Consider the following 288,358-nt stretch of genomic DNA (forward strand, 5'->3'; position numbering starts at 1 on the left):
TAGATCACAGCTCACATTTGCTTTGTGCTATGATAGCTGTGTGCAATTTGGATTGGTCCTTTGTTACTTGTATTTCACCTTTGGGATAATTAGTTGCTTGTGACTGATGAAGATTCTCAATCGCATTTTGACCTGTGGAATGTCTGAAAAGTAGAGATTTGCCTTCAAGCTTCTGACAAGGAAGGTCTGATATTCATTGCTTTCAGCATGATATTATATTAGCAGCATTAAATGTTGATACTCTATTAGATGAAAGGCTCATTACTCCTTCATGGTCATCCCTGAATGGTTTTATCCCATGGCCTTCAAGCATTTCCACTAGGGTTTGACATCAGCATAATAATAAAATAAATAATTTCTATTTCTATAATGCTTTTCATCCAAGTGTGGAGAAAAAAGTGCTTTATAATTATTAAAGAGACAAGGTGAGTGAGGTAATATCTTTTATTGCACCAACTTCTGTTGGTGAGAGTGAAAAGCTTTCGAGCTACACAGAGCTCTTCCTCAGTCTGGGAAAGGTGAAGTGGCCTGTTAATGTAGTTATAGGACAAAAAGCGGGTGGGAGTTAGACAATTGTGGATTGTTATAATAAGCCATAAATGCAGTATTTTTATTAAGACCATGGCTTTCAGTGTCTAGCAAAGCTATGAATTTAAGCTTCCATGCTCATCTTTTCAAAGTGTTGGACAGGTTTCCTTTGTGGATGAGGGCTGATATGTCTGATATAGAGTGATCGCTTTGTGAAAGTATATTACCCACAGGTGAAAGGGTATTTTTGTCTTTTATCATTTTCCTGTGTGAGTTAATTTGAGAACATAGTGATTGTCTGGTTTCACCCACATAGTTGATATTGGGGCATTTACTGTGCTGAATGGGGTATACCACATGTTATGATAGGTATGTGTAGGACCAATGGAACTTGAAAGGTGTGTTGTAGGGTGGTGTCGATCAGTGTAGCTATGGAGATGTGTCTTCAGGTGGTGCATCCACTTCTTCTGTTGGGGCCTGGTGCCCCGTTGAGTTGGTGTGTCCTGGTCTGTGGGCAACTTGCTTCATAAGATGAGCTTGTAGAGGTTGGGGGTTTTTTTAAGGCCAGAAGAGGGGCTTCAAGAAGGATATTTTTCAGGATATGGTGCCTGTTGAGAATGGGCTGTAGTTGTTGGATGCTACCCCATATGGGTATCAGTGCGTGGCGGTAAGTGAAATTTAGGGTTGAGTGGTCGGAGTGGGTTTTATTTCTCTATGGAAGCAGGTTCTCTCAGGGCATTTGGGTGGCCCCTAACACAGTAACATTGCATATTACAAACATTAATTAATTTAACCTTGCACCCCTGTGAGTTGGTGAAAATTTCATTATACCCATTTGACAGATTTTGAAGAGCCTTGCTTAGCGAAACTTCTTTGTGACTGAAAGACAAATGGTTTCAAGCATAACATGTCTCTCAACCTAGTCTAGAATGTTTTTTAATTGTCTGGTAATATGGTATATCAATTGATTAAGGCAGAGTTCTTTATGGCATTTGATTGGAGCTGGTTGGAAACTTCCCCCTGGCCCCATGGAAAATTTTGTGTTTTCTATTAAAAATCAAAATCCTAAATATTTCAGCCAAATTAATATTTAGATTCTGAAATGCTGCCGCCATGTCTCATGAGAAATGTTGTTCAGGCACCTCATATACCCATTCTCCTCTATAGGACAGGCTCCCTGGCTGGACTACATTTCCCATGATGCACCTTTGACTCCCCTTTTGCTGAGAGAAGCTGGTACATCAAGGTAGTTGCATGGCTGCAGTGCATCATGGGAGATGAAGTTTAACTAGCAAGCTTGACACATAAAGCATAATGGGAACATGAAGAACGTGAACTACCACTCTTATGCGGCTCCTTTTTGGATAGAAAGCGCACATTTCATGAAAAATTTTGTTTAGTCAAAACTGTTTTTCAATGGTAAATATAAGGCCTGGCTTACACTTAATATCTACTTATTTTCATTTGCAGTTTCTTCCAATGTTCGTCCAGTTGGATCCTCATTAAATAGAGAATCTTCCTAATTCAAAGATGGCTGTCAGGAATATGTGCATAACAGACAATAGAGCGTATAGAAAACCCCCTTTTGCATCCAAAAAAAAAATCTTATTAAGTGCAACAGCTAATGGCTTGCAGTGGCACTAATATGATACTAATTATATCAAGATAGGATATTTAAAATTCAGCCAATGTGCTTTATATTTAGCAGTTTGCACAAGAGGGGTTCTTGATAGTTTAACCAAATGTTTTTTGACAGAGTCTTTCACACATTCCTCCTAGGTGAAGCAATGAACAGTGCTGCTTTTTATCACTGTTGATTGGATGCTACCCAAGGCAGATATTCTGTCCAAGCTAGTCACAAAACAATCCATTCAACAAATTCGGAAATCTAAGTGCACCAGGCCACTAACAGATCCCACAGCAATTACTTCTGAGTGTGTATGCAAAAATGTTTGCCAGTGATGGAAAGCAAGTTGGAGATTATGTGAAACCCAGCCTTCATGAACAATGTTGGCCTCAGACATTCTAATTTGTTCAGGTTGAAGGCTGATCTTGACAAACTGACCCAGCACTTATTTGACAGTTGATGTCTCTGTGACAGAAGCATTTATTGCTCTCTATTAATCTATGGCCTGTGCTATAAAGGAAGTCAGACAAGATGATCATAAATGGTCTCTGCTGGCCTTAGATTGTATTAATTGTATAACCCATGTTATCTCGTGGCAAGGATGCAGTATTGAAACTGGAATGTCCACTGATCATAGTGTTTATAGACTAACAGCAACCCAATGTTGCTTGATGCTCTGAATCATCCATGGCATCCTGAAGGCAAAGTTCTCCTTGCCCTCCTGACTAAAGACTCTCTGCTACAGCTGCACTCCTTTCTCATCTCAGGGCCCCACTGAACTCAGTGGGCAATTTTGTGAGGAAAACACATGCCAGATAAAGAATAAGCCAGAGAGATCCTAACAGCATGGACATTAGCTTATTGCAGAGGTCGGCAACTTTTGCCACGTGGCTCATCAGGGTAAATGCCCTGGCAGGCTGGGTCAGTTTGTTTACCTGCCGCGTCCACAGGTTCAGCTGATCGCGGCTCCCACTGGCTGCGGTTCGCCACTCCAGGCCAATGGGGGTGGCAGGAAGCAGCAGCAAGTAAACAAAATGGCCTGGCCTGCCAGGGTGCTTACCCTGGTAAGCCTTGTGCCAAAGGTTGCCGACCGCTGGCTTATTGACTCCATCTCCCATTGCTTCAGACCTTTCTAATGTGCTGCACTGACCCTGAGTAAAGCGTTTTCCCTATCGCACCTAAATAACGGCTGCTGCATTGCAGATGTATGAGACAGGAGCCTCAGTGAGGTGGGAGCAATCAGAGCACCTGTCTATGGGGCAGTCATCGTTTGGGTGCAGGTGCTGATGAGTTCTGACAGGTGCTGGTGGTCTTGACAGTATTACTTCAGAAATGCTAAAGAGTAGAGGCTCAGATTTAGTTCGCTGGCCTCTGGTGGCAGGATGTCTGTGTGACAGCTACGTTATGAGTGTTCAACGTGGTACTGATGGCAACTCTGTTATATGAAGCGGAAAAGTGGCTGTTAAAAACAGCTGAGGAGAGGAAGCTAAGCAGTTCTCAGTGTGAAAAGTTACGGTGTGTTCTTAACAGCTGTTGGTTCGATTTTGTCACAAACAACGAAACGCTTAATCCTGGCAAGTTGCAATCTTGTGCCAGTGGAAAGCAAGATGACTGCAATGGTTGGGTCACGCACGTCCAATGTGTAAAAGGAGGTAAGCTTTTACATAAGGTTCATAGATCTGAGGTTGAAGGAAGCAGAGCACAAGGCTGACCATGAATGAGGTTGAGGCAGATGAAATTTTGAGGGATTGAAGAAGCCTGCATCCTTCCATATTGATGCTTGCTGAAGGAAGAAGACTTATAAGGGACCATTCAAGATGGTCACTACGGCTACATCAGAGCCATGTGAATCTGCTGCAGCTGGTGATTGCAAGAGAAAAGGGACCTGGCTAGTGCCGCACTCAGTGCCAACAGCCACAGAGGATGCATAGTGGCAGGAATTTGCTGGTGAGAACTTGTTGGTGAGAATTTGCTGGTCTCTCCCTCTGCTCCCCTGGTGCTCCTGGAGGATCACACCCTCTGTAAGCAATGGACCAAATCCTGTGATGTGATGCTCACTTAGTCATGAGTCTCTTCTCAGGCAAAGCTCCCAATGAAGTTAATGAGAATTTTGCCTGAGAAAGGACTCTGTATAAACTGAAGGTCAGATCTGGGAATGTGCATGTGTACCTCTGTACATGGCCAACTTGCACATGCTCAAGCTGGGGCTGATGCATGCAGACTCTGAGCTGCATGTGGCAGTGAGTGCACCCAGGAATGAACCAGGCACTTTTGGGTGGGTACTTTGGAAAATCTATCCCTGAATAAGGAAAGCCTCAATTTATTCTCACCCACAGGAATAACAACAGTATTTATTAAAGGCCTGACCTGTAAGGGAAGTGTCTATTTAAGTGACAAATTCCTTATTTAAGTGGTGATTCAGGCTCTGATCTGATCCAGGTGACTCTGAGGTTGCAAATGACTATGCAAGTAACTCTGAGGTTTCAAATGTACTATCTGTGCTTAATTGCAAAGTCAAAGGCCATGCTGTGCTCCGTAAAATACTTGATGTGGTTCTGGCCTTTGCTAAGTAATAATACTCTTAGGCCGAACCAAGTATTGATAGCAAATAGGCCTTCAAAACTTGGTTGATTTTTGCCTTAGAAAACTAGCAAAGGTGACCTCAATATCCATGTCCCTATGACATTGCAGATCCAGGGGAAAAGTTATTTAGTTGGCAAAGGCATTGACTGAGGCAATTGGCTAGGGTCAGAGGTGGATGTACAGCTCTGGAATCTCTTGAGCAGCAGGGCATGATGCAGGGAGTGTGGAGGGAGGGGTTTAATGGAGAATGTTCTGGTTTAGGTTGCAGTGGCAGCCTTTTTGTGGGCAATTGCCCATATGGAAAAGTATTTAGTATATTTTAGTCTGTGTTTAATACAATTGGCATGTTGTCCTTTTTGAAACTGTATTGCTTCATCTCCCCTTCCACCTGTTCTCCTCCCTGTCCCATGTCCCTGCCCATTCCTCTCTGCCCCCTGACACTTTTCTCCCATTGCGCCGCTGCCATTTCTCTCTTCCTGGTGGCTTGATCCCACTGGTTCTGATCCCAGCTTCCAGCTCCTGTTTCCTTCCCTTAATATAGAGGAACCAGTACCATGTGACCAGCCAAATCTCTGCTAGCCACCAGCAAATGCTGTATGGACCACCAATGAAGCGCAGACCAGTCTGGGAGAGGCTGGATTAGGGGCACGTATCTTAGTGCAGATGTATTTGTGTCCATAGATCAAATGTTTGCTTGTGTATGGACAGTATGTGTTTCTCTCTGTATGTGGATATACACCTCTATCTCGAATTAACGCTGTCCTTGGGAGCCAAAAAATCTTACCGTGTTATAGATGAAACTGCGTTGTATCGAACTTGCTTTGATCCCCTGGAGTGCGCAGCCCAGCCTCCCTGAGCACTGCTTTACCACATTATATCAGAATTTGTGTTATATCAGGTCACGTTATATCGAGGTAGAGGTGTATGCGTGTTGGGAGATGGTTGTGTGGTGTGTACTGTATGTGTATGTGAGTGTATACACATAAGCACACACTGCACATGTTTGTGTTTTCTCTGTGTCCTGTTTGTGTGTGTAGCACGTGTAAATATGTAAAGTGTGGACACTGTGTTGGAATGTTTGTGTATATGTGGTTTGGGAGGGATTATTGGAATGAGGCCTTATATTTAGTATTGAATATTGTATCATCATTCCTTTGCTAAATTGGTTGATCTGATAAGAGGTGGCTTTGAAAAAACACAACCTGAGATGAACAGGTGTCAGACATAAATACACAGCTGTGCATTATTGCAGATTTTATTACTATTGTATAAGGTTGTCCATGGTTATTTTACAACAGTTTTCTCTTGTCATGACATTGCTGTAAATCTTGCAAAATGGCTCTAATGTGGAATGAATGCCATGAAATAAAATGGGAAACTTCAATGATCAGTCAAACATAATGAAAAGAGAGGGAGACAGAAGGAGAGAGAGAGAGAGAGAGAAAAGAAAATAAAGGAAAGTCAGGGGGGAAAATTAGACTACTGAGTGTCTCATTATGCAACAACATTCATCCTCTCAAGTCAATGAAAGCTTGTTACAGGAGAAATTACTTGCCCATTGATCCACTAGGTGGAGCCATGAAGAAACATTTTCTACATGAAGATAATATTTCTGGTTGCTGCCTGCTCTGTGCTTGCATTCCTTACTGAATGGCTTTTCCCTACAGTGTCTGACACCTGTCCTTAAAGCAATTACATTATTTCTCCAAAGTAACATTTGGCGTGTATGGGCTATATCCAGGCTTTTAGCACTGACTAATTTGTTTAGTCTGATTTTTATATGTTTGTATTTATATTCATGGTCAGAGTCTATCACTGTCAGCCTATGTCTTACAGAGCTTGTTTTAGTCTTTTCTTAATTTTAGCAAGGATATAGGTTTCCCTGCTCCTTGTGGTTTAGGACGGTGGGGTTAGGGCGCTGGATGTATTATCTTCTCCACAAGATCCATGATCTGGTGGGGTTTTACTTTTTTCATCTCAAAAGGTTCGTCGTCCTTGCTCGGGTATACAACTTTACTGTAGGTAGCACTCTAACAATAGCAGTGTAGCAGGGGGATTGCATGGGCGGCGGCTTGGACAGGCCTCCCAAATACATACCCAGGGGGTCTGGGTGGGTTACACCAGTGCTTATTTTGTAATGAAAGAGGTGCTGGGATGCAAGTAAATGTTTACATTCATAACTGATGCAACAAGCCCAGAGGTGCCAAGGCTATGAACTGCCAAGCGTAGAAGTGCCAGGGCTCAGCACTGGTTTCCACTCAGGTGGCTAGCCCAAACTGCTGCCTGTATTACAGCTAGCTACACAGCTATTTTTAATGTGTTTGCTTGAGCAGACTGCTGGAGCTGGGGAGCAGGTTCCCAGCTGCAGTGTAGATGTGCCCTAAATTCACTCACTTCCCAGGCATCTGGATTGAATTTGGTTTATGGACCATATATTTAAATACACCATCACATAATGTCCTCTTGTAGACCACATATTGTACATATGCAGATACTTGCGCTTTGCCACTGCAAACATGCACGTGTGTGTTTAAAAACTCAAACCCCTGCATGAATGTGTAAGGAGTGTGTCGCATGCTCCTCTAGCAGCAGGTGCATAATGAGGATAACAGCCTGCTACTGCAGTCAGTTAGCAGAATTACTCCTTTAGCTCATATGTTAGAAGTCAGTGGTTGGTGCTGTAGGTTCTGGATTCAAAACTTGACAATGGCCTGAGGTGAGGTTTGTGACTCATGCAAATATTAGAATTTGTACTCCCAACACTCAGTGGGATTTTGCAGATGTCAAGTCCAACAGTTGGATGTGTGCAGCTGTTACTATTGGTCAAGTCGGTGTAGCTATTTGCAGCTGCCAAGTATGGACTCATGCATATGTGTCCAGTTGTGGGCACACTTGAATGGAGCTTGAAACTTTATGTTTATAGGCCAAAGCTGAGTCAGTATAAATCAGCTATGCTCCATGGAACAAGCCCATTTTAGACCATCTGGGCATTTTGCCCTCTATCTTTAACCCTAACAAACACAGAAATTTCATTAGCACTTTGCAGGGTCAGGATTTCACCAAGAAGATCACACAAAAGTCTAGACATTAATATTTATGTGTATTTCCATGGTACCCATCCTTTTAATATCTGGAGGCAAATTTAAAAGTAGATCAACTCCCTCAGAGACGAGGAAAAAATTCTAATCCCCTTCTGCTCAGATCAAAGCAACTGCAAAGACAGGCTTTGACCAGTTAGTCTTCAAATGATGCACAGACATTGCGTAAAGTTATTGCACAACAGTAAGAGTGAAAGTTACATGGAAGCTGAAGCGAATCTGAGTGTTAGGTTGGGTGGTAATCCCCTTCACTGCACTGTCATAAATTTAATGACTCTTGTGCACCTGCTCCCTTCCGAGCCAGTAATAAAGTGCTTAGCAATGCTCTCCCTCAAAGCCTCTCTTTTGCCATTAGGCATGAGGTAACGTAGTGGGACAACCATGCACCTACTCTTTGTGCCCTGCAAAGTTTGCACTTGTCTTTTTCACTCCCAGAACGAATTGCAGCTGCAGATCAGCACGTGTAATTCCCTGATTTGTACTTGCAACTCAGCAGTGGGAGCAAAAAAACAAACACACAAACAAACAAAAACCCATGCACATTTTGCAGTAGCAAATGGTACCCACCAGAAGGAAGCCAACATTTTGAAAATGAAGGACTTGATCCTGAGAGGTGCTGAGAACCAGCAGGCCCCATGAACTCAGAGACTTACTTTCAGAATGAAGACGCATAAGGGATTCCTCCACCATTTAATCAGAATTCCAATTTTGTTTTGTTCTTCCTAAAAGTGACATCAGAGGCAACTTCAACAGACTCTCCCCTTTCAAAGGGATAGCTTTACGAATCGCATTCAGGCCTGTGACGTGCCAGTGATGTATTATGGCTTCAACCATCTACAAGATTGGCTTCCTTTCTGGAAGAGATGCTTTAGCTATATATAACACAACTTATTAGGCTCAAAACAGTGGTAAATGGGTGAAAATAAATGGCTTGTGATATATAGGAGGCCAGACTGGATGGTCTAATGGTCTCTTCTAGCCTTGAACTTTATAAACTCCATGAAAAAGGGAAAGAAATCCAAACATTGTCCTTCTAACAGACGTGACAGCTTCACAAAGTTATGGTGGATTTTTCCTGCCTGTTGTCAGAGGCCCTCTGCTAGAAGAAAAGCAAGAAGCAAGACTTTGTAGGTTATTGCATTAGCTTTTCTCCTGATCTTCTCCATTCTTAACTTGCTTCATTCACACATGAAAATGAATTTAGTGGTTTCACTCTCATCCTGTATCTTTCACATTCTACACCTTCTCATGGGCGTCTCTGAAGCAGAAGCCACTCAAGTGCCTCCAATTATAGCAGACTTATTGGAGGTTAGCCTTGAAATGCTTAAGAAGAGCCTTGAGGAGCAGTTTGCACAATTCTCCACCCTGCTGTGCTTGGCTCAAACCTCTGTTCTTTTCCATCAGGACCATGAATGCAAAATTCACTTGCAAACTTATAAAAGACCAAACCACCATACACTGTATGTAAACTTTCTTTTCAAGCTGACAGTGTTGTATAGGATTCTGGTGTTCTCTCAGATCCTATCATTAATATCGAAAGGGCTCCATTCAAAGGCCTTTTGTAGTTGTATGTACAAATGTCTTTGTTAGATGGCAAGTGGAGTTCATTTCCGTGTCTGGAAGCTTTCTCTGGTACTGCGCCTTAGGGAAGGGAAAATGTGGCTTTGTATAAGGATGCTTGGGATGGATTTTACTGATCACTTATAAATGCCTAAGAATTTCTGATGGTGAATGTCTTTCTTGGCTGGAAAGGATGAGCGCATCCGTTGGCTCTAGGTCTGAAGTGGTTGAAAACTGGAGATAAGGCACCTTTAAGTGATATTTGAAGAACACCTATAGAAAAATCACAGTCATAGACTTCAAGGTCAGAAGGGACCATTGTGATCATTTAGTCCAGTGTTTCCCAAACTTGTTCTGCCGCTTGTATAGGAAAAGCCCCTGGTGGCCTGGATCGGTTTGTTTACCTCTCACGTCTGCAGTTCTGGCTGATCGCGACTCCCACTGCTCCAGACCAATGGGAGCTGCTGGAAGTGGTGTGGGCAGAGGGCGTACTGGCCACTGCTTCCAGCAGCTCCCATTGGCCTGGAGCAGTGACCCGTGGCCAGTGGGAGCCACGATCAGCTGGACCTGCATCCGTGGCAGATAAACAAACCAACCCAGCCCGCCAGGGGCTTTCCCTACATAAGTGACAGAACAAGTCTGGGAAACACTGCTATAATCTGACCTCCTGCACGTTGCAGGCCCCAGAACCTCTCCCACCCACCCACCTCTATCAGTAGCTATAACACCATGAATTGTGGTCAGGTCTCAGATGCTATGCAAGTTCACATCTGCTCATTACTGGGATAGGAGACCTCCCAGGTATTACAGTTGTGATCCTTGCCCCAAGTAGCTAGAGCATTCTGTAATGCCTTCAATGTGTGTCTTGTCCCTGTTATTTACTATCTAGTGAGACTGAGCAGAGGAATGCCAGAAGGAAAGTAAACTATATGGCTGGTTTTCAAACTAACTGGAGATCCTTGAAGAATGGCAGAACAATGAGATCAGGGCACAGAATCTCTTGTGTGATGAAAAAAATTAGGCGAAGAGTCTCTCGTTATCTAGTCCAAGCTCATTGCATCTCTCATGGGCTGACACTGAGGTGAAGAACCTATCATGCGATGAGACTGGATTGGAAAACCTCTCGTGTGGTTGAATGTGGTGGAGAGCCTCTTCCGTGATGAGACTGAGATGGTGACTCTCTCATGCCATGAGACTGTGGTGGAGAACCTCTCTTGCAGTGAGACTGGATTGAAGAGCCGCACACACTATGAGTTTGAAGTAAGGAACCTCTTGTGCAAGGAGACTAGTGTGAAGAACATCTCATGTGACAACATTCTAGTGCTAGTCACTACTGGAAAACGCATATTTGAGAGGCATGCCAGCACTAGAATAAGAATTTTGGATTCTCCTCCTGCTGTGGGTGGTAGCACCTCCATGCATCAATAGGGAACCAGACCTGTATGGCTTTAGTATCCGTGGGTTTGATAGAGGCACAGATAACATGTTTATATTATGTACTTTGTGCACCAATGTATCTATTTCAGGGTAGAGCAGGTTCATTTCAACTGCCTAGCAAGATTAAATTATACTATTTACTTTACATGACAAGGGGACAGCACACTCAGGTTTCATATCGCAGCGATGGGCAGTCGAGTGGAACTTTAAACGTGTACCTCTTTCCTCTCAGATACAGAACATATTGATTGAAGAACCATGTAGTTCCTCAGAAGGAAAAGAAAGCGTGAATTAATTTAGATATTATAATGTAGAACAACTACGTCCCGTCACTGGGCTAACTCACAGAGGGAACGCTGGGCCTGACAGATAATCACTCCAACAGACAGTGAGTGTATTGCCAGGGATCCCAGGCTATCGAGTGGAAAGACAATCTGGCAGTTTGAGGAGATTTTTCAGGTTGGTTGTTTAACTTCTGACCCCATAACAGAATAGTGCCACTTTATGGCTAGAATCGAAGGACTGGAAGGGACCTTGAGAGGTCATCTAGTTCAGTCCCCTGCACTCATGGCAGGACTAAGTATTATCTAGACCATCCCTGACAAGTGTTTGTCTAACTTGCTTTTAAAAATCTCCAATGATGGAGATTCCACAACCTCCCTAGGCAATTTATTCCAGTGCTTAACCACCCTGACAGTTAGGAATTTTTTTCCTGATGTCCAACCTAGATGGGTTAAACTCATCCACAGCTTTTCCAGCTGGGAGAAGGGGTGGCCCACTGGTGAGGGTGCTAGTCTGTGACTTGGGAGGTCTGGGTTTAATTCCGTGCTTTGCCCCAAATCTTTGACCTTGGCCAAGTCACTTAGACCTCAGTTTCCCATCTGTAAAATGGAGGTTAACCTGGGAGTGTTGTCAGGATAAGTACAATAAGGATTGTGAAGTGCTCAGATACTATAGTAGCAGGGACCTGAGAGAAATAGGTGGTTGTAATGTGAGGTTTAACTAATATGTATAAAGTGTTTTGATATCCTTGCGTGAAAGATGCTATAGAGTATTTTCGATATAAGGCTGTTGCAAAACTCCTGGGGGAAATGTTTGAAAGCAAATGGTTTCACTGATGAACATAAAGAACAAATGATCCTCTCACAAATTTGCTCCCCCTTATCTTTCTGTTCTCTCCCACCTTAGAGGGAACATATACATCAGAAATCCCCCAGCACCTCCCATAAGGTTATGGCACAACTTCATTGGTCCAAAGTTTTGAAAAGTGCTGCAGTAATTGGACTAGTTCAAAAGCATGCAGCTCTGCCGAGATGGTTGGCTACATCTCCTGCAGGTTTCCATGCAGCAAGAACTGGAAAGGATCAAGTGGCGTGTTAGCTCTGAGGAACATTTCAGCAAAGCTCTTCAGCGCCTGGTGGCTATCATCAGAGGTCCTGTTGATCTTGCACTTTTATCTCACTCTGTCACTAACTAGCATGGCAGTTCCTTGCCTTACAAAGAAATCCAGTGGTCTGCTGGCATTCTGAGTGCTTTGATGCCAGGATAGCATCGAGCTCAGCATTGCTCCCTTTCCTTGATGTTCTTTCAATCAGACATAGATTTGATTCACCTCTGTAATACAGAGCCAACACTCTGGGGCGGACTTGTAAGGTGGCTCGGACTTCCGACTTTCAGACCCAGTTTGAATTAGCATCAGACAGGTATCTGAACTTTCAAACCTTTGTAAGTTTGCTCCTGTGTTAGCACATTAATGCATTAATGTCAAACCCGCAGAGCTTCACGTACTAATCATTATGGAGTGCTAAGTCCTCTCCTGCACTCCCGTATACTGGGTCAGATCTTGACTTCAGCTACATTAGTGGGGAATTATGCATAGAAACTGATGGCTCAACACTGTCCAGAGGGTTCAGGCTTGATTAAGAAGCTATCTCCAATATATATGACACTCAGTTTGTTTCAGAGGGATGTGTTCTTAAATACTTCAGTCATATACGAACTGCATATGCAAAGCATTCTTTATGCCCAGTTTGCTAACAAGATTTATGTACGCACTGTGCTGGAGGCAGGGGGAGCATACTGCACCACAAATGCTTTTCTCTGACAGTGGCAACTCAGACTCTGCATTAGATACTGATATTTTATCATAAAAGCTTGACAAGCTTAACAATGCATTGGGTAGATTTACTCTCTCCTTGAGTTTAATGTTCATCATTCGCTTATATTCCAGAAATGATCCTTCCTGGAGGTCTGGAGACAAGGGAAGCCAGCTTACAGATGTAATGGGACTCAGAAACCATTATTTGTCAAATCAAATTGTTCCTTTGAATATTGGCTACAGCTTGTAAGATGCAGAGTGCAGGACTTTAATGCCACCAGAGGGTTTTTTCCTGGTACAGAGAAATCTTCCTGTTGATATTCAATAGTTTCTTTATGGGTTCTTTGGTCTCTAGACATGAGAAAATCCTGGCAAGTTAGATCATTGGAAGAGAATGAGTAATGTTTAGTACAGCATGTAGCTCTTCAAATCACCGATTATGCTTTATTTTCTATTATAGTGAATGGAGCGGTTTTATTATGGATTATCATTTTCTGTTTTTACTGTGGTTTATTTCAATGATCTCTGCTGAAGGCCTACCTACAGAGTGTTTCTAGATAATAATCAACTACCCAAGACTGTTTCAGTCACACTGATGCGTCTAACTTAAAATAACCAGTTGAAGGAAGGGATTTAGAGATAAGAACAATCTGAATGTGTCATTCTGAAATGTTAAGGGAAAAGGTTACTTGATGGCATGAATTAAGCCAGCGTCAGTTTTGGTGTTAAGTTCTCACTGGTGTCTCAGCCTTAACATTTATGTTCCTTCCTTTGGGGGCTTATGACAGACCTTTAGGGCTAAATGATCAGTCTCTGTCTCTGATTTTTGCACACTCACCTGATCACAGCTAAGAAAGTGGATGTGTGATGGGTAGGGTGACCACAAAGCAACTGTGAAAAAACAGGATGAGGGAGGGGGGTTGTAATAGGCACCTATATAAGAAAAAGTCCCCCAAAACAGCACTGTTCCTTTAAAAATGGGACATCTGGTCACCCTAGTGATGGCTGCCATCTTAACCAGCACTCCAGGGTCGAACCTGAGGTCCTATATGGCCAGGAGCATGAGTGTTTACAGTTGCACCCCCAAAGCCAGGCTCTATTTCTGGGGGTTGTAACAGAGCCATATGGCACAGAGGGGGACACTTAACATACACAGAATAATAGATTGAGATACCTATCCACAGACCCAAATTGTTGGATGGCTGATCTCAGGCTTTCTGGTCAGGTTAGGATACTTCCAGCAAGATTACATGGGAATCACCTTTCTTGTGACATTTTATAGCTTTCCATCCAGAATCTGAATGTGCAGAGAGACACAGAAAGGGAAACAGAGGGTGGGTAGGTCGAGGGGAAGTTATCCAAACTCCCTTGAAACTCTAAACAACCCTAAAGATGGATCCCATTAGATTTCAGATTCCAGGCAAAGTTTCAGCTCATTTCTTATTTGATTAGCTTATCCATCTCTAATTATTAGGCTTTCACAGCATATGTAATGATCACCAGGACAGATAATTATGTATGGAATTAAGGAATTATTAATAACGATACTACAGTCAAATTCTTCAAGCTACAAAACCAGGTAGTTTAAATGTTCTTTTTATTGGTTTTTAACTTGCAGAAATTATGACAAAAGAGCAAAGTTACTAGCCAGAGGGTTTTTTCCCTTGTAGCTCTAATTATTAAATCTGGCAGTAAATTCTAATCTCATAAACCTAAACGGATTCAGGCACAGTGATCTAATAATTCCTCTCACTCATTAGTTATTAGAATATCTAGGAGCAATGTAACCCCCCCCCCACATATTACTGTGGTTATCTCTCTCTCTCTCTCTCTTTATCTCGCTCATATGTTGCATGTGAAAAAGTGGAGTCTGAGGACCATACACTTTCTCAGAAGAGTGGGGAAGTGCAGTATAAAGATGAAATGTATGCTCCCTTGCCTGGATGTTTCTGGGACAGTCCCCTGTGTAATTTAGAGCAGCCTTTAGAAAGTGCACAGACGCATATGAAGGCTGCTGTGAGTTACATCAGCTGCCAAAGACATCAAGAAGCTGATGTAGTAGCCACAGACCAACAAGATATAGGAGTGTCCTGGACATTCCCGTTTTCCTCTGGCCACATACCTCATATTGAAAGCATAGAAGGGGGCAGCATAGGAAGCACTATATCAACTCTGTGACACCTGAAATGCTAAGAAGTCACACTACACTCCAGGATCTGCCTGAACAGTTGGCTTGCAATATCTGCACTTTCCAGATCCACGGGTTTAAATATCAGATCAACTTGGCCCTTCATCCACTAAAGGCAGATAAACTGAGTACCATGTCTGTAGAGCTTTCAGGTGAAACCTTAAAACCCAAGGTCCTGCATGGTCTCTCAAAGTGTGTGGCACTGGTAGCATGAGTAAAGTGTTGTGCCAATATCCTTGGACAAACATTTCCTTTTGCCCAGTGTTGTGAAGAGTTACTGAGCATAGGTTGCTTGAAGTCTTTCACCCCAGAGATGGCTGGATTTGGTGGTGTTTCCCAAGAAGGCCCCAATTCAGGAATGCACTTAAGCACTTGCTTATATTCAGTTGAAGTTACTGGGATGTAACCACATGCTTAAAGTTAAGCACATGCCTAAATGTCTTCTTGAATAGCGACCGACTCGGGGTTAAAAGTTGGGAAACTGAGTCACAAATCCACCCAATTTAGGCTTAATCAATTTTCACCTTTATTTATACAATTTCAGACAGAATTATTGTCATTTGTAGTGTCTGGACATACATTTATGACAGATAAATAATAATAGATAAAAGAGAATTGGTAAATGAACCCAAGTAACACCATTCTTGGGCACCAGGAAGTTTTTCCACCTTCCATGATAGCCATCACCTTCTCTGAGCCCTTTGTCTGATACGTCTGTTCTGTCCTTTAGTTTTTGGGATGGTGTTTCTCCAGTTTGGGCCCATGTTCACTCAGATATGATATACATTTCTGCGTTACAGATTACATAATCTTTATCTAATTGGCTTTAGCACATCAAGCCTTTGGATTTTAAGTAACCTGTACATCACTTCAGTTACCCAACTTCTGCATTTTTCCTGTTGGTTTTGCGGTTTTTGGAGCTTGTTATTTTATGTCACCCTGCCCATGGTCTTCTCAGAAAAAAGTGTTCTTTATTTATCATTACCTTTGTGTATCTCTTATTTTCATCTTCCAACACCACATGTGATCTTTGTTTTGGCCGCAATAACATTTTTTAAAGCAGATTAGCAATGCTACATAAAAGAAGAATTAGCAAAACCACACGTATGCCAGAAAATACTTGACCTAAGTGTTACCTCATCTGTTTTCATTCACTATCCATAATTACTAGGGCTGTCAAGCGATTAAAAAAATTAATCGTGATTAAGCATGTGATTAAAAAAAATAATCATGATTAATCACACTCTTAACCAATAATAGAATACCATTTATTTAAATATTTTTGAATGTTTCTAAATTTTCAAATATATTGATTTCAAATACAACACAATATAAAATGTACAGTGCTCACTTTTGTTTTTGTACAGTGCAAATATTTGTAATAAAAAATAAAGAAATAGTATTTTTCAATTCATCTCACACAACTACTGTTGTGCAACCTCTTTATCATGAACGTTGAACTTACAAATGTAGAATTAGGTACAAAAAACCTGCATTCAAAAATAAAACAATATAAAACTTTAGGGCCTACAAGTCCACTAAGTCCTACTTCTTGCTCAGCCAATCAGTCAGCCAAACACGTTTGTTTACATTTTCAGGAGATAAAGCTTCCTTCTTCTTGTTTACAATGTCACTGGAAAGTGAGAACAGGCATTCGCATTGCACTGTTGTAGCCGGCGTCGCAAGATATTGACATGCCAGATGCACTAAAGATTCATATGTCCCTTCATGCTTCAACTACTATTCCAGAGGACATGCGTCCATGTGGATGACAGGTTCTGCTCGATAACGATTCAAAACAGTGTGGAGCGACCATGTTCATTTTCATCATCTGAGTGAGCTGCTACCAGCAGAAGGTTGTTTTTCTTTTTTGGTGATTTGGGTTCTGTAGTTTTCGCATAGGAATGTTGCTGTTTTAAGACATCTGAACGCATGCTCTACACCTCATCCCTCTCAGATTTTGGAAGGCACTTCAGATTCTTAAACGTTGGGTCAAGTGCTGTATCTATCCTGAGAAATCTCACATTGGTACCTTCTTTGCATTTTGTCAAATCTGCAGTGAAAGTGTTCTTAAAATGAACATGTGCTGGGTCATCATCTGAGCCTGCTATAACATGAAATATATGGCAGAATGCAGGTAAAACAGAGCAGGAGGCATACAATTGTCCCCCAAGGTGTTCAGTCACAAATTTAATTAATGCATTTTTTTTTTAACAAACGTTATCAGCATGGAAGTATGTCCTCTGGAATGGTGGCTGAAGCATGAAGGGGCATATGAATGTTTAGCATATCTGGCACCTAAATACCTTGCAATGCCAGCTACAAAAATGCCATGCGAATGCCTGTTCTCACTTTCAGGTGACATTGTAAATAAGAAGAGGGCAGCATTATTGCCTCTAAATGTAAACAAACTTGTTTTTATTAGCAGTTGGCTGAACAAGAAGTAGGACTGAGTGGACTTGTAGGCTCTAAAGTTTTACATTGTTTTGTTTTTGAGTGCAGTTATGTAACAAAAAAATCTATATTTGTAAGTTGAACTTTCACAATAAAGAAATTGCACTATAGTGCTTGTATGAGGTGAATTGAAAAATACTATTTATTTTGTTTATCATTTTTACAGTGCAAATATTTGTAATAAAAATAGTAATATAAAGTGAGCACTGTACACTTTGTATTCTGTATTGTAATTTAAATCAATACATTTGAAAAATGTAGAAAAACATCCAAAAATATTTAAATATTTCATTTGGGATTCTATTGTTTAACAGTGCGATTAAAACTGCGATTCATCGTGATTCATTTTTTAAATCACGATTAATTTCTTTGAGTTAATTCTGTGAGTTAACTGCAATTAATCGACAGCTCTAATAATTACAGATCATTAAAAATTTACCTATCAAAGCTCTTAATCTTGCCATTAACAATTCTTCATTTTATATTACAAAGTTATAAGTCAATATATGTTATTATGTGCTACCCTTAATCTCTTAGAAAAGGGAAGGGAATTATAGAATACATGATGATTCTATAATGTCAACATTTCTGATCGTCTTTAAATGTGGGTCTTTTTCAGTCAAAGACCAGTTTTGTTTGTGAATCATTACAAAGAAATGTAGCTAGAATGCATTTTGAGGGGGGATTTCAATTTTAATGCCCTGATATTTAATTGCTTTTAATGGTACCCCAACAAACTTAAGCACATGCTTTCCTGATTCAGGGCCTAAAATAAACTGAATGATGCTAATATTGTGCAAATTTTGCTTTTAAATCCATGTTCAAAACAAGAACATGGACTAATATCAGCGCCAATCTCGTTGTCAAAGCACTCTAATGTTTTCCATTGATCAGGCTTTCATCTATAAATAACACATCACAAATAGTTCTTTAGTGGTGCACATCTATGAAATCTCTGTCATGTTTGACGTTGGCATGTTTCTGAAGGTGTATTTTCCAAAACAAGCCTGAGTCAGGAAGGAGACTGTGCTAACGTAGGGAACAGAGGCAGCTTTTTTGTTTTCATTCTTTGAGGGCTTTGGGTTTTCAAAAAATAAATGTGCCCTGGTGTGCTTAGAGCACTTATGTGCTCCAAAGTCTGATGTGTAGAAGACTGATAATCAGTATGGAGCTAATTCCTGCCTTCAATGTTACTCACTTGCAAACTTCAAAGAAGAGAGGTCACTCTCTTTGCACCTACAAGCATAATTTCCAGAGCTGAAGAAGGGTAATTTTCACATGCAAATTCAAGAGGCGACTTTGCATTATCTGAGCCATTGCACATGCTGTTTAAAGGGACAATTCCACCTCTCCTACACTTTCCAGAAGAGGGACCAGGCAGGCAGCAAAGATAATAGCTTTTTAAAAAAGGAGAAACAGACTGACACTTTTTCAAAAGGTGAAGACACTTCCTTGTGGTTCTCTTTGCTCATATGTAGTGGGTTGTGTCACTTACACAGGACAATCTAGAATTGCATTTAACATTTAGATTTGATTTTATATTTTCCATAAGCAGTAGGAACAGCATTGTGTTGGAATCAAAGGATTTGCAAAGGAGTGGATCATTTTTACCCTTTGCCTTGTTTTCAGGTGTTTGAAATATACAGATTTGTGTGCATTAATCTTAGCATTACTGATATGCCAAGAAGACCAAGAGCAAAAGCCACCATATCTACATTTCTCCCCATGTCTTTTACATATTCTCTTTGGGGCAGTAATTTTTTTAGTTATTGTTTCCAAATCCTCTTTAATGCTCCTACATAGAGTTTTGTTTGTGAGGGACAGTATTGTGACATTAATAATGGAGGAATTATTTGGGAGTGTCACATAATAATTGGAGCAGGGGAGTGGGTGCAGGAGCCAGGGTACCAAAGTTCTATTCTCAGCTTGAATACTGACTGGTTGTGTGATCTGGGCAGGTCACTCAGCCCAAACTTGGGCACTTAGATAAATGACCTGATATGTCAGGGGGGCCGAACTCTGAGAACTCTCTTTGAAGGCTATGGCAACTGAATGTTCTCAGCACCTTTGCAAACCAGACCACTTTTTTCAGCCCCCAAATACAGCCTTTGATGCTTTATAGTGGCATCACTCAAAGAACGTGAATCATCTTAGCCCATGTGCAATATAAACGTTCCGACCTTCCTCTCAAGGGCACTGGTTATTGAATGTTCGTAAAGCGTTTGAAATCTCAGCTAAAAGGCCCCATAGAAGTTCTGAGTGTTGTTATTAAGGGGACGAGACTTCTCAATGAACCAGAGATAATGGCACACTGAGCTTTGCACTTCTTCAATGGCTCCTTTTTGCTAGGGATGCCATTTTTATTCATTAATCTTTGCACTAGCAGGATGAGTGCAGACTTCACTTCAGCCCAGGGGCGGCTCCAGCTTTTTTGCCACCCCAAACACAGCAAGCATGCTGCCTTTGATGGTGTGCCTGGCCTGCAGGAGGTCCACCAGTCCTGCAGCTTCGGCATACTCACCGCCGAATTGTTGGTTCTTTGATTATAGAGCTAGGCCCTGCAATGGGGTACTTTACATACTGCGTGAACTGTGTTTGTGGAGGGGACTAGGAAAGATGCCTTCTCACAATATGGGCTACAAAAGACACTCAGAGATTTGTTTCTGATTAAACTGACCAGAGTCGGCGCCTAGGATTTTCATTTCTATGCCCAAAGTTTAGAGTTGCAGTTAACACCTGTTACAATATAATTGGCTCCCATTGGAATCTCTCAGAAAGGCAGCACCTTGTGATTAAAGTTGCAGAGCTATCTCAAATTATACGACAATTTAAATTACCATATCTAAAAATACACAGGTTGCAATCAAGCTTTTGCTTCTGCCCATTGTATGCTCCCTAAAGGGGAAAACACATAATTTACAAAATCTTGGGTTCTGTGAGCCACCTGTGAGTTGAAGTTACTGATACATGAGATTATCATAAAATTATTCAGGCAGGCTGGACAAATATTGGATGGAAAGCATTTGAGACAATTGTAAGACAATATAAGCAATGCGCTGTCAATTGCATTCTTTCAAGCCCATGTGAGGTATATTGTAAGAGAGCTATCGAGATAAAAGATATAAGTGCCTCTTTCTGAACAAGTAGATTTATGGTTTAGGAAATGGCTGTTTATAGCATCTTGTGTGAGAGCTATCCTCGCTATAGTATGGTACTGACAATTTTTTATGATAGCTTAAATTCGAGTGGCAGATGACTATAGGCATCAAATATATTTCACCGAACAGTCTTGTTCTAAGTAAACCAGAAGCCTTTCCTCTGCTAGGAAACTTGGTAAATTCTACCTTGGGCTGTTCAGAATTAGTTCTCTGGCAGGCTGCTTGCATGGAAATGGTCTGGTATTGCCTCTTATTGGATGCTCATACAGATCCTTCTAACACTGTACACTTGAAGGCAGGAGTGAAGCTTTGAAGCCAGATGCCTGCAGGTTGGATAAGGGCCATTACCAATCTATGGCTTTACTCATTACCAATTGGTTATCCAATGGCAGATTTTAGACCAAATTCTTCTCCTGTGTAATTCCAGTGACTGTAATGGAGCTCTGCCAGAACAGAATTTCGCTTGTTGAGTCAAATTGGTGTACACAGTCATATTATTTTATTGCAATACTGCTTTGCACTTAAATCGCACTAGACCTCTAGTGCTCCTAAACACTTTACCAGGGCTAGCCTTATGGGTGGGTGACATAGGTGATTGCCCAGGGCACCGTGGTCGGGGGGGAGAGGGGTTGCCATGGTGAAAAGGCAAGGAGCTGTGTGGGCCTGGGATGCGAGGCCATGGAAGGGAGCTTGGGGTAATGCAGGGGGGAGGCAGTGTGGCCAGGGGGATGGGTGGAGAGCCTGGGGAGGAAGCAGGGCTTGGAGTGATGTGGTTGGGGGGGGGGTGGATGCAAATAATTACAGGTGGGCTCTTCAAAAGGTTTCGGTCTTGGGCTAACTCTGCTCCCATTTAAAGCATTCTTCTCCTGCCACAAACGAAGTCCTCTGTTAGGATGGTGTTGAAAGAGGTTAACTCTGTTGAGGTACTTTGGGTTGCTCACACCTCAGAGCTATTGTTCAGGCTCTCTGCCCAGTCACACAGATCTTGTTGCAGAGTTTATGCTTGGCTCATATTTTCAAGGTTTAATTCGCAACTCTAAAGCTAGAATCTTACTTTTTTGTAAACAGGAAAATCTTATGGAAACAAGTGACTCTAAGATCAGGGCTTATAACCATGAGTCTAGTGTTTCTAGGCCTTAATTCCATCCCTACTGATTATCCATCTGCATTCATTAGCATTGCAAAGGATTGTCAATATCCTGACATTGGTAACTCAAAGCAGGATCTGTAGCCATATTTATAACTATGCTTCAAAGAATATATTTCGGTGCTAAAGTGACTATTCCAATTGTAAAGCCCTAGAAAGATAAGAAAGTTGTGAAAGTTTTAAATAAAAACATACCTGAGACGACCCCGCCCCCTTGTGAACTTCCCTTCCTTGTGCAACACCTTAATCTCATCGATAAAGCAGGCTGACAAAAGACAAGGACAAGATTAAACAACTTTCATTTACACCACGAAGCTAGTCTGCCAAAGTTAATAAAGGGGAATTTCACAAAGACCCTCTGCATATTTGATCAAATGTGGCACTATCTGGGGACTAGAAAATCAGACTCTTTTTTGAAGAAATTCAGGGGGTTTTCAGTTCAAAATCAGATGACTATAAGATCTAATTTATTGCTAATAAATAGGGTGGTAGCACAGATGAATGCACATTGCTGTAAAATGCAAAATATGAGCTCATGTCTCCACCATGCTGTTTCTTCAAAGACTACTAGTAACTATAATAAACTTTAGCTGTGAAAGTGGTATTTGTTCAGCATACTTCTGTCAACAGCAATTGTCAACAATTATATTGCTTTGGAACCCAGCTTGGCAAGGCCTTTAAGCTTAATGGAACTACTCCTATGCTTAGTTACTGAATTGAGGCATTATTATAGAAAGCCAGAATGTGCCTTTACCACATTTATCTTATAGAGATGAATGTGGCTTTTTTCATATCTCTAAAAAGAGTCATTTTATATCCCATGTTATTAACTCTGTGGATACACAATGCGATGACCTTGTGTATGGTCCTTGAAAGCTAGCTCTGAATTACTGGGAACTTCTCGCTAGATAGAATTAAAAAGAAAGCAGTCTGAATGCACATACAGACACCAGCAGTACAAGACCCAACGGAATATACAAATGGATCAATACTGTTTTGTTTTTGTGTTTTTTTGCATTTCCTGTGTCTTGCAAAATGAAATGAGGTGGTTCAATGCCACTTTAATTTCTACTCAGTTTCCCATTTTGATTCCCATTCCTCAGCATGGAACCTGAGTGTGTGATCTGAGACACATATGTCCTGAGTCCCCTGTGAGGTACAGTGTTTTGTGTGAGGGTCAGTGTCCATGACGGTTATGAAAATATCCCTGAATGTGCATGAAAAATTTAGTTCTGGGATCATGATCCATGTGGATGGGTGTAACATGTAGCAATCTCTAGTATCATTGTGCATGAGTCTGTGAGCATGCAGACAAAAAAAAAATCCCACGGGTGAGGTGGTCTGACTGTGAAACTGCATTGCGTGAAGTGATTTGATGGAAAAGACCCTCAGCTTTAGCCAACACCGTGCTTTGGTATTTAGGTGCACAGGACACCATAGAGCAGTATTTAAAATTTCTCAAAACATATTTTGCCCATTGATATTATAAAACTATCAGTGAAACCATTTCTATTCGTATTGCATCAGATTCTGTTCGCTGTGACACCTGTGCAAATATAAAATAACTCCACTGATGTTAATGGAGCAGAGTGGGAGCTTGGTGTTGGAGAGCAAGATCTTGAAGGGAAGGATGGTGGCTAGGGGCTCTAGCTGGGGTCTTGGGAGATGTAGGCTTAATTCCTTGCTCTGCCACAGACTTTCTGTGCCTCAGTTACCCATCTGTACAATGGGCAAGCATCCCTTCCCTAACCTACAGCACCCCTTGAGGATAAATGCATTTAAAAGACTGTGAAAGGCTCAGTTTCTATGGTGACAGTGGCCATAGTACCTACAACAGAGTATCAGTCGCTAAAGCTTGAAGTATCAGCACTGCTCAATATACAAATGATTCTACTAGCAACTTCCAGAAATACATTCTTAGTTATCATACGTTTTTAATTGACATTAAGGCCATGTCTACACTAGCAAGCTTACAGCGATACAGCTGTGCCACTGTATCACTTGTTTAGCCGCTCTGTGCCGATGAGGGGGAGCTCTTTCATTGATATAGCACTGTGCACATGGGTGCTTATGTCTGGGGCTGTTTTTTCATACCCCTGAGTGACAAAAATTTTGCCAACATAAGTGCAAGCGTAGACATGGTCTAAATATGTCTTTGGGCTCTGAAATAAGTGCTCATTTTAGACTCTCCATGTGGGTACGTTTTGTAGCTCATCGAGGTTAATGCAAAGAATCCCTTCCACTTCAATGGGCGATAGATCGGGCCCTGCTTTCATTTGCTCTTTGCTGCGGAGCGGAAAGCATTTCAGTTGCTCTGTTTGGGGTTGGGTTGTTCCATTCTGTTATGGTTGTAAAGTGGAGAAAGATGCTCGCCTCCTTCCATTTACTAGAGCATGTTCTATCTGTTTCAGCATAAAACCAAGCCTGGCTTTGGTGTTTGTGGTGTTGAGTATGCCGGCCAAGTTTGCATTTAGTTCTGTGGCACACAAGCCTTGTGCAGACTATGATGATTTTGGTTTCCCTCAAATCAAAATATCTCCCTGCTGAGCCCAGGCTTTTTCTGGGGATCATGCAAGCACCTTCTCATTCGCCCTGTGTAATAAACTGTGCAATGCTGTGTCTACTGACCAGATACGGGTGAGTGAACCTCTTGCATGTAGTCTGCATTTATCAAGAGCCACAGCTGAATCTGGCACCTCATGATCCATTGATGAGCCAGTAGCAGTCTCTTCTCTGCAAAGCTTGACTGCAACTCACCCACACTAAACAATCCACCTTCAGCCCTACTGGTATGCACAGCAGTAGAGACTGCCATCCTAATTTGATGCACAACTCAGAAATGTCACCTAACCCAGATAGCCTATTTGGCTGAGAAAATCCTGTGCTCATTCTCAGAACGGCCAGAGCCCAGATGGCTAATGTGGTTACCAGACTGTCATCCCAAATCACCGCTTTGGCTTTCTGTACAGCTCTGTGCGCAGGAATGAAACTTAGAATGTTGATAACCACAAAACAAAGCAGAACCGTTTCATTATAACTGGCTGTGATGGGAATTCTGTGCTGCTTTTAACTGGCAAGTTTTTAACTCCAGGCTTTGCTATTTGGTTTCATTTCCCAAATCTTGCACGATCTTGTTAAGAGGGACATTATTTCCTTTAGCAATTGAGCCCTTCCCTTTTTTAGCTGTCAACAGGGAGATTATAATTTATACTAGCTGGATTTCCCCCTCCAAACTTTACTAGATGAGCTAACAATAAAATACCCCGGGCTTCATTCTGCCCTCCCTGAGAGCCTGGGCCTGCTTCCAGTGATGTCAATGGCAAAACTCCCAGTGGGCTCTTCCAGCAGTGTAAATCAGCAGTATAGCTATTAAAATCAATGAAGTTACACTGGGATAAAATCAATATGGGCCAGATCAGAGTCAGGCCTCTGGATATTTATGAATGACATGGATGACCAATAACACCTTACCATGTAGCTGGAGACCAGCTGGAGATTCCTGCTTGGTGGACAGCTGAACTCAAGGTCTAGGAAACCACTGGGCTTGACTTCAGTGACAAGCACCTGAAAACAGGTGGCACAGCAGAGCCAATAATTAAAACCCCTCTGCATTGCCCTTTCCGGTGTATCATTAGAACTAGAGTTGGTCAGAAATTTTCTGATGAAGCTTGGTTTATGTGGAAAACGATGATTTGCTGAATTAAAATGTTTTGCTGAATCTGCTACAGATTTGACTGAACTGTCACTGACACACAGACAGGTTTCCTGCTGGCATTCCAGCTCCGCAGCAGAGAACCCAAAAGCCCCAGGAGTCTCCTCTGGGATTGGGGGGTGGTTAGGTTTGTTAAGCTCCCTGCTCCATGACAGGAAGCTTGCTAACTCCAGAGCTCCAGCAGGAGACAGGTCTACGACACACCAGCGAAATGTATCATTCTTGGTGGCTTATATCCCTGGAATGCAAGTAAAAGTGCGCCAAGTTCTAAGAACCAGCTGGAGCAGACAAGACTTTCATCTAGATTTAAGATTTCAGAGCCAGTTCGGTTTAAATTGTTTCTGATTGAACTCATTTAGTGCCAGTGTGGATGTGGCCAAACTGAAATGGTTCAACTAATGCTCCCCACTGCTATCCCACAATACGCCAGTGGACTTTTGAAATCTGCCAGAATCTACTGCCAGAAACTATGGGTTAGAAAATGGGATGCCACTGCAACTGAAATCCTTTGGTACAGAACTAGTGTGGATGCAGGCAAATCTGCACTGGTTCTTAAATCAGGTCATCAAGGCTAGCATGGATACAGTTAAAACTAGTTCAAGTCTCTAGGCTAGACATATCCTTAGAAATGATATTCTGGCTACGTGAATTCAAGCTACAGTTGTCTTTGGCTATGGCTTTCTCTCCCATGACCTGTCCTGGATTCTCATGTAGTTTGCCAGTACATAGTTAAACAGCTGCTGCATTGACTTCCCGAGAGGTGGCTGCATGTCTCAGGTGGGTGAAATAATTCCTCTTCCCACGTGGAGTTTTTACCCCAAGAAAAGATGCCCAGAGACTCTGCGAAGTCCACGAGGGACTTCACTATTACTATTGATTTTACATGGAAGGTGTTCAGACGGTGTCCATGGTGGTGGACGTTAATATAAAAATTTGTCAAGTACAATGAGAATTCTTTGGAATAAAGGTTACATAGACTAAATACATGTAAGAGATCCAGTTCTCTCTCTCTCTCTCTCTCTCTCTCTCTCTCTCTCTCTCTCTCTCTCTCTCTCTCCACCTAGGTCAGTACTGAAGTACACTTCTGGGTAAAAAATTACATTGCCACTGTACCTCTACTGAAATAAAATAGAAGGCTTGCTTAGCCTCAAGAAAAAGTGCCTCCCTCTGATTCCTGCTGCAGTTAAATGCCATGGGAAAGTACTTGTAACACAAACAGTTTTGTTTATGGGCAGGCATTTAATTTTCATATTACTGAATTCTCAGAACCAGCTGCCACATGAGATTTCTGGCTAGGACTTTTAACATAAAATTCAAACATTGCGTCAGATGCCCATGTAGCTGAAGACACAAGTGTAATATTTGCACTTTCCTGTTCTCTTCAACAGGCCTCCTCGATGATATTTCTGTACAGCTTAATCAGGAGAAGTCAGTGTGCTGTAAACTAGATGACGTCTTTGTGACTGGATCAGTGAATAAATGTCGTGATCCGTTCAGGGGCTCTGTGTACATGATTAAATGCCCTCTCTTGTTGCATTCCAGGCAGATATGAGATCAAAAAATTAAGCATCTGCTGAGGGCTTGGGAGAACTCAAAGGTTCTGATCTGAGTTTCTAGGCTGCAAACCTAGCTGGTGGGCCTGACTGCTTTGGCAGAAAGCCTAACCTTATCAATATATTGTTTAAAATATTTTAGCGTCCTTTAACTCTGCTAATGCTAGACAATTCTAAACAAACGCAATATGCTTTGAACCACAGCAGTCTGCTTTTTGCCCTAACAAGAGTACTGATGCTCCAAACCCCTACTCAGTCAAGTAAAGATTATGCCTGTGAGTAAGAGTGAGCAGGCGCACGCTTGCCTTTCTCTTGTTCATCTCTCTCCCTTCCTGCATTTGTCACTGTGAATTCCTTGTTCTGTCCCACCTTTCTGCTGGCATGGCATTCCCTGCTCCAGCTCACAGCCTTTCCTTGTTTCTTTTCCTCCTGCACTTTGTTTCTTCTCTTACTTCTTAGATGCAGGCTCAGTATTCAGCTCGCCTGTGCCAAGCTGTACTGCCAGTGTTCCAGTAAAGGGCTGTCTCCATCATTTCGGGCACAATCTTCAAAAGTGACTCAGGCACTTCGGAGCTTACGTCTCGAGGAAAGTTAACGGGGATGAGTCACTCCTAGGCACTTTAGAAAATGTTACCCTTCTGCTGTGCTAAACCCCAGAGGGGCAGGGTAAAACAGGGGCCAGCCAGGGCCACTCCTTCCCCCAGCACTGTGCAGGGGAGACCATTATGGGGGCAATAGGACTCTTTGCGCTCCCTCCCCACCATGGCCTTGGGGGAAAACAACCAGAGACTCCAGCCAGTAGGAGCAGAAGCTGCCAAAGCAGGGACTTCCAGACATTCAGAGATCTTCCTGTGGTTTTGATTCGACTTTCTCTGCCCTCTGCTGATCAGCTGTTTGCTCCAACCCTCCCCTCTTCCACAGCCTTCTCTTACCCTTCTCTTCCACGGCCACTCCTCTTACCCTCTGCTCCCCTGCCCTGTCCCCCTCATCCACTTCCCTTGTCTTCCAATTAGCCAATCCCTTCCTAAGTAACCCCTCTCCCCACAAATAAATTGTGAACTAACATGTTTGCTCTGTTTGCTTTCGACTCCTTCCCGCACCCTGTGGCTATCCTGTCTATTTAGACCAGTGTTTCTCAAACTGGGGCCGCCGCTTGTGCAGGGAAAGCCCCTGGCTGGCTGGGCTGGTTTGTTTACCTGCCCCCATCCACAGTCCGGCCGATTGCGTCTCCCACTGGCTGCAGTTCACTGCTCCAGGCCAATGGGACCTGTTGGAAACAGCGCGGGACGAAGGAAGTGGACGCGGCAGGTAAACCAGTCCGGCCCACCAGGGGCTTTCCCTACACTAGCAGTGGCCCCGGTTTGAGAAACACTAGTGTAAATTGCAGTGGTGTGGGTGGGTGAAGACGCTGTATGGGAGTAAACCCAGGATTGTTAAGGTTACGTTGCAAATATAGTCTATTATGGCATTCTGATGATTTGAGCTGAAGTCAATCAGTTGCCTCTCCCTTTTAGAATCTTTTGCACTGTGTGCATACGTACGTTGTACAGTGAGACCATGAAGCAATTAGTAGGAAGAGTAGGAAAATTTTCTGACAGTGATAGCAATTTTTTACAGTATATTCCTCGAACCTTAAAATCCCAATTGTCCTGCGGGAAGAGCTTGTCTCTTTTATGTAAGCTGAATGTCATTGAATGGAAGTCACCATCCAGGGCAAGAGACCTGCTGCAGGGGAGGTGGAAAGCTCCAAATTACTTTTTCACTTCCATGGGGCATTCCAGCCATTTTTACTTCTCCCTTTCCACTCCCATCCTTTCTGATCATCTAGCACCAGCCTTGTCTCTCTGCCATCACACTCTTGGACCATGCTTGGTGCAAAAGCCATCTCCTCTGTTGCTACTATATATGGAATTGACTTTCTGTGTCTTTCTCCGTGTCTTCACCTCCCCTTCTCCTTTGAAATATTGGCTCAAATATGGAACTTCCCATTCTAATCCGTCTCTTCCTCGTTCTTCCTCCTTATTTAACTTGGCATCAGTAAATAACAGAGTTACACAGAGCCTTATGATTCCGTTTGTCTGAAAGCAGCTACAGCCTCAATAACATTCTATTGCACCCTCTCTTGTGATACACTCAATGCTAGAGTAGGTTAGATAAATGTCTATTAGGGATGGTCTAGACAGTATTTGGTCCTGCCATGAGGGCAGGGGACTGGACTCGATGACCTCTCGAGGTCCCTTCCAGTCCTAGAGTCTGTGAGTCTATGAGTCTATACTATTCCCAGTAATAGTTTTTGTAACTTTCAGACTCCATGACTAGGGGATGGATATTCAGTTCCTATCTTTAAGCAAAACATACCCACTCAAACGTACACCATGGCTGCATGTGATTATAAAAGGCTGTGGCTCAATCTTCTAAAGCAGAAACGTTCGACAGATGGAACACTGGAATTTACACACAGAGAGGGGAACAAATTTAAATGGCCACAATGTTACAAACAGATGGTGTGATGGGGTATCTGCCCCACACTGGCCCATAGGGGGTTAATAGAGCCCTAGGGAGCTGCACAGAGGCAGCCAATTAAAGAGAGGCTGCAAGGAGCAGATTATCATGGCTTGGCAGGCTCATATAGGCAGGGCTGCAGGGCAGAGCAGAGTTCAGTAGCTAACTAGAGCTTGAGAAGAGAAGACCAGGCTCCTAGCAGGAGGAAGGAGTGCCAGCACCTGGGACAAAGCAGTGCTGCAAGCAGGGACCAGGGGAGCTAGAGAGAGCTCCTGGCTGGCTGCTAGGGCCTGCAGGTTGAGGCCCTGAGGTAAGGGCAGAATAGGGTGCTGGAACTGCATAGGAAGTGGTCCGTGGGACAATGGACTACAGTTGCCACAGAGGGACGTGGCTGGCCAGAGATTACAGGTCCCCTGGAAGTGGGGAACACGGTGCGTGGCACAGCTGGAGAGCGGTGTCACTGAAGAGGACCCTGCAGTCTTGGGAGTGGTGTGGATCCTGGAACGAAAATGTCAACAGCGAGGCACCATCAGAGAAGGGTGAACAAAGCTAATCCCCAGGACAGCCAGCAGGAGGCACAACAGCAGTGAGTGAACCCCGTCACAGAAGGTTTTAAAAATACTTGTCTATTTAGGTACTTATATAGCCTCCATCATCTTAAAACCTAAGCACCTCTGAGTACAAAAGCTGAAATAAATATTAATAATAATAAAAGCATAAGACACTCATTAATGGGCCTCTTTCCCTGAGTGATAACCAGCACCGACCCTGGAGCTGGTGTGCTATGAAGATGAAACGGACCATATGATCCTATTGCAATAGAACCTGTGTGGAAAGGGATGGAGCACAGCAAAAGATCACGCGCTTCTTCAGAGGTCAAACCAATGAGAGTCTCTGAATCTGTAACACAAATTACCAATCTGTTTGAATGGCCACCATTACATAAAATGAAAGTTGAGCCCTATAAGAGCTGGCAGGGGTTCTTTCTTCTTTATCACACTGAGCAAAGTTGTTCTTGTCAGCCTCAGAATAGCTCGACTTCAGTCCTCCTGCTTCCCTTTAGTGTCCTAGATACGGTTCTGTAGGCGGAAACTTGGATGCGCTGTGGAACAGAATGTTCACGCTCAGACTCAAGCAGATAATAAAAGTCATGCTAGCTTCACTTGTTTCATTGTGAAATCAGCAGACCCGTGAACTCCCTTTCCCTACGTGCCCTCGTGTGCGGGGAATAGAAAAGATGGGTTGGGGGCATAGTAAGAGCAGTACGAACATTTGAGATGGTAAAGAAATAATTTCAGCAGTTCAAGGAGCCTGATATAATATCAGTGGGGGGAAAGTCACAAAGTGTTGGAGTCACTTGATGAACCGGGAAATACCCACAAGACCAGCAGAGCAACCAAGGCAAAGGTTCCTGTCTAGCAACAGATACATATGGATACTAACAGCATTTTCTTTTAAAAGAAGTAACTGAAGTCCAGGTCCATGTTTTGGTAACAATGTACACTCCTGAACTTCTCACCATTTTTAAAAATACTATTTATGGCATCACTGCCAGGGGGGTTCTTGACGATTATCAGTTGTACGGATTTTATGCTGAGCTAATACACTGTTGCCAAAACATGCTGTGCTAACACACTGTTAAACAACAATAGTTTCTTTAGAAAGGATAACCTCGGCAAATAGACACACATCTCACCATTCAGCGCGTGTGATACATTCCCCTCTTTGTCCTATCTCCACATGATATAACCCTGCTCCCATTTTGGAAGCTGTTTGCTTTAGTGGAAGCTGTATATGCTCATATTTTCAGCTCTGGTGATTCCAGGTTCAGTTCCCAATGATGACCAAGATGCTGGTTCTTATACAAATGCTGATGTTCCTATAACAGCATTGAGTCAGTCTTGTCTTCTTCTGGCTTTCTGGTTAATGTGTTGTTTACTATAGGACTGTTCCTACAATCAAACAAATGCCATTAAATGTACAGCAGGAAATGCATTGTGCTCATGGTAAAGTTGTTACAAGAACTTTGATTTTCACTGAGCTTGACTTCGTAAAGTGCAACGGTGCAAACCTTAATGTTGCATCAACACAGGGTTAGCTTGTGCAGAGCGCTACCATGACGCTGCAGAGGAATAAGGATTCCCTTCCCCACAAATAGTGGCATGAAATTGAGCTTCCTCAGTCATGTCTCATGGGAGCACAGAGACTGGCCTTGTGTTACTTTCCTTAGGCACACGAGAATAGGGAGCAGTGGTAAGTAGATGGAGTCAGAGCACCACCCCCTCAGACACAGTTGTTGGCTGGACATGGGGGAGGGAGTATGATGTACCCCATGAAGGAGGATCACCATTTCCCCCCTGCCCTAGTCCCAGGGAAAGAGAGGAGATGCAGGAAAGACTATGCCTCAGAAGGGTGTCTCTAAGCATGCACCAACACACGGCCCTGGACTCAGGGCTGAACCTAATGAACCAGTCTAGCTCATAGTGTTCCATGGAAGGCATGGTAATTTTTTTTTAAGAAGGCAGGCCTGTGGTTAATTATCTCAGTATTTCAATGGGCCCAGTTAGACTCTGATGGCCTGAGAACTCCCTATGAACTTTGCTGACTTCGGTGCGGTGGTGTTGGCCTGGCCCCATTTGTCTCCAGCAGAGGAGCTGCCCCAGATGGGTCTGCAGCATGAAGGTCTGGGGTCCCTGGTAGTCAGAACTCAGATCCACAGCTCAGCAGCAAATGGGCTTAATCTGCAACTGCTCTGAAGATGTCACAATGGTGCCATTTCCCCTGCACCTGGGAAATTTCTTCATAGGGCAGCCTGAACCTGGTAGGACTTGCCAGTAGGAGTAAGTGCTTTTCTCCAAAGAGACACGTCAGTTCCTCTTTGCCGCTGGAGTTCAAGCACTGACCAGACACTGCTGAATCATTTCTGAAGACCATTTCATCAGAGCTTCAAGGAAGCGACTGGGAGATTCCCTGAGGACATGGTGAGTTTATAACTGACTGCATCGCCAAAGTATTCAAACCAATCGGACCGTATGACCACATTCTGCTCCGCCAATCACATCCTTTGTCTCATTGCATGAACATGTGTGATGCCAACCACAATGGCAATTGACCCTATGTGGGTCATTTTATATTTTCAGAAAGCACACAGCTGAATCTACATCTGCTTTCCTGAATGAGTGGTGAGCCTACTATTAGTGACAGCGGCCTATTATTCTACAGCGATTTGTAGGTATTAAGTAATTGCTAACTATTTAAAGAGACTTTTTGTAGATAAAAGATTGGAGTGTTCAGATGGGGTGTCACTCACAGACAAGCAAGGGGCTGCTTTTTAAATTCATAACAAAAAACAAATGCATGACCCCAGTCTTATAGCGACACAACAGATTAGGTTGAGAGAACTTATTTCAAACCCTACGGACTAGATTCACAGAGGAACTTTTAGGGGCCTACAAAATCACTGGGCTTCAAAAAGCCTGTGTTCAGAGCTTAGGCTCTCTCTACAATAAATGGAGAGAGAGAGACACACCTTAGAATGGGACTTCAAAACCCAGCATGCGTCTTTTCCCAAGGTAGCCAAAACGAGATGCCAAGCTGTGTGCATGATAAGACTGGCCCCTCTCTGGGAGACAGGTTCCTAAATGCAAGCTGCAGGGAGCTGCCTTCTTCTGCTTGGGATTCCCAGATGCAGATCCTCTCTTGGTGTTAGGTGACTGCCATTTTTGCTGCTGCTTGGTGGTGATGGTGGCAGCAGTAGTTCCTGCCTAACTTTTAGCACAGCAATTAGGATACTCACCTGGGATGGGGGGATCACCTGTGCAAGGGCCCCTTCCTACTGAGGGGGAGAAGGGATTTGAATGGGGATCTGCCGCCTCTCGTGACTGAGCTGTGAAATATTCTGATACGGTGCTTCCTTGGTTTTCCTGTTGACACTGTTCCACTGTGGCGGAATAATGAAAGAATCATTGGGTGAGTAAGAGAACAAATGTGATAATGACTCTGTAGCCTGGTGCTTACAGCCTCTTGTGGGAGACACGTGATCCAATTCCCCTACTCCACTGGCTTTGTTTATTATTAATTATTATCCACGTTGGAGCAGCTTCATCAACAGAGATGGGAGTTTGCCTGCATGAGGCAATGTAGACATTCTGAAGTTAATTCCTGTTCCAAAGAATGAAAAGTTGAACTGTCACAAGGGTTCATGAAACAAACACACCCTGAAAAGTTTTGAGATGGAAACGGCCAAATAGAAAACGTCAGCGTTTTCCAATTAAAACCATCTGACATTTCTTAAGGGACGTTTTCATTTTGCATCACCCTTTTGAAACTCAAAAAGTTTCGTTTTGAATCAACATCGCAAAACAAAGACACCCAGGGAATTTAGTCTTTGACGGTTTGCTCTGTTTAGATGTTACGCTCCATGGAGCAGGGAAGGATTGTGCCTTTCTCGGCTTTGTAGAGAGCTGAGCACAGTGCAGCCCTTAAAATAACTTTGCATATTTATAGCACTTTATGCATGAATCCCAAAGCACTAGTGTGGCAGAGAAGTATTATTAGTCCCATTTCACAGATGAAGAAACTGAGATGCGTAGTTAAGGGCCAGATTTTGCCAACCATACTCATACACATTAGACCAGCAGCAATCCTATTGAAATGCAACATGAATAAAAGTTTGCAGAGTTGAGCCCCTTAGTGAATGGTAGCAGATTTGGTGCTTGAACCCCTGATTCCTAGCATCGTGTTCTAATCACTAGATAGCGTTTCCTCTTGTTAGAGCAGGCAGCCTTAGCCAAAATGAGTTTTTGAGCCATACCGTGACCTAGCCAGCCAGAAAATACAGATGATTTTGAAAAATTCAGAAATACGTCAGTAGAGCAAATGTTTCACTGCTGATACAGAACAATACAGAGATTCTGTAATATGCAATGAAACAGTCAATTGCCTATGGAGACACAAACAAATGTAGTTAAAAAAATAAAGCCTGCTCAGTGGTAATTGATAGACATTAAATGTTCCTGTCTTTTTGTTCTGTATTCTGGAAAATAATGAGGTTGTTCTTGATCATGAATTCTTTGTCTTATTTTTAGGCACTCTTTCCCTCTAGCCTTTAGCTTTGTGGTCTTCTGCGGGAGCGGTATAGGAATGAAGTGTGCTTGACAGAAAAGAAAAAGCTTTGATTTCAGAGGTCACGATGCCACATGGGTCATCGTATAGCTTATGCAACCACTTAGAGTGTAGAACTTTGCTTGGGATTAATGTGCTACTCCACAATGCTATTGAGGGTCCAAAAATCTAAGCTCACCTGACCTGCTACATTTTCAAAATGCTGAACTAGGCTCTGTGAAACTCCAGGTCCCCTGTGTTGAAGAGTACAGCTAGAGCACCTGTGTCCCAGACAAGGCTGTGAACTGTGTGGGTTTTACTCACAAGTCAGACCCGTGTCTGTGTTCCTATTCTTTGATACAGGGGTACAGAGATTCAAATAAAAAGCTGCTCTAAGGTCTTTGAGCCCTACTCAGCATGATGTACCTGCCTATGCACTTCCTAGCAGTGACACTGTGCTTTCAGGAGCCAATTTCTGTTCTGAATGGGTGACTAGATGTCCCGATTTTATAGAGAGAGCATGAGACAGTCCTGATTTTTGGGGCTTTTTCTTATATAGGCACCTATTACCTCCCATCCCCATCCCGATTTTTCACACTTGCTATCTGGTCACCCTATGCTGCACTGATTGAACTCTCTCCACAAGCAAAACTGGTCAGAAATAAGGTTTGTTTTTTTTAGAGATGGGCTGATACTGCAACACTGAGATCTCAAAATTCAGGATTGTTCAGAGCTGGGATTTTGGGTCAGACCAGTTAAAACAAAATTGTCCCCTTGCAAAATTTGAACCAGTTTCAACTTATTTTTCCAATGGCCCATTCAGCCAAGAAATCAACAGAGAGAAGGTTATCAGTCCCAATGGCAGATCAGTCTGGCTTGGTTTACCCTAAAAAAACCCCCCCAAAAGGCAAGATTCATTATTGGGAAAGCAGCTGTAGCTCATCTCACACAAGCTGTCCTGCTGCTTGGGCAGGCTGACCACTTCTGCTAGGGATTCCCTTACTGACAGGGCAGGCATGGGGGTGGGAAGGGTGTGTGCTCACATTGGCTGACAACAACCTTTCTAACAACCTTTCCACAGATGTTTCCCTTGCTTGTCAAGGTATGGCTGACCTCTGAAAAAGCAATATCAGCTGTTCCACGATGACATCTGGGCTTAATCCTGTGCAGTGTGGAGTGCCCATAGCTCCAACCTCTGGTTTTCTCAGAAGTTTATATCGCAAATTTCCTTAGATATTTGTTTACTGCCTAAAACAATGGCTTCCGTTCCAGTAGTCCTGCTCTTACTCATTGTTAAGGAGAGGAAAGTCGGTGTGTTTAAGTGGTTGTCCCACAAAGGAGCTATTCCTTCAAGATTTCCACGTGCTACACTCTCCTGTGACGTCAGTGCCACACTATACTAGTCTGCCATGTTAAAAGAGCTCACCGTAAGGAACCCAGTTGCCACATAGGCCCAGCCCTACTCATAAGAGTAGTGTCTTGCATCTTTAATTAATATTAGTTATTGTTTACACTGTAGTTGTGCCTACTGATCCTAGTCAAGAATTCCCATGTGCCAGGTGCTGTACAAATAGAGCGGTCTCTGTGGCATAGATTGTACAATCTAAGACTCATGACGAGTTACAATAATAGTAGTAATGTCCTGGGGACGTATCCTCTTGATTGCTAACCTCCACTTTGGAACAGCTGAAGAAAAGACTGCTTCTGGAGATTGCTTCATAGGTCCCAGACTGGGCCAAATGCACCCAGGAGTAGGACTTTTGGGGCGTTTAGTCAGTGCTGTGTGGAAATCTATGGGATGTCAGTGATTTCAAGGGATGAACACACACACACACACACACACACACAACTAATATGCAAATATGATCAATAAAGTGCACCTCTGAGTCCCTTGACAGCTCCCATTCACCTGGAATACAGGCCCAGCTCCTCAAAGGTATTTCAGTGGGAGTTAGGCATCTAAATAGGTGTAATAGTCTGGGCCTAAGCATACATGCGCCCATGTGTCACAACGCCCAGTGTGGGCCATCAACAGGGTTGAACTAGAGAATGAGTGCCAGTCACTGTCACTTGAACTGAAGGCTTGATCCAGCCCCCATTAAAGCCAATGGAAAAACTCCATTATCTTCTCTGGACCAACCACCAATGGAGACCGCACATAACACAGGTCACAAGCATGTTGCACATCCCACCCAACAGAGGGATGCTCATTCTGAGTCTCTGAACACTATGGGTGTTCAATGACCCTGTCATAAACAGATGGTTAAGGGTTAATGTCTCTTTTACCTGTAAAGGGTTAAGAAGCTCAGTAAACCTGGCTGACACCTGACCAGAGGTGGGGGGACAAGATACTTTAGAAATCTTGGTGGAGGGAAGTCTTTGTTTGTGTTGTTTGTTTTGTTCGTTGTTCGCTCTTGGGGCTAAGAGGGACCAGACGTACACCCAGGTGTTCCCAATCTTTCTGAATCAGTCTTTCATGTTTCAAAATTGTAAGTATAGCCAGGCAAGGTGGATTAGTCTTATCTTTGTTTTCTTAACTTGTAAATGTGTCTTTCGCTGGAAGGATTTTTACCTCTGTTTGCTGGAACTTTGAATCTCAGGCTAGGGGGCGGGGAGTCCCTCTAGTCTATATGAATCTGAGTACCCTGTAAAGCATTTTCCATCCTGATTTTACAGAGCTAATTTTTACCTTTTCTTTCTTTAATTAAAAGCTTTCTTTTTAAGTACCTGATTGATTTTTTCCTTGTTTCAGAATCCAAGGGCTTGAGTCTAAACTCACCAGGGATTGGTGTGGGGGGAAAGGAAGGGGGAGGGTTAATTCCTCTTTGTTTTAAGATCCAAGGAGTTTGGATCTGTGTAGCCTCCAGGGCAACCCAGGGAGGGGAGAGTCTGGGGGGGAAATAGAGGGGGATGGTTAATTTCTCCTTGTTTTAAGATCCAAGGGGTTTGGGACTTGGGTTTCCCAGAGAAGGTTTTGGGGGAACAGAAGTGTGCCAGACACAGACTTCTGGCTGGTGGCAGCGTACCTAATTTAAGCTGGTAATTAAGCTTAAAAGTGATCATGCAGGTCCCCACTTTTTGGACGCTAAAGTTCAAAGTTGGGGAAAAAAACCTTGACAGACCCCAATCAAAGGCCCAGGGCCTTTGCCACAAAACACAATGCTCTCCTATTTGAGTCCATTAGCTGGCAGCAGTAGCTAGCAGCCGTCCTCTATGGATGTGTAATGCTCTGTACAAGTTAGTTACGCAGGCCTCTGGATTACTGCACTGAGTAATTATATGCAGCATGCTCTGTTCCTCATTTCCAAGCCAGTGCAGAAAAACATACCCTCACTGTGAGGATTAGGAGCTTCTTCTAGTGAGGCTAAAATTGGGCAGATTCCCTCCAGAGCAGTAAAACAGCTCAATAGCATTAAACCTGTGAAAGCAACATCCTTTGAGTTACAAATTGGCACTTCATCTTTAACAAAGACCATTTCCCCACCGCTGGCCCTGTTGCTACAGATTTGCTGTTCCCGCTGCTGGAGTGAAGAATGGAGATGGGCTGACTTAAGGGTTACTGCATGCTGTCGTCACACAGGAATATAAAACTTGCACAGTGCAGCCTGGGGAAGCCTCCATCCAGAAGTCTTAGGCCCAGATCCTCAAAGGTATTTAGGCTCCTAACTTCCATTGAAATCAATGGGAGGTGCCTAAATACCTTTGAGGCAGAGGCACTGGAACCGGGGGAGGCCATGCCCTCCCCTGCTTTTGAAAGCAGGAAGGCTATGCCCCCCCCCCGCCCACTTTTTACCAGCCATAAGGGCAAGTGGTGGGGGGGTAGGAGTGGGAGATCAGCGAGTGGGGGAAGGGCTTGGGGGGAAAGGAGAAGTATCTGGAAGGGGTCTTGGGAGTTGGTGCAGCATGGAGGGGATGGGGCCAATGTTTGGGCACCTTCGCCCCCCCCCTTTAGGGCATTTCCACAGCTCTCCCTTTGAGGCTCTGAACCCTAATGCTCCTTGGTCGCCTTGTCCTTCAATATTGCTGCCACCATCTTTATATTTCTCACTTAGTTTTAACACCTTTATGCTCGGCGCAGAAGAAGGGAACCTGCCCTTTCCTCAGTCTGATGGCTGATCCTCTCTGGTAAACAAGCGTTAACGTTCTGTTTCAATCAGAGCCAGTGAACCTTGCTGCTCTTGACACCGGGCGGTCATGCCTTTGCATTGCTCATGCTGCAAAAGCGACTCAGACGTGCTCTTGCTGGGCTGCTTTGGAAGCCAGCCACTCACAGGATGGAGACAATGGGCCTCTATTAGATTGGAGTCTATGCCACAGGGACATCGTTTATGCTATGTTTGTACACCACCGAGCACATGAGAATTTTTGGTCTCTTAAGCACGTAAGCAGCAGCAGTGGGTCTGCCTGCAGCAAGTGCCATATGGTCAGGAGACGGAGCCCTTGGTAGGCGAGCATGAGATTGTAGCATCGCTTTCACATAGTCATCTGGATACTAATAGAACTCGTTTCGTCCGTCTATACCTGTTGCAGAAATAACAGATTGTCTGCAACTGTGGCCTGAAATGGGCACCCAAGACAGGACAGGATAATTTGCCAGAGCATGGAAGGCAGAGTGGAAAACAACAGCAAATCACTCCCCACCCCCAAACCCAGGCAGCTGTCCGACTGCATCAGACTTGAACATTTGGGTGACCCACACGTTGTGGAGTCAGTTGTTACTAAGGCGCAGACTCCTGAAGCCCCAGGGCATGCAGCAGGATACAAGGAAGTGGTGAGCTGTAGGGCACAAAAAAACAGGGAATGCCCAGGGTGCTGCTGGGAAAACTGAAGAGAGCCATGACTTGAGGAGCCAGTGGTGAGGTTGCCTCTGGATACCTTGGGTCTGGCGGAGGGAAAGAGTGGAAAGGGCTCGCCCCCAAAGGACCTGCCGTTGGCGAATGTGGGCTGTGAAGGAGGAGCTGCCTGTGGAAAAGAGGCTGGAAAGATATTGGTGACGGTGCCTTTCCATAAAGCGTAGCAGGATTTGTATGGGAGTGAGCTGGTCGCCTCCCCTGATGGGTGCTGTGCAGCCTTACCCCAGAGCAGGGAGCTCCCAGTACAAAGGGAGTCAGTTCTTGCCTCAAGCAGCCATCACTGCAAGCCCAAACCCGGAGCTGGAATTCAACCATCCTCTCTCCTGTCTTGTGCACTATCCCCAGTCTGCAACAGTGCATAATTCTCTGTGCTGGTTGGCAACTGGTTTAATGAGACACCAAGGAACACAGCTCATGGCTTCCACAGCTAGAGATAAGCAGTAGCTCGTAGCACCATTTATTTTTGTCAGTAAGCTAGGAAGTGATTGTACTGAGCAGAGAGACGTTAAGGCCCGAGTTTCAAAACATTGCCCTTAAAAAAAATGCTTCCTGCAATTTTACATGTCGAAGATTTTGCATGTGTGAAATTTGGATTGGCACAGGCAACTCACGTACACATCTGAAATGACTGGGAGTTTAGGCACCTAAATGCCTTTAAAAAGCTGGGCCAAAGTTTCTTGCAATCTCTCTCTGCATCTAAGTAAAGAATAATAACTAAGGCTAAGATTTTTGTCATGGTTATTTTTAAAATCATGGACAGGTCATGGGCAATGAACAAAAATTCACGGTAGCCGTGACCTGTCTGTGACTTTTGCTGCTGCAGCTCCATGGTTTCCCCTACCATGGTGGTGGCTGGGAGCTGTGGGGCCGGTTCCCCCTCTGCTCACAGCAGCTGTAAGCTGTGGGTGGAAGGGCGGGGGGGGGCTACGCCCACAGCAGCTGGGAGCTGCAGGATGATCATATTTCCAAAAGAGAAAACGGGACACCCCCAAGCTGCTCCCCTGAGATGTCCCACGTTCCACTTCCCCCTTCCCCCCATACGAGGCTGTCGTCCCTCACTGGAACATTGCAGGGGGTCCCCTGTTGCTGGAACCCTGCCGGGGCCCCTGCTGGCTGCCAGAGTCCTGCAGCCCTGGGGCTGAAGCAGAGAATGTTGTGGAGGTCTCTGGAAGACATGGATTCTGTGATTCCTGTGATCTCTGTGACATAAACGTAGCCTTAATACTAACTATATGACACTGGTCTCAACATTTACCTGCCCTGGCTCAGATGCCCATGCGTTGAATGGCAGCAATACTAACTTTTCTAATTAAAAGCGGTGATTCAAGGAGGATTAACTTGGTCAGTGTCTTGAAGGTGACGCTAGGCTACCCAGGTGTGGGGTGTGGAAGTATCTAATGAATTATGACAGATAGTGAGTGCTGCTGTTCTGACTAATGCTCCACTGCTCTATTAGAGTAATGCAGACTCTACCCAGCATTTTCAAGCCATTGCCAACAGATTGCAGATGCCAAGCAGTTCTTATTGATCCTATTGTATGGTCTCAGTACTTTCAGAACGTTGCAGTTTTGGTCATTCAACATGGCCTCTCCTTATGGGCCTGAAAACAGGTGCAGTGCAGCATGGCTGTCTATCGCTTTGCAGTGCCAGCAATTACAGGGGTTTCCCCCTCAACCCGCACTCATTCCTTCACTGTTTCCAATCTACGCAGACTTAAAAGTTTATTAGAGAATGTTTAAATAAAAAGGATACAAAGAGTTCAAAGCGTCAGTTGTTGGTCATTGGGGGCAACATACAGAGTATAGGGGGACGCTGGTATGTGGGAATTGGTTAGCACATAACATATACAGTCTGCAAGGTCCCCCAGTGCCAGGTGTATGGTGGGTGGGATCAGGAAGCAGTAAGGAAGCATACAGCAAGATGATAACCTCTACCTCCTGAGCTCCTTCATGCCCGCTGCACAGCATACCCAGCGGCGTCGGCTTCCATCTGGCTCATAGGGACCTTGAGAGTAGAAAACCAGAATGCCCTGCAAGGGGCATGACTCATCTTGCTCAACGTCAAAGCCTGCTCACGCTGTTCTTTCCCGGTTTTAGTCTTGCTTCATTCCCCCATGGAATAGTGTCAGTAATCAGGGCTTTGGTTTAATAGTTACAACAATATTTGACTATAAATGTCCACTACAAATGGATAGACCATATGGGGATGGGAGAGAAGGGTGATATTTGCATGTTTCCCTGTGTGTGTGTGTGCGGGGTGGGGCAGACAGTAGTTTTGCATTCCTGTGCAAGGGAAGGGGAACAGAAGCGTCCCAAGCCCTGGTTCCACAGGGGTGGGTGTCTCTAAAACCTGGCCAGACTAATATAGGTCAGGAGTTTTGCCTGCAGAGGCTGCCTGCCCATCATCTGGCTGGCCTGGCCACCATCCCTGCCTAAAATGGGCTCCCTCTGCCACTTGTAGCTTGCAGGGGGCTTTCAGAGTTCACCCTTCTACCCTACTCCTGGCATATTTTCAGCCTCAAAATCAGAGCCAAAGGTGCATTCCCCCCCACCCCCCAACAAACAACTTCATCTCACTGGCGTGCTTTGGCTACTGACTTTGTGTTTGCCTGAGTTCCATGGGGCCTGAGAACATGCCAGAAATCAGAACAGAAAAAGGAACCTGGAGCCTCCACCTACTGTAAGGCAAGAAAATCTCTGAGACCTCTTCCTTGCAGGCCTGGTTCATCGCATGTTGCCAAGTGGCTTGAGGAGCAAAACCAATGGCTGTCTCGTGGCCAAGAAAGCTTATGGGAGGACATGTGCAAAAGGGCCATCAAGGATGTTTAGCCACCTAACTCCCATTGACTGCAAAGGGAGCTAGGCCACTAAATACATTTGAGGAGCTGGGCATAAGCGCTCAAGTCCCACTGAAAGTCAGTTAAAGGGAGCATAAGTCCTATTGAAAGTCAGTGATTGGATTTGTGCTCCTGAATCATTAAGGAGCTTTTGAAAAATCCCCTCTCTGATAGCCAATTAAGAGGGCACTGTCTGGGTTGGTGGGAGGAGACTTCAGCCTCGCTGAATGATTTGGCATCAGACAGTTAGCATGCTGAAGCAGTATGACCATCCTACTTTGTGATCCATATGGCCTAGCACCATGCTCCCAGTCACAGGGTTTGTTGTGATCACAACGAAGGCATATGGGAAACTGAAGCGCTCAAACCTCCCCCCTGCTCTGTTTGCATGAGCGTGTGCCAAAGATTGGCAAGATTTCCACTCTCAGCACAGCAGAGTGCAGGAAGCAATCTTGTTAATTTCATTCACTGGCTGGCTCACAGGAATCAAGCTGGCAAGATGAATGGTCTGATGGAAAATCCCTGCGTTGTGCACACAGCAAACCTTGGTCTCCAGGTTATCCCTCTTTTAGATCACCCACCCTATGGGCTAGGATTTCAAGTTTATTGTATTTTTTCAGGCAGGGGGAAGGGAAGGCAGAGCAGACAGTTCCGGGGACTGGTATGGAGATAGGCCACATTTCCCCTGCTGCTCACAGGTAAAATCCAGCCAAGGCTAACAAGGAGGGGCAGGTGGTCACCCTGGCCAAAAGGCACTCTAGTTCAGGGGTAAGTGAAGTAGTGGGCATGAGTCCCCATTGCCCTTTGACCATTTACACTGGTGAAAGTAGGGACTATTAAGCCAAAATGGTAGTAGTTTACACCCACTTCCCCCTCTCCCCCATAAATTAATATATTCTATCTAAGAGGAGTAGTGTTTTATGTGAAATGCTTTGGTCTCAGTCCAATTCCTTGTGGAAGATTGCCCAGGCCAGAACTAGTGTTAACAAGCACACTAATAGGCCCTACCAGTGGGAAAATATAGGACACTGATTAAAGACCTTTCTATATGGGCTTAAGTCTATATAGCCCCGAATAGCTAGCATGGAATAGCTGAGTTCATTTTCCTGCCATACTTGGAATCCACGTGTTTGCCAGGGCTGTGTAATGGATGCTCAGCTGTGATCAAGCTGAACAAGTAGACAGAAGGTGTGATGTAAATTACTGCCATGATTGGTGGTGGACGAGGATACTCAGAACTAGAGGGCTAGCTTCTAAATATTAGAGTGACAAATCTGAGGGCACCAGTTTCTTCTCACCGTTAGCGGCATTCGCTCAGCCAGAGTCAAGAGTTAAAGAAAAGGGCCCTGTTGCATGGCCATACTTGGATTTTCTGTGGCAGGGTCTAATGTCGTACATGGAATGACCTTGACCTATGCCAGCTGAGAGAATCTGTTATAAAGCTGAGAATTAAATTCAATACATGTAAAACTATTAACTCAATTCTACTTCGGGAAAGAGGCCTGCAGCCTGTATTCCCACACTGGTTTTTTTTTTCCCTTTAAATAGTGTATTTCACTAGGAAGTGCTTTCCCTTTGTGCATTATATAGTGCGCACAGACCTTCCTACACTGCTGCAGTAGCTTCACTTAGGTCCAGCCATTCAGCTACTAGCAACAGGCTAGATATTAGGAATATTTTAGGGAGAAAACAATTGCTTATTTTTATACCACTGAAATTTCACTTCCTGTTTTACATGTTAATCTTTAAACAAAAATCATCCAATATTTGCATATATTTCACATGTATTAATTAACTGTGTAATGCTCCCGTGTACAATTTGTAGTCTTATTTATGCATGAAAGCAGCCACACTGTGTTGATAGTTTCTACAGGTCTGCCTGGAAAAAACAGTCTCTGCCCCAGATAGCTCATGCTCTAAGGACGGACAGGTAGACGGAGGTAGAAACAACATATAACAATTATATGGAAGTGAAATCAATATTGCATTTTATTTATGTTAAAAGCAAATTTATTACTTCACTCATACACCTTCTGTCTTCCCTGTACCTGCCCTTTTTTCAGGCTGTGATGAGAGCCTAAACTTAGATTTACAGCCATGACAGTTTCTTCCATGTTCTGTAAAGTATCATGCACAATTTAGGTGCTATATAAATAATAATTACACTATATTGGGCATTGTCCAGAGTTAAAAGCTAGAATCAAAGGTTGGAAACCCCTTGGGGGAAGGGAATATCTTTTTACCATATATACTCATTCATAAGCAGAATATTTTTGGTAAAAAAAAAAAAGTGATGCATCAAAGAGCATGGGGTCAGCTTATAAACAGGTCTACACCAATATTTTAAACTCTATGAAATCATTGAATATCTAATACATTGTTGTTTTGTTTACCTGGAGCTTCTGCAGGTATGGAGCCCCTCAGCTCCTTGTGGCCATGACTCGCTGTTTCCAGCCAATGGGAGCTGGGGGAAGTGGCATGCTACTTCTCACAGCTCCCATCTGCTGGGAACGGCAAACCACAGCCACAGGGAGCTGAGGGGCTCCATACCTGTGAACACTCCAGGTAAACAAAAACGTCCCAACCAGCCCATCAGGTTAAGCTGCTGGCAGGGAGCTAAAGTTTACCAGTCCCTGAAATATAGGGTCAGCTTCTGAAAGGGTCACACAGTTTTTGCTATTTTTAAACTTACCCATCTTAGCGGGGGTGGGGGCGGCTTATAAATGAATGGGATAATGAACGAGTATATATGGGGTATTTTAAAAAGGGAGAGTGGCTTCATTCCCATTCTGAAGCTTAATTCAATCTGACTGACATATGAGCAAGACACGAGATCAAACAGTACTATTTATATATAGTACCTAGAAGTGTTCTAGGACCTTCACAGTCATCCAAGAACCTAAAGATCACTGAACTGAAGCGCTTACAAGCGAAACAGATGAGGAGCAGACACAGATTGCAATGTAAAACATGCCAGCTTTACAAATACTTAAAGCAAGTATCCACTTCCCAGTTTGACTCAGGAGATACTAATGGGTATATCAGAATCAGCAGTTTCTACTCTTACCCTTGTAGATTTATGTTTTTCTTGCCATAAAGAAGTCCAACTAGCTGAACACAATCCAAAACTAAATATTTCCTCTTGTTCTCTGAAGAGATGGTTGCTGAGATTTATCAGTAATAGTCGTATTACAGTTGTAAATCGCACGTGTTGTGTTACTAAAAAGGCCCTCAGCATAAAGACTAAAGATCAAATTCACCACTGGTGTAAGCTGTTACAACTCTATTGAAGTCATGCTTGTATCTGCAAAATTTGAGGAGTAGAATGAAGGCACAATACATATTTCCTACACTAAATTAGATCTGGATTTCCCTGCTGTTGTGCTGAATGGCAGATTGCATAGATGAGTCACTATCCTATAGTTTTTTTAAAACATCAATATATTAGAAGACACTGTTCTTTATTACTAAAATCAACAGTGGCTGCAGTTTGCAGTTAGAGGGCACATTTTAAAACTGACCTTCATTCCCCTGGAGGGCTCGACAAAAACTGGCTGCATTTTAGCGCAGATGGAGCACAACTCTACTCAATGCAGTTGGATGTTTTAGGATGATGGCCTCTCAGAGATGAGAGCAGTATAAAGGCTGAAAAACAGTAAAGCGTCACTTATTTTTGTCCACTGAGCAATACTGAAAGAACATTCTCTCATTACTACTACAAGTATTTGGGAAAGATTAAATCGGTTGCCGTTACTGTGACTTTTTGCACTATCACAAGTTCCAGGGCAACAGCTCCTCTAAAGACAAGGCTCCATACATGATACAATCATGAGGCTGCTAAGAAAATAAATGCAGCACTTGTGCAACATTTGCACCACATGCAACCAAACTGCTGTTTTCCAGCTATTTAGCGTGCAGTTTTAGGAGCTTCCCAAGTCTTGTCATACCCTTGACCTACTGTGAAGAAGGGGTTTAAAGCTGTCTAGAACCTTATTTTTAGGATAGTGACATAGCAGACACTTTCCTAGTTGGAACAACTGCTAAGCTTCACACAAACAACTCTTTTGGGGCTTAGGAAGATACCATGACAGCTGCTCCCTAAGGCAATTCTTCACCCCCTTCAGACGATTCCTGTCCCTTACAGGAGCCAGACCACGTCTATCTTTTGGGAGTCAGTTAAGCTTTGTCACGTAATTCAGTGCAGCTCTGCTGCATAAATTTAGTTGTAATGAGCTGCTTAGTACAAGAGACCTTGCATAAAGGCAATGTGTGGTACGTACAAACAAACAAACACCCCCCCCCCCAGCAGTCAGACAGGCTAGTACTACTTCAGATGCATTTCAAAATATGCTGGCATATGGCCACCATAATTCAATTAAAAAGTATCCTTCTATGTAAATCACTATGGGTAAGAGATACAGGATTGAGTCTTGTTACATTAAATTTTTGTACTGAAGTAGCTGTTCCAATTCTTAGTGACAATAGACGGGTAGTTTTGTGGGATGGGAAATAGTGGCAAGAACTCTCCAGTAAAACACTATTGCATATTTAAGATTACAGTTCAAATCTTAAAAATTTTAAGTACAAAAAGGATCTCCTCCTGCCTGAGGACGTTGGAGTAGACATGTTTGTTCTAGAAGAGACATTACAACCAGCTTTTAAGTTAGCTCTGAAATACTATACTATAGTTGTAATCAATTTCTATAAATAAAATCACAACATAAGTTTTACATTTTTATTAAACAAAGAGAACCCATAGGGCTCATACAAGTACAAAATACAATCATATCCTTGCATGTTAAAGTTTTGAATAGCAAGGTTTTTTTTTTTTGTTTCACAGTTATCAAAACCAACCCATCTGCATGCTGAATTCATTAGTGTGCAAAGTACACAACTAAGGACCAGATTCCACCCTCTAAACTAGGTATTGCAGAGCAGAATTGGGCCTTCAAACTTTCATCCTTTTCTTAAAGGTCCTTGTGCATTTAAGAATCTTTTTTTGCCACAATTTAAGGCCACAGTTTTCCTGCACACAAGAAGCAACCAAGCATTTTTTTTTTTTTAAACTAGAGACGCAGCTTTACCTTTCACTGACACACATTCGTGCCTGCATGATCATGTTTGTACCAACATACTACCCAGGTAACAGATCAACCATTAGGTTTTATAGTCCTCATTGTAAGCACCTCATTCTTCTTAGGTTAATATTCTGTATGACTGACATGAAAGTTAAACAGCAACAGTGTGGCTTTCAGTTTAGTTAGGACAAATGATATTTTAGCGAGGACAATATTTGTATGTTCCCTTTTAAGATGCTGTAAATTAAAAATACTGCATTGACTAAACGGGCATTCCATCAACATGCATGACTGCTACACTGGAGACTAAGAAAACGCCAAGTGTCTTCTAAAAGATGGAGTCAAATTTTGGTTAAAGCTGCATTCGCTAGAGAAGATAATACTTAAAATGAAAGAAACTGCAGTTTTAAAATATATGTATCTGCATCAGCACCACATCTATTATACACAATGGTGAGTCAATAGTTAACTGAAGAGCTAGAAATTAAAGAAAAAAAAAAGTCATACTAAAAAGAATGGAGACAAAGTGAAAATAAATATGCCTGGAGAAAAATCCCTGTTACTTAAGTGAATAAAGATTTTTTTTAAATATAAAACATTTAAAAACTTTAAAACTGCAGTTTTTGATAGAAGTTGCAATGACACTTTTAATCACCGAAAAATAGTGTTCTACCATATGAAGTACTAGCATTTCTAACCCAAAAGCCTTTTGTCAAATATACAAAGTAATTTTAGCAGTTCTAAAAACCATGTATCTAACACTATTGTAAACTGGACACTTGCACATTAGAAAAATCGTATTCTCAGTGAACTGCTGACAGTGTGGTCATCAGTCACATTACATACACAAGTTCATGCTTAGTAAGAAGCAAAAACATTCTACTCTAGACGAAGGCAGTAAGGGCAGTACCTTCATCCTTAGCAGCAAGAAAAATCTCACTGTTTTAAGTGACCTGAGGAAGAAAATAGTAAAATATTGCACCAAAGCAAAATTAAAGACAGGAAAAATACTAGAGGATGGATAACAATGAACAGTGCAGGCTCCAATGACAGAGTAGGTCTTTGAACAAAACCACAGAAAACAAATGAAAAAAATGTGTGCCTTTACAGAAGGCTTTTGTTCCCTTGCTGGCTGATTGCTGTCAAAATACATTTACCTTCTGCTTTGTCTTCAGAGCTAAACTAAATGTATACTCCTCCCCAAACCCCTTGCCTCTTTTTTTGTTAACTGCGGAAATTTAGGGTCCCTTTTAGAACATTGCAGATTACTGCGAGTCTTAGATGTTGTTTTTGGTCTCAGTCTGACCCTAAAATAGGTATCCAAAACAGAGGTAGGCTTAAAAAGGCTTTTGAATAAATCCACTTTGATACATATCTGCTATTGGCAAGAAGACATTCTCTGTTCCTTGCCTCCCATTATCATGCTATCCACAAGCTTAAGACACACACAATTAGTATAGGAGCATCAGAGGCTAGAATAATTCCCTTGAGATCTCTTGGGGGGGGGGGGGGGGCGGAAGAGTAGAAACAACAAAACAAAGACAGTGCATAAATTAGTTATCCAAGTCCAACTTTCTCTTAAGTAGTTTGTCTTTCACACAATAAAGACTTGCCTTCATAATATTGCAGTAATGGCAAAATATAGCTATCCATGACAATTTGAAATTCAGCATGAATGATGAAATAGTACCACTTGTCTGATGTTAGAATATGTTCCCATGAAGTTTGCTTGTAGCTGGAGTTAGAGCTGGAACGCTAGATTTTAGCTAGTGTCCCTTCTCTTGATTACAGACAGTGCAAAATGAAGCCCTGGAACATAAGAGAATCTTTTGGAAATTCTATCCTGCCTCTCATATTCTTGAGATACAAATGTACTTTAAATTCAGATTCTTCCAATCAAACCTTAAGTGTAAGTACATTTTCATTCCTCTTTGATACAGCCTTAAAAAAACAACTTTTGCTTATAACTTTATGTAGTATCTCTTCTTCATGAATATTCTTGAACACTTCCCACACTTCGAATCTTGGCTGCTCCTACTCGGTCACATAATTTGACATCCACATCTCCTATGCAGACTAATCCAAAAGAGATTCGTTTAAACACCAAGCATGCTCAGACTTCCAACTCCAATTGCCTCTGCACTTTGTTTCTGAACTTAAGCTCTTAATGGGAAAGCAGTTTCCTTTTAGCTTTACTAACAGCTGAAGCATAAGGGATTCAATTTCATCACAATACAGTTATTTCAAATACTGTTTAGAGCATGAAAGAAACAGATTGTCTCTCTTCTATATGAGCAGGATGTGGATCAATCTGTAGACAAAAAAAAAATCAAAATGATTACTTCCTATAGTCATGTAATATTTAAACCTTTTATGTAGTTTGATATGAAACTTTTATTTACACATCTAATAGCAGCATGTTTTATTTACCTCTGAATAGAGAGGTGGAGGCTGAAACCGGAACTCCTGTATATAGGCAAACATCTGACCACATAATTGTTCCTCACAGTCAACTGGTTGTGAATAAGCAGGAACATGTCTAGAGAACTCTTCCTGTGATACTACATCAGCATAATTTGGTGGTGCTAAAAAAAAAAGCCACTGTCAAATTCATTGAATGATTCACTTGTTTCTAGACTGTGTATGTATCTCAATTCCTGAGAACATTAAAATAAAATCTAATATTTGTAGAATTTTTCATTGTTTTATTGGGATATAATTTTAATGACATTACATCTGGTGAACAGTAAATTCATAGGGTATGCCAATTTTATGGTGTTAATAAACTGAAGTGATTCAAAAAGGCACATTACAAGAATTGAAGCTTTAAATTGGCACAACAGTCCCTGCTTCTATTATAGATATCATGAATCCAGATGACAAGCTCAAAAAATACATACCTTCAGGGTGTTCTGGCATGGTCAGTGCCAACCAACTCATGTCCACGCTGAACTGGCCGGCACTGGAGTTCCTGCTTGAAAACCCAGTACATGGAATTGTACCAATTACCAGTGGCAATTCAATCATCAACTTGTTAGCACCAGGAATATGGATATACACCTGTGCGACAGATCCCCCCCCACACACAACAGGATGAGGAGTCATGAAGATACAATGGAACTGGATTTCATAGAAGCAGACAGACATCCTTTATGTACGTTATTAAAAACGAACAGAAAACACACACACACAAATTTACTGAGTCCAGATAAGAAAAGTATAGCTAATACTTGATAAAGCATAGAAAGAAGACAGTAGTTTTAAGGCTGCCTCTAGATGACCTTTTCCTCTTGTTCTGTAAGAAGTTTCAACCAGAATCTTGATGCAAACTACTTTCAGGTTTACCTTTTCACTTCTGACTCCTCTCCATCCATCTAACGAGACCCACATTTTTCCCCTGATGGGCTTTAAAAGTGTAAAGTTTAACTACTTATTCCCCCTAAATTCTCTTCACTTCCTCCATTGCAATAATTCCCATCATTCAGTTTCAATATCCTGGTAATTACTTCCAGTTCCTTTCTCTTTGCCCCTCATGCCTGCAGACCATGCCCCATTCTTGCTCTTTCCTTCTTCATAATATACTGGAGAGCTGTCCCAAAAGAGAAAGAGAATCTCTTCCATACCCTGTTCACCTTCCATCTTGTCCACTGAAAAATTTCTTCCTGTCTGGTCTCCAATACCAACAGCAACCAGTCACTACAATTATCTTCTTTACCCAATCTGACATTGTCCTCTTTGTTGGAAAGAGATTGTGCCCCATTCTTGCTGTTGTCTATGGGAAGTCACCGATATGTCTGTAGTCTGTTTTCCGCCTCCATACTAACATTTAAATTTACTTTAAAGAAGTTTTAAGATTTAACAACATCATGCAACATTCATACAACTGCATAAACTATTAATGAAGTTCAAATTATATGCTTATTTTGAATCACTAAGTTTATTGGTGACAAAAAACCTATACTTACAGCTAAAGAATACTCTACTCTGATGATACAACAGTTAAGAATCGAAGGGGTTACAGGTGGAATTTTCAGAGTTTTCCCATTCCAGGTATCTGTACTCCCAGAAGCAATAGGGTTTCCTCGTACATTGGCAAGCATCTGACGGAAAGTCTTTGTCTTCCCACTGGCCAGATAAGTCTGTGTTTGGAAAATGGCAGCTTTTGGAACAATCAAACGAGAGGAACAATTCTCAATTTCTGCATAGATTGGTATGGCTTCCTCTAAAAATAGAAAAAAAGTCTTGTAAATAAATGTGCAGTTTTCTAGCATTATTTGAGGATAACACACTTTACAATGTCTATGTGTCATATGTAATGGATGAACAAAGCTAATATCATACCCTTATTGTAGTCTACCTTTGCAAACTGGCTTCCAGAGTTAACACCTTTTTTTTTTTTTTTTTTTTTTTAAAGTTACCAACGTTTATAAGCTAGACATGTTGTAAAAGCTTGGTTTGCTAGATGTATTCTAGTGTTTCTCTAAGAATATCAGCAAAATACTTGCACTTCCAGAAGGCTTGTGATAAGCACTTAGATACAGTGGTGATACATATAATCTATTATTCTTAATATAGAGAGTTCTACAGAAAAAAGCTCAACATAACATTCTAGTAAAACAATCTGCCTGCCAAAAGCTTTATTCTGTTGTCCTTTACACTTCTGGTATCGCAAATGTAGACCACCTTTTGAATAAGAACACTAGCTTTCAATCTGCATTACCAACAGATGTAATCTTTACACAGGTCTGATTTCACTAACGGCCAAATGAGAAGTCTTCATTCAACTGTTGTTACAAACAAGTGTTGGTTTTGCACTGCTTCTGTGTTTGAAGACAGGACCAAATAGCTTGATTATTAAGATTATGCTAATATTCACAAATGTATTTCAGAGCTAAAGCAAATTCTTACCATTACAATATCCCTTCCTCTCAATTTTGGTACTCAGAGAGACTGGACCAGAAGTGAAAAACCAACAGCCAACCATCTTCTCCTGGCTTCTCAAAACAGGCATCTACAAAAAACACGATAGAAGTTTTTAATTTCAAAGGGCAAATATTTGCCAGCTATTTGCACTGTGAAATTAAAGTTAACAGATACAGAGTTTTGAAATCTAGCTCAGTACCAATTTGGGATGAAATCCTGGTAGTACTACTGAAGACAGTAGGAGTTTACCCATGGTCTTCAACCAGGATGTGGTCATTTCCAAGTTAAAAAAAACCCAGCCAAACAAAAATTACATGTAAAAGTTATTAAAGTGACCTACATAAAATTCAAAAGCATTGAAAATTTATCTGCAAAGTTCAATGCATGCAAGTTACAGCCAAGTTTCACAGTCATGGCCTTTAAAGGGCCAAGAGAAAACATCTTCCCTGAAGGGCAATGATTGTATTTGGTTCTTTACATTAATTACTTTCATTTTCTTACATAAAAATGAAATATTAGTTTAGCTTTTATTTCACCCATTAGCCTGGAACAAGCAACTATTTGGCAGATACAGTTATATTTTACGTATCAATCACAGTAAAGTGTAAGTGAGTACATTTTGTGCCTGAGCTGGTCTATTTTCATAGCAATTTTGAAAGGCTAAGTTAAACTACAAACATACATTAAAATTCAGACCTAAGCAATGAAAACAGCTCTCCCACAGTAGAAGGGTCACCTTAGGTGAAATTTACATTACCTGTGTAAAGCTCCAGAAGATTGCTACAGTAAACTTACAAAATGAAAGTAAACTAAATAGGTGATTGATATAGAATCCCAGCTTACCATAACTCAGAGTCAGTAGCTACCTAGCTAGCTCATTTTCACTAATATAGTCCTGAAAAGATGTGCAGCAGCCAGTATTACTGCAGTCTGTGAAACCAAGCCACAACCTGACACACTCTTTCAGCCACTTCGATGGACTGCTCCATGGCATTCAAAGTATAGCTCTCCCAATTTTGGTGCACCATGAGAGCCTGTCCTCCCCACCCCCAATGTACTACAGAACAGTTGCAGCTATGAACAGAATGCAAAAATGCATGGGCTGAGGGACTTACTGGCTGCTGCTTCCAGCAGCTCCCATTGGCCTGGAGTAGTGAACTGCGGCCAGTGGGAGCCGCGATTGGCTGGATCTGTGGACAGGGTAGGTAAACAAACCTGCCTGCCTCGCCAGGGGCTTTCCCTACACAAGCGGCGTCCCAGGTTGGGAAACACTGTATTAGTGGTTCCCAAACTGCAGTACATGAGCTTGATGTTCCATCCATTCACTTCACAACACATTTTTAAAATGGTGGTATGTGAATCAATGAAGTATGGGAGTCACTGAAAGGCCCCGAACTTGTAACTTGTTGAGCACAAGCAAAGTCTCATTGACTTTCACTTGTGTGCAATGAGCTGAGGAATCTGGTCCTAAATAACCAAATTCCTGCCCTCTGTAATCAGAGTTGCATAGTACAAATACCGTCAAGTCCTTAACCTCATACCACTACTAATCAACACACAGATACATTTCAAAGATACCTGATGCTCAAGTCTGATTCTCTATTTTAGGCTATTGCTTAAAAGATGAACTGTACAGGAAAAAAAATGGCTTGTGCTTTTTTTTTTATGATGTATGGATATGAACCAAAATGTTAACTTTTTACATTAAAAAAAATCTGCTTTTTTAACATTAGAAATTCAGGTTGCGACTTCAACATCAAACGTCACGAATGAAACATCAATCAACTGAGATGTGATTTTTAGTTGGACTGTTTGAAATTTTTAGTTTTAGATTGTAACTAAATATTTAACATGAATAGATAGTTACATTTTGTATAAAACCAGACTTTGTAAATGAAACGGGACAGAGCCCACAGTAAACATAGCCTGAGACATCAAGTAGGTCTTCCAGCACCAGACTTTACTTTCCTGGTATTTCTAAAGTAAAGTCACCACCACACAAAACACAATTTTTAGAGAAAAACCCTAAACAGCTTTATTATGTATACATATTGTATAAAGAAAAGGGGCACAATCCCAATGTTAGAAGATTCTTTGCAGAATTTAAATTATGTAACCTTAGATTCCTGCTGAACAAGCTCTTCTTATGGTGCCCTTAAATGACAAACTTTAAAAAAAAAAAGATTCAGAGTATATAGTAACATAATAAAAGGTGCCTATATATCTCACACGACAATATTGCCTATTTTTGACCATTAATAGAGTTGTGTATAACACAACGACTAGATCTATTCCTTACACATGTCATTGCCAAAATATTTATATAAGTTCTAAATTTTAAAGAAAGAAAAAGGAAACAAAAAGGATACACTATTAGGAGAAAAGTAAATCATCCAACATAAAAAAAAAACCATCTCAGCCTCATTAGTATTATGATGGAACGTTAATATTATCCTAGATTTTTTCTCTGAAGCAGACATTCATATTTAAATGAATAAAACCATTAGATCCTAGTTATCATGAAAGTGCAACGTATAATTTTATATTATTTTGATAATATGGCTTTAGATAAAAGAATGTAGCTCATTAGCTTCCATCTTGCCTATTCTGTTGTTACTTATAGGCTGATCTTTCTTATTACTCTATAGTATTTCTAGTGATTATTAGAAGTTCAATGCTTTAATGTGGCCAAATCTGTTAAAAGAAATAACTGAAAAGATCTCTGAAGTAGCTCCATGCATGCACTTAATGTTAGAAAATGACATGCAAAATGGAAGGATACATAACATAATGGCCAGAGCTTAAATGACAGTCTCAGCATGATTAATACTCTTCTGTAATTACTGTTCCTCAACCTACTATTATTGAAGAGTTTAGGACACTGCAATCCTGTGAATGTAGTTGCTCTGGTAAAAGTAACTACTTTAAGCATGTGCATTATTATTATTAAGCCTTATTAATGTATTTCAAGCCTGCATAACTTTTTGGCAAAAGCAGCCCTGTGGACAGGGAGGTATTAAATCAATGGTATTAAAAAAGCTACTCTGTTTGCAATTCACACAACCTAAGATCATCTATTTATAGAGAAAGCTTAGAAGGGAGCTTATATGCTTTCAGAAGTCAGCAAACAACAGACCATGGTACCACTGAACTGGTTACAGCTTGGTATAAATACTTCTTGAACACAGGTTAAAAAACAAACAAAACAAAAACAAAAAACCTACTCTTACCAAGAAAGCTGGCGAGTTGACATCAACATGGCTGACAACCTGAAGTTCTCTCTTTACACTTTGATCAGGTACTACAGGCCTTTCCAGAATTGCTTTCACACAGTACTGAATGCTGCCATACTTTCCACTAAAAGAGGTCACCAAAGGTCTGAAACACACACAGTCATAAAAACATTTTCACACAAGTTTATCATAGGATTCCAAACTGTGTGTGAATACACTCCCCCCTCCTTACTCCTTATATTTACTTTTAACCCTGCTTAAACAAAAACAACCACACCAATTTTACATTGATTTTCATACACTAGCACAATGCTTCAATGGTTGAGTCAAATATAGCAGTGTTATATTTCTATTGGATTCTCTCGCTCTGCTACCAGTGTTATGATGGGAAGATTTCTATTTAAGCCCTTGGAGAAATCATAAAACATAAGGCAAGCCTATGTGATGGGTGGTCAAGATAACCATAAAAGTTTGTTTATTAATCTGATATAGAGAAAATCAAAACCAAGAGATTAAGTTGCTCCAGCTACTCTAGTTATTATTCAAGAGCAAAAAACTGTCAAAATGATCATTCTGAGTTACATTGTTTTACTTACTCCTGTGGAAGTTGAAAGCTGAATGGGAATTCATGTTTTCCAGCTTCTAACAGGAATAAGCCATCTTCACCTGTAGAAGAATGAGGTTATATTCTATTTAAAAATTAGAATAGCTTATATAGAGTTTATGGAATTTTGTTCAGATGCAAAAGGAATTTACACTGACTTCAATGGGCTTTGGCTCAGACCCAGTATATTCACCAAGTTCACTGCTGAACTAATGAAACTAAGGAAACGTTTAGATCTTAAGTTTCAATACTTAACTCTAGCCACATTGCAATAAAATTTTCCCATAAGTAATTATAAGGTTCTTCTTTTTTTGGAGGAGAGGGTTAATCCACTTTTATAATTAGCAATCTAACCATCTTTTATTGATAGAAAAGTTTGATCACAAAAATTCAATATTAGTTTTATTACAAAAGATCTTATATGAAAAGTGTTTAAAAAATTCTAATTTTCTCCTTATATTTACTTGTTACTTTGCTTTGACAAAGAAAACAGACAAGCCAATTTTACTTTGATTCTCATGCATGCACAATGCTGCAATTACAGCATCACAAACATGGCAGCATCATGTTTGTTGGGGAACAAGTATTTCTAATGGATTTTTCCCCTCCTCCATTTTATGGAAAGATTGTTTCAATATTCCAGCCTCAAGCATTCTTTTAAATAGAACCAACGTCGCTTTGGAAAAAACATTTTAAAATTACTCCTATTACCACAAATAAGTGTACAATATCCCTTTCATCCAAAAACTATGCCATACAATACCATTAAATATACAAGAATTTGGTTCTTGTGTCCTTAAAGAGCCTATCCAACACGTTTGAAATTCCTTATATGTCAACTTTCAAGCATTCAGCATAGTCTCGTTTCCAGATAAAGCTCTTCTATAGGTTTTGACCTATATTCTTGAACAAACACTATAATATATAATCAAATATCCCTAAGATATCAAAAGGAGGCCAGCTGCTCTGAGAGCCTCCTTACTGAGGATTTGAAAAACTGTTTACAAGGCACTCTAAGGTGCCCAAGTTCAAATCATGTGGAATTTGAACTAAGACTGTAATTGAATGACTACATAATCAAACAAATGTAATGCTAGACAGGAGAGATTCAGGAGGAACACAAGAAGAGGATGAGGAGAAAAAGGGAACGTTCAAGCTAAAGAGGCAGACTATAGAACTAGATAAGTTCAGAGGATAGGTCCATCAATGGCCATTAGCCAGGATGGGCAGGGTCAGTGTCACTAGCCTGTTTGCCAGAAGCTGGCAATAGGCGACGGGGGATGGATCACTTGATGATTACCTGTTCTGTTCATTCCCTCTGGGTCAATTGGCATTGGCTACTGTCAGAAGACAGGATACTGGGCTAGATGGATCTTTGGTCTGACCCAGTATGGCCATTCTTAAGTATATTTTTCATGTATTTTTCCAAATGCACCCCCCAAAAAAGAGCTTTGTTGGAATCGTTAATGCAAAGCAGCATTTCAAACACCTAACACAGTGTTTCCCAAACTTGGAATGTCACTTGTTCTAGGAAAGCCCCTGTCAGGCAGGGCCGGTTTGTTTACCTGTCGCGTCCGCAGGTCCAGCCGATCACGTCTCCTACTGGCCGCGGTTCGCTGCTCCAAGCCAATAGGAACTGCTGGAAGTGATGCGGGCTGAGGGACATACTGCCACCACTTCCTGTGGCTCCCATTGGCCTGGAGCAGCAAACCGCGGCCAGTGGGAGCTGCGATCAGCTGGACCTGCGGACGCGGCAGGTAAACAAACTGGCCCTGCCTGACAGGGTCTTTCCCTACACAAGCAGCGTCCCAAGTTTGGGAAACACTGACCTAACACATAGTCACTTGAACAAGTCTCCTTAAATTGTGTCAATGAGGATCAAGTCAAACACAACTTTGACTTTTTCAAACAGAAGCTGACAGCACATAAAAATGTTTCTCAACAGGTGCAAGCTACTGCTTATTAAACCTCAAATCCCTCCAAAAGGCAGATAGGATTTGCCAACTTCTATGGACCCAGAGAAGGTCATATGGCAATTTTCTGGAGTGTTACAGACACCCAAGGAGTGGGAAAGGTGGGCTTCTATCAGATATTGTTGTTAAAAAGCTAATTTAGAAATCTAATCAAAGCATCTGTATTTATCAAACAAATGCATTTACTCAACTTTACTAGATAGTTCTTGGCAGCTTGAAAGAGAAGTGTATCAGAAATGCAAAAAAAATCCCCAGTGAGTCAGGAAGACACCTCAGGAGCCTCATCTCTCATTTCCCCAGCTTCAACTACCCAGGAAACGTCACACCTATTTTGGGAACTCACTTCCTGAGTTTCAAACTGATGATACACCTGAAAATAAAGGCCAGCTGTGAAAGAGTGGCTGCAACTAACCCATTACTATTGCAAACGTCCTGTGAGCTTGACATGCTAATTGGAGATTGCTAAGAGCCCTATCGCTAAGAGGAACTATCTCCCCAGAGCAGCTGGCTCCCCAGCAGGCTTGGCAGAGAAGGGGAACAGGAAGACACAAACCAACATAAAATCAGAGGAGTCACCAGAGGGAACTATTGGCACCACAAGGAGACCCTTGTTCAGGAAGAACATTACGACCAGCCCCTCCTACAGAACCCCCCCTGCTCTCCCCTTCAGACCCCCTTCCCGAGCACCTCACACCTCCTCCCCTTACACCGCCTCTCATTCCCTCGGACATATCCCCTTCCCGCCGCGCCCCCAGTGCCTCACACCCCCTCCCTTTAGACCCCCTCTCATTCCCTCGGACATATCCCCTTCCCGCCCCGCCCCCAGTGCCTCACACCCCCTCCCTTTAGACCCCCCCCATTCCCTTAGTGCCCCCCCATCCTCCACCCCCTCTTCCTCCTACAGCGCCTCCCCCCTCTTCCTCCCCAGGGATCTCTCCCTTCTCTCCGAGACGCCCCCACCCTCCCCGATCCTTCCCCCCCTCAGAGACGCCCCTCCCCCCACCCTCGATCATCCCCGCCCTCAGGGACACCCCTCCCCGCACCCTCGATCCCTTCCCCACGCCCCTCAGAGACACCACCTCCCCCCTCACCTTCCGGGGGCTGCCGCAGGAGGCTCTGCCGGATGTCCAGGTACCGCACTTCGGCCTCCCGCCGGGGCCCCGGGACGCCCCGCCCCGCGCCCCCGCGGGCCCGGGCAGAGGAGACCCGGACGGACCCCTTGCTCCAGGCCGCCCAGGCCCGGCCCGTGGCCTCCAGCCGCAGGGCGCGGAGAAGCAGCGGCCCCGCCAGCTCCACCAGCACCTGGCCCGACACCGTGTCCCCGCTCGAGTAGCCGCCCCGCCGGGCCTCATCTTCCAGCACTAGGGCCAGCGCCTTCACCTTCCCCCCAGCCGCCTCCCCGGCCATCGCCCCCCGGCTGCCGGGGACACCAACCGCCGCCGGTCGCTTTAAACCCGTCCGACTCGGCCGGCACGCAGCTGGGGAAAGTCCCACCCACCGCTGCGTCTTATTGGTCACCTTCCTTCTCCCTTGTCCACTATTTGACGCCTCCCTGTTCAGTCATGGGTCTTTTCCCGGTACACGTCTCGTGTGCGTCACCCAGCGTGATAACTCACGTCCGGCCAATAGGGTAGCAGCAGTGCCGCGTGAACAAAGCTTTGATTGGAGGACAGGCGGCAGCGCGGCCAATCAGCGGGCACATCTGCCATGTGCCCAAGGTGTGGGTAAACAGGCTGGGAGAGGATGTCGAGGGGGCGGAGCTAAAATGGGGGCGGGGCAGTCAGGGTAAAGCTTGTGGCCAGAGTCTCCCTGCAGCTTGTGTCATGTGGCCATGAGAGTGCCCCAAGGGTCAGCTGCCCAGTCAGAGCCAGGGAAACCCCCGGAGCTGCAGGACACAAGGGGGCGGGGAGGCTGAAACATGCAGCTCAAGTGCCTGAATGTCCGGTGGGCAGCAGGTCCCGCTACCTATGCAATAGAGCACTGGTTCTCAACACCTGTCCTGGTGACCCCTTTCACAGAGCAAGCCTCTGAGTGCAACCCTCCTCTATATACATTAAAAATACTGGTAATATATTTAACACCATTATAAATGCTGGAGGCAAAGCGGGGTTTGGGGTGGAGCCTGACAGCTTGCGACCCTCCCCCATGTAATAACCTTGTGAACTCCTGAGGGGTACCGAATCCCAGTTTGAGAACCCCTGCAATAGAGACCTTGGCACCATCGTGGATAGTTTTGGGAAACATTGGCTCACTGTTCAGCTAGGGTTGATACCTGATTTTTTACTTCTATATCCAAGTGCCTAGGGTTGCCAGGTGCCTGTTTCTGGAGACCTGCCAACCCTCCCAGTTTTGCCGGGAGTTTCCTGGAATCAGGACTTATCTCCCAGAGGCTACTGAAGCCAATCTGTTACTAGTAGGGTGATCAGTCCAGCCTTAGAGTTCACAAGAAAGTGGCAGGAGGCTCAGGTCCCCTGAGGAGGATTCACAGTGATGTCGAGGAAGTTTTCCCGGAGTAAAAACTAAGTAAAATGGAAGATCAGGACTTGGCCCATTAATGGTGGCTTTAAAAAAGTGTCTGACTATATATAGCCATATACAGAAGTAGTCAAGGCAGAATACTGGTGAGAAGAATTATGGGGAAATTATATCAATTACAAGTAAAATAGCTGTGATTTAAATGCATGCAACATAAATTAGTTGCAAAATGTAGCATACATTTATAAAAATGTTCTCCCACTTAAGACACAAATTGATAATGTGAAAAAATAGATTGCAAGCAGGAAAACTCATAATGCTCTCAAGTTATCAATTGGCTCCTAGATGAGGCTAACAGCTAAAGGTGCTTAAGGGTAATCAAATTGGGCTGACATTGACTCCAATTCCCACTACCTTTCATGCAAAAAAATTTGTGCAAATGGTTGTCTCCCCAATTCCTCTCTATTAAATGTAATGGAGTATCATGATACCGAGAGCAGATCACCATAAGACTAAATCCTTCCCTACAATTACTTATAATGTAAGGTAATAATTGAAAGATACAAGGAATTAAATTTAAAAGGGAGCCTTGCTGCTGTTTTTAACTCTTAAAAGTGGGGACTAAGGGCATGTCTACGCTTACCTGCAGAGTGATTGATCCAGAGGGGGTCGATTTATTATGTCTAGTGAAGACGCAATAAATCAACCACCGAGCGCTCTCCTGTCGACTCCAGTACTCCACCGGAGTGAGAAGCGTAGGTGGAGTCAATGAGAGAACGTCAGCTGTTGACTAGCTCTAAGTAGCTCTAAGTTCGTCGACTTCAGCTACGCTATTTTCATATAGGAAAAGAATTAAAGTAATGCTTATTCTGGATAGATTTCCATCATCTCTCTTAGATCACACACAAGTCTGCGCTTTGTGTGTCTACCTGATGATCTGGGCACCTCAGTGATCATACTTCATTTCCCATGTTGTCATCAGGAAGGAGTTTTGCAATTTAAGAAGTCAATATCCTTGAGGGTTACAACACAGTCCATATTCTTCCCATACCTGTCCTTCAGTCACTGCTGTGACTTGAAGAACACCTGCTTGGCTCCACGTGAAACGTCCAAGTCAACTGGGGCATCTTAGCTCAAATGCCATATTCCCAGCTGACTCAGTCAGTTACCTAAATTAGGAAAAAATGTCTTTCAGATTGCGAGCTCTGGCTTCAAGATGTCCCAGAACATCGCTATAACTCAAAACTCTATTGGACTATAGGTAGGTTTGGAAGGATTAGTTTTTTACTGGTAAATGTTGCTAAACTTCAATTTCATTGTACACACACAAACCGATGAAAAAATATTTCCACCAATAGTAATCAAAATCTACAGATAGACCAAGGATCTGAGAAATTGAGAATTTAGTAGTTTTGATTTAAGGATATTTACTTTGTATAGTTTGACCTGTAATGTTGACAATTTGAGTTTTAACGGTAATAAAGCTTTAAATTTTTGAATCTCATCATCTACATATCCAATCAAAACCACAGGTGCTGGAGATGGGGGCAGAGGACAACAGCCCATTGGGTCCCCTCCCCACACTTCTGAGAATATGAGCTTGGCGGGGACACAGTGAGGAGTGGCCTCTGGTCTCCTGACTGGGGCTGGATGGCATAACAGTGGAGCTCCTTCCCTGATAGCATGATGCAAGGGTGGCTAGGCCAAATTTGGGTGAGTGGCATTGCAACCTGGTGCACAGGGCCATAACTCGTAATGCCACTCAAATTTGGCCTCATTTGGTTGCTTGCATTTTTGCAGTCTTGGCACCCAGCATCAAAACAGATCAACACAGCTTGGATTCTGATATCAAATACAATGAACTATTTGTGCACAAGTAGATATTTGCACAAGCATGTGACCAGTTCAGACTTTACCAACCATGGGCTCATGCAAATACTTGATTGCACATTGAGTATTTGCCTGCCTACATTACTGTAACCATGCCAGCTGCCTCCTGTGAGCCCCCTCATGGCCTAGGGTAGTGGTGGGCAACTTGTGGCCTGTGGTCCGCATACAGCCCATTAGGGTAATCCACTGGCGGGCTGCCAGACAGTTTGTTTACATTTGCAAGGCCGCCCGCAGCTCCCAGTGGCCGCGGTTCATCATTCCCAGCCAATGGGAGATGTGCATGGCCGTGCAAATGTAAACAAACTGTCTGGCAGCCTTCCAGATTACCCTGATTGGCCACATACGGCCCATGGGCTGCAGGTTGCCCACTACTAGCCTAGGGTCACAATACAGGCAGCCTGCCTCAGTTTCCCCTCTTGGATTGTTCAAATAAATTTCAGTTCTGTCTTTTTCTTGATCAGAAATCCACCTCCTTGGAGACTGGAGCCACCCTGTTACACTTATATACAAGTATATTTTGCAATGTCATGCATCTGACCTGACAGAAAATATGCCCCATGCATGATAAAAGAGAAAAAAGCTGGCTACATTTTCTATGTATTAGATAGCATAGAAAAGAGTTGTTTCACTTACACATATTATGCAGTTTGATCAAAATTTGCAAGTTGTTTGCTCTTTGCTGGTATAAATTAATTAAAATAAGATTGCATTATAAAAATGGACAAACATGAAAAAATACCATCTATAATAAGTAAGTATTACGGGGCTTGAATAAATATAATTAGAACCATACCGGATATAAAATCAATGGGGAATGCTCATCTGTGACCAAATATTATTTATTCTAGATAATTACCTTTTAATATTTTTTTTGGAAGGATCCATCAGCAAGTACTTCCTGAATTGAAATTACCATGTGATAAGTGACCCTTTCATCAACGTCACCAAAAAACTCTCCTTGCAAATATTTGGTTGCACATAAGACATTTTAATTGAACAACATGATGAAATTATAACATGAATGTTGAAATTGTAGCACTGTTTCACTTGTGCGTTAGAAACCAGAAAGAGCAAGTGCTGAGTGCTAGTACACAGTCAGAGAGGTGATCAATGAAGCAAGAAGCTATTCATTATTGCACAACTGTTGGGTTTTCCTCTCGCTTCTCTTACAGATTTATTTTGGCATGTGTAGCGAATAGCTGCTTGACCAAATCCACTCAATATATGAGTTAGCCTGCTAAATAGAGAGCTAATGCTATAACAAACAGTTTTAATTATTGTTTTGACCCAGCCCCAAAAACCTATGGTAAAAAAATTTCACCCAAGATAATTTCTTCTTTGAGAAACTCCACAGAGCAGTGGTCATATCTAGCAATTGGTCTGAGGCTATTCTGAAGCAAGGTGAAAACACCACAGGGACATCTTGCCAAGAGCAGCTGCTAATAGCCCTGCTGTCGTTTGTTAACTTGGAAATAATTTCTGTGATCAAACCATAGAATTTAGATGGATCTGATCATGTAAGTTTCAAGATGGTTCAATAATCTTGGATTCAGTTCCAGTACACAGATAGAATAAGTTATCAATACTTTGAGTTTGATCCCATCAAAGGAGTTCTTGAGAGCAGGGCATGATGTTAGCAACAGACAACAGTTGTCTACATAAAGGATACGTCTTGTCTAAAGTACTGTTCTCTCAAAGGGTACACTCTCTTAGAAAAGATGGCCTCTGCCAAGAAGCTGCTACTTAACAGAGATCCAACCTGTAGCACGTGGACACAAACTGAAAATGTGACCAGAATCTGCCATTCTCTCCTTGTCTGAAGTAGCCTAGGAGACAGAATATTTAGCCATGAGTCATTTTAAAGCCACTAGGGCAGTGTTTCCCAAACTTGGGACGCCGCTTGTTTAGGGAAAGCCCCTAGCAGGCCGGGCCGGTTTGTTTACCTGCCCCATCCACAGGTCTGGTCGATCGTGGCTCCCGTTGGCCACAGTTCGCTGCTCCAGGCCAATGGGAGCTGCTGGAAGTGGCAGCCAGTACTTCCCTTGGCCCGTGCTGCTTCCCGCAACACCCATTGGTGGAGCAGTGAACCGCGGCCAGTGGGAGCCACGATCAGCCGGACTTGCGGACTTGGCAGGTAAACAAACCGGCCTGGCCAGCCAGGGGCTTTCCCTAAACAAGTGGCGTCCCAAGTTTGGGAAACACTGCACCAGGGGGTTGCCTTTGCCAAGATGTTAATTAATAGCCTATCAGTAAAGAAGTTGATCAGGAGTTTTCTACACAGGGCAAAACATAATTTATACTGTTCCTGAAAACTGCTAAATGCCAATTCAAGAAATTTGGATTTCATAATTGCATTTGTTGTGTTTTAACACGTGTACTTATTCTTAAGTAAAGTTCATATACAAGCAAACTAACTGAATACACAAAACTATTGCACACAGAGTGATTCAAGTTCTTTGGGATAGCTAGCCTACTGATTTGAGAAAGCAGAATTTTTTTGCTTTAGTATTGAGGAGGGACCATAGGGTGACCAGATGTCCTGATTTTATAGGGACAGTCCCATTTTTTGGGTCTTTTTCTTAGATAGGCTCCTATTACCCCCTACCTCCATCCCGATTTTTCACATTTGCTGTCTGGTCACCCTAAGGGACCATGTCTTCCCATGTGTTCTGTACAGCACAGAGTACAAAAGAGAAATAGGAAGCCAGTAAGGCGGGATTGAATCTAGTCTACTCACTTAAACAAGTCAGTCCAAGGGATAGGCGTGTTTGTTCCTACTTAAGACCTCAAAATAGGGCTTAAGTGATGCATAAGCCTCATGTGAATCTCTGCACGGGGTGAATTTTGTCTGTTCAGTAGTACCATACTCTGCAGGCAGTCTCACGGGTTTCAGTGGGAATGTCTGTGGCATAAAGTATTACCTAGTGTAAGGATAGCAGGAATGGACCACGTGGAGAAATTCACCCATCTGCAGAAAGTCAGCAGAAATGCTACACATAAAGCTTCTGATTTTAGGTGTTAATTGAAAAAAAAACACCGATAAAACACCTCGATTAAAAAAAAAGAAGAAATCAGTGTTTATCAAATAAACACTGGAAAATGTTACTTGTATCAAAGGGCTTGTCCATCTGGAGCGTAAAGTGTGATTTCTAAAGCACACTAACGTGTTCCATATTAATTGGTCCATGTAGACCCTGCTGGTGTGCTCTGTAGGGTCCCTTGTATGCTTTACCGTATTGCTGTTTAAAACAGTACTACGTGAAAGTGCACTAGGGAACATTACAAAGAAATTACTCATTACCATATGTACTACAGTAATGCATGATGTAGATAATAACCATTACACATTACTGTATATACAAAGAGAAAGTCTAAAAAACCTTGATTGACATCTACATAAAACTCAGAAATTGCTAAAAATAAACTTCAAAAAATGAAGTTAATAAACTCCAATAAACAAATAAACAAAATAATAAAATGCATTGTTTAGATTCCACATAAGTCCTCAGATTCCTAGTCCACACACTGTACCAGGCTTGCAGAAGAGCCCCTCCACAGTTTTTGGGGAGCTAGGATGGGACAGAAAATTTCCATCCCTTTGTTGCATGTGAGTTTTCCAGTGAGTGTCACTAAGCACTGATCTGTCAAAATTTTGCCCTGGGAATAAAGTGTCAGTCCTCTGAGACATTCCCAGCTGAGTACCATGTGAAGAATAATGAATATTGGTGACATTTCCTGTCACGTACCATCTTTCATTACTTTTATTCTGTAACTGGTAACTGAAAGGCCAGTCAAATATTTTTCAGACAATTAAGGTGACATTTACACATTGTAGATTGTTAGTATGTGCCTTTTCAAAAGCTGAAGGAAATACATTGTGCCCATCTGGTCTGATATGTGTCCATCAACAATGTGCTAATGTCACAGATCATTTTTGAGTGTCACACTATCCCATGTATATTTAGAAAGACAATATTGAGTTATTGGCCCAGAAATTTAATTGTGCACATTTTATCTTGACAGATGTTTGTTCTTGCAGCCTTCCAGACAAGGCCTAACAGTATTTAAAGCAAAAAAGTAATGTTAATACAAGGTTAAGTTTGGAAATTTCAAATGACAAACGTCAGTAGTGTTGCATATATGAGAAATCTGGCCAACAGTAGGAAGTGTTTTGAATTAGAAGGTAATTTACTAGTGGGCTATCAATGTATTATTTAGTATATGTTGGACTAAATTCTTGGATCTGTTGGTGCTGATCCCCTGGCACAAAGCTACCTTATACCCAGCACATCCTCTCAAGGATAGATTCTTCCTGCCCATGGGAATCATTGAGTGGTGTACAGTTTCAGAGGGCATGGATGGAGAAAAATGGGTGTGGCTAGGAGGATTCATTCCTCCTGACAATTCCTGATCTGAACTCCATTTACATAGCTTCATATAGAGGGCTCTTTTGAGACATAAATTGAACGAGGTAGGTCAGGGGCCTAGAAATAGACCCACACCAAAACCTCAGATCAGAACATCCCTGAACTTTAGGAAAGTTCAGGTCTGGATCTGGTCCAATCTTTAGTTAGGACATTACTATAAACTAGAATCTCTGTTGGAGTGAATCAACGTAGCGCCTCTGAGTTCACTGGAAGGACACTAGTTTACACCTGCTGAAAATCTGGCCTCTTATCTACAAGTAAACACTGGTGGCATCTCCAGACTCTTTGACAAGATCAGAAGTGCACTATTTGCTAGATAATTTCTGACTGAAGAGCTGCCTGTCAGCCACGCATGAATCTCAACACAATGCAACAAAATACAATCTTTAACAATGCAATGGAAATGTTTACATGCAGCAGCTACTCTGCAGCACGGTGACCCAGCATTCATTTGCCTGCTTCTGTTTGCCCCTGTTGTTGCTATGGATTATTAAAGACAAAGGTTCAGCAAAAGGCAGAAACAATCGAATGCTTTACACTGAGGTCAGCAACCTTTCAGAAGTGGTGTGCCAAGTCTTCATTTATTCACTGTAATTACGGTTTCGCGCGCCAGTAATACTTTTAAACTTTTTTAGATGGTTTCTCTCTTTAAGTCTATATTATATAACTAAATTACTGTTGTATGTAAAGTAAATAAGGTTTTTAAAATGTTTAAGAAAATTCATTTAAAATTAAATTAAAATGCAGATTGTATCAGTTTAGTGTGATCCTTGCCCTTGCTTTTCCTTGTTGAGTTTTCCAGTGTCTGGCACGTATTTGGATATTTTAAGCTGGCAGCTTGGCTGGGGAGGTGCCTTCAGGGGTGGGAGGTCAGCTGGCCGGCTGGGGGTTGGGCCCAGCATTGCAGCCTGGGGAGGCTGGGGCTGCACTGCCTGGCTCTTCGGCACTCTGGGGCTGGCGGGAGCTGAGGGCACTAGCCTGGGGCCGGCCAGCAGCCACAGTGGGGAGGTGGGGCTGTGGGCACTGGGCAGGAGCCAGTGGCCACAATGGGGGCTGGGTTCTGGTGGGCACGGAAGGGGCAGGGCCTCCCCAAGCCAGGGGTTCACCCACCGCCCATGCCACTGAGTGATAATAATACCTTACTATGCCCTTTATTTAAAGCCTTAAAGCTCCCATCTGTTGAGGGATGTACTGGCCCCTGTTTCCAGCAGCTCCTTTTGGCCTGGAGCAGTGAATCGCAGCCAGTGGGAGCCGCGATCAGCTGGACCTGCGGATGCGGCAGGTAAACAAACCGGGGCTTTCCCCACCAGGGGCTTTCCCTACACATGCGGCGGAACAAGTCTGGGAACCACTGAACTAGACATCTCTTTAAAAGACGAGATTTGACAAGCCATTCGGCACCGATCCCCCACCATTCTTTGGGAGCGAGGCACTCATTCAGCAAGGCGGTTAAACGTGTCTAACTGAGAAGTGCCATTGAAGTCAATGGGACTACGCACATGTTTAGTTACAGACATGCTTGAGTTTCTTACTCAGTCAGGGCCTTAAAGCATTTGTTTATGGGCCTCTGCTCCTCTGCCTTGAACCCTGGATAGTCATTTGGGGCCTGATTTTTAAAGGTATTTAGGCACCAAAATCTGTATCTTTAGGCAGATGCAGATTTAGGTGCCTAAATACCTTTAAAAATCTGGTGCTTTCTCCTGTGCAAAGTGAGTATAAAATGCTACCAGACCAGAAATGTATGTTATTTTACATCTGATGTGCCCAAATGTAAATAACTACACAGGCAGCAAAGCAGTAAAGAATCAGACCTCATGGGCCCAATACTTATTTGTCCGAAGGCCACTTTCCACCATTCTTTCAACATAAAGGGGTCTTAAAGTAGGTGTAATTGTGGTGTGTAGAGCAGAGATTCTCAAACTGTGGTCTGTGGACCATCAGTGGTCTGCAGGCTCCATTCAGGTGGTCAACGGATATTTCCCTCTAAGGTGCGTGCCTGGGCGGCCACACACAAGAGAATGAAGGGCCACCCACCTAATTAGTGGAGCTGGGCAGGCGTGGCTCTACTAATTAGGTGCCTGGACCCTGGAGAAAACACACATGTAAGGTGAAGTAGTGACCTTGGGGGAATAGGGAGTAGATGGGAGGAGGCAGTGGAGTGAGAACTGGGGGTGGGGGGAATTTGGGACATTCAGGGCTGCGGTGGCAAGAGAAAGGTGACTTTCTCCAGCACCAGGGCTGTGGCTGCCAGGGAGAGATGGCCGTTCCTCCCTGCTCGGGGGCTGTGATGGCGGGGGAGAGAGGGAGAGACCCCCTTCCTTCACAGCCTCAGCTTGGGGGCTGCCGCAGCAGGGGAGAGGGCACATCCATCGCGTTAGAAAAGTAAGACTACTGATATTAAAATATGAATTGTGTACTTTTATTTATAGAACAAAAAAAGTTAGTTATTATTATTATTTTTTGTATATATAGTGCTTTTATCCAAAGCGCTTTACAATAGTTAGCTAATGGTACAAACAACATTTGGAAAGATCATTAAGTGGCCCGCCAAGACCCTCAGCAATTTTCAAGTGATCTGTGAAAAAAAAAGTTTGAGAACCACTGGTGTGGAGTGGTGCTGGAGTAAATGAGTATCAGCTCCCTGTGCTTTTTATCAGATATACTTGGTTGAATTACAGTGTGTTGAATTAAATGAAACAAATGAACAAGACAGAACAAAGCTCAGCAACTAGACCATTACAGACTGAAGAAAGGGTGGTCACAAAAGTGACCACAACTGCTAATATGGGTCCGTAGGTGCTGTAAGGATAACCAAACCCGAATTAGCACTGTATTCCACCGCCTCCACAATTGCGCTTATACCCAGTTATGCCATCTCTACTGCTGCTGTAAAGCTCAGCGTCACTGAGAAAACATCCAGGGCTCTTTGCTGTATTTGCAATAAAAGAGTGAATTTATCAGACTTGGGAATTGTGCTGGCTCGTCCACATTCAGACAGAGGCCTAGGGTCAGTAGGTTCACAGTAATATGTCTACATTTTCCAGCTTGAGGAACCCAGCAATGTTACTGCTGAACCACTGCCCCACCCTTCCCTATCGAACCAGCTGTTCATAGGCCAAGAGTTGTCACTGAGCTTAATTTTTTACCTCCCTGGAGTAAAATTTTTAACAGTGAGTGTAATTAACCACTGGAACAATTTACCAAAGGGCTGTGGGGAATTCTCCATTACTGGCAATTTTTAAGTCAAGACTGGGTGTTCTCCTAGATGATATGGTCTAGTTCAAACAGGAATTAATTCAGGGAAGTCATGTGGCCTGCGTTATGCAGGGGGTCTTGCTAGACGATCACAGTAGTCCCTTCTGGCTTTATAATGTATGAATCTGTCAAGGAAACCTTAATAAAGAGACTCCAACACCACCCTCTCCCTTCTCTCCAGCTCCCTACTCAAAAGAGTTGTATCAGTTTAGCAGCATCCAGGATTGGTGCAGGTACAGGAAGGTTGTGGGTAGGATTGGCCTTTATGGCTGGGGTTTTCAAGAGCTCAGCTCCCATTTAGGCACTTACATGAAGTAGCCAGCTTTGCAGAAGTACTCAGCTCCAGCATCTCCAGTTATTCTCACAAGCAACTTCATTTAGGTACCTAAGTGGGAGTTGAGTTCCTTTGAAAATCTGGCCCTTAGTGTCTCAAAATAATAGGTAATAGCTTTAGAAGGGCCTAAGTGACTTAGGAGCTTCACGTACATTTTCAGAAGTGACTACATCCTCAAAGGATTTAGGTGCCTAACTCTCACTTATTTCAATAGGAATTAGGTGCCTAAATATATTTGAGGATCTCGACTTCAGGCACTTACTACTGAGTCTCGCTGAAAGTCAATGGGACTTTGGCTCCATCCAACATCACTTAGTTCTTTTGAAGATTATCCCTAAAATCACTTTTGAAAATGAGACTTAAGACTTCTAAGTCATGTTAGTACTGTTGATAGTTTGACACATTAATATCTCCATCTAGTACCCTTTTTTGTTTAAACTTTGTGTATTTTCCCACTGTTTGCTTGGGATTATTTGCCTGGAATTTTCCCTTGTCTCCCCTTATATATGCAATTTTTAAAAAGAATTGAATTTGATTTTTGTACAGTCTTTAAGTTTCACACGTTGCCAATCTGTAAAACTTCCAGAGCAAAAGCAGCCATTATTGTATCATTTTACACCTTGACATTAGGTACATATTTCACTTATAGCCAATTTAAAAATCAAAATAGAAACTTTGTAATAATCTCCCTTTACAGTTTGGGTTATGAGAAGCTGCGAATTCCCTTAGGCTTGATTGATAAAGCATGGCATTTATTCTATTCCTAGGATGATGTTCAGCAAACTTTATGACAGAGGGAAACAGCTGGTAAAGTGGGTTCATGGAAAGGTGAAGGTAATATAGACATAAAAAACAAGAGGATAATGATTTTAAAAGGGGTAATAGTTGTAATAACACCATTAACCTTTTGCTTCAAATTATTCAATGTGTGGTCTTTTCAGAAGGCTAATCAAAGGTTTGCATTAACTGCAATGCAGGAGGAAGTGGCAATATACAACCTGCAGTGATATTTTTTCTCTTCCAATTATTCTTTATTACTCGAGCCTTTTAAAAAAAATCTTGGTTGCTGAAGTCCCTTCTAATTTTGAAACAAACTTTATTTAATTTCAGAAGTAATTGGTTCCCATTCCGCATGTTTGTAGAAAACACAATTGTGCAGGGAAAAAGCAAATAAGAAAACTGTTTTGTTATAGATGTAGCCAAATAAAGGTAACGGATTTTAATGACTAGCACAGAGTCATCAGGCACAATTTCAGTAAATAGCCATCTCAAAGCTTAAACATACCTCACTGTTTTGTGTAACAATCATGAAGTTTAGACATCAGCAGAGACTGATCCCTGAACTTCCAGCTACAGAGCACAGCTGAGTGATAGGACTAAGACTTGAGCATGTCAGGTAGCTAGCCTCTGTGGATCAGCCAAAGACACATTTTGCTAGTGTTTTACATTAACATATGAGACATCGGTTATAATAATATGGTCCTGAAGGGAGAAGTAAAAAGGAAGTTTATAGACTGTGACTCATTGACAGAAACCCATCCTATTATCAGCCCCATCCTGTAGAACCAGAACATGCAAAGAGGCTTAAGGAGAAGGGTTCTTTGAATTGCAGACTATTCAGTCATTAAGACCACGGAGATTTGCAATGAGAAGCCTGAATGTCTAGAGGAAACCAATAGCTACACAGGGAACTGAAGGTGAAAGAAACACTCCGCCACATGGAAATTCAGTGCACAAAGGATCACGCTTTCCCTACTGTGGACCTTTGCTTAGAAGTCACCCTCAATTAGTAACTGAGTCAGACCTTTCCCATAAACCTTCACCAGGCTGTTTCTAATAGAAGAATCCCTTGTTTTGCAGCCATCCATTAATTCAAAGCCTTAGGTGGGAAGTAATTAAATTAGAAAGAAGCCGTGTCTACTAAATGAAGATATATTGTGCAGGAGAGGGTGGAATCAATTTTTCCAGAGGGTAACTAATGCACAGAGGATGCACAGGGATGTGTACAACTAATGCACAGGGATGTGACTCTACGATCTTATACCACTAATTTGTGTGTGCACTCGTGTATATATGCATACACACATTCACACACGTACGTATGTGTGTGTTCCTGCTATATAATGAACTGTTTTGGCTCCGCTTTGTCAGAATATCATTTAAAGGGTTAAATTCCTTTAATGCACCATCGTTTAATCAAACTCCAAGATTCTTACTCTGCAATAAACCTATTAAATCATCTTAAATATCATGTCATAATGACAATTTGATGACAACAGATGTGGTATTGGGGAATTTTTTTAAAAGGCTTTCCTGAAGATATAGCTTCCAGAATTTTAAATCCTTGAGCCTGTTTGCACAGCTGTTAGATCTCTCAGCTCTGCCATCTTTTTGCTTTGCAACAGCTATGCATTAAATCATGGGCAGCATGATTGCAAACTCACTTCGTCTAAAACACCGAGGTTTATATCCACCCTCATAAAGCCTGAGTAGCTGGGCTCTATGGGGGTGCAATGTGGAGGGATTGGGAGGTGAAGTTCCAAGGCCAGAGTGCATCCACAGTACCTGCTCAGGGCTGTCCCTAGTTATTTTGGTGCTGTGGGGGGGCTGTGTGGGTCCCCAGGCCTCCATGGGAGGAAGCGGGGGAGAAGGGCTGGCCACAGACCTCCACAGGGGGGCTGTGTGGCGCCCTGCCCCAGGTCCCAGGCCTCCGGGAGGGGAGGGGGATTGGTGGGAAGTGGAGAGACCTGGCCCCAGCCTGCTCCGCTTTATGGGGTGAGCGGAGCAGACTGGGGCCCGGGTTGCTCTACTTACCAGTGAGTGCAGGCCCAATCGCTTCTGGAGTCCTCAGGGGAGTGGGGGCTTGGAAGAGGTGGGGCTGGGGCGGAGGCCCTGGAAGAGCAGGAGCGGGGGCTGGAGCAGCACGCAGCTCCGCAGGGCACCAGCCCAAATTTCCTGGTGCCCTGCGCAGCTGTGTACTTTGTGTATGGGTAAGGATGGCCTTGTACCTGCTCACCAGTTGCACAAGGTACCACTGTCATTGGATCTGCACAGATGTGGATGTGCAACTCCTGCCCTGGCCTGCCCCTATTTCAGCCTTCTGCACTGGACTATTATGTAGTGTAGGGGTTGCCAACCTCTGATGTAGTGTGTATGGGTTGCATATGCCAGATGACCCCGAGCACAACACCATATGTGGGGTTTAAGTAATGTGTAGGGCAGGAGTTGGCAACCTCTGGCACGTGGCTTGCCAGGGCAACCACCCTGGTGGGCTGGACCAGTTTACCTACCTACCACGTTGGCAGGTTTGACCGACCATGGCTCCCACTGGCTGCAGTTCATTGTCCCAGGCCAATGGGTGCTGCGGGAAGGGGTACAGGCTGATGGATGTGCAGGCCGTGGCTTCCCGCTATCCCCATTGGCCTGGGACGGCAAACTGTGGCCAGTGGGAGCCACGATTGGCTGAACCTGCTGACGCAGCAGGTAAACAAACTGGCCCGGCCTGCCAGGGTGCTTATCCTGGCAAGCTGCGTGCCAGATGTTGCCGACCCTTGGTGTAGGGCCTTGAGCTAGCCCTGCACACAACATGTGAATTCCACCCTAAGAAATGCAGTTATGTATAGTCCAGGCTGGCACAAACTAATTACAAGGGTATGGTTTTCTCACAATTAGAATGTGCTAATGAGTGTGATCACACCTCAGACTTAAGAGCATTAACAACAAGACTTGAAGATGTACCTGGGTAGGGCAATGTGTAAGTTAGCATAGCTGAAAGATCATGGTGCACATTTTCCAAAGGGTCTGAGAATAAGATAAATGAGCATTGAACAGTGAGACTGACTGTTAAAATGTAACATACGTATACTTCAATTCAGCATTAATGTGATTCAGTATTGTCAGAATAGCAAGCTTTTATCTATGGTGAAGAGTTTTTCCATCTATGATTTTATATAAGCTAGAAACAGTGTTAAAGGCCCGACCGAAAGCCCACTGAAGTCAATGTGAAGATTCCCATTGCGTGAATGGAGTGTCTGATCAGGCACTTTGATTTGCCATATTGATTTTGGACTTGAACTTCTGGGCTGCTCTGTATAGCAGTAAGCTTGAAGTTCTGTATAAGTGACCCCTAAACTAAGCTCAATATTCCATAACAAAAAACTGGGGAAACCCCCCCAAAATGCTGACAATAGTTGATAGCCTGGTAACACAAAAGGAGACAGAAACTGCATCACTGATACCAAAAGGAATCCCAGATCACTGCTAGAAGGCCTTCCGTCAACAATGAGACCACTGGGCGAGGCTTAGCTGAGGGAATACATTTCCAGTCATGAAATTATAAAGCCACATGGGGCTCTCAAACTTTTTTCATAGCATGAACCACAACTGAATAGAGAGATTCTCTGATGGGCACCTTCTCTCCTGTTCGTGGTTGAATAGACTATCTTCTATTTATCCCATTGGCAATAGAATAACAGCCCTGTGCCAGCTACCGCAATGGCTTATGTAGGGAAAAGCAATTTTAGGAAAGTAGTTAATGTATTTTTGGCTTTGTTTAATGTGACTTAGCAGCTGGAAACAAAGCAGAACAACCAATAATGTGACCACCAGTGAGGATCAGCAGAAGCTGCCGAATTTGAGTCAAGAAAGTACACCCAGACCTGATGCAACAAATCAATTGATAACAAGGAATTTTATAGCTTGTCAGAGAAAACAGAAAAGATAAGTGTGTAAAGTACATAAAACAAACCGCTCAGATTAAAATTAACTACACATTAATTTCTCAAAAGAATTACATTTTCAGTGATGTATTTACTAAACAGCAAAAATTATAAGCACCATTAAGAGATTGTAAGTACTGTTTTAAAGGCTATTGGGTTTTCAGCCCCTTTACCCACACAATTACTATTTGCAAAATATAAAAAGTGTGTGTGGGGGGGAAATGAAGTGGTGGAAATAGCCCATTTTGTGAATTATGGGAAAAAACATCCCATCTGTGATCTAAGCACAGTTCTCATTGAAGGCTGAATCCCAGAGACATTCCATATGATAAAATGTTTCTCTCGGAAGACTCCTATGTGGATCTTCAGGAACATGTCTCTTTAAGATGAGACATAAACCTTATGGGCCCAATCCTTCTCCAAAAGAATTCAAAGGGAGTTTTGCCATTGACTTGAGAAGGATCTGAATCAGGTCATATTTCCCAGCTAACTTTGTTTATTCATGTTTCCAAGGTACTTTTCACAAGCCTATGTTTGCATCCAAGGTCTAGTCTGCATGTCGTCATCTTTTTGGGCCTAAGGTGCTCTGTATGGATGTTGTGTACTCTTAAACGGATAGTGCCAGTTAAAAAAAAAAAATCACATTTCAGTCTGCCATTGTTCGACCTACTATTGCTACAAGTGATACCTAAGACCTTGCATACACTAGACTTCTTCACCAGTACAGCTCCACTGGTTACTGCCAACCATGGGAGTGCTAGTATAGACCAGGGGCTGTGGCCCACAAGCATTTTCAGCACCATGTTGTCTAGACCTTCTCTAAACCAGGACTACATGGCATTGTGCTTAAAATGGTGGTGGTGGATCTATATTGGCACTCCCTTCACTGATGCTGCACCAGTGGTAGCAAAGAGAGTATTTTAAGTGAAGTGTGTAGGCCAGACACAGCCCAAGATGACTATATCTGAACACGATTAGTGATAAAAAAACATTTCTTTCTGTTTTTCCCCAATCTGGTTACTTTGTGCATGAGGTGGCACTTTGTGTATAGTCAGTTAGGTTAGCTTCCTGCTGCCTCATCTACATGGACAGAGCCCCACTAACATCAACAAGGCACAAGGGGCCACCTATGAAGATGAATTTGCATAGTCACTTCCCCTGATTGTTTATGTAGGTCTTTGAATCAGTAACAGGACACAGACAGATTTCAGTGAATTGGGAGAGATTGATTCTCCAAAATTGTCAGAGGGACTCTGAGGTAGATGCCAGATCTGGATCTTTTAATTCATTTCTATACAATGACTAGATTTCAAATATGTACACACACACACACAGTTTCAGTGACCACTGAAATTATATATGGTGTAAACATGTGGACTCACCCCTGCAGCACCTCCTGCTGGTGACTTCAGGGAATTAGCTCAAATTCCAGCCCAGAGCACCCTCTGCAGGCCAGTGATCCACCTGTCTGCTGCTGGCCCCCATGTCCCTCCCTGGACCCCAGTGCCACTTTAACTGGGTCTCCCCCCTCCCAGGGGAACTCTCTCCCCACTATCCCCTCTTTGCCTCAGTCATGGCTACTGTCAGTCTCTCTTTAGCCCCCGTGCCCTGGGGCAGACTGCAGTGTATCAGCCAATCATCATAGGCAACAAAGGAGTTTGGACTGGCTGCCTCTACCCACCCTCCGGATGCCCCTCTTCAAGCCCAGTACCTTGGAGACCTAGAATCAGCTCTGCAGCCTGGGGAGTTGCTGGCCTAGGACTTCCGAGCTCCTAAGGCCTTCCCCCAGCCCTGCCTTCCTCTAGGTCCCCTGGGTGAGTTCCCAAGCAGCCAGGCCTGTCTTCCTCTCCAATCAGAGAGAGACTGCCTGCCCTTGGCTTCCCTGGTCTTTTTATTAGGCCCCGTGGCTCAGTTTGGGGCGTGGCCCCAGCTGCAGCCACTTCCCCAATCAGCCCAGCCTAAAGGCTGCTTTCTCCAGCCCCAGCCCCGTCCCAGGGCTGGTTTTAACCCCTTCAGGGCAGGAGCAGAGGTCCACCCTGCTACACATGGATAGTGTTAGGCATTTCAGAACTGCTTTAAAGATGTATCACCACGGTGTGAGATTTCCTGCTTTAGCAGAAAGCAATGTACTTTAGGAATGTGTGTATTATTTGTCTTATCACCCATGGGTGAATCCAGTAATATCAGAAATGGTTTTGTTTTTATTTTCAAACACCTGCAGTAAGACGGTTCCTCCAAGCTGATTGCTTGCTTGACTGAATCTTCTCCCCTCACCCACTCCACCCCAATTGTGGGTGCAGTCCATAAATGTATGAAGGAGTCTTATGGCTAAACAGAGAAGAGTCCTGTGGCACCTTATAGACTAACAGACGTGCCACAGGACTCTGCTGTTCAGCCATAAGAAGACTCCTATAAGGTGCCACAGGACTCTTTGCTGCTTTTACAGACCCAGACTAACACAACTGCCCCTCTGATTCTTATGGTTAGATCCTTTCCTATCCACATCATAGGGGATGCAAAAAAGGGCCCCAACACAGTGGACCCTCCTCTACTGTGAAGGAGTCAGGCCATCTAGGCTGCATCTTTACTGGTATACTGAGATTCCACGGGTTTAAGCACAGACAGTTTGATGTGCCCATGCCATCCACGTGTCCACTGCCACTGTGCCCTGCATCTGAACAAGTGCTGTTCTAAACCATTCCAGTTGCAATGCTCTCTGAGGTCCTATCTCATAGTTCCCAGGCACACATCCTGGGAGACTGTGAAAGGCTGCTGGTGTGCTGTGGGACAGGAGTGGGACAACTATCAGAACTGTTTCAATCTGTGCTATTTTAGTGTTCCCTGCCCTGGCACTCATAGACTCATAAGGGACCTCGAGAGGTCATCGAGTCCAGTCCCCTGCCCTCATGGCAGGACCAAATACTGTCTAGACCATCCCTAATAGACATTTATCTAACCTACTCTTAAATATCTCCAGAGATGGAGATTCCACAACTTCCTAGGCAATCTATTCCAGTGTTTAACTACTCTGACAGTTAGGAACTTTTTCCTAATGTCCAACCTAAATCTCCCTTGCTGCAGTTTAAGCCCATTGCTTCTTGTTCTATCATTGGAGGCTAAGGTGAACAAGTTTTCTCCCTCCTCCTGATGACACCCTTTTAGATACCTGAAAACTGCTATCATGTCCCCTCTCAGTCTTCTCTTTTCCAAACTAAACAAACCCAATTCCTTCAGCCTTCCTTCATAGGTCATGTTCTCAAGACCTTTAATCATTCTCGTTGCTCTTCTCTGGACCCTCTCCAGTTTCTCCACATCTTTCTTGAAATGTGGTGCCCAGAACTGGACACAATACTCCAGCTGAGGCCTAACCAGCCCAGAGTAAAGTGGAAGAATGACTTCTCGTGTCTTGTTTACAACACACCTGTTAATGCAACCCAGAATCACATTTGCTTTTATTGCAACAGTATCACACTGTTGACTCATATTAAGCTTGTGGTCCACTATGACCCCTAGATCTCTTTCTGCCATACTCCTTCCTAGACAGTCTCCTCCCATTCTGTATGTGTGAAACTGATGGTTCCTTCCTAAGTGGAGCACTTTGCATTTATCTTTATTGAACTTCATCCTGTTTACCTCAGACCATTTCTCCAATTTGTCCAGATCGTTTTGAATTTTGACCCTGTCCTCCAAAGCAGTTGCAATCTCTCCCAGTTTGGTATTGTCCGCAAACTTAATAAGTGTACTTTCTATGCCAACATCTAAATCATTGATGAAGATATTGAACAGAGCCGGTCCCAAAACAGACCCCTGCGGACACCCACTTGTTATACCTTTCCAGCAGGATTGGGAGCCATTAATAACTACTCTCTGAGTATGGTTATCCAGCCAGTTATGCACCCACCTTATAGTAGCCCCATCTAAATTGTACTTTCCTAGTTTATCTATAAGAATATCATGTGAGACCGTATCAAATGCCTTACTAAAGTCTAGGTATATCACATCCACCGCTTCTCCCTTATCCACAAGGCTCGTTATCCTATCAAAGAATGCTATCAGATTAGTTTGACACGATTTGTTCTTTACAAATCCATGCTGGCTATTCCCTATCACATTACCACCTTCCAAGTGTTTGCAGATGATTTCTTTAATTATCTGCTCCATTATCTTCCCTGGCACAGAAGTTAAACTAACTGGTCTGTAGTTTCCTGGGTTGTTTTTATTTCCCTTTTTATAGATGGGCACTATATTTGCCCCCTTCCAGTCTTCTGGAATCTCCCCCGTCTCCCATGATTTCCCAAAGATAATAGCTAGAGGCTCAGATACGTCCTCTATTAACTCCTTGAGTATTCTAGGATGCATTTCATCAGGCCCTGGTGACTTGCAGGCATCTAACTTTTCTAAGTGATTTTTTACTTGCTCTTTTTTTATTTTATCTTCTAAACCTACCCTCTTCCCGTAAGCATTCACTATATTAGACATTCCTTCAGACTTCTCAGTGAAGACCAAAACAAAGAAGTCATTAAGCATCTCTGCCGTTTCCAAGTCTCCCGTTACTGTTTCCCCCTCCTCACTGAGCAGTGGGCCTACCCTGTCCTTGGTCTTCCTCTTGCTTCTAATGTATTGATAAAAAGTCTTCTTGTTTCCCTTTATTCCCATAGCTAGTTTGAGCTCATTTTGTGCCTTTGCCTTTCTAATCTTGCCTCTGCAGTCCTGTGTTATTTGCCTATATTCGTCCTTTGTAATCAGACCTAGTTTCCATTTTTTATATGACGCCTTTTTATTTTGTAGGTCACGCAAGATCTCGTGGTTAAGCCAAGGTGGTCTTTTGCCACATTTTCTATCTTTCCTAACCATCGGAATAGCTTGCTTTTGGGCCATTAATAGCGTCCCTTTGAAAAACTGCCAACTCTCCTCAGTTGTTTTTCCCCTCAGTCTTGATTCCCATGGGACCTTACCTATCAGTTCTCTGAGCTTACCAAAATCCGCCTTCCTGAAATCCATTGTCTCTATTTTGCTGTACTCCCTTCTACCCTTCCTTAGAATTGCAAACTCTATTATTTCATTATCACTTTCATCCAAGCTTCCTTCTACTTTCAAATTCTCAATGAGTTCTTCCCTATTTGTTAAAATCAAGTCTAGAACAGCTTCCCCTCAGTAGCTTTTTCAACTTTCTGAAATAAAAAGTTGTCTGCAATGCAGTCCAGGAACTTATTGGATAGTCTGTGCCTCGCGGTGTTATTTTCCCAACATATATCTGGATAGTTGAAGTCCCCCATCACCAACAAATCTTGGGCTTTGGATGATTTTGTTAGTTGTTTGAAAAAAGCCTCATCCACCTCTTCCACCTGATTAGGTGGCCTGTAGTAGACTCCCAGCACGACATCACCCGTGTTTTTTACCCCTTTTAGCCTAACCCAGAGACTCTCAACACTCCCATCTCCTATGTCCATCTCTACCTCAGTCCAGGTGTGTACATTTTTAATATATAAGACAATACCTCCTCCCTTTTTCCCCTGTCTATCCTTCCTGAGCAAACTATACCCATCCACACCAACATTCCAGTCGTGTGTATTATCCCACCAAGTTTCAGTAATGCCAACAATGTCATAGTTGTATTTATTTATTAGCACTTCCAGTTCTTCCTGCTTATTATCCATACTTCTTGCATTTGTATATAGGAATCTAAGATACTGGTTTGATCTTGCCTCCTAGCTTTGCCCTGACCCTCCTTTCTCTCTGCCATTATAGCCCGTGCTCCCTCCTGTTTCCAACCCATCTCCCAGGTCTTGTTCCCCACTTACCTGTGGGCTTTGCTCACCTGTCCCCATCGAACCTAGTTTAAAGCCTTCCTTACTAGGTTTGCCAGTCTGTGCCCAAATAAGGCCTTTCCCCTCCTCGAAAGGTGAACACCATCTGTGCCTAGCAGTCTTTCCTCGAATAGCATCCCATGGTTGAGGAAGCCAAAGCCCTCCTGGCGACACCATCTTCGCAGCCAGGCATTCACCTCCACGATGCATCTGTCTCTGCCCGGGCCCCTACCTTCGACAGGAAGAATCGAAGAGAATACCGCCTGCGCTCCAAACTCCTTAACCCGTACTCCCAGAGCCCTGTAGTCACTCTTGATCTGCTCAGTGTCACACCTCACAGTATCATTTGTGCCCACATGGATGAGTAGCATGGGGTAGTAGTCAGAAGGCCGGATAATCTTCGACAATGCCTCTGTAACATCTCGGATACGGGCCCCTGGCACTAAATGAGTACATGCTGAAAGGCTATTTTGCCCTACTGATAACAAGTCTAATCCTGCCTGGAAACCATTTGATGCATTCTTGTGTGCAGGCGTGATGTGTGAGGACCACATGGCTCTTAGCATGATAAATTTCTCTAGTATCGACAGGACCCTAATGGCCAGGTCACTGTTCCACAGTGTTTCTTTCTATGGTAGCACAGAGGATGGAGTGGGAAAGATACAGGAGAATCGCCAATGGGTCTCTGACTATGCTGATCCAATTGCTAAAACCCCCCGAGGAGGGAGAGGAAGGACTCGTCAATCACAGCTGCTACCACATCTCCAGTGCAAGGTCTCCTTCCCTAGGCTTTGCTCAAAGGTTCAGTTTTTTCCCTGCTGTCCCTCATTTTCCCAGGTCAGCACAATCTCCTAGGAGATGCAGTCAGTTGCAGGTGTCTAACTCAAGCTCCAGGCTGGAGATATTGGATGATTTGCTTGCAACAGTGAGAACACAACTATGCCTAACACTTTTTTTTTGACATGCCTAATTTGGACCAGTTCAAAATCCCTTAAAGAGTTATGGCCCAGTTGTGCTCTGTCTCCTGGAAATGGAAGGAGGTTCAAGGAGGCTCCAAACACCTGGCTGAGTCTGAGTTAGTGCATCTCCTGAAGTAAAGCAGAGCAGCCAGGAGCTACTCTAATGTATGACACACTTCCTTCCTGGGCTGCCTACGGGCTCCTGGACAGCATCTTGGAATCACTGTTGCTGCTTTAACATGGAGACACCCTTCTCAACCAGGCCTTACTAGAGGGCTTGGACTACACAGTGCCTATGGCTGTCCTATGCAGTACCCGTGCCAGAATGCAAGGCCTGGGAGGGAGCTGGCCATGAGTATTCTAATGATTTTGCATTGTTTTCTGCTCTTATACTCGTGTGCCCACCCTCTCCCCCCGCCGCACGTCCGGCCTCAATGGAACTGATGGGGTGCACCAAAGCAGAATCGGTGCTGTTTTTCAAAAAGCCCATTGGCAGACTTTGATTTTCCTTCCAATGCATGTGCAGCTCATTGGGCCAATCACATAGCCCTTCCCTCCTGTTTGTGACAGTCTAATAAATAAGATAAAATAATAATAATAATAAAATGATTCTCATTCAGAAAACCCTGCTCATCTCCAGGCTTTGACTCTTGATTGGGGTTCCTGAGCACCAATATAAGACAAACTAATAAACAACCTAGTAAACATGCAACTGATAATGTTAATAGATGGAATCATTATCTAGGCTATCGTCTACAAGTGGAGAAACTAGTCAGAGAAGTTAAGTGACTTATCCAAGGCAACACAGTGAGTGGCAGAAGTGAGAGCACAATACAAATCTCCTGCCTGCCATTCCCATACATCATCTAGTACTCCGCACTGCCTCCCTCTGTGGTACCTTCAAACTCAGAAAAACTGAGTACTCAGGTGACTTAACAAGTGTACAATACACTGTTTTCCTTTGCATTAGCATGGCACTGGCCCTGCCTCTCCAGAGCTTTACAGATCTGGCACCCAAGGAGTTAACGAGAATGCATGCGTTTTGTGCTCTTCCTCACTGAGGAACATACAGTTTGAACACGAATGGCCAAATTGCTTTTTTTTCCTCTTTTTTTTAATCAAACCCTCAGCCTATTAGGACGAGGCTAACGTTATTTCATTAAATAAAATAATATGTTCCTGCTCTTGTTTTTAATAGAGTAAGACCCTGCATTTCCATCTCACTACTTTACTGACACAAGATCTTACTGAAAGCAATTTCCGGCCCCCTCCCCATTCTCTGATGGCATAATTCACAGTGTGTTTCTTTCAGATACACATCTCATCAGCTTCTGCTTTATTCTTCTGTGAAAAACACCATCAGAAGAGTGGCATCCTCTAAAAATAAAACTAAAAAAGGGGAAGAACAGTAACTGTAAGGATAATTCTTTGTTATCTCAAGCAAAGGTAAAACTTGCATGCAGAAAACGCATGCTACAGTGTGTCAAGGGAGGTCTCTTTGGAAACAATACAGAGAATTATCCTAGTCTAAAAAGAGAATGAGGCCTTTTGATTAGTTTAATTGGGCTACACTATGTATTGAAAAAGAATGGGCCACTGCATGAATAATATCATCCAGGTTTTTTTTTGACACTACTAGGTGAACTGCTACAGTGCCATATTTTGTTGGCAATAGTGAGGCATCATGGCTTTCCATAGGATCTTCCTGGTGCTCCATGAGTAGGAGTATCCCCTGAGCCAGCTGCAAGTCCAATGTTCTCTGCAGCTTACTCCAGAATGGAGGCCAGGAGTTGCAGTTTCTCCTCTTCATTCTGCATGCCTCTTTGGCACATTCTGGGGTGGTGGACCTGGTGCGCGGGCTTTTCAGAACTAGCTCAAGGCCTGTGCATGTAGAGAAGAGAATATATTTGGGCCCAAGGCACCAACACCAGACCAGAGGTTATGGGCCTGTTACAGGAGTGTGGTGAGGGTGAGGTTCTGTGACCTGTAATGTGCAGGAGGTCAGGCCAGATAATCATGATGGTCCCTTCTTACCTTAAAGTCTATGAGTCTAATACTTCTAGAGACAGGCCTATGTTTTCCTTTGTATTGTGCTTCATTCGCTATTTGGCCAGTTCTGTGAAGTTTTTGACAAAGGGTGAAATCCAGGGGTGACTTCCTCAGTCCTTCCACAGGCCAAATTCCCATTGCGTTCAACTGGAATTTGACCTTAGCATTTGGCCTATGAGGAGAAGTATCATACAAGATACTGCAAAGCAGGTGAGAAGACATTTCTGAGAAGCCTGAATGTGAGTTGGGAGGAGGGTTTAGTTTTGTGGTGTATTGTGGCTCTTTTTGGAACAGGGGATACTTTAACAGATAGCTCAACTGATGCAGACGTAGCTCAGGCTAACTCAGAAGCTGAACAGCTGCAGTGCAGAGTTTAAGCCAGGTGTTGGAAAGGGGAACATTTGGGAAGTTGCGTCCACTCAAACACCTGCAGAAAAGAAAAAAAAAAGAAGAAGAATCCAGTAAAGGGATCTGGTGGATGAAGTGGGAAGAAATCATATTAAGGAGTGAAACAGCTGCCACAATGGCTCCTACTGAGAGAATAAAGAAGAATGTTAAAGGACAAATAATCCAGGTGAAACAGTTTAAAATGTGGAAAGTAATAAAAGAACAGAAGGTGGAGGACCTGTGAAGCAAGATTTGAAAGTAACTGAGAAATACCTTGGGGAAAACCTAGGCAGTTCAGGAGCAGTACAGCTCTAATGACAGATAATAGAGGGAAGTCAGTCAGCGGGGGGCATCTTATCAAAAGAGCATCATGACGAAAGAATGATGATGACGATAACAAAAATCAAAAAGGTTCCTGAGCAAATGAGCACTAATGAGGGATTTCAGTGACCTGGCTGGAGGGAGCAGCAGCTCAATGGAGCATGTTACAAGATTGTTTCCTCAACATGGGGAACACAAGTTCATCACTGCATTAGTCTTCAGGGAACAGGGCTCAACCTGTTTACAATGCAGTCATTGTCCACTTACCTTAACCCCTAAATCCTAACTCTAATTAAATACCAGCAGGTCTTTAAAGCCTGACCCTGCTCTCCTTTGGTATGCCAAACTCATAGGGAAGTTAGTCAGTTATTAAGGGCTCTGTTATACCTTGAAGGCACAGCCTGTGGTAAGGCGTTTAGAGCACTGTTGCTCTGGAGGCAGAAAGAAGAGGCACTGTGTCTAAGTGAGAGGACCTCCTGGAGTGGCTGGGCATGCAGAGGCTGTATGCCAGCTGCTACATCCCTTTGTGGGGGAAGTTTATTACTCCCACATGGCTTCAGGGCTAAATAAAGGGGTCACATACCCATTAAATACAGGCCTTGTTAACAGGCTAAAGCGGTCAGCTGGGAGAATGATGATTCCATGCTCTGAGATAGCCTGGAGAAGAGGAGGTGAAAGATCTCCACTCACCCCTCCAATAGTTAATATGAGTGTGTTATGGGGAACACGCTGCACAGATCCAATTCTTACCCTGGCCCCAGCCAGCCAGCAGTGTTCTTACACTGAGCTCCTCAGAGCGCTATATGGTGGGGAAGAATGACCTTTGCCTACTTAGTCACTGAGCACAAGCTTGGCACAGCTGAGGAGCCAGTCCTGTGATTTTATTAGCGTGCAATAGGCAGAATTTACCACCCAAAAAAAAGGACAAATGTTGTCACATTAAAGGCCCCTTTCATTGGCTTATGGACCCCATAAAACATTCGAGGCAATTATCACATCTTCCCAGGGTAACTGGTGACAGCATGGGTGGTGGGAGGGGATTAGGCTGGTTTTGCTTCCTTTGTGATTTCCAGCAAACCCCACCCCCTTTCCAATACAGTTCTAGGAAGGGCAGTGACATCAGAAACAGAAAAGGCTCGGAGTGGCCTGATGTGACTGTCTTTTCTTTCTTGTTGCTGAAATGCTTTGGGGAACATCTCCCCCCCATGCTGGGCATGCGCAGCTCCCCTTGACTTCCGGGAGACAGCCAAGCATTGTTTGAGGGCAACATATGGCCTTTTGAAATTATCCAAGAAGTACCACACACAGCCCTGCCTAAGGGGGGAAATCTATAAACCTGAAGTGTCATTAACGGTTTCTGATGGTTCAATCCACTACATGGAAACAAGGTCAATGCTAGGTCCATTTTTTTAAACTTAAGCATTTAGAGCTTGCAGAATATTCAGCCTAGATATTATCAATCTGATGTTCTCTGCATATGTGCCAACCTGATATAAAACACTAAGTATTTTGAATGGTATCAGTACAAACTAGCGATGCTTATCTCACATCCCTTTGGAAGGAGGAGAATGGGTCTGGGAAATAGGGATGTTTTACACTGATCGAGGAGCAGCAAAATGGGGAAGGAGGAAGGAAGGGAAAAGTCATGTCATGTAAGTGGCATCCATAAATTTGGTTTTCATTTAGTTACATAAGCTCTGCTAACCTTCCTGGCAGTGCCATCTAGTGTTCACAGGGTTTCCTTCTGTCCCCTGTATATTCCAGTAACCTCCCATTACATCTTTGTTGTTAGATTGCAAAATTTAAACAGCTTGAAGGTATGAAATTAAAAAATAAATAAGAAAAGAAAAATCAGTCTTTGCCCTCAGTCTCAGTCATTAATGGCCTTTAATTCCTGACTGCATTAATGTTCGTGAAGTACGTTCCTTTATTATATGTTGACATGTAAAGTTTCTTGAACGGGGTCTGCAGAATTGACCTAGTTCAAGGGTCGGGAACCTTTGGCCCGCGGGGGGGTGGCGGGAAACGGCGCGGGCCAAGGGATGTACTGGCTGCCACTTCCCGCAGCCCCCATTGGCCTGGAGCGGCAAATCAAAGCCTGTGGGAGCCGCGATTGGCAGGACCTGCAGACGTGGCTGGAAAACAAAGCATTCCAGCCCACCAGGGGGCTTACCCTGGCAGGTTCCATGCCAAAGGTTGCTGATCCGTGTTCTAGTAGATGCAGATGTGTATTCTACTTAGGGGACTCACAGACAGTACTCATAGAAGGTGGGGCTCACCGTCCATTCAAAGCAGGGCTGCAGGATCACCTTCTGAAAGTCTGTATCTGACTTAGACACAGAAATACTGGCATAGTGGTTTGTAAAAGTATACACAGAATACCAAGCAGCCGTCCTGTAAATGTCCAAATATAGGAATGTAACTTAGAAGTGCCGCCAGTGTTGCTTGGGCTCCCATGAAATGAGATCGCATCCTTTGAGGATTAGCCTGGGCTACTTTGTATGCCGTCATGATATAGGAAGTTATCCACCTGGAGACTGTCCCTTGATTGAGACCCCCCTTCAAGTGAAAAAGAGATGGTGTTTCTTTTTGTCTCTTCTGGTGAGTAGATCGATCATCAAACTGTAAAAATAGACTACAGGATGTTGGGCTTCAGAGACCACTTGTGATTCGGGAAGTAATTTCTGTATCCCAGGTAAGTGATTCTGTATCCCAGGTAAGTGATCAGCCATGGGGGTAATGTTTTCCCCAATGCAAAACAGCCAGAACTGATCACCTCCTGACACAGCACGTTGGAATATTCCCCCTCCCCCCAGATCTGTTCACATAGTACATTGGGGTGGTATTGAGCATGAGAACCGCTGAGTCCCTGACGGGATCTTGAAAGGTCTGATATCCTTTGTTGATGGCCTGAAGCTCCAGAAAATGTTGAGAAGCTTCCCGTTCCAATCACAGCCTGTGAACAGCGATCCCAGATACGTTCCCCAAACTATTAAGGAGGCATTGATGACTCTAGTCTGTGTCAGTGGACTAAGTGAAAGGAACGCCCTGGCACACATTGTTCTGAGTTGTCCACCACTGTAAGGAGTCCAGAATTGGCGGAGGGAGTTTGACCAATCTGTCCAAGAGATGATGAGAGACCAACTTCAGCCACATCTGAAGAGGATGTAGGCACAGTCTGGCAGATTATACTATCTGTGTGCACGCACTCCGATATGGCCCACTGGACTCAGGAACACCCGGGCTGTGGTTGAGGCTAAGACTGCAGCTTCAGATATAGGTGGCAAATTGCTTAGAATTGCTCAAGTGGTAGAAATGCTTTTGAACTTGTAGAGTCTATCTGGGTCCCAGTTTGTGCAAGCTCCAGTTAGTGCAATGTCTTTAATTAAGAACAATCCTAATGATGGGACAAGCTAGCTCCCTGACCCAGTTAAGCACTTAACCATGTGCATAATTTTCAGTACATGCTTTGCTGTTTATAGGCCTTTTCTGTCTATAATTCTAGGATATCCAACTTCAGTACATATTCACCAGTGTTTGCAATCCAGGTTGTCATCCATTCTTTTCTAAGCAGATCCCTGAGACAATTCCTTACGTTTGAACAAAACATCAGAGCTTTTCCAAAAGCAAGAAGGATTGTTACCATTTGTAAATAATTCTGCCCTACTATAATTTATTTGAGCCGGAATCATCCTCCATTTCCAGTCATGCACAACAGCTGGCTCTGGTAAGCAGCATCTGTGTAGAAACTTATGGCAGTTTCAGCCCATCTGTGTCATGACCACTTGCATTATATCTTCACAGTTCTACTGCAGAACTTCTGGAGTAAAGTGTGCACTTAGGGGACTCTCTTCTCTCTTTCTCCACACACACACACACACACACACACACACACACACACACACACACACACACACACACACACACACACACACACACACACACACACACACATGCGTGCAGAGGGAGAAAGAGACAGACAGACAGATTCTCTCTCTATGCTCATTTAGAAGGACAAAAAAGTCCCTATTCTGCTTCTCAGTGAGCTGGTGTCTCTGCCTAGCACTCTCCTGGTCCAAATGACTCTGCCTCCTCTATGTGAGATCAAACAGAGCAGGCAGCAAGGGAGAATAGAAATCAAGGGAGAGGCAGATTGTGAAGACTCTAGGCAAAATCTGGTGAGAACCATAAAACTTTACCTATGTGCTCCGAGGAAGAAGCTAGCTGGCTAGCTGAATGAGCTACCCAGCAGGGTGCGGTCATCGCCTGGTGGGATGAGCTGATGCTAAGCTGCACAGGTTCCTAAAACATCCCGTACCCCAGTAGGGCTGCAGACATTTTGCTTTCTAGGATCCACATTATCCTCTTTGTCAAATCTTGGGTGTTCTTATCTGAGGAGTTCTGTTATTCCATCAGATAGAGGAGCATTATCCCATGAAGATCAAACAAGATGCAATGACTGTCCTACCTCAGTAGCCTGGCTCCCCCAAACTCCCACCAGGGGTGGTTTCAGTAAGAGGAGAAGGAAATAGCATGAGTTTATTCCAAATGAACGAGGATCAGCATTATATTAAGCTTCATATTCTCTACTGCTTCCTGGGGGCGTGACACCATGGAGTGTAGACACAATCCTGCAATTCCTGGAAAGTAGCAGCAGGTTATAGAGCCATTACTGCCCAGACAGTATGTTCCCCCATCTCATTTGCACCTACTTTGGATCCCCGCTACAAGTGCAAGTGGAAGAGGCATTCAGCCACCATGTATATAGAGTTTTCAATGGTTTAGATCAGATACAATTATTAGAATTTTGAAATATCTGAATTTTGATGAAGAATGGAAACAAATTCCCAGGAAATTTTAAAGCAGATTCCTTCCCTCCCTCCCTCCCCATTTTTCAAGCCCACTCATCTGTTGATTGTCTAGTCATATGCCCATAGCTACTGACCCATCTCTGACTCTAGATTTTTACAACATTCTCAGTCAGGAGGGCAGGTAAAATACGAATCGGAAAGTGAAAAGGCAACTTTCAAAAGTCTTCATTACTGTGAAACATTTCCCATTCCACGTGGAACCTTCAGTGCTTTAATAAAAGCCTAAGTGAGATGGAGCATATGCCCAAGCAGTACAGAGTGTGCAGAGCAACTTGAACTGGGTTTTGTTTATTGTCATGTACTCAGCACAGCAACATTTGTGCAGATCTGAACTGAAGATGAAAAAAGAAAAAAAAAATCACCTCTCAACTAGTTACAGGCAGATTGTGTCACTTTAGTGCCACCTGTTGGTCAGCAGAATATTAAATCACACATGGATTGGAGCATCTAGTTTGATCTGAATGTATTATCCTCCTGCTCTGCGTGCCTGTGTTAATGGAAGGAAAACACAGAGGCAGATATTCTATGTTTGATATAAAATAATACCTTACAATATTTGTTTTCTGATTTGCCAATACCACTTTTTATAAAAATGTGCCTACGTTACGATGAGTGCCAATTGTGCTGGGCTTTGAATGGATTTTGATTTAGAATCCTAATATCTGCTATATGGTCTTTGAATATTATCTATTAAAAACTAGCAGGTTTTTTGGAGAATAAAAATATAATATCACCTTTTCAAACATGAACACAAACTGTGAAAGGGGAAGAACATTAAGCTTCTACGATACTTGTTTTGTTACTCTCCCTCAGCCCTTGTCTATTAATTTTCTTTTAGATTCTTAGACCCTTAGGGCCAGAAGGGATACTCTAGGTTGATAATCTTTGCATAACACAGGCCAGAGAATTTCTCCCAGTAATTCAGCTCATAACTTTTGGTTGAGCTAGAACAGATTTTTTTAGAAAACACATCCAACCTAAATTTAAAGATTTCAAGTGATGGATAATCCACCATATCCACAGGTAAATTGTCACAATACTTTGTGTACCCTCCTGGTAAAAACAGAATGCTTTATTTCTAACCAAAGGTCATCTAGGCTCAACTTCTAACCACTAGATTTTGTTATATCTTGTCTTGTTACATTGACCTCTAAGCAAAGACTTTGTCCTGCTATTTGTTTGGATATTGTGGGTGCTAATGTAACCCATACACCACCTGAGTGTGGTGTTCTGTCCCATCTAGTGACACTGAGACCACTTAGAGAGAAAGAGAGACTGAGGCCTTGGCTACACTGATGCTTTACAGCGCTGTAACTTTCTTGTTCAGGGGTGTGAAAAAACACCTCCCCCCGAGTGCAGCAAGTTACAGTGCTGCAAAGCGCCAGTGTAAACAGGGCCCCAGCGCTGGGAGTGCAGCTCCCAGCGCTGTAAGCTAATCCCCATGGGGAGGTGGAGTACGTGCCGTGCTGGGAGACCTCTCTCCCAGTGCTGGCGCCACGACCACACTCGCACTTCAAAACGCTGCCGTAGGAGCGCTCCCCCGGCAGCGCTTTGGAGTTTCGAGTGTAGCCAAGCCCTAAGTCTGCTCTACATCCCTAGCTAACCAGAAGCTGGCTTTTAGCTCATGCTGCAGAGGCTCATGCACAAAGGGGGCAGGTCCAATCCCACCTGCTGATGAACAGGGCGTTAAACGAATATAACACAATTAGGAACAATACTAATAAAATAAGAATAACAACATATTTTAACATACTTTAAAGTGTTAATTACACATGATCCTCTTCTGCCACCCTTGCCCATGCTACATAGTTCCACAAGCCACCATCTAGCAAAGGCTCATGCAAGTGCTTAACTTTATACATGTGAGTATCCCCATGAACTCAGAGGAGAAGGTACTCTGTGGTACAAAATAAAATCACGGATACTACCACTGTACATTATTAAGATCCTGCAAACTAACTGTTTTACCTACTCTGAATATTCTTTTTTTTAAGTTTTGCTTCTCTTTGGCCTATTAGGTGACTCTAGTGTTATTCATTAAAGTCTCAGATTGTGCTTGTGTTTTTAACAACTCTTAGGGCAGGGGGACTTTCTCTTAATTGGTACCATCTGGAAACGAGAAGGAAATGAACACGAAGAGATGGAAGTCCTTGCACTTTTACACATTTGCAAAACTTATTCCATTTGTATGTTTTATCTGCATCAATTTGTGAAGTTGATTTCCCATTATGCATTTTTGGTGGGGATTGTTTTGCTTTAGGAAAGAGATGACCTAAACTTTGCTAGCAGTCCTAAAAAATAATCATTTTAAACCAGAAAGTTATATGATTCAGGCTGTTAGCGAACAAGGCCTTTTTATGCAAATTAAATATCTTTATTCCCAGTTTTTTCTGATCCTGCATCACTTGTTCAGCATTTCTTCATTCTCCCGCACTGGTTTCCATAGCTGCATGCAATCACACTCTCACACAGATGCCATTCTGTGTTCAAAGCACAGAGTGCTACAGGGCATATTAGTGTTTTTATGCTTTAGATCTATCTTTATGCAATTTGAGAGCTCATTAATAGATACCATTTTGTGTGATTAAAAAAACAACAACCTGGTACATGAGAATCTTTGAACAGGAGAATGGATTGCAAGTAAAATGACTTTCTTCTCATTATGCAGATTGCAGTCTAGAGTCGACTGGCCAAGGTGTCTGCAGTTAGTGCCACCAAGGTAATAATCCCCTGACTAGGGTTGTGTTCAAAGTATGAATTCCGCCCCCCCCCCAAAAAAAATTTCTCACACATTTTCAATGTGAAGGTTTTCATATTTTGTTTTCACAAAAATGGATCCAATTAAAAACCCTCTGAGATTAATTTTACAGGCTTTAAAAAAAACAATGACACCGCTTTTCCCTTAATAAGTGAAATGCCTGAGATCTGATCAAGGTGCTCCACATTAAAATCTAGTGAGAGCCGACTGAAATGGACAATTTAAGACACCTGACATTTCATATAGGTGAAGAGCTGTTTTCACTGGGGAACATCTTTTGGAAATTTCACATGTGAAAATGCCATTCCATGAAAACTGCTTCGAAAGCAAGATTATGGGACTGCACAGCCTGCTCCCTTTTCTGGGGGCAGGGGCATTACTTTCTCTTTGGGTTAGGTGGGGTGAATTTCTTCTCTAAGAGATGAGCCATTTTGTGGCCATCACTTCTGGCTTCATTAGGCAGGATGCTGCTTGTAATGTCACCACATCATCATCTAATCACAGCTCAGGCTCTGTTAGCTGTTCATCAGTTGCCCCCAAAATAAAAACTTGGTTCCTTTGCCAGTGCATCCCGTATCCCCTTCAAATTAAACTATCCTCTACTTTATTAAAGGTTCACTTCGGGGACTGTACATACACTGTTAAGACTATAAGCATGAAAAGCAGTAACCAAAACCAGACTCAGGATAAGGAGTCAAAATGTTCAGTGTTGCAGAGCAAAAGCTGCAAGAAAAATACTGTTACTTTAATTAAATAATAAACAATTACTCTGTGTACTGAAATTATTCAGTACACAGAGGGAAGGAGGGAAGGATGCATTTCCAAAGTGATAGAGAAAAAGGCTAAAGAAATATTCTGGGGATCAGCGCAGCATATAATGCTGAAGTGAAACAAAACTGAAGACCAACACATATCTTATTTGCCTGTAAATGCTGCAATGCTCTTCTAGGTGGCATGACTGAGCAGAGCAAGGGACTCCTCCGGAAACAGCCAAAAATACCCACTTTAGGTACCTAAGTTTCCAGTTAGCAATTTTGCAGAAACAAAACATAATCAGTCTCAGGAAGGACACGAATCTGCAGCCAGTGCAGCTTGCAAAGTGGCAACGATGTAAAATCTCATGCATAATCCAACCAATGACCACTGACAAGGCTTTCAGAAATGGGCAGGCAGGCAGGCACATTTTTCATTTCTTAATCCTTGACTTTCTATGCAAGGTATGTATCTTGGTTAGCAATGCAGCCCAGGATGGGCCAGAGCAATGAAAGAGAAATCCAAATGGCTGCATGCAATCCACACAATGTGCCTAGATTTCCAAACAGCAACTCAGTATATTTCTCCAATCTTCCCTCCCTCTTTGTTGTGTTAAAAATATAGGCTGTGATAGTGCATCGTGACTGATGTATGAAATGAAAATCCCTGCCTGATGCCCAGAGATGATAGATTAAATACTCTGCAATTACTACCTTGCTCCACTTTGTACTATGCGTTGTTACTCAAACATCGTACTGAGCTCCGGCAACTCACCACAGAGGTGATCAGAAAACCTCATTAAATGCAGAAGGGTTAAACCCCACTGGTTACACCATCATGCGGAGGCACACGCTGGGCCAGATTCACATTTCCGCTTGGTGCAAAGTGTTCAGATTCTGGCTGTTGCTGGCCAGTGGAGAATTCCTCTGGTGTTAGAAAACTGCCCACTGGCTTAAAGGGGATCTGCCAGAGTGGAGGAAAGGAGTATGGCAGGGGCATGGTAAAGTAGAATTCTGCTTTAGGCAGGGGAATCCTTTAATACAAAGTCAAGGATTAAGAAATGAAAAACGTCCACTGGAAGTGAGGGGTGGTTCTGCAGCAGCCCTAATGCTTCCCTCCCTGGGGTGCAGAATCTGGGACCTGACAGGGTTCCTCCCCAGCTCTGAGTGTAGTTTGGATAGTGGAGCCATTGGATTGTCATTGCCCTGTACTAATCTCCATCTCGCAGTTAGAGACACACTGGACTATAAGAATACTCGACAGACATTGGACCAGATACACTTAGCGGCTGTGCAAGGCACCTATAACTCTAGGTGTGTCACAGGCCGACTCAACCTCAAAAATAGGCAGTGCCAGCTGACTGAGGGGCCTGGCCTGGCCAATGATGAAAGGTGCTGATTCAGCTCAAACTCTGGGTAGCCTCTGCCAGGGAAGCCCCTGTGAAGCCTTAGAAAGAAATTAGAGCTGCCTTCCCACAGTGGGATCATCTATGGGGCACAGTTGCCTTCCTGTTCTTAAGGGGTATATCCCAGGGAGGTGAAGCCCCATCTGCACCAGTGGGAGAGAATCAACCAAATTATTTTTTAAAACACTAACCAGTTACCAGAAATATTGCATCCCTTAGGCCTGGCCAGTTTCCTGTGTTGTGGGGAAGGGGCATGGTGCCACTTTGGAGGAAAGACTTGTGGCAAGAAGGGAGCCAGAGAGGACAATGCCTCCATCCGTCCATCCACCCACTTATATGGCCCCATCACTGTAGCCTGTGAGTGAAAACTGCCCAGAAAGCAAGATTATGGGGCTGCCCAGCCTGCCCCCTGTTCTGGGGGTGGATTCTTTCTCTCTCTCTCCTGGGTAGGTGGGGTGAATTTCACTTGTACCGAGTAGCATGAGATGAGCCTTTTGGTGGCCATCACTTCTGGCTTCACACGCAGCATGCTGACAAATAATGTCACCACATCATCATCGAATTGCAGCTCAGCCTTTGCTAGCTGTTCAGTGATTCCCTCAATTAATGCACCTAAGCACTGTCCCTTGTGCAATTGGTTGCATGCCTGCAGCTAGCACATATAGCCCAAAATTAAGTCAAGATGCATCAAATAGATGTAAGAGGCCACTGGCAGTGAATGAGCAGGAAGGACAATGATAGGAACAGGTTATTACACAGACTAGCCATGTGGCAACTAACGTATCAAGCCGCAAAACAATTTCAATAAATCAACCAGAGATATTCACTTTATTTGTAATCCATATCTGTGTCATGTAACACTTCGTTCGCTCTGAGAGATGCTAACATTCTTTCACTGACCATAGACATTTAACAACACTATTAAACATCCCGAACATTTCTCAAAAAACACGTTTATACTGAGCTCTCAAAAGAATGCAGTAGATTTATCTGAAATAAGTTTATCGCCCACTCCCCATAGCCCACCTCCTCCCCTAAAACCAGGCATTTTTCTGCCAGGGAGCTTTTGTGTTTCACTGAGATATTACGATTTGTCGAAACTGTTTGATGTTGATGGGAAACATCATAATATCGGTTGCCCAGGGAGAGAGATTTGTATATACAGAGGGAATTTAACCTCAAACATTCAGTTCACCTGTTCATGTGTGATTTATATCGCCCCAGGCTCTTAGGCAGACTGAATGTTGACACCCTTTGAAGCTGAAAGAGGCCCCGTGACTGGTCTTTAGAGAGCTCTATGATGTCTCTATCAGCCTGTCAATGAAAAACCAGGCAGTACAGCCAGGCCTGCTAAAGATTTCAAGGCCTTGCAGGCAAGGGAATGGTGCAAGCATTTTACTTTCACCTAGCACTCCAGAGGCCAAGTATGAGCTGCTGGTCTAATTGATTGGTAACAGACTAGTTTGCTATGCTCTGAATCTACCCAAATCTGAATGACAGCATGTCCTTTAGACATGGTTCAAGGAGGCAACATTGGAGAAAGTTTCATTTAATAGTTGCACACTCAGGTGTGATGGGGCTTTCAAATTGGGGCAGATTTGTAGGATTTGGTAACCAGTGGTCAAGACTGCAAAGTGCAAACTAATTTCTCATTATCTGGAACGAATGATCCCCTATGTCTTATAAAGTCAGAGACTTGATCAGAAAGAGGTGGGTGTGGGCTTGGTATATATAGCTAGTGGATGAGAAAAATCAACACTGATTTTGCAGCATTTTTTTGCACTTTCTGGTGTGTGTGTGGGGAAATAAGCATTGCCGGGAGTCTCTATTTAGTTTTCTCTTCGTTGATAGATGGAATGCACCAACTTCTCTTAGCCCAGTGTTTCCCAAACTTGGGATGCCACTGGTGTAGGGAAAGCCCCTGGCGGGCTGGGCCGGTTTGTTTATGTGCCACATCTGCAGGTTCGGCCGATCGCGGCTCCCACTAGCTGCGGTTCGCTGCTCCAGGCCAATGGGAGCTGCGGGAAGAAATGCAGGCCGAGAGACGTACTGGCCGCCGCTTCCAGCAGCTCCCATTGGCCTGGAGTGGCGAACTGCTGCCAGTGGGAGCTGCGATTGGCCGGACCTGCGGATGAGGCAGGTAAACAAACTGGCTTGGCCAGCCAGAGGCTTTCCCTACACAAGCGGCGTCCCTAGTTTGGGAAACACTGGGCTAAGAGAAGTTGGTACATTCCATCTATCAAAGAAGAGACAGAGGAGCATATATATGTAAAGGATGTTCTTCCTAGCCAATGAGAACAAAACAAGAAACGAGGCTGCAAACAGAAAGTCAAATTTAGGATAAATACCAGGACAAACTTTCTAACCATAGGAACAACTGGGCAATAGAACAAAGCAACCGTAGGAAAGGATGTCATGGGAGATATTCAAGGCTAGACTACAGATGCTATCATCTACTTGTGATGCTGGAAGGATAACGAAATCCATCTTGCTACAGTACAAGGGGAACAAATCTATAATTCTCTCACAGGCTGCAAAGTTCCAGTCAAGAAATAATTGAAACTCCAGTGCCAAGGCTCCTAAACCTTGACTAAGTTCATTTTAATATAGGATGGAGATGAGAATAATGACATTCAGTGAGAGGCGAGAATACAAGATGAAGATGAAGAGCCAGATTGTGTCTGTCAATCCACTGGCTGTATTGGTTGTACCCTGGAGCTGCGTTGTCCCAGTAGGAGCTCCAAGAGGCCTTGGCAGAAAATCCAGGCTGCTGCTACACTCTTGGCATGGGTGCAGTACACACACTTCCTCACACAGGAACAGCTCCATGTGGCGCATGGGCACAGATACCGTACCCCACTTTCCTCTCTGCCCCTTTGGAAAGTCTAGTGCAGGCAGTGGAACCAGTCTTGTGTTCCCTGAGTTAAAGGACTGGATTGTGTGAAGGCACGAAGGACATGGACAGAGAGGACAGAAGGGGTACGTTTGCTTCAGTGAAATGGGGAAGGTTAAATTGTGGGTGCTGATTTTCTATAGGGACTGAGGGGTAATGGTAGTCAGGACTTAATGTCATTTAAAATGATCTTGTTCTGTCTGAGGCCTAATTGCATCTCTCCATAAGAAACTGTAAAACCAAGAGTCTCACTCTGTAGCATCACAGGGGAGAATGAAAGCCATCGGCCCTGTTCTCTGCATTTAATAGGATGTCAAAATCTAAAGCCCAGTTGCTGGTTTTTGACTGAGGTTAGAGAAGAAAAGCTGAACTAATTAGGCCGTTTCTGAGTATCCCTCTCTGTCTAATAGCTGTAGACTTGCAAATCGTAACATACTGGGATTCTCAAATTCACAGATCGATGCTGCTTCCCAGCCAGGGAGGTTACTTTTCATGTTGATAAGATACAGGCTCTGCTCCACCTGTCACTATTAGTGGGGACAGTTCCTTGATAAAGCTACTGTGTATTCTTTCTTCTCCATCCCAGTGAGATGGGAAAATAGAACTAGAGCTTCAGGTTGTGAAGACGCAGTCCTGAGAGGCACAGGGCACCTTGTGGAAAGTGCTGAACACCCTCAACTCCTCATATGCTGCATCTTCCAGCAGGTGCTCAACACCTTTCAGGATCCAGCCCCAAGCAATTTGACAAGGCAACAGCAGGCTTAAGTGCATTGTCTGTTAAATATTTATTTGCCCTCTAGATACAATGAATCCCACTCTGAAAAGACCTTGGTCTTCAGCTCAAGCAAACAACTATAAAGACTTGAACTGAGGACCCTTTTTACTTCAGTACCACATGCATCTTCCACTTGTCCTAAAGGAGGATCTTCCTTTACTGCTAGCAACAGTAAGGCTTAGATGTAAGTTATACTGCTGGGACAGACTAAATGACATTTTTTGAACAGGACTCAAAGGTCTCTCTAGCCTTAATTCCTATAGGACAGATACCCTTTTTGTATGTCACACACTAGAGGACAACATAATCACATACCTTAAGCATGTCTGATCCAATGGAAGAGAGTGGCACACATTTAAGTTAGCAAATGCATTGCACGTGGGGGGTCTAGTCTTGGTTCTGCTGTTTCTCATAATGAGAATGTGTGTCACATGGTTATGCAACAGCTTCACACTATCCCATGGAAGTTATTATGAAGGTTTTCCTGGTGAAGTCATATTAGGAGAGTGGCCTTCAGCAATTACAAGCTCCATTTCCTTTTATTTACATTGTCAGCTTCACATTCATAGACAGTTGCGCTGGTTCTTGGTACCACAGCCGGCTTACATATTTACAAATTGTATATATTCATACTTGGTTCTGCTAGAGCCTCCTGCTCTGCAGTTAAGCTTGGGGAAGAATCTGTTTCACCAGGGAGAGAAAGATCAATGTTGAGTATAGAAAACTGCCAGTGCAAAGCATTTTAACTCTCCCCACTTTTCCATAAATGTACTCTGTTTCTGTTAGCAGAAGGCTGACTGTCTTCTGATTTGAATTTCAGAGGCAGTGCAAGGTGGACTCAGGTGGTTTTCACCTTCTTTGCCCACCTTATTATTATGTATTAATTGTTGATGGTGCAAGATACTATCACTGCCTCAAATTCTAATTAAGACAGATAATACAGTTCAGAATCTTAGTGCGTCAACTGAGCAGATGAAGGTCCAATGCCAAAATGGTGAATTATTTAGGGGATCACCCTTAGAAGGTCTTGAAGCAGGAATGCACAATCCACTAGCCTGCAGGAAGAGGGAGGTTGTTCCTAGTATAAGGCACAGCTTGGAAAGTGGTGCAAAGATAACTGGGAGAAGGCTATAAAAGGAGTTATTAGGAGGGATGGTTGGACAGAACAAAGGATGCTCAAAGGGGAGTTGGAAGACTAGAGGGAACCTGACTCCTTTTGGCAAGAGCCAAAATTCTGCATGATTTGGCCAGACATTTAATCAGAGATTAATAGTCATATATTCCAATAGCTTTTTTATTTTGTGCTCTAACATTTGCAGGCTCAAAACCAACTAATTTGCATAAGTACCTGTTTGCGCACAAAACATTGGTTTGTGCAGCCACCATTAAGTCAGGCTGACCATTTGTCCCAGACACTTCTCTGCGCCAGGGACTCAAATACATTGGGTCCAATGCTGGGAGCACAAGCAGGCCTCTTAAGAGGAATCCACCTCCCAACAGAACACATGTTTTTCTGAGTAGGTCCTTTCCCCTGAGTGTTGAATCAAGAAGGTCTAATTCTGCTGTTGGCATGGTTTTGCAAGTTCCTAGGCTTGAAGCAAATCCCTGCTTCCTCCCCCATTTCACAGAATAAAGAAGAGAAAATGGCTTGCGAGTAGGAAATCTACAACCCTAGGCCCGCCATGCATGATCCTTGTGCTTCAGTGCTTCTCCAGGATTAAGAACAGTGGTAAGGCTGGCCAAATTGTGGCCTGCAGGTCAACTGCAGACCAGTATGCTCTTCTGTGAGACCCTTGTCCATTCTTCTCTTTAACAGAGAGGTCTGTGAAAGAGGCTACAGCAGTGTTTCCCAAACGTAGGATGCCACTTGTGTAGGGAACTCCCCTGTCGGGCCGGGCCTGTTTGTTTACTTGCCCCATCCAAGGCTGGCCGATTGTGGCTCCCACTGGCCACGGTTCACCGCTGCAGGCCAATGTGAGCTGCTGGAAGCGGCACGGGCCGAGGGATGTGCTGGCCGCTGCTTCCAGCAGCTCCCATTGGCCTGGAGCAGTGAACTGCAGCCAGTGGGAGCCACGATCAGCCGGACCTGCAGACACGGCAGGTAAACAAACCGGCCTGGCCCGCCAGGGCCTTTCCCTACACAAGCGGCGTCCCAAGTTTGGGAAACACTGGGCTACAGCATACAATGCTCCATTTTGATCTCATCCATAAGTTGTTTTTCTCAAGAGGCAGCGTTTCATGCTGGGACTTGCAATCTCTCTTGGACACCTCTCTGTATCCAAGATGGGGCCACAATCTTTTCCATGTTACTCAAATGTAAGCAGAGCCCAACTGTCCCTGGGAGTTGCTAGTGGAGGGCCTTATTCAGAAAAGCATCCCTAGTTAGCACTTAAACGTGTGCTTAACTTTAAGTGCTGGTTAAATCCCACTGCGGTGAGGAATGTTTTTCTAAACGGGGATGTGCTGAAATGCTTTCCTGAATGGGGGCCCCGGTTAAATGCTCTTGGCCCTTTTTGGAAGCTATGAATTTATGCTTCTTGTACTAATAACCAAGAACCAAATTATAAATCATCTTTTAAATGTGTTATGTTCCCCCACCCCATCCCCAGCCAACTCTCTCCTAGTGAAGATACACAGTGGATTTCTCTATACTCAGCACAAAATGCATCTCAGCTGCACTATACTTGATATAGCTGGTCAGGAGCTACAGAAATCACATACAATGATACCAAGTTGCAGTCTTTTCAAGCCTTTGGCATGGATTGAGGCCAAGCCAGACAAGGATGTCAGATGCAATTAAAATGTAGCCAGTTACCAAGGTAGCATAAGGGGGTGACTTGCTAGGCAGCATGAATTTAGTGTAAAAAGTTACAAAACTGGAATTAGGCTGAAAACAATCAGGTTCTGTTTTTTTTTTCCCTCTATTTTTCTCTGCACCGGTTGATATAGGTTTTTTTGGAGGAAAGTCTGCTCAGATAATGAATACTTGTCACCTTCTCATCCACAGTTACAATCCCTTCCCTACTTACACTGATCAACATCTAACTTAATGAGTCAAATAACACACAGGATGTAACAAAGCAACCCAGACCTAGCCTTCCATGCAATATAAATCCAAATTAGTGTCTAGAAATGGTAGGAGCTGACTCCCCACTCCTCTCAATGTCAAGAATTTACCACTCCACAGAGCCCCCCTCCTGGAACAAAACAACACACCTAAAAATAAATAAAAGGTTGGCAATTCCATGTTAGATTATGGTACAGATTCCTCAGCTACAAAAATAAAAGGCCAAGCAGAACAAAGAGATTTGCATTCTAAGTGATGCAAAAGCAGCCAGCAGTGTTTTAATGTTCTGTTTGGTCTGTGATGTCTTCATCAGGCACTCAAAGCAAGTGTCTCTGGCAGCAGCAGGTCCCTGTGAGCCTGTCAAATTCCGTTTCCATGGTATTCCTTCAGGCAGCACCATAGGCAGACAGCGCTGAAACGGACCCCTGCAACCTGTTTTGAACAGTCTCTCTGATGTAGAGCCCCAGAGCGGGCATCAAACTAGCAACAAGCAGCAAGGAAAATAACAATTTTGCTTTTCACAGGTGTCAGAACTGCAAACAAAAGACTGTTTATAAAAGATGCAACATCCCCTTTCCTGTCAGTGCTTGCAATTTAAAGTCATCTGGGCAGTCATCAAGTTAAGAAAGGGGTTTTGGAAGCAATACACTGCTAGAGAGGGAACCTCTCTGGAGGAATTCTAATTGTTTTCCTCTTGAATCTTTTAGACGCACTTAATGTGTTTGGTCAGACTGTCCTGCTAATCACTGAGCTAATGGACTTTAATGGTGTTTTAATTATTCCATTAAAAATCAAAAGAAGGACTGTTTTCTTAAAAGAGTTACAACTTTTTACATACAGCAACAGGAGCATGCTTGAACTGTTATTCTGCATCAATGAATAATCTTATGTTTAAACAAAACAAAAATTCAGAAAATTTCCAAAAGTATCTGAAGCCCATAATTCAGCAATAGGCTGGACAGTTCAAATGTCGAGACAAAGGCATCCATAGTCTTTGAAAAGCTATAGAGCTGAGTGTGATGATAAAGTTGGAATATACGTTAATTTGATCAGGATACCTGGTTTCTATTCCCAGCTCTTCATCTGACTTACTGTGTGACCTTGATTAAGGTCACTTATCTTCTCTGTGCATCAGTTTCACCATAAGTGAAATGGGGGTAATGACACTTTTCACCTTTCTAAGCCATTTGGGGATTTGTGGCTATAGTATTACCATTGTTATTGTGATTGCTATTATTACCTTAGTATCTAAGCACTAAAAAAGTACCTTAATATAGAGCTGACAACTGAACCCAAGGTTTTGTCCTGCAAGACTAAACATGTTCTGGAGTTGATCAGAACCCACAACAAATTGCACCAACATCACAAAAATCAATGGTAATCTTCTACTGTATCCTACATTACTAGGTGCCTTCAGTATGAACTCTTAGGTAAGGTGTGTTAAAAAAGGGCTTTGCACAATATGTTCATTCCAATAATTAAATGGCTAGTTATCTCAGAGGGTATAGACTGAAGTCCATGAGAGTTGTGGTTTTCCTATTGTGTAAGCATGCCAGGGAGCAGTTGAAGCTGATTCACTGTTACAATTAACATTCTAACCTGACCCTGTGTGTTTATTTAAAACACTTAGCAGATAGATTTATGTAGAATTACTGCTTGACAGCTGCTAGCGTGAAGGCTTTAAAACTGGCTAGACTGATGTACTGCTCAGGAAATTTCTTTGGACTTCAATTGCTATGTTAAATAAAAGTTTATCATTTTGGTAAAGAACTACAAGTGAATGATGCTTTAATACATAACACTTCACTTTAGGATCAGAACCCTGCTGGCCACCATAGTGATGGTATGAGCAGAGTGATCATGCATTCTGATTTTACTACAAGACTCCCGGTTTTTCATATGATGTCCCCAATATCCGAGGAATTTACATGGGGACACCTGAAACTCCCTGTTTTTTCATTACAGGAATCCAAACTTTTTCTTTTTTCCAAATAACTACAAAATGTTTGTTCAGAGTACAGTTTGCTCTGTGTAGATCAGGAACAAACAATAGGATGGAACAAAGGTTCTGTGTGATGAAGAGCGCTTGGAGTGAAGGGGAAAGCTGAATGAGTTGTGGACTATCACAGATGTTTCTGTTTGATTGAAATGAAGGTTAATGACACTTGTTCCAGCTCTCATGGTGAAAAAAGTTCTCCACTCAGCCTACGTCCACACTACAGCTTTAAATCGATATTAGTAAAATCGATTTTATAAAACAGGTTTTATAAAATCGATTTTACGTGTCCACACTAGGGCACATTACTTCAGTGGTGTGCATCCATGGTCCCAGGGTACCATCGATTTCCGGAGCGGTGCACTCTGGGTAACTCAGTAAAAGAATAGGACCAATTACTTCAATATCCGTCCACACTAACCCTAAATCGATTTAGTAATATCGATTTTAGGGTTACTCCTTTCGTTTAGCTGGAGTACAGAAATCGATTTTAAGACCCCTTAAAATCGATTTTAAGTGCCTTGTAGTGTGGACGGTTACAGCGTTAAATCGATTTAACGCTGTTTAAATCGATTTAACGCTGTAGTGTGGACCTGGCCTCAGAGAAACATGCCTGTGTCAGTGTTGAATCTGAAGCTAGCAGTAGCAGCACCTGCCCATTTGTTTATTTATCTATTTATTTTAAGAATGCTGTCTAGAGTGGCTCACAACTGTGAGTGCCTACCTCAGGGCAGACTGTCAGGAAACAAGGAGAGACACCCCAAACTGGTGGCATGCTCTATAATCAGATTTCACCAAGCCAATGACAAATGTGAACTCCCGGATCACTGTGCCAGTCTTAGTATGGAATCACAGACAGTCCCCTAAGCCTTGTCTGCCACCCAGACAAACTGAACTTTGTGATAAACGGTTACTCAAACCTAAAATTACACCACATAAGGTATTCTCAGTCCCAAGAGACCAGTCACTCACCCCAAATTAATTGGTCTGCCAAATTTTATCCCCAAAGACAGTGGTTCTCAAACTGGTGCCGCCGCCTGTGTAGGGAAAGCCCCTGGAGGGCTGGGCCGGTGTGTTTACCTGCCCCGTCGGCAGGTCCGGCCGATCGTGGCTCCCACTGGCTGCGGTTCGCCGCTGCAGGCCAACGGGAGCTGCTGGAAGCGGCGCAGGCCGAGGGATGTACTGGCCACCGCTTCCAGCAGCTCCCATTGGCCTGCAGTGGCGAACCGCAGCCAGTGGGAGCCGCGATCGGCCGGACCTGCGGACGGGGCAGATAAACACACCGGCCCAGCCCGCCAGGGGCTTTCCCTACACAAGCAGTGGCCCCAATTTGAGAACCACTGCCCAAAGAGAATGCTGGAAGCCAACTCTATAGTAAACTAACTATATGTTTATTAGCTAAGAAAAAAGAATGAGAGGTATTGAGAGGTTAAAGTAGGTAAAATATAATAAAAAGTAAATCACAGTTTTTAACTCTCAAATGGTGGAAGTGATGTAGTAAACTGACAGTTTCCCAAAAATTTTTCAGGGCTACCCAAAATAACTGCAGGGATCTCTGTCCTCTCGTTGTTATTCTGCCCTGTTAGAATCCAAACATTCCAGAGATAAAGGATCTTTCTTTGAATTCATATTTATATCTTCATCTCACAGAAGACAAACTGACAGTCTCTCTACCCACATGGGCTTCTGATTTGATGACCATGTGTGAGGAATGCACTTAGACTTTTGACCTCCAACTATTTACCATAATGGCCACTCACTTTGAAATTAGCATTTTCTGTTAAAATCCTTAAATCCTTCATTAGCATTTCACAAGATTTCCTTGGTGTGTAATTTAGTTACAAGGGTATTTTCCATGTAAACGTTTGATATTACATTATGGTAGGAATACCAGTAACATTCCACCAGTTTTCATGAAGTTTAAACATCTGAATATACACTTATACATCTAACCATTACTTTAATTTACCATTACCAAATGAATTGGCCTGTGGCCCTGGACTGATCTGGTTTGCCAGCATCACAGATAGGTTTTATCTTTTGTGTATTTCATGATCCAGTCTTTGATTTTGAAAATATAGTTCCCTTAGATATAAGTAGTGTGGTTCTGATCCAGTGTAGATGAAACATAAGTGAATTCATTGAAGTAATTGGCCCCAAGTCCTGATTAGGATCACAGAGGGAATCGGTCCAGGACCTTATAGGTGGGATTGGGAAATATTAGGTCAATGCTGAAGGCTTTTGAGAATCCCACCCTATATGATTAGCTACATTATTCATTGTGGGAGGATAGGAAGGAGGTATGGTCCTTCCTGGCCCTGTGTTGCTGCATTGATTGGCACCAGAGCCGTAACTAGGGATTTTTGTGCACAAGGCAAGGGACAGGGCGGCACGTCTGGCACTTCGGTGGCAGGTTCCTCTCGGAGGGAAGGACCTGCCGCCAAATTGCCGCTGTTCTTCAGTGGCAATTTGGCAGCAGGTCCTTCCCTCCGAGAGGGACTGAGGGACCCGCCACCAAATTTCTGCCGAAGAACCGGACACGCCGCCCCTCTCTCTTGCCGACGACCAGTGGCAATTCAGTGGTGGGTCCCTCAGAGCCTCTTGGAGGGAAGGACTTGCTGCCAAATTGCAGCCAAATGAGAGACTTTCTGCGCCCCTCACTCATCTCACCCTCGTTACAGCACTGACTGGCACCTCCCTGCTTCTTTTAGAATTGGTTATTGTTAGCTTCTATCAATTAGCCTGATAAACATTTACTCCAGTTGTAACAGGAGCCACTAAGTAGGGGCTTGTCTACATATGAAAATTATTCTGGATTAAGGTAGGATATGAATTTAAAATGGAAGAGCTATTCTGGAATCTAGCTCCATTTTATTTTTGAATAAGAGTGCCTCTTCTGTTTATATAGGAGTGGAGATGCTTCAGCTAATCAAAATGAAGTTATTGATCTAACATGCACTCTGGCTGCAGGGGTGTGTATCTGATTTGCATATTCACTGCATATATCAATAGCTATTACACTGCTCTTGTATCCAGAAATTGTAACAATTTGCTACTTATTTACAGCAAGGATATTGTTCTTCAGTTAAAGCAGTAAGGCACTGTGCTTTTGGTGCCAAAGGTCTCAGGTTCTATCCTTGGTAATAGCTATTGTGTATATAGGGTGACCAGACAGCAAGTGTAAAAAATTGGGACGGAGCTTGGGGGGTAATAGATGCCTATATAAGAAAAAGCCCCCAAAATCGGGATTGTACCTATAAAATCAGGACATCTCATCACCCTATGTGTATACAAGAAGTCCAATCCTTCAACCTGACTGGCTGGAGGTCATTTTTAACCAATTAGTAAGAACACATTATTCACTCAGGTTCCTGCACTCTGGCTGGTTACAACTGTAAGATGTGCCCCTCAACTTGACTACAACAATCACAGCCTCTTCAACTTGTGATATCCTTGCTCCCTGTTACCGCCTCAACATCATCATGAAACATGCATAGACTACTAAGGACCGTTATGCCAGCCAGAGTGACCACGACTGATGGAGTCACACAAGCATCTTGTAGTGAAGTTGACAGATCTGGTTCAATTCTGCAAATCCACGAATCTCTGGGGCAGCCCCATGGGTGGTACCAGGTAGGGTACACCAGGCCTACACCCCTTTGTACAGCATTGGTGAGTTTGAGAATACAGTGTGCTGGAGAGTATTTGTCCATCTTGGCAATATGTCCAAAGAGCACGCAACATGGCTTTTGAATATAATAAGCAACTGAAGGAAGGCCAGATTTTTGTGAGATTATGGCATTTCACAAAAGTCAAATCACTTTAAAATCAGGATTTGGCACTGACAGAGCCTATGGAATGCCTTTGTCTGTAAGAGGGTCCAGGTTTCTGACCTGCATAGCAATATAATTAGAACACAGGTTTGATAGATCTTGAACTTGTCTCAGTGCAAAGACATTTTTGCATCTATAAGCGAGACATGGACTTCATGCAGGAAGTGGAAAGACGTATTCATTGACGAACATCCAATTTGCTTTCACCGTTTGAATTTTGCTTGCAGCCTAGGTATTGAACCTGTCAATGCTCTCCAAAGTACTTGACCTCACCTGCACCAGGGGTTCTGGTGGCCCAGCTCCAAGGTTCTGGACCATCCTTGGTCTTCTGCCAGATGTTGAACCCCAAAGTGCAGGTGGCTGATGTCTCCATAGGCAAGGTAGTGTCATTGGCATAGTCTGGATTGGTAAAAGCTTCTTGATCAACCTTGATTCTGATATGTGGAGCAGCAAGTCCTAATATCTAGCTGATAGCTCAACATAATAGTGCTGGGGTGAGAATACATCTTTGCCTCACAGAAATACGTCGAAAGCTGTGAACCAACAAACACTCTTGCACCAATACTGTGAAGATTGTCTTCCAGATTTGACAGAACATTTGGAATTCCAGCTTCTTTCAGCATGAGCCAAAGTGCTGACCAGTTGATGAAATCAAAAGCTGCTTTGATGTCAGTATGTGCTACTTAACCATCTGCTTTAAATTCTCAAGGCAGCTCAGCCAAAAGCCAGAGGGTAAGGACAGCAACCCTTCTTGACCACCCTGTAGTGAAACCTGGATTGCTGTGGACAATGATCTCCGTTAAGGAGTTGTTACAGCCTACCAAGCAGAATGTGAGCAAAGATCTTTCCAGAGACCAATAACATTGAGATTGGCCTGTAGCTGCCACACTTGGTGGGCAATCCTTCACCTTTGTACAGGGACAATATGATCCATCTTTCTGTTATTCTGGTACTTTGCCTGATGTCCATGCTTTTAAGAACAGTTGATGTGGGCTGATGCTCACTGGTTCCAAGGCACCTTTGAACAATCAAGTGGAATACCGTCAGGTCCAGCGGCACGTTCATTCCATAACTTTTGGATGGGCTTTCCTACTTCCTCGAGTAATGGAGGATCAGAGGGTGGTTTGCCAGGTTATGTAGCTAGACAATTGTCAGCAGGTCCATGGTTCAGCATGCTTTCAAGATGTGTTTTACCTCCTTAACCATAGATATTAAATACAATTTAGCTGAAAAAAAATTTACTCTGCAGCCCAAACTTGGGCAAAAATCTTTACTCCCTTCAGAATCAGGCCCGAAATGCCACTGACTCACACCAACACAACAACAGCTACATCTGGTTGCTCTTCTTTCAGTTAAGGATCTGTGACATTGCTATCAGTGCAGCCTGAAACAGAATGAGCATAAGCTTCGGGAAGAGAAGAGGGTAAGGATGGAAACAGAAATAATCCCTGGGACACCACTGGCACCAGCAGGAGCAAAAATGTTGGTTTGCCACTTCTGACTGCCACAGAGCATATGGCTAGACTGGGACTGTTGTCAACAACCCAGAATGGGGTAGCTTTGTTCTGGTAAACTCAATTTTTGTCTCTATTACTGAAGAATAGTTGCATGCTGGAAGCTCTGTAGTTGCTAGGGAAAGATCCATTAATAAGTTGGTGTCTGAGAAGTAAGCTGTAACTAGTGCTGAGATTAAACAATGACTCTTTCTTCTTCTGAGTCACCCAGAATGAGACATACGGTGTGTGTTCCATGCTCAGGAGACACCTCCAGTGCTGCATGATGCTACTGGCTTTGTGCTTTTTTAATCTTTTCTCCAGCTGTATGTTATAAATCTGAGAGTCTCACAAGATTTATGAAATGATAAATCCCTGCTTACTGTACCAGGCATCGAATGACTTCAGACTGCTTTGGGCATGTAGAGACACCACTCTGTTAGCCTGAATAATGATGATGATGCTTTGTTCACGTATAAAGCTGCTCATCAAAGCATCTGAAAAGGAAGAGATCCACAGGAGGGCAAGCTCATAGGCCAATTAATAAACCTGTGATGAGATGTTACCTGGTCTGCAGCAAACAAGAGGTTAACAAGCTTCTCTTTCCTTTCCCCTTCCACATCTGTTCAGGGGAAGGGCTGCTGGAGAGATGTCAAAATTCCTTTATCCAAGTTCAGAGGCTGAACCCTAGGTGAGGGACGTGTGATTGTTCTTCTTTTTGTTGACTCTGTGCTGTTCTGACATGCATTTATGAGGGTTGTCTCCCGATGAACAAACCTGACTACCTGTGGCAGCACTCACTTTCTGTTCACTCATCCCACCACCTTACAAAACTTCAATTTCTTTCCTCTCCTTTCCCCGGAAGCATGCTAGGGTAGTGGTACTGAGTCAGAAGGCAATAATTTTGCTGGTTCCAGGTAGCCATTCTGGGGTTAATATTCATGGATACCAAGCGTCTTTTGGAGCACCAACAGGCTGATTACTCAATTGCTACATGTTTCTTGGTCCTCCAGTGCAGTTCTGAGATGGATTAATAGAGCTGTGTGGGTAACTTGGAACAAACAAACAGGCCATCAGCTGATGCACTTAGACAAATGGAGACAGGGTCCTAAACCAGCCTCTAGCAAATGGGGGAATAGGAAGAAACTTTCTCTGTGGACAGGTTATTATGTAACTGCCTGTTGCAGGGTTTCTTGCCTATTCCTCTGAAGCTGCTGGCACTGGCCACTTTTGAAGGCAGAATACTAGACTGGTCTGATCCAGTCTGGCAAGTTCCTTGAGACATAATCTAAGTTTGGTGCTGGAAATTGGAGAACCGGTTACAGTAAGTGAGAAGAAGGCAGTGGTATGAATTGTTACTTTTACATACAACCGAGAGTGACTCCAGCTTATATTGATTTATGTTTGTGCTGCATGACCCAGATTTTCAAAAGAGTTTAGCTCACAACATACACCTTACCTGCTGGACACTTCTGGAAATCTGGCCACTTATTTTGATGCTGTTGTGGATTGCATTCATCTCTTGAGTCCCCCTTGCCATCTGGTCATGGTGCTGCCATTCTCTTCAGCTACCAGCTATCTGCCGGCAGGTCTTCTGTGACTTGGTCCTCTGGCTGGGTCTCACAGTACAAAACCTCTTCAAAGGTATAACAAACTCAAAAAATAGAAACAGGCCCTTGTCCTTCAAGGACAATTATATATAAAAGTTTCTTGCCTTTCTGGGTTAAATTTCCCCTCTAGGATTGAATCAGCAGGGTTCCTTCTCAGTCCCTGCCACTGATTGTGGCCAGAAATAGGCTCTGACCTGGCCTGTTCCTCTGGCTGCAGCCTAAGGAGCATCCCTCTTCATTCTTCTGGTTCCAGCTAGGGACTGACTCACTGACAGCAGGCAGCTCCTTTTATTATGACCTACTGGGCCTTGATTGGCTGTTGCTGGTCCCTAGCCTTTCTGGCTGCTGGAGGACCAGATCTTGCTGGTTTCCAAAATGTCTGGTCTTTTCTTCACAGATAACTAATTTCTGGGGCAGAGTGAAGCAGAGCAGAGGACCCTCAAGTAGGGGGCCACAAAGGCCTGCTACACTCCAGCACAGATTCCTAAATGGGAGTTGAGCTTTTTTGAAAATCTGCCCTTAGTTGTGGGTTCTGAACTTTTTAAAAAATTCTGGCCCATATGTCTGTTCGCATATACAATGAGTACTTGTAAAGCCAGGCCCTACAGAGCTGGTGCAAAGATCAGAAGGAGCATGATAGGGTCACCATTTGTAGCCACAGTAAATGAGTCATTACCAGAATGTCCCTTTCCAAAACCAACAAATGTACAAACATATAGGAGGTGACAGATATAACTCCCGAATTACCTCAGTTGGTATGGCAAGGTAACATGATGCTCCATTCTCACTAGAGTCCGTGGTGGATTAACGCACGGACTCACAGGGCCTGTCCCCAGAGGCCCTGGCCAATTTGGGGGCCACTGCAGGAACACTGGAACTCGTGTAGAAGTGTGTGTGTGTGTGTGGGGGGGTACCTTAACTGTGGCCCTGCCTCCTGCTCCCCCATTCCCCCTTCCCCTGCGTCTCCTCTTTCCCCTGAGATCCCACCCCCTGTTTCTCCTTTCCCCTCCGAGGTGACGAGGCCACATACCTGTCCAGGCCAGAAGCTGGAGCTGGGCTGTGGTAAGAGCTGCCAAGGGAGCCCAGGCCACTGTGGGGAACCCTGGATCCTCCACTTGCCCCGAATGCAGGGCTGGGATGACTGACAAGAGCCCCTGGCCTGTGTCCCCGCCCTCTAGGGTGTCCCACCCAGGACAGATGGAGGATTTGGGTCTCTCCACAATGGCCCAGGCTCCTTGGGCGGCTCTTACCATGGCCTGGCTCCAGCTTCTGACCTGGCCAGAGGAGTGGACTGCAGGGAGAAGAGGAGCAGGTGGCAGGGCCCCTTGATGAGGGGAGGCTAAGGCCCACCTCAGCCACCTAGAAGTAGGCACTGCTGGCAGGGGCTATGCTTCGCGGTAGGGGAGCTGATCACCTTATCAGCTCCTCCGTTGTGAAATGCAGCCCCTGATGCTGCCACTCTGCACCTGCCCATGATTACTATACCCATGTTAAAAAGTGGGGGCTCCATGATCCCAGTGGGGCTCCTGGTTCTAGCGACCTTGGGCCCCCCGAATGTGGGGGCCCCAAATGTTCTTTGTGTCCAGTGCCCCAATAAATCTTAATCCAACTCCAAGTGACTGTAGTGACAGGCTTTGAAATTCTGTGCTGATGAAATCCAGGAATGCCACACAATTAACTCCAAGATAGATGATGCCATGATATCTCCCGCTGCCCTTAACTTGGCAGCTAGCTCAAGTCATCAATGGAGATGAATGTCTAGATTTTGATTCTGAAAACCTCCATACTGCGTAAGTCAAAGTGGAGTCTCCTTTAGCTGTTAGCAATAGAGAGCCTATGACCTACATTTGAACTATTCCAATTCTATCCACTGGAGGTCAGTCATACACAAGCTACCAGTTCATTTCCTCTGTTGAGGGATGTCCTCCTCCGCACATCTCCTATTGCTCTGCCCATTATTGCTCTCTCAGACACATACATTCAATGTAACATTGTTCCTTTTGGGCTATGTTACTGGAGATCTTCACACTCAGTCACTGCCAATGGGAGAAAGGGAACAGAGCTTTTCATTCTGTGCACTATCATTTGTATTTTCTGTTACCTAGAAGGAAACCAATATGATTTTTTAAGACCTAATCAGAGGGAGCAAGCTTTGCAGTTTCCGAATAATTGGGGTTTCATTTTTTAAATGCATACACACTACAAATAACCATTACGGCGATTTTCTTGGTAGCAAGGCTGGAATTGCAGCTTCTGGGTTTTAAAAAGTTCCCTTTCACTGACATTCACACTCTTCCTTCATTATCTTGTGCTAGACTCCACAGTCCTCCTGATTGCATGTTATCACGTTCAATAGAACAGCTGTGTCATTGCTAAGGGGTGTTAATCTTCCACTATCTAACACCTTATTGAGAGCTAGAGTCAAGGTGCCCCTAGTCTTCTTTGACTTCAGTGAATTTGACTTCTCAAAACATTCCTTTTTAGCCTCAGATTCATTTCCAACCAAAATGCCTCCTGCAATAGCCTGAGCTGGGGACTTAACTATCCGGAATGACAATCCAACACTGTGCACAATAGCAGCCATTCACTCTTGGGCTGCTGCAGCCGAGCTTGAAAGTCGTGGCTTTCTGTTAGCTCCATAGGTTATAACCAGGAGAATGTAGTTTACATTTGTCAAGAAACAATAAAGCACAGCCAATCGATAAGAAGCCATGAGTCCAGAATAGAAACTCCTGTCAGGTGCGGCAGTTGGCTTTAATTTTTATTTAGTGGTCGTGAAAGCTATCCTGGAGACTGGTTTTCCCTTTAATTAATCAAGAGAATAGGAGCAGCACTGTCAGTGTCAGTGTAAATTTCTATTACATTCACTCTCTTCACAACGTGCCTCTACCCGGACCCGAATGGAGCGTCGTTCATTCTCGTTTAGATATAATAGTAAAAAACCCAAGAGTTTTGTAAGCGAGGTAAACCCTCTCTGCTTGCATAAGGCAACCTCTAACAAGTAGATTAGGAAGCAGCTTCCACTATGGAAGTTTATTCTACGACTATCTACTGCAGCATTTCTTCCACATCCTCTGAAGCAGGTGGTACTGACCAAGATAGAATACTGGACTGTCTGGAGTACTGGATCGATTCAACAGGGAAACTCCTGCGTTCCACAACCCATTGAGATCTTGGCTTTTCTGCTGAGAAAGCCAAAGAGGATGCAGACTGGAGTGGCGGCTTTCATGATGACGAGCACAAACCATAGCAAATGAATTGAGGCAGTGACCTCTGTGTCCTGAAAGAAAAGTCAGGGTTGAGTAATCAGCACTAAGTAAGCTTTGTGTGTTGAATTATGTTTTGGTGAGAGCTAAGGTAGACAGATGAACAAACTCTGCAGATCTTGCAAGATTGCCATGATTTTCTTGGTAGTTTGTGCTTTACTGAAGGTCTAAAATTGGATTTGAGGCCTTGATTGTCATTCATCAAAAACCCAAGTGAAGAAAAGAAAAACCACTGAAATGCACAAACATTCAGAGTTTGGTAGACACTGGTGTGAGAAGATTGAGTGAAAGGAAAAGAAATGGACAGAAACAGATCACCAATAATTTGGACAGGCTAAGGACAAAATCAGATACCAAGCTTTTAGCATCTGGCCTATGTAAGAGCTAGTGTGGAGCCACCCTACAGACTGCTCAGAGAGGGACTTTGTTTCTAATATACACAATCTCTCCCCAAGTCACCCTGTGTGCAGGAGGACTGAGAAGGCTTTACCTTCCTTTTATCTGGGGCAAAGTGTAGAGTGAAGCTATGGTCCTGCCTCCTTCCTGACTTTGCCTGCCACTTTTAGATGCATGCCACCAGGGATTATGCAATAGGAGAAAGACTCCTTATGGTGTCCATTCTCTCAGCTTCTACGTCACCAACCAAATCTCAGTAAAAAACTATAATCATAATTAACAGCAGATCTAAAATGTAAGTACTCAGAGCTGAAGAGCAGTGTTTCTCAAACTGGGGCTGCTGCTTGTGTAGAGAAAGCCCCTGGCGGGCCGAGCTGGTTTGCTTACCTGCCCCGTCTGCAAGTCCAGCCGATCGCGGCTCCCATTGGCTGCGGTTCATTGCTCCAGGCCAATGGGAGCCGCTGGAAGAGGCGGCCAGTAAGTACCTCAGCCCGTGCTGCTTCCAGCAGCTCCCTTTGGCCTGGAGCAGCAAACCACAACCAGTGAGAGCCGCGATCGGCCAGACTTGCAGAGGGGGCAGGTAAACAAACCAGCCCAGCTCACCAGGGGCTTTCCCTACACAGTGGCGGCCCCAGTTTGGGAAACACTGCTGAAAAGTATTCTTCAAAATGGCTCAGTCAGCAAAAACGAGGCAGTCTCCTGCCAACCGTTCTCTTGCGAAGCTGACAAACTCAAATATGGATTGACCCCAGAGATTGGTTTTCCCTACTTCTCCTCAGGGTGGAACTAATATAACCTAATATTTTTCTCTTAGGTTTCCAGGGCCAGTCAGGGAGTTTGGAGGCGAAGAAAATGAAGGTAGCCAAACCCTTATGACCCGAGAAGAATTCAGTGTGAATTTTAAATGAAAGTTTGAGATGATTGCTATTTTACCTGGGTAGGGTTACCCTACATAATATACCATGTCTGCCGATGCTCCGGCCAGTATTCGTGTTGTCCATCCAAATAGCATCTTATAAAGAACAGTGCAGTGTTAGAACTGGGTGCCTTCCAGAGACAACCAGTTGTGCTTCTGAAAAGCAGCAAATGGAAGACTATCCTTCCTCCTCGCCTTTGTCCTCCTCCACCCCATGAACTGATAAAAGAACGAGAAGAATTGATGAGAGAAGTTATGAGAAACTGTCAGGGCGGGAATCTCTTGCATAAGAGATTTTAAACTTGCTTCCTAACAAAGAGACTGTAAACCTGTTTGTTAACACTGAATGATAGCCGCATGGATTGGGTTCCTATTAGTGCCAATGTCACAGTGATTCCATTGCTTTACCAAGGTGGCTAACATCAAAGTAGGCTCAGGAAAGCCTGCTATGATTTTAACCTTAATTTTCAAAGACACCTAAACATTTTTGATAGTGGGTTGCATTTGTCACTATGTGAACCCTTCAGGCTGCTTGGCCAAGCAAACTGAATGCAGTGTCCTTTTAACCTGGATTTTAGGAGGTGGACCCAGTAGAAGGAGACAAATGGCATCATAAATGAAACACAGCCTTTGTTTTCCTTAGTCCTTATTTGCCCTCTTCCCCCTCTGCTTCTTCAGCTGAGCCTGGTGTAGTAGTCTGAACACCAGCTAAACTCCTGGTGCTGCTTCTGACAGGACTTAAGCAAGTCACTTACCTTCACTGTGCTTCACTTTTCCCCACTGTAAAATGGAGATAATTAATCAGTCATGTTTATTGTGGTAATGTCTGGCGATCTGTTCAGTTTGGGATCCCACTTTACAAACACCTTCTAGGGGCCTTGCTTGGAGCACATGGGCTTGATTGAGTCTTATTCTGCAATGAGCTCTGTTTTGTTATCAGTCAGTGATGTGGGAGGCAGAGTTGTAGGAGAGAGAACTTTATTACACATATTGGGAGCCACTGTCACATGAGGAGGCTCTGGAATTTCTGTGGTAGTAATCCGGCCCTGGCTTGCAATCCTCAGCCTACAGAGTAGGTCTCCTCTTGAAACCTACCTGACTCTCTTTCTCCAGTTCCACTTATCATACTACAGGCTTGATGTTTGCCAATCTGACAAACAAATTCGTTTTATGCCCCAATCCACCAACTATTCTTTGCAGGCTCAGGCCCCACAGGACAGTTTGCAAGATCTGGGCCTTCGTGAAGTTATAGCTGGCTGGCTGGGAGTGTTTCACGGTGTGCTTGTAACCTACATTCATTTGGATGCTTTCATAAATCACAAATAATTCCTTTTCATGTCCCATGGGAGGGAAAACCTATCAGAAAAGTGGCTGAATACTTAGTCTAGTATAAAATGGGAAATGTATTCAGTTTAGTAACAGGTTTGCTTCAGGAAGGCAGTTTTTGTCCGCTCTGGCCAAACAACATGCCCGAAGACTTGCAGACTCAGAGCAGGAGAGTGAAGAGAAATCTGAACATTATTTAAAGGAAGGGTAAGGTCACTGTGACCGAACCCTCTCAGAGCTGAATTAATCTTTTTGGAGAACCAGTTCTTTTTCACTCTCATATCAAAGTTCTCGCAGGTACATTCATGTAGAGCAATGCCATCCAGTGGTTGCTTGGATTCATCACAAACCCAATGGCTTGCTCCTTAGGGACAAGTCAAGAGTCTAAAATGTTTCTGGACCTGTTTTCAGTTAAAGTGCTTCCTGGACAGTAAAAGGTTATGGAGGTGGCTAGGCTGCATTGCTTCCAGTTTGTTTGTTCTTTTACATGCAAGCCTGAGGTGAATTTTAAACAGACTCTTGGGGAGGGTGGCGGGGGAGTGCTATGCTGGCATATTAAACTGCAGTTTGCTTTTGGGGGTAAATGATAGTTTATACATAGAATTCAAATATGCAGGTTGGTGGAGACTGGATTGTGTCTGTGAAAGGAGTAATTAGATGGACAAGTGTCTCAAATTATGTAGACTCTTATCTGATGCAGAATATGCAGCTGCGCGGTGCAACTTGCTCACTAGCAGTGGTACAGAAAATATAAGGATTGTTTGTTGGGACCTTTCACTTGAGAATTAGGCACTGAGTAAGAGACGGCTGCACAAGGGAAAGAAGGAGCATGGTCGGAGGAAGTAACTTTTAAAAGGGGAAGGTATTGCCAGTTAGCCAGTGGTTTAGTGGTAGCAGAGGCGGAAGACCAGGGTTTGCGGATGTCTTTAGCTATTAAGCCTGACTTGATTCACCGCTGCTGTTCCACTGATGTTTTTTTCTGAGCAAAGGCTGCCTTTGGTTCGCAACGTGGGTGAATTCCCCCTGTGACTAGGTCGAGACCTGCAGACTCATGTCACTTGTGAATTAGAAGTCACATTTGAATGCCAGTCTCTAGAAGTAAAGGACTCATTAGGCATTATTCTCATTTACACTAAGCCCCCTTTGCACTGCTCTGGCAGTGTGAATGAGAATCTGGCCCATTCTCCACCCATAGGAGGCATCCAGAATTCACTAAAGCTGCCATTTACCCATGAGCTCAGCACATTTCTATACATGGTGTGATATCTTTCAGACATGCATATCATCCTTGTCCTGTAGTACAAATTCCAATCAGCTGCGACAAAGCCCAGTGGGTACTTCTGACAACAGGTGTCTCATTAAACATCTCTCAACCTCACAGGCATGCTCATTGACAAGAACCAAACTCACACTCAATCACAGCTTAATCACAGCCAAACTCTATTAACAAGTCATACTAATTACCAACTTCTAACAATTTATCAGGTTCAGAGGCAAAATATCCTTTCTTTATACATGAAAACCAGCTTGTGATACTCCAGAGCTGGCCATAATTGGGTCCTTTCAAACCAAACCAAACCAAAAAATCCAGATATGACCTTTGTGATGATAGTCCTTAAAGTAAAGTTGTACAACAAGATGGTTTGTTTATTTTAATTTTGTCTCTTCTATGTTGCCCACAAGGGTCCAATTAGCTTGTTACAGATGCTTGTATCAGTTTTATCCTTTTATCTTGTCTTTTTTTTTTTTTTTTTAAGAGGAGGGTAACTTGTAGCACAGATTGCTGGCCTGCGGGCATCCAGAGATCAACAACTAGCTGTCTGTGATACCAACCCCCCTGTGAAACAGACAGTCCTTATCCAGAGAATTCATAATGCAAAGAGTAAAATGAATGGGGGAGGGGAAATTGCACTGGATTTTGGATTATTGTGGAATAATCAGGTGTGTTCTAAAATAACCTGAAGCTGGCAGTTCTGCCCTGGATAAGAATAACTGGAATGCTTGCTTTGGTTGCTAGATGCTGCAAATTATATTGCTGGTTTTTTTTTTAACAGCTTGAAGTGCTGCCATACCATAAAAAATAATTCCTGGGACTTTACATTTAAATATAGGTGCTCGCCTTTATCCATGGCTCTTTGTGTGTGTGTGTATGTGTATATAGTTCTACATTAACCTGGCTGCTTTTTCCATTGTGTGGCTATGCTGAGTGTCCAGGTGCTTGAGAACTCCCTTGTGTAATCGATATGGATACAAAAGGGTACATATGAGTCTATATAACAACATGAAGCGGCTGACTTGGGCTGATAGCAAGGAGGTTCACAGTTAGGGATAATGCTTCATCTTTAACTCATGCTGATGTTGGAGGGAAAAAAAATAAGAAAATAAGAGAGACTGAGTTAAGGGCTAACTTTAGATTTCCCAGGTTTTTCAATGTAATGTCATTCTTGGGAAGGATTTGATAGTATTGGTCTATAACAGTGTTTCTCAAACTGGGGCCGCAGCTTGTGTAGGAAAGGCCCCTGGCAGGCCGGGCTGGTTTGTTTACCTGCTGCGTCTGCAGGTCCAGCCGATCACGGCTCCCACTGGCCGCGGTTCACTGCTCCAGGCCAATGGCTGCTGCTGGAAGCGGCAGCCAGTACATCCCTCAGCCCACACCACTTCCAGCAGCTCCCATTGGCCTGGAGCAGTGAACCGCAGCCAGTGGGAGCCATGATCGGCCGGACCTGCAGATGGGGCAGGTAAACAAACCGTCTGGCCCGCCAGGGGCTTTCCCTACACAAGCGGCGGCCCCAGTTTGAGAATCACTGGTTTATAAGGCAACCATGACAGGGAGAGATACAGGTGCCAATTATTTAATTGCTGTTTCTTTTCATCTTTAAAATAAAATCAACTCTTTCATGGAAGAGTATAAGCTAGGTACTGCTGGTCCAAGAAACCAGGAGGGCACCTTCTGCTGCTTTCGTCTGATGGGTTCGTGCCTGCAGTTTTTAACCACTTGAGGTTACAGATGAATTTCTGTAGTGACTAAAACACTGACAGGAATATAAAATACCACATTCTTGAGCGATGCTTATAAGGCCACAATGATCATTGTGTGGCAGGTGCGCCATTGTAGGGTGTGTCTAAACTCTCCTGTGTTTATCCTCAGCTCAGGGAGCCTGTATGCCTGGTGTGGAGCCAGCTCACCCAGCTTTGTGCTGTCTCTGCAGGAGACCCCATGACCTTGGCCAGGGTGGCCTTGTGTCCTGGCAATTCCTCACTGAGAAAAAGAGGAGAGGTTGCGCTGCACTAGCCGGCACCAGGGGCTGAATCAGCTCCCACAGCTAGGGATCAGAGAGGCACAAAGCTGCTTATCATCAGGGACTCTACAGTGCCTAATTCTTCTCTTCCCTACACCAGTGTAGGTCAGGAGTGACTCCTCAGCTGAAATCAATGGAGTTACATTAGTGTAAAAGCAGTGTAAGGACAGGAATGTGGCCCATCCTGTGTTATTAAATGGACAGAGTAGAATGGCATGCTTATAGGGCAGGCACAGAGCCAAGCTGTGGTGGAAAACAGCCCAGATCTCTCACATGTCAAGTGCTAAACACAACTGGGCACATCCAAGAAAGAGAAGAAATACTGGAGTTAACTACACCCATTATAGAAACAGGCACATTGAGTGAGGCGTGTAAAATAAAGGCTTTGTACTTCTCCCATTAAAGTCAATGGGAAAGACTCCCATTGACTGCAGTGTGAGCAGGGTCTGGCCCCAAATTGTCTTCTACCTCATTAAAGTCATGGATTAGACTAACTTTCATCAATAATTTAAAAACCTACCAACCAACCAACAACCAAACCCCTCCCAGCACCGACGATACAGTTCTCCGCAGTTCTGAGCCCCGCTGGGCTAAAATATAATTTTAGTTTGGTTTAATGATATGTGGAGTCAGATATGTTGGTGTCTCTGGAACAGCTGAACACTTTCATGTGTATTGTACAGAACGCAAAGCAAAACTCATTGGAATTTTAGGCTTTTAGCAGGGGATTCAAAGTAAAGGTGGAAAGAAAAACATCAGCATCTTCCACCAGTTGGGAACAAACTAGCATTGATACTAGCTCTAATATAGTCCAGGTGTTTTTACAACTGTCACTAGCTCTGCTCAGGGCAGCCACTTCAATGTTGAAGAAATGGATACCAATTGCCCTGGGTAGGCGAGACTTATTAGACCGTTGAACAGTTTCCAAGGGAAGAGGTGAAATCATCACTGTTTTACTTGTTTTCAACTGGACTGGACCAGAGAAGAGTCAACGGAACAATCCTGCACTATCATCAAAATGAACTGAAAAAGGTGTTTTCTAGCTCTGAGGAGCCTTATGGAAATCATTTTAAATGAATGGGCACAGGAGCTGCAAAGTTCAGATATGGACCTACATTTAATTATTATGATTAATCATGTTTATTACAGTAGTACCAAGGAACTAACCAAGATTTGGGCCCCATTGTGCTAGGCACTGTATGAACCCAGAGTAGCAGATGGTTTCTGTGTGTGTGCGCGTGGGGTGGGGGTAGGGAGACAGTAGGAGGGGTTAGATCCTGGATCCAATCTTCCCCAGAGGCTTTAGGCTGTTCTGATCTGGAGTTTTGTGCATCAGGCCCATCTCTGATTGCCCTATTGCAAAATGATGGTGCATTTGTGAACCAGATGATCGTTATATGGGTTTACAATCCCTAACACAATGAGGCTGAAATCCCTGATAGGGGACACTACATGCTACCATAATACAAAAATTACATAATAATGACACAAAGATTCATGAAATGTTTAATCAGGGACAAGAAAATGGGAAACTTCACCCAACCCTAGTCTCTTTCCCCTCCGTAAGAGGCCCTCTAGAACCAGAACAAAGCAAATGTTTTCTTTGCTTCTGCCAGCTGAAATTTGGATGAATAGGTTGCAAGTGCAGAATCAGGCTGTACAGATTTGTTCTGGTTTCCATGTGCCTTCGGTCTAGCCTGAGCCTGAGAATACAAGAAGCCTATTGCTGATCCAATCTCACCTCTTGTCGATTCCAACGAGGAGAAAATGCTTTTAGGCAAAGACCAGCAATAACCCTTCCTAGTTCTGAGCTTCTCTTTGGAGTGGGGATTTCTTTTTCCTTGTAGATTTTTATTGCCCATGAAGTTTTAAAAAAATTGTGTTTTGTGGAGCAATCGCTCCTGATTGGAATATGAAATTCTGTACCATACTCCTCCAGCGTGGAAATCTGTCAGGTAAACAGAAATCACCTCGTAAAAGCCCCTAAACAGCTCTGTTTTATATTTTAATTGAAGAACAGAACATTTTAAGTACTTTTATTGGGTGGCGCCTGCTGAATGACAGATGTCCGCTGTGGAGTAATGCTGAGCACACTTTCATAAAACAGGGCAATTCCTTGCTTAAAACATTTACAATTAAAGGCTTGATTAAATAACGAGTTCCGTGCATGCATCTCATTTCTGCACTTGTTTGTGCACCTGAATCGGGCTGTCATCTTTCAATGGATTGTATACATGGGTTGCTTTGTTCAAGAACCAAATGACGCCCAGGGGCACAGCTGGAAATTTCCCTTTGATTTTTCACTTGTCAGAGATAAGCTTTTGGACTTGCTAACACCATCAGCAGGCTGAGGTTTTTTAATTTCATTAGTAAGTCTCCCAATTTGTCAAGAGCCAGAGATTTGAACATGAACACTAGTGCTTAGCTCCCGAGAAAGTTAAATAGCCAGGAATCTGGTGAGAACCTATCTACTGCTAGGGCCCCTGCTACTGTAATATCTGAGCACCTTACACACTTTGATGCATTTATCCTCATAACAGCCCCGTGAAGCTGGGAAGCACTATTATTTCCATTTTACACAAGGGGAACTGAGGCACGGGAAGAACAATGGAATTCTGGGGCAGACCTGGGAAGAGAATCTAGATCTGCTGTGTCCTAGGCTATTGATCCAAATGGGCACACATGGACACCAGACTATATCAGCAGGTGGGGTGTATGAATGGAAAGATCTCAACATTTTCCTAAGCCAATGGCTCATTGGGCTGCTGTGAGTAAGGCACATTGGTTTCATAGCCAATGGTAAAGAAGGGAGTGATGTGGCCAGCATCACATCTGATTGCCCTAACCCAGTGTTTCCCAAACTTGGGACACCGCTTGTGTAGGGAAAGCCCCTGGCAGACCGGGCTAGTTTGTTTACCTGCCGCATCTGCAGGTTCAGCTGATCACAGCTCCCACTGGCTGCGGTTTGCTACTCCAGGCCAATGGGAGCTGCTGGAAGCAGCGGCCAGTACGCCCCTTGGCCCGTGCCACTTCCAGCAACCCCCATTGGCCTGGAGCAGCTAACCATGGCCAGTGGGAGCCCCGATCGGCCAAACCTGCGGACGTGGCAGATAAACAACCAGCCTGGCCCGCTAGGAGCTTTCCCTGCACAAGCAGCATCCCAAGTTTGGGAAACACTGCCCTAACCCAAGGACCAGGTACCCATGTTGCAAGTGGGTGAACTGGAGGCAGCTTTTCGGTGTGAAATCAAGCAAGACTCAAGCCCGTGACCTTCAGCATCATCATCAAGTACCTTAACCACCCAGCCACTGCACCTCACAGTGAGAGACCTGCTTATTTAAAATAAATAAATCAATAAATCAAACACAAAAAAAATCTGATTGCACCACACGGACTTAACTTTTTATTCTGTGATTGATTGGGCAAAACTCTCACTGAAGTCAATGGGAGTTTTGACTGAGTAAGGGCCTTCAAAATTTGGCCGTACAGTATTAAACAAGAGCTAATCTAAAACAATGCTCAGATATACAATTATGAAAACAAAACAAAAAACCAAACACAGGCGAGAGAACCAGAGGTGTGGAAAAATAAACCCTCTTCACTCAGAAGAGTTTAAACCATAGCGGAGAAACATCCAAACACGGGATAGCAGAGGACAAAATTTGCTGCAGGAAAATCTCCAAGGATTCACCCCGGCATGCAAGAAGTGTAAATCAACTGAAGATTAAATGAGACTGAACAAGATAACACACGTCCCAGCCAAGAAGAAATGCACCAAATACTCACAAGCAAGATGGAGTCTAATCCCAGTGGGTTACATGGAATCTAATCAATCCCCAATGACTGAATCTTGTTAGGAGTGGCAAGAATTCCTGATAGAAGAAGTGGTGAACAGATATAGAGATGAAACAAGAGGCAAATGAAAAGTAAGAGTCAGTTAAAGAGCTAAATCAAGTGAAACGAATAAGCAAAAGGAAATTAAATGGAAAATGTGTACATTCCTCACCCCCTACACAGAAAGGAATCTTGTACTAACTATTGATAATCAGAACGTCTACTACCAAAACCTACCACTGCAGTTACAACAGGATATAGAATTCTTTGACTCTTCTCATAATCTGTTGTTCAGTGTGTTAAACAGCTGCCATGTTCCATCCCAGAAGTGGCTGCATTTCAGCACTAAGGGGTAATTCAACAATAGCTCTCATTTGTACAGCAAGTGAGGAAGAGAAGCTGTAAGGAAAGTAAATGTCAGGAGCTGTTACCAATGTGTAAGGACTATTATTATTTAAGGCAGTCTTTGTATCCAGGGTGTTTTTCATGGGTCTTAAGTGGTTCATGCTAAAAATGTAATATTGTATTTCACTGAAGTTAAAACAGCCAAGGGGCAGAAAGATTCCTGCCATAGAAAAAGCAACGAGATAGGAGGAAAACTTCACAGTGTTTTCCAATTTGTTCCATGGCGGGGGCAGGGATTCCCTCTTGCAGAACAGGGAAAGTGGTCAGGCAGAAGAATAATTAGTGCTAACCAGAGGAGTGTAATTTAATTAATGTAGGATCTTCAGAATTCTTTTGGTCTTCAGAGCAAGCTCTGAGCATCTTTCTTTGCTGAAGTAGCCAGGAGAAATGTGACCCCACCTAAGGTCTAGTGTTCATGCCCAGCAGACGTCAGAGAAGGAAGCGAGATCCCTTCTGAGTAATAACATAGACCGACTACAGCCACAGTAATTGGATACATGTCAAGACAGCCATCCGTCCTCCTAGATGCAGCTTGAGTCCCTTGCTCAGGTGCTAACACCCACTGTGGTCTCATTCACAACTACTTCAATTTTGTCAAAGCAATTTGTAGCAGCTGGGAGGATAAGCCCCCTCCTTCCATACTGGGTACAACTAGACCAGTTAATCTATGCTTATTAATTATTATTAATTACTTATATGGTGTCATAGCTCAGTTATAACCCTGTGGTGCTCTCAGACACCTGGAATAAAGCCATACAGTGTGCTGTACAGTCTGCCTGTGGACATTTAGTGCTACAGACCTCCATTGCTTAAGCGTATTTATTGCTGTTGTTGTCATAGATGCGCATGGCCATTTGCAAATAAAACAAACTGAGCCCCAAAACAAATAGATGCTTGCAAGTCCAATTCATCTGTGGGGTCACTCTATTGACTTCAGGGGCTGACACCAAGAACATATTTGGCCCTGATTTGAGTCCCTGCCCTGCACTTGGGAGTAACTGAAAAGGTGTTTGCAGGATTGAGCCCCAAGTTAGGATTAGAACAAAGGGAGGAGATGACAAAATTGGGAGGACTCAAAATCTCTATGAAGAAGTGAGATTTGAGGGGGGATCGGAAGGCACAGTAGACAGGATCAAGAAGGAAGGTGAAGGCAGAATGGCCCTGATTCAGGAAAGCCTTAAGTGCACACTTTAAGAATGTGCGTAAGTCCCATTGACCTCTCATAGAAACTGCTTCCACGGTAAAGCAGAAATAAAAGATGTTAGGGTGCAGTACTGCAAACCCTTTCCAGGAGGCCCTGACATCAGTGGAACTGCTGTGGTAGTCAGCGCCATACCTGGCAGAATGCGGTTTGCAGGATCTGGCCCTTCAGCTAGATGGCCCCGACTTCACGAGAGAGGCTGAGCACCACAGACGTGCAGAGGCAGCTCACAAAGCATGCAACAGGTGGCTGCATTAGTCCACTTGCTGCTGACAAAAGAACATTTTGGGATAACAACCTTCTACTTGTACTGTGACATATCAATCTGGTTAGAGTGTCAAAGTGTCCCAACACATACCTCTGCAGTGCCAGGAAACCCTCCCAACATTGTGCCCAGGCAGCTTGGGTGCGGCAGCCTGCTCATTTCTCCAACTGGCAAGAAAGCAACCCTCCCCTTCCCCTACGATCCCTGCTCCCAAAAGAAAATAATTTTTTTTCACCTGGTTGCAAAAGATTTTTTGAAAACTAGCAAGATGGCAGGAGGGAGTTTTAATGTTGCTGTTTTCTAAAGGAAACAGCTGAAAGACACTTGGTCTGATCCTGTAACTCCAAGGACTGCGCTGGATTTACTCCTGATGTGCACTGGTTTGAGTGAGATGAGTATCAGGCTCCCAGCATTGCCTTTTCAAAGGGTTGAGACAATCTCCTGGAGGCCACAACTTGCTTAGTTTTGTTCTGACCATTTTTTTTAAAGACATTTGCTCTTTTCTGAAGATGGCATTTTCCAGAGTGTGAAAAATGAGAATGGAATTGCCTGTGTGAAAACAGGAGAGCCCAGAGTATGAACAAATATCAGTGTTTGCAAAATGCTTTGTCCAACTCTGACTTTACCTATATGGAGCCAATCCTGTTGAATGGGAGTATTGTTTTATAAACCTCTTATTCTCATTGCCAAGTATTCTTGATTTAATTTCTTCTACACATTTAATAATAAAGACGACGGTGCTTTACAATCATTAGCCAAGATCCTGCACACGCTTAACTTTATGCAGTATGAGTGGTGCTGTCAAAGGACCCTAGACTGACACTTGGAGAGACAGGGGTCGGATCCCGCACATAGTCATGAATATGAGCAGTTGTGCTGTCTCCAGTGGGACTATTCAAGTGTGTTTGCAACAATGGGTGTCCAGGGGCTGATTCAAAGCCCACAGAAGTCAACAAGAGTCTTTCAACTCACTTTGGATTCTCCTATATCTACATTTCAACAATACAACGAACCTTTAGTGGCCGCATAATTACTCTAGTCTTTCTCCCCCTCCTCCTCATATTCTATTCAGGTTCTTATACAATTCCCATCTTCGGGATACCTGAGCAGCTGAACAAAAGGATAAGAACCAGCTGAATCCATTGGTGGTCTTAGACTGACCAACACACTGGAGCATTATGCTACAGACATACCTTGGCAAAATTTGTCTCTGGACCAAATCCATGCTTGTGCAGTTCCAGTGGAATTAATGGAAGTATCCAGGGATGCATTTGGTCCTATATATTTTACACAAGGTAACTGGAGCTGGATAAATGTCTGCAAATTTTTGGGGAAGAGGTGGGAGTATGTGACCAATGACCTTAATGAGAAGAGATAAAAACATTGAAACACGATGCCCAAGAAAACCAGGGCAGGCCTCTATTGTTGAGTGTTTCCACATGGAATGCATTGCGAAGAGGTCAAGTGTTTTCTATATACTTTAAGTAAACAGCAGACTGCGAGTTCAGAGACTAGGCTGGATCTGAGCAGCCTCTGTGTCCTGCAGGATCATAACTGACTCTTATGTACTTAATCATTTGTACATAAGACATAATTATTTGAGATTTGCCAGGAAATAGAGAGGAGATTAAAAGTTATAAAGTCTGCTTGTCCAGCCTTGCTTCTTGTCATATACAGTCGACCCTTAACCTGGAATTGTTTTTGATTCACCCTGTAATGTGCCAGCAATAGGACCCTCAGTAAAGATTCAGTGTGGCTGGTGATTTTTAACACAAGACAACCCTCCCTCAGGGTAATGGCTGAATGAACATTTCCTGCAGAAATTAAGTTTGCTAAATGAAGGGGATAGAATGTTAGTCAATTGTAGATTCTGGTAAATAACACATCTTATTTACATGCTAGTTTGAAGCATATCAAGGCAAGATAAAATATTAGATTAAAAATGGCTCTTGTTCTCATTTGCAACTAAATATTCGAGGGGGGGAGGGTACAAGTGACCGTATGTCTAGGCACTTAGCCTTGTAGGTTTTCTTCTTTGGGATTTAAGAGAACTTTCAGACATTCCCTGGATTACCCAATTAAAGATCCTCCAGTTCTGCCTTCATTGGAGTCAGTAGCAAAACTTCCATTTCATGGCTGCAGGCTCGTTTCCTGTGTAACGGTTCTCATAATAAATATTACTGTATTGAATTTAGATCAGTGTTTCCCAGTACATCCCTCGGCCCGCACCGCTTCCAGCAGCTCCTATTGGCCTGGAGTGGCGAACCACGGCCAGTGGGAGCCGCGATCTGCCGAACCTGCAGACACGGCAGGTAAACAAACTGGACCAGCCTGCCAGGGGCTTTCTCTACACAAAAGGTGTCCCAAGTTTAGGAAACACTGACTTTGATCATGAAGAAGCTCAGATTAATTAATCGTTGCAATGCCCTTCAGAGGCAGAGTCAATCCCTCTTTTACAGATAAGGAAACTGAGGCACAGCAAGATTGTGCATGTTTGCACAGGTAGAGCTGGTACCAGAGCTCCATCTTCTTCTCGCTAAAAATGGGAGGCTCAGCTGGATCTACTGCCATGAGAAGAGAGATGGTTCCTAAGGGCCTAATTGAAAGCTCATTGCAAACACTGGAAAGCGTCCCATTGATGTCAATGGGTTTTATATCAGGACCCAACTATTTAGGCTGAGCTCTTCAAAGGAGCCTAAGGGAATGATGTGTGGGAGCTAAAGTAATGTCTACACCATGGGAGCTGCAGCTATGCCATTGTAGTGCTGTAATGTATACACTTCCTACATTGATGGAAGGAGTGTTTTCTGTCACTACAGTTAATCCATATCCCCGAATGGCAGTAGCTAGGTTGACGGAAGCATTCTACCATTGAGGCAGCTGTATTTACCCTGGGGCTTACTTCCCTATAGCTACAGTGCTCAGGAGTGTGAATTTTTCACACCCCTGAGTGCCATAGCTATGTTGATCTAAAATTTAAGTGTAGACCAGGCCTTAGACTCCTTTCAAAACCCAGCCTTAGAGCTTTCTCTATAGACCTTACATTATAGTCCGTCTTTCCCCGTCTGTATCTGACAGCAAAAAGAAAAGAAAAATCAGCTGATCCCAAACTGCTCTGTTGCTAGAAATGTGGATTTGAAATCTCTCTCCTTGATAAAAGGGGAATGCAATTGCACAGGCCATTAAATATTACTGTTAAGCCAAAATAGCGATAGATTAAAACAACAATCTGCTGTGACTACGATAGTACCCTGGAAAAAGAAAGGCTTGGGGACTCTATCTTATTAGGTTAGGGTTTTGTAAAGTACTTGTCTGTGTTGTTAGATCTCAAAAATGTGTGTATATTCTCTCTGTGTGCTCCCTCTGTGTGTGTGTGTGTATATATATATATATATATATATATATATATACACGCAAACACAAACCCATCCCCATATATATGTACTATATCAATATATATGGCAAAAGAGGGTTGCAGTTCTCTAACATATGATCCGGTCCCAATTATGGCTCCTTCTGGATGACATCAGTATGCAATGGAGGCTTTCACGTTTTTTTTCTTGCCAGAGGCAAATGAATACATTATCCAGCAGTCAGGCGTGGGGCAAAATGGATCTGTAACTCTGGGGTGATTTGGATTCCACGCTCGCGCAGGGGTGCGAGCCAGCCTCAGAAGTAATTTTTACTGACGCTGACACATGAGGTATACCTCAGAGACCTGTCTATCAAACTGCAACATGCTATGCAGAAAAATTAGATTACTCATGCTACAATAAAGGGGGAAGGTGACAATAAAGGAAAAAAATAGCACTTTAGAAATCACTGATATTTACAAAACAAATTAAAATCCAAATAATGGGAAAGTGTCCTATAAGCTTTATATTAATATTATAAAATATTAATATATAAATATTTCCCCACTTTTAACCTAATTTCAGATGGGAACTCTTGGAAACATCATATTGATACAGATGTTGTGCTAGATAAAGACACCCTTTCATCATTCCTGTCACATTACTGTACTCATAAGATAACCTCCTAAATATACGTGATGGGTCTGATCCTGCTCCCATTGCAGTGAATGGCAAAACTCCCATTGGCTTCGGCAGGGACATGGTCGGATGCTGTATCTCTGTGAATTGCAAGTGGATTGTTCATATGTCAGATTGGTAACTAGGCAAAGTTCAGCATGCTCAGTTCAAAGAATGTTGCATGAGGCTGAGGGCATTTCTCTCGCAGTGTTTGCAGAGTTATTCGGGTCTACAAAAGTTAAAGTGGTCTCATACAAAATCCATAAGACAAACATTATGCAGCTATGTGATAGCCCTGTCCAATAAAATCTATTTCTTTGAAGAAAAAAAATACAAAGTAGTAAAACATACTTAGTAGAGAAAAGAAAAGGCTTTGTGAGGCTTAGCAAAATCCCATAAATCAGAATGTAGAACAGTTTTGGGAATGGAGATTTAAAAGAAATCTGCAGAAGCAAAAAAACCAACAAAACAAAAAAACAAAAAAAACCCCCAACTCTGCAAACTCTTGGTTGGAAATAGAGCTGGACAACTGCTGGGGTTAGAGCATTTCAGACAACACTGCAGGGCTGGTTTTATAATATAAGATAATGGAGAGGTTTGAATGAATTCAGATTTTTCCTCTCTACTAATAACATGCTTGGATTCGGGCTTCTGCTGGATTCACTCCTTGAGGTGCTCCTTGGAAATATTCAGGAATGCTAATTCCAATTTTTAATTTAGCTCTACCAGAGTTACTTTATAGCTACATGAATCCCAACTGCAATTTCTATTTGACCCATTGTTATCATTAATTCATAAAAAAGTATGAAGGTTACAGTATATTGGCTTGGTTCATGAATGCTTACTATGCAAAAGTTGCAAATATTTTCCACTGGGTTTACTTCCCTCCTTAATTCTGAAGTTCCTCTATTCATAATCTTCCTTCTTCCTTTTGCCCATGGGACTTACTTTTGGTCCTGATCCAAGCCAAAGAGAAGTCCTGAAAGCTTTTCTGCAGTTCTGCAAATGTACATGGTCTCACTGAAGACAAGTATCAGAGGGTAGCCGTGTTAGTCTGGATCTGTAAAAGCAGCAAAGAATCCTGTGGCACCTTATAGACTAACAGACGTTTTGGAGCATGAGCTTTCGTGGGTGAATACCCACTTCCTCAGATGCATGTCATGCATCTGAGGAAGTGGGTATTCACCCACGAAAGCTCATGCTCCAAAACGTCTGTTAGTCTATAAGGTGCCACAGGATTCTTCACTGAAGACAGTGCAACTACTGACATCAGCAAAGAATACTCATGTAAGAAGAGGTTTGCAAGATTGAGTTCTATCACAGATTATTCAGAAGTACATTTGGAGTGTGTCCAGGCATATTTTGCCATCAAAATACACTCTTCAAATCTGTTTATAAATATGGGTGCAGATTTTCAAAACTGGTTTGTAATTTTGAGTCTGTCAATTTCTGGATGCCTAAATCAAACATCCAAATGTTCAAAAATGCCCTTGCTTCCCCGGCCCCCTGCCAATGGAGGTACCGACAATTGGCAGCAATTTTTAAAATTTTTCACCAGGAGTAACTGAGACCAGAATCTGATCCTTTATCTCAACAGGGTCTAAAAGATTCAGTCGGTGTTTAGCACATCCCCTTAAACGCTAAGATTTACGTTATTCAGCTTCTGTTATACCAGGGTAACAAAGAGTAGCTCTGTTGAAACCAGTGGATAATAGGCATTTCTTAAGAGTCTGATTGGAGAATTTTTATTACTGCATATCTATGGGAGAAAATTAATGTGACTTAAGACAACTTGTTTTAAACTAAGGTTACAGAATGGGAATCAGCAAGAGTAACTGCCCAACTACAGAAAATATTTTAAAAGCCGTCAGGGGTTCCGTTTCCTGAAGCCACCTGTCACCTAAAATATATCTAATCGATCACAGATGCTGAATACCAACCTGCTAACCTTGTGGCTTTAAGAGAAAAATATTTCACTTCCAAACGCATTCTTATGTATTTCCTTAATTGTTTCCTAAACTAAACTTTCATCACCTATTTTCCACTTAAACTCAGTGAGCTAGATTAACTCTAACATTTCTCTTTGCTGACCCAACACTTCTGTTGAGCTGCCTCTCCACTCGCTCCTTAAGAAGTTAGAAGACCTCCGCTTTTTTAAACCATAAGCGCATTTTTGTTCCATATGCTTTTCACTCATGTGTTATGGGTTGTAATCCCCAGCCTGAGCAGCTTTCAGGGCTCACTGTTAAATGTGAGATTGAGAACATTTGTATTGTTCACTCTAGAGCCCTCATGAGCAAAAATCTGTGGTTTTCTTTTCTTAGTCAGTGGGTTCCCCCCGGCCAAAGATAAAGACATTCTGAATATCCAGCTTTTCTAAAACATTGTCTAGTCATTTTAAGATGGCATTTTTTTGGAGTGCATTTGGGGCCAAATTCTCTGGGATGGAACTACACTGAAGCCAGTGGAGGAGTGAAACATTGTGTGTGTGTGGAGGACTCAGGACCAGATGCTCAAATGCTCAGCACCAACAACTGGGCCCACATTTTCAGAAGTTCTCAGTATCCAGCAGCTCCCACTGTGACAACAATTTTCAAAAGAGCTCAAGACTCACTGTACTAGAATTTCTTGAAAATCTGGCCACTTCTTTCAGTGCCATAATTGGAGCTGAAGAATCTGGCCCTGATTATGCATGCTGAGAACTTAAATATTTGGCCCATCATGGCTAAAAAAATCTCACTCAGTGCTGCGTTTACTATGGAACATTCTAAGTTTCAATTGAATCATTATGATCAGTTCTGATGAGATGCATGTAACTCTCATTGCTACCAAAGGCACTTCCATGCAAAGATAATTTGTATCCCTAAGTACTGAAAGGGACAAAGTAGTTTGTGCCTCAAATCTGACCAGCTAAAAAGCTTAGAATTTGGCAGGGAATCTACTAGATATGATCAAAATCTCCATTAGTTTTAAATAGACAATCCCAGAGAAATAAAAGGCACTTTTAGGACCTGTTCCAGTGCCCACTCATGTCAATGAGTAAAAGAATCACACTTACTTCAAGGGATGCTGGATCAGGGTCTTCATGCACAACTCTTTCTAAGAACTGTTAAGGTGTGTCTGTGGGCAGGGCAGAAAACTGTGCAGCTTATTTATGGTCTCTCTAATAGAAGCTCATGGATTCAATTAGCATTTGTTGGAGGCATCATTCTACCTTAGTTTATGTGGGCTGACCAGGAACGGGAGTTAGTGGAGGTAGGGAGCAGACTGGATTTTATTAGTCTTCCATCATCTTTAAGAGATCCCCAAATAGATCAGGTTTCAGTTTCTCCCTCCACTTTTGTGTCAACCTTTGGTTCTGTTTTTGCTGGAGGATAAGTTACATTACATTATTAAACTGCACAAGTGTTTCCAGTTGTAGAAGAGCCTCTATGAACTGCCATGAATGATTAGACCTGACTTTCCAAACTTTCTATGATCACAATCTCTTCTTTCAATAGCTTAATACAGCACTTTCCTGGTGCACTTCACATTCTACCAACGACAACCGTAATGATGTTTCAGAGAGTACAGGCTACTTTAGGGAACTTTATTCTCTGATTGCCATGATACTTAAAGGGCTCTGCTCTACCATCAATACCCAGGAAACTGACACAAATGGGAAACAAGTGGGACAACATCCCACCCACTGGCTGGGAGACTAGACCCAATAATGTACTTATATGAAGCTATCTATCTGCAGAGTAATATGTGAAGGCTCAAATTTCAAACATGGACACCTTAAGATGAGTGCCTAAAACTGCTGTCCTGGTGTTCTATTAATAATAGAGAGGAACCTGATCCAACAGTTCCCATGTAGCACCCTCATATTGTGAAAATATTTGGGTCTGGATTCAAAGTAATCCAGTAATAAGTAAATTAGTAATAAGGCTTTGCATCTCGACAGTCCCACAGAAGTCAGCTGGGCTCCATATGGTTGCAGCCGTCTGCCTATACACAGGAAGTTGTAGGATCTTTCATATGAGGAATAGAACTTCCTATAGATTGATTAATAAAGTCTTACTCACCTCAGATGAGACGTTGTGGGGGGCATGGATCAGCATTTACATGGCACTTCCCATCAGTACCCGGCCCGAGGCAGGGAAGCTAATGATCCAGCCAGCAGACCAAATTCGGTGATGAATCCTGGTCAATGTGCCACCTGAGACATGTTGCACATATGCTAAGAAGAAGCGGATGTTGTAAGTATTATAATACTGGTTTTACAGAATGGCACACTGAGGCCCAGATAAATTTAACACACTTACCACGGTCCCAAAACAAGTAAGCAGAGCTGCGAGAATAATGATTTTTCAGTGTGGTGACTGAACTGAAAAAATTAAAAACATTTTTTTTGGGTCAAATTAAAAGTTTTGTTTAGTTTTTGAGGACTTTTTTCCACTTTAATTTTTTAAAAATAAAACTGAAGTAAAATTCTAAATGAAAAGTTGTTTCAAATAAAAAAGTTTCATTTCTAAAAGGTTGAGCTAAAACTTTTGGATTTTGGCGGGGTGTATTTTTTTTCTGTTGGTTTTGCTGGAAACAGTTGGGCAAGTTTGAGGCAAGTTTTTGAAATGTTTTGGTTGACCTGAGTCTGTATTTTTCAGCTAAAAAAGTTTCATCCAAAAACTCTCACCAAGGTCCACTAGTTAGTAGCAGAGTGGACTGCCATGTCTGTGCTCTAACCAGGGCCGACTCCAGGCCCCAGCGCGCCAAGCGCGTGCTTGGGGCGGCATGCCACGGGGGGCGCTCTGCCGGTTGCCGGGAGGGTGGCAGGCGGATTTGGTGGACCTCCCGCAGGCGTGCCTGTGGAGGGTCCGCTGGTCCTGTGGCTCCGGTGGAGCACCTGCAGGTATGCCTGCGGGAGGTCCACCGGAGCCACTGGACTGGCGAGCGGTAGAGCGCCTCCCATGGCGTGCCACCGTGCTTGGGGCAGCGAAATGGCTAGAGTCGGCCCTGGCTCTAACCACAAAATTCTCTCTTCAGGCGAACAGAAACTCCAGGAAAGGGATAGAGTAGGGTGTTTGCTTGTCTGTGGCAGCAACTTTTGAAGATCAGCTTGCCATTGGGCCATATGCAGGGCCTTGCACCCTTCATTGACATCTTTGGGGTTTCACTTGTGTAGGGCAGAATTTGTCCATAGGCCCTGATCCTGCAACTTCTTGCCCACCGCCAGACTGCTGCACTTGTGAAAAGCCTCACCCAGCCTCCACGTGGGTGCAGCCATCTACCAACATACAGCAAGTTTCTGGATAGGGCCAGAATTCTGGAATTCTATCAGCCTGCACAGAGTGGACACTTTTAGTAGTCCTACAGCAACTGGTGGCAGCAGCAGCTGGATATGAACAATCAAACTGGACCCAAGCCCATTGCCCTTCGGATTCATAAATTTACCATGAAATCTACTGAAAATCCAGACTTTTCACTAACAGATTCCTCCACTATCCTGGGAGGAACTGAGCAGAGTTTAGTTTTTATATGAGATTCACCTGAGACTAGTCAGTGAAATGGCACCCCTAAGACAGAATGAAGAAAAAAAAGGTGTGTAGGAGGAGAGAAATCTTTGTAGATAGAACTACCTGACTCTCCCACAGTGGGAGACACATGAATACCGTTTCATGTCATGGAGATGTGTTAAAATGCAGACTGCATGTCCTTGTTCTCAGAATTTGAGAGGTGTGGTTTGTGCATGTGGACAAGCCATCGTCCCTGTCTTTGATCTACACTTGATGTAGAAAAGGCTTTTAGGTATTATTTCCCATAAAAAGGATAATTTAGTCTGTACCATTACAAAAAAGTATTACACTTTTGGTACATATGCTTCAATTATTCTTGAAAGTACACAGAACTATTTTATGTCATTCATGTACACTTCAAATTAAAAAAATACAGGATTTTTTTGTTTACTGTACAGTACCTTGGTTCTTTTTAGACCAGTTTAAAATGTGTTTTAAAGGAACACTCTCAGGTTAAAGACATATGTTCAAAAAAGAGCATGTTACTAACACTTGTGTTAAAATCTGAAGGAACTGTTGGAAGAGCGGATTTACTTGCATTATTAGTAGTGCTTATTTCCCTTTAGCTGCATCCTCAATTTGGACTCCAGCCTGCACCCCATTTATTAATAAAACTACTTTAAAATAATCAGTAAGAAAGAGTAATAAATACATGGGTTAGATTTTCCTAGATGAAATATATTTATAGCCAAATTTTCAAGTGAGGATGCCTTTTTCAGATGGCTTTGATGAATTAAATGTACCTTTGTCAGGCGGGAAAGGGTTAAGAGATGTGTTCCAATCCTGAAACTGGTGCGTTACAAGGAAAAGCAATCACATGTATGTTTCTGCTATTGCCCAAGGAACAATGAGCCAGAAAAGGAAGAAAGGCCCCAGAGACCTAAGGAGCCAGTGCACAGAGGTTCCTGGCTGAACTGTGGCAAAGGAAGAGAGAGATGAGCGAGAATCATAACTATGGAACTCTGACGCTTTATGCACAACTATCGATCATATTGTGAAATATATATATTTATATCTTAGGCATTGTGTTCAAAGGAGAATCTGGGCTTGCTCTTTATGGGACAGAGATGATTACAGTGCTGTAAGGGTCTGAGTGGGTTTGTGAGCAGGCCGGAGAACAAAATGATGTGAAAGAAATTAAGTGGTGGTGAGAAGTGTGTGGAATGTGTCAGTGTGATAGTAGAGGTTTAAGACACTGGAAGGGCAGGGACATGGAGGTAAAAGAGCAGGCTCAGCATTCACTATAGGATTAGCAGTGAAAGGGGGATCCTTTACTGAAGCCTCAAGCCCCAAATCTTGCTCTTTTTGGTTTACAAATGTTGGTATCATTTTCTGCGTGTAACCCTATGCCCTTTGCTCTTTGCTGTGGGTTGCAGTATATTACCCTCTGTGACATTGGCATGGATACAACACAACATCATAAAAACACAAGGTCCCAACTCCAACAATTCAACATGCTTATATTATCCTAAGCAAAGCAATTGGTTATTTCCCCAAAATATTGCCGTAAGCACAGCTTTGGAGTCAGGAGCATTGACTGCTAATCTGAGTGCTCGTGGTGAATTTTGCTGTCTCAGTTTTAGAAATGTTGGTAAATCAAATTATTATTATTCCCATCAGAGAAGTCTTGATGACATAATATTTGAAAAATGCTTTGAATACAAAAATCATTTATTCATTTCATTTGATATTTCTCTCTCCCAGCATCAGGGCCCCAGTAATGGATAGACAGCATTTCTGTTTGCGTGCATCATGGAGCAATTGCATCAGATTGGTTTGATTTGAGGCAGTTCTTTAAAATCTTTTTGGTCATAAATGGGGCACCCTGTACAATCTGACAAAAGGTTATTTTTTGCCCCAGTGACAAGAAACATGTACTTTGTTACTGCTGTCTTCAGTATTTTGGATGGAGAAACAGATATTATGAATATTAAGGGGATTTTTTCAAACAGATGTCCAACTGGTTATTTGCATGCACAATTCTCATGATAGTGTAATCCCTGCTAGCTCAGCGTGTACTATATTCACCTCTAACGATTGCTCCACAGCAGAGTACGAAAGTCTGCTACAACTCTCAGCTAATGAAATTACTCCTTTAGCTCAAATAGTAGAGACCCATGATTTCAGTGCTGCAGATTCAGATTCAAACCTAATTTATGACTCATTAGCAAAGGGCTGGTACAACTACACATGCAAAATATGTTCAAACTATACATGCACATTTGTGTGTATGCACATTGCTAACAATGAGAAGTGCTTGGACATCTAGTGCAGTTACAAGCAGGATATTATCATAAAGAGTTTGAAAATGCATGTCTTTGTTCAACATATTGCACAGCTAATCACTTTTCCACACAGTGTATGTATTAAGCTTTCTCTTCTTCACCAGTACCAGGATCAGGCCCACTAGAGGAGTAATGATATTTGACTAAGACTTTACTGTAACCAATCCACAGAACTCAAAAAAAAAAAGATGAAAGGCATAAAAAGACATGATGCACTAGGCTGTGAGCTAGCAGCCAGGATTCCTTCTGCACACATCTGGCTGGTTATATTTAAGGTCTACAGCCTCTAAGTGGCACCTTGCTGAGTGATTGAACACTTGCTAGAATCTGTTCTACCTTTTATTTTAATGAGTTCTTACAGAGCTCCCAGTTTCCAAACCCTTAGCTTTCAATAGTTCTACTTGGATGTCAGACAGCCTTCATCAGAAACACGACAGCATTCTAGAGTGATGGCCCAAGTGCTGTAGAATCTCCTTTGAAAGCTGCAGTCGTTTGGATTGTCACTGTAGAGTACTGCAGTGTACTTCTTAAATCAGAATTGCCATTTTCTCAGGGATCAAAATGAGCAGTGGGAAAAATGAATTCAGTGAGCCCAATCCTTCACTGGTGTAGATCAGCATGGCTTCATTGACTTCAATAGAGCTACAGTGAATTACACCGTTTGTTCCATAGTATTTTATTTGCCCCAAATAATTAGTAATAATGTAAGTTACTCCTGTTTAGGGAATAGGAATCTCCTTGGGTGAAGTGTTGTCAAGCGGATGGGTATGATTTGCACAGACTATTTACAGTATGAGTCCTGAAATTATCCGTGTAAATTAGGTCATTTAAAATAGCCACCTAATTTAAGAAATATGGCCTTTCCTATGAACAGATGGAAATAATCCTTCTGAATGGCTGCTGCATGCAATGCTCACCATCAGAAAATATTCACATTATTTGATATCAGATAGTTGATCATCTATGAAAAGACTGACTTTGTTTTACCACTTGGTTTTCAGATCCTTACAAATTTTTGCAATGCTCACGGCTGTTTGTTCTACTTTATAATATTGTGATTCAGCATGGCCAGAGGGCAGCAGGAGAGGGTTAGAAGGGAGCCTTATTCCCTGTAGAGGGAAGAAAGTTTGCTATAGATTAATTAGAACACCTGAAGCCAATTAGAGCACCTGCAGTCAGTCACCTGATAAAAACCCCTGCTTCAATCAGACAGGGGAGGAGTTGGAGCAGAGAGGATTGGTGTTGGAGCAGAGAACAGTTTGAAGGGAAACACAGGACAGTTTGGAGAAGTGCTGCGGTGAGCTAAGAAGTCCCAGACCCTAGGTAAAGGGGCACCTGCCTTGTGCAGAAGGAGGGCAGAAAGCCCTCCATAAGCTGAAGGGCAGGAGAGGGAAGTAGCCCAGGAGAAGGAACTGTCAGTTCAAGTGATTTACCACTATCCTCAGGGCCCCTGGGCTGGGACCTGGAATAGAGGGCAGGTCCAGGTCCTTCCCTCTCCACTCCCCTCCTCTAAGACACTAGTGGAGCAGTTAATATTCCAATTCAGGGGCAAGAAATGGCACCCTTAACCCCCTCCCCCAAAGAAGAGAAAGCGCAAGACACATCATAATAGTGCCGGCAATTTACCACGATATATTAAGGTTGGATTTAAAAAAAAACAAACAAACAAAACCCAAGCAAATTATTGCCAATATGGAAGTTTAAGAGGGCTAAAGAGAAGTCATAACAGGGGGAGAGTTCTTCTATTCTTGAAAACTATTCCTTCACCATGTGACTTGGGTGAAGGTTCATCAGGGTAAGAATACAGAATACCAAGTGGATATTCTACTGAAGACTGGGAGATTTATGTGCTAATTCTGGCTATGATTTATTTTGATGAATTGTTCTGTATCAATATGTAAAAATCTAATAAATATACCTCTGTACAAAGGGCTTCTGCAGGCTTAGGGTCAGAATGGACAGCTTTGGCAAAAAGTCAGGAAATGCATTAAAAACACACTTTTTGAGAAGTCTAATAAATAAAAGCTCTGAAATATGGTTTTCTAGTGAGAGAGGCATTTTAAATCATATTGAAAAAGAAGCTAAATTAGCCCTTAAAAAGAGGGGGAGGGGTCAAAAGCAAGGTCCCTGTAACTAATTATTTATAGGTATTTTGAATATAAAAGTCCAGGCGAGACGACTCCCATTCCCACTGTGCTGCTAAAATAAAGGGGCTGGGTGAGTGTGGAGGTCCCAAAACATTGGAAAGTTTTAGAAGCAGGTATGGTTAGAAGGAGGAGAATAGGATTAAAGTTGGCAGCAGTCACCTGCAGTAAAAAAAACCAAGCAGCTTCTGAACCCGGTAGCGAACTGTTCAAAGCAAAATATGCGTCTACTACCAAAAATAAATGAAACTGACTGGGGTGGGAGGGGCACATATTTGAATTCTCCTCTTTGTTGTTTAGAAAAGCAGGTTGTAGCCTTCCTGTCCGTAGCCAGATTACTGCTAGCCCCAGGAAGTGGGAAAATACTGTTGTTGAAGCACCAAGGGGAAAATCATCACAAGTGCCCAAAGCTCTTGAAGTCAACGGGATGTAGGTGCATAAATACCTTTGCAGATCTATGCACTTTTTAAAATTTTACCCCCCTGGGTATTTAAGCTCCTAAATCACTTCTGAAAATGTCACCCCAGGAGTATAGCTGACACTATGCATATGTCGAGCAATACACCATGCCTGCCTCAGAATACTTACAATCACAGAGCTGAAATCAATGGGATCAGGAGCAGGTCCCATGGGTGTGATCCTGCGAGGTGCAGGGCACCTCCAGCTCACACTAAAATAACTGGGAGTTGTAGATGCTCAGTACTGGGCCCTAAACCACGTGCAGATGATACAATTCAAACTCATAGTGCACCAGATGACAGCCCAGTCTCGGAGAGGTGTGAATTTTTTTTAACGTCTACCTTCAGTGTGTGTGACTAATGCTTAAAGGTCTGGCTGAAGAAATGCATATTAAGTAGAGATTTCAGCTATTTGCATCACACCTATCAGGCTTCCAACTGAGGCTTCCTATGGAGCTATTCATCTTCGATTGCCACTCAGAATTTCCCTACTGGTTTTGAACATCCTCAGTAGACTTGCTTCACTTTGTCTCTCTGAGCTCATATTTCCCTACTCCTCCAATACAGTTTCCTCTCAAGTCTCTAAAGAGGGAGTCACTACTTCCCTTGTACTGCACCATCAGGAACACTTCCCTCTGAACTGGCGTTATGCCCGCTCTTTCAACCTCACCTTGAGACCTTCCTTTTCATTTTAGTTCCAGGTTGTCTCCCCTCTGTGGAGTATAATACAGAGGACAACACATACTGGCAGCTACACAGTCAGGAGGTTCGCATTGTATAATCTTTAGCATGAAGGAAAGAAGATACAGATTTCAGAATATTCAGAGGGATGCATTTCGTTTGCTGTGATGACAGAGGAAGGACCTGTATCCCACATCCATGAAGTTGTCTGAGAACTTATGCTGATACTGTCTGTGCCATAAGCAGGAGGCTGCAGTATCATATAAAGCCAGAATTAGCAAAGAGAACTCATCACCCGCGCTCGAGGCCAGATTTTCAATAGCGCTCAGCTTCTATTTTAGGCACAGAAATAAGTGGCAGCTGTCTATCAGCTCTTTTGAAAATCTGACCATAAAGGATCACAATGAGAAACATTGGTTGCCTAGTGCTTCTGGCAATCTGGCCCCATGTGTGAGAGCTGAACACTTGCAAACATGGTCCTGAGCGCTTTTAACAATTTTTCCCTAAATGACCAAATGAGAGAGAAACTGGTAGTTAGTGCAAAGAGATCCACTTAGCAGAGGAATTCCTAACCCCACAGAAATCAATGTGCGTTTCACCATTGACTTCAATGAGGCCAGTATTTCATGTGGTGCCCCAGAAGCAGAGATAGACAGACAGCCTGAAAGATAAAGAGAGAGAGATTTGATTGTACGTAGTGTGCAAAAATAAGGATTAAAAAAATACAAAAACGTTAAGCTGGTGTCACTAAAACTTAAACTCAGACCTCCAACATCTTAAACTTAATAAAGAAAAACATCAGCCATAATGATTTCTCCATCTGATTCAGCATTAATATTCAGACAAATGCCAGGGGCTGTCACTTTCCATATTAAGATAATCCACATTCGTTTGCATCTGTAACACCCAAGGAAAAGGATATTGTGTCCCTGATGAACAAACAGTGTTTTTTAAATATATAAAATAAGATGCCTGACTTTCCACAAAAAACCATAACATTATTTTTAAATAAGTAAAAAGGATATGATTATTTAGGGATCTCTTCCCCTTAACTTCATTATCATTAAATCATCTATGCTTGGGTTATCTAATTACTCTGCTCTGAACTGGAAACTTCATTTTCATGTATTAAGGTGTGAGATGACAAGCTTGCCTGACTGAGTAGTTTGTAGTTAAGGAACATCTGCAAAGAACCAAGTCAGGAAGATTGCAGCATAAGAGGAAATCCTCAGTAGAATTCAAGTGCTTTTCTTCTATCATAAACACTCTTCCAGATTAAATTAAAGGAATTTCTTCAAACTCGGTTCAATCTTCAAATGCTCTTCACAATAAGCTGCCTGAGACCTTTGTCATTCTAAGAAATGAATCATATTTCCCATGTCATATAGCTGATCTCTGCTGCCTGCTAATTCATTGTGTATTGATTTTAAGACTCTGTTAACCCATTATGTTTGTGTTAAGCAGTGAAAGAATCTCTTGCTGCAAAAGCATGTTCCCTCACCATTCCTCTCAGTCTTCAATATTATTTCTCTCCCCTTAATTTAGATTGATTTGCCACTATAAATAGTAAGCTTTATCCTATTCTTTTAGATGGTGGACGGGTGCCTGTTAGATGATATATCATATTTCTAGTAGCAATGATATCTTTTCCAAAGGCTTTAAAAGATCAGCTTTTAAAGATTAATTGTATTATTCTACAATATGGCACCACCTATACATTTTCTTCCCTTTATTTAATGCCACACATAAAACCTACCTAAGCCACCGGTATATTTTGCACATAAATAGCTCCATGAAACTTAAAAGGTCAAATCCATCCCTGGTGTAACTCCACAGGTTTTTGTGGTTTGGGATCAAACAATTTGAAACAATTACTTGACTTTCAGGGTGGAATAATTTTAAATAAAGGCAATTTAAATCGCTTACATTTTAAAAATAGCAGCAACATGTAGTTGATTTATATCAGGTTAAGGCTACATACTGAAAGTTCAAAATATGTAAAAGTGGTTACTGGTTGCAAATATAATGTGGCACTGTGTTTTAGTTGGGTATTTGTCATAGTAAAAATGTTGTGAGGCCCAGGACTTGTCTGTTTCAGGAGAGATGAACATTTTAAGTGTGAAACTTCTTAATAGAGAAAATCTTGAGGTAAAATCTGAAATTCTAACAATTAGGGCACTAAATAAAGCAACCAGTACAAAACATCCACTGTAGCAGTTTAAAACTATCAAATGGGAAGAAAGTAAAGAAAGCAACATGTAAATAAAAAATCAGATTTAAATTTAAAAAAATAGATTTACATTATGAAATCTTAATTTAAATGAAAAAAAAATTAAAAATAAAAACCCCATGACTTTCATCCACCCTGTTTGGTTAGGAGAAAAGATATAAAAAAGTAAGTGTCTTGCTCTTTTACTGATGCTTTGGCACTAAAGACTGAAAAGGAAAGATCAACTCTGGATGTGTTTATACATTCCAATAACTCTCAGAGCATTAGAGGGGACATGAGGTAACTCAGACAGAGTTGTACAAGATTTGTAATGAAACTTGGAAAGGTTTTGCCTAGTTTGGGTTGAGGTGTTGGGTGAAGTGGTTTATGATGAACCTTTAGGTGGTTAAGGGGGCAAGTTTCAAGCAAGTCTGGGAAGAGTTTTAAATGAGTCTTGGTCAATTTATGGTTTGGGGTAGAATCCATGAAAAATTCAGTGGGTTTTGAATGGTTTTGCTTAACCTCAAACCAGCCAAAATTTGGCAGTTTTATCTGAGTTTCAAATTCACTTTTTCAGTAAGGCTCAGGAGGTGGGGAAGTGATTCAAACCAAACAATCACGTAAACATAGATCTACTCAGACTTAAATAGAGAGGGGCACTTTCCTTAAACTGGCCAAAAAGGGGAAAATATATACAATAAAAAACTGAGGGACTTCATGTGCTCGGTGTCGAAGAATGAGATTTGTGCCTTACACAGAAGAGAAACTATTACAGGATGGCTCAGCTTTGAAAAACACATTACCCCTGTTATGATGAAAGTAAACTCTTACATTTACTTAGTCTTTTCATCCTGTGGGATCTCAAACAGTGAATGAAAAATTAAGTTTGTATTGCTTCTGTCATACATGTGAAACAGAGATTAACATTCATGATTTAAAAGAATAGGCAAAATCAAACAGTGAACGATATGTTAGTGGGTGTGACTGAGAGTTTAATTCAGTTTACATAGTGTAACCAATTTATTCCTTGATCTCTTAATGTAAAGGTTAACCCAGATCTAATATTCATAGTAGTTGACACAATTGTACTAGCTGAGGAAGAAATGTTGCTAGGCAAATCACTTTTACCCTTAAACTGAGATTTGGAAAACATTTCACTTTGAAGACAGTTGTGTAAATTAGAGGGTCATATCACTGTATCAGCAGTTCAAACACTTAGATGAACTTAATAGTATGAGCACTCAAAAAGCCATACAGACAGTGGACCAAATTCTGCTTTCAGTTACTTGCGGGCAATTCTCACAGAAGTCAATAGGAGTTACACCAGGGTAACTGCAAGCAGGATTTGGCACAGTATAAATGGCTGATATGAGTTTTCACAGAAAATCTTATTTTTGAAGGAAAATTGGTTTGGGGCCAAGATTATGATGACTATTTTTTTAAGTGTGCTTTTTACAGAAAATTTTGAGGTTTCCTCAAAAAATTTTCAGATGAAAACCAATAATGTTAGGCTTTTGTTTTTGATGAAAAGTCTGAATTTTCTGTAGGGGGAAAAAAACCCATTTCCCAATCAGTTCTAATCATTTTACCCATCGCTGAAATAGAGTCATCTATGCGGTGAAAACACAACAGCCATTCCATGCCAGCAACACCATAAATAGAGTCCTAAAAAGGGGAATTGTGAAGGTGTGTGTGTGTGTGTGTGGATGTTTTCTACATTCCTCAGAAAGTAAATACACACTTTAAACTCAAAATTAAAGCCTAAGTTATATAGCCTTTCACGATAGATAGAGAAAGCATTTAGGTAATTGCCTCTGCCTATCTAGGTATGTACCTAGTCTCTATCATGGTAATATCTCAATGCCTCATACTGAAATATGTACCAGTCAGCCACCGAAGCTCACACAGTCACCCACTAGACAGTGCCCCCTGACATCACACTGTGGCATTGCATCAATACAGCTTCATTGGACCAAGTTGAATGGAAGTACAATAAGGATGAAAATGAAGCCCACATCATTGAATGATTTCCAAGGGTGCAAATCCACGCTGGGATTCAATGGACAGAATGTGTGAAATAAGACAGGTGTATGCCGCTGTCACAGAGCAGGGCAGTCCAGAATGATGAAATGGCAAGCTAGAAGTGACGCCCAACTGAGCTTGTGGGGGCCAAGAAGAAAGAAGCTGATTGCCACAACAGAGAGCACCAAGCCTAGGCAGACAACTAAACCTGGAGGAAACAATAGAAGAAAAAAAACCCACCAACCCCTGCAACTAAACAGGTCACTGTAGAAAGGAACCCCATAAAAGATTGCATAGATAGATCGGGCCTCTAAGGATACATCTACATAGGGATAAAAGATCCTCAGCAAGATTGTGTCTGGCCTGGGTCAGCTGACTTGGGGTCACAGGGCTTGGGCTCCAGGGCTGAAAAATTCCTGTGTAGATGTTCAGGTTCAGGCTGGAGCCCGAGCTCTGGGACTTTGCAAGGGTGGAAGGCAAACTAAAGAAGAAAACGAAGTCTGACTGCAAGCTTTACTTTCACAAATACTCCTCAATCACATGAGATCCACTCAAGCTAATACAAGTGTAAAGGTGATTAAGAGTCACTTGCATGAGTAAAGCTTGCAGGATTGGTCCACAATAATTGTAAAACATACTGTATCATAAAATATATTTCAACAGTGTGATCAACAATGCAATGATATTTTAGTTGGGATTGGTCTTGCTTTTAGCAGGGGGTTGGACTAGATGACCTCCTGAGGTCCCTTCCAACCCTGATATTCTATGACATTGAAGTTTCTTGTTTACGTTGGCCACTTTTGCTTTTAAAACAAATCTCATCTTCCAATCTTGGGTCTGATTATGGAAAAGGTTGTGAAGAGACAAATCTCATAGTATTTAAGTGCCACCAATCTCCTTGACCCTCGTCAGTCTGGGTACAGTATGGAGATTGCACAGGCTGCACTGATGGATGATCTCCTTCTAGCAATGGATGAAGATCAGGTGCCCATGTAGATATTATTAGGGCTAACAGCCATTTTCAGTATAATTGATTATGATGTATTATTGATTGCTTGGGACCTCTAATGAGAAATGACAGGGTTTATCTTGGGTAGCTCAATTGCTCTCTGTCTGAGAGATCCTAGAGAGTAGGTTTGGGTAATTGCTCTGCCTTCTGGAATGTACTCTCATGTGGGGTTCCACAGGACTCCATCTTGTTTCACTCCTTAAACAAAGTTAGTATGAGACTGTTAGAAAGGTGAGCGATGAGGCATTATTCATTATGATAAATACACTCTATGTCTTTGTCATCTTGGTTGATTTGGTCAAGAAGTTTTTAGGTGCTTGACTCCCATTAATTTCAATGGGAGTTAAGTGCCTAAGTATTTTTGAGAATCTACGCCACGGGTCGGCAACTTCGGCCTGTGGCTTGGCAGGGTAAGCATCCTGGTGGGCCAGGCCAGTTTGTTTACCTGTCGCGTCTGCAGGTTCAGCCAATTGCGGCTCCCAGTGGCTGCGGATCACTGCTCCAGGCCAATGGGGGTGGCAGGAAGCAGCACGGGCCAAGGGATGTGCTGGCCGCTGCTTCCCGCCACCTCCATCAGCCAGTGGGAGCTGCAATCGGCCGAACCTGTGGATGTGGCAGGTAAACAAACTGGCTTGGCCCGCCAGGGTGCTTACCCTGCCAAGCTGCATGCCAAAGGTTGCAGATCCCTGATCTAGCCCTAGTGCCTAAATCCTATTGTCAAAAATAACCTAGGCTCCTAAGTCACTTCTGTGCACCCCCTCCCTCCAAATCTTACCTTTAATCTTTGTGCCTTAGTAAAATTTTGTGCTGTAAAATTGGGATAATATTAGTTTCTTTCACTTTCCTTTTCTCTGCCTAGTCCTATTAGACTGTAAGTTCTTCAGGACAGTCTTCCACAGAGCACATGAGCTGCACCTAGCATAATAGGGCCCTGACTTCATTTAAAGACTGCATGTGCTATGGTAATCAAAATAATAATAATGAATACATAATTCCCTGTAAGCCTTACTCCCAGTTCAGTCCCATATGGCTCTCAATGACGTCAGCGAGAGTTTTGCCAATATAAAGAATTATGGCCCAATGCTGCACACGTTAAAGCGCATGGTAAAACTCACTCCATCTCAAACCCCAGTTATTAGCTCTTTGCCTGCTCCTGCTCCCATTAAAATCAATGGAAGTTTTGGGCTAGACTCTAATGGGGCCAGGAAAGAGCCCATTCACTCTCTCCCCATGCCAGACAGTCACAGCTGAGATCAGATGAGGTGTCAGAGCTGGAACGCCCCTTATATAAGCGAGAGGAAGCTGTTGGCAGGGCAGTATTGAAGGGCGGGTGGGAGGGGCGCCTTTGAATGTGGAACTCACTCCCAGCCTTGGTCCACTAACACCTAGATTTGTCCTTAATAGGCAGGTTTTAATTGTGTTGTGAGGTCTAACTGATGGGACAGGCAGCCAGACCACTGGATGGGCAGTTGTATTTTAAATATCCAAATAAACAAATACTTGCATCACCAGTGAAATGTCTTAATGGAACTTTCCTCTTGATGTGTGTCTGGAATAAATTCTTTCTAACTTTCTACTACTTATTTTTTTCTAGAGACACCTTGTTTCTAGGCCCCGGAGTGACTGAGTATGATTAGAGCCCTCTGAATCTAAAATAGGGGCAACCTCAAGGACTCTGACATGGAAAACTATTTTCTGACTTGCATGCAATGTACAGTTTACCTCACTGATGTTCATTGTGTTCAATGGGAATAGCATGTGAGCATCTCAGGGCAGAATTTTGCTCCATATATATTATGAAGGGCATCGATGGTAACATTTTCAATAAGGCTCAGCACCCAGCAGCTCTGAGCCTGGCCATAAGTGTAAATGTAACATTCTTTTATGTGCCAAGGAGGTGACATTCACGCTAGACATTCACCTTTTGCTGGCCCTCTGCCCTAGGAATTCCATAGCATTCAGAGCTGGTATCTTTCCTTGCTTGGGATTGATCTATTTTACTGTAAGGGGAGCATTTTTTGAGTCAATGTCTGTGTGTGTTAAGACTGCCTTGCTCTGGGACTATCCTCTAGATTCTTGCCATGTTCTTGTCTTTTTATGCCACTAGCTTTCTTCTCTCTCTCTCTCTCTCTTTTTTTTTTTTTTTTTTTACTTTTGCCATATGCTGCCCTGATGACACTGCCTTCAGGAGTGTGTGTTTGGGCAATTTCCTTGACAGTGCAGAAAAGTCCCTTCCATCCACCTCTCTCATTCCGCTGCTCCAACCTCTGCACCACTCACTGTGGATAAATTCCATCAACAGTTCGTCTAACCACCTCTGATATCCCTTGTCCGAGGCTCATGTGCTCAGCTTACACACAGTCTCATCAGGATGTCATTTTGATTTAAGCCCCCGTCTTCTCTCCATTAGGTCTAAGACCTCATCTGTGAGCCACTGCAGGTTTTTGCACTGTTTTTTTTACTCCAGTCATATTGTGTGCTGACATCTTCTCCCTCACACCAGGGCTCATTTGGTCCCTTTTCTGTCCTGGCATGCAAATAGCACCTCAAACTGGTTGTAAACTTCCACTCTGGAGTTGTCGCTGATATGTCTTGGGAGAAATCCAGCGCATGGAAATTGCTTTCTCTTTGTTTCTATCTTGTATAGGAAGCAACATGTGGCTCTTAGAAGCGAAGAGATAAACAGAGGTGAGGAGTGTGTGTGTGTGTGTGTGTGTGTGTGTGTGTATATAGAATGTTACCAATAATTCATTGACAATAGAGCTCTGACAAAGTGCACAGGCAGCCAGGCTCATTCTTCATTACATGCTGGAATGGGCCCACTAGCTTAGGTCCCTAAGAAACACTGTGAGGAATAAAGTTCCTCTCTTGCTCCCATTACAGGCAATGACAAGATCACTTTACATCTGGATCCTAACTGCTGAGTAGAGACTGAGAACTTGTTTGCACAAGAAGAGGCCTTAATCCTGCAAAGACTTACACATTAAAGTCAATAGATGAATTCAGAATGTATAACATTAAAGTATACAAGGGCACTGATGTTAAAGTACGTAAGTCTCTGCAGTATCGAGGTCCGAGAGCCTACGCTGAAATCATGACTAGGCACAGACGTGAACTTGTCACTTTCGAGGTGCCATTTAGTTCTGGCAAGTGTGACTTGCAAGCTGCTGTATCGTTTTTCTTAAAAAAAATCCCCTTTTTAATCTTAAAAGTGGAGCAAAAATTAGCCATCAAACAATAACCTGTATTATTGCAGAAAGCAGGTTTCTAGTTAGCTTGGCATACATGTGTATTTTATGAAATTTCCCTGGAAAAATACTGGTTTAAATTACAGGAGAAAATGTTTCATGAAAGTGGAAAAGTTTTGCAGAACCCAGAACATATACATATAGATAATTAAAAACTCTAGAAGGCATATGCCCCAGGCTGCCCTACTATGCCCCTGTCCTAAGCCTTTTGGATGCAAAGATAGATTTCATCCTAAAAAAGACTGAGAAAGGAAGAAAGAAGAGAAGAAAATTCCAAAACCAACACTTTCAGATTTCTAAGTGTTTCCCCCACTTAAAAATGCAGTAAGAGGAGAAGGGGATCCAGGAACCATCAGCACTTTCTAAGCTGAATCTTGTAATGATGACTGCTGGCTGGGTCAGGAAGAAAACTCTGTCCAGCCTCCATAGTACACTACTGCACCTTTAGATATTACCCTGAACATCCATTCTTGGTCACTGCTGGAGATGGGGTACCTGGCTAGATAGAGCATTGCTGTGCTGTGGCCTGGCTATCTTTAGGGTATATTAACCAAAACTAATGCCCTGGAGAGATAGCCATTGTCTGTGTGCAGTTGTGATGGATGGCTTATTTATAATGGAGCCAAATCCAGGAGCTGGATCAAGAAAAATAGGGCATAGTTTTGTCTGGGTGAAGGTTCCATGGCAAGTTTATTTTGCAGAAAGACCCAAATTTTTTTACTCACATTTTAGCACCAAGTCTAAAATCCTGAGTATTAAAAAGAGCTGAGCAAATACTGCAAAGTATTTCCTACAAATGTGTTCCCACCCCTTTAGTGGTTGCTTTCCACAAATATTCTAGTGAATGAGTTTAGTGGCAGGAGTGCCTGCAGAAACAGCTCTAAGTATTTGTCAGCAAATATAGGGAATAGTCACAGAAAGCAAATCTTCATCAATGTGCATAATTCACGCTTGGAACCGGAGTCTAGGTAATATACTCACCCATTCAGAAAAGAGAGTCAGAACATGTGATCTATGGGTCCAATCAAAACAAAACAGTTCAAATTTTGATTAACCTTTGCAAAGAACTTCTCATAAACTGACTTACTTATGACCAAGGAAGTATTTGAAGGAATAATTTCAAAAGCTAATAAATCAGAGAAAGTTGCTATTGGCTTGTTGATAGTTCACCAATAAAAAGAAGCAGAATTCACTGAATACATTTTTCAGCATAGTTTCTTCACCTAACTCTAGCATTAAGTGAAAGAGGACATATGAATGTACTATAGTATAATAGACTTCAATTAAATCGAATTTGCTCTACCTTGCTTGTGTTCAGTTTGTTTGCAGTGTTTGATTCTCTTGACAGTAAGGGGTTGTCACTGTTATTGGAGTGTACAGAAGTGATCTTCAGGACATGCCTGGGGACAGCAGCCAAAACTTGTATTGGGCCAAACCTTTGAGAAGGATATATGAATGCCAGGGGGTAAAATATCAAAGTATGCACAATATTCATTTGAACATCTCTTGCCCCATGGATTCCGCTCAGTCAGAACTCTTGCTTAGAGCCTGACTGAAAAGAATTGCTGACTGGATGCATAAGAGCTCATTTTAGACAGGTGGAGGTGGTGAAGCCCACAGTTTGTTGCTCTGCTATTCATTGGGCCAAATCCTGTTCTCAGTTAAGATAATGGGAAGTTTGTCCTTACTTCCCTAGGACACGGATTTGGCCTCTGATATTGGGAAACATGAGTAGAGGCGGCTGGAAAACAGCAATTCTGTTTGTGAAAAAATTGGCAGTTTTGAAATCTGCTTGTGTTCTGCATTGGAACAAAAAAGGGACCTTTGGAAATTTTTTTGGGTGGGTTGGGGGGGGCGGGGGAGAAGAGAGAGAGACCGAGCCCTACCTCAGAAAAGCCAAGAGCCTGGTACTCATCATGTGTACTCGTCACGGATATGGGAGACCCGTGTTTAAGTCCCTCCACAGCCTGCTTTTGGCTATTCTGGGGTGGTCTCTCTCTTTCTCTTTTGTTCCCAGAAATTCCACCCTGGACCCGAGAAGTCTCTCAGATGAAAATTTTTCATCCAAACGAATAAATTTCCATGAAACATATCAGTTTCAATGGAATGGCATTTTGTTGATTTTTTTTTGACCAGCTCTACCAATAAGCTAATTGCATCATTCATTTTCTATACTCCTTATGAAATAAACCATCCAGGCTTAAAAATGCTTATGATGTTACCTGTTGGTGTAGGGAAACGCACTAAGACTCTAATGGACAGCAGCAGCTACATCCCAGTGGCTACCACTAGTTGCTTAGCCATCCTGCCCATCTAGCCCCACAGTCCTGCATTGATTCCTGATAAAGCAGATGTATGCTCCACAGCAAGATATTAGCACGAATTGCTTCCCGGCTGCTCCTCCCATTCAAGTGGCTAAGCTGATGAAGCCGTGCAGGTGGCATATACCTTCAGGCTTTAGACACATTTAGGTTTGCCAGTAACCTAGAAGTAAGTAGCCCAGCCCTCCCCTCTCCAGCCACTGTCTCGGACAAAGCATCTTTGTTTCTGCTGCAGCTTTTAATTCTTGGTTGAAAATTGTTTGAGCCTTAAGACAGTGAGCTTCTTCAGGACCGAGAGACATGTCAAAAGAACAACTGGGACAGGAACCCTTAAATGCTAGGACTTAAATCATTCTGGCAAATTGTCAGTCTGCTTGCATTTCCTCCCTGTTCCAAAAATTCGGTGACGGATGACCATTGATTGGAACAAGTTGGAACTTATTGTTTGACACTCGATCTCAGACAACTGACCTCTGTTGCCATAATAAAGGGCACCGTTCTAAGCATGTTTAATAACTTACTGTGACCACATCACAGAAACACTTACAGGACTAATGGGGTTGAGGTTGTTATTTCATCAGTCTAGGAACATATTACAAAATCCCAGCACACTGCTTTTCCAGCTGCAGAAGAACAGCTGGCCCTTTCTACACTCTAAGAGCCAACCACACCTACCATTAAAGAACCAGTATTTGCTAAGCCAAGTAGAGTGAAAACCTGAGGTAACTCTCATGCCTCTTTGGGTTCACTTATGGCACATTCTGATTTGCAAGAGTGACACTTTTCAGGGTCACCCAAGGTGTCTGGGGTGAATCACAACTACCTGCTTACAGGGTAAGAGAGCCTTCTCTGTGCCTACTGGGGGAAATCCTCCCAATTCTGCTGTCTGCTGACAACAGCAAGCCCCGCTTTCTCCCTTTGCAGGCTAGCAATTTACACACCCCACTTCGTTACACTTGAGTGCACACCCACAGTGCACAGCGATCCGCTGCCTCTGTAGAAGCAATATAACCCAGTTTTCCAACTTCACTTCAGTTCAACACAGTCCTTAGCACAAGGCACTGAGACTTGTCTATAGTGAAACCAAATTGAACTTTCTGTAATGGAGCTTGACCTACAGATTCAAATAAAAGCAAGGAAAAGGGATTTGGAAATGTAAGGTTAGAGGTAAAAGATACACAATCTATAGCTTATACTTTTTAACAAGTTACTTTCCTGTCTAATAAAGTATTTCTCACCCACTGGTCAGTCCTTTTAGTGCTCGTCCACTCCAGAGAGCTGGGATCTGCTTTTCCAGAGACACTGCTGCTGATAGAATGTCACCTTCCTAAAGGATTAAATTTTTGCCCTCTTTCCTTCCCTTATACATTTGTAGACCTTTGTCAAATCATGCCTATATCTGTTCCAGATTGTAAACACAGGATTGGGTCAGGTTGATGGATGTCAGCTGTTCTCAGTGTTGATTGGGGTGACAAGTTTCACTTCCACCCGTTTTGGAAACCAATAGTCTACATATTACACAACTACAAAATATTTCCTGTAGAAACATCCTGCAATAACCACGACAACCAACTTGTTTTTAGCTTCTGGTAGAGACCACACGTGACCCCCTTCGGTGAAATACTGAGAAGGCTTTAGGATACAGATGTAATCTATCTGCCAGGGCCTGCCTGGGCATATCTGTGTCACATCACTGTAGAACATGACTGCTTCTCAGGGAGAAATTTAATAATAATGTAATAATCCTGTGCTCTCCTGTAGTTTCTTTCATCCAAAGATCTCAAAGCACTTTGCTATCTCTCATTAATTAAGCCTCACAACTCTCATGGGAATTCAGGCAAGTGTTTCATTTACAGATTAGAAAATTAATAATTGTGGAGGTAATGTGCCTTGGTCATGTGGCAGGGTGGTGGCAGAACTGGGAGTACAACCCAGGAGTGCCTTCCAGCCCCCCACTTTAGGGTCAGATTGCAGTTGACCCTTGCATGAATGTCCCAAGGGTGGGAAGGGAGCTCGGAGCCTCTCCCTTTCTTTTGCACACCTGAGATGTGATCACCTATATTGTGGCTTGGGGAACACAGGCTTTGCTCTATTCTAGCATCAAAGCAGATGCTAGCTGCCTCAAAGGGGGCAGCGAGGGAAAGAATAAGGTGGAGATGAGGTCTCTCAGCTTCCCACTCATTGGCTCGAGGAGCTGGTCAGGCATGAAGTAGAAGGCACATCATACCTTCTCCAAGGGTGGTGTATAGCTGCTGCAGTGCATGCTGCCTAAAACCCTCCAGTAAGATTTCTGTCTGATTCAGCCATAAGATTTCTTGGGGACTCTGCCTGCTGTTTCTTTCACCTGCACAGCTGAGGGCAACAAGGGCGCCCTCAACCACTACCTCATGTTTCCCCCGATCCCCACAGACCATAGATCAGTGTAGTCACTCTGGGGCTAGCGTGATGAGCCAGATCCCTCAGTTGTCGGAACTCAGCATAGTCCCATTGATATCAATTTATATCAGTTGAGGATCCAGCGTGGTATTTTGACTGTCACATACTGAGTGGGAGCAATGCTGTTCTTTCCTATTTTCGCCACGACCAATACAATTTGTTTAGGACTGTGGTTTACAAAGATCTTATTATAGAAAAATGAAAAGAAAACTCATCTAAAATCTGGTTACATTGAAGAATTCCAGCTGCCTTGCAATTCAATGCAGCTGTGCTATCTGCTATCTTTTCCCTCCCTTTTGCATCCCTTTATAGAACATTAGTTTCTATAGAGAAATGCATTTATTTTAAACATGGTGATTTTTTTCTTTATTATTTACTAGCTATTATTTTCACCAGTGAAACCTACAAAGTCTGATGAGGGAAAATGCAAAGATATTTTGAGACAGAAGAGCAGTGGGAAGGGAAAAAAAGAAGCATTTGTGAAGAATTTCTACTGGCAGTCTCTTGTCCATGAATTTTTCTTATGGAAACTCTAATATGATATTATGCAACTGCCTTCACATATTAGAATCATTATGAGCAGTAGCTATGTGATATCATACAGCAGGTGCAAAGAACAGTTTTCTTTTTTCCCCAAAGCAGCTACAAAATTACTTACGATTTCATTATAGAACAATCAACACTTTGCAGGAGGAGGTTTGTATTATATTGTGATTGTGATAAAGAAAAAAAAATCTTTCTTGGGAGTTTGCAGGATTCTTAGGGTGAAAACTAAACAGGATTTAGTAGGACCCAAATGCTCAAGTCTGTGCCAAGCAAAACTCTACTAGATCTGAAGTGCATGAACTCCTAACTTCACACTTCACCCTGATCTCCTCCTCAAGTCAATAGAAGTTTTGCCTGTGGTCATTTGACCATAATGGGGCTGCATGAGGGAACGGTAAGTAGTATTTAGTCCCTGAGTAAGGACTTTTGGAATTTGGCTCCAAATCTTTAAAATTATCATTTGATACCTTGCACATCTGTCAAAGCACTGAACCGACATCCTTTTATTAACCCTTTCAACACCCCTACGAGCTAGGTAGATATTCTCCCCATTTTATAGATGGAGAAATGGAGAAATGGAACCCATAGGTAATTTGAGTGTCACTGTAATGGGGACCTTATTGCTCTGTCACAGGGATGTGGCTGCAGCCTCATTTCCCCCTCACACTCTGGGTATTTTAGCTCTTTAGCTAAACCAAAAACTCTACCAGGGTAAAGAATGTTCAAAAATAAACAGAACACAAAGTCCAGTGAGAACCAGGTCCTTCGGTCAGCCACTGGCCACTCCCAAGAGTTCATATACCTTTTGGCCCCTCTCTACAGGGGAGCTCTGAGAAAAGGAAGCAAATGTCTGATCTTGTTCCCTAAGCCTCTCCAAACCTCCATGCCAAATGCCTCTTCTTGCCCTTGCTCTGAGGGTCCCACCTTCCCTAGATTCCCCCACCATCAGTTTTCAAAATTCAAACAAAACCTTTCTGAGCTTCTTTTCTGCATCTAGACAATGCCCTGTGGTTCTGCCAACAGCCCACACCAAGAGCAGGAGAGATCTGCGACCTGTTCCCTCAATACCTCACTCTGTGCTCTACAACCGCATCCCTTCCCAGCATTCCTTGCTAGGCTAGCCTCAAAATTCCATGGTCCTTCTGGAGTACTAGTCCCAGGATTTCCTTTCTCTGGGTGGAAACTAGGAACAGAGCCGAGCTGGAGCTGAAACCCACCTTAAAGGGTCAATATGAACTGCAACAATCACACAGAGTTATTTGCAGAGCTGGGAATACTAGACTGTAATCCTTACTGGAAAAGCCCAAACTCCATTATCCCATCCATTTAAGAAAGGAACAAGAATATAATAAATGAATGGGGAACACAAGCGTTATATTTCCAACACAAAGAGTAAAATATGTACTTTAGCCTACATGTTCTGGTTCCAGCAGTTCTTGCTGTGACTCCTACTGCAGGATTTTCAAAAGGTCTCAGTTTAAAATAACTTTTATTTTAGATTAAGAAAAACAAAAAAAGAACCATAGTAAAATCGACAAGAGAGAGCACAGTGTGTGTGTCTCTCTCTTTAAGTTATGGACTGTAGTGACTAATAACAAAATGACCCAAGAACTTTTCACGCAAGGCGTACTCTTACAAGTCTAAGGGTGCAGCCCAGGGAAACAAAAAGTAGGGTGACTAGATGTCCCAATTTTATAGGGGCAGTCCCGATATTTGGTTTTTTTTCTTATATAGGCTCATATTACCCCCCACCCTCTGTCCCGATTTTTCACACTTGCTGTCTGGTCACCCTAACAAAAAGGCATCATATCAGAGCTGATTGAAACTCAGAATGTCCATTTTGTTGAAAATGTCAACATTTCAAAATTGGTTTTCATTCTGAATCAGAATGAACCTCAAATATTTTTGAAATTTTCCATAAAACAGACATTTCAAAAAAATTCCGTTATGGAAGTTTTTCATTTTGCAATTTCAAAATTCTGAAACAAAAACATTAGTTTCAAATTCTTTTTTCTCAGGAAATGCCATCAAAATTTATATACTTTTTCAAAAAGAAAAAAACCAAACAGACAGTCTGATGGAAAAAGCTTTTTCCAAGAAAAAACCTGTTTCACATTTTTTCCCAACCAGCTCTAATCACAGTATCATCATGTTGTACAACACAACATGGTAGATGTGAAATCTGAAAGCAGAGCTGGGCTGATAAGAGACTGAGCCATCCCCACTACTCACAGATGCCATTTATGGACCACATTACACATTAGAGAAGCTACTTGGAAACGGTTGTGCTACCTGTGAATAGACACCCCACACATCCTGGAATGATATTGTACAGTGTCAATCATCATTGACCAAGGCTTCAATTCTGCTCCAGGAAATACTGCTGCCCAGTGTATAACCCAGCTTAGCCATGCTGTACACAGTAGCTTAGAAGGAAAGCCCCAAAATCCAGTTTAGTCATTAGCCTCCAAACACACCTGGAGATGGCTACACTTTGGGCCTGATCCATCTCCGGATGGAAAGCAAGAGAGTGAAATAAACAAGGCAGGTGTTAAGTGCCCAAAGAGTTGCATCCTCTTGTTCGTTCCGCCAGAGCAAAGCTTCTATATAGCTGGTTTAACTGGACTCCACTTGTTTGGAGGAATTCCCTGTGGGACAAAGCTGTTGTAGCAGCTTCTATGCCCCCTCTTTCTGGATGGTTGCACACCCAGAGCATCCCTACTACCCTGTGATCCCTCACTACCAAAATGATCCCTTGAGGCAATTGGCTACTGGGTCAGAGGTGGCTCTATGTATTTTACCGCCCCAAGCATGGCAGTTAGGCGGCTTTCGGTGGCATGCCTGCGGGAGGTCCACTGGCAATGCGGATTTGGCGGCATGCCTGTGGGAAGTCCGCCAGTTCCGCGCCTTCTGAGTACCTGCCGCCAAATTGCCGCTGAAACTGCGGGACCAGCGGACCTCCCGCAGGCAAGCCGCCGAAAGCAGCCTGACTGCCACCCTCACAGTGACCAGCAGGCAGCCCCAAGCAGCTTGCCGCCCCAGGCACACGCTTTGTGCACTGGTGCCTGGAGCCATCCCTGTACTGGGCATATACTGGAGCATCCTTAAGCATGCTCTAAATTAAACCGGTGGTAGGTCAGTCTTTAGCTGACCCCAAGATCATGGAAGCAACAAGGCTTAAAAATCCACCTCCCCCTGCCTCAGTCCTGCAGCGAACCTCAGACCTGAGGCTCATGCTGAAAGTCAGAGTTACTCCACATTTAAACTGCCAAAGCTGAGATCAGAATCTGGCCCAAAACGCTGGAGCATGTGTCCCACCTCATGTACAGGTTGAGAAGGCAACAAGGTATTTCACCTTCTTTCCCCCCCCACTTCTTGAAAAGTTTTGTTTCCCCCTCTGCAGCTTTCCATCCTCCGCAACCTTTGCTCTTTGTTCAGAAAAATGTAACAAACTTGTATTTGTATGTGTGCCATCCTGTTACAGCAGGGTTGCTGTGGCAGTTCCTGGGCATTTGATCCTGAATAGTGGGATTAAACCATAGGAACTTTGTGTGAAGCTGCTTTGACACTGTGGGTAAGGCTCTCCCCAGGCCAACGTGTGTTGCAAGAGGCTCTTTTCTAAACAACCTCGCCCTTTTCTCTTTCCTCTGACTGTTAATAAATGTACATGTGACACGCTGGAGATGGGTTTGTCGCTTTTCAATCCACCTCATTTTTCAAATTGGCCATTCCACAAATATAACCACAAACCTCCAAATGGATCCAAGGTCTGGTCAAGCTGGACCCGTAGCAGCTGTTATCTGCTTACGACCCATAAAAATGGAAACAGTTTCTGAGGTATTGGTGCCATCAAATCTGAACCCAAACCTGAGCTCAAATTCACCCTCTAACTCAAACCCTAGACTTCGGCTTAAAGCTAATCTGCATCCACGCCTGCCTCTTCATGCCATGTCTGATTGTTTTCTGACAATGTTCTGTTCATAACCAGCTGTGAAATTATGGATTATCTCAAGTTCTGCTCTGCTCCTTCTAAAATCAGGTTTGCAGGATGAACTGATGCTTTGGAAAGTAGCTGAGCCTACTTTATTTTGTAAGTTAAGGGCCTTGAAAGGGGGCTAAACATGGCTGATAAATAAGGAACCAGGAGTTCATAAATCATGTTCCTTGAGTGGGAAACAATCAAGTTCCATTGTATGATAATCCAGACTTCCTTGCGTGAGGATTCAGATCCATGGGGAGGATGGAGACCAGGATACGGATCTGAACTTCACCGTCATTTGGGAACCCACATGGTACGGTTCTGGTCCATCTCCACTTCGTATAAACTAAGAGGAGTTGCAGTGAGCCCGTTTGATCGATTCACACACAGTTGTAGGGCATCAGCTTTTCCAAAAACTGCTTGGGGCCCCGCACAGATCGTAGCCATTAGACAGACCCTATGTCCCCCATCTACCGTAGGCAGGAGTGGGGGATAAATTACAGCCGGATCCCCCCTTCCTAGACGCCTGACCTTGCTCTATCACATGAACAGGTCTTCCAGGCTCCTTTGGAAAAAATCCAACTCACTGGCGCATGTCTGTTAAATTGCCGTTAAAAAGCTACCAAGAATTTTGCAGTAGATTTAGTGGGCCAGAACCTAAGCTGGTGCAAATCAGCAAAGTCAGTGGGGTTTCTTACAATTGACAGACAGAGAGTCTCACAGGATATTAACGTGCACTATCTCAATCCTAAAAAGCTGTATATGCACAAATAGTCTTTACCCACTCAAGGCAATGGGACTAAACGTAAAGAGTAATAGTCTGTAGGATCAGGCCCCATCAATGTGATGGCTTGGCTATTCCTCTTTGCTGAGTTCAACTAGGATTACAAGCTTGGAGAAGTGGTTTGGTTTGGTTTGGGGTTTTTTTTTGAGAGAGCAAGAGAGCGTGAGTGCTTGACAGTCAGTCAATTTTTCCCAAGCCCTCAGAGCTCTAGAATTGAGCCTATAGATTACAGTCGTGTGCTTTTGTGTTTATGGCATACTATAATTAAATTAAGCTTGTCTCTTTAAATGGAAGGATTTCCGCAATAGTCAGTAGATGGCGCTAGGGTACTACATAAATTACCACTGAGCTAGTGGCTTTTTTCTGTGCTTTCCCTGTTTGAAGAGCATGGAAGTAGCTGATTCCTTTCTAATTATTATTTGAAGGTGCAGTCTGGAATCCACTGTTGAGGGAATAGACCCCGATTAACGAAAACGGGAAGAATATTTTCATGTTTAGCAAAGGTAATAAAATAATTCACTTTCTTCACAAATTGTACAATTGAATTACAGCGCCGCTTCTCTACTAGGTTTTTATTTTTTAAAAACTGTATCCCAGAGAGGAACTTGAAAGAATCCGATTGCTAGAAAACCTCAGAAACTCAAGGGAATTCCTAACTGTGTAGATATGAATATGGATGAAAATCTATATTACCTCGGGCACCAGCTTAGCACAGAATGTTTATAAAATATTCCTTAAATGTAGTTTATTTAAATCAAGTTATCCACTTATTTATGATATTTAAACATTTATGCATTTAGTGGACAGTTAATATTGTTGTTATTTACTATTTCTTAGGCATAATGTGCTCTGCGCTGTACAAAACACATATAAAGATTGTCCATCCTTCTAAGAGAGTACAAACTATAGCCCTGGTCCAAAGCCCATTGAAATCCCTGGGAGTCTTGTCATTGATGTCTGTGGACATAGGATTGGGCCCTAACTGAAGAGAAGATAAACTAGCAAACTCAGGAAAGAACAAAAGCTTCGAGGCATTGTCTATTGTTTGCTTGTTTGTTTTGTTTCTTCGAAATACCCACTGGATCAAAGTAAGTTTCAAGAGTATTTCTATGGGATTTTTGTCAGAAAATATTTAGCTCAAGAGGGCTTTTTTAAAATCTATATCAGATTCTTTTTCTCTCCCTTTCCTTTGGGAACTGGGCAGAAGAGATCATGCACCCAGTCCTAAAGAACAGAGTTAAATACCATTAAAAAGAGGAGGATAAACTGGAACACATGTGAAGGACTAGACAGGCTTAAAAAGAATATTTTTAGCCAATCTATGGGACTAAACAATAGGAAATATTCCTGAGTACTCTACGCTACATACCATCCAGTATATGTGTGACTATATGTATATGTATATGTATTATACAGTATATAGGTATATAGCGATTTCTATTGTGTGTGTATATACATTTGTACAGAGATATTTCTTTTCCATGCATACAACAAGATATAAACTATGGTAACTATATGATATCGGTTGTGAAATATCAGTTTTTTTATACACACACACACACACACACACGTACATGTGATTATTTTGTGCTTTCAGCAAATCTATTTTAATTGAACTTGATCTTAGAGTAGGATGAAACTTCAGCAGTAGTAATACATGCTGGGCATGTCCTCTGCAGGCTAGAAAGCTGTGTCATGCAAGACATGTCACGGTTTATGCTGCAACTTTAGGGCAGAGGTCTAGCAATTCTTTTCAGGAAGAAGCAGCTCTGTAAGTCATCAAAGAGAAGCAGATATTGCACATACAGAGTTTAAAATCACAACAAGAACTTATTACTTTTTCCCAGCCTCTCTGTACAGAGTGTGTTTCTCCATTCGGTGAAGGAGGAACTGCCAGAAATATACACAGATTCCCTTTAGTTTTAGCCATCTAATTGAACCTGGTGAAAGGGTGAAATTCTTGGTTTATGGGAGGTTTCTTTCTGAGTCTCCCCTCCCCTGTTTAAAATGAAAAAAAAAATGGATTGTATAGAAACATCAGCTTGATGGAAGAGTATTGTTAACCAAACATGATATTTATTCCATAGACACCTTAATTTACTAGTGTTAGTGATCTGGATGTACTCATTCTGCACAGAAGGTCATATAGTATTTTTTGGTGGTATGGAGGGTAAACACACACACTGTGTTGTACGCGTGTTTCATACAAAGGCATTCAACACTGCTCTCCAACCCACTGAAGTCTATATCCATGCAGACTGATGCAAGTAATGTCTGCAGCTGAACCCCCCCTCCATCGTATCTATATTACTATGTATTATTCAGCACCAAGTGTTTAAATTATTTCGCAGAATGTTGTTCATGAAGAGTTTAATACAGTTTGTAGTTTTGAGTGTAGCAAGTACTCAGTTACAGCAGAGAGGTAATGGAGAAAATAGTTAATGATAACCCTGTAGCCGTAATCACTTCTTTTGAGACAATCCAGAAGTAGGTCCTAGTCTATGGAGCTGTAGAGCTTTCCGGTGCATTATTATTTTTAATAAACATGGATTATTTGGGAAAAAATTGTAACTGAGCCAAAAAAAAAAAAAAAAAAAAAAAGGAAAAGGAAAATGCTTTTCAGAGAGTCATACTGGGAAAGAAATTTCCTAGCAAACAACTGGGTTAAAATAATGTTGAGAGTTTCAGCATGAACCAACAACAGACCAATTAAATGCTAAACACTCCCTACTTAGCTCATCCCATTGTAATCAGGTAGTAGAGGCCATTGCACACTGTTTAGGTCACACTCCTTGCAGACCCCTGCAATATGTAGGTGCAGAGGGGTGACTATAGGACAGATGGGCCATCATCCTTAACTCAGAATTCCCTAAACTTTGGACAATTTAAATCAGACTTTTAATGGGGCTTGAAAAGTTCTTTGTGAGATCTCTCTTTCTTTCTTCTTTTCTTGCAGTTAAATCACAATTCATGGGGTGGTTTGATAAAACCCTCCCTGTAGGTTTTAAAGAAATGTACTGATCTGATACTGCATAACAATCATGTAAATATAGAAAATACATTTTAAAAAGACATGCTCTAGCCCAACTAGAAGTTATGCAGGAATTAGTGGGTGAAATTTTCTGGCCTGTGTTATAGAGAGGTTGACGACATAACCATAATAGTCCCTTCTGGCTTTAAAACTTGTAAATACAGGAACTGCTCCAGCTCTTTATGAAGTCATTGGGAATTTTGCCATTGAGTTCAATGGGTACAGGATTGGACCCAAATGTAGGTTTAAAAAACCAACCTATTATTTGCAGTTATTGTGAAGAAGCCATTGTAGGTTCTTTGTAAATACACATAATAGGATTTTATAAACCAAATCCATTTAATGATTATTTATTTATTTTATATAGACTTGGCCTATGATGTCATTGATCTCTTGGGGACCCCTTTTTCATGAAGATATCTACATGGCATACAGTTGATCCACATGCATGCTACAGCTCTGTACTGACGTTAGGTAGAAAACATTATATTATATGTGTGTGTGTGTGTGTGTATGTGTGTGTGTGTTTAGCTCCTGTGCAAAAACCAGCTATTATTTAACATTAAATAAATCATTTGCCTTTAATGTTCAGTTTCCCAGGGCATCTGCTTGAGGGTTTTCATTCACATTCTGCACCTGCTAAAATCAGATTACCCCTCCACTCAAAAAAGCTGTTTTCAAAAGTTGGGGAGTTTCACCCAGAACGTTGAAATCAGGAAGACATTTTGTGACCTAAAATGGGAAAACTGAGATTTCGTCTTCAATTTCGTTTTCAAAATAAATAACTAAAACAACAGCCAAATAAGCAACAACAGCAACAAAAACCAAGTGAGAAAGGTCTCTCTGGCTAAGACTTTAGATGGTCTATTTCAATGCACAAAGTTTTGCAGCCAAATTACAACCCCCCTACAACTAACAACTGTTAGCTACAGGCGTGCTGGTGTTGTCTGAAAAGAATAGATCTCAGACTGGGTTTTATTAATCCCCCAGAATACAAATGTGTAACCTTGGTTGACATGAAAAAATATTTTTAAAATGGCATTAGTAAAATGATGAATTATAGTGTTTATTAGCTTGCTGGTTTTGTACATAAGGCTTGAATATTATGCAACGATTGTCAAGTTTTGAGTGAATTTCTGCTGATGGAACGATAGAAATGAAGAGGAACAGAACATTAAGGGAGAGAATGTTTGTTTCTGTAATTTTTAACAAAGCCAGCTGTGATATTCCTAAAAAGGGTAGATCAGATATCACTTCTGCTTTAAATATTTGTGGTCTGTTTCAGGTCTTTGTGCAAAACTGTTTGATGCTGTCTTTTGTTGTGCAACACCAATGTATGCTGTGATACAGGAGTGCTGCTAGTTCAAAGGAGACGGCCCTATGTAGTGTCTTTTTTTCATGTTGTGGCTTTTGCTAGAGGCTTTTGTTTAAAGCCTGCATCCAGCACGCTCAATCTCTGTCTCTCTCATTCTCTCATGTGCTGGAGAAGATGAGTCATTTGCAATAATAATTATAAAATCAACTGTTAAATTTAGAAATTGAATATACATGGAAATATTGTATAATATTGCTACCTTCCTCAGTTTAATTTAGGTAAATAAGTCTGAAATGTGTATTGGTGGAAGAGTGGATATTTATATACTGGAGATATTAATTACAGTTGGGCTAATTTAAAGTTTCTGTTATTAATTCCTTTCTAGTTTTACTGCCTTCAGGATTAATTGCAACCACCTACATGCACGCTCATTTGGTAATATTCTTAATTACAGTTAAAATGGTGCTTTAACAAGCACCTAGTCTTGCAAACTCTCTTTCTGTGTTTCTTTTGTTTATTCAAAACAAATATTAGCCAAGAAAAAGAAGAGGCCAGTATTCTGAAAGTAAAGACTAGCCTTAGGGAATTGGGCTAGCAATGATTTTGGTGAATGTTTAATTTCTTGTTTGGTTGAAAAGGGGCTGGATTGGCTATTGACAAGCCCCTATCAATAGGCAGCCCCTGAGGTCTCACTATTTGCACATGGACTGATTGACTTGTCCTTAATAGACATATAATTGTTGACAAATACCTTTGAATAGACTATGGCAGGCATGGCTAGGCAGACAAAAGAGGTTGCTCTGTGACCGAGACCAGAGCTGAGCTAGTCAAGAGAGGTAGTACCTTAAACAGGAAAAAGCTTGCCTCCATAAAGAAGCCTCTCAAGTAAAACCTGTGAAAGCAACCCAGCTTTCTCCCCACATTGAGGGTCAACCAGCTCAGATGGTAAAAGCAGCATTGTCCTTCGAGTGTGCAGGATTCATCCAGGATGAACTTCATGTCTCTCATTTTGCTGGGCAACACGAGAAATGCAACTTAATCATAATATCAATAATACGGGGCACTTCTATAGCACCCCTTCCATATGAGGTGGAGGCACTTTAAAATGTGAATGGGTTTCACCTCAAGTACCAGGAGGTAGCCGTATTAGTCTGTGTCCACAAAAATAACAAGGAGTCTGGAAGCATTTTAAAGACTCATAGATTTATTTGGGCATAAGCTTTTATGGGTAGAAAACCCTCACTTCTTCAGATGCCCCTCAAAACTCTTCCATGTGGTAGGTTAAATAAGACTGTTATTCTCCTTTTTACAAATAGGGAAACTGAGGCACAGGCAGGTTGGTGCCAACATTTTCACACGTGGGTGTGTGATATTCAGTTGAAAGAGGCACCTGATTTTCAAAAGGTGCTGAGCACTTGCAGCCATAAGTGCTGAAACTAAGGGTGCTGGGGGTCCTGTCACACAACCTGGATTGAAGTTGTTTCCATCAGATACAGGGTTTACAGTTTGGTTCAGTGGCTCTCAGCATCCCCCGCTATACAAATGGATCCAGTACTCCTGCTTGCAGCTCCCATTGGGAGTGCTTTAGCATCTCTGGAACTGAGGTGCATCAACAGACATATTTAAGTGCCTAACCTGGGTCACTCAAGCTTGAAAATTTTGGCCTAGCTGATTTGTCCATGGTCACACAGGAAGTCTGTGAGAGCCCAGCCTGGTCTTGTGCCCCAGCCACATCCTCCCTTTTGAACAATGTTCTCCCCACTACACACATTAGAGGGTTGAACAATGCATGCACTGATTAACAGCAGAGAGGAAGAGAACTGAAGAGGTGGAGGCCAGGGAGAAAAGATAATAAACTCTGTTTATCTGCTACATGATAATAATTCTATATTTGTTATGCTGAGGAATTAATTACATGGATTTTTAGCATGTTTAGTACATTATAGGCATTGCAATACTTGTCACAAGACAAAAGGCCATTGAAACGATGCTGCACAGCCTTAGGCAGCCATAAAAGAACAAACTGTTCAAGTTTGTACATCAGACTGAGATCAGAGGAGCTCTGGCTCCAAGTAAAATATCAGAAGAACTTACAGCTTTACCTACATAATAAATCTATCCAGAAGTGGACCGAAACCAGGATTCTGGCCCGTTGGTCCATGGCTTGATGTGACTGTCTTTCCAAATCAATAGCCAGCTGAGAAATCACTCTTGAAAATTTGCCTTGCAGGATGTGCTCCCCTGGTCAGTTTCGTTTCAGTAATTTCTTCACCCTTGGGACGCTACTCTTGTCAGTTAGTGGTACCATGGTTATCTCTCTGTGGAAGGAACCCCCTATGGGGTGTCAGAAGGGATGTTATTTAATATTTACATCTCTAAGCTAAGGTTGTCCTCTTCTGCAACCCCACCCCCAAAAATCCGTAAACCCAATCAAAACAAAGACCACAAAGCCTCGGAAAATAGGTTACACATTAATGTGACACCATCAAGGTGACACTGCTGACAACCTCTAACACACAACACGAGGCTGAATGCCTCGTGCCAAAAAGACCTTGAGCCTTGTCTTTGATTTTTATTGATCAAATACATAGATTAAATACAGTATCAGATGGCAAGGCTAAAGCCTAGAATTCTATGCAACATCTTTATATGCAACTCCTTCGGGCTTTATATAGCAAAGCCCCTTGTGAGTCATGAAAGAACACACAGACATACAGCAAGTAGATAGACAGACAGACAGAATAACTGTACAGTGAGCAGATACAGGTTGAGACAGATACAAATTTACCTGGTGAGACACAAGCTTTTGAGCTTACAAAGAGCTGTGTGTAAGCTTGAAGCGGGTCTCTCTTACCGAACAGAAGTTGGTCCAATAAAAGATATTACTTCTCCCACCTAGTCTGTCTAACATCCTGAGAGCAACATGTCTCCAACAACACTACACACAACAAATTTATCTGACAGACAGGCAGGATTTTGGGTTACTGAACTTCCTACATGTCATGAAATTCAAATCTTGTATTGATAGTTCGTTTGATGTAAGGGACAATTTTTTAAACTGTGTCTTTGCAATCCCTAAGCATTCCTAAACATGCAGCATTCTGCAGCCAGCTGCTTCAAAATGTGTATGTGTATGTATCCATTAATTCAGAATTACTCCAATTACGAGCTTTTGATGCTCCGAAACCCCTTCTCTAACCCAAAAGAGATGGAGAGCCCTCGGACTGTCCAATCAGATCATTTTCCCTCCTGCCTGCAGCAGATGTAAGCAATTTAGTTTTTTATTTCTGCATATTCAGTGCGAGCGGAGCTGTTGGTGACCTTTCACCCCAGAGCCTGCAGGATGCTAACCCTATCAAATTAAAGCATTTTGCTCACTTATTCCCAAATGCTCGGCTGGTGCTAAACAGGCATCCCGCTGCATAGCAATGGCGGGCGTTCGTGTCCGCTCATACCCCAAGCCTAATCAGAGATTATTAAGGAAAATATACAGTGCTTTAATTTGATGAGACTGGTTATAGGTACTGCAGTTAAAGGTCACACTCTTGCGTGTATCTCCCTCTGTCGCTGTAATATTTCCCTCTCGCTTGACAATCCTCGGCTCCAAACAATAGGCCAAGAAGACACGTTTATTTTTGTCAGGCTGTGATGAGCTCAATAGAGATAAAAATGAATTATTTAAAGTTCGCATAAACAAACAACCCTGTGCAGGTTCCCCTACCTTTTTATCACCCCCCAATTTTCTTTTTTCTGCTTTGTTTGGTTCTTTCCTTAAAAGAACATGTTAGAGAAGTGTGCATCAGTTGGAAAGAGCCCCCATTTAGATGTCAAGTCCAGATAGGCTGATGCCAGATGGCCGGTGCCTGCTTCGTAATTCCTCTTATTGGGTAGCCAGCGATGTCTGGCTGTTAAAACCTTTCAGAAGCTCCTGGGTGGGTCCCAACAATAGGTGCCTAGTAAGGGGGTCCTTTTGGCTTCTTTGGCTCTTAAAGCTTTCCTCACCACTAGGTGGTAACTGAGATATCCAGTGGTGAAGAAACACCCAGGGCCTGATTCTGCAAGGTGCCATGCTCCCCTGAAGCCAATGGGAATTGAGGGCGCTCAGCCCTTGGAAGATCTGGGGTTGGGGGGAGAAGTGTGCTGACTCCGACTTATCTACCTGGGTATTGCACCATAATGGACTCGTATCATATTCTAAATTCATCCAGCTGCATATCAATGGCAAGAGCGTGGGGGGAAAATGCAACAATATAGCTTCCCCCTCCCCTGCCCCCCGGCTTCTTGTGGCCTTAACTCGGAGAGAGAGGGTGAGAGAGAAAGTGAGGGTTAATTCTAATCTCCTGTCAAGCCTAATGGTTTGAGCATATGTGTCCATGCAGCAGACCAACAGCAGGCTTATTTACTTCCAAAATTTACATGAGAATTGCTTTATGCAGCTGTATGTAAAAATTCAAACCACACAGTGTCACTGTATCCCGCGGGTCACTCCAAAGCCCAGTGGCATTATAGCTCGAGACAAAGTCTTGCCACTTTGCGGAGGTTTCCTTTAGGACCGAAACTTGTCCTATTAAAAACAAAAATGTGAGCATTTCCACCCTCTCCTGACTCCGTCCAGCTTCCTTTTACATTCCTCAGAGACTTCCAAACTCACAAGGACTTGGGGCCCAATCCTGCAGTCACTGGTATCAACGGGAGTTTTACTGTTGACTTCAAAGGGCAACAAGACTGGGCCCTGGATCATTCCTCCGTCTGTGAATAATCCTCTTAGCTAAGCCCGGGCACCGACTTTTTACAATATACACGACATTACTGATGGGCAAAGGCTGACGGGTTTGCAGAAGTTCAGTTTCAGTGGTTATCCTAAACAGAGGCAGACTGGCTCAGGCTGCTTGGGATGCTGACAGCATCCTGGCCTGTCTGCTAAATGGCTTGTGAGAGCCTGTTTTTGTTTTTTGCCTGATTTGATGACCCCCTGTATATCTCAAGACTGACTAGGACACCCATGCTGTTTGTCACTGGCAAGCTGAGGATCCTAAGGGGGTTCAGGAGAGATCAGATCTTAAAATCACCTTACTTGGATTATACTCTGGTATATCTACTCATGCTTATAGAAAAGCATCCTGACATACAATCCAGCCAGCCGGCCTCATTGCTGCTGATTCTATGTGTATCCAAATTCATGTGGAAATTTTTGGTAAATTTTATGAGATCAGGTCTCAGGTTCTACCATGGCTGGGAATGTTGCATTAGAAGGCTCTGCCATGGAACTTTCCCCCCAAAATGCAGCATTACATGCGGGTTGGGGGGTAGGAGGGATGGGAGTTACATGAACTTTTTCAAACTCTGGAAGAGGTATAGGTGGAGGTTTGGGACAGTTCTTGCTTCAGTCTGAAGTGGATCATCCAACCTTAAAATCCATATGAACCCTGCTATGTCTCTGCTCTTTGATCAGAATGAAGTTGCTTAAAGGTCAGCTCAACCAAGGTTCAAAGTTAAGTATTTTGATTTAAAGCCCTCTGCTCCCATCCATGAGAGTTGTTCAGAAGCACTTTAGTAAAGGCAACTAATAAGTGTGATGCAGTAGTGTGCAAACCAATTAGAAAAGAGATGCTTATTGTCAGTGTTACAGCTTAAAGACTACCTGGAGATTTGTTCTCTGGCAGAACATACTGGATATTACAAAAGTCTTTAGCTTGCCACTGCGTAGCCATTCAGAACTACACTGACAGGAACCGAACTCAGATCCTCTCACTCCAAAAGCCTTACGCGAAAGGAAAATCTCCATCAGCTGACAGCAATACAGAGCAATGACACACAGTTTGGCAGTTCTGATACTATCCATTCGAGGGCAGTGGTGCGCCTCATGAGATACTTTCCAGGTTATTACAGTAAGCTTTTACATGTATGACTATAACTCATTTCTAGAGCTCAGAGCAGAAATCAGTCCCTACCCCCATTTACCTCCGGGGGTTAAGTTTTATTCTGCACAAGAGAGGGACTGTGGTTCATACTATATTGAATAGAGATTGTTCCCCTTCCTGAATTGCCCCATGCCCCTCGCTAAACATTCTCGCCTTTAAACCCCCTCCTCCCAAAAAAAATCTATCTCGGCTGCACAGAAGAAACGAAATGCAAGAAAAACACAATCTCAAAATACTTCCAGTCACCGTTTTATTAGCAGGGCTGTGATCACTCTTCTGTGCAGCAAGGATTGTATGGAAATACCAGAGGACAATTCCCCCCTTCACCATTCAGAACTTTACTTTGTCGATAAGAACTAAGAGACTAAAAAGAAGAAGTTTTTTTGTTTTTTTTTGTTTTTTTTTGTTTTGCGCCTGGTGAATGAGAGCAATTTGACTTTAAATATCAGTGCTGTGGCCAATATGTTCAGTCGCTGTATCCTGCTGGGTCCTTTCACTGGGGAAGGATTTGACTGCACAGGCCTCCCTTTTCTTCGCTGACTGGACCCTTAGGCACTTTTCTATCTTTTCCATCTCAATAATTTGCCCTTGCATGTGCCTTTTGGCAGGCCAAAGAGTGTCCTGGTAATTCAGGGGGAAAGCAGGCACAGCCTTCATTACCACAGTCACTTAGCTGTTGTGTAGCAAAGGACCTGCTTTACTTTGGAATTAGACATGAAGCCGATCCTGTCAGCCCGTCCCCCAACCAATAGTCCCGCTCATCTCAGTGGGCAACTGGTGTGAGTAAAGACTGCACATATAAATGAGCTCGTTTGGCTTGGGCCCCAGGTTTGCCTCCTGTCTCAGTTTTCACAGGACAATCCTGATTTTGACAGGCTGCTTCATATCACAATTAGGACGTGCAAACGGCAACAGAAATGGGTTCTAGAGCTGTCATGCCTCTGCTGCATTGAAGCTGTGCGTGGCAATATAACAAGACTCAGGGCTAGCGCTTCCATTTAGGCGGCCTAGGCAATCGCCTAGGGCGCCAGGATTATTGGGGGGCGGCATTTTGCCGGGGGAGGGGGCGGCAGGCGGCTCCGGTGGACCTGCTGCAGGCATTCCTGTGGACGGTCCGCTGCTCCTGCGGCTCCGGTGGACCTCCCTCAGGCACGCCTGCGGCAGCTCTACCAGAGCCGCAGGACCAGCGCGCTGGGCGGCGAAATGGCCGTGCGCCGGGCGGCGAAATGGCCGTGCGCCTAGGGCGCTAAAAACACTAGCGCCGGTCCTGACAACACCCCAGCACAGCACCGGTCAACATTGTTAACAATGGCCGATGAGTAGGAGATAAGCTTCCACTCAACGTTTTCTTCAGGAAACGCATGTTCAAACTGCTACAAAGCGTGTGTCAATCTATTGGCACAAACCACACCCCTGCAAGAGTTAGTTTGTAACCTGTCCAGGCTGTCTTGAAAGTGCAGCTCATGTTTTTATTTTTACACTGTCACAGAACAGTGGAACCCATGAAAAAAGTGTACATTTTCACAGTTCAAAGAGCTCCAGATCAATCCTTAAAGTCAGTGGCAAAGGTCCAGTGATTTGAAATCAGGCTTTTAATGAACAGTGAAAAAAGTTTGTTGCTTGGCCTCAAGTTTCTTGCTGTTTCCCACCAAAAATACAAGAGATTTCCACAAGCAATAAGTGGTTCTGCAGCAGAAATGCAGCTCTGTCACTTGCAGCAAATGCATGAAGAAGTGGGACTCTGCTCCCATGGTGACTTAATACTTTTTTCAACAGCCACTGCCCCTTTCCCGGAAGGTGCTCTCTGGTAAAACAGGAAAAAGCAACAACCTTGCTGGAATGAGCCAATTTTCATGAAAACAAGGCAAAATGTCTGGTTTTGCCTACAAAAAATTTAAATTGGAAACTGCCGATTTTCCAGAATTCTAGCAGAGACCCAGCTAGTCTTTTGTGGTCTCCACCTTCACTTTCTAGGGAGGGATTCCTGTTCAAGGGTTAGGGAAAGGAATCGGGCATATGACTCACTGTGGGACCTCAGGCAAGTCATTCAACGTCACCGTGCCACAGTTTCCCTATCTATAAAGAAGTGATGATAATTAGGGATATGACTGATCATCTCTTTTGGAAACTGGCGGAAACCAAATACTTGCTGCGTTTTGCCATTAGCGAGTGAGAGGAGAACTAGGTGCCCAAGAACATGGCAGTGGTGTGCAGCTTATCTGTACTGGGAATGTAATGTAATGGTGGTGTCCCACAGAGTACACCTGGTTTGCTTCCACCAATCAAAAGCTACAGCAGAGATATATAGGGGATGAGATAATGGAAAGGATGCATGTTTGGGTTCCGGTAGTTCTTTATGGACTGGATTTTTTCAATATGCTATTTTTACAAGCCATTAGTTTGCCAGGGTTTCTGTGATGTGTCAGGACACAATTGGTAGCTCTGTAAAAATGAAATCTTACATACTGACTATGTGATGATCACACTGTTGGTGGAGGGGGGTTGGGAGAAGAACATTCCATAGCATTCAAAGGGATAATCAGTAACATCCAAGGGACTCCATCATATGCTACTCCCATGCCAGAACACACACTCCAACATGTTTTCGATTTAGAAGGATGCGACTGAGGTCAGCTGTATGCAATCCTTGAAAGGGAAGAGAGTTTGAAGCCATGCTTTAGAAATTCTCATTTAGGAAGAACGTTTCCTTCACACTGGCTATCAATGGATGTTCTCCTGTTCCACACTTTGGAAGGACCTATTAAAAATGTATGATCCTATAGGCAAAGCAAAATCAAAACAAACTTGGAAATAGCATGTTGATGCTGAGGAGAAATAGTGCAGCAGATCAAACCACCAGCAGAGCAAAAGACAGGGGACGATGAACAAACGCAGGAAAGAGAGTGCATAGGAGAGAAACAGAACATGCTGGATGGAGCACTGGAGTCCAGCTCATGGAAAGCAAATAGTGGGTCCTCTTATTTGCGTACAGAAAAATTCTGTATTCTGCTAAGCTTTGAGTGTTTGAGATGGACATGTTGAGAAATTCCACTCCTAGATGTGCTTCTGATATTCCATTCAAGACAGCACTGAGGGTTGTAGCTTACTGCTGTCAGCCAGGTTTATCTTCTAAGAAGTGAAATTAAACTTTAATCCAACTCATCCAGTTCATCTTTCCAGCCCCCTCGAACTAGGTCAGCAGGGTGTTCAGCTTCTATTGTTGTTCTTTCAATTTCTACCTGCCAAAACACAGGTGCTGTGACTGCTGCTCCCTAAGGTATCCTTCCTGGGACACTGTTTGCTTAACTTTAGTTTCTTCCATGAATACAAGAAGAGCCGTGGGTAATGTTCATAGTGAACCTTGCAACAGCTTGAGTTCAGCCTGGGTTAGAGGTTCGTTACTGTGAACTTGGGTGGCATTAGTTTGTGCAGCAAGGAAATTCTCTTCCTCATTCAAAGATTCTCCCTTCCCCCTGCTTTCAGTGAAGACTCAGGACTCCTTACTTCTCAGAGTTCTCTCCAGAGGGAATGCCTGTCTGTGAGCTCTCTCAGTTTTCAAGGATGAGGCAATAACATTTGGGTGATACCTCGTTGTCTATAATTGGGAGGAAATTTTTGGAGTGATGGAATGGCCTCATCCCAGGATTAGATACCTCTTTATAGACCTGTTGTGGAACCTACAGAACCTCAAAAGCTCTCTAGCATCTGTAGATGAAGCCCCATGATTCCCCTGATCCTTGAAAATTGATTAAGGTTGCCTAAATCTTTCAGGGTGCTAATTGCTCATGTGCCTAACTGAAGAGCTTGCTGCAATAAGAGAGGGTGGGTCATTCCTGTGCGGTCATGGAGAATACTTCTCTCACTACCCTGACAGGTTCAAAGGGTGCTACTTGGTCCCACAGAAAAACTCTTGGAATGCTGGTGCAGTGGCCTTGCCTTGTGGCTCTCTCTCAAAGAAAGGAAATGAATTAGCAGCCTGCTAGTATCCCTTAAAGCCCCAGGTTGGGGAGAAGAGGCCAACAGTCCAACCCTGAGGATGACAGAAGCAAGCAGGTGACTCCAGGACTTGATGGGATGTCTCTTGGAAGTCTTAGTTTGTCAAACAGTATCTTGAACTGACTCTGAGCAATGTTCAGTTTTGGAAGGAAAGCAGGGATTTAAGGAGATTAGAATTGGAGATGGAAATTTCATATTCCCTAATTCTAACAGACCAATTGCCAAAGGCATGTCTGATTTTGGAAACAAGTAGTTTTTAAGTGAGGTGAAACTTGGTGGCATGCAAGACAAATCAGACTTCTGAAAGGGGTTCAATAGTCTGAAAAAGTTGAGAGCCACTGCCCTAGCACACATCAGGGCGTTATTAATTTATTATTAAATGTCTTTTGCTGAACATGAGATAAATCAGCCACCATTACCACCTCAGCCCACTGGTAATAGTGTTTCTCTTGGGACTTTGCATGTTTATTTTCATGTAGAACAGTGTTTCCCAAACTTGGGATGCCGCTTGTGTAGGGAAAGCCCCTGGTGAGCCGGGCTGGTTTGTTTACCTGATGCGTCTGCAGGTCTGGCCTATTGTGGCTCCCACTGGCCGTGGTTCGCTGCTCCAGGCCAATGGGGGCTGCTGGAAGCAGTGGCCAGTATGTCCCTCGCCCCATGTCACTTCCAACAGCTCCCATTGGCCTGGAGCAGGGAACCACAGCCAATGGGAGCCGCGATAGGCTGGACCTGCGGACGCGGCAAGTAAACAAACTGGCCCAGCCCGCCAGGGGCTTTCCCTACACAAGCGGCGGAACAAGTCTGAGAAACACTGATGTAGAAGATTTAAGGGAGATATGAATAAAGTTTTAAAATCATTCAGCAAGGTTTGGGGCTTCGATTGGAAAGGGATATCCCTGTATCCACGGTTGTGTTACCTGAATCTCCCAGCCCTGGATGACAGACATGGAGTTCTGGTGACACACAGCCATTTCCTCTCTCTGACCTTTGCTTCACGAACTTCACCCTCTTATGTAGACCCAGGCATGTCCAAAACAAAGCCAATATTTGCAAAAGGTCAGATAAGAAAATAGGAAGGAACATATACCAAGAGAAATAGCATGAGGGAACAAACAAGCAAACATCCTTCTACATGTTTACCCAGGTCAACCATTTTGGGTAACAGATCATGGGAATTACAGGCAGCAGTACTGGAAAAATGCTGTTGTCAGCCATTGAGAGAAGGATACCAAGGACAGTTTGCTGTAGTAGAAGGGCTACCGTTGCACCTGATGTTTTGATTATTTTGATTTCTAGCTTCAACTTACAATCTTATCAACTTTAAAAGGAATGAGCTTCAAAACCATGAACCACTGAAGAACATGGTAAGCCCTGTAACAGGCTTGATTTCCTTCCTGACACTCTATCATGTAATTGAGTTGGGGAACAATGTCTTTTCATGTATTTGGGGGGTAACTCACCTATTTATAGGCTTGTGACATCACTAATAATGATCAAACAACCAAGTCCATCCTCGTTTCTGGATTTCCCAGTATACTCGTCTCCGATGTGTTATATTTTAAAATGTAGCCGCATGGGAGCAGAGATTGCCTTTATTTCTGTGTACCGTACAGCACTGAGCACTTTGATGGTGCTAAGCAAATAACAGGACAAAAATACCTATTAATTCTGGATAGAGAAGCTGTTGGACTTGAACCCCTTCTAGACAATTAAGAGTTGAAGATTTTTGTCCTATGCTATTTGAAAGATTATTTTCCATAGACTTGCAATACGATCTCACGACTTTCATCTTTACTCTTGATGTCACGAGACGCTCATGCACGTCTAGCAGATGATACAGTGGTGATCCTACAAAACCTGCCTTTTTTAACCTATCATAAATAGATACAGTTATTCCCTTTCATTTTCCTACACTAAATACCTCGAGAACTGAGGCTATTTAATTGCAAAGTTTTATTTAGTTATCTAAAACAACTGGTACATTTGGAAAGGCTCTTCAGCCATAGACAAACTGTGCGTGGGGGGAAGAGCGAGGGGGGTGTCATGCAGCTTTGTTAGATTCTTATTAGTGTACAAAAACTCTGTTTGCCCAGTTTACATGGGTCTGTCTTGGGTTAGAGCTGCCTAGTATAATCAGCCCAGTCTAGCTCCCGCTGCTGAAACACAACAAAAACCAAACAAACTGTAAGTTAGAATTATTGCTCTTAAATAAAGCTGATTTGAGTGTCTGGCTTTTAAGAAAAACTGCTTTACCGTATACTAAGCACCTTGGCTTGACTGGCAGTGAATTTCCTGGCCTAGTCTGCTGGGAACTTTAAATGAACACAAGCAATTATAAACCCAAAGTCTGCAGCAATTTGTAGGCATTATCTCAGGATAATTACCCTGAAACGTTCACGTTGCAAAGCAAAGGTAGGTAATTTAAAAATCCATTTTTCTCTGTCTGCATTACTGTTTGGGCATAAGACCCTTCCCTTTTGCGGGCATTGTAGTGAGATAATAAAGCCTGAAATTGGTCCTTTGAAGACACCTATTGCAGTTTGTTAGAAAGCAAAGACAACAATCTTGTTTGACCTTTCTTAGCTTTATTATACTTAAATACCTAGACAAGTTTAATTTCTCAGCACAAACTGACAAAAGCCAGAGGATTGAAAGTCAAAGTAAAAAAACCCTGCCGTTAATGAGCTAAGGACAATAGTACCGCCTACAGGGCCTCAGAGCACATGGCTGCTTCCCTGCTTTGTGGGTAGGGTAAGTACTCTGTGGGTGTGCTGAGCTCTGGACTAGTTGTGGACTACTACTCTGGCAGTGTGAGCAACACTCTGACATTTTCTTGAGATTCCCGTTTGTGGAGCCAATGAAGTCTTGAGAATGCACTCAGCTCCCACTTACATAACCAGGGAAAACCACCTGAGAAACTGCTGAATGCACCTCATAGTAAAGCAAAGATCCCTGGGAATGGTGGCTTCCTCATTAACCCCCCCCGGCCAAGTTTACAGGGTAAGGGACTGAAGAGCCTTTATCCCCTTGCTGAGTCCTGGTAACCCCTGCCCAGCTGAAAGTAAAGAGTGCTCTGTCCCCTTCACGAGTGATGGAGAAGATGATGACAAATCTCCCACTGTGAAGGGCCAGCAGCAGAAGAGATGCTAGTGGTGCGATACTTGGATGAACCAGGTACAGTCCTCTTTTTTTTTTTTTTGCGGGGTCGGGGTGGGACGGATTGTGCCATTAAAATCTGGGATCAGTACATGTTTCATGCTTTGATGTTATCAAGGCATGCAAAAATCTACCCTTGCCACTTTATGTAAATCTATATATACATACAGCCACCCATCGACCCACTTACCCACATGAGTGTTCATATAATACATACACACACACACACACACACCCCTTTAATTTTTGGCTTGGAGATATCAAACCACGTGTGTTATCTAATATTCTTAAAGAGTGATGATGGATTTTTGCATCGAAGCATCATTTACTCTAGTGAAGAAGCAGGTCCTTCTCACTTTGACTTTAGAGGGGACAGGATGAAGCCCGGCAGGTGGGGAATGGAAGGCTTAAAGTACTGGCAGTGGAAAAAGGCAAACAAATTTGAAAACTTCCCCAACCTTTGGTTGCGGGGAGGGGATGTCACTCCTTTCCTGGACTCCACCTCAATGGACACACTCCATATCACTCCATTTCTCCCCCTTAGCCATTGTGCAGTCCTGTCAAAACAAAGACAGTGAAGCTATGTGTATTCTTCTAACGAGATTGCATCATTTTGTGAATGTAATGCAATGTTTCCTACAGTCTGTGAGGAATGTAAGAACAGGGGTTGGCTGTACCTTTTACTTGAGATTCTTGGGTGAAATGCACTATAGAAGTGCAAAGCCTCGTTGTTCATTATCATTAGGTAAACAGAACTGGGGAGCCATTAAAGCAGCTACACTCATTTATCACAGAGTATTTACCAGTGGATTTTTCTTTTTAAAACAGAACCTTTAGTCAAAGTGAGATGAAGTCTGCAAGGTACTGAGTGCCTACAACATTCATTCAGCTTCAGTGGTGGCTCATACCTCTTAGAGTTCACAGGCAGTGCTGACCACCTGGCAGGATCAGGCCCAGAATTAGCAGAAGTCCATGGGTTATTATGTAGTCCAGCTCTAATGGTACTGCCCAGTCTGTCTGTTGCAACTGCAGTTCCTCTTTTTGGCTCCAGAAAATTTGGCTTTTTTTTTTTTTTTTTTTTTTTTTAATAGTTGAGGTATAGAGTGAAAGGTGGGCAGGAGAAGAGGGACAAAGAGAGTTATCAATGAGAGGGCCAGCTGTGTGAGTTTACTGACCTGATTTCAAGCGTACCGGGGTACTCCGTGACCCCTGTAATTTTACTGCCTCCTGAGTTATCGTTTGTGATTTTCACTGGAGTGAAATGATACATCAGGGAACAGTAAGGATTCCAGGAGCCCACAGATAGACAGAATACAAAGTACCTACCAAAACAGCTGCCATACCTCTGGCAAATATATTTTTTTAATCTTTTACAATGGAGACTCCAACTGCCTATCCAGATCCCCTGAGGTGTGGTTAATTGAAAACACTAGATAAAGGAACATTTTTTACAATCATGGGCCCAGTTCATAGTGCAGACGCTATATAGACACCTGCAACTCAGCTGTCAAGGAGCTTAGTCCAGATTCAAACGTCCCCTCTTCGCAGCTGTGGAATGTAGCCTCTGAGCTCCTGCTGCTTCCCCATGAAGACCTGCTCCCCTCAATGACCACAGAAAGAACACTGCTGACTCTGCCAATGTTGTGCTCAGTGGAGTTCACACCAAATGGGGATGGAACAAATTCTAAGGCTGCTTAGCAACATACCAGAGGCCAATCAGAGCGACAGAGAGACTTAAAAGATAACATCAGGAAAGCTATTAATCAAAAATGAGCTGATGTCAATCAAAGGAGAAGGATCGTCACTGGCAGAAAAATGGAGAAGGTATTCTGTTAGAAACAGTATAACTTATCCAGCTTCTGGCTGGAAATACAGTTGGCTTGCTAAACAGCTTCCATATATAGTTAAGGCCAATCTTTAAAGTCATGATGACTGGCCTAACTCTTTCAGATACTACATGTTTACTAGAACTGATTTAAAAAAAAAAACACCAAAAGCTTGCAAGATATTAAAGTGTTTTAATTGGTTCTAATTTTTCTGTGAAATATCTATCTCACTTTTTTATGAAAAAAATCATTCCCTCCAAAAAATGTTGAATTGTTTTCCATTTGTGTGTGAGGACCCTCTCTCTTACCTTTTTAATTTTTTCTCCCTTATAAAAAGAAAAAAAAATTAGCTTCTCCCCTACTGAAACAAAATGCAGTTTTTAAAAGTTTTCGCTGGAAAATGAAAAATGTGGCCAAAACATCAATTAATTTTTGTTTTGTTTGGAAAGACATTTTCCACTGAACAAAGTTCAGGTGGAACATTTTTGACCAGCTCTAACATTTACAGTTTTAAAAACCACTTTAACTGGGATAAATGATTCCAGACCCTTTATAGGAAAAGTCCGATAACATTTAATTAGCATCAAATGACTAGGATGCTATATAAATGACTCCCAAACAACGGTAGGGTTGACTAGATAATTATTTCCCTGCTAAAGAATTCAAAAAGTGTGTTTATAAATTCTATATAAGGTTATCATCATTTAATACATTTTACAGAACTTCCCCATAAGGGGCTAAACCCATTATATCCATTTTATATGAAACATGCATCTTTTTTAATGGTCTATGAAAGACTTTTTTCTTTTTAGTGGATTAGGGCTGTTAAGAGTTGCTTGATTGGGAGCCCTGTACTGAAATCTTTTGAAATGCAACACAAGATGCATCAGAATCAGCATCTATCTTGGCCTGGAGTCAGAGAGGAGAGTTGAGACTGCTGGTAAGATTACTATTTAATGCAATTTGTGGTGATTTTGTGACATGGATGCCTTTTAACCCAAATGGACACTTTTTGCCAAAAACTAGTTCATTTTGCTCAGGCTCGTGAACAGCCACAACTAGGCAACAAAATCAAGCCACCAATTGCTTGGCCCAGACTTGAACTGGAGGCCTACAAGTAGAAGGCTGCATGTCCCAAACAAGTAAAACACATTTAAAATTCTGCTGCTCAAGGCAAAATGCACTGCTGGGGCAAACTACCAACAATTCACTCCATTTGTGGCCATCCCCTCCTCTAAGACTCAGCCAACACAATGTTTCTCCTACCAGCTTGTGGGAATGTTCCTCTTTCTTTCCCTTTTAAGGCAAGAGTTCACAACAGATCATCAGCTTTAATCTTGAAATTCCTATCCATTTCATGTCAAGCCTTAGGGTTTAATTATGACTATGACAGCCAAAGCCACCATAGCAGGGGTGTAGAGGTGAAGTGGGAGTGCAAAGTTGAAGTGACTAAAGACATCATACTTCAATAGGACAAAGGCAGGAAAAATACTTTCCCGGGTTCTGGGTGGAGCATGCTCAGTAGCGCTAGTGGCTGTAGCTTTATAAAAGGCGCAGCATGACCCTCCTGTTGCTAGGAGGGGCACAAGTGGCCATGTGCTAAACCACCCAGTTTGGCCCATTTGAGGGGTGGAGCGCTGCTGACAGTGCAAGCCAGCTTCTCCTTGTGCTCAGGGAGCGTGAGCAGTAGCTTCCCTCCTGCCTTCTACACAAGAATGTGGATAATAGGGGGAGATTCAACACACCCTTTTGCCCTTCTAATGCACTTGCGCAGTGCGGACCTTATGAGTTTCATGCCTAGCACAAGACAACGAACAATATCCCTGACACACATGAACCGGTATTGCCGCCCCCCGCTGCCCCCAACACCACATTCCCCAAGTGGTTTTGCAGAGGAGGACGCTGTATCTCTTGATTTTAAAACCTCATTTCAATGCATTGGCCGGGAAAAATGTTTTCAGCTTCCCGGTGCTCCCTTGCCTGCTTTGTGGCTTGATTTAATTTTACCAGACTAGAGTCGGAACAATTATCTGATTCTTCATGTACAGCATGCTTTCCGTGGTCATTTCTGAAGTTTTACTGGTTCATAACCTCTATAATCAGAAGACCCAGTTTAAGAAAAAAAAGAAACTAAGTGAACAGGCAGGAATCTGTTCATATTATCCCTTCCTAGCTGTCCAGGCTTTCATCCTCTTCTCTCCCACACATGCCCTTATTGCTCCGCTACTCACCCACCAATGAGGGTCTGTCAGTGGCAGTGAGGGGTCAACATCAAAGCACTTTTACAGCTAGCAGCTTGCAGCTAATGCTGGCATTATGGAGCGAAATAGACCGAGAGAGCAGAGAGAGAGAAGCATAGGGATTGAATGAATGGCTCTCTCATATAAAAAGAGAACAAAGAATAGAACAAAACCTTCTATTCTCCCACTCTTTATAATACTCCTGAGCTGAGTGTGCGTATGTGGTACACAGCTGAGTTTGAACTGCATTAGCACTCTTTCAGTTTACAAACAAGAGGCCTAATTTAGAAGAAAAATCTCCTATCTGATTATTTCTTTGTGTTCACCCATGTGGCAAAAAATGTCTGTACAGAGAAGCAGGGGGGCTACTGAGGTGGCTTATTAACTTCTCAGGCTATATCATGATTGTGAAGGGCAATTGGGAGATCATTATTCATCCCTAATTTCCAGACTCAGAAAAACAAAAGTACAAAATATGTGCAGTGAAGTCTGGAGGGATTGGTGTTTGTCCATACACCACCATGATGAAAATATGCTGAGTACACCCGATACTGACAGCAAGTCTGATGCTAACACCCCCACCCCCACCCCTAAATACTAATGAATTATTTTGTCCGATGCAACAGATATCAAGATTGGATGTCTTTCTAAAAGATGTGCTCTACCTCAGCCAGAATTTGTGGACTTGACTCAGGAATCACTTGGTGAAATTCTATGGCCTGTGCTATTCAGGAGGTCAGGCTAGATGGTCAGAATGGTATCTCCTAGCCTTAAAAATCTACTAATCTATATTTTGTGCACTAGAAATCAATGAGAGGTGTTCTTCAGAGATTCTGACAGTACGTTTTTGCTGATATGAAAGCCACAGGTTTGCTACCTAGATATGCTCACTGACTGCATCTGGAGAATCTTGCTCTTTGTATTAGGTTTAGCTGAATGATAGCTACAATATCACTGCCTGACTGAACCTGGCCCTACTTCGAGGCAGTCAAGTCAGGAGCAGTGGGCATGAGGGAGTGAGCAGTTGGCAGTTTGGAAGAAATACTGGGAGAAGTTGAGTTTGGTTCTCAGGTTTGAGGATGTCCAAATAGACATCGGAGGGGAAGGTAGGGAATGCAGTAATAGAGCAACATGGTCATAAGAACACAAGAATGGCCATACTGGGTCAGTTCAAAGGTCCATCTAGCCCAGTATCCTGTCTACCGACAGTTGCGAATGCCAGGTGATCCAGAGGGAATGAACAGAACAGGTAATCATCAAGTGATCCATCCCCTGTCACCCATTCCTAGCTTCTGATAAACAGAGACTAGGAACACTATCCCTGCTCATTTGGCTAATAGCCATCGATGGACCTATCTCCAGACCTAAGGATGAGCCTGAACCTCAAGGCTTTAATCCAGATCCAAATTTCCCTAAGAGTCAGGGTCATCTGGACACAAGGATTTGGTTCAGGCCCATTTCTAGGTGAAACACACACCTACCTCTTGGATAATACTTCAGTTTGTAAGGGGCATGTAGTAGATGAAGGGTACCTAACCTGCATGGAAAGGACCACTTTCTGCACTGAATTACACCATATGTAGCCACATTAACTTCAGGGGTGTAAGACTGCACACATTTAACTAAGTAAGCTTGGTGATCTTGAGTATCTTGCCATGTTTTTCTCTTTGAAGCCATGAATGGAGACATCATGGGATAGATCACAGATGATGGAAACAGAAATAAACTAATCTCCAAGATTAACCTGAAGAAAATAGCACTGAGCTTGAAAAACTTCTAGTTTAGTTTGGGGAAGTCTGTGTTGACCTGGGCATTTATACTCTACACATTTGCACTGTTCTTAGAGACAAACCTGGAAGTCTGAGACATCATGAATACTAGTACTTGCTTCTTTTGTACAAATAGGACAAGATTCTTAATGGAGCTGACCACCAGTTTATACTGCTAAAAGAGGAATCCACAAGCTCTCAGACCAATAAATAAGGGATAAACAAAATCGCCACGTAATGCCAAGATGTCTTGATGCTCTGAGTGTTGCTTTAATGGCTTATTTGGTAAGATTTTGACATGACAATATGTCTAACACAACAATATGTTTCAGAGTCCTTCACAGTATTATAAGACTTAAGCCTAAACTTCAAATCATTATCACACATTATAGTTTCCCTTGTTGATAGGATAAGTCATGTCCTTTGGTACTCATATCTTCTCTTTAGATGCTTAGAAATCACAATGAACTCAAACATACAGTCTTTTCTTCTAAGCAACATTTTGAACCTTTCCTCCTTTGATATCCTTTCCATACCATTGAGAAATAGAGGTCTGGTTGAAATGGAACATCCAACAAGACGTTTTTAACAGCTAATATCTTACCTCTTTACCTTTCTAATTTCAACATAAGACTAAAATTCCATTTAAAAAATCATAGTATAAGAACATTAATTTTTTTAACAATTTAGCACTCAAAACTTAATTTACACATATCTTTAACTCTGCTCCACTGAACATATTTATTATTTATTTATTTAATTTTAAATAACTATAAATATGCCTATCCAAGGCTTTAGGCATTTTAACACACCATTAACAATATCATTACATCTCAGCAACATTAAAATAACCAATTCAAGAGGAACTTGGCCAGCCAGTCACCTGCCATGATTCCTTTCTGTCCCTTCCTTGTTGTGGGGAGTAGATTCTCAGCCTTCTTCAAAAACTCACTCAAATGTGTCTTTTGCAGTGCATCTGGAAGATTACCAAATCTGGCTATTTTGGATTAAGAGAAGGTGGGCATGGGGAATGGAATGAGTTCCAGAGTCCTGGAGCCTTCACATAGAATGTCCTGCAAGCTGTCCTTTCTATAATAGAGTCTTTAATTACTTGATCACATACTATTTTGGGGCATTTTTTTTCTGCAATTTATTTTCAGTCTCCTCCAGTTACATATTAACACTCTCATAATGTCCAGTAAAGCTACTGACGTGCTTAGGTGTCATTCTGGTGCTGTGCAACAAACTAAAGTGAACACATAGATGTCTTATATATGCCTACAAATATTTGTTAAGATCCTAATCCAAAACCCATCAAAGTCAATGGGAATCTTTCCATTGGCATTTGGATCTGGCCTTGTTATTCTACATTCTAATACTTAAACTATGGTAAGAATAGTTTTCTCTGTTTTTTTTCATATCAGTGGTATAGAATCATAGAATATCAGGGCTGGAAGAGACCTCAGGAGGTCATCTTGTCCAACCCCCTGCTCAAAGCAGGACCAATCCCCAACTAAAAAACCTCTAAGGATGGAGATTCCACCACCTCCCTAGGTAACCCATTCCAGTGCTTCACGACCCTACTAGTGAAAAAGTTTTCCCTAATATCCAGTCTAAACCTCCCCCACTGCAACTTGAGACCATCACTCCTTGTTCTGTCATCTGCTACCACTGAGAACAGTCTAGATCCAGCCTCTTTGGAAACCTCTTTTCAGGTAGTTGAAAGCAACTATCAAATCCCCCCTCATTCTTCTCTTCTGCAGACGAAATCCAGGACTAAATTCCAGGGACCCTGGAATACAATGAGCACTATATTCTCCTAGAACAGTGGTGGGCAAACTGCAGCCTGTCAGGGTAATCCGCTGGCAGGTCTTAAGACAGTTTGTTTACATTGACCATCCACAGGCATGGCAGCCCGCAGATCCCAGTGGCTGCAGTTTGCCGTTCCTGGCCAATGGGAGCTGCGGGAAGCGGCACGGGCCACAGGAACTATGTCAGTTTACACCAACTAAGGATCTGGCCCTGTACTGGGTTCTGCACACTCATACTGTCCAGCGGTAAATATATAAAAATTCTCTAATGATTTAAAATATGGCATAAAAAATGAGCCACCATGAAAATCAACATGATAGTAAGGGGAAGTGGGTTGCCTGAGGAGAAACCTCAGTCGTTGCCTTTAGGAGCTGCTAAGCTAACTCCAAACTCTTATTTATATTATGATACTTGCCACCATAATTCATTAGTTAGTATGTGTTCGTAACTGCAGACTGTTACAGACAGAAAATAAGGACATACATATTTAACCTTTGAAGAGGGAACTCATTTACTGAAATTCCAACTTTATGAACCAAGGTTATAAATATCTCAGATGTACTACAACCAACGTAATATAATGAGACCACATGAATGGCTGTCATCGTCTTTAGCCTTTGATTGTTTAAAAGCTCAGATCTTCATTTGTATTAAGGGTTAGAAATGATGAACAATGAAGTGAGTTGTCCAATCATCATCAGGCATATGCTATTATGGAACATGTCACTGAAAGTAGCCATCCCACCGCCTTCTTCCCAGTCACTGTAAGTCAGCTGTAGCCTGTCGTGAGGCTGAAAAGGATGTATATTTTAAAGTTGCCTGTAGGGTCTCTGTTATGCTAGAAAAATCTTTTCACTTTGCCTGAGACTGGCTGAAAACAGAGGCCTGTTTATATTGTAGATATTTTAAATATTCAAATTAAAAGACTAAAAACAAAGTGCATTTTAAAAAAAGTATGCTATCCCTGGGAAAGCTCTGCTTTTAGGTGTGTATATATAGGATTGGACTTCAGGATCTCTTTTATGCTAAATCCTGGTCTTAATAATGTCTCTTTGTGTCTGACTTTGGATTAGTGCAGGGGTCGGCAACCTTTGGCACGCGGCTTGCCAGGGTAAGCACTGGGCCAGTTTGTTTACCTGCCGCAGGTTTCACTGCTCCAGGCCAATGGGGGCTGCAGGAAGCAGCGTGGGCCAAGGGATGTGCAGCAGAGACCAGCACCTACAGGATCTTCACCAAGCATTCTCAAAACTATGATACCTGCACGAGGAAATAAGGAAACAAATCAACAGAGCCAGACATATACCCAGAAGCCTTCTGCTGCAAGATAAGCCCAAGAAAGAAACCAACAGAACTCCACTGGCCATCACCTACAGTCCTCAGCTAAAACCTCTGCAACGCATTATCCATGATCTACAACCTATCCTGGACAACGATCCCTCGCTTTCACAGGCCTTGGGAGGCAGGCCAGTCCTCGCCCACAGACAACACGCCAACCTTAAGCATATTCTCACCAGCAACCACACACAGCACCACAGTAACTAACTCAGAAACCAATCCATGCAACAAACCTCAATGCCAACTCTGCCCACATATTTACACCAGCGACACCATCACAGGACCTAACCAGATCAGCCACAACATCACCGGTTCAGTCACCTGCACGTCCACCAATGTAATATATGCCATCATGTGCCAGTAATGCCCCTCTGCTATGTACATTGGCCAAACTGGACAATCCCTACATAAAAGGATAAATGGACACAAGTCAGATATTAGGAATGGCAATATTCAAAAACATGTAGGAGAACACTTCAACCTCCCTGGACACACAATAGCAGATTTAAAGGTAGCCATCCTGCAGCAAAAAAACTTCAGGACCATACTTCAAAGAGAAACTGCTGAGCTTCAGTTCATTTGCAAATTTGACAGCATCAGCTCAGGATTAAAAAAGACTGTGAATGGCTAGCCAACTACAAAAGCAGTTTCTCCTCCCTTGGTGTTCACACCTCAACTGCTAGAAGAGGGCCTCATCCTCCCTTACTGAACTAATCTTGTTATACCTAGACTGATTCTTGCCTGCGTATTTATACCTGCCTTGGAAATTTCCACTACGTGTCTGATGAAGTGAGTATTCACCCACGAAAGCTTATGTTCCAGTATGTCTGTTAGTCTATAAGGTGCTATATCCACGGGACTCTGTCGCAGTGATATAGTGTTCTTGGATTTTCAGAAAGCCTTTTATAAGGTCCCTCACCAAAGGCTCTTAAGCAAAGTAAGCTGTCATGGGATAAGAGGGAAGGTCCACTCATATATCAGTAACTGGTTAAAAAGACAGGAAACAAAGGGTTGGAATAAATGGTCTGTTTTCAGAATGGAGAGAGGTAAATAGTGGTGTCCCCCTGAGATCTGTGTGGGGACCAGTTCTATTCAACATGTTCATAAATGATGTGGAACAGGGCCGGCCTACAACATTTTGGCACCTGAGGCGGGGAGCTCAAATGATGCCCGCCCCCATGCCCCCTCGCTTGGACCAAAACTTTGAAAGATCTCAATTCTGTCTTCTTCCTGTTCTACTCCTCCCAAGGTACTGCTCTTCTACCTACACCAATAAAGGGGAACTAACAACTTAAAAAATTCTTCAAAAATTTTAAGTAACACCTCTCATGTTGGCATCATTATCGTAGCCCTGACCTCTCATGTCAGCTATCGCAATTCCCATATCTTCTAGCTTTTTAAGAAGCACATTTGTCATACCAGCTCCTGTAGTATCATCAATGTCAATAAATTCTAGAAAATGGTCTCTGACAGTCACCATTGCGGAGACGTTTTTGCTAGGTTCTGTTGTTGTTACAAAATGCACCACTAAAGTAATTTGTTCCGTATGGCTGTTGTCAGGTGGGCAGTCCAGAATAACAGAGTCATATCTTGTTGACTTCAGATCTGCCACAATCGTCTGTTTGACTTTTCTGGCCAGTAACTGTATGATCTCATTTTGAATTGTTTTTCCAAGGTAGTGGTGTGTGTACATTTCTTGGGTGGTGACTCTTCTTAGATGCTCCTGGAGCACAGCATCAAACTCAGCCATCAGCTCCATAATTTTAAGGAAGTTTCCATCATTTGGCACATACAGCCGATCTGAAGTGCCATGCAGTGCTAGGTTTTGGGTAGCAAGCATAATCAAAATGGCAATGAGCCTTTTCAGACCGTTTTGGCAGTAAAGAGACTCTGATGCAACCTTCTCTTGATGCTGATCATCAGTGGTGGCCTTTCACATTAGTCTCATCTCAAGCTCTTTCCACCTATGGAATGCTCTCTGGTGATTTGCTCCTTTCTCATGGCATGCCAGATTTCTAGCCAGATTTTTCCAGAGATTTTTCCAGAGATTTTTCACAGCCAGTGGGAGCTGTGATTGGATGGACTTGCGGACGCGGCAGGTAAACAAACCGGCCTGGCCCACCAGGGGCTTTCCCTAAACAAGTGGTGTCCCAAGTTTGGGAAACACTGCCCTAGGCCCTGGACTGACAAATGCTGGGACTGGACAACAGGAGATAGATCACTTGATGATTTCCCTGTTCTGTTCATTTCCTTTGAAGCATCTGGCAAAGACTGCTGTCAGAAGATAGGATACTGGTCTAGATGGACCACTGTCTGACCCAGTGCGGCCATTATGATGTTCTTATATATAAGCCAAAAATAAAAATAAAAATTGTTCTTGATTTTTCAACTAAAATACAAAAAAAAAACCAAGAAAATTTTTTTTCATGAAAACCCATTTTTCTTAAAAAGCCAAAATACTCTTCAGCCAGCTCCACTAATTTTCACAAATAATCTATGCTTAGGATTTGAACTCAAATCTCGAGCAGTGAAAAGCTAATGCACCTAGTCACACATTTACTGGTATTAGAATAAAATGTTGTACATCCAAACACTACAATTTCGCACCAGAAGAAGAAATGCCAGATCCAAAGTACAGATCAGAAAACATAGTATAGGAACACAAATTAATTGAGTGACTTTCAACATTTCTATGGTAATGTAAGAAAAAAAAATCACAACAGCACGTTCTGTACGATAAATAATGAAGAGTTTGCCAAGACAATATAAACCTTTCTCATCGTGTTACTGCAAAGCAGCCTGTGCTGCAACATACTTTCAGTGTTACATCACAGAAGTGGTATCAGAAAATGGTTTATTGTAAATTGCAACCCAGTTTGCCATATATCCACTACAACTCCAGGAATCTGAACTCTAAAGTAATTTAGAGATAGGGTTACATCAAGAAGAAAGGATATCCTCCCTGGGAGATAAAACAATACACAGTGTCTATGTCTTACAGATGTAGTGAGAGACAAAGCCATTGGAAATGGACATCAAGCTGGGGAAAACTTTTCTGAGACTAGAAAGCTTTTTCCAGGAAAATCAATTAAGAAGGTTTGTTTCCTGAGCACAAATGCTTATCCTGTTTCTCCCCCTGCCTTTAGATTGCAATACACAGTGTCTGATTTGAATTAAGTCTGTTCCTATCACTTTGACTGAAATAAACAGCTGATCATCCTATCTATTTGACCACCAGGCTGTATATTATAGCTTGTACAGCACATGGTTGTGCTTATAATGTCAATAACAATAGCTGAATCACAAAATTATATTTGCAGCCACCTTTCATTTCTTGTAGACTTTTCCTAGGTCTTTTCCTTTTATTACTGAATGCAGAATTTTGACCTCCTTCTATGACCAGCAATTAAATTATCCCTTAATACATGCCTAACATGAGCACAATTGACCACATAATGGTCACCATTGTATTTATGTACAAATGATTTAACTCCATGGGGTTGTATTAGAGCTAGCTGAACATTTTCAAAGTTAGAAATTTTGATGTAATGATCAGTAGAAATTTCATATTTTCACCCAAAAAGGAGGGAGGAAAAATTCAATTAAAATATTCATGATTTTTCCTGTCCACTTTTTTACAGAAAGGTAAATAGAGGCACAGAGATGGTAGGTGATTTCCTCCAGATTACACAGGGGGTTAGCAACAGGAATAGTTCTGACCTACAGGGCCAGTCCTAAACTGCTATTTTAAACTATGCCTCCTATTTTGGAAAACAGATGCTGTGCATCTCAGACATTGCTGTGAATAATTGTCCCTGGGGAAGAAAACTATAATTAAAGGAAAGTTGAATGAACAAGGGAAGCTAAGGCTAAACTTTAAACTGTATGTGTTGTAAAACAATTCAACTTTTTGACTGATTCACAGTGCATCTATAAATTACAGCATAATGTAATGTATCATGTCTCAGATACAAGAACAGTACTGAAAAGAATAATTTAGTTTCTTATACATAGTTAATGATGAATTACCATTTACATGTTTCAGCATTCACCAGTACATATGGCTATAATTCAGGAACCATGACAGTACAAAATCTATTACTCTAACAAAAGACTTGTATCAGACAATTATCTTGATGGTTTCTGTCTTATTCATGGAGTAGCAGTGCCTTCAAAGAGCTTTGTAAGTTATCTGCCAGCTCTGGAAGGTTTTAGACACCAATGAGCTTCTCCCCTCAATCGTAAAACATGTAAAAGAAAAACTAATGTTATCTTTTAACATTTAATGGTAGCATTCTTTTTTTTTCCTTTTCAGAAAGGCTGCAGTAAACCATCAGTGTATCTAGTTATTTCAGTTCTATGGCCTATGCTTTTCCCCAAGAGTCATGAGCCATCTAGTCAATTCCTGAAGGAAGAGAAGGCCATTTTCTCTAGACAAAGAAAGCAACCACTTTGGCCTGGAGTATACAGTTCATAGTTAAGGCTAAGATTTTGTCACGATATTTTTAGTAAAAGTCACAGATAGCTCAAGGGCAATAAAGAAAAATTCATGGAAGCCCGTGACCTGTCCCTGACCTCTACTAAATGTATCCATGACAAAATGGGGAGTGTTGGGCAGCTGCAGGGCCAGCTGGGAACTCCGGGGCTCCCCACCACCTGTGGGGGCTCGGAGCTACAGGGTCTTGCTCTGCTGCTACTCCAAGCTGCGGGCTCCCCTGCTGCCCGCAGCGGCTGGGATCTGTGTGTGGTGGTGGTGGGGATGGCAAGCCAAGAGCTGCAGGGTCCCCCCCACTGCCCGCGGGGTTCAGAGCCCACCACCACCCAAGGCGGTCAGGAGCTGTGGTATACTCCTGCCGCCCATGGCAACTGGAAGCTGTGGGGGTCCCCTGCCATCCGCAGGGGCTGGATGCTATGGGGTATCCCCATTGCCTGTGAAGCTTGGAACTCGGGGGCCCCCACCTCCTCTGGCTGAAGTTGGGGGAGGCGGTGGGACCCTGCAGCTCCCAGCTGCTGCAGGCTGAAATCATGGATTCCATGACTTCTGCGACCTCTGTGACAAAATCGTAGCTTTACTCATAGTGAGCAAAGAAAGACCAATCATAACCTCTTTATCCTTTGATCTATATGATTTTGCAGACCCTATGAGTATTGTTCACATATGAGTAGGCTTGGAAGGATTAGATTTTTATCAGTAAATGCTGATTTCACTGTACACACACAACCAACGAAAAAGTATTTCTATCAATGAACATCTATATTTACAGGTAGGTCAAATGAGAAAAATGCTGCTTGAGAAATTATTAGTGTTTGATTTAAGGATCTTTACTTTGTATATTTTAACATGTAATGTTGACAATTTGCATTTTTGCAGTAAAAGCTTTAACTTTTTTAATCTCAACATCTACTGTAATTAAAAAATTATTGTCAGCCCCACACATTATCTGACCCTCCATACCTTCCCACAACTGTGAAAATTTAAATAAATAATAAAAAATGCTTAAAACCCAGAATTTTGAACAACTGTGAAAATTTAAATTGACTAAAACTAAAAAAATGCTTCAAAGTAAACACTGATATTATCTGTCAAAATTATAAAAATATAAAAATTGAATTCTGCCAAGCCTACCTAAGAGTTAGTGGTAACCCATATGATAAATTTACCTCCCTGTATTTTGTGCATAGCTGCATATTAACTCCTTAAGTACTGTATATAATGCACTCTTAAGTATCATAAAACCATAACATAAAACAGTCATTTCAATAGAGTACAAAGAAGTAACTGTCATATACCACAGGACTATGAGAATAGACCTGTGAAATAGTCTAATCTTGAATTAACTACTGATGCCCTATGTGAACTACAGCATATCATTTATCTTTCCTGCAGACAATCAATCTACCTGTAGGACTTTGATGAACACAAAACAAATTACACACAGATTCTACTTCTGAGTTTAGCATATCTGGTTTTCATCATGGTTTGCTATCACCTGCTTCATGTTATGGTTTAACCCATGCCAACAATCCATATCCAGAACCAAGTAACCTCAACAGGAAAAACAGGGCACTATAGTGGGCTACAAGCTTCAGTGGGAGAAGACCTGCCTCCTTTCTTAGGTTCTTCAGCTAATTCAGTGATTGCTTATGAATACCAACATTCCCTCAATTTGAATTATAAGCATCTCAGAATCTTGAACTCAGATATTGGTCTTCTGTTGGACAGATGAAATGTTTTTGAAAATGCTCTGACTCTTCCATTTAGTTAGAAACTTTGTTTCTTGGACCAAGCAAAGAAATCAACTCCATGTATTGACATTATCACTTTTATTCTCAGCTTCTTATCAAAGAAGTTTCCATTAAGTCTGTCAGATTCCTTGATTAAATCATATGCCCCAGCTTTGAACCTGTTTTTAGCTCAGTTGACCTTTTGCCCTAAATATAAGCTTCTGCTTAGGGCTACCTCTTTCTCGTTCAACCTGTCAGTCCTAAATTTATCAAAATCCAAGATGGGGATATCCCTTTAACCTATTTATCCATATTAGACAATTCTTGGCTTTTCCCTCAGGGAGATTTCTGGGAAGTTTTCCACTCTTCTGTCACTCTGTTAGGCTATCAAGGTTGTCACATATGTGCAATTCATTTGCAGTTCAGATATTTGGTTAAGATAATGTCCAGGAGGTTAGGAAGTTTTGTAGTACAGCAGAACTAAGGCTCCCTGTTTGAGTCCAGTTTGAGGGTTGTTTTGAGGTTCATTCATGTCAGAAGACCTTACCTTAAAGATAATGGGCTTGATTTTCTTCTGACTTACATTGTTGTAAATCCACTGACTGCAGCAGATTTACTCTTGATTTACACTGGTGTAAGTGAGCGGAGAATCAGGACCAATGTTTCTTTCATATCAATTAGCCTCCTATATAATAATAATATAATAATAATCATGGTTTAAATATATTTTGTTAAGATGTAAAACTAATACTGTGGCCCTTTTCCTCTGATTCTGTAAATGAAAAGTTAAACCCTTAGACTTCTTGGTGCTCCATATGTTCACTGATGTGGTTTAGGAACTTTTCCTAAGTTTTGTACATACGTTTATTAGGCAGCCCTGATCTGGACAATCCCCAAACTTTGGGAAAGTCTGGGTCCAGAAGCAAACTCTGCAGCCTAGGCCAATGTTTAATGTTTAGAGGTGAGGATGAACATACGCCTCAGTTCCAAACACCTATGATTAAATGGAAAAAAATGGGTAAATTTACCTCCCTCTATTATTTGTATAGCCACATTTACAGTAGGAGAAGAGGGACACATGGCCAAGAAGGAAAGACAGCATTGTGCAGAATCAAAACCCAGGTCGCATTGCTGCAGCTGCCCTTTCATTTATAACAGGCTGAACAAGGGCCCTAGATCAGAACACTCCCATATTGAGGGATTAGATCTGAATCATCACAAGCCCAATTCTATCTGCCTTGTAGACCAATATAGTTAATACTGACTAAAACTACTGAAATGGTTCATCACAATATATGAAAGGCCAGTCTCATTTATTGAAATTAGACATAAGGGGATATAGTCATCTCTGGAGTAACTCCACTGGTTTAGGAGACTTCATCAGAGTTACTTCAGGGAAGAATTAGCCTGTAGGTGGGTGTCTTACTGTAAAAAAATTCTATCCCTGATAGAAACTATCTGGGGTTCTATCAGTCCTTCATATGGAATGTCACTCCTTGGTATACCCTGGCATGTCACACTGTATAAATCATCCTGAATGAGTCTTAGCTATAGACTTTACCAGAATGTCGGGTTCATCTGGAAATTAAAATATTTTGGATTTATATCTTAATATAATCACTGCTCTTTTCTCTAATGCATCTCATACTTTCCAGGCCTAGTATATTTCTTCCATGAAGTTCACAAGATAAAATCAAGCTAATTAAATGCCATCTCCACCCCAACATAATATAAAAGGAAATGAGAGAGAAGGAAAGAGGAAAAAAAGAAATCTAAGTTAACATCTTTCTCTAGCTCTCCCAGCGCATCTTGTCTTACCAGACTCTGCCTTCTGCCTATCTGCCTATCTGCCTTCAGACTCAGATCCTGCAGGTCCTTATACTTGTGCAGAATCCCACTGAGGGTATAATGGCTCTGAACTACTGAATGGATTTGCAGGATTGGGGCCTAAGGCTGAGATTTTCAAAGTTGCCTAGGGAGTTTAGAGACACAGTTCCCATTGAAATTAGATTGTAAGATTCATGGGATATCTGTCATCTCTATTTGTGTGCTGAGCTGCATTGAGGACTTTATATGGTCAATACACTTCATAAATATTAAACATTATTATCTCTATTTTACAGAAAGGAAAACTAAGGCAGAGAGTAGCCACTCACATGGTGAGTAAATAGCAAGATAGGATTAAAACTCAGTCTTCAAACTTGTGAGCAAATGTGCTCCTTATTCCTGATCATGCTGTAATAGTATGTACAAATGGACATGTGCCACTACATTTCTATGATTTTTTCCTTAAAAGGCTAAGAATAGCTTCTGGGACTTATTAAAAGGTCTTTTCCAGGTTGCCCTCTGTTTCGTACATTAGTTTGTTTCATATTAGCTATTGCAACACAATTTATCCTTATTAGATTATAAACCAGGAAAAAAACAAACCAGGGGAGGCCTGATTCTCAGTTTCATGAAGGCTGCTTTACACCACTCTGATGACATGAATGGGCTTTAAAGTGAATGTTAATTACGGCCATTTTAGGGCCCTTTACAGCACCAGATTGGTATGAAGTAGTCTTGTATTCAGCTGATATAGAGCAAATCTATTTTTGATGACAAAACCACGTGATAAATCATTAAAATAAAAATCGATTACTTGTGATTACTGGAGTAGGGGTTGCTGAAAGCATGCTGAGGACTGTTGAGTCTTCCAGGACATTAATAACCAAGAACCACTAGAAATAACCATGGTAACAAACAGTAGCTAAGTACAGTACAATCAACCTGATTACCATAGAATTAGCACAAAACAAATGTTTATTTTTCCTAAATATGTGTATGATGATGATAATAATGTTAGTAACTACCCCAAATTACAGAGTAGTTGCCCAAAATGCCAATGACATCGCATTAAATGCTTTGCTCTGAACTTGTTTTCAGACTTGCCTTTTCTAAATTGTGTAGGAAGTGTATTTATAACAGAGGTTCTCTGCTCTCTCTCTTCCTCTGTCTGTCCACCAGCCCCACTAATCTGAATATCAGTTAGATTCACTGATCATTTTACAGGTGAGCACAGCCCTTTTCTGATGTCACACTCATTGCACTATTAACCTTTTAAATAAGTCTTTCTCCAGACAGCAACTCCAGGTCTGAGTCTCATTTCCACTAAGACCTTGTTTGCATGGGAGAGTTTTACTGGTATAAGCTAAGGTGATATAACACCCTGTGTGAACATTCTTATTTTGGTCTGAATGAGGTTTTTTTTGGTTTAATTTACTTCGCTTTGGGAGGGATTTTAAGCAGGAAAAAAACGCGCTCTTATTCCGGCATAAGAGTGTTTTTGTGCTGGAATAAGAGTGTCTCACAGGGAGTTTACACCAGTATAACTATATTGGTTTAGCTATATTGGTATAACTGGTAAAACTGTAAATGAGAGTCAGGCCCCACATAAACTTCTCATAGAGTTCAGAACCCAGTCTTGCTCATACTGGCCAGCTGTGGTTTTGGCACGGACTCTAATGGAATTAGGGTCAGACATGGAATTTAGATTGAAAGGACTGTGCAGAATACGGAATATAAAAACATATTACAGTAGCAAAAATAGTGAACATAGCAATTAAGATCTGGAGGAAGATTATCTTGTTGATTCATAATATACAGAGAATGCGCCTACTTCTGTTGTCACACTTGCTTTGCACTAGTGTAACTTCATTGACTTCAGTGGAATTGCTCTTGATTTCCGCTGGTGTAAGTGAGAAGAGAATCGAGTCCTATATATACTGTCTTGCCAAATAATCAGCTGGTATTAATCAAGGTAGCTCCACTGAAGTTAATGGAATTATGCTGATTTATACCAGCTAAGGATATATGTTTATGTATACAGACACACACACACAAAAAAATATATTTGCATATTTCTCTGTGACAGGAACACACACAGAGATAGATAAATAGATAGATAGATAGATGGCCAAGGCCTTAGAAATATACGCTCTATGCATCAAGATTCCCAGAAAGTTGAAGTTAAAATCTAGTCACAGGCTATCAGGCTCACATCAGTGTGAGGCATAATGACAGCTGGCATTCGGCTGTTTTCAAAAAACCCTTTTACAGTATACAGCACCATGCTTCGACACGCAATTGAAGTAATTAGCTACTGAGCGGCTGAACGTACCCCGCAGAGCACCGGTGTCTCTTCTGACACATCTGGGCACAGAAAGTAATTGAAACAGCTGCTTCTGCCCATATGGCAGCAAAAGCTGGTGGTAGAGTGCCTGCTGCCTGGGCTGCACCAACCTCAGGCAAATTAGCCATCATTAATCCCAGAATCTGACCAGCATACTCAGAGCTACTAATCAAGGCATTGGGGAGGGGGAAACGGCGGGGGGGAGAATGCAGGGATGTGGGAGAAAAGGGGCTATTTAACACTATTCCAAGTGGCAGCAAAGTTAAAACATCACAATCCTCTCTCACCAACACGGTCCTCAGTTGGCTTGTCTAGGTGGCTTTGCCCACGCCATTCATAAAAGGGCTGCTAAAACAGCAGCATCATTGTCTAAAAGTGTCACACTGATAAATGTACGTCTGGCATCACACAAAGATTATAAATAGCTGCGTGTAAGCTAAGAACCTGGAGTGTTTTTACATGTTAGTGGATGCGGCAATGGAGCCAAGGAACACTATGATCATATGATGCCTTATTGTGGATAAAAGCTGCATCTAATCTATATAATCAAGGTTTTCTTCATTATTTTCTCAAGCCTAGTGCGGGTGCAAACCTATATATGCAATGTGTGCTCATTTGGGCTAATGACACCGTACTTTGGGATGAACTCTATGTAATCTGGAGTTAGTTGCTCAGAAAAATGCATCCCTCTTTGGCATTGTAAAGGGCAGTGGGTTAGGGAGAACTCACTCTTAGATCTAAGGCTGGGGATTCACTGCAGAAATACAGACTGAAATATAAAAAAAAGCCTTTTGAGGAAAGTGTCAGCAGCATAAAATAGCTAGTATAGTTAAGTGATCAGCTTGATTGTTCCTTCTAGATGTCACTGTGCTATTGGATAAAGGTATGTTTTGAAGTGAGCAAGCCAGAGAAAGTTGTGGTGTTTATCCAATACACAAATAATATCCTGTAAACAAGGTCTTGTAATTGTTACCCTTCTATATCCTGTATTTGGCCATTCTCCTTTTACTGCTTCAGGTGTAAATGAACAGAAGATATTACAGTAGCTGATCCTACCAGGTACAAAGAAGTATCAAAATGCTTTTCATGAACCAAGTGACTCTTTCCTTCTTGAACTGAAAAAGTTGTTTCCTTTAGAGCCACTACCTTATATTGTTTTCTGTTCAGCTTTCTGAATCAATGGGGTACGATAAGACTGAGGATTTTAGCAAAGTAAAACCTGGTAAGCAGAACAGAGACTCAAGGAACCTTCTTAACGGTGTTGTGGACACATTTTAATAGACTAACCTCATCCATGTGTGTATTATGTTCTGCATATGGATCAACAGTGTCACAACATAAATCTTGTGCAAATCTAGATGTTGTTTTCAGCTTTGCCATACAATATTTAGGGTGTTTGTATGGAGGGTAGGTTGTAACCTGTGAATTATGCCTTACTTATAGACCTTGTTAGGAGTGGATTCCATTCAGGACTCTACTGCTGACCCACTCTGTGGTCTTATGATGGGACACGTATGTGCCTCAGTTTCCCCACCTTCTACAATGTACTTAAAGAAAAGATTAGCTAGCTAACAATTGGCAAATTGGAAAACAATTGAATGGGGTGAGGCAGGGGGGAGAGGGTGTGGCTTATGCATGCAAAAATAAAGATAAAAAAAAGAAAGCAACCCGTGGAACTAACAGTGCATGTGCTAGCCATCAACCTAACCATTCTGCTTGGATCTTGTCTTCACTTACCATCAACCACTCTTGTTAAATCTGTGCTCTTTGGAGCAAAGACCATGTCTTTCCATATGTTTGGAAAGTGTGGGTACTCCCACAAATAAAAAAAGTTTAAATACAAATACAATATCTTCCTAGAATGGACTGGAAATTCATTAATATTTGTACAGTACTTTGAGATGAAAGATGCTATGTAAATGAAACTATGTATTATGTCACACAGTCAGCATCATGATTTCACTGCAAGATCATTTAAGAGAAGATGAGCTGCAAGACAACAGTTGCATTGGTAATTAACAAACAGTGTAAACGAAATTATGGAGAACATATGAAAGGCAAATGGCTTCTCATGTACGTGATCTTCTTTGAGAGTTTTCCCTGGAATGTCATTCTCTCTAGTAAAACACTAGAAATCCTGAGATCTTTCCACAAGGAAATATCCTGCTTCTGTTATGTAGGGATAGGAGTTTGCCCAGATTACCCTAGATACAGTACATATCTGCACTAACAAAAAAGGTTATGTGTAAATGAATATGTAAAGTGAATATGTAATTACACATATGTCTGGATTTTGGTGACAAATGGAAACTGTTTTCTATCAGGGTGTCTGCAGCACAGGCTCTCCCTTGCTTCCAAATTCACTTTTTATTTTTTTAGGGCTGCACCAGTCCTTGTACTCTCTTAAAGGCTGCAAGGAGGGTCACAGACTGCTTTTTTTTCCCTTCAAAATGCTGTTGGCTATTTATTCTATGAGTATATGAAGTTCCATTTTAGTAGTTCAGTTGTGTGCAAGAATGATAAGAATTCTGCAATAATTTTGTTTCTTACATATATGTAGAGAGCGAATGAGAGAGAGAGCATGCACCAGCACTGGAGGGCAGTAATAATTTTGTATTTGGTTTTGAGGGGGTTGAGAGAAGATCATGTGAATTTTTAGGTACAAATTTCCTTTTAGGTATTGGGCTTCATAATATGAATTAGCACTCATGCACAACAGCTGACCCATGTGCATATCACTTGATGCTCTGATCACTTCTGGTCTTCTTATCTAATACTCAGCAACCTGGTACTGATCAAAGCTTCCAATAGGCAGAGCCCAAACTATTTTGGGATTAGGCATGTGCTTGAGTACCTGCGGAATTGGGTTCTTAGGCATCTGAGATGAATGGGACTTACTTAAGTGCTTTGATGAATCAGGACCATGGTTGCACAGGGAGTCGGTGGCAGAGTTGGGAAATGAACTCTGATCTCCTGAATCCCAGTTCAGTGCCTTAACTGCAAGAATACCCTTATTCTTACATCTTTCCTGTGCCCTCATTTCTCTACCACTAAACCGAGTGCAGTAGAGAGAGAAGGTGATTCATGGGAAAAGTGTACTTTAAAGGGGGTTTGTAAGGGGGAAAGAGCACACAGGAAGCAGACAACTTCCTCAAACACAAGGTGAAATATGGGAGAGGGCATAAAGATGCGAGTGGGAGAAAGAATCAAAGCAAGAACCTGGGGGCTTTTTTGCCTTCCTCTGCAGCATGGGACATAGTTCACTTGCTGCTTTGAACTAGAGCAAATGGAATCTCTGTAATGTGAAGTCAAGATCTGAGGTCTTCAGTAACTCAGCCAGAGGTTCTGGGCCTACTACAGGAGTGGGTGGGTGAAGTTCTGTGGCCTGCAATGGGCAGGAGGTCAGATTGGATGATCAAGATGGCCCCTTCGGACCTTAAACTCTATGAGTTGAGAAGGATCACAAGCCTGTGGAAGGCAAGTACAATCAAGTGAAGGATTGTGAATGAGGAATGATGCAGGCAGAGCACCAGGAGAAGATGATGATTTTCATAGCAGCATTTTGGATGATATTCTGTGTGTGGCTTGGCTAAGTGATGAGTAAGCAGGGACACAGTAATTAGAAAAATGCAATGGAGTAAAACTAAGAGAAACAGAATGAAACTAAAGCAGGGAACACTTTAGCTGAAAAACCTGACAGTTTCTACTAGCACATAGCACTCTATCTTGAAAGTAGTGGAAGCCTATCTTTTGGGACATTGACAACTTGGCTTTAGCGAGCACTAGCAAAAGTGTTGTGCAGGATATAATCCTGCAATGGCAGGAGAATGGCCTAAACAGTTTAACAGGTAATTCCTTAGTTGTTGGTTTTTTTGACTCTGTGTAAAGGTTTGGGATTGGTTCAGAGAAAGGAATTACTTTTTCTCATTCCAAGGGAGCATGACACCTTGCATGCATCAGTTCACACATTACTTATCTGTGCATTGCCTCAGAAAGCTGGAGAACAGCTCCTTTTTTCAGCCAAGAATATGAGAGATGAAGTACTGACTTTTTTTAAAGGATGGAGTTTTAGACCTTAAAGATTTAAATGATTTCATTTTAGAAGCCACGTTAAATATTCTACAAATGTGAGCACCTGCAAGGCTCCAATGGTAAACATGTAACAAGGAGATTTTTTTCCTTTTTGTCCATGACCAATAATTATTAAACTAATTACATTTTTGCAACAAGAGAATCAGTGTTTCCCCTTCCAATTCATCCCCCAATTTGACCCCTGGGTATATGTGCCACACTGCACAATTATAGCATTCAGCATAACACTGCGTTATAACTTTGCAGTCAATTGGAGGACGTGATATATTATTCTAAATCTAATTCAGCCATGCATATATTCCTTCACCCACACGTGCACGTATATAGCATAGATTCTGAAGGTCTCATGTTTTACTTCTATGGATAAAGCTGGGCCTTATGCAAACCTTGGGCTTTTTGTATTTAGTGGTAATGTGCAAGGGATGGAGATCTCTCGTTTTCACACAGGTCTGCTTTTTAGGAGTTTACGAAAAACAAATTAACTCAATTTAAAGGTCAACAATTGTTCATACAACCTGCCTGTCTACCCAGAGGCCTCCTATGTGGTATAAGATATTCACTGACTGATCATTTTTCGCTGGCTTCTACATGTGTCTTGTGCTTCCTGCCAGGCCAGACCATATTCATAATTAATAATATTATTTCTTATTACTATTATTTATTTGTACTGTTGTTGCACCTAGCAACCCCTATTATGGGCCAGGACCCCATTGCGCTAGACGCTGTGCAGACACAGAACAAAAAGATGGTCTCTGCCCCAAAGAGCCTAACAAGGCTTAGCTAAGGACAGGAGTCGGGAGCCTTCCAACTTGTCTGTATCGTCTTGCATTATCCCTGCCCTTTCTTTACCTGATACCCCAGTAAGAAAGACTCCTTCTCTGCCAGGGTATAACACCATCCCTTCCAAATCTACATCTACAGTCTCCATCAAACAGATCATGCACCATTCTGCTACTCTGTCAGCTACGAGGAAAAAAGTATAACTCTCTCCAGAATGCCTAATCCTCCATGAAGCTCAAATCATTTTTAATTCAGTCACAAGCTTCACCCCTGCAAGGAGAGGCTAGAGAGGCCGGAAATGACTCTTCACTATTTTTCCCCACAAAGCCTTTTTTTAACTTCTTCTCATTGTGCTCCTCCCCTATTTTCTACATTGGACTCTTCTATCTACTGTTTTTGATTCGAGTTTTAAGAGAGTTTGAAGTTACATTTTGAGAACATTTGTAATGTATTGTTGGAGGCCACTGTGGAGCACTCCTATGGACTTAATTGTGCAATGGTTAGTCTGGCTTGGGAGCACTTACTCACGTGAGTAAGTTCAGTGGAAATACGTAAGTGCTCACTGACTTTAGAAAGGGTGGCACAGTCTGGCGCCACATGGAGACCATTCTCAAGACTTTGTGACCCAGCGCATTTGCAGTATTTGTAACATGACAGACAGTTGTTTAATAATAAACACCTGTCCCAAAACGCCCCCCACAGAAACCGTTAGTGACAATGAGTGGTATCTTACTCCATGAGGACTCTCTTTGAAATCAAACAATAAGGGTATAAGAATCTGGCCGTATGTATTTTGGCCTGAATCCTGAAGCGTGATCAAAGCACTTAAGCACATGCTTAACTTTAAGCATACAAGTATGTGCATAAATCCATTCCTATTCAGCAAAGCACTTGAAAGTGTAGAGAACAGACCTTTTTTTAAAAAAAACAACAACAAAAAACAAATCAAATTTTCTTTGAGGACTCAATCCTGCAAGGGCCGACCAGCAAGAGATTTAGGCATGTGCTTAAATTTAAGCATGTGCTTTACCAGATCAGGCTACTGTGCTCAGCACCTTGAAGGACTGAGCTTTTAAGGAGGAAATAAACTACAGTATTTCAAATACATCTGTTGCCCACAAGTTCAGCATCAGCAATTCACTGTTTTTTCTCTCTCTCACACAGAGGCGTGGGAGTGAGATCCAAGGGCATGTAGATTGTGAACTGCATATAAAAATGCCCAAAAAGATCTCCCAAAAGAAGGTATTTACAAAGAGTATGATGTCTGCCGTAAAATGATCCCCTTTCTCTTCCCCCAAGGAAATGAATATCGAAAATTTGGTTACTTCACACACACCCCTTTGTTGACTACAGATGATTTCAGATAAATGGATACACTGTCTTACACCCTTACTGTATGCAGAGACAGATATGGCTTTTGAATAATTTAAACCCTTATTACACAAGTGGATCTATAAATAGCTGCTCTCCAGCCTATGGATTTGTGGAAATCCCCTCACCTCCCTGTTGTGTTAAAAAAAATTGTACTGGATGCTAATACCAATGATCACAGAGTGAGTTGGAGGAAGCTGCATCATCTCATCCTATCTTTCTCTTAGATAATATTCCATGCAAACCCTTTCCTGTTTGATTACTATTTGATTTCACAGTGCATGATTAACAAAACAAACCTCTGGAAGTCAGGGAAAAATATTTGCTTGTTACCAACAGTACAGCTGATAAGATGCTTTGTAACAATAGGCCCACTCAGCCCCTAATGAAATAATCAAGACATACAAAAATATGAAAATGTAACTTTTAGTGATAGTGACTGCTGGTAGAGCCCACAGCAGTATCATCGCTCTGACCTTGCTTTGTGAACTACAAGTGACCTCGCTGAAAAACAACAGAGACCTTTTCTTGCTCTAGGCTCTCTCTTGATTGTATCTCTTCCTTCAGGTTACTGTAACTGCTCTTTTCCAGGGGTAGAGGGGGAAAAGAAGACAGAGAGACAGAGTAGAAACACTTAGCTGAAGACCCAAATGCCCCCCAGGCCTGCTTTTTCCTTAGTTCTACCATCACTCTATTAATAACGGACAACGTTTTCATTAAACGATGCACTTTCCCGCTCCAGGACAGACTTGAGTTTTCTGTACTGATCATTACAAGAGTCCCAAGAGGGCTCCTGCAACCACACTGTCTTCACAACAGAGCCAGGAACTATCTGTTCTTACACACACACCATACGCTGTGCTGATCCCAAGAGTGAGAAGGGCCTAATAACCCCCAAGTGAAAGAAATACAGAGCCTAGTTATCAGATTCCATCCTGTAGGATAAAAGCATCCCCCCTTCAAAGTTCTCATTTAAGGTCTTTGTGGATAAAAGAGTTCTCCCAGCTGCCCCTGAGTGGCAGGAAGCCATTTCTCTTGCACAGCAATTAGCCTTGTTTTATTTATTTATTTTTTTAACTGAAGAAACCTCCCTAATCATATTGAATCATTTTCAGCTACGGGTTGTTTGTTGTTGTTGCTGCTGCTTGTAAGAAACTGATTTCTGAGCATTTCAGTGTAATACTTGAAGGAGTAATTGTTAAAAAAGCGCAGATTCAGTCTCTCCTCACCCCCACTTCCCGTAATTTTTGGCTTCCCTTCCTGCTCCCCACGTATGTTGCAATAAGCAGATTATTGTTATTATTTGCTTTTTTGCATTATGATAGTCTCTGCCCTAAAGAGTTTACAGACAAACTGGGCAAGAATGACAGAGGGGCCAAGAAGCAACAGAAGCACAGAGGTGTGTGGCAGAGCTGGGGCTAGAACCGAGAACACCTAGTTCAAGCAGAGAATCAACGCTCGCTACAAACACACAAAACCCCAATACGCTGCCATTATTTACATCCCCTCTTCTCAGTTATGGGTGATGTAAACAGTGATTGTTTGGCTTGCTGAAAGGATTGCAGAATAAGGGCCTGATCTGGGTAGGTCTGAATGTCCTTTTGTTATTAGCATGGTTTGTATTTTGGTGTATTACCAGAGGCCTCGTTTCAGACTGAGTCTCTGTTGTGCTAGGAAGAGACGGTCCTTGCCCAAAAGAGTTTACTATCTAGATAGATAAGGGGTGGAGGAAGGATTACTCCATATCACCATTCAGGGCAACCGCTCCTTTATTCCCCCCTGTGATCCAACAACGGCACCCTCTTTTAGACTTCTGGCTCCCAGCCATCACCTATCTCGGGCAGAGATGTGCACCTCACTTCCTCTTGACTAGGGTTTTTCCAGGCTGCGCACGCCTCTGCTTTACTCTGTCATTTCCAACAAGCCAGACTGACTAACCAGGGCAATATATGCATTTGGCTGACTCTTTGAAGGCCATGAACAGCATTGTTGCCAGCAGCTATGAGTTTCCACACAGCTCTTTCTAAGCAAGCACATTTATTCTTAAGGTGAAAGTATTACAGAGAAAACATTAAAATAAAAGAACCTACACACGTTAATAAGCTGACCAGAGATCACCCCAACTCCAGCACGGATTCTAGTAGGAGTCAGTCCTTCAAACCTCACCAGGGTTTTTTTTCTTGTACCTAACAAGTTCATAACAGCTTTAACTCAGAACGAGAACACCTAAGTGTAGGTGAGTCTTTCCTTTATACAGCTTGGGCCTTTGATCTTCAGAGTCCAGGAACAGGTAGACAATGGTTCCCTCTTCAGGGTGTAGCTTCAAAAGCCTGGGCTTCTATATAACTGGAGGTGGGAATTTGCATTCACCTCCTTCTACATATTCCCCATTCAAACCACTTAACACAGTTTGTCCAAAAATCCATTCTTGCTGGCCCATTGTTTAGTATAGCCTCTTGAAGTTCATAGCGCTTCCCCAAAGCTCACAATAACACATAATCTTTGCATGTACTGCAATGGACTCCAAAGATATTTAAACTTAATTCAATAAGAGTTTTCAAGAATACTGCAGGAAATTGCTATACCTGTCACACTCTATTTTACAAATGGAGAACTAAAGACCAATTCAGCAAAACAGTTAAGCATAAATTCACAGATTTTAAGGCCAGTTTGACATCATGCATAGCACAGTTCATAGTATCTCCCTTGGCCAATGGTACTGCATTGTTCAGCGATGAATTTAAGCACCTGCTTAACTTTAAAGCCCATTGAAGTCAATGGGACTTATGTACATGCTTAATGTTCAGCACATGCTTTAAGCATTCTGCTGAATGGGTGTGGACTGTTGAACTGAGGCCAGAGAGATTAAGGACTAGATTTTCAAAAGAACTCAGCTCCTACTTGGGCACAGAATAAGTTTTGGAAAAGTTCAGCACATTGGGTGCTGAGCTGTTTGTAATTCTGGCTGTTAGTGACTTGCTCAAAGTCACAAAGGAAGTTTGTGGCAGTTCCAAGAATCACACACTGATCTCCTTAGTCCCAAGTCCAGTGCTTTAACCAGAAAGCAACCAGTCCCTCTGGCCTGAGGGTAGTGAAGTTTGCTGAGCATCTCACAAGACTGGACCCTCTGGATAATTCCTCCATGGACAAGAGACCCAAAAGTAAATAGATTAGAGTGGAAGGCAAATCAGCTACGAAGTACAGCCTGCATTACAAATATGCCTGCCCCAAATGCTTGAAACATTACCTAATTAAATAATGTTTATCATTTCATTACTTACAGTTAAAATTGCTGAATCATAAATTTATAATCTAGTTATTCATTTTATCACCTTGCAATTTACTGTATAAATCATTCCTTTCAGAGGACTAGACCAGTCCTCTGCTCTGTGTATAACGGACTGTATATTTTGATTTGCCATAAGGATCTGTTTGCATCCAAGATGCTGAGTATGTCTTGAGAGGTGCTAAGTATCCTCAGCTCCAGTTGGAATTTCCCAGCACATAGCAGCCTGCAGGTTTGTTCCCCATATGGTTACCCTTGAGGGAACCAAGTTTGGAAAGCCCTGTAGGGAGCGACAAAAAGGGACTATAACATAACATACAACTGGGACTGTAACATGCACATTCCAAACAGTGTAGAAGTGACTTTGGAGCACAATGCCCGAGAAATTCAATGGGACTTTTCCTTCTAATTCACTTAGGCACTGTGACAGGGCACACTTGCCCCGCACTGGGCGGAGAAGGGTTAACCCTACACTGTGGGTTGAGGAAGCCATGCCCACTTTACTCTACTGGGTATGCTACAGGTGCACTGGTATAAAAAGGAGCAGCTCAGCTCAGCTGAGGCTGACTGCCAGTTGAGGAAGGACTTGCGCCACCTGTTCCAGCCAAGGTTCAGTGGAAGCCCGGGACCGCAGGAGCTAGGGATGCTGCAGTCCAGGCAGATGCCAAGGCAACCCTGGAGGCCTCACAGGGTTTGGAGACACCAGAGAAAGGGCAGACCAGAGAACCTAGAGATAACAGGTATGCCCAGACCACAGCAGCAGAGACAATGGCAGGAAGCAGCCCAAGGGAATCAGACCGTGGCCCATGAGTGAGCCTAAGTCTTGAGTCAGCGTGTTTTGCTCAGAGGTTTCCTCTGCTGACTCAGTGGCCCATGCTACGGACACTAACAGGGTAGGTGGAGAGGAAGGGCATGGACCCCCCCTTCTGGAGTACAACCCATCCCCCTGTGTCCAGCAGTGGCCACTAGGCCTTACTGTCCTGCTGACAAGGGCAAATTTATTGACTCTGGCTGCTTGGCCTTCCTGCCCTGCAAGAAGGGGCAGATTTCCTGACTCTAGCCATTGGATCTTACTGCTCAGTTGACAAGGGCAAATGTATGGACTCTGGCCACTAGCATGCACCGCCCTGCTGATAAAGGTGAGCGTATTGACTCAGGCTGGGAGGAACGAAGACATATGTTATGTACGCCTTCCCCCCATTCCCCAATAGAGGCTGGCATACTTGCCCCGCACAGGAAGGGTTTTCTTCCAACCCTGTCGCAGGCACTTAGGAAAATTGTACCTGAAATCTTCTGCCTGTGACTGTCATTTCCATAGCAATCAACTTTGATGCCACAAGCAAAGGGTTATGAGGGAAGAAAAACAGCAGGAGTGAATGAATTAACAAAGTTTGCTTTATACTGGGTAATAAAAAGCAGTGGAAGAGAGATGATTGACAAGATTTTCAAAAATGACTAGTGACTTTAAGGCCCGTCTCCTCAAAGTTATTTAGACACCCATGGGAGTTAGGCCTAGCTCCTCAAAGGTGCCCAAACATGACACACCTTAAATGGATCTGAAAGTGCTGATCCTCTGAATATTAGGTCCTTTTAAGGAATCTCAAGGTAGGCACCCAAAATCACTTGTCATATTTGAAAATTTTGACCAATGCAATATAGAAGCCAAGAAACATTCTCTAAAGAGAATATCCGTGAAAGTTTTCTATGTAGCACCTGCAAGTCTTTAAGATAAGGCTAACTAACTAAACAAATACATAAATAAAGTTGCTCATGCAATTAATGGAATACAGGACTCACTTATTTTTTGACTATGCATCATAATTACACCAGAAATGCAGCACAGAGTCATCATCTTTCCCATTCAGAGTTGATATCTTTTTCAGAGTATGACCTCTTGGCAGAATAAAATCAATACTATTTGTCTGCAAACACCCAGCTATATTCCATAGCCATTAAGCTTTACCATCCCTTTTATGAAAACAGGAAAGAAAACCCAATAACTTAGCAGGAAAATATGAAAGTGAAGGAGCTAATGCAAACAGCTGGATTTACAGGAAACTCCTGAGTGTTGAATTGATAGCTCAGGATACTAGAAAAAGGCTGCCAAAACTCATACTTCTAGAATACTGGTTTAACTCTGGCTAGGACGTTGTCATTTGATAGCTGGCTAGTGACCTACAGACCTAGGATTGCCTATCCTTAGTTCAGTTCATAGCATAAAAGCAATTCCCAAGCACAACCCCTCTGGGAAAGCACTGAAACATTTTACAAGTTTCTAAAGGAATCTTTGTACTTGAACAATGATGACTTAGTTGAGCCTGTTCCATTGCCAGCTGGAGATGGATTATGTTGACTCTGTTTCAGTTACCATTAACAGTGAATGGCAGGAAAAATTAATAGGCAACATGCTAGCTAGACAAGATAGGCCAAGGGTCGGCAACCTTTGGCATGCGGCTCACCAGGGTAAACACCCTGGCAGGCCGGGCCGGTCTGTTTACCTGCTGCATCGGCAGGTTCAGCTGACCGCAGCTCCCACTAGTCATGGTTCACTATCCCAGGCCAACGAGGGCAGCAGGAAGCAGCGGCCAGCACATCCCTCGGCCCGTGCTGCTTCCTGCCACCTCCATTAGCCTGGAGCAGCGAACCGCGGCCAGTGGGAGCCGCGATCGGCTGAATCTGCAGATGCGGCAGGTAAACAAACTGGCCTGGCCCGCTAGGGTGCTTACCCTGGCGAGCCGCGTGCCAAAGGTTGCCGACTCCTGCGATAGGCAATATACTGGTGGATGTCACAGTGTGAGGGTGAACATTTTCAAAGGTGATTTAGTGAGTTTGGGAGATTCATTGTTGAGGTGCCCAACATGAGACTGAGATTGTGGAACATTTTCTAAAGATCAGGCTCTTTTAAGGTTTCTCAAATTAGGCACCCAAAATTAGTCAGTTTTGAAAATCTCAACCTTGGCTTGCTTCTTCCCCAACATAGTATGTTCAATGCTGAGCTGTTACCAAGATATACCTTGGTGTCTTGTCATTCTCTTTCTTTTATTTTGTTGTTGTTCTGAAGTATGGATTAAATATCTTTTGAACCCTCAGAAAAAAATACCCTAAGCTAGTTCAATTTCTAGGCCCATTTCTAGTCCCATTGTGTCAGAGCAGTCCAATAAAAGCTAGCAGATGAGAACTTGCTGTCACCTATGTCTTCAGAAGTAAATAATTGTTCCTTCTCTCATGACTATATTTTTAAAGTCCCAGTCTCTAGAAAATACATACTCTAATTTTTAAATGTCGGCAGGGCTTGGAAATCTATAGGACATAAACTTTTGCCTAAAAAAATCAATCCTGAGTTACAATTTGATTAGCAGAAAATTGTTATCACATTTGTTTCTACATTTGTGTGCCTCATGTCCTTTTCGTTCATAGGCTGGCCGATTTAAGCTTTCTTTAAAAACTCCCCGAGAAAGTCTGTGACATTAAAATGTCCTTTGATGCTCTTTCACTAAGCAGTGAATATTAACAGTTATGGTGACCCTGTTCCCAAATGTGTCTCTGTTGGATCAATAGCAGTTAAGTGCCACTGTTTTACAATTAAAAAGGGGATCATTTTAAATTTAAAAGCTCATAGCTAATTTTCTTCTTGGCGCTTAATGGCATAATTCATTTTTGAAAAACCACATGGGGAGAACATATACTTTATTCTTTGTCGGCAGCCTTATAGCGGCTAGTTCTAGTGCTTATGGTTGCATCATGGATAATTTACAGTCAAGCATTCCACATGGCATGGAGTGTCCCATAGTTTGTTCCTACATATAAATTTGTTCCACGTGTGAGAAGTTAGAGAAAGAACCTGGTGGTTATTCACTGAATTTTTTTTTTCATTTTGACCCAAATAATTAAACATTTTATTTCTGTTTCTTGTTAGGCTCTGATAGGCAATGCATCCGTCCTTTGCTTCCATATTTTAATGTATACTCCATTGTGTACCATATTAAAAAACCAGTAGGTAGATAGAATTTCAAGATCTAAAGCCTACACACAATGTTATCAGTACCTGATCGCAATAGAAGTTAACAACATTTATTATTTTACCTTGTCAGGTTGGTCAGTATTCCTATCCTCATTTCACAGATCGGGAAACTGAAGCAGAGGCATCTGAGGTAAAATCCTCCACAGCTCCACAGGATCACTTTGGAGCAGTACAACCCTCCTGTGGAACAACCTGCAGGTATCTGAGAAAACACAGGGCATTGCAGATTTTTTAGGAAGATGAGCAAAGACGTCTACTGGCCTTTGCAAAGTAGCTCCATAGCCTCTGCATGCCATGAAGGGAAGATTTATTTGAGCTGAATCCTCTGCAAATACGCCAGGCAGAGGACTGGATTTAGTCTGTGACTTTTTCATAGCTACCCAGAGAAAGTCATAAAGTCAGAGGTTATGTTAGAACTCAAAAGCTCGTGGCTACTAGTTCTGAACTCAGACCACTACTGGAGCACACCTCTTATATTAGGGTTGCTCTGATCTGACCTCAGTGCCTCTGCAGAAAATGTAGGCATGTTGAAGGAGAGCAATGATATGCTGTCTGCCTCTGGTATACACACAATACATGGAGTAATGATGTGCACCCACTTAAGCTGGGTACACTAAGATTAAGGGAAAGCCACCTAGCTTGTTCTTCATTACAAACAGAGCTGAGCGAGTACCTAAAAAATACATTTCGAAAAACACTTCAAGAATTCTGAGCAAAAGAAACGATTCTCATAGGTTCTCAGGCCCGGATGTTTCCAGTGAACCTGGTTCTCCCACTGTGAGCTTCTTGGCAAGGTTTGGGCTGTAGGATTCTGTGCCCATTCATGTGGGCTCCTACAGGTACAGACGAAGCAAGATGGGATTACCACCCATGTTGGAAACTAGCACATAACCTGCCCCAGAAAACATGGTTCTACTTGAAAGACAACAGTGAACTGCAGCTCATGGATGCCCAGAGAGAAAAACATTTATATTCATCCCTAATGACCCCAAATACAATTCAAGTAAACTTCTACTAGCTGCCGAATGCAGGCAAATCTCAGTGTTAGTTTGCTTGACCTGAGTATGTTTGAGATGTTCTGCACCCCTCTATTACTGAATACTTCATTCAGCCCTGGTCTACACTGTGTGTGTGTGGGGGGGTTAATTTAAGTTACGTAACTTCAGCTACGTGAATAACGTAACTGAAGTTGATGTACTTAAATCAACTTACTGTGGTGTCTTCACCGTGGTGATTCAACTGCTGCCACTCCCCCGTTGACTCTGCCTACACCTCTTGCGGCTCTGGAGTACAGGAGTCGATGGAAGAGGTTTGTGGGGTTGATTTATTGTACATTTTAAAGTCAATCTTTAGGGTTGGAGGTTTTGCAGTGCAGAACTTCAGAGGAAAAACAAAGTAATACCCCCAAACTATACCAGCTATTTTAAAATCAGGAACATTGAAATACATGAATCAGATGAGCATTTAGGACTACACTAAAATACAAGATCAGCATTACCTTAACCTTTGACGTCACTGTTGTCTTTAGCGACAACGATACAATAGGGAGGAGGAAGAGTGTCATCTTTCAATTTATTTCTCTGTATGTGATTACTGCTAGTGCACTGTCCCAATCCTCCAATAAACAACTGCAGTGAGTCTTCTTAGGGATGAAAGGGAAAATCATTACCCTATGATTGCATTAAGTCTACAGAGAAGGATCTCTCCTTTCCCAAGGTTAGATATCTTACTCCCCACATCACCCCAAAAATAATACAAGGACTCTGAAAGCTGTTTATGGAAATCAGTACTGCTGGCCCCATGCTGACACTGACATTAGAAGACAAATCTCACCCTTTATATGTAAAGACTAGCTGGGCTTTTATGTTAAAAGCCTGCGTACATCTTGAATTAAATATATTCTCTTTTAACAAATCACTGCCATGAATTAGTAAAAATAACTGGAGCCACTAAGCTGCAGGAGTGTGATGAAGGCACATCACATGAAGGAAATGTTCAGGCTGATTTGAGTGGAGTCCCCCAAGGACACCCTCCCCCAGATGGGCATCTCTGTAACCCAAGTCACAGAGAGAATGGCGACATTATGGATCAGATTCTAACAGAGTGCGCTGGTCTAACATGCCATTGTACAACACAATTAACTGCTTACACCAGGTGTTGCCTTGTTTCCGCCACGTTACACTTCTCACATTTCATGTAATGGTGTTTACAGAGTCCTCCCAGTTTTCAATTAGCCAGCCTTGCCCTCCCCCTTCCATTCATCGGTGCAGTTACATTTGACTCAAGTGGACTACCAGGTTGCTGATTGCTCACAGACACGACCTCTGCAAATACGGGATTCAAAAGTGCTTTTCGTTTTATTTTGGTTTGGTTTGTTTATTTTTGAACCAGGCATTAGATTTAATATATTCCATATGCTTATAATTAATCAGATCAGTGGTATAACTTTCTTTTGTCTTTCTGCTTTAGGTACACAAGAGATGCAAACTAAAAATAGTCTGTGGCTACTTCATCTGGAGCATAAGCTCTCTGCATGTATCTATCTGCCTATTGATTTGCCCACCTGCATCATAGAATTTCTAAGTGTATGAGAACCAGTGCTTCATACTCTGTGCCTCTTTGAAGTAGACTCAAGTAGCTGCACACAGGTGATCCTGTTTGTAAAAATTAAAGATCTAACAGCCTCCTTTTCCCTGGAATAAATAACGCAATTTCTATTTTCTTTTTGCATAATTTTCCTTTTATACCTATGTGAAGTGAATGCCATCCACAGGGTGGGATAAATGCTTACAACCATTAGAAATAGTGTACTGTATGCCTGGCTTTCATTAGCTGCTAATTACTCATAGGTACCCCCAAAGACTCCTAGTCATCACTAATAAAACATACTATGCAACTGAAATGAATATTATCATATTATTTTGCACTTGTGGCCCAAGCAAATGCCTTGTGACTGGAGATGGGCTTAAGTTACACAGTTTGGATCCAGATTTCAAACACCCCAAAGTTGTGGAGGGTTCATATCTGGGATTTTAGTCCATCCCATTGTAAAGATAATAGAGGCCATCTAAAGAAAGCAGAGCCCCAATTAGGTTTAGAGCAGGGGTCGGCAGCCTTTGGCACGTGGCTCACCAGAGTAAGCACCCTGGCGAGCCGAGCTGGTTTGTTTACCTCCCGCATCCGCAGGTTCAGCCGATCGTGGCTCTCGCTGGCCGTGGTTCAGTGCTCCAGGTCAATGGAGGCGGCGGGAAGCGGCGCGGGTCGATGGATGTGCTGGTTGCCGACCCCTGGTTTAGAGGATTGGATTCAGGGTCTTAATTAGGGCTCACTTCTAACTGTTACAGGCTTTGATTTTTCTTTTAAAGTTCAAACTATGGAAGAAGCAGGCTAAATGGACCAGAGGGTTTCTACATCAGCCTTAACTCCAGAGACTTGATTTCAAATCCTGAGGATACAAAGAAATTTGGTAGTCTCATCTGAAGCCCTTAAATAGACATTAGTCTGAAAACAAAACCAACCAAAAATCAACTATACCACCCATTATGCAATAGACTATGTTTGCATAGCTCAACTCAGAAAAGCCCCACGCTAGGAGTACCAGTGATAAACGGTACAAGACAGCTTTATCAGACCAAAAGAAGATATAAATTTGATTTGTGTTCTGGGTTGTCTTTAGCACTGGGTGTAACAAAATGAGCTGGAAAATCTAATAAAACAAACTCCTCACAGAATACTGGGTACTTCCCATTAGTCACTGGGCCAGAAATAACATAAGAAAAGCTCCTCTTGGGGTATTTGGAATTTCTGTTTTCAGACAGAACTAGGAAGCACAGAAGCAGCGAAAAGATGAATTAATAAGCAATAATAATAAAAAAGTTTTTAAACCACAAAAAGGCTGAATCTGAGCATCAGACAAAGGTTCCAGCTGGTTCTTACCCTGCTCTAGTTTTACTGTAATCACTGTCAAACTGGGCATCACCAGCTAGTTTCTAAGACTAAATTGGTGACTCTCAGGCTGTGGTGCATGTAGTGAAAAATGCCCTTACTGGTGATCTGCAAAACAAAAAACATTTTAGGAAGCAAGAAGGGGAGAAATGTGGTTGATAGGGGAGTTGGTTCATTAAAGGACATCTCTTCAGAAGTAATCATAGAAAAAAAATTGCTAGAGAACTCCTAGACCAAATCATATCACAAACTCAGTTTTGAATAGCAATGGGCTGAAGTAGATTAAGATTAATTTAGAATTGTGAGTTCAGGATGAAGGCTGAATCAGAATTTAGGTTTGAGATCAGATTTATCTGCACTGAAATCTAGGCCCAAGATGGAAGAAACCTGGTGAGATCCTCTCATTTCATCATATTTCCGTAATCTGGAATGATTAATAATTTCCAAGATGAGTTCTCATCAGATTTTGTCTGCATTCAAATCAGAACTGGAAGATAGTCCTCACCTAGTTTTGGATCTGACCTGCAAACAAAATTTCTTATCCAGGGGAACTAGAATCCTCCCTGGTTTGAAATTCAAAAGTTTGGACAAAGTTCTAGTTGTGATCCATCTCTAAGTTTCAGGACATTCAAGACAGCTATTCGGTTTATAGAACCTAATCCAAAACCCAGAGATTCTCATTGAATTTTGGGTCAGAACCTCAGAGAGTCAGAGATTCTTTCAGCTTTAGCAAGAAGATGGTGACCATTTGTAGGAGTAAATAGCCAGTGTGCCACATTGGGCGGTTCTCTTCTGAACATGATGCTGAGATGAATCCCATCAAGTTTTACAGGGAATTAAGTTATTGCCATGTTTTGAACTGAGCTGCACATGGTTCCTAGTGTGTCTCACCCTTCTTCCTCCTTCCTCACCAGCCACAAAAGTATAAAGAATCTGGATTTCTACACAGGGGTGCCTTTAATTCTGCTGCCAGCCTGATAATATTGTATCCAGTGTTGCAAAAGCAGGGGCTTCCAGTACTGGATGTGCCCAATCTGATTTGTAGCTATAAAACATTTACAGATGTTTCCAGCAAATTTACTCCTGACAGGTGAAAAAAAAGGCATAAACTCCTTGGCTTTTCTATATATTAATCTCTCTTCCCCGGCCTCGCATCCATGTGAAACTCATTCTCCACTCAACCTCTGAGTGTCCACATTCCAGAATGGGCACAAAGGAGTAGATTCACAAAATGAATCCACTTCAGACACCTAAATCCCAGAATCAGGACCTACAAGGGTTCACCTGATCTGATAAACATGCGCAGACTTTGTCTACCGGACAGGCCCCTATGGGCAAGCATGGGATGGGGAAAGGAGGACCATCTTCCTTATAACTTTTAGTCCAGTAGTTAGGCTACTCAGCTGGAATGTGGGAACCCCCAGGTTCAAATCACCACCCACCACCACTTGTGGGGAGAAGGGATTTGAACTGGGATCTGCAACCTCTCAAGTGAGTGCCCCAGCTTGTGGAGTATGAGATACCCTTACTAGAAGGGGTGGGGAAGGGGCTACCTCAGTCTTTTCTGTTGACACTGTCCCACTGTGGATAATAAAAAAGTGATTGGACTGGATCCTGGGTCTCCCACTTCCCACGAGTGCTCTAACCCTCAGGCTACCAAATCATTCTCATGCTTGCTGTATGTGGCTTGCTCACACTCTCTTTCTGGCAAACGAGTCCTTCATTATTGTTTCACATTGGATCAGCTTCAGCAGGAGTGAGTCAGAGGTAGCAGAGCCCAGTTCAAACCCCTCCTCATCAGCTGGAGCTGAACCAGGGGTCTCCCAGCTCCCAAGTGAGGACCCTAACCACAGGGCTAAAAGCTCTGAGGGTGTCACCTACCCCCAAACTTCTTGCTAAAATGGTGTAGACACCTAATACCAAGAGAGGGTTTGCAGCTAGAAATCCCAAGCAGAGGGAGGTGCTTCCCTGCAGCCAAGACTTAAGTGCCTATCTTCCATAGAGGGGAAGGGCTTAGCATCCCCCGCCCCTCAGTTTGGCATCTCCCACTGGTTAGCTTAGGTGAGGAGCCCCTAGCATGCTGGCTTTTGTGAATCTCATTCTTGTATAGGGAGCCAAGGTGCCTAACTCAGACTCGTGAATCCTAGTGATTTTCTAGGCACCTAAAAGTTAGGCTGTGGCAACGATCAGCATCACCACGCCTAAATCCCTTTGTGAATCTAGCCCAAATTCAATTGATTTTACATAGTATTTATTGCTGTATTTTTTTAATGTATGTTTATTGGTTTTCTTTAATCCAATTCATCTCCCTGTGCACAAAAATTAGATAACACTTTGAAATGTAAAGATATAAAACAAGTAGTCATGCTGCAATATTTTCCTTAAGCAATAAAACTGCCACTGTGTTTCCAAGATCCTAGAGAAATATACATATCTCAGTTTCTGTAATAGGTCATTTGTCCATCTTCTGCCTATTGCATTTTGACTGAAGCAAGCAAGCAACTAGTAAGATTTAATGATGATCAGCAAAGGAACAAAACAGTGTGTTTGCTCCTTTTTGCTGCTGCTTCTTTATATTATATTAAAACACAGAGTAGTTTGTTTTTAAGTTTTTGTTCTGATTTTTTTTTTAAGTTTAGAAACATCAGGAACAACAACTGGTACTGAATGCTGCAGAGTGCCTCCTCAGCAGCACAGGCTACCACGAGCACTCCAGACTTGTCCTGCACTTCCTCCACTGCCTTCACACAGAATTTCAGATCAGCTTCAAGGTCTTGGTTCTTATCTGGGCCCAGGATATCTGAAAGAGCCTAATGCTCCAGAATGGAGACTGGTTGACAACTACTCTTCTCTGGCACAATGGAACCTTTACAATAAAGCCAAAGCTTTATCTGTGCAGGAAACAGAACTTTCTCCGGGCCCAGGCTGAGACTGTGAAATGAATTCCTCCAGGGACTAAGGACCAGCGCAAACCTCACCAACTTCTGCTCCAAGTGCAAGACCATGCCTTCTCGACCATAAATATATAGCAAAAGCCCAAACAAAGCAAACTGACAAAACCCCTTCCTACCTAAACAAGAAACTCTACTGTACATATCTCTCCTGAGAGGATGACAAATATCTTGTGACAGACGTGTCGTCATGTTGCTTCATGCATTACTGGAAGACACTCAGATACTGTGGTGATGAGTTCAGTATAAGAACCTGTACACTACTGAACAGAATAATCAAGTCTGGTCTTCCTTGGTTTTTCTGGAAGATTCGTTGGAGTTCTTATAGATGTAGTTGAAAGGATTAATGAATTAGGTTTCAGTGACAAGGTGTCTCACTGAAGCCTTGGTCCTACCAGTTCTCCAATCATTTACAGAGACTTCTGGCAAAAATAAAGACAAGAAGACTGGAAAAGACAACATGGGTGGGGGAGAGGGAAGAAAATGGGGTTGGGATAGGAACAACAACGTTCACAAAACTCAATCTTTTGGGACTTTGTTATTCATTATAAAGTAGGGGGAGAAAGCACAAATGCATTGTTCTCCCCCTTTGCAGGACAGCTTGATACAAATCCATAACGTTTGAAGAGCGCTCTCTAATCTTGTCTTTCTTATCTCCTTCTTCCTTCCCTACACTTTCTCTGTGTTTTCTCCTGTTTGTATTACATATACCCACTATTATTCTCTCCAATTACCATTCAATACAGTACCTATTCACTCACGGAAACTTTCTAAATATGTGTGCATCGGTGATGGCTGTCTGAGGAGAGGTCCATTTTCCTCTTCTAGCATTTTATGCTGGATTTGATGCCACACAATTCCCCAAATATGGATGTTTGCCATGGCAACCACTGCAGCACATTTTTGCAAAACTCACCCTCTTAAGTGGCTTAATGGATATGGTATTTATTCCCTTTTTGAAGATTTAGCTTCAGTGACACATAATACAAACGCAAATGTAGCAAATATTTGCGTGCTTCTTGGGAATAACAAAGGCATACTTAATCTGATACACACAGAAAAGACATTTTTGAACTTCATTAATACATGGATAGAAGTCAATGGAAGAAAATGGATCTTGTTAACTGGCTTTTTGGATACCAATAAACATCTCATTTGCCTTGAACATATCAACCTAGCAATGCTATTTATTCAATATAGAATAATCTGTGACATTAGAGGGCCCCAGCATTGCACACAGAGGGATGATTAATCTATTATTCATTCTACAATAAAAACTCTGAGGGATTTACAATAAGAAAAGTGATATTCAGAAAGGGAAAGAATATTCTTCCTGAACTGTATGGAAATTCCTGACCTCTGGGGTGAATAACTCCGAGTTCTTTCAGAAAATGGACCCTTATTTCCTGCAAATAGGAGGAATTTCAAAGGGCTAAGGGCTTCTGAATGTGATACAAAGACATGCAAGTTCTGCGACAGACAGATGGACAAACAGAGTTTTCTATATATCTGTTATCATGGGCTGTGGAGCAGTTTTATGCATGCTAAGGAAAGGAAGAGAATCACACTGGCAGAAGATGCACAGGGGGATCTGCAATATTTGGGGTCTGAGTGAAATAGAAGGGTTTAGGGATTTTATGTAGTCATGTGGTTTCAGCATCAATGGATTCATCTGGAACCCTAATGAGAGGTACCTTGGAGAAGATGAACAATTGCCGAGAATTGTTGATGTCTGATGAAGGAGATCACGCTAGCGTCATACTGGTTCACAGTAGCATCAATGGGTATCAGTAATTGGCATAGAGATCAGATCTCTCCCAGATGATCACTGATCAACAAGATCAATATAATCTCCATGTCATATCCTACATCCTGGTGAAGAATCTAAGAAAGTATTTCCCCTGGACATTACAGCACATCAGAAACAAACACTTACCCAGTTCCTCTAAAACCTCATTGAGCAAAACTGGCAGCCTCAACCAGAGATGACTTTGCATGTGTCCCCTCCAGACAGGAATGTGACATAATGACATTAGCCAACTTGATCTGTCAGTATCCATGAATGGGGTCTGTGCATGTATATGGTAGGGCTCTTTATTTGTGCCTCCAGAAGTGTGGGCCAGCTCCCAATAACCAGAGCTTTAAGAATGTCACAGTTCTTCCTTTTTTCTTAAGAATGTTCTCTGGCTGATGGTTTCCAGACTTTAGCCATGGGCCGCCAGCAGTCCACGAAGAACTTGCTAGTGATGGAGTGTCTAGTCACAAGGATCTGCCTGATCTCCTTGCTTTCAGCTGTGCATGCACGTTAAAAGAAGTATAACATTCTTTAAATATATTTCTAAATATATTTCTAACATTTCTTTAAATATATTTTTCCCATGTAAGCAATTGATGCGGTTGCTAAAGCGGTGGTTCTCAAACTGGGGCCGCCACTTGTGTAGGGAAAGCCCCTGACAGGCCGGGCTGGTTTGTTTACCTGCCGGGTCTGCAGGTTCGGCCGATTGCAGCTCCCACTGGCTGCGGTTCACCTCTCCAGGCCAATCGGGGCTGCGGGAAGTGGCGGCCAGCAAATTCCTTGTCCTGTGCCACTTCCCGCAGACCCCATTGGCCTGGAGCAGTGAACCGCGGCCAGTGGGAGCCGCGATTGGCCGGATCTGTGGACGAGGCAGGTAAACAAACCAGCCCGGCCCACCAAGGGCTTTTCCTACACAAGCGGCATCCTCGGTTTGAGAACCACTGTGCTAAAGGGATATTATTCAGGCAATGGGAGTAGAGATTGTCTTCAGTCATGAATAGAGGTGAAGGTGTCCATGAGACAGTCTTCTTTGTAGACAATACCATGAAAAAGCTTGAGAACATCTAACCTCTGGGGAAAGTTTGGCTGGACATTATAAACCCTTCCTCAGCTTATTCAGAATTATACAGCTTTCCTTCCAGCAACTCTGAGGGCTTGATTTGCAAAACATCACTCATCTAGGTCCCCGTGTGAAAATGTATGAACGGTTGTGTGCCTAACTGGTGCACGTGATCTTCATAATTGCCCATGCAAATTGGTTATTTGAATACACACATGGCCAGGAGGGAAGGCAACTAGCCATTTGAATGTGAAATTGCAGTAACTGAATGCGCATTTTTATAGGCAGCCTTGGGATTCTGTCCGTTCAAAAATCAGGTCTTTACAGTCTACTTGGTGAGTTTTCCAGAGGTAAACAAATTCCTGGAGCCCAATATCCTGTTAAATCAATGGGAATTTTTGTCTAAGTAAGGACTGAATAATGATTACAGTACTGGTCCTAGATCATCAGACTGTCAAGTTGGCAACTTTGTGTTAGGTTTTTAATTATTCTTTTTTTTATTTATATTTAAGATTTCTTCAATTTCTTTTGAATGATTTTCTGCCCTTTGTAATTACAGAAGATGCGGTGATTAGGCTGCCTTTCATAGCACTTCTCAATTTCCCCTTTAAAGTGGAAGATTTACACTTAGATAAATCAGTGGGGCAATGAGATGGAGAGGGGAGAATATTTGTACCAAATAATATTTTTGGCAAAGGTATTTGTGTTCTGGTCAAAAAATATTTTTGGTTGCTTAATCATCCACTTATGATCTGCTTCTCTGTGCCATGTAGGTGGGCTGCCAGTGGAGAAGCTAAGGAGGGCACAGTTGCAGAGGTGGATTCTCCATGCTAGTGCTGCATAGGCTGGCATTTAAAATAGGGAAAAAAGTAGGGAACACAGAATCCACCCTCCTGGTTAACATGACTCATCTTTATAGTCAGATTCTCAGTTGCACTAATTTCAGAGGTTCTACATACCCACAAAACCCACCGAACTTAATGGGAGCTGTTGATGCTCAGTACCTATGAAAATCAGGACACGTTTGTTTGATGCCCAAAGATGGATTTAGGAGACTATATTGAGATACCTAGATTTGAAAATTTTGTCCTTTAGCATTTAAACTTCAAAGCTTGTCCAGACTCATCCAGACCAATTGGTCTCTCTTTCTGCTAGTAAATCTTTTTTCTTTTCACTGTTAACTTTGACAAACAAACAATACACTTTAATTCTACTGATATCCAAGTAATGCTCATAGGTATTTAGTGTGTGTAATATACCAGCCACAACCACCAGATTGAGAGCAAAGGGAGCAGCTCCCTTTTAGTAACCAGACACACAGCACCCTTACCCTCCATAGTCGGCATGCATCTTGAGATGATCCCCATCATCTCAGAGAGAAAACACGAACTTTGCATAATTGAAATAAGGGATCTGTATTATGCCATATTTTTGTTTAAATTATGCAAGACTCTGAGATACGCAGGGCATAAGGAAAGTAAGAACAAGGCCTTTAATTGAATTTATTATCCATTTCAACAGAATTGTTAAAAACCTAAAATCGAAGAGCAGTTTTGCATTCTGCTAACATAATCCACCTCCATCAGCATTATACTTTTCTGTGTGTGACACTCTCTCTGTCTCTCTCACACACAGTCCTTAGTGCATCAGTTGAAAAGAAATATGTACCATAGCAATTAAATCTCTTAGACCTTACATATGACGACAAAAATGGCTAGTATTGAGATAGTTAGAATAACCTTATCATCTACAGTTCATTGCTAATTATAGCAATAATAAAAAAGGCTTCATCTAGAAATTCCAGTTGTTGTGCCAACTAATTGCATTTATTCTCTGCTGCCGTCAATGAGTGCATTTACTAGGCCTTTCAGATGGAGCATTTTAGAAACTCCAGTTGCTGTTGGGTTAGCTCAGTCCACTGCAGATAGGAATTCAATCTGTTGGCCCATAGTTCTTGAAGGAGACTGATTTGTTTGGTTTTGCTGTCCTTTCAGTTAGTGCGTGCCACGGATGGGTAAAACAACAGGAATAATTAAGACAGGCATAGTAACACATGCCCTGAGATCAGAAATAGAACTTTCCAAAAACATCAGCCAGAAATCTTGAAGAATCAGGGGCCAGTTTGTATTGTTACACCTAGTAACAGTAAGAGAAAAAGAACCTATTTACGATTCTGAAGCTTACACAAGAAGTCTTCTGGAACTACTACTTCAGAGCAGTAATATATTTTTCCCTATGGCCGATGTTCTCACAAGTTTTAATAGAATATTCCACATCTGAGCCGGGTGATCCTCTTGTGGATATCTCCCTTTCCCACCATCTAGGCATGAACCTGTTTCCTAGCATACAAATTTGCTCTATATTTAATTTCCTCCACTCTTATTTGTCCTGGCCCTCCCTTTCCCATTTGGCCCTCTGTTTCCCAGGCCCTAGTGATCTTTCCTCCTTCGCCCTTGCTGCCTGCCTATCTGTGATGACCTGTGTCCTGTGGCTGGTATCTGCGTGACAATAAAGTCAGATACACCTGGACTCTATCCAAGCTCTGTGTCACTGATTTCTTTTCCATCAAGGCTACAGAATACTGTAAGGCTCCAGAATTCTGCTACTGCTCACCGGAGGGACGTGTGTGATAGAGGGAGAGAGAGAAAGGGAATGGAACACTGATGATAGAAGAAAGGGAAAGAAGTATATGCATAGATCACCTGATATAGTCCCTGGATCAGAACTGTGAGCGTCAGGTTTTCTGTGTGATATTCACAATGATGAGTAAAAAGTTCACTTTCTTCCAATAATTCCTCACTTTCATTATTTCCCCCAAATACTCATTCTCCAGAATACGCACAGAAAACAAATAGAAAAGAAAGGTAAAGTGGACAAATGTATTGGTGTTTGATTTATTCCAACAAATGTTGGCGGGAATCTATTTTTGAGGCATTCGCACTCAACTCCAGTCCTTATGAAGATAACAAATATTATATATTATTTCCCTTTGTGGCTTTCTCTGGAGAAGTATATCAGTAGTTGGGGGTAAAAGAAAAGTCTCACACACTCCCATACTATCTGTTGGTATTAATGCTGAGAGTCTCAAAGTTGAGGGGTGTCTCCCCACGAGTGCGATAAAGTCTATAGCTCATTGTTCCCACACAGTAACAATCAATAGAAATGTAATTAATAGTAGTCCTCTTTGGCATAGCGAAAAAGGGTATCGCAGCTTGGTGCTAGTTCTTCCGCCAAGGTTGCAGCTATGCAAAACCGTTCCTTTTATCCTTCTTTACATATTTATTACAACTCTTTAGACTGATCCATGCAAACTAAATGAAAACAACCAATAGAAAGAGGCCTGCTTGTGCCAGCAATCCCCAGACTGTCAAACGATCACTGAAGATTGGACAGGTCCTGATGAAATAAATGTTGGCTGCTGACTCTTCCAATTTTGCAACACTCCTCTGTGTCACTGGAGCAGCCTTGTCCAAGATTGAGATATTTGCAAACTGTCATCTTTCATAAATATCTGCCTTGAGTGACACTTTGCTCCCCCCTATTTCCCTTTGAAATGTACCTAGCTGGCACTGAGCCTGCAGAATTTCATTGCTTGTGATAGGTGATTAGCAAAGAGATGATTTCCTCCTCCCTTCCCACTCTGCCAAAGGGCTGAGTGACAGGTCCAAAAGGCGAAAGGCAGACTGGGGAAGCAAATCTGCCAGAGGCATAAGTGATGACACTCTGAAAACACTTCATTCATCTTGCCAAATTACAGGCTGGGCTGGGGGGAACGGGGGGGGGAGTCTTTTGCATTTTCCTAGTATTCTCTCAGCTCTAAAAGCTGACTATTGCAGAAGGGCTCTTGGCGTTGAAAGATGCTCACTAGAACAGAGTGCTCAGTTCCCCTCTCCATCCTTTCCCCTCTGAAAAACTAGCTCATACTTGTCTGAAGTTAGTGGTTTCTGGACCAAGCATATAAACTATATATGTCCTGGCCCTCTCTTTCCCATTTGGCCCTCTGCTTCCCAGGCCCTAGTGATCTTTAGAAAACTACCCTCCTGTTGTAATAATCAAACATTTAGGGGCAATTTTCAAAGGTCAAAGGAGAGCTAGGGGTCTAACCCCCACAGACAGTCAATAGGAGTGGGGCACCTAACTGCCCTACATGCCTTTAAAAACAATCTTTGCCTAATTTACTTACTAGGAAATGCCTCACATGGGCAAATTGGACACTTGTGTTTGAAATATTACTTGACTCTATTTTGGAGGGGCTATACCTCCCATGCTGGTGATCTGGAAGGTCATTCAGTTATGAAACAATGATTAGCTTGGTCCTAGGGAAACTGCATTAATGGAGCTACCAACTTTTGGATGGGAGGTAAGACTGATGTTCTGAAGACTTACAGGCCATATAACAATCCATGATATATTTATGCTTTAGTCCATCCTTATTCAGGACAGCACTCAAGCCCTAAAGAGGGATGGCTTCCTCAACTGGAGCCAATGACAGTCACTCTATCACCTGGAAATAGCTCAGCTACCATCTATTGAGGGGGTGGAGACATGGAACCCTTGGGAATGGGAGTAGTTTTGTGGCTCTGTGGCCACTGTTTGATTACTCTCAGGGATTGAGTCCCACCTCAGGAGATATTGTAGCCCCGTGTGTCCATGGAGACTGGCCTGGTGATGTAGCTCAAGCTGTCAACTATAAACAGAGTCTATAGGATCAGAATGAGACTTTTATGCCTTCAGGGATCATTTAACTCAATTTAAGCAGAGATGCAAACACTTCATGGGTGAAGGCTTACAGGGTGGACTACTCAGCAGGCTGCACAACAATGGAAGGGTGGGGAAGGGAAATTGTCCGAGGACTCTGGAATGACAGACTCCTACCCTTACAAAATGTGCTCCAGGAGCCTTCATTTTCAGGAGCAAATTTAGTTTTAAAGACACCTAAACTTTTAGGTTTCACCTGAAAGATAATGGGCCAGATTCTAATGTCAGTTACGTTGGCCTGATAGCACTAATGTCACAATAAGCACATGTTAAACATTAATGTAACCATTGACTAATCACATAAACTGGATTGAGGGCTAAATCAGGAATAACTGCCTATGTCACTTCACATTTTCCCTGGTGCAAATGAGTGCCAAAATTTAGCCTTGTGTTATGAACTTGGCTAATATGTCTCTAGCATCACCTGCCAACCCCGTCTCTCAGCAATCTCTGAAAATGGAGCCTGAGACAAAATATATTGAATTCCTATCCTATACTGGGAAGCGTGAAGTAGTTACTCTCTGAGTGGAAAAATACCTTCCGTGCTTAGCCCACCATCGTAAGATTGTAGAAGTAGAAGATGGAAAATAACTATTTGATTATCCATTCCCACGACTGTTCCGTACAGAACATTTACTAATGCTTCTGAGATAGTCTCGCCATGTAGATTTTAAATAATATTCACATTACATCAGAATCCATTGAGATGAACTGAACGGAAAGAGCTTTTAGAATACTCAGACACTTGGAATCAAACAGAATATTGTTCCTTGCACCCATAGAGCACTAAGGATTAATGACAGTGGGGCCCAAAAGGCTCTGATAAGTGCCCTAGGTCTGCAAGATTATACAACCCTTCCAAGTTACTTCATACTGCCAAAATGGAAAAGAAATCTCAAGTTAACAGACTTTCCTTGAAAACATTTCCAAGCTTTCTGCTTCCATCTGAGCTGGAAAACGAACTTCTGTGATCACTTTGTGCTTGGACGAGGAAACTTCATGGTATATGAAAATGGAAAATAGCAGGGATCAAACTTGGCTGAATCTTTTCAATGAATTTTGATATTAAAGTGTACAAAAATGGTTTTGTGCTATTTATTCTGGGTTATACTTGAGAACATATGTACAACAGTCATACAGCATGTATATAGTGATTTACATCTTCAAACAACAGCTAATGACACCTCACGACACCGTGCGAAGTAGGCAAGTAAAGAAATTATTCCCTCATGTTAGATTGGGAAACCCAGTAACAGAGAAATAAAAGTGAGGGCTTCAAGAACACGAGTCAGTGGCAAAACAGGGATTGGAACATGGGAGCCCCTGGTTCCCTTTTCCTGGCACTAGCCACAACATCATATGTATATGGGTGTGTATGAAGACACGTTTGGGTCCTGTATCTATATCTTTAGATGTACAGAAAGTGATAAATGGCATATATGTGAGCACAAGGCACAGTGTAACGCAACCATCCACCTACAAACGCACATATCGTACTATATGGCACATTAATTGTACATTAATCAGAACAGAATGTCCTAGTGTCATTGCAAAATCTACCATGTCCTTTCCCTATATTACTTATACAGCTCTAGTCATTACTATATTACTATCATTTAATAAAGTATTATTTCAATCCAACTAATGTCACTAGTGAACCTATTTCTAGCCAATTTGTATATTTCACACTATGATTTTGACCGGCCTGACCCTTGTGTTTTCACAAGGAAGTTGCCATATAGATGAGTTCTCTCACTAGAGTTTTGCAATTCACAATGTAAGGGAAAACTACTGCATTTTGGTTCTAGTTTTTAAAGTTTTTTTAAACTCCAAAATGGGCTAGTTTTGCCTTAAAATTAATCAGAGTTTGGAATTTTCTTTTGTTCCAGTGAGCCTATTTCTGAGTAAAAAAAATGGGTTTACTGCAAGCCAAAAAATGCTGCCTCAGAATTTGATATTTCAAAATTTGGATTTTCCCACATTTGATTCAAAAATTGTTATTTTGTCACAAATGAAATGGCAAGTTTTTAAAAAAGGAAAATCTGTCTGAAATTTCACATCCACATTTTTCTCCAGTTTTTCTCTGAATGTCATATTGACCCTATGCCTTAAAAGTGTTTTAAAGTTTCTCTTGCATGTTTTCTAGGACATTTCTCTTACTTGTGCTGAATATAAAAATGCAAATAGGGAACATTGATCTAGAATGGAATATTTTTCTGTTTCCATTAAGCAGCAGATGCTGTTACCAAGCTGTCATCTTTGTTGCTAGGGAAATTTTGTGCGTATGCCAGAAGACAATTGGTTGGGATAATACAGTCACCCTATTGCATGGGTTGTTGCACGAGTTCCTATAATGCTATTGGACTGAAGAATCACTGAACATGGGACCCACATCTGCAGCCCTTTCCCTCCTAACTCCAATGGGACTATGGATTCCATGATCAGAACTTCTTGCTGTGTTCAGTGAAGTTAATAGGACTATTTCTGTCCTTAGAATTAAGCATGTGCTTAAGAGCTTTGCTGGATAGTGGCCTAAGTGGCCTAGTGACTTAATTACTATTGCTTCCTGCAGCCACCAGTGGAGGTAGACTATATAAATATCGATCCATCTCTCAGAGTCACCCAGATACTCACATATGCACTCAGGGACAATTTCCCCCTTGTTGTAACTGTTGACTTCACTGGAGCTATATCAGGGATTAATTTGATCCACACACAGATCGCATTTAATTTCAAAGTGTGGCATCTGTTTTATCTGCAGGATAACATTGTAAAACTGATTTTGATATCTTTTTTCTCAAATAGCAGGCTGTGATCAATGTATGTATTCAGAGTATATATTGAATAGAGTAAGGTTACCATGTTCACAATTCTCTAACATACTGATAAGAAAACCTTATCAGTATATTGATGAATCACAAATGGCAACAGGTCAGATCAAATTTTTATAAAGCGGCATAAAGATCATAAAAGCAGGTTCCCAAGGCTACCTCTGCTTTAATAAAATGAAGTCATCCATGTGTTGCTTTGTATTAATATTGCAACTAGTTTAAACATATATAAGCCATTATTTTTCCTCAAGTGTTAAATCAAATTGAATCACAGCTTTTTATGAGCAATAAAATGATAATAGACCAGATCTGGTCAGCTAGGATAATAACTTGATTCCGTACTTGGGATGTACATGTTTAAGGTTTCCATGATAAAACTGTAATTTTATACCCTAAAGTGTGTTAATAACATTAAGTGATGTAATAGTGAAAGTGAACTGCAGAATATAATACCCATAGGGCCATCATAATAGAAATAATTTATAATGTAACAGCAATAAAATCTTTAATGTTATCTCAGTCTAGTCCTGTCCCCACGTCTGGGGTTTTGGATTACACATGATTTTTCTATGGATTTACGTGTTAAGCTAAAATAATTAAGAAAATGGTTTTCAGAGTGCAAGAGCCTTTGAAAGTTGATGATCTGACCATCATTTTATTAACTCTTTCATGCCCAACAAATTCCAGTGTGGCTAGTAGCTAGCATAGCATGGGGTAAATATCTTCTTCTTAGAGATGAAAAACTATTTTCATATTTAATACCACTGAAAATGATATATATGAGCATGTAGATCATATTAAAATGAGGCTCTCTCATTTAAAAATATACGATGAATGTACAACCATTCCCTGCCCCTTCCTCCTCTCCCCCTATATAACCATATGCATATATTTACATAGACAAAGAGGAAGATTTTGAAAGTCTCCTAACAGATGTAGGCTCTCAAGTCCCATTGAAAGGCAATGAGGCTTGAGTTCTTAAATCTCTTAGGTGTGTTTGAAAATCCCATCAATAGATCTTTATGCACTTATATATTTAACACAAACCTATATAAGCAATCTGAAAGCTGCCTTTATTGGCCAAATAAGGATTCCTCTGACAAAAGGGGAATCCCTAGATAAACTAAAACAGTCTCTGTACCTGCTCCCTTGCAGCTTCTGGGATGTGGGGCACGTGGGGTGTATCGGGGTTGGGGAAGAGGGACTGTTGAAGGCAGTTGTAAATTAGACCAATTAAACTGGACTATTCCAGCTTATGGGACTGATGAGGGAAACACAAAGGTGACATAAAACCTGTTCCTCCTGCCTCTTTGGGTCTTGTGCCAAGCATAAATCAGCCAAACCTGAGGATTATTACAAAGTGTCTCCAGTATAAATGATATAAAACAGTTATTGTGCCATTAACAAAATTCTCTGCATCTCAGATCCTCTCTGGACCCTCAGGAGGGCCATGGAAAACTATGGGAAATGTACAAAAAAAGAAACCTATCTTGAAATATGCATGTTATACATAATTGTCCCTTTTAAAGCATTAGAAAATATTAGGTCCCTAATCTTCATTACACAGACTTCTGATTAAACACATGCACTCATTAAGCGTAACATTTAATTTTAGTTTCTTTGTTGGAATTGTTAGACTTCCTGACCAATTCCAGCCAAGCTACAATATGCACTTTGAAAACTCACAGTACTGTAGATATATCACCACCACCACTTGGTGTATCCATAACTCCTTTGATCTGAAGACCTCAAAGCACTGCACAAATATTATTTGGTTACATGATGAAATAGCCTTGTGCAGGGGGCAAATAATATTATCCCCATTTTACAGATGACAAAAGCAAGATATAAAGATGGGAAAGTGACTTGCCCACAGTCAGATAGTGAGTTAGTGGTAGAATCTAGGAGTCTCGAGGAGGAACTGCTAAGAACCCCTGTTTCAACAATGGCTATATTATTATTTTCTTAATTCCCATTGTCCTTTCTAGGTTCCTGTACTCCAGGCGGGCACGTGCTATGCAAACCACGGGCAATTGGTGGGCAATTTTGATCAGTGATAAGTAGCTGTGTGTGTGTGTATACACATATATATACACAGTCACACACACACACACACATACACAAATGCATCTAGCTACTATAGACTGGCAGCTCCTTGTCTTCTAATAAAGCTGTGGTGTTTTCTTATGGGAAAACAATGGGCCATTGATTCAGTTAGTGTGTGCATTTCAACTGTATTTGCCACACTTACGTGACACTTCAAAGTTCTGCAGATCTAAGATCAGTATTTAGTCCCGTGCAACCACAGAGGATGATGGCAAAAGTGTTGCAGGTAGTGTCACCCACAGGCTTGAGAACTAGTCACAGGAGATTCAGAGGCAGATACATCAGAAAGATCCTTCTCATTCAGAGTAGTCTCTCAAGGAAGACTGCCTTTCTCCCTGTGTCTCCTGTGCATTTAGGAAGCCACACTAAGTCCTGGCTCATGTAATACGCTGCACTCCTGGAATCTGGGGGGGGGGATCAAATATGGACCACTCATCTACTCATAAACTGAATACATAATCCCAGCAACCAAGAGACCCTGAGGCAGTTGCTTGGATAGTACAGGAAAACTAATGTCAATTCTGCTGTGTTCACAACTCTTACGTGTTTGCTTTCAATGAATAATCAAGTACTGGCACAAATACTAGTGAAAATGGAATTTTAAATGCTAATATTTGCAGTTTGGGAGAACCTCATTCAGTTTCACTCTGAATAGATTTGCACTAGCTTACATAAACCAGTGTGGGTCTAGTTTTGGCTGGCTGGGGTACAAAGCTCATGATAGAAAACTTGCATGGAAAGTACATATATTTGTCCCCAATTCTCTGCTTCTGGCTCATCAAAAAACCCATGGAAAAGCTTCTTTGCAGGCTTCCCACAAGAGGAACTTAAGCAGAGCTTTCAAGGTTCGGGATCAGCAGCACATTTGTGCATATGCTGTCTTTGATTTGGCAATCACACTTATTCTCAAAGCCCCTACCCCTCTGTAGACTCCTATTCTGAGAAAGACTCTTCTGCAAGGAGGCGGCTGTGCATAGGGCCACTGCAGGCCAGAATTCAGATAAATGTTTATATGGCCAAATGTTGCACGAATAAGGTCCCATATGTGGATGTGTGTATATATCCCAGGCTGAGAAAGAGCGAAACAGCTTTTGTCTTGGGTCTAAAAACACCTCATATGTTGAAAGCTGAATGGCACTGGCATTTGCTGCTGACGGAGTTGCTTAAGGAGAAAAACTTTGCAGAATATAAAGTTTCATTTAACGCAGAGGGGGTTTCGTCCCTAAGCTGATCTAGATAAATATTTCTCAATAGTGTGCTAGAGAATAGGACTACTCTCTGGTCAGTTGCCAGATAGCTGCCAGAGCAAAATAATTCAGGTTGTTTTTTTTTTTTAAGCCTGTAAGAGAGAGAACTTTGATATCTAACAACCTGATGTGTTAAACTCATCTTAGACTCTACGCATTGGAAACAAGACCTCATGTAGTACATATAAATACCATCTGCATCCAAATTACGTCAACATGCACGGTAATTGACATTGCTGTAAATTATCTGCTACTGATGGACACCAGAACCCCTTGATCTATGCACTCAGGTGCCTCTTTCTGGCAACAGAAATAAAATTACATTTTTACAAAGCATCAAAATGTAAAACAGGCTGTGCTGATAGTGTACCAAAGCTTTTAGGCCTAGCTATATTACAAGAGTAAGGAGCGATAGAAATCTGCTTGTCACTTCTTCAGCTGGACAGGCATGACTGGCTTTAAAAGGAAACCTAGGAGTGATAGATTAAAGGGAAGGTGGCCATGAACTCTTCTTTCCCAAAGAAAGTTCAAAGCTTCCTTATTTAGGTTTTTATCACACTAAAAATGGGAAAGGAGGTGAGGAAGATAAAAATTTAAAAATAAATATCTTAAGAAATTATCATCATCTGCGCCTCCTCCAATGTGTCTGGTAAGCAAAGTGTTAAGTGAATTGTAACTAGATCCTCAGGAGACAGTTGCAACCTGGTTATCAGTGGCAGTAAATGGAAGATAATAGCCCCACTAGAGAGTTATGAAATGGCTTGTCTTTGAGCTGCCAAAGTGTTTAGACTCTCTTTTATTATATTCACAGTGGTAATCCGATATGTCCTGACTTCTGTCATCTGTATGTAATGCTTATCAACTCTCTGCCAGTGATTCACCCTCTTGTCAGGGACAATTATTCCTCAAAGTGCTGAGGTTATGACTGAAGCAATATTATGACTAGAAAGAAAATATGAAAGGTGCAGCACATCACAGCAAGCAATCTTGAAGCTGACGTCAAAGTGAAGGAGGACATTGTTGATAAAAAAAGGAAAGTTTTGTTCTAGTGCTCCCAGGGCAGGCCTGGGCATTGCTAAGGTCAAGTGCACATACAACTGCAGTAATGGAAGAATTTCCACGACTTTATTAGAGCCATGTATTCTGGCCTCTTCAGTTCGGGTCGTGTCACCATTTCTGATATAAGTCCCTATTTACAGGCATTTAGAACAGAACAGGCAAAACTTTGGCCCTAGCACTGGAAGTTGGCAGATAAGAGCTCAGCTCAGGAGCAATTCATTTTCCTACAAATTATCACAAATAAGGAAGCAATCTAGGGGAATCAGGATCCAGTTTGCAGTCATTCTGGGATCTCTGAAATTCCATTAGAATTAGAGAACCTTATGAGTTTCAACTCAAACAAGTGCTGACAAACCTAATTCATCAGGTGCGATTCCCAACCTTTGAGTTCCTCTTAAATGCGTAAGGAAAAGCTAATAACATTTTGTCATACTTTATGCATGGTTTATGGATTCATTAGTGGGACCAAATGACCAGAGTGACCACCTTTGAATGGCTAATGGTGGGCTTGTGGCTAGGAAAGAAAGAAGGCTCTGGAGAAGCTAAGAGGCCGCGCTAAGCTGAGTGGGCTAACAAACATTAGAGGGGCACTGAAGAATAGAAAGCAACTTGAGAACTGAGGCATAGTTGGGGCCCAGAGGTAACAAGCTCAAGGCCGGCGGAGGAAGCTGAAAGTATGGGACATGTCAGGTCATTTTGTCTCTTCCAAAAGTAACTAGAGACCTTGGTTCAATAGGCTGTGCCAGTGATATTGGGCAAAACCAGCTTGTTAGTGGATCTTCTGGTGCTGCAGGAAGGTTATCAAGTGGTGACAGTGGCCAATGGTGAAGCTGCCACTGGCCAAAGGTAATACCCATTCTCTCTGTACCTTGTACACATACGCACAGATAAGAATCAGTATGGATTGTTCAAAACAGGTCAGGATATAATTCACCCCACTCGGTGCTTTTAGCATCGATACTACTAGAACTGGGTGGAAGTGGCAGTGTCTGTGGCTTTAACAGTCTTCTCTCTATAATTGCACTGTGCAAATCCTCTTTTCTGTTTCATCCTTGCTAACAAGAGCTTAAGGACTGTCACTTCCTTGGCAGGGAGAGTCAGAGGATATCTAACTGCCAGGGCAGTTGTGATGCTGAGGAAGTCCCAATCTGTGGCTGAGAGCACAGAGGAAGAGGGGAGAAAGAGGAGGTCAGTGGCTAACTTTAGTGAAATTATGTTACGAAGTGGAACTACTTAACCATTTGTTCCCCCGATCAAGGAGAAAAATATAGATTCTTTTTGTGAGGCTTAGCCCTGCTATTTGATTGGCATCCCTCATTAACTGTACTTGAGGCAGAAAAAGAGAGCGAGCCCACACGCACCAACTGGGATCTGCTTTCGTCTTGGGGGTCATGATCAGCAGGGTCAGCTGTGCTTCCAGCAAGAAAGAAAAGAAGCCTCCTAAAGCAACAAGGAGAGAAAATGAATCTCTTTGCCTTCTCTAGTATATTGTAGTAATGTAATATAGCAGCAATAACCCCCAGAGTAGCATCTGGTGAACTTGCGACTAAATGCAGCCTGCTTTGCTCAGTGTTCATGAGCTCAGGGTGTGTTTATTCCCTCTCACGCATCACGCTGCCAGATAGTTATTGCCTAAATGCAAACAGTTTCAAAAATATTTCTGGGAGTCTCCACGTGCTCCCTTCAGCTTGCCTGTCAGAGCTGAAGGCTGGTATTGCTTTCCCAGCAGCATGAGGGTAGAACTTTCTGTAAGTAAGAAAATACAGAAACCTGGGCAGCGCAACAGAGATAAACTCCTGTGTTGAGCATGACAGGCTGGCGCTGGAACAATGTGTATAGTGGGGGTATTGAGAGCCATCCAACCAAACTGCAAACCCTGTGTGTGAGGGAAACCACTTCAAACCAGGGGGTGCAGTTGCCCCCACAGTTCCAGCCTCTTTTATGACCAACAAAGTGGACAAAAACCTGGTCTAGACTATACAACGTATTGATATTTCTGACACTGCAACTTCATCTCTCTAGTGCTGCACTTAACAGGGGTATTTCTGGATGCCAGATTTCACTCTGGCAAGTGGAATTACCTACCAGAATCAAAAGGCACCATTCTGGCCCTGCAGGGTGTGAGGGACTCCTCTGAGTTTAGTAAGAATTGTTCCTGCAGGGACAGAGAGAAAGGAAAAGGGCGTGGCAGTCCCTTACCAACACCCAGATGTAACCATTGGCTCTGCCACCAGCTACCACATTGTTTGGATTTGCATTACATTATGAAAATACCCATTCAAAGCCAAAAATAAGAGTAAAGGGAACAATTCAGTAGCGATGGCTGTAGCCCCACTCCTTTCTGCTCCTTCTCCCCCTCCCATCCTCCATGTGTCAAGGCTGTTCTATTCATCCACTGCTCCACACACTGCCCCCTCCACAACTAGGTAGCTTTATGCAATTCCAGGTTTATAACATCATGTTAGCAGCAGCACTAATAACCCATGATTCCTTTCCCCTATTGTGTTTGTCAGAGGCAATAATCTGGGCACTCCAGTAGCACAGTGCTGAGAAGCTATGGTGTGTTTCTATAGCAACCAACTAATCCACAGGTGGAAGGTGATTGGACACCTTTGGCACCGGCACGATAATTTGAAAGATCTTTTTCACTGCGCTGTTCTGCGGCACGAGTTCATTGTATTGCAACCCATCGAATCTTTATAACCCACCTTGAAAACGCAGCCATGGCTGAACAAATCATTGCAAAGAGTGAGGTGACTTCCAGCAACAAACCCTTGAAATATTTCATGAGTGGTTAAGAGGCCAAGTTGGGAATGGTGAGATGTATTGGATGGGCTAAAACAAAGGGCTATAACAATAAGCCAGCACTCACTCTCTGACGTCAGGAATCCTGTGCATGTGTATGGGTTCTGGTGAATGGTAATGTTTGTTAAAGTGAGAGAAGTGCTGGGCAAGATCCCTGTAAAAGGTGGCCTTCTCTGGTAAGGACCAGGGACTGGCCAATCAGGTTTAAATTAGCCCCACCCTGCTGTTATCTGTGCTGGGTGCAGGACTTAAAAAGAGAGGAAACTCAGCAGTTTGGGGCTGGTTGAGGAGAAAAGCAGCTGAGTTGGATTATAACATTCCCACATCCAACTCTTCCAAACCCCATTAATCCTGACCTCTTATCACCATCTCTTCTAAGGCATCTCTTTTTTAAATCAGTGAATTTAGTATTTGCAAAAGGCATTGAATTGAGATCTCTAGAATCTGAAGTCCCAGCCTGAAGTTTCAAAAATGACAAGGGATTTATGTGTGTGTGTGGGGGGGAAAGGGCGCGAGGGGGACGATGACTAGATTTTTGAATGCCAAAACTCAAGGCACCTCAAAAGTGCAGAGCACTCATGTTCTGAAAAATCAGACCTCTTTACAGTGCCTCATGTTGAGCTCCCTAAATCTGAGGCATAGAGTTATTTTTAAAGAGGCTTTCAAAAAAGAGTCTTTATCTAAAGGACAGTTGCAGCACGGGCAGTGATATGGCATACTTCCCTATGTTGTTCTATTTTAAGTTCTCTAGACCCATGGAATCTGTTCTCCCATTTTCGGTTTCCCCCTCAGCCTTGTTGCCCTGCCAGTTACAGTTTGTAGCCAAATGGCATTACACGCACTTTCTGCTCCCAACTTCACACCGCAAACAAAACTGGGAATATTAGATAAGTATACATAACTTTAAATATAAACATCAATTATCATAGAATATCAGGGTTGGAAGGGACCTCAGGTGGTCATCTAATCCAACCCCCTGCTCAAAGCAGGACCAATCCCCAACTAAATCATCCCAGCCAGTGCTTTGTCAAGCTTGACCTTAAAAACCTCTAAGGAAGGCGATTCCACCACTTCCCTAGGTAACCCATTCCAGTGCTTCATCAGCCTCCTAGTGAAAAAGCTTTTCCTAATATCCAACCTAAACCTTCCCCACTGCAACTTGTGATCATTACTCCTTGTTCTGTTACATTCACATTCCCAGTTCTGTGTTAGCAATGTGAAGTGGGAGCAGAAAGTATATATGATGTAACAGCTCGGCTCATAGAGATGGGAAAAAGGGGTTGGGAGAATCTTATAAAGAAAAGGAAATAATGAAAATTTGTCTTTAGGTCAATATAATCAAATTATAGAAAGAGGTGTTTATACCAATTGTCAATTTTATTTTTTAAATTTTACCCATCCACTTGGAGCTAAATTTCATAGAAGAAGAATGTTGTTTGAAGCCCCTCAGAATAGTTTAATTAAAAAACTGACTTCAATGGAGCTACACAGGGATGGCCCTTAGTTATTAGGAGGAATCCGAACCAAGAGGCAGGCAGATAGGATGATTAAAACTAAAACATTCTCCACCCCACTCCAATGTGGCGAAGGGCATGGAGGTGGTTGTGGGGGCGAAGGGCTGGGACTTTTTTCATAAAACCCTTACAACAACTGTTGATGTGCTGGACACCTCATTAGAAATAGTTGAAGACAGGGTCCCTGATCTGAACAAATTATCATTTAAATTCAGTAAGATAGCCCAAGTGAGCAATCAGCCCAGGTGAGTATAAGATGATCACATGGGATCTCGGGAAGGTGTGCAATTCATCTTGATTATTCTCCAACTCATGCCTTTAACTGGCATATCCTTGTTCCTTTGGAAGGGCTTAAATATAAGGCAATGTTTTTCTTTCCAATTTACATCAAACAGCATAAAATTTGGCAGGCTTTTTTGTTTTCTCTTTTTCTTTTTTATTATTGAAAGAAACAAATAACTGCTCATTTCGGAGAAGCACTTTGCTGTTTCACTTTTCATCATGCCCCTCATTTCAGAGAGGTGCTAAAACTTTAGACTGTGGCAAAATGGAAGATGCAGAGGTTTTCACCTCTAGGTGAAATCAGTTTGAATCCATTCTAGATCAGTAGTGATCAAAAGTTATCACCGTTTTGTAAGCTGTCCAGTGGCCTGTGCAAAGTCAGTTAGTGGTCTTGGTCCACTGCCCCGTGAACAAGTTTCCACATCACAAATACTGTCACCACAATTAGCATTACTTGATAGCTTTGCTGACAGCATAGAATTGAAGGACTTGATAAGCTAGAGAGACAACTCCCCACTTGACTCTCAGACCATGGTAGTGGGGAAAGTTTGTACTGCTGCTGCCCAGGCTCGTCCTATTCTGTGTTATACCAGAGTGGGCTCAAACCTGCGGTCCTTACTCAGCTACTGATACTTGGAAAATACCATTGACTTCAATGGGAGCTCTGCATTACTAACAACTGATGTGCCCACAGAGGATTTCAGGCCATTCCAGAAAGTGGCAGCATATGGAGCATCCCTGCAGGAGGTCCATAGCCCTTTACAGAGCTGAATTTCAAAGGGGTTCCCCCATCCCCTACACTGTAGGGTTTGGGGGATTAGCAGCATTAAACCAGGCCAGCCTCTGTTAAGCCACCATGCATCTGAACTGCAAGGGGTGAATGCAGGACGTATCGCATATCAGATTGTAAGTGACTGGTGTAAAGAATATGAATTCTCAGTTTTCTTGAAAAAGATGAGGGGTACATCACTGAAATAAATCAGACAACATGTGAAGCTAGTCTGTGTTCTAAGAGACATGACAGTTACATGACCCTGTAACAAAGCATGGTCAAGATGACACTGATACTACATGTGAAACAGAGTCTGGTGGAAAGTTGCTATTCTTCAAGCTCTCTTGCATCTCGACATCTTTTAAGGGATTTCAGAATTTAGGGTGAAAAGTGGATCTTAGGTCTTTTAAAAAAAGCCATTTCAAATCCTCATTCATATCACAAATGCTTTTTTCTCCTTTTTTCTGTAGGCCACTTATATCTCTGGGGCCATGACATTGTCTGGCACTGAATACAGCCAGCCCCTTTTTATCATTATAAAGAAATAATGAAAGCACATGGTAGAGATGTGCTAGTATTTCAGCGTAGGGTGCCTTCCTCATTCTCCATAGATAAGCCTTGAAGAACATATAGTATGATGATAAGGTTAATTATTTCCAATATAATAATGGAAAGTTTCTAGCAATTCAAAATCATTCCTGCTGCCTAGAATGAATATATGTTCAAAGTAAAAGAAACCAAACACATTCCCACTTTTGTGAGTTAAATAGCAGCAAGTGACCTATATTTTATTACAGTACACAGCTGTTTTATCACATAAGTAAATAAATCACCATTGAACCAACGTTGAGAACAAAAATTTTGAACAACAACACAATTAACTTTTCCCACAAAAGTCCAAGCAGCCCACTCTCTCGTAGTTGCTACAAGCTGTGATTCCCACGTGAAAGATATCAACTTATTTCCTTTTCCTGTCAATCATCTGTACCATGTGAGGCCATGGTATGTCAGGTTATGACCTTTCACTCTGGGCATAAGCCTGAAAGCCACTAGTGAATCACCCAGTTTAATTATTTAGGCTGTTTCTAATAAATATAAAAATGTGGCCCTAACATATTTCACATGCTTGTTCAGTCCTGGCTTTCAAGCCTTTCTTATCAGGCCTACCAGCTCTGGAAGTTTGCTGTTCGCATTGGAAGGAAATCTGCCCATCACAAAGTCTATTACTTGGGTATCGGGCTTTTCTAATTGATTTTGAGCTTCCTGGCTCATGAATCCGTCGCCCTTCATATTGTCCACAAGGGAGTTTCTAAAACTTTCTTCGTCCCTTTTCACACAAAACTGGACTTTTGTTCCTTGTCGCAGTCGAGAGCCCTGATGCTTCAACGTTCACAGAAGAGTTCCTTCAACATGAATACAGGGGTGGGGTGATTATTCACTGCCCACGTCCCTACTCCACAACCTCACCCTCTATTTTAATTGTATTCTCTAATAGTCTCTCCACCTCTGAAACAAAAACAAGTAATGCAATAACTTCCTTATGATACAATGTTTTCATGTGCGATGCTCGCAGCTCCCTTTGCAGTCCCCTAGGAATAGGTTATGTATTTCTCCCATTCCTGGAACTCCAGCCAAGCCAAAACAGCAGGGCAACCCACCTCTGAAGCAGAGAATGGAAATCCCAGTAAGGGTTTCCCTTAGCGAACTTCCAAATCCTAGAGACACTGGTCAATCCAAGTCAATAGTCTGGTTCTATATTTAGCATTATTAATATGTAATAAATTGTTACTGACAGTACTGCCATTTAAGTGGAAAGTAACTTTTTCTTCCCTAGAGAAAGGATTAATACATTCTAATGCATTACAAATATTTATGCTTTAATCACAACAAGACTTCCAAATGGTAAACACAGGATAGAACTAAATATGAGAAAATAACTGATGCTGCCTTTCAAAACAATAAATCTTTAAATCTAGATTGCCAGACCCAAATATTACTTTGAAACATTCCCCAAACGTACAGCACTTTTCCAACATTTCTTGCTATTTTTTCTCCTATTGCTTCAGGCCTATTTACAAAGGCAAGTGTGAAGCACCATCCTCATGTTTATATATTAAAATATATAAAGCTATGCTAATTCAAAGGAAAAAACAACCCTTTATGCTTGTTCATTAACTCTGTCGGCTGCTCAGGACTAGACCTGGTCAGAAAATGGAATTTGTATTCTGTGCAAAAAACAAAACATTTCAAATTTTATTCTCATTCTGAATGGGAATGAAAAGTTGAAATGTTAAACAGTGCCACTAACAAAATGTCCATAATATTTTGGTTTAGAAACATAAAAATGACCTTCTTGAAATGTCTCAGTTCAATAAGATCAAAATGAACATAAAAGTTGAAACAAAATATTCCAAACTTATCAAAACATTTAATTTTGATAAGATCAGAATGTTTAGTTCTGGCTTTTAAGTTTTATTATGTTTATATATATATATATACACACACACACTATATTCATAATATAGCATAAGTACAACCTTATCAAAATGTAACCTTATTACAATGAAGAGTTTTACTAATGTCCCATCAATACTTTTAACTAAATTGATATGTTCTCTTGAAAGCTTTTGAATTGTTCAGATCAGCATTTTACAAAAGGAAACTGTTCTGTTGGAATATTTTTGACCAGTCTACTCAGGACACATCAAAAAAGCATTGGAAATGTAATATACTATAATACGTCAGCAGAAAACCCAGGCCCTCCCTGGTGAAAGAGCGGTCTATCTCAAAGCATCTCAAAGGAGGACATCACATCTTGGAAATGTAGTAAGAGACTGAGAAATTTAAAAAGCAAACAGTGAAACATAAGGGTGTCAAATTCATTTAGAGAACATGATATATTGCATGGAACGTGCTTCAGTTTGCACTCACCTTATGTAGCTTTTCAAAGACAGAACTTTCATGGACTAAGTTCCGTGACAGGCAGCAGAGCAGTCTACCCATTACTGTCCCAGGGAAGCTGTGGATCACATCAAATAAAGTTACTTAGCTGTGAACACGGAACCCCATCCTCAATTCTCTGAATCTAAACTGAACAGCTAATTCTTGCCTAGTAATTTAATATGGGCAATAGGTTGTCATAGCATCCATTTTTAAATCAGGCCTGGGTGAAGAACTTTGCACTCAGTGACAGAAGCTTTTTTGTGTTCAGCTCCTTGGAGATCTTCCCAAGCTGAACACATATCTTCCCAAGGTGGTATGGAGACTCAGAGGGCATTGACTGACTCAAGGCCATTTAGTTCATGGTGTCCCCACCAACCTGGCCTTGCCCACATATATTCTATATGTATCATCTTAGGACCAAAGTGTGGTTCTATTCTGAAAAGTGACTATGAAAAAAATCTCCCTTCCTTGCATGTACAAAGCCAACACAGCTTTGGGGGCTGCATCGTATTCTGACTTTGACATCATCATCGGAATCACAGAGTTCCAGTAGGAGTGCCAGTTTCTTTCCTCAGTTTCCCCAGTGTAACCCCCACAATAGAGTCTTTGAATGGGGCAGCCAGCATATAGACAGAGGCAGAATTTGAAGACCCATGACGTTGCCAAGTGCGACTGAAAGTGGAATTTGCTGCAAAGAATCTGTTGTTACTAGTGATGGTGCATTAATAACCCACAAGCAAGAAAAAATTAGGGGGCACTGACACTGAAATAAGTGGCAATTTTACTTAAAACAATTATAGTTCTTTGGTTCACTCTTTGTTCTATTTACTTTCTCTCACACCACATAAAGCTTCTCTGGTTTCTTTACATTTGCAGAGAATGTTAATAGTGATTTCAGACCCTCATACTTAAGCAATCATTCAGCATTTAAGACTTGTGAATCAACATTTAGATTACAAGAGCTGCAGAGTTGTGGATGTGGACACAGGTATCTTGACATCATGGGGAGACAAGTGAAATATTCAGCTATTGCCTACATTTAGAAATGCATTTGCTTGGCTTTGAGGGCTTGCTAAATAACTTTTAATTTATTTAGATGAATGAAACATTTTCATTCTTATTACTAATTTTTCCTCCTCTTCTTTGCTTTCAAATGCTAAATTCCTCACATGGAACACAACACCGACACTCACAAATACATGCAATGTCAAGAGCAACACAATCTGACTTAAAATAAATTTTCAAGTGAAGGCTGACACTTAGGAACATAAGAACTGCCATACTGGGCCAGACCAGTGGTCCATCTAGCTCTGTATCCTATCTCTGACAATGGCCAGTATCAGAGCTTCCAGGGGAAGTGTACAGAACAGAGCAGTTGCAGTGATCCACCCCTGTCTTTTCCTCCTGGCTTCCGGCAGACAGACTAGGCTTGCCCTGAGCATGCAGCTGAATCCCTGGCCATCTTGGGAAATAGCCATTGCTAGATCTATCCTCCATGAACTTGTATTTCTTTTTTGAACCCAGTTATACTTTTGGCCATCACGTCAAAGAGTCCCTCGGGTTGTGTGAAAGTATTTTCTATTGTTTATATCAAATTTGTGTCCTATTAATTTCCTCAGATAACCCCTGTTTTTTTGTATTGCTGGAAAGGGTAAATAACACTTCTCTAGTCACTCTTTCCACACAATTCATGATTTTACAGACTATCATATCTATCTACAGAATATCTATCATATTCCTCATATTCCTCATATATCTCTTTTCTAAGATGAGCAGCTCTAATCTCTCAAGACATTAGATATCCTTGATCATCTTTGTTGCCCTTCTCTGAAAAACTTTTCCAGTTCCACTGTAATCTTTCTGAGATGGGCTGACTAGCACTGGACAGAGTATTCAAGGCGTGGGCACACCATGGCTTATATAGTGGCTGTAAAAGGGGAACTCACCTCTTGAGCGCTTCTGAGTGGCTGAGTGTGGTACCACAGTCCTTCTCTCACCCCTGGCACCTCCTGTAGGCTGCCAGGTGTGTTAGGTCTTTAGTGGCTTGGCCCTTCGGCCAAATCACAAAACCTGAATGAATCCTTTTCCTGGTACTAAAGAGTCCAGCAAATAAACAGTCTCTTTGCCCTCGCTAGGGTCTTCCGCCTGGCTCTGAGCTCTTTTCTCCCTCGTTGTGATAGCAGGGAGATATACCAGCCTCTCTGTTCAGGGACAGCAGCGAGTTGAACCTCTCCCAGCCAACCACAGTGACGCACTAGACCTATACTTTTATAAAAGCACATCTGCTTGAAAGGCTGAAGTGTTATCACTCAAAGTGCATGCAGGGGCTTTACAGAAAGATCATATGATGCCTAAAAGTACAACTGGTTAAAAAAAAAAAGGGAGGGTTTTTTAACACCTCCCCTCCTTTTTTTTTTAAATTTCAAGATCTGAAATTTCATCAAAACTCAAAAACTTCTGAGCAGCCTTACAGATGCCCCCCAATGGTGTATAAAACGTTTGTGAGGTTTTTGTCCAAGTTTTTCCCTTTTATGTCTTGAACATTTTTGACAAGTACCTGGAAAGAATTTAGCATTTTTGTAGGGTTTCATGGGTTTTAAGTGTGTTTCTTAAATATTAACTCATCCATCTTCCCAAAGGTTAGAGAGACAAGGTGGGTAGCCTGAGATCGCCATGGCTACAGCTACACTTCATTCACAAAGGTTGGTAGTAACAACTGAGAAACAGCATAGGGGTTGCAGGTTCTTTTTTGCAGGGAGGGGTTAATGAAGTCCATCTTCTCTTCTGGAATTCTAAATTCAAATCCTGGCTCACAACGCAAATGCAAATGAAACTCGTGGTCTCACCACTGCCTTTCCCCTCTACCCTCCTCACATCACAAAATGACAGCCCAGTTTGGCATAAAACAGCGCAACTGGCAGTCCCTGGGAATAGAATAGCAAGGTTTGTTGCATGCCGGGCTAGAGGCACATTGGGCAGCATGATGCAGTCAGGGATTAAATAGCAAGCTGTAGTTCAGGTGAAATGGCAGTGCTGGAAGTATTCGACTTTAAATAGCAAGGAAGGCATTACTGAATAGCACGGAGGGTGGGGAAGATTGCAGGTTGATGCCTCGAGCTAAAGAGTCCCTTGCACTAAATTCACTCTTAAATTCATTTCCAGAATCTCATTTGGTTTTTTTGTTATTTTATATACAGATTTTTAAAGCACTTCTCCTGAAATCAGTACATTCTAGTTTCTTTGCTCTGTAATTTAATAAAGGTCAAACCAATTCTTTCCAAAGAGTTACAGCTCCTCCCAGCTGAGTGCTTCTAGGTCAGGTTTCAGCCTGGAACAAATATTTTATGTTCGAGAGTTAAAGGTCTCTCAGAATTGCGGTTCATATTGGAAACCCTGTCATAGCCTTAGCCATACTGGCGCAAGCGGGTGCTGCTTTAATAAAAAAGGCCTTAATCTCATTTGGCTCTACCTCAGTGGCAGCTTGAAGTACTTGGATCAAACAGTACAGCTGTGAGTTGTGACACTGCCTGGACTGAAGCCCAGAAAACTTTTCCCAGAGAAAACCCTGGAGGGAGGGGAAAGACAAAAAAAAAAAAAAAAAAAAGGTTTGACAACAGAAATACAATACACTGAAGTGTTAAAAAAAAACAACCCACCAACCCCTCCTCCCCCAAACAAACAAGAAAACCCAAAGATAGCTGGAATCCTTCTTCAAAAGGTTACTTTATAAGGCAGAAGAGTCAATTTGGGGAGTCTTCCAGCTATGGCTGCAACCCATACTTTGCAGTAGAATGGCATATGACCAAAGCCAAACAAGGAATATGGGAGCTGAATTATACCACGCATTCAAGGTTCATTTATTTTTTTAAAAAGGCGGCTTAGAATTTTTGAAGAAGAAAACAATTGGGGTAATCACAAAGGGGGTTGGAATAAGTCCCATAAAAATACCTAGCCATGAGTGTGTCCACATTTTTTTTCCCATTATTATTATTTGAATTCTCAGGATGATACCTTCCCCTAAAGGAGATAAAGAGGGGAAAAAACCCAAAACAAACAAAAAAATAATAAAAACCACATCTGGGTGGAAGGAAATGTTCTTTTTTAGAAGGCAGCAGCCTTGCTCAGGAGTCAGAAGGTCAGAGGGCGAATTTCTAGTGATGGAAAACATTAGAGCTTGATATTTCTCATCTGTCAGTCCCATTAAGTACCAGTTTTTAAGGACTCGGGACTGTGCAATGTGCCTTTCTTCAAGTTAGCAGGATAATAAAGATTCCGCTGCCTTTTGCAGATGTTTAAAGACATGATGTGAAAGACAAATTCTTCTACTAAAACCCTCAAGAAATGTCACTTCTGTGTCTTACCGAAAGAGCTCCAGCACATTCCTCACATAAACATCTGCCGGAAACATTTGAAAAAGGAGGCAGCTGAAATAATGGCTTTTGTAGGCTTCTTGTTTTTTTTAAAAAAAAAAGAAAATGAATTTGTGGAAAGTTCTTTCTCCCAAAGCAACTTTCCTCTGCAAACATGCATCAGCTCAGATGTTTTGAGAGAGCAAGCTGTAAAATGAAGGCAGGAAGAAATGGTTGAACGTATCCCTTCACAGCCTTCTATATCAATCACGCCTCAAAGACGGGCCTAAATCAGAGCTCTCTTTTACTTCAGAAAGTTGTCACCTCTTCATTGTTATCCCTGTGGCCTGCCCCACTTCCTGCAGCTCCGATTGGCCGGGAACGGCGAACCGTGGCCACTGGGAGCTACGGGCGGCTGTGCAAATGTAAGCAAACTGTCTGGCAGCCTGTCAGCAGATTACTCTGACAGGCCGCAGGTTGCCCATCACCGGATTACAGATAAATGGAAAGATGTGTCAGGAACTTCATCCCTACCCCATATCAGTGAGTATTTTGCACAAATCTAGGTATCTTAGAGTTTTGGCCCAACACTATAGTATCCAAATGTTTCATGTAGCAGTCCCTAGTGGGGTTCATGAAGGGTTCTGTTCCTCTTCCTTCTTTGGTTATAAGAAGCTGTGCTTGGGGGGTGTGAACTCTACCCTGCGAACAGGGTTGCCAGCCCTGTGAATGTGTAATATGGGGCAATTCTACACAGACAAGGGGATAGATTGGATAAAGCACAGAAAATGTGACTGTTCCTTGAGAACAGAGATGGAGAACTAAGGATTCAATCTGCTACCCTCTCTCACCCTGTGTAGTACTTTACTGTGTGCGCACCAGCAGGGTCTACTAAAGGTTCCCTAGTGTGCTTTAACGTAGGTCTGTTTCAAACTGAACAATGTTAAAGCACACTAACAGGGTGTACACAGACCAACTGATGGTCTTTAGAAATCACCCCTTTGTACACTGTATTGCCCCACCATGTAGACAAAACCTTACTAAATAGTCCCACTGAAATCAACAGGTATTATTTCTCCAACTCCTTGTATCTGTATTTGCTAGAAGCAAGCAGACAGGAGACATGCCTCGTAGGGTCTGTGGGAAAATGAAGTCCAAACTTTGATATAAGAAGTGTAGTAAACATTATGTTAGACTATTAGTGTAGACTAGAGTAGGTTAGAATGTTGTAAACCCTATGTCTTGAAAACAGTCTATCAGCAGAACTCAAGGACAGGAGGAGGAAAGAGAAAATCACCTTCCATTTTCACAGACCTTAGAAGGGCTTTTCCCACACTAATGCCCATGATTCAACAACATGGTAGTTTGTACCATCACATAAATCTGCCCTCAGTTACATCTATGAAACCTCACAGACTTTAATGGGCTTGCATAAGTGGAACTGAGGCAGAACTTAGTTGATCTCTAAAGATTTGTAAAAGGAAGTTCATTCATGTGGGTCAAGTGACAAAATAGGCCTAAATGTAGAACATTTAATATTTACAAATATTCATGAAATTATGACAAAGACATGGAACTTCATTGGAAATCAGCTGCAGGGCAGAAAATGCAAAGGGTCTGATTTTAAGTGGTGGGGTGCAAAACTACAATAAAAAAAACCATGCAAGCAACTGCATACTCCAGTAACCTTTATAATCACCATGATTGCATGTGCAATACATGTGCAAACTGCCAGCTAAGCATTAGATTCTGCCATAAATTTTGGTGTTAGAGATTACTAATATTCCACATTCTTTGAGGGATAACTCTTATTTCAGGGTTTCTTGTGTTTGGGAGAAATGTGCCTAAAGCGTTAACACATATCTTTTGTATTTTTACAACAAATAGAGAGGTGGAGGCCTTGTTTCCTTTTAGTTCAACAGTCTTGATTGTCTCATCAAGCTTACTGGGAAAAACCTCTTTCCAAGTTTAAGTAATGGAGGTGCAGAAAAACAGTAACATTTTCCAATTGTTTCTTATCTATTGGAGCCCACTTTCTTAAGTTGCTAACAATTGTCTTTCTTGATGATTAGTCACCACTGGATATCAGATGTTTTTTATATATTTACAAAAAAGGTTGAAAGTTCAACCTTCCCCAGGTTTCCATACAGTAATAAAACATCTTTCATGTGATCTTAGATCCTCGAATCCCTTGTGAGTTTGAGGTAGTAGCTGGACTCCTCTCCTGCACATGGCTTAATAAAATGTAAAGTTCACTGGGTTTGTGAGAAAGTCGGCTTATTTCCCGCATATCCCTAAAGATGCTGCAGGATCTCTCCATGGTTTGACACACAGAGGCCAAAAATCAAGTTAATTTCCCTTGTATAGAATTTGAAAGGTTTATTCCACACTTTTGTTAATGAATTGATTTACTTTTCACTTGTCTTTGGCCAAATTCATTTTGTGTGTGGCAGCATGTTAACGTGAAAGTATTTTCTTGGTTTAAGCATTTAGGGCACAATCTCCAACTTCAGTGGGACTATCATCCATGTTGAGATTACTTGAATGAATAACAGTTGAAGAATCTGGTCCTTTATCCTTCCCTTAAAAAAAGAGAGAGAGAGAAAAAAAAAAAGCTAAAACCTTCTCACTTGACCCAGGTGATGGTCTAAAGTAGCTGAGCAAAAGCAAAAATACAAATTTCTCTACACCATTGTTTAACACAGCTGATAGCTACCAGCTACACAATAAGGCAAGATGGTTATGAACAGGCACTCCTTATATTATGTTGAATGACAAATACCCTTTTCTCAGATAATTTGTAACTCAGAACACAATTCATCAATGGGACTTCAGTGAGAATTACCTATGTTCTTTCCTGCACAGGAATATATTTAAAATACATGCTTAAATACTTTGCTGAAACGTGGCCTGACTTGGTAAAGATGGACATTTTAGGAAGGTTTGACAATTCTTTTCTGGGAACTATCTGCCAGAGTTTTAAGAGATCACTTTCCTAAACCATGTTGTGGAGCTTTTTACCTCTCTCTATGACATCAGTGAACATGTATGCTTGGAAGCCTGACAAGGCTGCTAAAAGAATATGCCTTTTTAAAAAACAAACCAGGTAGATGCAGACAGGTGCAGTATGATCTTCCCCACACTGATCTTCACATAACTTCAGACCTGACCTGAATGAAGCACTGGACCCCAGGGTAAGAGACAACTCTCTCATGAAGAAGAGAATGATTATGCTGCTGAATTATGTGAAGTAGCTTTGTGAAAAATCTTCTGTGTTTTAAGTACAGATAAGATCACTCTGATGGGTTGGATCACAGAAACCCCCTTGGGAACTGCCAACTGAAGTGCCAAAACTACTTCTGCCCCTGCTTTCCCTGCCAGTTCAGGACTCCAGCACCCTGTCTTGCTCAGCCAGACACGCCAGTCTGCTCCAACACAGACCCAGGGTCTGAACCATGTGCCTCAAAGCTGCAGACTTAACTGAAAGCAGGTTAAGAAGTGTTCCCGTCTTTAACACTCAGATGCCCAACTCTCAAATAAATCTGTTTTACCCTGTATAAAGTGTATGCAGGGTAAACTCATAAACTGAGATATATGCACAGCTGTTTGCCCGCCCGCCCACCAGATATTAATACATACTCTGGGTTAATTAATAAATAAGTGATTTTATTAAATATAGAAAAGACTAGGTTAAAGATGGATTCCTGTTCCGGTGACATGATCATATGTCACTGTAAGACTTCATTACCCACTTGCCAGCACACACATATACAGGAAGACTTACAAGTAAAACAGAGCCATCTACAGACAATTGCCCTGGTTGATGGGAGCCACCAAGACTCCAAACCACCATTAATGGCCCACACTTTGCATAATTACAATAGGCCCTCAGAGTTATATTTCATATTTTTAGTTTCAGATACAAGAATGATACATTCATACAAATAGGATGACCACAGTAACATCCTATTTGTATGATTATAAACGTTTATAATCAGTAGATTATAAGATTTGTAATACCTCACAAGAGACCTTTTGCATGAAGCATATTCCAGTTACATTATATTCACACTCATTAGCATATTTTCATATAATCATATAGAGTGCAACGTCACAATCACTACACCTCAGTTTATCAAGGTCCTGTAGCAAACAAGAGGGACTATTTCACCACACAAATCCACCCAGAGTGGAGGACATTTGATTGGTTTATATTTGTAATCCATTACCGCTGTTCTTTTTGAACGCACATTAAATTGTCTCCGTGTTTCACTGGTCTCTGTTTTAGCATCTCAGTACAAAAGGTAGAATTTTATTCTAGTTACAAATAAACAAAATTAGGATCTGAATAACTTTTGCTTTGAATTCAGTATTTGTGGGCAAAGATTTGAATGGGCAAGCCAGGATCTAGTCTCAGCTGCAACATTTGGGGTTTTTTTTCCCCTCATTATTTTATTTCATAGGGAGTACTGTTACGGAGAAAAAGAGGTATCTCCAGCTGTCCTGTTTTTATGCATTTGAGTCTACGAGGTGCTGAATACAATCAGTTCTCAATGAAGTACTAGTAGCTGAAGGTATTCAGCTGCCAACACCAGGGATTGCACGAGGGATATCCAGGCTGCATAATTCTTCAGGACTTAGGCAGCTTCTCCTATGTATCTGCAGTTTGAATCCCAAAATTAGGGACCTCTAGTGCAGAATGCCTATGCTAAAGAGCCAGGATCTGTAGCAAGGGGCTAGAACAGACTCACATTCTCAATTGATCAGGCACAGAAGGAATTCATAACACATCCTAACCAGCAGATTACATCTACACTTAAGAATCTCAGTCAAAGTGAAGCTTCCCCTTGTGTGCATTCATTCATAGGCCTGTAGCGATCCCTGTGTCTGAGGGTCAGTTTGAAAATAGCTTCTTTTTTTAAAAATCTCTGCAGGAGGTGGCGAAAAGGAAATCAACAGTATTGAGAGTTGCAAAAGAACTAGTCTCAGAATCTCTCAACGTATTGATATTCTCCAGACCAATTGGCAGGGGGAGGTGGGGAAGGAGCCATTACTGTGTTTAATTCTAGAAATTCTCTATTTCCATTATTGCTGGAAAAGTCAGCTAAAAAGCACTTGAAATTGGTGATGTATGTTGTTTACTCTTGAAAAAAAAAATCCTCTCCAAATAGGGGAAAAAGGTTAGAAATGATTTGTACTGCATTGATCAATTTACCCGGAGTTGTCTTTCAACATGTTGTATTAATGGAACTTCATTTTCTTTTATTCAGTCACTGGCCAATTTCTTCTCGTCTCTTAAAAAGATCAATGAACACGTCTAACCATCTTTGCACAAAATGAGCCTCTATTTTTCCCTTAAACTTTGAAAGACTTTATTTTCATTTGTAATAGATTTCCACCCCCTCCTCTTGCTTTCAACCCCCTGCTGTCAATTTTCTGATGCCTGTCTATTCTTTCTCTGATATAGGTTCTGTGTAAACAATTTAGGCTTTCCTTTCTGCAACGTTCTGGATACAACAGGTAGGAAATAGTATGTTCAGTTGTCAGCCATCCATAAACAGGTGAGAGCAGACCTGGGTTCCTTCTTTAGTGCTTGTGCTAACAGAAGGCACCATCACTGAAATCGGAATACTGGTTGGTGAGATTATGACACCATTACTGATTCCAGATAGCAGCTTATTCAGGTGAGTAATGCCAGTGAAATCAATGGGACTGCTCAAAGCAAGATAGTATTCAGTGTGACTAAGGTATCAGACTATGGCTCAGTTTTAATAGGTAATAGTTTCAATATTTGATTGTTTTGATGGAGAAAAACATTCTATTTTGAATACTTCTCTCAGCCCAAATCAATATGGCGGCTACATACCTCTGAAAAAGTTTGGATTTAGGTCCTGATCCTGCAAAAAACTTATACATGTGCATAAATTTTACTAATGTGGGTAGTCCCAATTATATCGATGGGCCTGGATAAAAGAACTCACAAGAATAAGTCTTTACCTAAATCTCAAATCAAACTACCGGGCTGATTGTGTAAAGGCAGGCATGGGTTCTTATTTTATCCAAACTCTTTCACCCAAATTAAGCTACAATTTTACTTTGTCTTGTCACAGGATTTTTTTTTTAACATCTTTAATTGTGAAAGTGGGAACTACAAATAGCTGTTAGACTGCTTTTCATGGGAAGATAAACCAACAAGCTAAATTCAAGTGGCTTAACTTTGATTGCATGTCCCTTTTGCCTATAAAACTCATACTATATCCTATACCCAAATAGTTCATTGGCGCCTACTGCATTTGATTGCTATAAAATATAATTTCTTTGCTCAGAGAGTACATATGCTAAAGAGTCCTCTTCTGTCGGGGTTGACCCTCCTCAAATTATTCCATCAATTGTAATTGGCTTTTCCTTTGGATATTCTTGATGGTACATTACTAATCTTTTGAAAACCTGCCCTAATTACTCAAAATTTTTTGTCCCAATGAGCACAACAGAAAAATGTCATCTAAATAAATGATGGACTGGACTGCCCATTAAAACAATGTGCTCAGTACATAGAACCTCTGGAAAGAACTTGTATCAGTTCTCTTGAAGAAGATGGCCAGAAATCAGAGATTTAAGAATTTACTGGAGGCCAGCTAATATTGTTTCAATGCTGCAACTGACCATCCACGTGAAATTTTCCATGTACATAGGCACCACTAGCAGCTGCCACACACCTCATTTGAAAATAGATACTGATGTCAAGGTATAGTGCTACGTTAAAGAAGGCACTAGGGCTGTGGGTCCTCAGGCTTGCTTGGAGAATGCAATGCTAATTGTGTAAAAAGAGCACTGGTTGCATCATAACTCATCCTGAGAAAGCCCAAATATGGGCCCAACATGTGACAGACTCAGAATTAAAGACCCAAAGAAATTATTCACACCAGACATTTTAAATGCTGAAGAATTCACTCCTTTATTGTGACTCTAAAACCTCCATTTCTTGAGTCCTCATTTCTGATGTAAATAATTTTCAACATTAAAAGCAAGGGGACACCACATTCCTAGCTACCACAAGGGCTAAAAGGAGTCATGTCCTTCAAACTGATGGATGGTGAAGAGATATGGCTTGATCAGGTTAAGGATTCAAAAAGCGCTTTTAAATGCAATCCACACAATTACTTACATTCAAGGACAAGCTGAGCCAGGATCATCACCAAAAAGCTCCTACTGAACTTAATAGTGTATACAGGCTACACATGAAGAGCACTAGAGCTTGCCTCACATTTAAACAAACACACGTGTATGTTGTAGGATCATGGATGTTACAAAGGAGTTAGAAAATACCAGAAAAATGCATATTAGGGCATTTAGTCTGAAACTTTCCCCTTAATAATTATTATTTGAGCTACAGTTTACGCAGAGCCATCAATGACTAGTCACCAAATGAGATTTATTTGGGTCCCATTCTCTTTATCAATGCAAGTACAAAACACAACTTCCAATGTAAAGCTTTTTATAGTTAGGTTTGGTTATGTTCCACATATAATGAAATCCTGCATTCTGTAAAGAGAATTGATAAAACTACTCAGTTTTGCTTCACCCTAATGGTGCCACAGATCCAGCCTTTTAAATGAAATGTTGACAAATGGTGAATGACGGCAAAACCTAAAAATAAATATTCCTGAGACTCCAACAGCCTCCTAGGACTGGATTCTAGGGCTGGCCCAAACTCTGAATCGCTAGTCTGCAGGAAATCCCAACATTTGTTTCAGATCAGAACAAAACCAAAACATTTCGAAACTGAAATGATCAAAAAAAGTGTCTGAAGGTCGAGCAGAAGGTTTCATTCTGATTTTGACTTGAAAATAAATAGATAATTTAAAACAAAAAAAGTCTTTTTGAAATGAAACATCAAACCATTTCATTCCAGTGTGGTCCTTATGAAACACTTTGTAATTTTTTTTTTCCTGTTAAAATGTTGTCAACATCAACACATTCCGGTTGCAAATTTCAGTTTAGATGAAATGGCATTTTACATCCAACAAACACTCCACTGGAAACGTTTCTATTGGAAACCTATAGGATCATTGTTACAGTGACTGCCAATATAAAGGCAGTATTTATGGATACGACTGAAAGTGCTCAATGACTTTTTCTAGTACACTGGGAATCAGCAGTGATCCTGGGGTTTCCTAACCAACATACGAACTTTACACCTTCGATTCACAAGGCCAAGAGAGTATTTAACACCATGCAGGGAGGGTGGAAGGGATTATGGAGTGAAATAAAAGACGTTTCCCATGAATCAACATGAAAACTTTGTCAACATGTAAACACCATGTAATCAACGTGTGAAAAGAGACAACAATAAATTGAAGAACTGAAATCTTGATGTTTGCAAAAGCTGAAAAAAAGAAATATCCTGTATCCATTTTTTACCCTTGCGCAGTTCTAGTTCTGTATGCAGATACCTCTGACTGCCTCCCTTTGGCTGCTGTGTTGCAGTTAATAAGCATGCACTGTATATTTGTCATGTTTTTCAGCTTCCATTTGCCATTCGTTCCTTGTAGAACCTCCTTTGTTAGAGGTCTAGTATAGTGAGCTGCTGCTTATTGGGAATTTACAGGCCACTTGACATATGGTGCAGGATAGTATACACTATTTCCAACCAAAGTTCCTTTCCTATCTTGTTCCAGGACTTTCTTTGGTCCAAGCCCAACAGAATCCTAAACTCCTAATCATATGTTAACAAGACTAGTTTTCTCTCTCTCCCCTCACATTTGCTGGCTTTGTGTGGCTTCCAATTTTTCTTGGGAGCAATAACAAAATCTGCTGGCATCCGCATACTATGAACAGCTATTGCTGAGGTGCTGTAGCCTAGTAGTTCTCAACCAGGGGTCCGGGCCCCTTAGGGGGCCTCAAGCAGGTTTCAGGGGGGGCCTACAAGCAGGGCCAGCATCAGACTAGCTGGGACCCAGCCGAAGCCCCACTACATGGAGTGGAAGCCCGGGACCCTGAGCCTCGCCAACTGGGGCGGAAGTGGAAGCCTGAGCAATGTAGCTTTGTGGTGGCCCCCAAGACATGGAACCCCGGGCAATTGCCCTGCTTGCTACCCCATAATGCTGGCCGTGGCTCTTATATGCAGAAAAACAGCTATCGTAGCACTGGTGGGCCATGGAGTTTTTATAGCATGTTAGGGGGGCCTCAGAAAGAAAGAGGTTGACAACCTCTGTGCTAGCCTATGTTCATTCTCTCTTCCTTTTGCTGAATCTGTGTGATAATGAAAATGAACCCAAGTTTCTGCATGTATGTATTTCCTGGGCTAACTTTTAATTAAAATGCTTCAGACTTATCTGATGGGTGAACCCAGGTACTCCTACCCCCATTCTAAATGAATTTATTAGAGATTCACAATCAAACTCATTGTGCATTATCATTAGCGCAACCTCCCTCCTCCTATCGGTTGACTTATGAACTGAGGTGCGATCTACAATACAGACAAGGGCAATGGCTGTGGTTCCTGAATTTGAGTGACTGTAGGTATATTCCCGTTGCCTGTAAACAGGCACTCTGATCTGCAACCCATCAGAGATGCAGGGGTATCTATGCACAACGTGGGTAGACTTGAGTAGATATGCAACTGTATATATGGTTAAGGCTAAGATTTAGTCATGGGCATTTTTAGTAATAAAATCTTGGACAGGTCACGAGCAATAAACAAAAATTCACAGCCCATGACCTGTCCATGACTTTTAATATATAAATATCCCTGATTAAAACTTAGCAGCTCCTGGGTCTCTGGGTGCTGCTACTCTAGGGGGGCCCCAGGACACGGCTGCTGTGGAGGCCCGGGGACTGACTGCTAGCCCCTGCACTGACCCCAGGAGCGGACTGCCCCCAGGCACCCCTGTTCTGAGGCCCCAGGAACAGCTGCTCAGGCAGTCACAGAGGCCAGCTGCCCAGGGACCGTGGCTCAGGTGCTTCCCTCGGGCCAGCTGACCCAGGGTCAACCACCCTGGGATTGCCTGAGCAGCGGCCAGTGCGGCTGGCTCAGGGTCCACTTCAGCAGTGCTTGGTGCGGTTGGCCACAGGGTGCCCAAGCAGCTGGCCCTGGGATCAGCTGCATCGGTCATTGCAGCTGTGAAAAGTCACGGAAGTCATGGAAAGTCACGAAGTCTGTGATTTTGTGACAGAATCGCAGCCTTACATAGGTCATGTCAATATGGATCATTTCTTTTATTGAGTGACAAAATTCCCCTATGATGGCCTGTCAGCAGTTGCCCTTGGATTTCTTACCACTGAATTCCTGACCATAGTTCTCTGTCCTCAAGGACTTGGCTACTTCCAACCACTTCCCACACGGACATCCCTCGGGGGGGGGGGGTAAGTGGGCTGGGACAAATCAGCCTCCCCGCTCGCAGTTTCCTTATCCCCCCATCTCCCTGCCTGCCCGCCACTCGCCTTCCACCCACCAATCACTGCTTTCCTCCTTGCTGTCCGTTTGCCAGCCTCCTCACCTCCTCCCTCCTACCCATCTGCTGCTTGCCTCCCTGTTCGCTTCCTCATCCCACTTGCCCACCTGCCTCACCTCCTCGCCTGTCTCCTCACCCGAATATCATGACAAATGGCATCCCGATCATATATTGGTCAGGGAATGGGACAAAGGGATAAATATCACGACAGTCCCTATTTTATCGAAGCATGGGGCCCGCAAAGTGTGGGGCCCGGGGCAGTCACCCTAATTCAAGGGATGGTTCTGACTTTCCCTATGCCATTTCCTTGCCTGGGTGGTATGGTACAGATTTTCTCTCCCCTTTTCCACTTTGTGATGGAATGTTGGGTTACTTCAATCATTGCTTTTCATCTACGTGGAAAGTGGAAACAGAGTTGAATCAGAACTTTCCCTAACCTTTTCAGAGCCAGCGTAAGTCAGTTCAGATGCACTCTTCAGGGAGGAGGAAATTTTGGATCCAGTGTTCCAATTTGAGTTCATCCCTATAGTACATGCAGCAATGGGAGTTTTCTTATGGCCAAAATCCCATTCAAAAAGGGAGTTATTCGCTCTGCTGATTTATTATCCATAGTGATCTTGTGGTGACCATGTGCTGCGTTGAACCTCTTCAGTGAGGAACTGATCCCACTTGCATACAAGTCAAAGAACAACTTGAAGTGACTTAAATATGGCTTGATTCTGCACCAGTTAACTACATAAGTTGCCTTAGTTAACTACATAAGTTGCCTTGGCTTTCTGGCTCTGCATCTTGGTGTCATTTTCTGTTGTTACAACCTGTGGGTTATGAGCAATCTTACTCACTTGAGGTCTAGTGTTGAGAGAAACTGACCTGTGAACAGCAACAATCCCGTGGAGATAATCATAGCACAAATCATTAATTTGCTCAACTTGAGGCTGACCCATTTCTCACTGAAGTCAGTGGAAAGACTCCAATTGATTCCAGTAGGTACTGGATAAAGCTATTCAGGACCCCACTGAAATCAAAAACAAAAGTCCCATTAACTTCAACAACATCTGGTCAGCTACCTTTAGTCCACTAAGGTCCTAGCTAGATTCTTAGTCTCTGTAATGAGTTAAATGCCCACTCAGCCCATTCCAGTCAGTGCAGGGAGGACTCAATTTACTGGATAAATCCACTCCAGACACTGGCCACTAGCTAGAAGGTGCAGCAGTACAATACTAAGCCTTTTGGATGAACAGAATATCTGCTGCTCCTGAAAACATTGATATATAGTGTTTGCAGCAGCTTTGGAGAAAGATTTTTCTAGGCGAAAATACCTGATTGTTGAGCATGGTCTGTAACATACAGGCTGGTGCCCTTTTATTTAGGGAAGAAGATGTTTTTTATCCCAGGTCCCATCAATATTCACTGACTCTGGATTACTGGCTCCTTGCAGCCCCTATTTCTTTATAGTTTATATTGCCTTGCATTTTCTTTTATTCTGTTGTCTGCCTATTGTTGTTGCCTCTTTGAAAAGATCAATAACAGGTCTTATACAGTCTTGGCATAAAATCAGCCCCTAATTTCCTTTAATAATGAAGTCTTTTAAAGTTTATTTTTATTGTTGTTCATAAGAGGGATGTTTCTATCTTCCTCCTCGCTTTCAGCCCCCCCGTAGCTAAACTTTCTGATGGGGCTTTGTGCTTAAAAGAAAATTAACTGCAAAGAATGCATAATTTGACTTAAAACATATTGATACTGTAAAATGAAGAGCTATTTAATGCCTTTTCTGTCCCCAGTGAAGTGCCGGTGTAAGGAACAGTGGGGGTTGCAAACAAGTTTCTGAAAATGGCACTGTCGTCGCAAAATATATATTTGTGTGAACAGGGGCTCCTTTTTCCGCTAATGATTTTGCAACATTGTTTCTCTTTTGTTCCTTTCATTAGTTTTCTGTGACCACAAAGGAATTTCAGTATCAAAGGTGAGAAAGACCATGCCACGTTTTTGATACTGCGACTTGCAACACATCATTAAGTCTCACGGGGAAAAACGCTGCTCAGGATATGAAAACACTCTGGTCAGTTTGTGTCACTACTCAGATTAAACGCCAAATGGGAAAAAAAAAACAAAAAACACTCCCCCCTCTCCAACCCATCACAAAACTCTGCTTCTGGTGAAGAATAGGTATATAAGATATACTCCTATCACTGCTGGAGTTACAACACCATTCCCTGCTACTGTGAGTATTAGAACACCACGCAGTAGTGCTGCTGTATTTCTAAATCTAGTGGTATTTCCATTAGGGGTTGAAATAGTGACAGATGCGTTGTGAAGCCTTATTTATTAACATCTGTAAAGTGCTTTGAGAGCCACGATTAAAGGGTGTATTGCTGAAAGCTTTCGTATTATCAGCAAGCATGTCGGCCATGATACTCGACTGCAGAGAACTCAGCTCTCAGTCACCTCTTTGCTTCCTCCAGTCATAGGGCAGTTGGTTGGAGGCCAAACTGACCTTAGTGAAAGATAGACTAGAAAAGCCACAGCACCGCTTAAAATTATACTAGGGTCCCGTAGGGGACCCTCCACTGGGCAGGATTCAACGGAGCGCATTGTGCTCTGGCCTTGGCTCCAGAACACCCCTTTCCTGCCCCAAGCTTGTCTCAGCTTCTCTCTGATTTATGCCACATCAGGTATCCCGTATGCGCCAACAGACTAGTTTTCAGGTCACTTTGCACTATCTCCGCAGTACCAGTATGTATGAAAAAGAGGGAGCGTTCTACTGCATACAGTGTGGGGATGTCCCAACTCATACCAATAACACTTCTATACTGCACCATCCCATCCCGTATATCTTTTTTCCTCTGTTATCTGGAGGTTTTATAGGTAGGTGCTTGGCAGGTGATACACTGCACCAGTTGGGACGATGGGAGTTATTTATGCAGGTCGATCTATGTAAGTGACATGATGCCTGCAGAACATAGCATTGCACAAGTGTGAAAGAAACAGATGTCAGAAATAGTTGAGTGTTATAGAAAATTATAAATAATAATATTTTATCTCTGCACTTGCAAAGTCAGACTGTCTTATTTGCCATGAGTTAAATTCTCCAGGGCCCAGAGGAAAGAAAAAAGTATAACAAATACATTTTAGAAACCTCAGCAATTACCTAAAGTAGTTTTTTTTGTTTTGTTATTTGACAGCATGGCAGCTTTAAGATCCAATATCTCAGGACATCCCTAGACACAAGGGCTGGAACAACAGTAGCCCTTAGAAAGTTTCTTCAGTTTGAAAGATTCTAACATTTGGACAGATTTTCTGTGCAAGTAATAACAGCCAGAACAAAGTAAGTCACAAAGCAAAATAAAATAAAAAACACACAAGTCTAAACTTACATTAAGAAACTGATTACAGGTACTCTCTCACTCTCAAAGATGTTCCAATAAACTTTGTTCGCAGACTAGATTCCTTCCTAGTCTGGACCAATCCTTTCCCCGGTACAGTCTTTATTAGTTCCAACAGACATGTCAAGCAATAAGCAGGGGTTTTCTCAGGGCTGCCCCTCTTTATCCTGCTCTACCCACTTTTATAGCTTTGGCACAAGGCGGGAATCTTGTGTCTTTCTAGGTCTCCACCCCTCGTTCTAAATGGAAAAGTATCAGATTTCAGATGGATTTCATTATCAGGTGACATAGTCACATGTCACTGTAAGACCCCCTAGTCTCCATTCCCCATGGACTGGCCCACACGGACCCAGGAAGTCTTTCAAGTAACTAAGGCCATTTACAACTGATTGTTTCTGGAGCACCCTTAATGACCTCCACATAATATGTTTATGTCAGTGATATAAGTTTATATCGTATTCTCCTAACTCTAGATATAGAAATAATACATGAAAACAAAAAGGATGAACACACTTAGTAGATTACAAGCTTTCTAATGACACCATACAAGGGGTAGTTAGCACAAAGCATATTCCAGTTACGTCATATTCATAAGCATATTTCCATAAAACATATGGAGTGCAACGTCACAGTGAGCAAATGTCATGTTAGTTCCATGATGTGGGTGGGGGGAGGGGGAAGGTTACCTACAAGAGGATCAGCTAATTGGGAAGGAAAGGAAGAGAAGAGGACAGAGCATGAGGTGGGGAACTGCAATGGAGTTCCATGTGATTTACCAGGGTGAGATCGGAGTGAGGCCCTAGATGTTTAATAGCAGAAATCACAAATAAAGTTTTTAGTTCAGATGAAGAAACCAACAAGAGAGAGATTCATTTCTCCATAGACCATTCCCTGTGTCACATGACTATGCAAAGGTTTTGTGTAGAAGAGGAAAGTTTGGATTTCTAATGGCTTTCAGAAACAAACACAGACTGCAGTATAGCAACTAAAAGTTAAACTTGCCTTCTAGGGTTATAGTCCTGTCCCTGACTGATCTGTTAGGTTTTGTTTATGATACAGAGACCAAATGATTTACGTTTTTTTGATTTAAACAAACCCACTTATGCAGAAGACAGTAACATGGTAAAGTGCCAAAGAAGAAGGAAGACGCACTGATGAGAAACGGATATCACAGCCATTAGTATTGACTGGCAATTGACCAGTGTATGAGTAAGCAAAGGCCTGGAAATTCAGTGTGTAATAGGCACAGAATGATTAGCTTGTGTAAAGAAACTTGATTTAATCTGGTTCAAAAGGTGCATTTCCCATGAAGATGCACTTTGGTCAGAAGGCACAAACTCATTAGCACACAAATAAGAGCCATGTAGGCAGCCTTGTCATCAGGATTACTGAAGACCATTTCTTCACAAACAAGAAGATCTGAAAATATTTTTCAGAGGATACCTTCAATCAATAGCTTCATGTTCAAGACTCCATGGGTAGCCTCACCTGGGGTCTTAGTTTATCTAATTAGTTGTTTTTGAAGACTGCTCTGTGGCCAAACCTTTATCATATTCTTGTAGCAATATTCCGAATAATTTTTTTTGGAGGGGAAGCATGTGTGCTTCGGAAAAGACACAGATCCTAAGTACTTGTTGACGAACAAATTCTTTTCTTTAGCCAGCGGTTGGTTCCTAAATGGTTCAGGCTTATGCATACCTGAAAGTTTCCTTTTGAATGTGTGTCTATTATCTATCTATATCTATATGAAAAAATTGTCATCTTGTCAGAGGTACGTGCGTTAACTCTTATTACATGTATACTGAGCTAAAACGACATCGCTTTTCATTCTCGCCCTGGGACCTAACGAGCTTCAGCACTTGAGAAGTGAAAGACCAATAATGTAATCCACTGTTTGAAGCAGTCCCTGTGCTTAAAGTAGTGGCTGTATTTGATTAAGCCACTGTACAGCTCAGCAGAGCTGTGTCAAGTTAAATTATATTCTTTAAAGTAAAAATGCCATTTTACATGTAACATCAAACTTATTGTGTTTTTAAAAGAAGACTGAGTACCATTTATTTACATCTAGCCAGATTTAACAGCCACATGGCCAGTTAATAACAATCTGCAGCCTGGGGATGCTACAGGAATGGATGTGTTTTAAAGACCTAAAATGATTTATAGCTTAAGAATGTTGAGCCAGATTTGCAAATATATTTGCATCTGTAGGCATCTTAAATAAGTGCCTAATGCAGGGATCGGCAACCTTTGGCACGTGGTCTGTCAGGGTAAGCCCCTTGGCGTGCTGGGCTGGTTTGTTTACCTGCTGTGTCTGCAGGTTCATCCGATCGCAGCTCCCACTGACTGTGGTTCACCGCTCCAAAGGTGGCCGATCCCTGGCCTAGTGGTTTTTCAAAAGCTCCCAACTCCCATTAATTTCAGTGACTTAAGTGCCTAGCTCGCTTAGGTGCTTCTGAAAATCTCATTAAGCACCTTGAGGCACCTAAATACTTTGATAAATATGGCCCATTTATCAGAGTGATTAAAAAAAGTAGACTTGTCACAATCTTCTTTTTTTAAAATTGTATTTAATCCTGGGTGAAATCCTTACCCTGTTGAAATAAAGAGAACATTTGCTATTGACTTCAGTGGGGCCAGAATTTCAGGATCCTCTACATTTTGGTGCTTATGAAAGTGACAGGCTGTCAGGGTTCCTTCCCTACTCTGAACTCTGGGGTACAGATGTGGGGACCCGCATGAAAACCCTCTAAGCTTATTTCTTCCAGCTCAGGTTAAAACCTGGTACGCTGCCACCACCAAGTGATTTAACAAGAAACAGGGAAAGGATCACTTGGAGTTTCTCTTCCCCTAGAATATGCCCCCAAGCCCTTACACCCTCTTTCCTGGGGAGGCTTGAGAATACTATCCTAACCAGTTGGTTACAAAGTGATCAAAGACCCAAATCCCTGGGTCCTTGGACAATGGAAAAATCAGTCAGGTTCTTAAAAGAAGGATTTTATTAAAAGGAAAAGGCAAAAATCATCTCTGTAAAATCAGGATGGAAAATAACTTTACAGGATAATCAGATTCAAAGAGCCCAGAGGAACCCCCTCTAGCCTTAGTTTCAAAGTTACAACAAAACAGGGATAAGCCTCCCTCTAGAAAAGAGAACATTCACAAGTTGAGAAAACAAAAATAAACTAATACGCCTTGCCTGGCTGTTACTTACAAGTTTGAAATATGAGAGACTTGTTCAGAAAGATTTGGAGAACATGGATTGATGTCCGGCTCCTCTTAGTCCCAAAAGCGAACACCACCAAAAACAGAGCACAAACAAAAGCCTCCCCGCCCAACCAAGATTTGAAAGTATCTTGTCCCCTTATTGGTTCTTTGGGTCAGGTGTCTTAACGTTTTACAGGTAAAAGGATTTTGGTGCCTCTGGGGCCAGGAGGGGTTTTATAGTATTGTACACAGGAGGGTTGTTACCCTTCCCTTTATAGTCATGACAGAGGCTGATCAAAATTAATTCTGTCAATGACACAGCAATCCGCTACTTAACCTACAACACCCCACAGGATAATCTAGCCCTGTGCATTTCCTGAGCAAAGACTATCCAACAATGGCAAAGTGTTTGATATGGAAATAGCAATGTGTACACAGAAGCACCAGCTTGACCTGCCCCCGCAACCCCCCACCCCCAAAATTCATTTTTGACCTGAGTCACATTTGAAGCTCAATCTGCCGAAGTAAAAGACTAATCAGCTATAGCCATTAGATCTGGAAACGACCAATGAGGTCACCTAATCCACCCCATTCCCTACATTATACAAAAGCACAGCTTCACCAGGACTTCAGGTGACCAACTCCATACCTTAGAAACTTGAGGCACTGATCAGCTATATTACCATTAAATCAGTTTTGTTCAGTTTCTAGCCAAGGCCAGAATTGGTGGGGAAAAAGGCATTAGGTGTATTGGCCTGGGTAATTTCTTTGGCTCTTTGATATCAATTGCTCAATATGCATTGACAAAGAATTGAAGTTTAAAATGTGTAGATGTGCAAAAATGGAACAAGCTAAAGTTGGCAACCAAATATAGAGTTAGGTACAAGATACAAGTACAAGTTGTTTGCAGGGGCATGCGCAGGGATTTAAGTTTGACTGCTTTTGGAGGGGCACGTTAAAAACACATTAAATCATCTCAACACAAGCACATACATCATATGCACAGAAACAAACAGCAGCACACTCAACATTTCAACAAATATCTATGCTGTTTTTCTTCCCATTCTAGCACTATAATAGAACTCTAGCATTAATCCACTGTGAATATGTAATTGGGGGTGGGGGGAAAATGTGCATATTCATAAGTCTCCTGTTATGGGGGAATGTGTACAACCTGAGTTTGCATGTGTTCATAACTGCATGTTATTAGGAAATATGTTTACTTTGGTTTGGGAGTACCAGTGAGAGAAAGCACAAGTGACAGTGAATATAGAAATACATATATTTTTGAAGATGGAGGGGCATGCTCCTGCTTGCCCCCCTTTTTGTGCATGCCACTGCTTGATCTCAAACTTCAGTAGGAGCTGTGAATCCTGAGCACCTTTAAAAAGCAGGTCATCTTTTACTTGGATCAGATGCCTAAATATGGCTTTTAATATTAGTTACTCACATTTGAAAATATTGGCCAAAATGTATTCTGAAGCGACCGGGATAGATTCAAGCCATCTCTAAATGCACCACTGGTGAAATTTTAACAGTGTTGATGCATAGTATATTCTCAGCAGACATGAGATGTTAATTCTGCATGCCATGTCCACGGTACCTGGGGTCTGTCAGCAGTGATGGGTGGAAAACACAGACATTTTGCTGTCTTTCACTTGCCGGTGCAGAGGAAATAAAATGTCACGCATTTTAGTGTTAGATCATTTGGGAAGCCAGAGGTATGCTCAATACAGCAAGATCTAATCCCACTAGCAATTTCTCCCCATATGTGATTGTATATGTAGTATGTGAATCAACCATTAAGTCGAGTGCTTGGTAGCTGGAAAACTTCAGACCCAATACCAGAATGCCTTGGGAAGTCAAAAACTTTTCTTCTTCACTGTATTCATGAGAAGTAGTTTTCCTTCTCGGAGGTTAAAATATTTGAAAAGTTTGGTCCTATATAAAATTCTGCTTGTGCCGTTGAAGTTCTAACACTGTTTACCTGAAATGTTTCTATAATTCGTAAACTTTTGAGTTTCAGGTTGGTGATTTGCGAGCAGCAGATTGCACTCTCCTGAACTAAATCAAACAAGCGCCACAAAGTGAAAATTAACTGGAGAGACTTGAAATAAAAATCACTTCAAGAAATCTAAGCGTGGTGAGGGTTTTTTTTTTCCCATCCCCTCCCACTTTAAGCCAACTAAACTCCCAACACATTCTGATCATCTCGCCACAGTGTGTCTGTGCTGGTGACAACTGATTCATGTGTACATTTGCATATCCCCTCAGTGCCAGCAGCAGAATACAAAATGGGTCCTCCTGCTCTGGCAGATGACACAGCGCTGGCAAATCAGGAGGAGCTGTCAAAAACAGCTGTCCATTAAAAGAGTTTGCTGAAACAACTAAGAGCTGTTTGAAAATGCTAGGTGGTAGAATTTAATTGGAGTAGCAACTGTTCAAAATTAAGATTAAAAGGACCAGTCGGTAAAAGGGAGTTTCAGGTTTTTTTGTTTGCTTGCTTTTAAAACATAAAATATTTATTTAGGCTTTTACAAACTTAAGTTTGACAGTTTCTTGTGGCTCCTTGCTCATGCTGCAGTTCCTATAACAGTAAATGTGGTCAGACCCATAAAATTATCTTTTACAGATTAAGACTATAGAATATCCAAACCACTGCCTGGGACATTTAACCTTTGTTATATTTTAGAAACCAGATCAAGAATTTTTTCAGATTAAACTTTTGAAAATTTGCCTTCATTTGTGTGTGCGCGAACAGTCACCTGACACTTCAGAACACTAGTAGCATGGTGGATTTCATAGCTTGTGCGTACTAGTAATGAAATGCATACATGCAAAAACCCAAACTCAAATTCTCCTACCTGGGCTCTCAGTGACAGACCCTACTGCATATGCATCACAGTTTGCAATCTCTGACTGAGTCTAAGCAAACAAAGTTGCACATGCATAAGTAGAGGCTGAAGTAGGGGCCCTTTCAAATATACCCCTTAATGTGAATGTTTTGTTGATGAAAGACACAAGTGCACTGACCCAGGAAAAATGAAATCATCGTTTGGGGCTTGATCCAAAGCTATTGAAGTCAATAAGCCCTGCATTGACTGCAATGGGTTTTAGACCAAGAACAAATGCAACACGGGTAGCAGAAGTACAGCCTTCCTTTGAACACACAGTTTTGAGCAACATGCCTCCAATCTCACTTGTTGAGACCCCCCTCCACCCCCATGGGTGAGAGTGGCTAATTTAATCTCAAAGGCCTATTTTGTCCTTTGTTCTTCTCTTGCCTGAGAAGTGCTGGACTGTGGTGCTAATGGATGCCAAAATGAAAGTAATTTAAAACAAAAAACATGGGGACTTATTAATGTCAACATCATTTTAAATTGTACATTTGCTGATTTTTATTTTTCGTAAACTACACTTTTCATTAACTCCGTGGCACATTGCAAAAACCTCTATTTTCTCAATCCACACGCACCCACACCATTTTCATGGCATTACTTGCTGTATGGCAGATATATTTAATTACACTATAGGTCTTAGGGCAAAGGGTAGTTTTTAGTTAAGGGTCTAGCCTGGAATTCAAAAGATCTGGGTCCAATTCATAGCTTTGCCTCAAATTCCCTGCACGACCTTGGACCCTTAGATCTGAGTCAGTAGAGTGCTTCAGCATCACCAAAGCACACGCTTACGTGCCTTAAACATGTGTTTAAATTTAAAGATGTGTTTAAGTGCTTTAATTAATCAGGTCCTTGCTCTCTCTCTCTCTCTCTCTGTCTCAGTTCCCCATGTATCAAATGAGAGTAAGAAACCTTCCTTTCTTCTGCTTTTTGTCTGCCTCGTCTATTTTGGATCCAAAGAGTTTGGAACATGGACTGTCTCGTACTTTCTGTATTAGGACAACAAGGTCTCAATCTCAGTTGGGGAATAATATGAATGATAAATAATCAAAATTTACATGAGCCAAGATATGTTAGTATCTTCAGACTTACAGTTTTGCTTCGGATGGCCTAAAACAGCATGAAAGAATTCAGAGTAGTTATGGACATTCATCTGTAAGATCTAAGTAGTTTTAGGATAGATAGAATTATTACTTTTTAGTCAACTGCTACCCCCGTTTAAAAATAAAACTTGTTTTAAAATGTAAACATAAAACTGGAACAATAAATCAGCAAAATGTACAGGTACTAAAATTAAATTTCCTGGGCTGAAAGAAAAAAAAAGTTGAAAAGGCATTAGTCTCAGCTTCTGAGTAGAAACCTTACAGTAATGCCTGTGACTGCAAGTATATAGCTCAATGTATGCAATACGTTGCAGCCAGAAGTAGCAGTGACAGCTGGTGGGTAAGTAAACAGATTTCATTTTTGTTTTTTTTTCTGAAAATTATCCTCCCCCCACCTTAATATGATTCTTCTCTACATCTTTGGTTTCCATTCAATGACGAGACCATTACCAATCTGTATCCAAGCTCCATTAAATATTTATAAATAAAAATATAATTATAAACAAAATACAAAAAAACACCAATTTGTCATATTCCATTGATGTTTGTAGTCTGTTGACATTATATAGAAATACAGGCCTAGTGTCTAGCAAAGGTTGGAAGAGGGTGGGGGCAAAGAGAGAACATGTTAAGAGATATACACACAGTCAAACACATGGATACTAGCACAGTCCTCTGAGGGTTTTTTATTATTATTTTCAGCAGAGTTGTGTGTCTTCACTTTCATTCTGAAATTTCCTCCAGGACATTCCTGCTTTTCCCCCCCCCCCAACCCTCCCTTCCTAAACTGCTCAAAATCTCTGCTGACTGAGGTAGACTGGAGAAAAACTAGAAGTTACCCCTTCCCCCAAACAATCCAGAAAAAATTACCTAACAGCATGAAAGACATCAAGACTGTTATTGTCTGTTTCTTTGCATGTATGTTTATATATCTATTCTTTGATATATTGGAGCGAGACCTAGTTTTAGGAATAGGTTGAAGGAGAGAATTTCAATTCAAAAATTGTAATTTCCATATGTATTAAAGAACTGTACTTAAAGATCTATTTTATGTCAACTAGCTTTTAATTGTTCATCGGCCTCAGGAGTAAATTTTGAGCCAGTCACATACACAGCTCCTGTTAACAGTAATCAGCGTTGTTCATGCTACTCCTTGTGTGGAAGATATAGCCTTTGGGGAATAGGCAACTATGCTTCAGATGGAATCTGTTACTTTATTATTTCTTTTCATATCTAAATAATGCTCACACACAAGGAGATTAGTGTAGAAAGGCTAGTAATGTGCAAAAGTAGTAAAGTAGTTTAATTTTTAGCATTGGTAATGCAACTTCCAAATGTAGTACTTGTAAAAACAATAAAAAACACCCCACCAACCATCCCATAATATGAAATTGTAATGTACCTATACATCCAAACCTGGGGAGGTGCTATGTGCAGCCTCCATGAAGTGCAATGGGTGATGAGACTGTTTTGCACCTCACAGAATCAGTAATGCTGAGAATGGATCGGAATCCATCACTATTTTGGAAGTTACTATACCTTTTCCACTCCTCTTTATGCAATCATCGGGTATCATTTCATGTCCATAAATAGTATTGTATGTCATTTTTTTCATATATGTTAATGTGTGGACTGTAATACATGAAGGAGCAACTTTCATATTAGTTCATGTATACATCAACATGTGAACTCTTTGCACATACATTCCTAATATATTTACATTAAAAAATCACTTTATATTTCACTGATTGCCATATTTGGGGTTGGGAAGAAATTTTCCCCCAGGGAAGATTGGCAGAGGCCCTGGAGGTTTTTTGCCTTCCTCTGCAGTGTGGGGACGGGTCACTGGCTGGAGGATTCTCTGCACCTTGAGGTCTTTAAACCACGATTTGAGGACTTCAATAATTCAGACATAGTTAGGGGTTTGTTACAGGAGTGGGTGGGTGAGATTCTATGGTCTGCATTGTGCAGGAGGTCAGACTAGATGACCATAATGGTCCCTTCTGACCTTAAGTCTATATAAAGGTCCTACATGGGGAAAAAAACCATGTACTTACAAATTAATGATACTATGAACAAAAAGATTGTCCACTGCCTTTGCACTCGCATACATATCTGTATATTTATACAAATATATACGTGTTTATATATACATATACACTGAATAATCAGACTCTCAGTCACCCCAACACAATACATGTGTCACAGCAAAGACATGAAGAAAAGATTAAGCCCTTCACCCCAAAAAACCTACCAACCTTCTCTCACTACCTAGCCTCACAAAGGTCCTTGTAAGTCAGGGAGAAAAGGTTAGCCTGGCTGGTGGAAAATACCATTCAAAGCTGAAAATATACAATGTTCTGATTCCACTGGATCTGAAGCAAAATCAATAACATGGTTTCAATGCTTAAAGCTTCTAGTGGATTCAATCCTGCTATAGTGTATTTTATTATTGAGAACTGGGCCAAAAGTTTAAATTTATGGGAAACAAAAGTGGCATTCCTAAAAGGAATGAAGAACTTTCAACTACAGCTGAGGTAACATTGTTTCAGCTTGGTGAAGAATTAGCTTTTAGGGTGTAATTTCTGGGCAGTTTTAGGAAGCATTGTAAAATTTCTTACTCAGTCCTTCTACTAACTGCAGATATTGGAATTCCCTTGGTAATTTGTCTCCTGTTTGGTATTCCACCATCTCAGGGTAGCTAGCGCCATACATGTAGCTTTGAAGGAAATGAGAGTATCCAGTATGTTTCATTAGCTGGGGAAAACGTGTTGATCTAAATTACAGTTTCAGGCCAATGGGAGCCACTGGAAGTGGCGTGAGCTGAGGGATGTGCTGGTCGCCTTTTCAGCAGCCCCCATTGGAAAGTCCACTAATTAACACTGATTTTCTTTTAGAAAGTACTTTAGATTAACAAGCATGTTAAACTAGCAGGTCTGAGGCAAACTCATGACTGGATGGTCTCCCCCATGTTTTCTGGGACTGAATGCATTACTGAAGTGCAAAGAGCAGAGCATCATACCAGCTGGGCAGAAGCTCTTAGCTTTCCTTGAAACAAACCTCTAAAACCAGTGCACATAGGCCACAGAGAAGCCCTTTTAACTAAGTAAAGCTGCCATGATGGTTATCAGCAGGGCAAAATCCAAAAGCAATCTCTGGGTCCAGCTGCATACAGTGGGGTCAACTGCAGAGGCAACACTGATCTCAGCCAGAGCAAAGGCGGCTGTACGTACGAATGTAAATTGAGAAAGAAAAAAAAAAGGGGTGGGGGTGTAGAGAAATGAGGAATCATTCTTAAATCAAAAGCTGTGGCAGGTCACATTGCTCACTCATCTGTGTGTGCACTTCGTGACTCTCATTCCGTTCTTCTGGATTCTCAAACAAAGTGCAGAGTCCTAAAAATATTTGGAACTATTACAAAGCATAAATTAATAATGTGTCGGGAAAATGGAAAAAGGTGCCTTGGGCCTACTTAGAGCACAAAATGATCTCAACCATTATTCAACAATGATATGAAGATCTTTTATTTCATTTCTTCTTAACAGTTCCCTGTGTTTGCTATCATTTCTTGCCCAGCACCGTGTCAATAATTACTAAATTAGCAGGACAGCTGTACAATTTCAGCTCAAGTGTTATTACTGACAAGTCAAACAAAGAAAGCTGATCGAAAAGATGGGACTCCATCTCCTTATTTAAATGGACCATGTTCACAGAAGGAGATTGAAGCCCCTTTTTCTTCAAAGGAAAGAGGGAAAGGAATAGTTTACATTTTGTGCTGCTCAAGGACAGAGTCAGAGGAAATGCCTTTTTAATGTAAACCTCTTTTCATTTCCAGGGGACAAAAATGAAGGTTATTTAAAAGAATCATGCTTGGTGGAAGAAGTAATTACATTTTTTTCAAATATCAGAGGAATAATGCTTTTATATTTCCCCAAGATGACCCAATTTGCTTTGTGATATGCTCCCTTAAATGGAAGTGTGCTGACTCCTTTGAACTGCATTGTTTTTAGTGTCTAAAGAAGCTCCCATCATACCACACTGGAGATTGATTTAAGTCTCATACCAGTCTCCCAAATAGTCATAAAGCTATTCTTGGACTATATGGCCCAAGGATTGAAACTAATATCCATGCACAGGTATTTCCAAAATATCCATGGGTAACACCTGGATTAAGCTAATGTTTGGAAAAGTACTGCTTGGACAACCATAAGAGATTAGAGAGAGAATAGCTAATTCTTATAAAGAGCTCAGCACACGCTGAGATACGTTCCAAAGCCTTTCTATTCTTATGACAGTTCACTGGCCCCACTTGATTTTTTTTTTTTTTATTAACTTGACTTCTTCAATGTTCTTTTAGGGGGAAAAATATGTTACATTGGCATAAGTGTTTCTAAAAGTACATCAATGGTGAAATATAGGTGCAATTTTTCCTCACAGGAATAATGTCTACTCACACGAATAGTTCCATCCACTTTAGTTGGACATTTCACTTAAATAGGAACTATTTTGGTGAGGAAGATTTTGCAAGATCAGGCTTTATATTTAACAGTTAACCAAACTGGTTTGAAGTTCAAAAAAATTATTTTGAGTGTTCTTGTTTAATCCAAAACATCTGGCCCATCTCTGTTGAAAGCCTGTTGGGTATAGGCTTTTCCATGAGCATTTCTCCAGTACCTTCAATTTGGACTGAAGTTAGGAAGAGTAAAGAAAACTATAAAAATGTAAAACAAAACCATACACAGACCATTTGCATTTTATAAACATTCTTGGTAATTTTGCTACTATCAATGTTAGCTATTGGTCAGTCTTGTCCCTGCAAAGCATAAATTGATATCATTTGAGTCCAAATACCCCATGATGACAATGGAATACATTCAATATGGGGCAGAATTAAAATCTCAGACCTGAAAAGCCCCATATAAAGTGCCCACTCTTCAAATATTGACCCAGTCTTGAAATCTGGAGCCATTTGAATGCACCATCTTGAAACTGTCTCTAAATCAAATGCAAATATATACTTGGGTATTGTTTTAAAGAGCAACTTTCTAGGAACTCTCATAGCCACATGCAGATATAAATATGGATTTGGAGGCTCTCTCAGGCTGAACATTTCCCATTTTCTCTCTTTCAGAGTAAACTTCAGTTGAAAGGAGAGTTCTAGTCTTAAATGCTGGAGGTTTTCTAGATATTTGGGCTAGTCTAGTAATAATGATAATGACCTATTTAAATCTCGCATTTCAAGCAGAAGGATCTCAAAATGCTTTATACAAACCATTTTTTATATTATATCAATACATTATTGGCCTGATATTTTTGTAGCAGGATGAAATGATTGTAATGTAAGCTAGAAGGACCCCATATCTGTCAAAATCTGAAACTTTAATTTACTCTCTCTTCTAATACAGTACAGAAGAACATTCAAAAAATTGAAATGTGTGAAATAACCTATGGAGTTCATTGTCAGAAGATATTAATGAGTGCAAGAGTATAGCAGGATTTAAAAAAAGGATTAGAAATTTATATGGGTCATGAGAACAGTCAGTTACTCTAAATAGGATAAAGTGTTTTCAGAAGGGATATAAACCCTCATACTATAGGCAACTACTAACATATTAATAAGATTTCCTCCATGGGTAGGTTATTCCCAAATCCCCTACTAGGGGGTTTCTTACATCCTCTTCCAGTCACTGTCAGAGGAAAGATACTAGACTAGGTAGAACTGTTCTGATCCTGTATAGTACCATTCACCACATAAATACAGTCATCTCTGGGGGAGAAAGTGGCTACTATTTAATCATACATAACACCACTACCACATTCCACTGAAACAAGTAGGGGAATTTTCTGGTAGGAAGAGTGTAATTATCCCCAATTGGAATTTGACTAGTATTCTGGATTTAACATCAGCATTCTACCTAGATAGAATTTCAGCTTTGCAGCTAACCCACTTGCTGTTGAAAGTGACTTCATAATGCTGGGAACACTAAGCAAAATAATGCCAGCTAAATCATCTACATTATTCCTCCAAGTGAAACACTCTCCTTATTCTCAGGTTCCCAAACCCATCCAGGCCACTTCTGTGTTTTAAAAAAAACATCGATGGGAAACGACTTTTATTAATGCCAGAATGACTTTTCTTTTTAAACAGAATCAATGATAGTGTTTACTTTGGCAAGGAACAGATTTAGTGCAAGTTAAAACCTTTTTTTGTTGACTTTTACACTCATTACATGCTGCTGCCGCAACTCACAAAATTCCTAGCACAAAGCCAAATAGGTTCTAAAATCTTGGTTCGTTGCTGCCAAGTCATTTAGCAGAGATTACAATTTAAAAGAAATGACATTCTGAAGAACAGAACAGCATCCTGAGGCATTAGTTCATAGCAGATTATGTTGTAATATTAGTTACATGTTAGGGTGGCTAGATGCCTTTTTATTATTTAATATTACACAGGTAAATATGACTTTTTAAAAAAGTCATTGTACTTATTATTAGTTTAACAACATTTTCAATTTCAAAACAAGTAACAACATTGAAATATGGAATACGGACATTGACATACAAAGGAAATTATATAGAATATGTTTACGGAAACATACACATGGCATCTGATTCTTATTTCCATTATGGTCATTTCACACAGCACTGTAAGTCTACAGGGGTCTTATGTTGGTGTAAATGTGTAAAGGAGGCCTTTATGCTGGCCCAGATCATTTAATTTAAGACAATTGTCTTTATATAGGTAGGGTGGCATTTTCAAAAGGGCTCAGCATTTGTCTAATTCAGCTTGCATTGAAGTCCACGGCAAACCTTTTCCAAAAGATATGCTGTAGCTCAACCTCAAATTATACAGGAGTTACTGGGTGAAGTTATATGGCTTATGTTACATAGGAGGTCAGACTTGATGATCATAATAGTTCCTTCCGGCCTTAAAAAAAAAGTCTATGAAAATACCTTTTCTTTAGATAATGTTCATCTGTATCTATATATGTACACACCCATCCACTTATACATACGATAGATAGTTATCCTATCTTAAATTAAATTTTGAGAGACTGATCACTTCCTCTGACAGTGAAACCTACATGAGAGGAGAAGAGTCAGAAGAACTCTTCACGAAAATCCTTCATGGAGCTCTCTTCAAACTGTCACATTGAGAAGAAAATGTTTAGGTCCTTGCACAGTTTTCAGGGGTGTGTGTGTGAAACCCACTCCCCAACAGATCTCCAGATCCACTGCTCCATCCTCCCCATGGCTGCCTCGCTCTGGGACACCTGCTGCTTCTATAGGTCCCCTTGCAGCTTACTAGCAGGAGTGGAATGGGGATTTGAGGGAATTATGGGATATCTGCTCCTCCCGTCCCCTTTCCCAGTCTATTCCCCCAAGTCTCAAGAGCCCTCTTCACATGGAAGGGGAAAGCTGATGTCTCAATGGCAGGTCCTAGCAGAAGAAGATCTACATGATGTTCTCATGGAGACCATGCTGCCCAGTGAATAGAGAATAAGCATAAAAAACAAAAAATTAGCAAAATGTTAATTAGAATATAGTTCCCCATCCTGCAAATAGTTACTGAGTGAGTAGTCCTTGCTCGTGTGATTAGTCCATTAAAGCCAATAGGATTACTCAAATAACGAGTAAATCTGTGACAATAACTCATTTTCAGTTTGTTGGCCAAGCCAAAAAATAAAAAGAAATTCACTAATTTTGACCCCAAATGACAAATTTTTAATTTTGTCAAAACAGAAAATTTTAAAAATGTTCATTCAGGGTCAAATGAAGGATTTAGTATCATTTGAGTTTCTTAAAAATAAGACTGAAGTAAAATTTGAAATGAACAGTCATTTCAAATATAAAATTGAAATGCTTTGTTTAAAAAATGCAAAAAAAAAAAGTTTTGATTTTTTCAGAAATTTGCTTTCGGTTGTGGTATTGGTGTTTTTAACCGAAGCAATTTGGCACATTCAACACAAATGCACAAAATGTTTCAGTTGACTCAGCTCTGCATAGTTCAGGGGAAAAGGATTCAACAGAATTTTTTTCCAGCTTTTGTACTGATTTCTTCATAAGTAAGTCTTTGCAGGATCATTGTTTCCATGTATGATAGAAGCAAATTCTGTGGTTCTATAGCTGGTGTTCTCTCCTCAGCAGGGATTTGGGATGAGATAGGATGAGGATTTAGTCATTTATTTTATTCTGAATGTTCTTGTTAAGACACTCAGGATCAGATTACCATCTGAAGCTACATTATTTTGCACCATAAAGCTATGCCTATCTGTACTCGATAAGGTTCGGGTCCTCAACATTGTCAATGTATTTTCAAGCTTCCATCCCTAATATTGAACACTATGATGTTTGACATCAAACATTCAATTATATGTGAGTTGCTTCTAAACAAAAGTTTTCTTAATTGTTTCAGATACGCCATCTGTTTCTAATCAAAGCCATGTGGAAACTGGAAACCCTTATAAACATCGCCCTAGGTTTCTTTTTGGAATGAAATATGCTCAGTAGTGAGGGATGGAACTTCAAAAGGTTCAGGAGGTGCTGTCCTTATCCAAACCTACATGCTGCTTGTTGGTCTTATTGCACTAGTAATCACATGGGAGTCTTGCTTTCACACAAGACTTCTAATTTTCAGAGTGGGGAATACCATGAACATTTCTTTTCCCATTATATTTTAGTTTCTGGATAAAACCAGGGAAGGTAGAAGTGGTCAAGAATTTTTTGAAAGAACCAAACAGTTTGAATCTCATGAAGTTAAAGAAATAGTGAATATTTTGGCTGAAATACTTAGTTCCAATAAAATGAGAACATCCCTATTTCATTTCTCTCAAGAAATAATTTTCCTTACACATCAGAGTATTTCTTAACTAACCAGAGTGGTGTTTACATTCCCCATGTAGGACTTCCTGTGTAGCTCTATTCTTCTCTCCAAAAAGCTACTACAGAGTAGCTGGCATGAGACAAATAAAGAAAACTTCCTTTGGCCTAACACCAAACACATTTCAACAAGTCTTGTGATCAAAGTTCAAAAAAGAAAACAGAACTGAGAAAAGTAATAGTTGCAAGTGTTCTCAACAGCTATTGTGGAATTTCCTAAGGCAGTGGTTCCCAAACTTGTTTCGTCGCTTGTGCAGGGAAAGCCCCTGGTGGGCTGGGCCGGTTTGTTTACCTGTCATGTCAACAGGTTCGGCTGATCGCAGCCCCTAGTGGCCGTGGTTTGCTGCTCCAGGCCAATGGGAGCTGCTGGAAGCGGCGTGGGCCGAGTGACGTATTTTCTGCCACTTCCAGCACCCCCCATTGGCCTGGAGCAGCAAACCGTAGCCACTAGGAGCCGCGATCAGCTGAACCTGCAGACGCAGCAGGTAAACAAACTGGCCCGGCCTGCCAGGGGCTTTCCCTGCACAATCGGAGGAACAAGTTTGGGAACCACAGTCCTAAGGAATAAGAAATATTCCAGCTTATAGAATCTTTAAAATGATAGCAGCTTTTCAATGAAAAACCAAAAAGAAAAATCGCTCACCAGAGAAATTTAGCCAAGTTCAGTTAACTTGTGGGTCAAGAAGGCAATGTTATTAGTCCCTGGAGGAAGGAAGAGGCTCCCGTCTGTAGCCAGTGAGAATAGGTGAAGAGGCTGAAATATGGTTAATTTTTGAAAAAGACAGAGGGGAAGCATCAATATTAAACAAAAAGAAAAAAGCCCTTTGAGATTTTGGTGATTGTCCATATAATGCTATTGGGCCAAATTCTGTTCTTAGTTAAGTTGGTATAAATTCACAGTAACTCAACTGACTTCAGTGGAATAGCTCCAGATTTACACTGTGTAGCTTGAAGTGGAATTGGGTCCATTGCATTTAAACCTGGACATTTGAATTTACAGGATGGGGGATAAACTTGGATTTTAAACTACGATAATGCAAGACTTGAGAAGGCACAACATGATTATGGTTGAAACACAGCAGCTCTGAGTGAGAGCTTGTCAAGAAAAAATTGTTTAGTGGGCATGATATTTTTATTTTCTCCTCACCTGCAAAGATTTACTGTGTGTAATTGCATTGGAAGTTATGGCTGTAAATCACTAAAACACTTCTGTGATGGTAATATCAACCTGTAGAGAGAACAGTTAACACTCCATTTTAAGCATACTTGAATTTTTCAATATACTTTAAGGAACATACTCTTAGAGGCCCACCACAATAGCATGGGGAACTAATATTCTGGACAATTAGGCCATCTGCTCCAAATAGGACAATTAAAACACTGACATCCTTAAAGCACCTTGTTCTTCCTTCCTCTGGTGTTACTCAAAGTAGGAAGAACGGAAGCTTTTATTGTTTTAAAGTTTGGGGCTGAAAAGTGTATGAACATTTAGTAGAAAACAAAGCATCTTACTCTTTCGGTTGCAGAAGGCACCAGTTGGTCATCACTGGGTCCCTGTCACCACATGTCATCTCAACATGGTCATAACTTAAATTGCTATGGTTTTGGAAAGGGTATAGGTAGAAAGAACATAAAAGCAGAGTCCTACATCTAAAATCTTCCCCATTCCTTTATGACATTTCCCTTTAAAACTTATGAAATTCATGGTCGCTAAATAAAAGTGAAGGTCTTTGGTACCTGAATTGAATATAATTGGCTACTTGTATGTCAAAAGCACTCAGACACAGAAAGCCAAGTATCTGCACATCAATAGGAATGCACCTGGGTCACAAGAACCTATAGTATATGATACATCTTAAGGCTGTTCTTGGAAGCCAGTGAATTCTCTTGTTACACCCTGAAGTGGATGCCTCTTATCAAGGGGATATTTATAATGGTGGACCAAGCAACAGAGCCTGAGCCTATAGTAATCTTCCATCAAAGGTAGAGAGAAACCCAAGAGCCTAAAATAAATCTCTGCAATACCGATCATAAAACGTTTGAGAATATTTCTGAACCTAGAAAAGAGGGCAAAGGCAAAGGAAATCTTTAGACTAACACAAATCAGCTATCATCGTAATTAGATTGTACAATTCCTAACATTTATTTTTCATGATAAAATGGGTTAGGATGCCTGAACCTAACTTACAATAAAGCTTGAAAACAAATATAGACTGATTATTCTCTATTTAGTCAAGGTGTATATAAGTACATTGTGCTAAGTGCATGATTATGACCATAACATAAGTTTGAGCCTTACAAAAATATAGGAGGAGTAAAACAATAATATTAAATAAAGCAATCTTAAAGTGGTAACGTTGTTTTAAGTTTAGGTAGCAAGCTGTAGGTTTAGTCACCGCCAGTATGTCCAGCTCTTACTGTAAAAGATATCAAATCCATAAGCATTTAGATGAAAATGGGGTTACGATGACATGGTAGCAGAGTCATTGCTAATGCTGGCTACTAAGTATAATAGCACAACCAAGTACCCGAACCTCATAAGCTGAAATGTACAGGTTTTTAATACAAGACTTAATTTGGCAATTCTAGTGTATATCCCTTACACATACATAATTCTGCTTGATGGCATTTATTGCAGTATCCTAACTGACTTCCCCATCCTCCACCAGCCTTTATAGATTTCTAAACTCATGCAAATTTACCCAAGATGGCTCATTTTAATACCGATTCCCCAAGTGCTAGCATTCTAATCATTAACTAATTGTCTCTGAACTCTATTGATAACTTGGCCACCTTCTTGCTAATTTTGCAGACACAATGGAGGCCTCGGAGAACTCAGTTAACCTTTCAATGTCCATTGAAGATCCACAGGTTTGATGACAATTGATTGACCTGGCCTCTGTGTTAGATAAAACCTCATCAGCTTTCTGAATGGCGTGTGTAATGGAGCATCGTTAATTGACAACAGGTAGGTGAGCTAAGAGATTCCCTTCTTTGCTTCTCTGTGGAAAATGGAGAATTAGGATGTGCGTTATGGGTGCAAATCTGCGAAACATCCGAGGTTCGGACTCTGCCATTAAGAAAATAGCAGTACAGATGCATATGTATAAATTTAGTAAAATTGAGTGTTTATGCTCTGCCCCTTATTATCAGTTACATAAGCATGTGCTCCTCTCTGTGTTCTTAAATGATCTTCTGCGTGGATCAATAGATTAATTCTATATAGAGTATCTATCACTACGGAGGCATGGCAGAAGGGGAGAGGCAATTCTTGATTTAGTTCTAAGTGGAGCACAGATTCTGGTCCATGAGGTGAATATCAGTGAACAGTTTATATCAGTTTGGTAATAGTCCCCCATTGGCCTGGAGTGGTGAACCTGTGGATGCGGCAGGTAAACAAACCAGCCCCGCTCGCCGTATGCCAAAGGTCACCGATCCCTAACTTAACTTCAGAAATGAGAACGACACAAAAATGAGGAAGCTAGTTAAACAGAAATGAGATGCAACAGACACAAGAGCAAAATGCCTGCAAGCTGCATGGAAACTTTAAAAACACCAGAATAGAAGCTCAAACTAAATATATTAAAAAGAATAATAAGAGGATCAAAAATGCCATCCTGGCTCAGAGTAAAAGTTGTTGTTGGGGGGGGAAAAAAAAACCCAGCACATCCAATTTTTAAAGGATGTAAGTCAAATCATACTGAGGAAAATAGACTGGAGCATCATCTCTGGTTAGTCAAATAAAAGTATAATTAGGCAGGCCAAAAACAATTTGAAAATTAACTAGCAAAAGACTCAAAAACTAACAAACAATTTAAGTACATTAGAAGCAGAAAGCCTGCCTATCAGATCAGTGGGGCCACTGGAGATAAAGATGCTAAAGGAGCACTCAAGAAAAAGCCATTCCAAAGAAGCTAAATGAATTCACTGCAGAGAATGTGAAGGCGATTCCCACACCTGAGCTGTTCTTTTTCTGTAACAACTCTGAGGAACTGTCCCAGACTGAGGTGTCAATACAGGAGGTTTTGGAACAACTGATAAATTACACAGTAATGAGTCACCAGGACCATATGGTATTAACCCAGGAGGCCTGAAGGAACTCAAATATGAAACTGTACATAACCTCTCTTTTAATTAGCTAGCTCTTTTAATTCAGCTTCTGTACCAGATGACTGGAGGATAGCTAATGTAACACCAATTAAAAAAAATAAAATACAAATAAAGGGCTGCGGGAAGCTGTGCAAGTCAAGGGATGTATTGGCCACCACTTCCTGGAGCACTGAACCATGGCCAGTGGGAGCCGCAATTGGCGAACCTGAGGATGTGACAGGTAAACAAACCTGCCTGGCCCGCCAGGTTCCTTACCCTGGCTGGTCGCAGGCCAAAAGTTGCTGACCCGTGGTCTAGCAGATCAAGGTATTTAGAATGATACGTCACAAGGCATACTTTGTACAAAATATATCTTAATTACCGGACAGTGTTGAATATTGGGGTGCCAGGGTATCACATCTAGCACTTACAAGTGTCCCAGGGGAGTTCATCAGCCTTTGACCCAATCCTGAGAGGTGATGAACACCCCCAACTCCCATTAAAAATAAGGGGGTTAGAGTCCTATAATCGTATGTATATGATTGTGCTTGTGACAGTGGCTGACTGTTGCTTTGATTCAAGAGGGGTGCCATGCAGTTCATGGGTAGCTCTATTCATAACTCTTTCCAGACTGACTTTTGCAGATTGGTATAACTCAGCCCCTCCTATTCTGTCTGGCACATACCAGTCTGGTCTCATTTCAGCTGTTGGAAGGGGTTGGGATTACAGCGCTGCATGTGTAGACAAGCCCTAACTCTGAATGTTTCAAACAAAACCTTTAAAAACAGTTTTTAAGGCTATGGCTGCAATTCAGAGCCCACTGAATTTAATTGGAAGTCTCATAGCGCCTTCAATTGCCTTGTATGTGTCTAGTTCAGTGGAATTAATCTATTATGACAGTTATGAGAGACTGCACTGATAAAGTTATTGTGACCCTTCCATGGCTAGGACTATGGATTTTTACTATTGATTCACAGGTAAATCATTCCCCCCCGCCCCACCATTAAAAACAGATCAAGACATGTATTATTTGATGTCTCTTTTTCTCCTTCCAGAAACCCCTTTACTAATGTAAAACATTTCTACCCAGGTGGCTACAGCTGAAGCAGATCTTTCAGAAAGAAGTGCAAGAAAATAACTAAAAGAATTTTGAGTTCAGTTCGGATCAAGTTCTGGGCAAATGTTTGCGGGAGGTTGATTCTGTCTCACCAAATCGCCCCATACCAGGTAAGAGTAGCTCTCAGATGAAGCCCTTGGACATTACTGCAATACAGTGGGAGTTATTTGTATGGTACAGCAGAAGCAAAGACCTTTGGATCCAATCCAATTTGCCCACCCCTTGATTTTAGGTTGAAGGAATGATGAGATCACTTACTAAAAGAGAGAGAAGCAGCATCCAATGTTTCTCTCAAACGAATTACCTGGCACATTAACAGCAGCAGAACACTCTTGGTGAGTGCTATTATTGGTGCTGATGTTTCCGCATTTAAACAGTGTAGGTGTGAAAATTCCATAGAACTAGCAGGACCAATGCAGAGAGTAACACTTATTTCATCACTGCTGGTTCTTGTTACCATGGGCAAAGCAGGGATCTGTCATCCATTACTAACTACAATAAGGAAACCTGGTGTATGAACAATCTAATAAAGAATGTTGTTGCCTTGGGTAGTTGCTTATGGATGTTGCCTGTCCCCAGGATTGCCACGCTGATCAGTAGAATTCCCTTCTCCATCTGAAACCATCATATGCTCATGTTTTCCTGTTACTAACGTAATGATTTTCTCATAGTCACAATATAATTAGTTTTTATAATTAACATGCGTTTTGCTGGCTATATTTTTCTTAACACCTCTTCAATTATCTAATGACTGATCTTCATAAGCAGTCAGTTTTATTTTAAAGCATCATTCTAGACCACCACTACATTATTAAAGGCATTTAAATTTAAGCCAGAGCAGCTTGAATTTTACTTCCTACTGTTGTGAAATGAAGATGATCCATTTTCTTCTTGTCTATCTTTAGAGACATCCACTTGTTAAGGTGCTGTCTAGGTCATCTCTCAAACACTGCATGCTAAATTAAATTCATTGGAACACTTATACAATTAATAGAGATAGGAAAATAGTATACTACCTTTAGAGTTACTATCATTTTTCACACCAGCATCATGATGGGTTCTGTGTTGATACCATGATTGTAGACGTGGGGGCTGCATTAAGAAGTCTTCCTCTGTAGCTTCTTAAGATTAAAGTAGAGAACTGGGAGTTAGCTTTCTGTGACCACAGACTCACTGATTGACCTTGGGCAAGACTCTTAACAGGTCTACGCTTTAGTTTTCCCATCTGTAAATTGGGAACATTACTACCTAATTCATCACTGTTTGTAAAATACTTCGCAATCCTCAGGAAGGAAGATACACAACTAAGGTCATTGTTGTCCTTCTCTGGTTATATTACAGTAGTGTCATAGGGTCCTGATGGAGATCAGAATTGCCTAATTGCCTGCGGTGCTATGGACTCTACATACACATGTAGGAAACAGTCCTGTCTCAAAGAGCTCACAATCTAAAGATAAATGAACATTTTATCCCCATTTTACAGATGGGAAAGCCAAGATTTAGTGTTTTACTTAAGGTAAGAGCTGGATGTTAAACCCACACCTTTTCTATCCCTTTTCATTGACTAAAGCACACAGTTAATCCTTCTGCCCAGATGTTCTCAATCTGAGACAGTAAGTGTGTCTACTCATTCCTTATATTTTGTATTAGTGGCATAGATCATGCCCTTCCTCAAGAAAAACCCATGAGGGTGGACTGTCCTTGAGGAGTTTCGAGTTTCCTTTGAATTCTTCTGTTGGACAAAGGTAGGCCAAGGATTGCCCTCTCAGAAGAAGCATGGGGTTGGCTCAGAATCTAGGGTGATTGGTTGGAGGCCCAGTAGGCAGAAACTCCTCAGCTCTCCATTTATGGTGAGTGTCACAGTGTTGAGGTCTCCTCAAAAATTAATACAATGGAATTTCAACTTTTCTGTCAATTCCTGGAAGGAGGAGGATTTCCAGATCAACCAAGGGCACTAAACTCTGTGATGTCTGGACTAGGGGCAGGCAAGGTGTGATGAGTACCACAGAGGCAATGTGGATCTCCCATATGCTCCCTCTCCATGTCGATGGAAAGACTCCTCACTTGAAGATTCTATGCCAATGAAATCTGAAGATTGTGAAACCAGGAAAATGCCCATTCATCTGAGTGGTGTAGAATGACATGTTGAATCCCAACACTGAAGTCAGGCAGGGCTGTTCAGATTTGTTTGAGATTTTATAGATTAGAGATTGTGCTGCAAAAATGAGTCAAACTAATTGTCATTCAAGACTATAATGAAGGCTTTCGGATAGTTTCTCTTGTCAGTTTCTACCAGACTGACCATTAATTCTGGGACTGACAGAGTACCTAAGTAGATCTAGTCTGTTTGTGGCAGGGAACAGCATTCTTAGATATCACCTCATTGGAATGAATAGTCAATAGATAGGCACAATGGGGGCTATGGGAAGCAGCACAGGCTGAGGAATGTGCTGGCCGCTGCTTCCTGCAGCCCCCATTGGCCTGGACTGGCGAACTGTGGCCAGTGGGAGCCACGATCGGCTGAACCTGCGGACACAGCAGGTAAACAAACCAGCCTGGCCTGCCGGGGGCTTACCCTGGCAGGCTGTGGGCCAAAGATTGCCAATCCCTGGATTAGAGGATCACAATGGTTCCTTCTTCAAATATTTGAATCAGTTTCCCTTCTGATTTAAAGCCAGTTTAACTTTCTGGTTCTCAGACACAAGACTCGTGGCTTTGCAGAGAAGTCCTAAAAGGAGATTGGATTTTCATTGATCTTTAGAGAATGATGAAATTCACAATGACTTAAGTGCAGTGGGAAGTTGAAATGAAATTCACAAAGCTTTCAAACCCCACCCCTCCCACCTCAAAATCCTCTGCGCAGCCATTGCAGGGGTTGGCATAGCTACCTACCTGGGTAATCAGATGTTGTGATCACCCCCTATACCGTCCTTCATCTGATCCTAGAAGAGCAGATGCAGTGACTGCCTCAGCAACATGATTCTATGTTCTACCAATACCCACTGCAGGGTGAACGTGGCATGAAGGCCTTATGCAGACTACAGGGTGAATATCACCTATTGATTAATTTTTTTAATATTAAGGCCTTTTTTTTTTGCAATAGGATCCTTGCACCTAGGCAGAGGCCTGCTGCAGTCAACGGGGCTCTTGTACACAAGCTAGATGTAGCTGGGGCTCAGATAGCCAATAGCCTGGTGGGTAGGATTCTGAATCTGGCTGAGCAGGAATTTGAATTTGGATCTCCCACATCCCAGCTGAGTGCCCTAAACACTAGGCTCCTAACTGTGAGAATCTTCCTTGATAACAATAATGGGGACCCAATAATAGTAACAATATTAATTCCCAGACTCAATTTAGTCCCTAAATCAATTGCATTTTTTATCATCTTTTTATACTCCCATGGTATAAAGATGGCTGAAGTACAGGGTATATTTTCTGATTAAAAAAATAAAAATAAAAAAAACACGCAGACCAGACCTCAGTTCTCCTTTAAAAAATATAAATAAAATCAAAACTAAATTTGTTACCATAACTGATTTTTTCTTTCAAGTTCAGTAGTATGATCATTAGGGCAGCAGTGTGACCTGTGTTATGCATCCAGGCAGGGAATTCAAGGGATGTAATTTACCCCTTGATCCTTTGACTTAACTGCTTACACTGTGTGTCGGGGCGGGGGAGGGGGGAGATATCAATTTCTGTGAAGCTGGTTCTACGCTTCCCGGTCCTACAGGTGAGCAAGGAATGAGGGTCAGAGCCTCGACTCCTGGCCCACAATGGACCAGCCTGTACAGCTGTGCCAGTATGGACAAGGAAGTAATCTGTGCCAGTGTAGGGCAGGTGCAGATTACTTACCCTTTGGAAGAAGGAGGGAGCTAGGGACTCAGATTCCAAGGCCAGAAGGGACCATTGTGATCATCTAGTCTGACCTCTAGTATAATACAGCCCATATGACTTTCTCAATATAATTCCTGAAGTCTATTTTAAAAAAAAAAATCCCATCTTGATTTAAAAATTGCCAGTGATGGAAAAGCCACCACAAACCTTGGGAAATTGTTCCAGTGGTTCATTACCCTCACTGTTAAAAATGTGCGCCTTATTTTCAGTCTGAATTTGTCCAGCTTCACTTTCCACCCACTGTATTAGACCTTTCTCTGTTAGATTGAGGAGCGCACCATCAAATAGTCATTCCCCAGGTAGATTCTTACAGACAGTAATCGAGCCACCCCTTAAATATAGTCTCTGGTATGCTGCAGAATCAGCACATCTATTACCCTTTACTCAGGATTTGTGCAACGGCAACAATCTAACCCTTAGTTGCATTGAAGGTTCAGGTGCACAAATCTCACATGGATATTTTTGTTGATGGACCAAATCCTGCACTCTTAAATTAGGCAAACCTCCCACACTCTTTTGCTGGGATTCAGGATTTTCAGTAGGAGTGATGCCTGAGTAAAGACCGCAGCATGTGGCTCTGTAGTCCTTGATTTTATTGGAGTCATCATTTTGTCTCTGCTTCTTACAAGTGCTAACAGGTTTGAAAACAACCAGTCACAGCCAATACATTTATTTTTGTTTTAATACATTATCAGCTGGTTTTCTTTATCTTGCATTGACAAGTTATTTCCTTTGTAGTCAATGTTGTTACCTACACTGCCATGCTGATGTGATGTTTCTGTTTTTTTCCTCCCTACTCTGACTTTCCATGGAAGTAGTTTATTATTATCATCAAGGATGGACAGTCCAAGTGCATTTAAACAAGGATTATGCAGAAATTTTGCAAAACAAGCTTGTAGCTGTCTACTTCTTCCAGAAAAGATTTTATTTAAATAAGTAGTTTTCATACCAGAATACAGGAACTAAATTAGCACTGATACAAGAAAATGTTATTTTTAGCACACCTAGCAAAGCAGAAAACCTATATTGGAAAGTTTTCAGTAGAACACAGAATCTTACTCAAGCTGTTATGGTGGATGTGACATTTTTATCAATGTAAGTGTGTCAGGGGAAGGGAACCAATCCTAATCAAATCTGCCTTTTAATAATTGATTTGATTATAATTTTTTCCAACAAAATAAAAAGCAAAACAATGGGATTTACTATTCCAGATTTGTACTGTGCCAAAATAGGCTCTGATCCTGCAAAGATTTACATGCATTCAACAGGACTACTTGTGCTTAACATTAAGCATGTAAGACTTTTCAGGATTGGGGTTATCGGAACATGGCAGGGGGGAGGAGGAATGTTTTCAACAGCCCAAAGTGGTTATTAGACACTTGCCTCCCTTTCAGGGCTGCCCAAGATGGAGGGGGGAATGGGGCAATTTGCCTCAGGCCCCTGGCCCCTCACGGGCCCCCACAAGAGTTATTCGGGGCCCCTGGAGCAGGGGGTCCTTCTGCCCCAGGACCCGCCGCTGAAGACCCCAGACCCCCTGAATCCTCTGGGCAGCCCTGCTCCCATTTAAAGCCAATGTGATACTAACTTTCAAAGGGAGTTGGACACTTTAATCTTTGTACCTCTGAATGTCTCTACATGGTCCCTGCCCCAAGGATTTTGCAGTATGAGAACCCAATCCAACCAGTATTTGGACACTGATCCTGCAAGCTTCTCCGTGTGGGAGAATCCCTGTGCCTACATGGAACCCCACAGAAGTCAATGGAGATGTGCCCACATCAAGCAGTTTGCAGGATTAGGGTGGTGGACTCTACCTCAAAGCCACACAATGGCTCCATTACTCCAGGATCACCTACTTGTGACCACTGAGGAGAATAAAATACAATACTCTTGCTATGGTTCTCTTTTTTTTATAACCATCCTAGAGAATTTAATTGAGAATTATATTCCTGCTATAGAGTTCCATAAGAGTAAAAAATCCTAGAGACAAACCAGATTCTATTAAATTCTGCAGGTTTCAGAGTAATTCTTTAGAACACAAATGGTTTCATTCCTCCAGGATATGTTTTATAAGGCTCTTTTATAAGGGCAAAATCATTCTACTTGGGGGTGCATAGGGAACCCCTACCTAACTGTGTCCAGTGGCTAACAGCCACCCATATCCTGTTCCCATCCCAACTCAGAGTAATCCATTGGTTCTGCTCCTGGCAGTATCCTCTGCTGCTATAAAAGGACAGGCTTCCAAATTATTATTTCATCTTCACTAAATTTCAGCACCAAAAATATCAAAGACTGTCCCTCGGTCCTTCCTGAAAAGTCTTATGGAGTTTACAGGAATGAAATAAATATTCTCCTATTAAGTCTTCAAAAATATCCAAAATAGGACTTAAGCATGCAAGTAAATTCACCCCTAATTCAGCAAAGCACATAAAAATATACCTAAAGTTATGTGCTTAAGTCTCATGGACTTCAGTATGCTTATGTATGTACCTAAGTCTTCACTTTGTTGTACTTTACTGAGTACAGAGGGACTGAAATATGTGCTGAAAGTTAAGCATATGTTAAATGTACTGCTGAATAGGACTTTAATAAGTTCTATTGAAAATGACTTGAAACACTTATACATTTTTTTTTACTATTAAAAAGAGATTATGTCCAAATTCTTTGGACCATCCCATAGAATTCTACAGTAGGGATACAATTCTTCATTACATTCTACGGCATGATTCAAAGCTAATTATGGAAAGGTTATAATTTTCTACTAAATTGTATAAGACTGTTCCATAAGATACACTTTAACGTAAGCCAGTCTTTGACTTGCTACATCTTTTGATTTGAATTCCTTTTCAATGATGCCATTTTACTTGATTTCTTTTGTATCTTATATTTTACATTAAGTGCCTGATTCAAAGCGCTCTTTACTTTACTTGATTCATGCTCTAGCCAAAAAAATCAAATCTTATTCTGGGACTGAGTGATGTGGTGCTGGGGGAATTCCTTCTTGATTTTCAAAATAAACTTCACATTAATTTGTAAATTGCCATTTAGCAGCTGATCAACACTGACATACGTGAATTTCCCAGGCAATTTGTGATTTTCCAGTGTTACTTCTGCTGCTAAGATTTTTAATATAAATTGCATTAAAAACCTCAGCTTCCATTGACTCTGTTAGCATAGTCAGAGCATTCATTATAATTTTTACTTGCCATTTGAAAGATTTGTGTTTAACACTTGTGAGGTTTTTATTAAACTGGTGTTCCAAGTGCCACAGCTACACAACTGACAATGTCACTGTTAAAAGCTTTTTGCTTTTGTCTTTTGAACAGGCCCCTTTCATTTGACAGTTTTTTAAAATATTGAATGTCTTTTTGAAATTAGGAAGAAACTGTGCAGAGTCTGAGCCTGGGAAACCCTGCTCAGACCAGTGGTGCTACAGATTTTTTCTCTCTCTCTCTCTCCTCTTCAGAACCCTGTAGATGGAGCCCTGAACTAAGATCTTGCTGCATCTCTAGCACAGATTGACTTCCTTTGGGTTGATGATGATTGATCATGTTGTTTTCTTCATTACTTTAAACCTAATCAGTGCTTGGTGTAATTTGAGTAATGATTGCTCATTATTGGCAATTGTGAAGTTTAAGGCTTCTTCATTTTACCTCACAAGGCAACCAGTTGGGAGATACTAGTACCTCCCCATTTGTGCAATACTAGTGGGGGGGCACGCATGGGGGAAGCTTAATCTCAGTGATAGCCAGGAAACTGCAAATAGTTTTGTGGAAGTTTTATTATCGTGCTTTTTCTTGGCAGGTAACTCAGAGTTACCCCTCAAGATCAGATCTGATCACGTAAGAGGCATTTCTCAGGCACTGTCATTCAGATCTTACTGAAATTCTTGAGTTCAATAAATCATGCTATTTCCTCACACACCATGTCTTATAAAGTAAGATAGATGCATTTCCAAATAAAAGCTTGCTGGGGGCAAGGGGGGGTGGGAGAAGAGGAGGAGAAATAGGATAATGAATCGGGAGCATACATGGGCCAAAAATATATTGTGCATCATTAACAAACTGCACTTCTAGCTCTGTTATTTTAACTAGGTACAAGGAGCTTTGTTTCCAAGTGGAATGACTGATTTACTGGTTTTAAGCTTGGTAAGCACAGAAAGATGCTCAGGTTTTCACTACTTACAGGACATACTATGGAAGTCTGGCTAAGCGTTTCATTGCTCATCCAGATTCATTTATGCTGAAATATATTTTAGGACGTATCTTAAATCTACAGAAGTCAGAAAATTTGAGTCATATTTTCTGGAGTTAGGACAGTTTTCTTAAGATATTTTTTTCCTTGGGCCTACTTCTGCATTTAAATCACTATAAAATCATAGGGACTATAAAGCCACTAAAAATCAATGCATTTACATCACTATAACAACGGGCAACACTTCTCTTTTCATCCATGTCGCTTCATGAAATATTACACATTTTGCAGTTTAAAAAAAATCTCATTTAGTCCAGTTTGGGTAAAATATATGGAGCTAATCCTAGATATGACTTATTACTTTAGTTCACCTCTAATGCTCTCCCTTTGATGTATTTATAAATGACTCTGTAAATATATATTTACAGCCCCGTTTGTTTTATATTTGGTTTCATTTTACATCAAAAAAATTCACACTGACCAGAAAACATATGAACCTCAATTTATTCTACAGGAAACTAGCTAATTTTAAGGTGAAAAGGTGACTAAGGGTATCAATGGAGCTTTCACAGCGCTATACTCTTTTTGTAATTCCACAAGGCATTTTGTAGGAGAGAAAGCGGGAATGCTTTCTCTTTCTACCTTACTGAGCTGACATCTAACAGCCAAGAGCGTAGTATCAGTGACAGACTCAGTAACTGAGGTGCCTTCAAATGAGGAGGTTATGAGTTTCCTACCCGACATGATCAGCCTTAGGGGCAGTCTCAGTGCATGCAGCAGCACTGAAAGAAAGAGTCTTAGCAACAAACCAGGCGCTTGCTGGAGGGGACAAGATATCTCATTTGCTTAAGTTAGACCAGAGGACACGATGTGGATAAATATCAGCTCCCCCACCCCTTCCCTGAAACAAGACACTGTCTGCTATGACTGTACAAGTAAACAAATACTTTCTGATGGTTATAACATCACAATAATGCGATCATTTGAATTCATATGGAGAACAGTAAAAACAACATGCTTTCTAATTGAATTATCCTAGCTCTTAGCTTTTAAGTTTCAATTATAAATACAAACAATGTATGAGAGAGAGTGAACAATAAATGGCATTTTCTATCAAATGTATAAAAAGCAGTGAATTGAGGGAAATGATTTTTTAAAAAGACAAACGTGTAGCCCATCATTAAGATGAAATCTGTGGCACTAAAAGGTTTGCAAAGTTCAGTGTTGCTGTATGGTGGCATAGCACTGTATGTGCGATATTGCACAGACTCATTTGGATAGGATTCTGACTTCTTCAGTGATTACAAACCACAAAGCAAAATATTACAAGCAATAGGCATGTGATAACTATATCATCAAATACTGAATATATATTAAAAATAACCTGCAAAGCATTTAAGTGTAAGAGGCCAACAAATATGTTTAAAACTCATGATGAGTGATAG

The 288,358-nt window shown here is 42.0% G+C and overlaps 1 protein-coding gene across 1 annotated transcript; it reads right to left on the reverse strand.

Annotated features, from left to right (window-relative positions):
* Window positions 1-47,158: 47,158 nt before the first annotated feature.
* On the reverse strand, window positions 47,159-59,736 carry ARRDC4 (arrestin domain containing 4). Its single transcript, XM_030578053.1, has 8 exons — window positions 59,340-59,736; window positions 56,268-56,337; window positions 55,669-55,816; window positions 52,424-52,526; window positions 51,481-51,737; window positions 50,416-50,575; window positions 49,946-50,100; window positions 47,159-49,826 (listed from the first exon to the last, which is right to left on the reverse strand). The coding sequence occupies exons 1-8, from the start codon at window positions 59,653-59,655 to the stop codon at window positions 49,770-49,772; spliced, it is 1,266 nt and encodes a 421-aa protein (XP_030433913.1). The 5' UTR covers window positions 59,656-59,736; the 3' UTR covers window positions 47,159-49,769.
* Between the last annotated feature and the right edge of the window lie 228,622 nt (window positions 59,737-288,358).

Source organism: Gopherus evgoodei, chromosome 10, assembly GCF_007399415.2.
Source record: "Gopherus evgoodei ecotype Sinaloan lineage chromosome 10, rGopEvg1_v1.p, whole genome shotgun sequence".
Lineage (NCBI taxonomy): Eukaryota > Metazoa > Chordata > Testudines > Testudinidae > Gopherus > Gopherus evgoodei.

Coding starts and splice junctions, on each gene's coding strand:
- ARRDC4 (XM_030578053.1), bottom strand. CDS start 59,655: ATGGCCGGGGAGGCGGCTGGGGGGAAGGTGAAGGCGCTGGCCCTAGTG. Junction 56,338..59,339: donor CCTGCGGCAGCCCCCGGAAG/GTGAGGGGGGAG, acceptor ATTCTTCTACAG/GTGAAGATGGCTTATTCCTG. Junction 50,101..50,415: donor CATGCCAGAACACCCTGAAG/GTATGTATTTTT, acceptor TTTTTTTTTTAG/CACCACCAAATTATGCTGAT.